Source organism: Ambystoma mexicanum, chromosome 2p (assembly GCF_040938575.1).
Source record: "Ambystoma mexicanum isolate Mex_15411 chromosome 2p, UKY_AmexF1_1, whole genome shotgun sequence".
Classification (NCBI taxonomy): Eukaryota; Metazoa; Chordata; class Amphibia; order Caudata; family Ambystomatidae; genus Ambystoma; species Ambystoma mexicanum.
In genome coordinates, this window is record NC_090923.1 from 447,894,225 (window position 1) to 448,118,613 (window position 224,389).

Below are 224,389 nucleotides of genomic sequence, written 5' to 3' on the forward strand. Positions count from 1 at the left end.
ACGCAAACAAAATGGCGTCGCTTCAGTTCGAGTAGCTGTTCTTCAAGCACACAAGCTGGTGTCCTTCCCCCTGGTTAATCCTAACCAGCTTCGAGAATGGTATCCATGTGGCTTACGAGTTGATTAGTTCCACCAACTCAAAGGAAGAAGTCGTCCTTGAAGGGGCTTTGTGTCGAGATGAACTTGGCAATTGGGACCTGCAGCAGGGCTTCAATGGGCAAACCAAGCGTCCAGGAGTTCCAGCAGCCGTCCTCTTCCAGCTCGACTTCGGTTCTTTCGTTCCAGTGTTCGATTTTGCTTTCCAGTCCAAGAGACTCGCCTTTTAAACAGTTCTCTCCCTTTCATTCCAGCCTAGCTGTCACTCACCCAGCAAGGTGGCTGTCCTTGCCGGACAGTCAGCCAGCCAATCACGCCAGAGTGCATTTGGGTCTCTTAGGAGACTAAGCACAGGGAGTTTCGGGCACCTCCCTCACTTCCTGTCCACCCCAGACACTTAGACGCCAGAGGCGGTCTTCAGTACTGAAGCCTGCCAAAGGCATACGAACAAAGGGACCAAACCTGGTTTGGCGCGCAGAGACGAACACTAGAAGGACCTTTCCAAAAAGAAATGGCGAAAAAAGAAGACAGGGGCCTGTTTAAAAAAAGAGGCGTAAGGTGCCATCTTGAAAAACATGGCTCCTGTGATTTTTAGCTACCGGTGTTCGCGGTCAGGAAAAATCATGGTAGTTTGTTGTAAAACCACTGCCACCAGCCTTTTCAATAAGAAAGGGTAACATTTGACTGCTACATGAGTAGTTGGACACAGTGGATGCCATGTAACCCGTCCAGCACTCCATTGTAAGATGGTGTGTGCTGGATCTATACATTTGGGAAGACAAGTAAAGTCAATTTCACTTTACATTCTCTGGGAAACAGTAGTTTATCCCAGAGAAAGTATTTAAACCTTTGGGAAGTCTAAAAAGACAACCCTGTGTTACTGCACTGAGGGTGCTGTGTAACACACATGAAAAGATGCCCATGGAGTGATCTTAAAACTCCACAACAAAAAGAAGTAAACACAGAAAACAAACAGAATTAAAAAGTACAGAGTCCCAAAGTTCAGCAAAAGAGCTGGGGGTGTCTATGGTAGGGAGGAATTAGCACATTTGGAGAATTCTCCCTAACACAAACATTGATACCCTAATACCTCCCAAACTTCCCCAACTTGAAACGATCGCCCAGCCATCAAGCATGTCCGCCTCTCACTCCCGCCCGAGTACTGCTTGGCGACATGATCTTGCTAGTCACTGTCTTGTCGTTTTCAGCCGTTGAAATTGTCTGTATCTTCAGTTGTCAGAGATTCCCACTTTTTCAGTGTCCATCCGCGTATGTGCCTCCTCGGGAAAATTGACGAACAGAGAGCGGTTTTTATACAGGATCTTCAGGTGAGCTGGATAAATAATTTCAGTCCTGCTTTCTGGAGTCTTTGTTTAGCAGATGAAAACTGGGCTCTGCGCTTCTGGAAATGGATTGTATAATCTGGATATACAGCTAGGTGCGTCGATGCTCTCTGCAGTGTGCCGCCTAATATTGAGAAGGACATGTTTTTCTCCCTGGCCTTATAATTTAGTATCTGGGCAACTGCTGGTCTTGGCGGGGGCCCAGAGCGTGGTTTCTTGGTCAGGGCCCTATGTGCTCTTTCAACCGTGAAGCCTTGTGTGCGATTGCCTGGTCCTACCTCTTGCAGAAACATGTTTTCCACATATGACATGGGGTCTTTTCACTCTTTGCCTTCTGGCAGGCCCAGGATTCGAACGTTATTTCTCCCTTCTGCATCTTCGGCTCTGTTCTGTAGCATTTTGACCTTATGTTGCAACAAGTGTACTTCGGAGTGAGTTTCTTGGATCACCATGGTATTTTTGCTTACCTGTGTTTCGATTTTCGTGGTTCTTTCTGCTAGATTCCTGACATACTGGTGCAAGAGCCTCACGTCGACTATGACAGCTTCTATGTTGAACCCTAAGAAAGATTTTAGTTTGGCTATACCTAAAAGGATTTGACTTTCGGCCTCCACTGTACTTCCATCGCTTACTTGCATCAGCGCATCTTTGCCTCCTGTAGTCGCTTGTAGCGGACTCTTGGTGAAAATGTGCATAGTTTGGTTGTTTTTCACTTCGGATTACTTGGAGGGCATTTGGAAAAAGGGAAGCCTGGGCACCTAGCGTAACGGATGGCAGATATGCACATTTTCAAGCTTGGGTTTTTCTGGCAGGCACTGAATATGGTATGGTTTCCTGACAGGGATAAGTGTCTGGGGTCCTTGGTTCCATTTTAGGCAATAGGTCAGAACGGCCCAGAGCTTTGTGTGCTGTGGGATAGCGTGTGGTGTCTCTTCAGTTGTGTGCGCTTCCCAGGACAAGTGATTGATTTGCAGGTAGATAGCCAGCATCCCAATGGAAGTGTGTTTCTGGCTGGGTGGTCCGCCCTTCAGGTCACGCCAGACCCTGTAGTCTAGTCTGTGGTCCCCAGTGCAACAGCACAAAGAGTCGACAGTGTTGGCACCGCAAGACCACTGAGGAGAACATGTTTGTTCATTTTATCGTGATGCAGGTTCTCAGGAGCAAACCTTGTTCTGGACACCTGAGTGGGTCTAGAGACTCTTCCCTTGTGCAATGTTTGTGCAGCCCAGAGCAGTGTCGCAAGTGCCTCTCTCCCTTATCTGATGGTGCCACCGGGCGGCGTCTCTTCAGGTTCCCCAGGGAGCGAGCCTGCAGTCTTAAGTGTGTCCTCACTCCTATCCGCCATCTGCCTATGCTGGTCGGCGTGACAGCGATTCCCGGGCGCCATCTTGGTTTTGTGCTGTCTTTCGGTCCCTGCCTTTTCGGGTCCTGAGACTGCAGGAGCGCTGGATAATGCGGTCTGCAGAGGGTACGAACTAGGTCACCAGCTACTCATGTGGTTTAGCAGCTGTTCTGGGCCACAAACGAGAAGTGAAAGTGGCTTCTGGGGCGGATCTATAACGGATCAGGCAGGAGCTGCAGTGGATGCCGACTTACTCCATGGCTGTTAGTCACGCCCCCTCCAGTAAGTCAAAAGCTATTAGCCTCTCTGCTGCAAAGCACCAAAACCAATAGGAAGGTTTTAAGGAGTAGGCGGCACCCCGTTGTCTGTCAGAAACACTACTGGATGAATTTACCCCAAACCAGTCAAGGACACTTTGTGCCCAAATCGTTTCTTATTTGGTCCAAATCTGCAAAGTGTTTTTCACGCTATGTGTGATGAATCCGATGGAGTCATCACTTCTCTTCCAGAGGTAGCTTCTTCCATTGTGGCCAGGGGACAACAGCTGCTACCTGATTCTGACCCTGTGGGTGGCTATATGAGAGAGGATCACATGGTGGGAGGCAGCCCTTGGGAGGGTGTCATGACTTCATTGGATGATACATGGTATCCTCCAGTTCCTTTGGAGTATACCCAGCCATTCCCCATGCATTGATGGCTTGTTCTCATATCTCCCTTCACCCTCCTAGGAAAGACATTAAACACCGTCTCTTTGACTCTGTACATTCATCAAATATCGATGGGCTTTTTAACACCATTAGAAACACACTGCCAAACTTTAATTCTAATTTGTCAAGACCAAACTACCTTTATCATAAACCCAAAAATACTGGGACGAAAAAGAAGCATCGAGTAATGAGGATTATTGAGAGCCCACAGCACATGCTGCGCTCTAGTGTTTGGGAAAGCCAATCCGAAGCTGGGAGATTTAAACCGGCGAAAAAGCGGAGATGGAGTCAACCTCGCTGGTTGGAGAACAAGACCTCCCTCGATGCAGAGCGAGAGACCAGAGAACTGCAACAGTGTCCATGAAGTGAAGACATTTTCAAGAAGAAAAAAGGAAGGCAGACTGCAGGCGGTCGAACGCAGCGAGGATGCCAGAAGCAGATAGAAAGCTTCTGGGCATACGCCCATGCGGCTAAGCAGCCTCCACTGAACCAAAGCCCAGAGAACTGTGAAACCGAAAGGCCAGAGCCGCGAGAAGCTGTGAAACATTGCAGAGGCGACGACAGAAGGCAGCGAGCATCACAATCTCCACAGGCTGATAGCAGGAAAACTGATAAATGCCATTCAAAGCCGGTGAGACCACCCAAGGTACACAGGGACCCCGGGCGTGTTTGAAAGCATGGCAAAGTATAATCAACATGATTAAAGTAGATGATGAAGAACGAACAAGGGAAATGCTCTTAAGAAAACATAACTAAGTATGCAAAAGAAGACAACAAATTTGTGAATGTATGTATTACACCTGACTGAGAAACCATAACAGAATAGTGCACAGGCAAGTTAAGGAGAAGTGAAACAAGTGTAGAAGACTTACAAGTTTTCAGGTGTGCGCAGAGCACACCTGAGAGAAAGCCCTGGCAGGTGAGTAAACCAGGCAAATTTAGAGACACAGACGTATACATGAGGAAAATCTCTAGCAGGAGAGTATACCAGGGCAATGCAAATTGCAAGTATTTGCTAATCAGAAAGCCCTGGCAGAAAATTGTACCAGGTAGTGTTAAATGAAACAGTGAATAAAAACAGAAAAGCAGGTACTGAGAAGAATATATCAGGATTAAAAAAAGACGCTGTAAGCATATTAAGAGAGAGAGAGAACCTGGCAGGAGAGTACACCAGGTATCGTGACAAGACAAAGAAGAGCGGACAAAGGGTTATTTGTACTCATTGCGTTGTTGGGCAAGAGATCTTAAGGAATGGATATCCTAGAACCCAAAGCAGATTTCAGATAAATCCTGGGGAAGGGAGCCATCCTCTGGAACAAGGAACTCTGTCTTTGTGCAACTTTTGTTTTAAAACTACGTATTTTCTTTTGAACACTTATATACAACTCATGCCCAAAGACATTACCGCTTTTCACGTTAGAATTAATTTATTTGAATGTGAGGATCAGAATAGACCTTTGGATATGGGACAGTTTTGCTTTGGACATTCTGACATCGACAGACCTTTAGTTTTGGTTTTAGTCAGGGAAACACCTCTAGAGCAGGGACAGAGAGGCCTTTCCCCACCCCCCTTATTTTAAAAAAAAGTAAGTCTTTGACCAAAACCATGACTCACTTGTGTCCGAGTTTCCTTTCTGACTCCTCACATATAGCTGTTCAGAAACTGCACTTTTTCTCTATGGGAAACTGAATGAGAGTAGGCTGAAAACTGCGTTTTAATTTTTTCTTAATACCTTTTTCATTTTTTCAATGAATTGTTCCGAACACTTCCAGTTTGGGCGGGCGTGGGGGTGCCTTGACAAACGTTTTTTTATGAAATGTCATCCAAATCCATCCAGATTATCCTCTCTCAGCTTCTCTGCTGCAAAGCACCAAAGCTGATATAAAGGTTTTAAAGAGCAGGGGGCAGCCCATTCTCTGTCAAATATTTTAAAAACTACTGGATGGATTTATCCCAAACCAGTCAAAGAAATTAAGTCAACGCTTTGTGAGCAAATCTGCAAAGTGTTTTTCATGCTATGGCTGTTCAGAAACTGCACTTTTTCTCTATGGGGAAATGGATGGGAGTAGGCTGAAAACTGTGTTTTTATGTTTTTTTGTTTTCATTTTTTAACTAATTGTTCCCAGAATTTTCAGTTTGGCGTGGGAGCTTGACAACCTTCTTGTAAATGCTACCCAAATCCATCCAGCAAGTCAAATGTTATTACCCTGTCTCAGCCTCTCTGCTGCAAAGCGCCAAGACCGACATCAAGGTTTTAAGAAGCTGGGGGAACCCCATTCTCTGTCGAATATTTAAGAAAATACTGGATGGGTTTACAGCCAACCTATCAAGGAAATTACATCAATGCATTGTGCCCAAGTTGTTTATTATTTGGTTCAAATCTGCCCAGTGGTTTCCGTGCTATGGGTGTTTTTTTCTCTATGAGAAAAGGAATGGGATGAAAACTGTGGTGTTTTGTTGTCTTTATAACTGGTTCATTTTGTAACGTATTGTTCCCAAAGTTTGTAGTTTGGGTGGGGGAGTGCCCTTGACAAACATTTTGTTTTGGAAATGTCATCCAAATCCATTGTGACGAATCCTTGGATGTCGTCCGTTCTCCTGAGGTAAGGGAGGCGAGGCTGCTACCCGATAATCCCCCTGGGGGTGGTACTCAGCGGGTGGATCTTATGGGGAAGGATCCCCCCTATGGGACTAAGGAAGACTGTCCAGAAAAAATTCTGTATGCCCAGGACATGTCCACCGCCCGTATCATCCTACCCCACACAGAGACCCTGTTACGCTCACCTGGTATCTACGGGGACGTCACCCAGCCCTGGTTGGATGATTTGCACTCTCAAACCCTCTCCCGGTCCCTTGGTAATGCCTCTGGTTAAAGAGAGGTCTGCAATATAGGAGAGCTGGATTCAATACCAGATTGTCTTTATGTTTTCCCACCTCCCTTGGCCTCAACTCCTTCCTCCCCCTTGGGCCTTCTCCTTACCTTAATATTGTAAAAGGTGGATTCTCCGTCCTGCTCCTCGTGGCAGGGGTGCGTAGATGTGGGGGCAAGCAGCGACCAAGTTACTTCACTGGTGCAAGCCCCCCTGTGGGAATCCATGCCTGCTGAGACTCCGTAGGTTTGCTGCTTTACAGTCTTTATATGCAGTTCTTATGTTCCGTTTAGTTCGAATAATAATGTCTTGCTTCTTTCCTTTTAGGTATGGAAAGGTATTTTGGTGTTGTCATGCAGTTCGAAGATGAGCATGGGCCAGTAGGCTAAAGCGCGGTGTGCGCGATGCTGTCCGGTGAGTAATGCACGATGCGCTGCGCTGTTTCGCCTTTTATATTGCTAACCTGTGTCTTTTCTCTCCTTGCAGGTTGCGATGTTCCTCGCCGAGCACCGTAATGTTCCAGCAATGATACTGACCAGGAGATGACTACCCAGGTAAGAATTGTGTGGCTTTCTTCATTCGGGAGGAAACGTGAGTAAACGCTTACTAATGCTGTCCCTCTTTCTCCTCTTTCCAGGTTATGGTATTCCAGGATGCATGCGGTGCCGGATGATGGAGTTCGTACCTTCAGGTGAGTGGAACTGAAGTCAGCGATGGATTGAAGACAGGATACTGTTCCAGGTAAGTTTTGTGGTGTTCTTTCTCTGTCTGCAGGTCCTTGGTTTCAGGTAAACTGTCTTCAAAGAACTGGACACGGTGAGCGTTGCGCTGCCCACAGCAGAATAAGGCAGAACATATTAAGGCAAAGCATGTTCTGCTGTTTGGGTGTGGTTTAAATAGTCTCAGGTAAAGTAGTCCAGGTAAAACAGTCCCATGCCTGCCACACCCAAAGTAGTCCAGGTAAAGTAGTCCCAGGCCTGCCACACCCAAAAGACTAGACCGCATAGCTCAGTTCCTTGTAACTGAGCTATGTGGGTGCCTCCATGTTGGCTGAACCCCCGCCCCCCAAGTTAAATAGTCCCATGTAAATAGTCCCATTCTAATGTTGGTCTTCATGATGGTTATGAGGCTGGTGCCAAAGGCGCCAGGACTGACTCCAAGAGAGTCTTGGATGAGGTTCTAAGGCCTTTGACCTGGCCCTAACTGGAAGGCTGACTTGCCAGTGAGGGCCAGGGTCAAGGGTCATGACAGACCCACAATCTCACACACTTCCATGCACCTCCCTAAAAAGTACCAGGACGAGGGAGAGTAGGGACTACTTGTGTGAGTTATGTTAAGAAGCTGGTACGAAGAAGAGCACAAGTAACCCAATGGAGAGTGAAAATAATGATACAGAGATGAGGAAGAGTTACGGAGCACTGCAGAGTGCCCCACGGAACCAACATGAGCAGACTTAACAATGTGGGACAAGCAATTTCTAGCCGACTTCATGATTGGTCAGATCCTTCCTGGAGGAGCTGGGAAATTCGAGCGCGGCTGAAGCAACAGAGACGTCAGGAGTGCAGGAGCCAAGACACTTGTCAATCCCCAGTACTCCTGCTGTGGACCGACCAGAGACATTTACTAATTCTTAATTCTTCACACGAATATTTGGACACGGGTACACCATTTACCATCCCTATTTTGCAGGACTATATCATTTCCCTGATTCGGTCTGCTGTATCATTGCCACTACTTATTGAAACTTCATGATTCAAGAGGTGAGTCTGGGGTACTACTATTACACTCAGAATTGTTTACTATTCACAGTGAGCATACCTTTAATAGTGATTTGGTATTCTTGCAGTTGACAACATTTGTCAAAACAGCTAATTTATTAGTGCTAACCCCGCAAGAGGAATTTGATAAGGCACTCTGGCAAGTGCCTCTATTACTATTTGGCTCCTTCAGTGTTATGGACATAATGGAACGACAATATTTGAAAATATTATTTTCTACGACCCTAATTCGTAACAGGATTAATCAGAAACATTTGTTGGGGTAAGTGAATAATTCTTTCACCAATTCTTTCACCAATGATTGGCATAATACAGTGAGTCACCACCTGTGACTCACTTACATGATTAATCAGACTCACATGGAGATCATTAGTTGCCTGCTTTAGTCCAACTTACAACATTGGCAGTTATGGATTGTTGATCCTTAGATAGCTTCATTAATGGGAACTCCCCATCATCACATCACATGGCAGTGATTTGGGTGCTTTGTTTGATCCACAGTATTGATGCACAATGTTATAATTCTGGTATTCACCACATGACAGTCTTAAATTTAGTGAACCAAAGAATACATTCCTTTGTGTAACAATAAGTCGCAATAACTGGAAGAGTTAATAGTACTGTTCTATTCATCTGCCTACTTTTGATTTTGTTTGGATTACTTCTTAACCGTTATCCAATTCCTTTAACCCATGACATTGGTACGTACCTTTAATACTTTCTTTTTATGGTTACCTTTTGTGTGATTATTGTAATTTATATGTTACTACAGCCTTGAGAAAGGCCTAGTGTCAAAACACGTGTTGGCTGTTTCTTCCTAAAAAGAGTGGACTCTAATAAATCAGGAACACAGTATATGACATAACGGGAGAATATACAAAAAGTGTTTTGTTGGCAAGCGTGTATAACTAGTATAACCTGTTAATTTTATTTAATTTAAATACCCTTAGTATTGAGTTGAGGCAGGAAACCCCTATTAGTAAAAGGGTCCGGCAGGGGTTTTCCTTTATTTTGACAAAATAAAAGTCTTTACCAACAATCATACCACCTGTGTGTCAGTCTCCTCTTTCCACACCCTTCAGCAAGTCAAAGGTTATTAGCAATATAATTTGGGGTAAAAATGGCTGCTTTTTCATTTTTTAAAAGCCTCTCAGTCTCTCTGCTGCAAGGCACCATGTGAGATATAGCTATTTTTTGGGATGCAGAGGGCACGCCCTTCCCCATCGAATATTTTTTAAACTCTTATATGGATTTACCCCATACCTGTCCCGGATATCAAGACACGGCTTCGTGCCCTAGTTTTTTCTCATTTGGTCTAATCCCATTCAGCAGTTTTTGGGCTTTGGCTTGACTTTCTCTCTATGGGAAAATGAATAGGAGTAGACCAAAAACAGCATTTTTTTGCTTTCTTAATAACTTTTTCATTTCTTAATGACTTAATGAATCTTTCCCGTCTTGGGCATCCGTGGCAAACGTTTTGTTTGGAAAATATCAGCCAAATCCGTCTTGCAAATTAAAAGTTATTAGCAGTAGAATGTTTTCATTTCCTATGGATCAAGTCACTCACTTTAACTGTAGGGCGGTGACTGCCACCCTATAATATATATAATATGTTTTTGTGGTTTTTGATTTTTCTCAACCTCGTGGCTCCATCGCCTCCAGCGTCCCTTCTCCTGCACACGTGAGCCCCACGGCACCTTGCCGGGACAATGGCAGCATTGTGGCTAATCTGGGCTCCTCGTGCCCCTCGCACCTTCTGCTTCAGTGCGCCATTGCACACCGGCGCCTGGGTAGCGGAGCATGGTCACCTTTCCGACAGTTGTTATAGGGTGCCAGGCGGGGCCTCGTAAATGAGAAAGGAGGCCTCTCTGGTTCGCGTGCTGTTGGGTGTCCTGTCCAACGTTTGAGCTATCATGCTGCAACATTTGGTGCTATGGGCTTAGAAAATTCAAGATGGCCAAAAAGCCCACATGTGCGCCAGAATCCAGGAGAACCACGCAGTTTGTGCGCACACCAAGATGGTCACCCAAGGTGCCACCCATTTTTGCCTATGTTGTGAGCACAGAAGGGCACAGAGCCTAAAACCATTGTAAAAGGGGCAATGCTGATTGCCAAAAGCAACCCATAACTGTTGGGAATTCGTTTTCTTCAGGTCAAACATGGTTAATTTATGGGCACAAAATTATTTTACTGCAGAACTACACCAATGCCATTTGTTGAACCTGGACAATATACTTCCATGTAATATCTCTTGTTTGAAATGCTTGAATTCAAGACTGATCCAAAAAATGCCTGCAGTACCCGCTTTTGACTGAGGGTGGCGCTAGCGGTCTAAACTCTGACAAGGAAACTGCATGTCAGGAGTTGCAGGAGAGGCCTTTACATCAAAGGCTGGGAGTTAATTGAAATCTTAACCACATGCTGTTCCCAGAAGACAATCTGATTTACTTAACAGGCCAAAGGCTGGGAAACCTCTCACCTCCGGAGATTCACACCAGGAGTCAGAATCTTACATGACCTCTTGATTGATAGAAGGCAGACTGGCTGGCAGCCTCCTGGAGACCATACAATAGGCTCTTGCACTTGAATAGAATATGCTGATGTTGACTGTTGACTGTACACAAAGAGCTCCCAGCAGAAGACCCATGTGATCACTGACCCACCCAAGTCTTGGAGGCGGACTCCAACACTCTGAAACTGAATTGAAAGCAAAATATATATTTTACAGAAACAGTGATAACTCTTTGTAATCAAATGACAGGAATGTATAACTTTGAGAGCCTTAATTTAAAAAATGTACCTTCGATTCAAGCCCAAACTCCAATTTGTGTAATGTTCTGGGGCAAAACCCCGCTATTTATGGATACTACAGACTCTGTGTTTAAGCTAGAGACATGGGAATTTACTGGAGTATGTATGGACAGGCCGTGTATATGTGTATAATTTTTAATGAAAAACCAATATTGCAAAACCAGTTAAAAAACGCAAAATGTTGCCGTTTCTGAATGCAAGCTCTTAGAAACATCTGAGTTTGAACAGAGTATACCTCATGTGATACGTGATGGGTGCATGTAATTTCAAACCACTGTGTATCTATGAAATATGTCTTTAGGTCAAATATAGATTTGTGGGCAAACTGACCAGGGGAGGATCCTCTGACCCATAAAACCTACAGCATCACTCTGACTCACATTTCCTTCCCCCAATCATGGGAGAGGGGAGAATTGGGCCAATGACAAGTAGAAAGGGGCAGGCTTAGCTAGGCCCAGGCACACACCCACTTTCAAAACACATAAAAAGAGACTGCTGGGACAGGTAGAGACATTCAATTCCATTTGCTGCGGAGCATGCTGACCGACGACTTCACATCCAGAGATCCTACACTTAGACTTCCAAGCTAAACAGAGACTACAGAACTTTGAACCAAGAAGGCCCACTGCAAGCAAAAGTATTTGTCAGCAGGCCCAAAAATCATTTGCAGACTATTCACAGCCGGACCCAGCTGTTGATTCTGGCCTAAAACCCTGTGCCAGAAAAATCCAGAAGCAGTGCTGTACCCAGAGAAAGCAGAACAGTATCCAGAACCAGAGGTCAGAGATCCAGAGTGACCCAGACCGCTGTTAGCAGAACCAGAGAGCTGATCCAGATCACTGTGAAGTGCCGAGACCAGAACCGGAGTTCAGTCCAAAACCTGACCAGATCCGTGGCGAGGCCTATTTCAAAAATATATTGTGAGTACATAGCAGAACTGTGCAGAACCATTCTCTTAGTTAAAATAATCTAATCCAAACTATTTTAATCTAACCAGAACTGCCTCCTAGAAGTTGTCACTTGTTATTTTGCAAAGCTGTCACCTGTCATTTTCTAGCTGCAAGCTGTAACCCATCGCTTTGAACTTTTAAAATTTCAAATCCGAAAAACAACCTTCACAAAATCGTTCATAACTCCGTAACCGTTTGGGCTAGGAACTTGGTTCAACTTTCCTCTGAAAGCTTAGAATCCTACCTTTGCAACAAGCCTAGAACCGACTTCCTACTCCTTTCTTTACTGCAAAAATCAGCAGCTTTTGCCTGAACTGCTCAAATTTCGTTTGCCTCTTAAGAACCATCCCTGAATCATTGCTAGAGTGAGCCTGAACTCATATTAACTAGATACCACTCACCCTGAACCTCCTGAAGGGAATTAAAAGCATTTTCAGCATATTTCTCACTGCATTGTCACCATATTCAAAGCATTTTGCTTGTGTTTCAAAACTCCTATTGTTGTATAAGCTGCTGAGGGGGAATTGCACTGAATTCTATTTGATTGCATTTCTAAGAACTGAGTGCTCTGCTCTTCATTTCCTTACATTACATAAGGGGGGGTGGATTGCCAGAGAAAAGTGATTACATTGTTTTGTTGAAATCATATTGAGTATTTTCTGTATGGCATTTTCATTCAACATTGCATCCATCTGAAACTAGATAAAGCATTCTCTACCACCTTATTCTTCTGTTCCTATTCCCAAGCGTGCTACCTCATCTTTTATACTACTCCTGGGTAATCAAATCAGTTTATTAGTAGAACATTACCCATTGTTGTTACCTGCTCATGTTCTGAAGTGTGATATTAATTATTAATTTATTATACAGTGTGATATATATATATATTGTTTACATTCTCAAATAAACCGTTTAAACTTGCAAAACAGAACTACTTCTTGGCTCAGTGGGGTCAGGGGGGTTCCAAGAGAGGGGTGTTATATAGGGGTAGTCATCCAGAACTCATGAACTGGACATAAAGATATATCAATAAGGGTTTCCATTCAGTATCCCAGACTAGGCATTGACTTAGCTGTAGTGCTGGATTGAATCCTCTTACAGTGCGCAGCCGTGTCTGGACGTATGTCACCACACATACCAACCTCAAGGTTTGAAATTAAGATTTGAGAAGCAGGAGCTAAAACCAGCTCCTGGGAGTTAGTCATCACCCAACAGGTAGCAGCTATGGCTGGGGAAACAATAGCGAATACATCACCCACTTTAAATGTAACCTCCACATGACATGCACACTTTACATTTATTTTTGCCCATTATGTATGACCTATTATGTTTAAAAGTGTACTAAATGTGTCCTAATTCTTTTTTATTAACTTTCTAAAAAACTCAAACTTAATGTTACATATGCATGTTTGTGTAGGCACCAGTTGGCCTGGGAGCCAAATGTAGCTCCTGGTAGCCCTTGGATTCAAGGCAACCAGGCTCGCCTGGTCTAGAAGGAGCTTAATAGCTTGCAGTAATTTTGAACCCTGAAACATGCCCATTCCATTTGAATGTATACTACTCCAGTCCTGCTATTTGGCTTTGGGGAATTGTTGTGGCGGCACAAAACTGTTGAAACCTTTGTTACAGAAGAAAGAGAGAGGGAATGGGGTTTCTGAACTGACAATATCTGGTTGGCATAGCAACCGGCAATGACATGACATGAAATTTCCAAATCACTCAAATCTCTTTTTCCAAACTCCTCCACCGTACTACCCAATGAGGAGTTCGCTAACAATACTTGCTCCAATCATCAGCTTTGTAAGAATCTAGTCGGGTGCTGGGCTTTTCATTTCCCAGTGGCGCAGCAATTTCATATTGGGCTATTTTCTGTACAATAGGGCTATTTTCGAGCTACTGTTCACTGAGGATCTTATTTGTTGTCCCACTGAGGCTGCCTCTCTAACACTGGATAGCCCCACTCACTCTGCCCCACTCCCTCTACCACTACCCACTCACCCCTCCCCCTTGCGTGTGCTAGTTTGTTTTGTTTGAGCTACTTTTGACAAGTCCTTGTGATGCTGCTTTGTTCTTCATATTTTTTCCCCACAACCGTCTACCAGTGCCCACCCTCCTCCATCCTCTACCCCCACCCACTCATTTTACCCCCACTCTCTATGCCCATCCTTCCCCCTCTCTCTACAATGAACCCACCCCCACTCTCCCTACATTTCCTCCACGCTCTCTACCGCGACCCACCCAACTCCCACCCTCTCTGTCCAACCTACTCCACCACACGCTTTCTACCCCCACCCATCTTCCACCACTCTCTACCCACACCCAGTGACCCCACCTCCGCGCTCTCTACTCGGACACCCCCTACCCCCACTCTCTCTACCTACACCCACCCTCTATCCCTACTCTCTCTACACTCACCCACCTTACCACCACTCTCTCTACCCCCACCCACTCTATCCCACCTGTTTACCCCCACCCTTCCACCACTCAAGCTCCACCCACCCTACCCTCATTATCTCTAGCAAAAACCTGCCCACTCTCTCTACCCTCACCCACCCAACCACTACTCTTTCTACCCAAACCAACCCACCTTATATTCACTGTCTACACCACCCTCCCTACCCCCACTCTTTCTACCCCACCCACTCTGTCTACCCCCAGCCTTCCACTGTATCCACTCTCTCACTGCCACAGCCTCCCACCGTACCCTCATTCTCTCTATCCCCATCCACCAAACCTGCCCACACTCTCTATACACGGGAAAGAGAGGTTTGCAGCAGCAGAATTAATCGAATTCGATGTAACTTTTTTCAGCACATTTTGTCCCAATTATATGTTAGGGGTCTGTTTAGGGAATGACTAATGTGGGGGTGGGGGTCGAGGGGAGTGGCTGTGAGGGGGTCTCCCTCACGTATATATTTGCAGCAAAATCTTCCAATAAAAAGAAATTCAATGACATCGAAATTCGATGGATTCCTTTCAAGCAAATCACATAGAACCCTCTACACTAATACCCCCACTCTCTCTGCAATCAGACACCCTACCCTCAGACTATCTATCCTCACTCACCTACCCCCACTCTCTCTACCCCACTCACCCTCGCTCCCTCTACCCAACCACCCACCCTTTCCCCATTCTCTCTACCCACACCCACCCAGCCTTCCCCACCCTCTAACCACAGTCTTTCACCTTACCCCCACTCTCTACCTCCACCCTTCCCCCCCTCTCTCTCTACCCCAACCACCCGCACTACCCCTGCAATCTCGACACCCAGTCACCCACCCGACCCCAACTCTCCTTACCACCACCCACCCTACCCCCATGGTCTCTTCCCCCACAGTTGCACCCCTTATCACCCCCTCCTTTGAAACTCTGCACTCTCCTCCGTGCACCCTGGTGCTATAAATGCAAAATGCAAAGGACAGCAGTAAGCGCCCAGACTATTGGATTTACCAATGCTTGTTTTCTGTTCTTTCGGGAACTTAAAGCTCACTTCATAATGGGGAAATGACAGACTACAAGTCCCAGAAAGCAAAGAAACCCAATCAGAACTGGTCTAGTATTATCGGAATAGAATCGGACATGTTTGAATGTGTGAAACTCCAACATAAATAAATTGAATTGTGTCCACAAAGAAATGTTATAGGTCTGTGGCCTATTTAAGTAGGGCTAGTAACACTATAGTTTATAACTATGTGTTGTGCTGCTTGCCCACTTTTCTCAAGAGCAGGAAATGCGTTGAATGTGTTCCTTTCTTCCTGGGCTGCATGAGCTGGTGGCTAAGCGATGAGGAATGCATATTCTGGGCGTTGGTGTTAACAGCAGGCTATTTCTCCCCCACCCACGTAAATACAGCTCATGAAGTTTCACTGACCTGCCTTCTCTCCCATGATACCAATAGTGCCGTGGGCTCAGAGATCTTTTCAGTTTTGTTTGAAAATTGGATTGAGTGTATATCCGTTTTAAAAACGAAGACGGAGTCGTTTAATAACCACAGAGACATCTATATTTAGTTTTGTGCCGAACATCCAGATGTGAAAGAGATAAACTGCTCTAAATGAAAAGGAGCCCCCCCGCTCCTGTTTTGGGCAGCAGCTCATCCGTGAAACGCCAACGTGTTCTTAGTAGGCAGCACCAGCTGCCGTCCCTTCTGCCTCGTCAGTACTGCCACGGAGAACCATGGACGTGCAGGTGGCTCCGCTGCGGCCCTGGGAGGATTTCTTTCCGGCTTCCGACCGCTTTAGTCGTCCGGATTTTAAAGATATCTCAAAATGGAACAATCGAGTGGTCAGCAACCTGCTCTACTACCAAACCAACTACCTGGTGGTCGCCGCCGCAGTGATCACGGTGGTGGGGTGAGTGTGTTTGCCAGGCCCGCGCGCGTTGTTCTCTTAGACTCCGAAACATGGCGGTGGCCGGGGGCTGAGCGCCACTCGCCGCCCGCAAGTTTAGTATCCCTCCCCGAGGAAGGGGGGTTCAGTGGAGGCAGCATCGCGCATTTCCTTGACTCGCAGTTGGACAAATGAAATGAGAATACATTGGATAAAAACGCAGTATAAGCAAAACACTAGGGTAGAGACTGTGTAGCGCAGACTCCGGGGAGACGTACTAACACATCACATTTTCCACAGTTAGTCTTCTTCGCAGCGTTTATAACATTATGGGTTGGTTGAGGTCGTAGCAGCCAACAAAGCCATGAAAACGTCCTGTCATTTTTCACTTGTTATCAGGGGTATGTTGCTAGGTCTGGAAAAGAACTGGTGCTACACTAGTGTCGGGACTGGGCTAGCTCTTTTGGTTGTAGCCCCCGAGTTTCGATCCAGGGCTAAAACCAAAATACCAGGGGCCATAGCCACCCGCCCCACCACCAGCACCTTCCTAGTCACGGCTCTGCTTGTTACTCAAACATGCTGAATCTTTCTATGTTCACAAACGGTGCAAGGGTAGTGCTGTCTAACCCAAGTTTAAAAAACAAGCATTGGCCATGCCAACAGTTTAGTTTTTGTGTAGCCACGGGAAAGGCACTTTGCTAGGCACTGCCTTAGTGATGTTAACTGGCTATTGATGAAAGCAGGTGCAACATGTTGGGAGAACCTGGGCATCTAATAGCAGTAGTAACCCAAAGAGCAATGAGGGTGCAGTGCACAGGGTGACGCCCTAACAAGCTGGTATTGTAACACAGAAAAGGAGGGCAACACACAATTGTATGTAGTTAAAAATAGGCAGTGGGAGAATCCAATTTACGCAAGACGATAGCACTATAGAACAGTGACCAAGGAGATACAGGGTCAGTATTGAAGACAGAAGGATAGATGTGAAATGGCTACCTGTCCCTGTCCTGTCCCTGAGATTAGGGAGAACTTTCTTTGGGGAGCGCTGATGTGCCGCTTACAAAAAAGGGGACAGTAAAAGAAACCAAAGAGAATCCATTTTTGAAAAACAATAACAAATAAACTCCTGTATGTCCTAGGTCACACTTAAACCTCACAGAGGAATATAGGCAAAAAGGTATAAAAGTAAAGTTTACACCTTGGACTGAGAAAACAAATAACACGGGTCCAGACTGTCTATTGTGGGTACATCATGCTTTACTTTCCCATAGACAGATCGAGACTTCCCAGGGCGACTCTACCGTTAAAATCTAAGAAAGAGGCTCAGACCAATGTTGTTGTACTGCTGTGACCTAGGACATACAGGAGTCTAACAACCTTGATGTTGTTATTGTTTTTCAAAAATGAATTCTCTTTGATTTCTTTTACTGTCCCCTTTTTTGTAAGCAGCACATCAGCGCTCCCCAAGGAATGTTTTCCCTAATCTCGGGGACAGGTAGCCATTTCACATCTATCCTTCTGTCTTCAATACTGACCCTGTATCTCCTTGGTCACTGTTCTATAGTGCTACCATCTAATAGCAGTGCCTGGCAAATTCCCAATACTTATACAAGTCAAAACTGTTGGCTTTGCCAATGCTTGTTTTTAACAGAACTTCAGAGATGGACACGTATAGTGCTTATAATTCACGTGGCATTTTAATTGCACAGGAGTGCGTTTACAACTCCAATTAAATCCTTAACTCTCGGGAGACTGCTTTGAAAAAACAACGGCAGGCACTTCAACTGCCAAGCTTGATGGTAAGGCTCAGCATCTTTGAATGTGTATGAATAATCATTACAAAAACGTTTCCGTTTTCTAGTTAGGACATTTTTACTTGCTCTTAAAATATTCTCATTGTGAATTGGACTTAACATTTTTACTCCCTACAAAATCATTTAACTCCCAAAATTAAAAAATAGGGAGTAAAATACTCCAACTTCAAAATCTTATCTGGAGCACTGGTAATGCTTGATTTTAAGCAAGCTTAAAGAGTTCCCATAAGGGGGTGTTTTAGGCGGGGAGAGGCATTCACCGTGGGTCGAATGACCATAAGCAGTCTATTTATTTTATTGTTTTTTTAATACCAAGCCTAATAGCATATCTCAGTTCGGTTTCTACGCGCGGATCCGGGATTTGAACCTCTCTTGCTTGGGTGGGCAAATGGCCAAACCACACCTGCAAGCTTTATGCCCCTCCTTATATGCCATGTCTCCCCATCTGTACTCCAATGCAATATTTTCGGTTTCTAGGTGGTGTAAAAGCACCACCTAATAGCCTAAACTAAAAATGACCAACCTTAGCAAAGCTAACAGCACTGGTCTTCTAAATGTAGAGGGTAACCATTTTCATTTTAAGCCCTCACAGGACAAAAAGTACCTTCGACAACCATGTAGCTCAATGATCTTCCTTGGACTTCTAAATGAGTCCTTAAAATCGGGGATGGTTCGTAATTGCTTGAAAGCAGCTAACTATGGCAGATTGATTAGAGCTGGCCCGCCAGATATACAACTTGCTACATTCAGCAAAACTGATCGAGAAGAATGTGGTTGACATAGTTCTCAACCTTTTGTGGTCCCTGGACAGGTGAAAACACATGTTTTTTGTTTTTGGTGGGTGACCGTTCCTTGCCTTAAATGGGCATGTAAGGGGCTTGGTGGGTGAGATAGCTGCTTACATTCCGGGTGACGCCCACCAAAAGCTTGTGAGTTGACCGGTTATTGGTTGATCAACTACAATTCTTCGTAGAAAACATCATCCTTGACCAGCACCAAGCCAATTTCACACATCTGCACTGAACAGGGGCAGTGGTTACCTTCATTTTGAATGACCTGAGCATGTGGGTTGATTGAAGCAGCACAAATTCCTTGGTTCTGTGAGGTCAATCACACTTTCGTCACCATTTACCACACAACCTTTAATCTATTGTCTCAAGTCAATAGAGTTTGGAGGCTTGGTGTTGAAATGGTTCGAATAGTTTCTAAGTATTTGCCTGCAGAGGGTGTATCTCACTCCCTTCTACACCAAAGCCTAGTCTTCTAACTGTGGTATCACTCAAGGGTGGGCTCTCTCCCATCTTATTTAATATTTACAATATCCTGCTAGTGAACCTTACGTTTTTTGTTGGAACTAGGTTTAATTACAAAGAACACGGGCAACTTATCTTTGATCTGAGTGTAGACAAGCAGGCTGGCCCCAATCATTTTTAGGACAATCAGCTATTCATACGTGGATCCAGTATAACAGTCTGAAAATTAACAAGGACAAAACTGAGATTGTAATTCTAGAGATGCCTGCTGTCCTGTCCTAATGCACTGGGAGATACCACATGCCCTGTGAAGCTAGCCAAAAACTTTGATGTCCTTCTGGATGGTGTTTTTCATTTTAATCCCACAAGTGACCTTGGTAGTTAAGCGCAGCTTCTTTACACTCTGTCTTTGGTAAAGGATTTTCCAGCTTTAGAAATGTACTTGTCGTTGACAGTGATTGCCCATGTGCAGTCCAACTTCAATTATTCCACCAGTTTATATTTGCGCCATTCCAAGTACCAAATGAGCAGATTACCTTGTATTATAAAATCTGCTGTCCTCCTGCTGATGGTGCTTCATAGACGTGATGATCTGTCAGCCACTCTGCAGCGATTCCACTGGTTAACAGTGCAGTGTTAAATTCACGTCTCTATGTATGATACATTGGGTGATTCAGGGGTAAGACACTCAATTTATCAAAGACAAGATCTGTTTGTTTTCCCCTTACTTTACATTGAGATTGTCATCCAATCTTTCGATTGTATTTCCTAAATTCAGACTGCTCTCAGTCTGCGTAGCTGCTCATTGAAACTACTTCCCTTCTTCATAAAAGGACCATCTACTCTATAACGGCATTTAAAACATTTCTGTTCTCTTGATAGACTCCATTTGCGCTGCTGTACTTTGCAGTGTTCTTTGACTCCCTACCTTGAGGCTGCGTTGTGCGCTCTTACCCTTTAACATAACATAACATAAGTTGTGGTCATATGCTGTGAGAGAAGTGCATAAATAGAAGGGGCAGTACGGATGTGCAGGTGCTCAGAAGAGCCCAGGAGGGAAGTGCCAAGGGATGCCAAGGTGGGAGACCACTGGCTAACTGCTGGGGATGATGGAGTCCCAAGGGTGGGGTGCATCTTAACCGTAACGTCCCTTTAGCAAATATTTTTCTGTCAGTTAAATAGGTTTTTATAAGTGAAAATGTTTCATGATGTTAAATCACTGTATATGTTATTAATAATTCCTCTTTTAACAAATATGAAAGAACTATAAACCTCCTTAACATTTTTTTTTTTTTTTTTGCAATACACACTTGTGTGTCGTTATCCTTGCATGCTGGGGATTCAGTCATCATTGAATTGCCTATGGCATGAGACTTGACCATAACCCCAGTCCCACCAAACCACCACCGTTATCTACTGCACCTACCCTGCATCCAAGTTCACTGTCCACTATACCCTCCTAATGCAACCAATGGCCAGTGCTCATGGCTTTCAGCCATGGCTAGTTTTCACAACACATAGGGCATGGGCTTTGAGTATGCCGCGTTCCCCAATAGGCAAATCAGAGTAGACATTTGTCCTTGCAGAGGGCCAGGCCCACTGCCCAGGCAGCACAGTTATATCACTATTTTGTGCACTTACTTTTTCACGCTTTCAAAAAAGTAAAACGCAGGACAAATTTGCAAAAGTATGCTTTCAGGTCCTTGCTGAAACTCCACGCGCAAGTTTGCTGCAATCTCGCCCATCACTTCGAGCTGCTCCCACAAGTAGAATTTCTCTTTCCCATTTGAACCTAGGGCTTTGGCTATGTTCCATGCCCCAATAAGTAAATCGGAGTAGGCATTCGTCCTTGCCGAGGGCCAGGCCCACTGTCTATGCACCAAAGTTATATCATTATTTTCTTGTACTTATATTTCAACACTTTGTAAAAATAAAACACAAGACAGATTTGCAAAAGTATGCTTTCAAGTCCTTGCTGATGCTCCTCTTGCAGGTTTGTTGTAATCCAGAACACCCTTCAGGCGGTAGCCGCAAGCAGAATATTTGTTTCCATTGAAATCTAGGGCTTCGGCAATGCCGTACGCCCCAATAAGCAAATTGCAGTACACATTTCTCCTTACTCGGGGCCAGGCCTGTTGCCCAGGCACCAAAGTTTTATCACAATTTTTTGCACTTACATTTTGACACTTAAGAAAAAAATGAAGCCCAGGACAGATTTGCAAAACCATGGTTTGAGGTGTTTGCTGATGCTCCTTGGGAATGTTTGCTGCAATCCTGTCCAGCGCTTAGGGCTGTTGCCACGAGCAGAATGTTTTCCCATTCAAACCTTACGTATTTACGTATGTGCCAAGACCTGCACTCAGGTCGGAGCCTAAAGGCCTAATTAAGATAACCAGGGTTAAGAAAGCAAATGTTTGGGCAAAGCATTCCACACTTAGTGCGCCATTATGTGGAAGAATCTTCCCCTCCCTATCGGGTTAGAAAAGATTTGCACAAGCTTTCGGAAAAACCTCAAGACCCACCTCTTCAAATAAACCACTACGTACCAAACAAAAACCCCAACCACATACTTGGGCAAATTGTCCCGTGATTACGTGTTTTGTACCAACTGTCTATATGTTAGCACCCTGATGCTTGCGCTCCCTCGTGGTCCCAGTAGCCAAAGATCATGACCTGGACAATCTGGCCACTGCCCATAGCCACAGAGCTCTGTCACCAAAGGTATATCACTATTTCTTGTACCTACATTATGACACTTTTCAAAAAATAAAACATGGACACGTTTAAAAAACCATGCTTTCATGTCCTTACCAATGCTGCAAATGCATCCATGTTTTATTATTTGAATAGTGTCAAAATGTATAGTCCCCACTTGACAAAATCCATTCAGATTTTGCACAAACATTCAAGGTGTGGTCTATAATCTTACTCAAAACCTTTGCAGATTTGTCAAATAGCAACAAAGATAAAAGCCATCTAAAAATGCTGAGACTGTCCTCTAATTTTGGCCCTCTAGTCAAAATCCCACCAAACTTTGACCTACTTTTTGGCTTTTTTATTTAAAAAAAACGGATGGATTTACACCAACTTTACAAAAGCACGCTTTTGGGACCAACCTGCTGCTCCTCATGCAACTTTGGTGAACATCCGTCCAGCGGTTTGGGCTGTAGGTGTGAGCAAAAAATGTTTGCATCTGAGATTTCCACACATTTTGGGACCCCTCCTATAACTTTGCCCCCCCCTTGACAAAATGGCACCCAGCTTCACAGAATCATTCCGAGGGGGCCCTATACCTTTTTGCAAAGTTTTGTGAGCATTCATCCACAGGGGAACTCTCGCTCTCGCTCTCTCTCCCCTCCCCCCCCCCCGAAATATGAGTGTATGGGCCAATTCAACCAACAAGCCAAAGTTGCCACAATGCCACCCAGTAGCTATCCCTGGAAGCTCACCTCCAGTTTAGAACCACTGAGCAATGCGTTATGGCTACGCAAATTATCTGAAAAGCATGCATTTTTGTCAATATTGTCTTTTTATTTTTCTTATACAACAATTATTTAATACATGGCTTTATCAACCCAAGACAGGTGGCTTTGCAGACAACCACATATGCACCATTTATAGATGTAATCTGCGTGGTCTCTAGCCCTTGTGTTGGATCAGTGGGAATATTTAGCACTTCTCTATGACAGACAATTTTATGTTTCATCATTTCTGGTGAAAGTGGCGCAGATGACGCTGTGTTTGCATTCTAGTGTCTGTTAAGATATTCTCATCCAGTTTTTGCAAACATGTTAAATCTGGGCGACTGGACATTACTGGGGGCAATTCCGCTATAGATTTCTATATTTGTAAATAAAACCACTTCTTTTGGCCGAAACGAGTAAAATGTTTAAACTTAACAGCATATCTTTTTTTTTCTACGCGCTGCTTTGCACCTAGAGTATGCTAATTAAAATGTGCATTTTAACCTCCGAGATCCACTTCAAATCGGGCAGTAAAACTACTGCTTCCTGTGTGAAGGCTCATTTGGCGCCACTACTGTATTGCACTGTTATCAGCGCTACCGGCTGCAAGACGAGCCTTATCTGCTGTTTACATTGTTGCCAAGCCAACTAGCATCCCTCACCAAGTCTGGTTTCCTGTTTACCTAATATGCAGTTGCGATGACACTTGAGACCACAAGCTGTGTGTGGAGTAGATGGGCACGTCCTGCTAATATACCTCTATAGCTTTTTTCTTTTCTTTTCTTTTTTCTTTCTAAAACACATTTTTACATTATTGTAAAATATTCTGCACTAGCAGATTCTTCATTATTCTCGAGGCAATAATAATCTCACCTTCACTGGGTCACCTGGAATTCAAGTCAACAGTAACTCACGGAGACATATACAAGCAAATGAGGGCCATCTAGCGGGACTTTGGGTCCCCAACCGAACCAAAATAAATGAAGGGACTCAATCTCTGGCCCTTTACCTCAACAATCATAGCTTGGCATATTGCCCTGACAGCAATTGGGACACTCATGTAGTCCCTATAGCCCTTTCATCTGTGCCATGACTATCAACAAGTGGCATTCCAAGGGCAACATTGTCTAGGTACGCGACACATTTTAAAAATAGCAATGCAGAAGGTATACAGCCCATAGTATTGGCAGGAGAGGAGGGCTTTTCCTCTCCTTGTTAGGTTCAGTACTGGACCTGGTGGGCCATGCCTCACTACTCGCTCACACGAAGTACAATAGATGCCTGGACACCAAGAGTAGGGAAGAACAAAGTTTAGTGAAAGCGTGTGCTGCAAGACGGGCAGACTGGTGTCTTCCCATTTCACAGCAAGCCCTTATATGGTGCCTGAATGGCTACCCCGTGCGAGGTATTCATGCAGGCACAGTTGTGTCTAAGCATGTCTCTAGCAACTGTCGGGCAAGGGCAGCTGTGTTTACAAATGGCCTGACAATTGTCTGGGTCGTGCTTCTGCTTCCATGCACGACGGTTTGCTTGTACAGTGTGTAAGGAACTCATGGTGACAACAGTAAAGACAGACGCAAGTGATCACAGTTCAAGGGTGTTTATTAAACTGTATGCAGGGTGGAAAAACGCCTAATCTAAACCTAAATCTAAGATGGGAGCAAACTTTGGCAATCAAATGAAAAATAAGGCAGTCCTTGTGGCATATTGTCAAAGTAAAAGGGCCTATACTAAAAGAAAACTATTGCCAGTCCTTACAACTAAATATGGAAAGAGTGTGGGATAGGGTTTACAAGCGTTTTGAGCAAGGGACATGGTGGACTCCTGAGCACAGCACACGCTCGAGCCGACAGTTCCTTTTCAGCTATCAGGTTCTTCGATGGTTGGGTGTCTTTTCACTAAAAGTCTCTTGCACTGGAGGACCTGAAGCATAGACTCGGAACTCAATTAGAAGCCTCAAAGAATGTGCAAGGGATCAAGCAGGGATACAGGAGACTGACTGGAAACCATAAGGAGAGTACACATACTATAGCGTGGACTGAGGATATAGATTAGAAGTTACTAGGAAGTTGCATGCATCAGTTCATAGACTGAGATTTGTATAGGGCCATGATTTTGAAGTGGTGTTGGCATGAGTATGGCAATAGTCAATTGACGTGTGATATACCATATACCAATGGTCATTGGTATTATAGATGAAGCAATACTATTGCCAGTTGCACCATTAGTAAGGGTTTTTTTAAAGGTTTTTTTAAGCTTGTTCCCCAAGAACTGGATCACTTTTAGTAACTGACAACTTTGAAATTCTACTATGGCTCGCAATTTTGACACATTTGGCACTATGAGATTAAATGTGCAGCCCAGGATGGCACACTTGAGGACCCTTTGCATTGTCCCCTAGGCTTTCTGGGGCCGTGGCCAGCACTACATCCAACACTCTCTTCCAAAACACCTTCCATCTCGGGCCCTTCGCTCAGCTATCTCCAACTCTCTAAGGGTTAGATGTTTCTCCAGGCAGAGAGTGGGGGGTAGTTGCTCCTCATTGGTGGTGGCATACCAGTTTTTACAACATGTTTTTGGGAAATGAGACCTGCAAATACTGGTAAAAATGCACAAACATGATCTTTTCTCCAGCAAAGACCTACACCATGCTGGTGCTTTCTTGATTTGTTTTTATTTTTTTTTTAATGTAGCATTGTTTTGTAGAATGGTTACTGTCATCAAAGTTTATGTACTCGTGTGTTTTAGCTTCTGAGAGAAGAAAGTTGAACTCTGCTATGGTGGGATTTTTTAACTGTGATCTGGCATTGTGGGATGTTTTTACCCATGCATCCAAGCCCTACCATAAAACTGTGCAGTACTGGCATGGAAAACATCATGATGGCCAGAACTCCCCAGAGAGTGCACAGGGAAAACATGAAGAATAGGCTGCCACCCATTTTTGCCTATGTTGTGAGCACAGGAGGGCACTGCCTAAAACCACCATTGGGCTACACACACAGTAGCCTGGAACCATTGGGAATGGCAATGCTGATTGCCAAAAGCAACCCAGAACTGTGGGGAATTCATTTTCTTAATGTCAAAAATGGATGCAGTACCGGTGCTCACCACTATCGGAAAGCCGGCGTTTTAAAACCACCAGACTTTTGTGTAAAACTGAACAAATGAACCGAAACCAGGCCAAGGAAAGACTTGCTAAGAGGTGGATACAATGTAAAACTATATTCTGAAATGACTTGAAGGAAGTAATTATTTAATGTATATATACAAAATAGCTGCATGTAAGTTGGATTTGAATGTAGAAAACCGGGATCTAAAGTGACATTTAGCTGAATTCTACCTGACAACTACCCCCGACAGGAGAAACCTGCTCAGCCCCTCTTCCCAGGCCTGGCTGCATCCTGTTGCCCCCATCAAAAGGAGATCACACCTCTCTGATTGAATTAAGGGAGGTTGAACAAAGCCTTGTCCTGGACTCAGGCCAATGTTATATTGGGGGGTCCGTAAAGTGGCTTCATCCTGGGAGAAACTGGGAGGGGCAGTGCCTCTGCTAGCAAACTGAGCTTGGGGGAAGTGGATAAACGAGTTATTCCACCATGTGATGTGGGAAGCCACACCCCTTTTTGACCAGGGCATAATTTTAAAAAGATAGATAACTCATAGTGCGGACTGGTCAAAATTATATAAATGATATCATTATTCTTGGGATTTTTCTGTGCACGTTTTAAGAGGTGTTAGGACCCTGTGGTGTATTCTGGGGGGTTGCTAGCGGAAAATAGGGTCTTACTCCAAATGTCTGCATGTTAAAAATCTGACACTTCATCAATTAATGTCCATGCTCCTTGCGCACATTTGTGTAATTTTTGGTAAATGTCCGATATTGGTAAACCGACCAAAAAGCGCAAAATGTTGTCATTTTTGAATGCAAGCCCCCAGGAAGATCAAAGGCGGACAAGCATGGACCATAAGGAATATATAATGTGTACATGTAATTTCAACAAATTGTGTATCTGGGAAATATGTATTTGAATCAAATATAGATTTGTGGGCAAATTGACCAGGGGAGGATCCTCTGACCCATAAACAGACCTCATCATGATGACAATCCATTTCCTTCCCCCAATCATGGGAGAGGGGAGAATTGGGCAAATGATAAGTGAGAGGGGCAGGTTTAGTTATGACCAACGCACACACCCACTTTCCAAAACACACAAAAAGAGACTGCTGGGACAGGTAGACTCATTCACTTTCCACTTTGTTGCGGGACGCTTTGCCGGGAGACTCCAGACTTCAAATCCATCAACCTCCAGAGATCCAGAGAGACCAGAGATCCAGAGAGACCAGAACCGGTGCTTGACATACCCAGAGAGCAGAGCTGACCCAGATAGCCGGGACTTCAGAACCACCCGCCGGAAGCCCCGTCCAACCTGACCAGACCTTGACGGCTTATTTCAAAAATATAGTGAGAGTACTCACTGTGCAAAACCAATCTCTTAGGTTAAAATAGTTTGGATTAGATTATTTTAACTAAGTAGAACTACCTCCTAGAAATCCTGTCATGTGTCATTCTAAAGCTGCGAGCTGTCATTCTGTCATCTTTTAAACTGAAAACTGTCATCTGTCATTCTGAGCTTTAAAATTTCAAATCCGAAAAACTACTTTCACAAAATCGTCCGTATCTCCGGAACCGTTTGTGCTAGGAACGTGATTTACGCAAGTAAATTTGCCGCGATTTGACATTTTGCACAATTTCAGCCACGTGTAAAAATCAGCAGCTTCTTGCTTTCCTTTGCTAAAATTCGTTTTAACCTGCTGGTTACACATAGAGCATTGCTAAAGTGAGCCTGAACTAATATAAAGTAGCCATCACCTACCCTGAACCTCTAGAGGGAATTAAAAGCGATTTTAGCACCTTTTCACTTCCTTGCAAACCACATTAAAGTAATTCGCCTGTGGTTTAAAAGCATACCTGTTTTTCTCTAAGCTTGCTAGGGGGGAACTGCATTTCGTATTGCATTTTGTTGGGATTCTTGAAGACTGTGTGCTCTCCTTCCATTTCTTACATTGCAAAGGGGGGGGTGAATTGCCAGAGAAAAAGTGATTATACTATCTTTTGCTAAATCGTATCAAGTTATTTCTGTACTGCATTTTATTCATCATTGCATTGTCCTTGAAGCCATAAAAGCATTCTCAGCTACTTCATCCTCTCTATATCAATTCTAAGCCATCAAAAACAGTGTACCACTGTAACATTATCCATCCTCACAAGTGTGCTATCAAATATTAATTTACTATAGAAGTGTGATATATAATTTTTCAAATAAAACCTTTTAATTTGCGAAACAAACCTACTTCTTGGCTCAGTGGGGTCGGGGATTCTAAGAGAGGGGTGTGATATAAGGGTTGTCATCCAGAGTACATGAACTGGACATAAAAATATATCAATAAGGGTTTCCATCAGCATCCCAGACTAGGCATTGACTTAGCTGTAGTGTTGAAGTGAAGTCGCTTAACAGCATATGTACCTATCTCAGCAACAAGTGATTAACACACTGAGCTATATTGTTGACCATTCTGCCACTCAAACCTATCATTATGCATGCATTTCAACTTTGGTTATTGTACCGGATCAATATATTCTATGTATGTCCACTTAAGTATTGTCCCCAGTGACTGTCCATTTACTCCCCTCAACAACCTGGTCAGAATGTCCCTCAAACTCGCCCCATTGTAAGAAGCTCACTGCTTCCCGTGAAATCTGATTTCTTATCTAGTGTACATTGTTCCTCCAGTATATAAATAAACGCTACACACACTTGCTATAGTGAAACGAAACTATATCTGCTGCTGTGAGTACAGAACACATTACAGGATTAATTAATCAAATAAGACCTGTAACGGATGACTTGAATAATTTCACCAAACTCAGGGGAAAATAGTTCAAGGATTTTAATTTTGTAGCTTTTTGACAGCAGGATGAACCGCCCGGGGAGATGCTCCCACCACTATCTCAGGCCCCCTATTACACAAGGGTGTAATGCAAGGGAGGATCAGTAACCCCTACTGTCTAAGCTAGACTTATCTTATTGGTGAGAACCAAAGACCACAGCCTCATCTACCTTTTTCCCCCTGTGACGTTCTAAGGATTCCCTAATTCCCTGATGCCCCACAATGTGTTCAGTGATCTTCAAGAGGGTGCCGGTCTCATCTTCATTTGCTTGTTTTTTATAGGCATGAGATGCATGCATGCATGCATGCATGCATGTATGTATGCAATAGGTACGTGCTGAGAAGGATTTCATGAGAGGAGTTGTTTGCTGACAGGCACATTATAAGATGCTCAGTGACGTAAAAGTAACATGCTGTTGCACATGCTACCAGTGCAAGGAATGGCTGGCTTGGGAAATATCTGTCCAGCTAAGTTACAGTAAAACAAATAAGAAAAATTAATGAGCAGCAGTGTTTGAAGGGGCTGCAGGCCATATAGCAGGTATTCAGGTAAACTAAGATGAATACTATTTGTGTATACGGGATGTAACACGTGCGGAGGACAATTGGAGTGATGTGGAAATCCTTTTAAGCCTTCCTACATAATCTCATTCTTCAGGCCAGCAGTGCATTTGCTGAATTGGTTCGATCTACAATGAGCTGAGAACTCCTTCAGAATACACATCTCTGTCAATTACTTCAAAAACCTGCAGAAAACCAGCCCATCTTTTTCGAAGACCAGATCAAAACAATCCAATTGAACAATGATGGCCATGTTTTTTTTTTCTTTTTCTAAATAGCAACAATTTTCATTTTATAGAAATTTACTGATGGCTTAATTGAAAAATAAAAGTACATTTTCAGCATGATTAAGCCTTGAGCCGGCGAATTCTATATATATATTTTTTTAAACAGTTTTTATTGCATTTTTATACACATCAAACACCCACAATCAGCATATATCATCACATATTTATCTTGTATATCTAGTTCTACCGCCCCCCCCTCCAACTAGGCCTTCATAGCATATTTGATTATGTATGTTCAAACATGTCGCCAGCTCAACTCTTTCTTCTCTTCCCTCAATTGCAAGCAAGGTCACAGTTAACGCTATCCACCGCTGGATATCTTTGCTTGCTTCAGTTTTGTGCTCTCTCAGTGCTGTCTCCCATGCTCCTGTTTCCGCTTTGATCCATTTATCCAACACCCTCCACCATCCTGCTATGCTAGGTTCTTTAGCATCTTTCCACCTCATGGCTATACTATGTTTAGCCAGTATGTACATCAAATCTTTGAGCTTCTTCAGCGACTTGTCTTTCCCATTGGTCTTATAGCAACCCAACAGGCAAGCCTCCCGTGTCTGTATATCTAGCTCAGTGCCACCCTCGGCTGCCTTATGCTCGATCTTCCTCCCAAACCCCTGCACTATCAGGCATCCCCAAAACATATGTATAAGCCCAACATTTTCTGCCCTGCATCTTGGACACACTTGCCTGGTCGCACTTTTAAATGTTGCGATGACAGCGGGTGTTGGGTATGCTCTGTGTGTGATATACAATTGTATTAACTACAGCCTGGCGTTCCTGGAGACCTTCTTGTGGTTCCATGTTACCCTTGTCCATTCACTATCTTCTAAGGTCTTCTCCAATTTTCTCTCCCAGTTCTCTTTACATTTTAGTTCTGATTGCGAGGTGTGATCTAACTATCTCATAAATTCTAGAAATCGGATGACCACCCTCCGCCACAGTAGGCAACATCTCAATATCCTCATTACCTTTATTCTCCCCCGTCATTGTTTGGCTATCGTCCCCGCACTGACTTAATTACCTTTTTATACAACAGGAAGTGACCCGCGTGCAACCCAGTGGCTTCTTGCAATTCCCCAAATGTCTTCCACCCTCTCTCCTTCCACAGGTCTCCCAACGTAGCTACTCCACACATTTCCCATCGCGCCCTTATTACTGTCCTGCTACCTGATTTCCCTTCCAGGATAGCCACTACCGGTATCTGTGACGAGATCGGGTCAACTAGTCCCATGACTCCTATTCCAGATTTGTGTGCCCAACTCCACCAAATTAGGATTACCGGCTTGTTCCCTGGCAGGGATCCAGAGGATATCCCTCATGTATATACTTTTGATGACCGGCTGCAGCAGCACAGTTTCCGTCATGGGATCATCTGCCATCCATTGTACCACATGTTGCAGCTGGCACGCCAGGTAGTACAACACAAAGTTGGGTATCTTTAACCCACCCTGTGCGTACGGCCTCTGCAGTGTGCTCAAAGCCACCCTGTTCCTCCGGTCTTGCCACAGGAACCCCCTACACATTCTTTCCAAATCCCTGAAGTATTGCCTCGGTATATCATATGGGACATTCCAAAAGCAATGCAGGAGTCTCGGCAATGCAACCATTTTCAATAGCGCTGCTCTTCCCATCACCGACAAGGGTAACTTACTCCTGAACTCTATAGATTTAACCAACCCAAGTTTAGGTCTCACTGTATTCAATTTGTGTTCTCATTTAGGGTCATGGTAAAAGTTTATTCACAAATATCTGAAGGAGGACCCACTCCAGGGCAAGGGAAGGACCGGCAGCTCTTCAACAGACCTCTTTGCCATAGCAGCCAGCGGAAACATGCACAACTTATTCCTGTTTATTTTGATCCCTGTCAACCTGCTCGAGTTATCCAGTACCTCCAGAACGTATGGCAGACTTGTCACCGGGTGCTTTAAGTACAATAGCATGTCATCGGCATACATGGATACCACAGGTCTCACCCCGCCTATTTCTATGTCCAGATCTCCGTATTCCTGTCGTAAGTATGCCGCCATTGGTTCAGCCGCTATGATGTACAGCATCGGGGACAGTAGGCATCCCTGCCTGGTGCCTTTATGCAACTGCCATACTTCCTAGTACGTGCTCCCTGTCCTGACTCTGGCCATTGGCTCGGTATACACCAGCCGTAACCATCTCATGTATTGTGGCCCAATCCCCATCTTCGTCATTGTGGCATATTAACAGTCCCAATGTACTGAGTCAAATCTCTTGGTTGCATCTAAAGAGGCCACCGCACATTTCGCGTCTTCAGTTTCCATGCTATAAATTACTTGATGCAGTCTCCTGAGGTTTTCCGAAATACTCCTGCCCGGTACATACCCTGCTTGGTCTGGGTGGATCAGTACATGTATAATCTTGCAATGTCTATTTGCCAGAATGGCTGTGAGTATAATGCTATCCTGGTTCAACAGCGACAATGGCCTATAGGATCCGCAGTCTGTACCTATTTTACCTGGTTTTAGTAATGGCACTATCAGGGCTTCCCTCATGCTTCCGGGTAGGATACTGTCTTCGTATGCCTCATTATACACTTTTGCCAGTAATGACGCTAACAAATCGCAATAAGCTTAAGAAAATTTGCTCGGGAGCCCATCCGTTCCCAGCGCTTTCACGGTGGGGAGTGTTCTAACGGTGATCATTATCTCATCCAGGGTTATAGCTGCATCCAGTGGCTTTGCCTGAAGAGCGTCTAGCCGGGGTAACGCTATTAGGTCAAGAACATCCTGTATGTCTTTTTCCTCTCTGCCTTGGGGGTCTGCATATACCGCCTTGTAATATACAGAGAATACCTCATTTATGCCCGCCTGTGTACTCGCCTCCTCTAGATCTGTATTCCGAATGGAGCATATTGGGGATCTTGTGTACTTCCATCTACAAAGCCAAGCCAGCAATCGCCCAGGTTTATCCCCATGTGCGGGGCTCCTTTCCAGATACTTTGCATAGTTAAACTTCCCTAGGTTGTCCCATTGCGCAATGCATGCCTGGGTTAATTCAATTATTTCCTCTAGGTGCTCCTTATCCTGTCTGGCCTCCCCTTCACGCGCTCTCAATATGTCTTCAGCTTTCTTGAGTTCATTGATAATAACTTTCTGTATCCCACCCGACTCCGCTAACATTTCTCCTCTAATCACAACTTGGTACACCTCGCAAACTGTGCTCATCTTCTGCACGCTTCCTTCATTTACTGTAATATATTCCACTTTGCTCTTCCTAATATGCTCAGTGATTGCTATGTCTTGCAGTGATTCGCACCTCAGCTTCCATGTGGGGATGGGCGGTCTCGGTGCAGACACTCTCCACTTCGCCACTAGCAGGGAGTTATCCGATAGTACCCTGTCTAAAGTATTCATGCTCCGAGAATTCTAGTTTGTGCTCCACCCCAGAAAACATGTAATCTACGCGCGTATATACTTTGTGAGGGGCGGAGTAGTAAGAGTATGTTCTCTCTGCTTTATGTTCCCCCTTCCCCTCCAGAAGTCCCTCAGCTGGAAGTGTGCTGACAGTAAGTTCAGCACCTTGGCTGTGGGGGATGGCCGTTTGTGCTTCTTGTCTGATCTGTCTCTGATAGGATCTACAGTACAATGAAATCCCCTCCCCAGAGCAACCTCCCACCTCTGTAATGACCTAAAGAACACAGTAGCATCGTGATTCGGGGCATCCGTGTTCACAATGCAAATCTCCTAGTTTTCCATCATCCCATGCAACATAGCCATGCTCCCCTTGCTGTCTGTCTTTGTGGTCAGCACTTTAAATGGTACAGCAGGGTTCACCCAAATAAGGACCCCCCTTGCATACATCGAATATGTGGAGCCCACCATCACACCTCCCCAGGCCCTCTCCAGCTTCTTCTGTTTTTGTGCAAATGCATTTCTTGCAACAGAGCTCTCCTGATCTTTTACGTGTCATTTTGCATTCAGTCTTTAATTACCAGTTGACACCATTGCTTAGCCACTGGCTTTCTTCTTTATCGCAGTTTGTTTCAAATGTTTTCCTCTTTATTGAGACGTTTGCCATTTTCCTTTCTTTTATGTGTTTTTCTCCATTTTGGTGATGGCATTATTAGCCTGCCTTTTAACACACAATTCCATTTAAGATTGGCCCCCTCAAAGGTGTTATTAATTTTCCAAGCCCCTCCGATGTTCTTTTGTTTTCACCTTGATTTTATTATTTATTTACCTCTTGCGAGGCGCTGCCTTCTTTTGACCAATTTGTTTCATTTTTATAGTGCCTCTTTGCCAGGCGTTAGCGTGTGGAGGCCTTTTTCTATTTCAGCCTCAGTTGTTAAAGCCTTATTTAACTCCCAATTGCATCTTTCATTTTAATCAACATCTTTCCGATTTGTTTATTTATTTTAATTAATTTTTTGGTTATCCTCTTGCGGGGGGGTTAATATTTTTCAACATTCATCCATTTGTTTCCTTTATATTTCCATCATATTTCACCTTTTTTGTATTGCCTCTTGCGAGGCGTTAGTATATTCCCATCTTTATTATTCCGAGATTTAGACTTCTCTAGTGGTGCTTGTTTTACTTTCTACCCTTATCCCAGCGCTGACTGTCGTATTGTGTTGTTTATTATTGATGCTACCTAGGCCTGGCACTGCTTATGTAAGGGAGGGAGTGAGGGATGGAGGTTTTTATTTTGTTTTTTTTCAATGCCAGCAGTGTTGTGCGCACAGAGCGAGCGCTGGTGCAACTGGAAAGGGAAGCAATGGAGGGGCTGCCTTGCCCTCCTCTGTTATAGCCCCAAGAGAGGACGTGAGGGCAGGAATCCCCTCCACCCCCTTGTTAGATCAAAGGCCCTGCATCCTTCCTTACGTCCAGATGGGAGGAGGGCCTTTGATGTGGCTGTCTGGGGCAGGGACCTCCTGTATGACCCGAGTATGTTACTTCTCCCTGCCACCTCAGCCTACTCGGGGTCCCTTTTGTTCCTAGGGCCTGGTGGCCCACCCTGCGCACATGGGTGCGAATAGGCAAGCACCTGGTCGGTGCTGCCCAAGGCCGCTTCCCCTGCAATCCCACCTCCCATCTTATGCCCCTGGGTCTTCTACCCCTGGCGGTCCATGTAAATATGCCTGGAAGTGTTTTAGTGCAGGGAAGGGGTGCAGGTGATTGACAAGGTGTGTGGATTAAAAGCAAATAAGTACCACATACACATATCCCCCATACCATAATCATGAGACCAGACAACCAGGTAAGGTGAAAAAACCTTTGGCCACAAGCATTATTCTCTAACAGGCTATGTGTAAAGAAAACCAACCAAATAAAGCCTAATGGATAAAACAAAACAATTTTGGGGATTAAGGGATGAGGTGAGCGTGGACCCTACTCTACCGTAGGGCCAACTCGAGGCTGATCCCTGCCGCCACCCTGAGTGGGTTTACAGCCGTTCAGGTCCCCCAAAAATGTATCCTATGTACCTCCTATTACTGCCCGAGACCTACAAAACATGTGTTCCATACCTACTATATATGTGTACCCCGTCATTGAGTAAATTCCTTGTTATTTAGAGGTATGGCCCCCATATTAGGTGAATAAGGGGGGGCTTGTTAGGTGTAATAGATTTCTCTCTGCATTTTTGATTTGGTTGACGGTTTCTGGGCCATCTCTTTTTGAATCTCCATCAGTTTCCCTTCTAGTTCCGCCTCCCATTGGCGGTTCTGTTATCCCTTTTTGCCTTGAGTGCGATAAAGTGTCCCCTAGTCGCTGCCTTAAAAGCCTCCCAGAGGGTTTCCCTCGATGTCTCAGGCAGGTTATTGCTGACAAAATATTCTATTGTTCCCTAACCGATTTGCCCATTACTTAGAGGACTGTTTCTGAAGGGAGGTTGCATCTCCAGAGCCCTGTCTGACTGTGAGGAAGCGCGAGATCCATCCACAGTGGAGCGTGCTCGGAGAGTGATATCGCGCCGATCTCTGTGTTTAGGACTCTCCCCTGGAGCCTGGACGAAACCCGTATGTAGTCTATTCTAGACATCGTGTTGTGGATGTGTGAGTAGTGTGTAAATCCCTGTTGTTGCCCTTTGATGCCCCGCCATACTTTTTCCAGCGCTAGGTTTCCCATTCTCGCTTGCAGGGCTTTTGATGGAGTTCCCTGAGTTTGCAGTCTGGTGCCTGACTACTTAGCAAGCTGAGGACGCATCCGCATGAGGTGGGATTGAGTCCATGACTAACCACCAACCTGCATTATGCTTCTATTCACGCAAGTGAGCAAGGCCTGGATTTGAGAAAGGCAAGTCAATTTCTGCTGAAACACGTTTCATCCACTAAAGGCTACAGTAATTTGCAATTCCAAATATTCCTCAAGACTTCTCTCTTCTGTTGAGAATCTTAGGTTCTGTGCATGACTGATATGATACTATTTATGGGGCGCACTAAATGTCTGCTCACCCTACCATTGAAATTTTCAACAACGGAGTTGAGGGCCTCTATGTCTCCGTAGACGCTTACATTGGTGCGACTAAAAGTTAATACGTGGCTCCTATAATCAAGTTCTTAGCAACACACACACACACACACACACACACATACACACACACACACACACACATAACAAGGTCGCGCAGTATTACCGGAGAAGGTGTCAACCAAAAAGTTCCTCACCATTAGTCAGACCTGCTCTATCTATGTTGGGGTTCCATGAAGTGTTGAAGTCCCTGCCTCCCCCTGCCTCCCTGCCTCCCCCTGCCCCCCCAAGCACCACCTCCCCTGTGGTGAATCTTTCCAGTTCGTCCAAGATCTCACTGATGAAGCCATCCTGTCCCGTGTTCGGGGCATATATTGCAGCGACTGTTAGGGCATATCCCTCCATATGGGTATTTACAAATGGGTATCTACTGTGTTTGTCTGCGAGTGTGTCGCGTATTTGTATGTTTAGGGAGTTTTGAAATGCAATCAGGACCCCTACCCTTTTCTCTTGTTCATTTGCATGGATGATTTGGTTGTATCCTTTCAGACGCAACTTCCCTCTATCTGTTCCCTTAATGTGGGTTTCTTGAAGTATTATTACTTCATATTTCCCTTTCTGGAGGCAGTCTTCCACTTTTTTCTTTTTTACTGGGGAGTTTAAGCCTCGGATATTGTAAGTCAAGATTTGTATCCCCATTCTTTTGTTGTTTGGGTATTCTCTACTGAAGTGCCTCGGCCTCTTAGTACAAATGATGATTTCCTTCCGGATCCCTTCCCGCTGCCCCCCCCCCGCAACCCTCCCATAATTGCCGTGAGGGGGGCACTGGAGCCTATGGTTGCTCAGGCGTGGAGCCCTATGCGCCATGCCCCCTACACACTCGGGAATAACTTTGCAGAGAGTCCTTAACCCCACTTAGATTCCACCTACTGCGCCCGGGGCTGTGCCCCCTCTACTTCCCCCACCCCTGTCACCTGGTTGTTGGATTCCTGCTCCAGCGTGACCTGATGTGGTCGGGGTGGTGGGCTCTGGTAGATGTTGATTTCCAGTCTACTACTTCATATTTTGTATTGTTTGTGCTTGTCCTAATTGTTTTTACTGGGGTGGCGGGTCTTCCTGTTAATTGTCTTCCATTCCCATGGTGTTTTCCGCGTGGCAGACCTTTCTATCCGGTTTCCCTGATGGCCGTCTTCTTGGTCTTGTATGCCCATTAGCTGTAGGCCCTCCTCGCAAGTCGTTATTCTTTGGTGTTTCCCTTCCCATAAGAAGAGCAGGCCGAATGGGAAGGTCCATTTATACCTGATCTGTTTAGCAATGAGTTCTCTCGTTACTGGACCCATTTCCCGCCTCTTCTGTAGTGTCGATTGCGCTAGGTCCTGACATAGGTGTATGTCAACTCGGTTCATCCACATGTGGTCCATTGTCCTTGCTTTGCGTAGGACCTGCTCCTCTTGGGAGTATGACGTGAGTGCTGAGAGAACGTCTCGTGGGCGGGCTCCTGGCTCACCTGTTCTCCGTGGTCCCACCCGATGTATCCTGTCTATCGGTAGCTCCATGTCCTCTTCAGTTGCCAGGATGTCCTTGAAGACCTGCTGTACTGCGTCCTTGAGATCTTTGTCCTCCACAGATTCCACCATGTTTTTTATCCTGATGTTCGATCTCCTGGAGCGATTTTCTTTTTTTTCCAGGTCCTCGCACTGGATTTTGAGGTTATGGGTAAGGCGGACTAGGTGTTCCTGTGTCTCGGCACTTTGTTGCGTCTCCTCTATATTTTGCACAATCTTCTCTAGGGTGTCCGTTCTTTCCCCCAGATTTACTACTTCTGTTTTTAGTTCCTGTACAGCTCGTTTTATTTTTCATCATTTCAAATTGCGTGTGCATCAAGGCCATAAACTGTGCCTGCAGCTCCCCAAACCAAGACTTCTTGTCCTCTTTTGTGGCCATCTCTGCTGTTGCAGGGTCTGTTTGTGGGTTTTGGTTGGTGTGCGTTTTCCCTTTTGGTTGTGTAGAGGGGTTGACTCCCCACAACTGAGTCAGGTTTGGCTCTTATCTTGTTTGTGGGCCCTGCTGTGTGTCCCCTCCTCCCCCCTAGATTCTGACATATGTTTGGCTCTTCTTTGATCCTTTGCGTGTTTGGGGCTGTCAACCTGGTCCCCGGGATTGTATCGGTCTTCTGCTGCTTCAGGTTCTCTCCCCTGGGTTTGTAGTTTATTCTCGCCTCCTATCTTGTAATGCTGTTGAGGGGATCCCTGTCCTTGGTGGATGGGCATCCACGGGGGCTGCGCTGGTCCTCTTTGCTAGCCCTTGTGGCTCCTGATTGATATGCTGGGGCCTGTACTCTGTGGTGGGTGGTTGGGTGCATAGTTCTTGCCCCTCCTTCCTTGTTGTGACCTCCGACTGCGTGGGGCCCGTTCCTTGTTTGGGGAGTCCCTCTTTGCTTGGGGCCCCCTGGGGGAATGTCTCTGTACTGTTGCAGAATTCTTATTTTGGCTATGCATGTAGCATCCAACCCGTTTGTGTCGGGTTAATGGGGGAGTCTGCGCTGTGTCTTCTAGGCCTCTTTCTGTGGCCTTGCGTGTGACTCTGTCTCTGTTTGGAGTCGAGGTGTCTAGTTGGGTGCTTTGCTTCCCCATGCCCCCTGGGAGTGCCTTACTGCTGGCTGTCTGAATGGGGACTCCCTCATCCATGGCTGTGATCATGGAGTGCAGAGGGAGGGCCGTTGCACGGATGGGTAGTCCTTACCGTGTTGCCTTTTGGCTTTTTTTTCCCCCCTACGTGCTCTGCTGCCGTGCCATGGAGTTTCCTTTTTCTATACTTGTGTGGGTGCATAGCTGGGATGTGTTAAGGGGGGGCGTGTCTGTCGGAGTGTCTGCTTTGAGGTGCTGCATTCCCCACTGTCCTGGGGAGGTCACGCTGCAGCGCCGTGTTGTGACGCTGTGTAGTCTGCTCGATTTGCCTAGTTACTGGCTACAGGAGAGGGATACGCACTAACCCCCGCCCCCTTGTCCTGATTCATCCCTGCCTCTGGTGATTGTGGGATTTTGTGAGTGTTCTTCCCCGCTCCCCGCGAGGTCTAGGATCCGCCTTGCGCTCACCCCTCTGCTTCCGCTCCGGTTCCACTGCTCTGTGTGTGGTCCGGGTGTTCCAGAGGGGTGTGTCTCACCATGAGATTCGTTTTGGGGTCTCTTGGGTGTATGTGCCCCATCTCTCCTGGCTCTCTCGCGTTGCGGGCACCGGTGAGGCGTCCTGGTCTCCTCGTGCTTTAAGGTCACCTCAGTGAGGTTGCCTCCCCTGCCTCAGCCCGTGGGATCCTCCCGTGCGACTTTCCTGCTGTCACCTTTTGTTCCCGGCTCTGCTCCTACGTCATATGCCGCTCCGGTTCATCTGGTCGTTTATTCTACATGTCCACCGCACATCCCGTCTTGATTGGGGGCTATGCTGGGCAGGAGAGACGGAGAGGCCCTCTGGCAAGTCGTCCCCTCGCGGCTGCCATCTCGGAGTGGCGTTTGCTTTTTTACACCACCACAGCCACATGATGCTCAAATTGTCATCACCAGAATCATCTTCTCGAAGTTCCCAGGCCCTGGGTCACAGCATTGCAACAGAAAATTGACCATAAAACTTTGGTGCATTCTCACGTTGACCCACACATCTGTGGAAACATTTTCCCTTTCACTGAAGAACCACTGGAATCTTGTCCCTACTGCCTGACGTTAACTTGTTTTGCCCACTCACCTGAAAGGGCTTACCTGACAGTTATTGTCCTTTGACTGGGCCTGGATGAGTGATGAAAGCTGACCCTGGTATCTGGACGACTCCGAACACACTTTGTTTGCCCTTGTCTGTCAGATCACCTGGACCAAGGCTTCCTCCTTAACCTGTGCGCCTTATCTTGCAGGCATGGTCCAGACAATAGGCTACCTTCAAAGCGAATTCTCAGGGGGGCAGGGGGGGTCTGTCTTCTGATGGGCATTAGAACAGCTGTTTATTAAGATGTAGCTGATTTTTCCCAGCTACCGCTGCTCCCATCGTCAGAGTTGACACTTTCACCACATCGTAGTCTAGAGCTGATCAAAATGGCACTTGCATATTCTCTGGTATGAGTGTGCAGTCCAGACCCTGCTCTGTTGCCCTAGCCTGCTGCATGGAGCCCCCAATGCTGCTTTTGTAGCACCAGATATGTAGACACAAGATCATTGGTGAGCCCCTATGTAGGCTTTCTTTATGGCGACATCAGCCTTCCTAAACTGTTTGAGGGTGACGCTTTCCTACTTCTGCTATTAACTTCTCGTCCAGCTGTAAGCCTATGCAGGTGGCATTGTAGGTGACCGCTCTTTCTGTGGCATCGTTATCCAGGTGTTTGCCCCTGTCCTCTCCCTCTTGTACGGATGATGAGGAAGAAGAGGAAGTAAGAGAGGATTCTGAACTGCTTGATGAGTAGGAGGAGGGATGGGAGGATCTCCTTGTTTATGCCTTTCATTCAGAGCCTTTTTAGGATCGGCATCAGCTCCTTTTCTGTCTTGTGCGCCCTGAACTGGGGAACATTATTTCCAAAACACTTGCCAAGAATCAAGCACCAATATGGCCGCCAACCATATATTCGGTCTGGTCCCCCACTCCGAGCCTCGCTCTGTCCTCAATGGCATTCAATGATACTGATTCCCCCCACCCCCTTCCTCGTTACCATACACCGTGTAGTCAACACTATATCTCAGCAACATCGTCAGGATCCGTCTTTGGTCTACCTGTGCAGCGGCATACCTTCCCTCCTGGCAAGCCTGACTCATACAGTCTGATCTGTGGCATTTCCCTTAAACTGACACCGCTGCTTCACTGGCGGGACCAGGAGCTTTAACTGGGGCCTGTCTGCCACTCCGCTGCCCACTAGGGCCTAGCCTGCTATGCCAGCTTTACTTAAAAAAAAAAAAAAACCACTAATACACTTACCTCTTGTTGCATTTACTTCTTCGTCAGGCATCTTCATTGCCATTGTCGATATGGTTACAGTTAGCTTTAAAATTACTGTTTGGGCCAATGTGGGGTGGGGTGGGGTGTGGTTAAGAATACAGGTTAGACAAGAAGGGGGAGATACAGCGGGTCCGACCCAGTAATGACCAAGTGAACGTTAGAAGATGTGAAAGAGATGACAGTGAATGTATGGTCTAGTGAATGTAGAAGGGGTAAAGCAGTACATCAGCTTAGCCTTGCATATTGCCCTCCAGAGCCCAGCAGTGAAGGGTCATTGCTGCCGCTTTAAGCCTTGCAGCACACCAGGGTCCATGCCTTCCGTCGAAAGAAATGATTGCCACATCGTGGGCATAGTAGGGCTTTATGCCCTTTCTTTGCAATAAGTTGGTGGAGCCTAGGAAGAGTGGAGGAAAAAGTTGAAAGAATTTTTCTGTTGCAGAGGCCAGAACAGCATAGAGTAAGTACTGGGAAGACGAAGAGGGATGTGGAGGTAATGTAAAGATGAACACTAGTATCATTATGTCTACAGTATAACTATTGTATGAAAGGAGATCTAAATATGGTCACCAACATTTACTGACAAATGCATCTTTCTATCAGCTGACATCAGTACTTGGTAATGACCTCTACCACGCCGCACTCCTACAGGCCTCCTGACTCTGCCACGTGATGGCATGAACCTATGTGCCTCTTCCAGGCAGTGGTGGTGCCTGCCAGTTGCTTGGTGGTGGCTGGAGCTCTGGAGTGAGGTAGTTGAATGCTCAAAACCACATTCTGCCATGATGCTCAGCGAGAAGCACCAATGGGAAATGGGCACGACAGACTGTCAAATCTCTCCCCTCTGAGAGCAGAGCGTTTACACGCAAAAAAGAAATACTTGGTGGACAGCAGCCATAGATTACCATTGGCAAAGGACGGCTGTATGCCCTGCCCATATCGGTGCAGTCCCACATCCCACTTTTTTAATTTTTTTTAAACTTTGTTTATCATTGCACACAGGTAATGCACATACATATAATCCTCATAACAATCTTTCATCCTAAACAATTAGCTTTCTTCCAAGTCCGAGTTTTTATGATCTGCCATATCTGCCAAGTATTGTTTGTACCTTGCCCATATGTTTCTGGGCCTAGAGGAGGGTAGCACTGAGTCTATATAGAGCTCTTCTGTGTCATTAGTCCATACCATGTCTCTGTCCACCTTAGTTGGCGGGTGTGCATTTTTCCACTTCATTAATATTGCTCTTTTGGCTATTACTCGGCTCAGGTTCAAAAGTTTTCACCATGTCGGGTTCATTTTCCCCCAACAAACACATCCGTGGTGACCGTTCCACCGGTTGATCTGCCATCCGATCTAGAGCTTCGCAAACCTCTGTCCAGTAGCCCCTCAGCTTTATACATGCCCAGAGCATATGATATATGTTAGCGTCTTCAGCGTTGCATCTCGGGCAGGTTCCCGGTGTGGCAGGGTATATTTGTTTGAGCTTTAATGGAGTATAATGTGTCCTATGCACTATTTTATAGGGTATTAGTTTGAACCTGGAATTGCATGATCTTTGTTTGGTCAGCGCGCAGATCTGGGACAATTCTCGATCCTCTTATTTGTTGCCCCAAATCTAGCTCCCACTTGCTTCTGGCCGTATGATTCTCAACTGGGCGTGTCTGCATTATAACTTTATAGAGAGCAGAGGCTGTCATTTTTTGTGTTCCCCCCCCCCCCCTCCCCCCTGTGAACATATATCCAAGCCCCATGTTCGTCTCAGGTTCATTTGGGTAGGTAGGGCATTCATTTTGTATGGCGGTCTTTACCTGAATGTATTGTTTATGTTTATTTGTATTTCCCACTATATCCTTGATATCTTCCCATTGCACAAAGCGCTTTTCCAGGAATAACTGTCCCCATTGAGCGATACCCCTGGAGCCCCAGTGCATTGCCACTTCACTATTTATAGTAAAAGGTGTGTGGGGATCACCCCCGAGTGGCATGCTTGGGTGGTATAGCCTGTCGGTGCCAAATATGTCAGCTATTTTAGCCCATGCCGTGGTCGTTACCTTCGCAAGATCTGTGGTATTGTAGTGCTTGTGTGTGGGTCTAGTTATCTTGTGAAGTGCTGTGATCGCTTCCCGTTCTTCTGGGGCAGGAGGTGAGGTTCTCGGTTGAGAAAGTGTGTGGCCCATTGTGCCGCATAGTGTGCCTGTGCTACCAGGTAATATAGTTCCAGGTCTGGTGCCATCCGCCCGCCCCTCGGATACGTATCTGTTAATATCTTCCAGCTTAGTCTAGGATGTCCTCCCCAAACGAACGCCACGCAGGCACTGTTCATTTTAGCAAACAGGGCGCGACCCGGCCAAACCGGTACTGTGCTGAACAGATACAACAGTTTTGGTAATATCATTTTGATTAGGGCTATTCTTCCCATCATTGATATGGATAGGGCACTCCAGCGCTTCATTTTAGTGCATAAGGTGTCAGCTAGTGTGCTATAGTTTAGGGCATGGGATAGTTGGGCCGTCCTAGCAATGCCTGCTCCCAGATACAAAATATGCTTTGGGCTCCAGATGAGACCATGTAAGTTTTGGGGTTGAATTGTATTTTCTGTGAGCGGGAATATCTCTGATTTGTTTGGGTTGAGGCGTAGGCCAGAGTAATCACCAAATCTTGACTTCTGCCAGGACCTTGCCCAGTGAATGATCCGGGTTCCTTAGATATAGTAAAATATCGTCTGCATATAGTGTTATGATTTGTAGTTTGCCCTCAAGCCATAATCCATATGGGCTGTAGCGTGACCTAAGAATATCAGCCAGAGGTTCGATTACCAGGGCGAACAACAAAGGTGACAATGGGCAGCCCTGTCTGGTTCCACCGCGCAACTCTAGTATGTCTGTTAAGGTGCCGTTAATTCTAATCTTGGCGTGGGGACATGTGTATAGTATTTGAATCCATTTAATGAATTTCGGGCCAAACCCGTAATTTCGTAGTACCCCAAATTGAAAGAGCCAGGAGACAGTGTCGAATGCTTTTCGCATATCGAGGGATACCGCTATCGCTTGAGTTTCGGGGGGTACTGTGGCTAGGACTTTGTGGCATCGTCTTATATTTGTTGCTGTGGACCTGCCCATAATAAACCCTGCCTGGTCTTCGTGGACCATATAGGGCATCAGCAGTGTTAGTCTGGTTGCTAGTATTTTAGCTAAAATCTTCGCGTCTGTATTTATTAATGACAGTGGCCTATACAATCCACATTCCTCAGGGGGCGGGGGGAGGAGGTTCCCTGGTTTAAGCAGTAATGTAATTACTGCCTCTCTAGTGGCTTCAGGGAGTTTTCCCTTATTTAAGGCTTCCATCCATACAGCATAAAGTCTGGGAGCTAACAGGTGACTGAATTCCTTATAGAATTCTGCCCCTAGGCCGTCTGTACCGGGGGGCTTTCCCGTTGGGAAGTGCTTTAATCGCCTCCACTATCTCTGCTTCCGTGATCGGAATCTCTAATGAGTCCCTAGTGGCATCGGCTAGAGTGTCGTTGGTATTTGAGAAAGATAGTGGTCTATCTCTTCATCAGTGACGTTGCACTCAGGGGAGTACAGTTTTTTATAGAATGCGTAGAATGTTTCTTTCACCTTGGTATGGTCTGTGGTCACCGTGCCATTCAGTGTTTGTATGCATGGTATGGTTGTTGGACCTCTTTCTCCTCTTACTGTTCTGGTCAGAAGTCTCCTTGGGCATTCGCCTTCCCCATATCGGCACGCCACAGTTGGTTTATCAAAGTATCGGATCTACTGATCCGCTGCTTCTGTGTATTCATCTAGTTTAGTCTTAATTTCTGCGCAAAGCTGCGATGATGGGGTGTGTGCATACTGGCATTGAAGAGAGGTTATTTGTGTCTCCAATCGTGCCAGTCTACCCCTGATATCTTTGAGGATTTCGCATTCTGTGGATATCGAATTACCTCTAATGTATACCTTTAAATGCTTGCCACAATATTTCCTGACTGGACACAGAGCTTTCATTAATGTCAAAGAATTCTTGTATTTGTTGCACCATTGTATTTTCGTATACCAGGTCACGCAGTGCAGCGGGTTTGAATCTCCATGGTGGTCTGTTAACCGTACTACCGGGCATTTGCAGTGTTAGCTGTATTGGCGAATGATCTGAGTATGTTCTGCTGTAGATATGGGCGCTAGTAACCCAAGACAAGACTTCGTTATCTATTAGCCATAGATCTATTCTAGAATGCATGACATGCACTGTGGAGTAATATGTGTATTCTCTCTTGGAAGGGTTATATATTCTCCATGCATCCTTAAGATTTAAATCTGACATATGTGTAAGTATTTTCTGTGCTGTCTTGGTTAATGCTCTTATTTGTGTTGATGTGCGATCTAAGTGTATGTCGAGGATGTTATTAAAATCTCTGTCGCATATCACATAGGCTGTGGGGTAGTTTGCCAGTTTTTCAAATGTTGTGGAGTAAAATTCCGGGACATCGATATTTGGGCCATAAACATTAAGGAGGACTATCTCCTTGTCACAGAGAGTGCCATGGAGTAACACATACCTCCCCTCGGGATCACATTCAACATACATACAATTAAACAGCAAGGTCTTATGTATTAAAATCGCCGCCCCTCTCGCCCGTTTGGAATATGTTGTGAAATATTGGTGCGTTCCCCAGTTTGGTACCAGTTGCCCCCCTTTTTGGGGTCCTGTGTGGGTTTCCTGCAGGAAGATTATCATGGGTTTCTGTCTATTGATATATGCCAGAACCTTCCTTTTCTTGATCCTGGATCCCAGGCCTCATACGTTCCAGCTCAGTATTTTAATATTGTCCGAGCCTACTTCAGCCGTTGTCCGAGGTAATTGTAAATATATGCATGCCTATATGTTTCCGTTATATGCTTAATAACCTTTGTGCTCGTACCTGTGTGCTTTTTGTTTTAATGCCATTTTTACCGTAACTAAACCCCAACAGTCCCAACTTGTCCCCTCCCTCACAGTTCCCCTAACTTCAACTGTGTCTTTTGAGTCCCAACCCTCCCCACCCATCAACTTCACGTGCACCTGCTACAGGGGGGGCTGTGGCGGTTTCCAGTGCCCGTGCCAACATAGGCCTTGTATAACGTATCCGGTTCTGCGTTTTTGCTCTCACTCATATGTACACCCGTGGGGCAATGTTCATCGAAACAATTTGTAGAGTAAATCATGTACCCCCAAGTGTGGGCCTCCCAAGGGGGGGGCATTGCTGTTGTTCATCCATTGTATGACAGTAACGTGCTTGCTAATGTATATCTACTGGGACTCAAGAATTCCCCTCTGTTCCAAGTTGTCTAGTTGTGGCGGGGATGTGTGTTTCAATAAAGTTTGCTGCCTCCTCCGGGAATGGGCCGTCCGCGGTACGGGTCTCAGCGGGACTCATGGTCTCCTCTCATCTTGCCGATGCTGATTCCTAGCGTCCCCGGGTCACTCCTCTTCCAGCGCGGCAACAGCAATATGTCTGTGGGTGTCTGCAGGCGCTCGATGGGATCCGGAGCGCCCACGACTCGCCCCCAGGCGCTGATGGGCCGTGAGTTCTTTCGCCGTCTTGCGTGCTGATCTGGCGCCGGGCTCCTCCCCTCTGCTCTCAGCGTGTCTCTGGCCCTCTTCCTTTGCTGCACATGGGATCAGAATGATGTATCTCGGGATGTCCTTTTACCTCTTGCCTCCAAACTTTGTGCGCCGGATCAGTGGCTGTTGCGGCACATTCTTAGCAAAATTCGTGAAGAACCGGTCCCTAGTTGTGATTATTCCGGCATTTCGGGTCTGGATTCCTCCAGAGCTCAAGTGGGAGCGGCCATTCCCTTTTGTGCGCAACAGCGCCCCGACGCCCCACATCCCACTTGACTGCTCAGGTTGTAGATGGATCACACCTCCTGATGTTTAGCATGCAGTTGTGTAACTCACAGGGGTGGTCTGGGAATGAAAAGTGGCAGTAGAAATGTTTTTCAGAGTGCTCACATATTGCTCTCGTTGAGCAACCAAAACTCCCCATAGGGTTTGGGGGAGTGCTCTCACGAAAACGTTTGGATAAATGAGTTCCAATAGAGATTTGAAAGCAAGTGTCCCTATATAGGATTACACGATAGTTAAAAACCAAAAAAAGGACCTATAATTTACATTTATTAAGAGTGACGGTTATTAAAAGTTAGGAACAACATACTGGAAGTTTTAGAGCAAATTCTTCACCTCAATGGGACGTGGTGTGGGAGTAGGAGATATAGAAGGAAGGGGTTGGGGTGAATGGGGAAGAGATTGGGCGGAGTAGAAAACCAGAGTACCCACACAAAAATTCCCATTGTGCATAGGCCCACAATGACATCTCCAGAGCTTCCTGTAGGCCAGTCCAACACTGGTAACAAAGTATCCCCTGATTTGAGGTGAAATATGGTTCGAATGGGCCAGAGGAAGGCTTAATAGATATTTAGTCTACTGGTCTGGGGGGAGGTGGGGGGGAAAGGGGAGACTGTGCAATGGGTTAACACTTCTAGAAGCTTTCTAAAGTTCCTTGTCAGATGCTGATACACGTTTGCTTGAAATACTGGGACCTGTAGTCCCCTCATCACCTGGAGAAAGTGCCTGGTTTGATTTCCTCACTTTTTCAGGACAGTTGAGAGCAAACACAGCTTGTGTATGAGGGTTACCAAGGCCAGAGTGCACAAAGCAAAGGCACAGCAGATAGGAGTATGTAGGTACTTGAAAGGGCACTGGGTGTCAGTGATCACTCATGAACCACGTGCAGCTCTGTTTTAAAAGCGGTCTTCCATCACCCCTCCCCCAACATGTTGAGGCTGGCTCCTCCCCTGTTCCCAGGATCTGGCTGTCGTCACTCGACCGCCTACAGGGAGAATGCTCTAAAATTATGCTGGATACTTGCAGAAAATGTCAAATGAGAGGCAGTAAGATGAAATGCAGGTGATTGGGTTCTTATTGGTGACGTAGGCAAACACGGCAGAAGGCGTCTGATACTGAGTGCTGCCGACTTTCAGTCAACATGATTAATCAGTCTCTATATATATCTCGTCGCGTATATAAACAATGGTGGACCACGCGGGTTGGGGTTTGTTTGCTGCTATAAAATACTGTAGTCCTTACAAGTGATCAGTCATGGAGCTTCAGGGATTTGCAGACATCTTGGCTGGTCACAAGCCCTACTGCACCTTTTTTAGCTCCCATTTGATGAGAGGTGCCTTTTTCTTGGATGGTACTGCAATGCACCAGATCTGAGTTTTATAACTCGGGGATTTATGTTTTTATCTGCTGCAATACTTCACACCGTTGTAATACTTCCCTCTTAATTACATGCTATATTGAGTTTTAGCAAAACAAACTCTAGCTCTCGAGCAGAGTATATCTTTTCATGGGGATACATGAAGTTGTTTTTAAGGCTCTGTTGTATCTATGACAATAATTTAAGCATGTCATAATGTTGCCATTGTTTACTCCCTTCATCTCCCCTAATGACTCTTCACTATGAGTGCCCAAGTTTTCTGAATGCGACCTACTTTGTTGGTTATCTTTGTAAAAAAAATATTTTTTTTTAAGAAGGAACTTACCAACAAGGTCTACCATCATGTATTCTTAAAACTGTACTTGGCACGTTGGATCTAGAACTGCAAAGGAAAAGAATTGCTGCAATTGTATTCATGTTGAGAACGCTTTGTAATTTTTTTTTATCACTGCGTCGGTTCATATGCAAGTATTAAATATCTCGCTGGCAAGCAGGATACTTGGCTGTATTCATCACACTACGAATTTAAGATGTTTGCTGCAGCATTAAAACGTCTAGTAAATGAGTTTTTTAAAAATCGTTACTAAGTAAACACACTATAGGGCAGCACACCGTGGAACGCGCTCCACCCGGAGCTTTGTTCACTCTTTCCAGACTGGAAACTTGGTAAGAAGGCCTAAAAATAGTCTCGGCTGACTGGATTAACCACCAGCATATGCTGCAGGCTGCGCAATCCAAGTTTCCAAAGTGTTGGGCTGACTGACGAGTTCAACATGAGCCGCATGAGCAGGTGTTATGTGGCCATTTGGAATCCTAAAATAAATGAAGATTGCTGTTCGCGCAGGATGTGAAATGTGTCATGCGGACAAGAAACTGGATATCGTCTGATTTTATGCATCGATGATTGTTGCATTATTTATTGTTTCTATCCGTTTGGAGCACAGTTGCTAGCTTGCACCATGCCATTAGGATAATCTTTATTCAGCTCTGGCATTTTAGCAAGCTGCGCCTTCAGTGCTGGCAATTATTTTTATTTTTTTATTTTATATGTAACGCGCCTAATGCCATAGCTGAGTTCGGTATCTAAGCGCAGATCTGTTGCTCTGTGGAGTCTTCCAATACCAGCGCGTTGCCACTGTGCTATCCTCAGTTTCAATGTTGGAATTTCATGCCAAGGCCTAGGGGCGAGCATTATACTTGGCTTTATTTACAGCAGCAGAAACAAATTCAACATAAACTACACTTCCCAGGATCCTTCTTCTCTGCTGTAGTTTGGAAAAATGTTTGATCTTAATTGTACGTGGCATGGGCCTTTATTCCCAAAACAGCTTGCCCTATTATCGCATATCCTGCCATGTAAGCAAGATCTTACTTTGCTGCTCTTCACAAGAGATGAAGGCTCTTGGAGTTCTCTTTCATGCTTTCTTGTGACTTTTTACCATGTATCATAATTATAGTAGTGTTGTCAGTGACTCCTCCGCATTTCCCCACTTCTATGCATAGATTTTTCACCTGCTCGTTTTGCCTGTTTATTATGAAATGACCGAAGCACTTGTTTTCTGTAGAAATTCCAGGGGCGTTAAAGGTTCTTATAACTGTTACCACCTGCATGGTCTCTTGGCGCTCTGGTGGATCTGTAATGTAAGAAGGGTGGTGGGTATGTTAGGATTGAGCGGTAAAAAGAGCAAGAGAGATGTGAAGTGCTGTTGGCAGCTTCAGTTCTGGTATACATCGGTCACTGAGCATCGGTGTGTATTTCGTTGGTGCCCCCCATGTGGTGTTGGGTGAGATTATGTGTGGTTTGTTTAGTTGTTGTGGTGTTGCAGTACTTGGTTTGTGGTGCTGTAGAAGTATGGTTGTGTTTAGTTCAGAGTTTAAGAGGGGTATGCAGAAGGGTGAGTTTTTAGTACGGTTAGTTAGTGGCAGTGCATGTCCTACCCCCGCTGTTCTGACTAAATGCATTCCATAAAAACAATTGAACTTTTGTTGCAGCAAGTAAATGGGGACGTTATGTTTCATATGGAGACTGAACGGATACAGTAGACATCCCAGCACCCCGTGTTTGTACAATCTGAACCCTTAAAGCCACAAACTTACAAATAGTGCCTTTCCGTTCCGTCCAACCTGCAAGTCTCCTGAATCATGTATTACTTTAATATCCAGTAACATCTCAGTTCTCAGCATTCTCAAGGTTGTCCATGCATTGTGAACATAGTGTCCGAGGGCGCAAACATTGCCTGTGACTAAACGCAATCCATATCCCTTACCCTGTTGTTCCTTCAAGAGTGTAGCAATTACCACCCCCCCACGAGTTCCTCCAGGGGTAATGTGTTCCCTGTGGCCTGTGGCCTGTGGCCAGTCCGTGGGCTGCCTGGTTTCAGCGTCCAGCCCTATTCCTTTGTAACGAGTTTCACGCCCTTGGTGGTACGATTAAGTGCCTCACATCTCCCTCCACTGTTTCAACCTTTGACCCTCTATTAGGATGGGTACACTTCAGGGCTCCAAACCACCCTTTTAAGTCAGACACCTCATCTCGCCTGCACTCCCCTACGGACCGGCTGACTCCCTACTCCTTTTCTGTTGTGTGTTCGTTCATGGTATGTGGATGTTGTTCAGTCGTTTGCATCCTGCTTGGACCTGAAGAGCCAGGTTTTTAGAGGTTTTCTGAATTTTAGATGGTCCTTCATAGTTCGTATTTTTCTGGGGAGAGAGTTCCAATGTTTTACAGCTATGCAGGAGAATGCTGATCCACCAAGTTTTTTCCTTGTGTATGGTTTAGTTTCTAAGCGAATGCCATTCCTGGATCCAAGTGTTCTAGTTGGCTTGTAGCTGGTGACTTTCTTTTGTATGAATTCCTTTCCTTATCCGTGGATTGTTACATACATTGTTTTGAATGTGATTCGTGTTTTATATTTTATTTTTACTGTGAGCCAATGTAGCTTCCTTAGCACTGTTGTGATGATGTCCCTTCGGGAGAGTTTGAGAAGTCTAGCAGCTGCATTCTGTATTTGTTCAATTCTCCTCAGTAAGTAGTTCGGCATTACGGGGTATATGCTGTTGGTGCAGTCTGTCCTAGACTTGATGAAGGAGATGATGGCCAGTGTTTTATGCATGAAGGAGAGGAATGGTAGAATCTTTTTGACCGTGTGAAGATGGAGGAAGCATTTCTTAATTGTTGCATTTTTGAGGTTCTAGAGAGAACTCGTTGTCTATTAGGATTCCAAGATTTTTGACTACTTTCAACGGTGTGAATGGTGTTTTCTGTTCTGTGGGCCTAGGGATGTACTGGTAGTTTCCTTGGTTGTCGGGTGTAATCATCATTTCCATCTTGTCTGGGTTGATTTTGAGGTTAATAGTGTTAATCCATTGGTAGAATTCTTTGAGACAGTCTATTAGCATTGGGTTCTCCTTTTTTTTGTTTTTGTAGATGATTTGGGTATCCTCTGCATAGTTGTAGCATGTGAATCTGTGTCTTTTGATGATGTTAATAAGTGGCGTCATATGTTTAGAGTAGCGGGGATAACCAGGAGCCTTCTGGTACTTCACTGGTGGTGTCCCGCGGTGTGGATTTGAATGTGTTTATCCATACTGTTTGTTCTTTCAGACAAGTAAGATTTAATCCAAAGCAGCGCCGTGTTAGCGATCCCTATTTGTTCCAGCCTCTTGATGAGGATGTTCTGGTGCTGCAGCAAGGTCGAGTAGTATCAGTGCTGAGTTTGTGTTGGAGTCTGCGTTGGCCTATAGGCCGTCCCATAGAGAGAGTAGGGTTGTCTCCGTTCCTCTCATGGACGTGAAGCCTACTTGTGTCTGGTCCAATAGTTGGTTATTTTCTACATGTTCCAGTATTTGTTCATAGACATAGGTCTCGAATAGTTTTGCCGAAAAATTGGAATGTTTGAGATCAGTCCTGTAGTTTTAGAGGTTTTCCACATCACCCGTTGTATACTTGAGGAGTGGTTTGATGTAGGCAGATTTGAATGCCCGCGGTACTGTTCCTGTTGAAAGTGATAGATTGAAGTGGTTTAGGTAGCATTCCGGCGGTGTATCCTGTGTGTTGTCTGGTGGACAGGGGTCCATTGGGGAGCCTGACTTGTTGCTTTTTTTCACCAAGCTAAAGATTTTTTCTCCTGACTCTTGCATGAAACTGTTCAGTCTGTTCTGTGGTTCTGCGGTTTATTGGAAATGGTGCACAGTCTGATTGATCGGTCATACTTTGTATGATCCGATGTATGTTGGTGAACGTATCTTAAAATGATCTGCAAAATCTTTGCATAATTTTTGCGATGGTACTGGTGTTTTATTGCACCCGCGGTGGAGGCGGGGGGATTTCTCATCTAGTTTACGACGTTGAATAGTTCTTTCCTGAGTGTTGTTGACTTTTGTGTGCATCGATCGTCGTATTTCTTTTTTTTTCTTTGAGAATTTCCATTTTGTCTGATCGGATTTGTTTTTTGATAATTTATTTTCTTGGCTTGGTTGTAGGTTTTTCTCCATTCTTGTTCTAGTTTCCGTTTTTAGTTTTTTTCATTGCTTTGAGGTGGGACGTGAACCATCTTGCCACTGCTTTCTTTCGTAATGGGATGAGGGGTTTTTCTTGGGAGATGCTATTAATTGTTTCTGCAATCCATTTCAGGATTAGGTTATTCTTTCATCTACGTCAGTTGAGCATCCAAGGTTGCAAGAATTCTAGGTCACTGCCTTTGACGGTTCTTCAGTTTCTTTTCCAGATTGGGGGGTTCTTTTGCACCCAGTGTGTGTCCTGGTGTGTGCGACGCTTCTTTCACCATCTGTCTTAGTTTCATTGTCTCAAACTGCTCAGTCAGTGATTTCTGCGTGTTCGCGTTCTTTTCTTCTAACCATATGCTGAAGTCCATGAGAATGATCAAGGAATCATGTTTAATGGCCAGGTTCGTGACTGCTTCTACAAAGGTGTCTTTGAAGATTGCGTCATAGGTCAGTGGTCTATAGAGAAGTATACATGTGAGGTTCGTTAGTGGGTCTGAGGTCTAGTGAAGGACGAGGGATTTGCAGTTCGGAATGTTCAGTGGGTCGGCTGTTTTTAATTTTAGATGTTCTTTTCTTTTTTGACAGTCACACCGGTGTGTAGTATGACTGTAGTTTTCAGTTAGCCAGGTTTCTCTGATGAATAGGATGTAGATTCCCCTGTCACAAAGTAAATCTTTTGTGTGTCTGGACATCGATCTGCCGTTTATTACATTAGTGTGTGGCTGGTTTTGTTCTTGCTTGCGTCTTTAGGTGGCCTTGTTGGTGACGTTCCTTATTATCCTCCGAATGTGGGTTCTCTTCCGTTAGGTCTGTTTTGTCATTAAGTAGGGCACCTAGGTTTCGTATTGAGTTCATGTCTTCTTCTGCCTCCTCTTCTGCTCGCTGTTGATGTTGCTGAAGGTCCCCTTGGGTTTTATGGATGTATGGAGTGAACGTGCTGTTTAGCGTCTTTCCGTCTGGTTGTTTAAGCCTTTTTCCTTTGGAGTCCCGATATCCTGCTGATGTGTCTAAAGTTTCTGGTAGTTGGTTGCCGCTCTGGTGAGCCATCTGTTGCGAGGTATGGCGTTGGGGACAGTGATTTTTGTCTTGTTTTCATGTGGTACTTTTTACCGTCAGGCTCGTGGGTGTGTGTTCCATTGATGTGTGGGTGTTTGTTGGCCTGGTACGGTTCAATTTCACTTCTCTTTTCACCTTAGTTTCTCTCGCGTTGTCCTGTAATCTGGCGTGGCATATTCTGTTCTCCTAGTGGTTTTCCTTCAGGATACTTGCAGGCTCAGTGTATCTCACGGTTACAAATGACTTCCTGTGATTCTAAGGTTTAATATTTTATAATTGTGTGTTTTAGTTTTGTGCCTAAGGCGGTCCTGGCTGATTTTGGTTTTTCTTCTGTGGCTCATTGAAATTTCTGTGTGGGTCCTTGTGGTAGTTGTGGTTATGTCTGTGATGCTCCTACCACAGTTTGTTGTGTTGTCCTGTGTTTTTTTTTTTTCTTTTCTTTCTTTCGGACCTTTGGTAGGATTTTTGGAGTTTTTTATTGTATTGGGTCAGAAAGGCACTAGCCCCCCTGTGACATTGGTCAGAGATTTTGTTGGCCTTCTTGTTTCTTTCTTTTTTCATCTTTTTTTTTTTTTTTTTTAATAATTCTGTTTATTACGTTTTAGGAACATAAACAACAAGACAAACATGAATCAATGGTATACACCAGATCGTGGTAGCAAGGCAGTTTTCAAAAGGCAAAAGGAACCCAGTCGGGTCAGGAACCAGCAGGCATGTGTGGGATAGGTCAGGTAACCAATGTTAACATCTGTACATGTCTGTTTTCAGTGATAGATTTCAGTTAGCGTCCAACCACTTATCCCATATTTTCCCGAATTTGCGGGGGCAGCCTCGTGCATTATAAATCCGGCGCTCCACGGCCGCGCATCTGTCTAGCTCATTGCTCCAGCGGTTCACGGATAGCGGGTCGGCAGAGCCCCAGCTAGCCGCGATCAGTCTTTTGCTTGCCCCCAATGCCAGTGTCAGAAATATTTTCTCATATTTCGACAGGTCCACCTCACCTCGGATTCCCAGCAGTATCATTTTGGGGTCCCTGGGGATTGTTGTCGCCAGGGTGTCTGCGATCTTGTTGATACAGCTCTCCCAGAAGACCTGTAATACTCGGCAGTCCCATAACATATGGTAAAATGTGGCAGGTTCTGTTTTGCACCTGAGGCATGTCCCGTCTTCCAGTCCCCCCCATTTGGCCATGTCAGTGCGTGAATAGTATGTGCGGTGGAGGATCCTCAGTTGTATAAGCCTGAGCTTGGAGTCTATGCCTATTTCTCTAGGGGACATCAATGCCTCTACCCAGTCTTCTGGTTCCATTAGACCTATGTCCTTTTCCCATTTTTCTTTGAGCCCATCCAGCTGCGTCGCCCCAAAGGAGTTGAGAGCTTGATAGAGCGTGGAAGTGACCTTGGTGACAATGTGTTGCGAAAGGATGTTGGTCTCAATGGGAGTATAGGGGGGTATAGTTGTCGTATCAGGGAATTGTGTGCGGATAGCGTGGGCCAGTTGCGCATGTCGAAACCGGTCCATGGGAGCAAGGTCGAATCGCTCCTGCATGGTCTCAAAGTCAAGGAGGTGGCCGTCCTGTATCACATGCGCTAGTGTATGTATCCCTTTCGCGCACCAGTGGCCGAAGGGGCCCATCTTAACAATTTCCGGGAGGAGTGCGTTGTGCCATAGGGGTTGGGATAGTGTCGGTTTACCTTTCCAGCCTATTAGTTTGTGCGCGTCCCGCCAGACCCGGCTAATGTGGCGTGTCATTTTGGGCAACAACGGAGGTTGGTCGTGGGTGGCGTACAGAATCTGTAATGGGGTTAGTGGGGTCATGCTTTCTATTTCAAGACGGATGTGGGGGAGTGTGGGCTCTGCGTGTATCCAGTCGTTTACCACCCCAATCTGGGCTGCAAGGTAATACGTGCGTATGCATGGCAGACCGATGCCTCCCTCCCACACTGATCGCTGAAGCGTTTCAAGGGCGATCCTGGGTTGTTTCCCTCCCCACAGCAGGGTGCGAAGGCGTCTGTCTATGAGTGCGAATGTGTCTCGGGGGATGGGAAGGGGGGCGTTTTGGAGTACATACAGCAGTCTGGGGAGGGTCAACATTTTGAATAGCGCCGCTCTGCCCATTAGTGATAGTGGGAGTGATTGCCAGTGGGAGGTGTCCCTATTGAACCGGTCAATTATTGGTTGTAAGTTGAGTTGCAGGAACCCACCCAGTGTCGGGTCGAGTCTTATGCCCAGGTATTTGAGTTCTCTAATGGAGACGTGATATGGGCAGGATTCAGGGAGCGCAGACTCGTTTCCCTTGACCGGGAAGTAAATGGTTTTGGTTTCGTTAACCTTAAGACCTGCAAAGCGCTGATATTCACTAAGGATGCGGGAGACAATCGGGCAGGATGTGCGTGGGTTGCTGAGGTATATGAGGAGGTCGTCCGCGTACAGGGAAAGTCGGTCTTCCCCCCCCCCCCTCCCGGCCAGGCAAACCCTGACCAATTAGTGTTATTCCTAAGCTCAATTGCGAGGGGTTCTATGGCCAAGAGAAAAAGCAGCGGGGAGAGGGGGCATCCCTGTCTCGTACCACGGCCTAGGGGAAATGATCGGGAATATCTGCCGTTCACCCTTACCGTGGTCTCCGGTTGTGCATACAGGAGTTTAACCCACGATATAAACGTCTGCCCCAAGTTCATCCGAGCCATGATTGCCCACAAGGCCTCCCAATCTACAGAGTCAAATGCTTTTTCGAAGTCCACTGCCAGGAGGGCCAATGGGGCTGGTATTTCCTTAGCTCTGCTCAGCGCCAACTGGACTCTGCGCAGGTTCATGCGGGTGGATTTGTTGGGCATGAATCCGCATTGGTCGGGGTGGACCAGGGCCTCTATAACTTGCAGCATTCTGTTGGCTAGTATTTTGGCGAGGACCTTGGCTTCGCCGTTGATCAAGGATATTGGGCGATAGGAGGCACATTCCTCCGGGGGTTTCCCGGGCTTATGTATGACTATTATGCATGCCTTCCTAAGGTCCGGGGGGAGTGCCCCCAGCTCTCTGCTGCGTAGAAACATGCGGTGCATGTGGGAGGGCAATGACCCGCCAAGGCATTTCCAGGTTTCTGTAGGGAACCCATTAGGACCCGGGGTCTTCCCAGGTTGGCGCTGTGCGAGCGCCTCTTGTACCTCGGTGACAGTGATTTCGGCATTCAGGAGGTCTGTTTGGCGCTGGGAGAGCTTCGGGATCTCGATCTGGTCAAGGTAACATGCGGGTTCGGAAGACTGTCTCTCGGCCGATGGAGTGTAGAGTTTCTCATAGTAGGCGGCGAATGCCGCAACAATGTCCGCGTCGTCTGTGAGGAGCGTTCCGTCTGGAGATGTTATTGCCCGCACATGTCCCCTGGCCTGTTCGCGCCTTTCCAACCAGGCCAGTGTCTTATTCGCCTTGTCACCTCGATCGTAGATTTGGCTCCGGACTAACTGATGGGCTATTCGTGCATTGTCTAGAGCCAGGTTGCGAAGGGCCTCTTGTGTTGTGATCAGCTCCTCCTTCGCTTCTTGGGTGCCGTGTTTTAGGGTTTGCCGTTCGCACTCCAGGACACGTGCTTCTGCCTCTTTGATCTTTTGGGTTTGTCGTCTTCGGTAGGCCGAAACTTCTGAGATAGCCTCCCCGCGGAGGACAGTCTTGTATGCCTCCCAGAGTGAGATCGGGCAGTCCACTGATCCTTTGTTGTTTTCAAAATATTCTGTTGTCCTCTTTTCCAGTCCCTCCGCAATTTCGGGGAGACGTAGGTGATACGTGTTCAGGCGCCAATTACGATCCGGACCACGGCCGGAGTTCTTCATGGACAATAGGAGCGGAGAGTGGTCAGAGATACCTCTTGCGAGGAATTCCGCATCGAGGAGCCTGTGCTGTATATTGCGGGGGATGAAGGCATAATCGATTCTGGAGAATGACTTATGGACGCCTGAGAAGAAGGAGAACCCAGCCTCGTTGTTGTGGAGCGAGCGCCATGCGTCCGTCATACCCAGGGTTTCGGCGAACGTGGCGAGTGGTGTGGGGGTAGGGCAGGTGCCTGACCTCCTGTGAGACCTATCGATTGCAATGTTCATTACTTCATTAAAGTCTCCGCCAATCACCCATACATCGGCCTCATCTTCTAGTAATCGGCTCTGTAGCTCGGAGAGTAGTTCTTTCGTTTGTGAGGGAGGTGCGTAGATTGCAGCGAGGCCCCATTTCTCGCCCCAAATATCGGCCAGTATCATGACATAGCGGCCCCGGGGGTCGGTCTTGACCTTCTTGACCTGCAGGGGGACTCGCTTGTGAACCAGGATCATCGTGCCCCTGGCTCCCGTTGTGAATCCAGCCTGGTAGGCGTGGGAGTAGTTGGATCTTTTGAAGAAGTGTGTGCTCGTACCGAGCAGATGTGTTTCGTTTAAGAGGGCTATATCGGGCGAGTGGCGACTAAGATACTGGAGCACTAGTCTTCGCTTTATGCTGGAGCCAAGGCCGTTAACGTTCCAGGAGAGCACAGTTATCTTGTTGGAGTCCATTCTATCTGCGTGGGGCGCATATCTGGGCATCGAGGATCAGTGGTAGTCTTGTGCGCTCGAGAGATGTATGGCGTTGTGTTTCCGGGGGAGACGGCCGGGGGTCGTCTCAGGTTGGTATATCTGCTGCCCGGATGATGATTATGTCTGTGATCCTGTCCACAGATTGAGTTCGATTCCCTTGCCAGTGCTACGATATGACTCGCCTTCATATTTCTTGATTCGGTTTCTTTACAGTCCTTGAATTCCCCCCCACCCTGTACTTCCCCCCCAACTGGGAGCACCTGTCGCCCAAACATTGAACTTATAACTTTATAAACTTCTTCGGGATAACCCGGCTGTGATAATGCGCGCTCAGCCTTAGGGGGCGGCGGCCGCTAGGTGCTCATTTCCATTCTACCAATCTGCAGTTTGGTCCCTTCAGTACCGGGTACTCAGCCTTTTCCCGTAGGAGTTCTTGACGCGTCGTCTTCCGCATCGGACGGGGGGTGAGGAGGCGAAGGTCTCCCAGGTCGGGGTCGCTGCGCGGATGGGCCCGGTAGCACGCGTCTCCCACTGGGGTCCGTGAGGACATGAGTTTCAAGCCAGTCCCATGCATCTTTGGGGTTGTAAAATAAGTGAGTGGCGCCCTCATACTGGACTTTTAGCAATGCCGGGAAGAAGAGGGCATATTTGATGGATAGTGACTGGAGCTTCCTCTTGATGGAGTCAAAGGACTGGCGGGCTTTTTGGACTTCTTTCGTGTAGTCAGGATAGAAGCCGACCTTGTAGCCGTTGTACGTGATCGGGCCCATGGCCCTTGCCATTTATAGGATCGCATCGCGGTCGCGATAATTCAGTAGGCGTGCAATCATTGTTCTGGGCGAGGCACCCGGTGTTGGTCTGCCGGTGGGGACTCTGTGTGCCCTTTCCACCGAAAAGAATTTAGATAGCTTCTTCGGGGCAAAGATATGAGTGAGCCAATCTTCTAGGAAGAGTTCTGCGCTGGGGCCTTCCTCTTTCTCTGGTATACCAAGGATCCTGAGGTTATTGCGTCGCGCTCTCCCCTCACTGTCTTCGGCGCGGTTTTCCAGTTGGGTCACTTTTTGGGTAATCGCGTTGAGCTGTTGTTCCATGCGGTGGACTGCATCTTCAGTGTTAGACACCCTCTGTTCCGCTTCCCCCACCCTGGTCGACAAGTTGCGGAGGTCCTGGCGTATAAGGGACACCTCAGAGGATAGGCCACCTATTTTTTGTTCCAAGGACGTCCTCGAGTCCCCAATCGCTTTCATAAGATCTGACAAAGAGATAGAAGGGTCTCTGAGTACTCCAGGGTTGCTCTCTTCTTCTGGGGGTTGAGGTTCGCGCGGGGGCGGGGCCCCTACGGTGAAGAGGTCCATCTTGCTCTGTAGTGTTTGCCTCTTGGTTTTCTCCTTTCCCATGCTTCGGACGGGCTCTATGTCGTTGGGATCTGGCTGCCCTCCTTCGGTGCGCACTACGAGCCGCCGCCAAAGCTATTTTTTGGTATGGCCGCAGTGTCGTCGCTCAGCCTCGCTTAGTTGCTCGGTGTATAGTAGGGATGACGTGGGGAGGACTGTACCCCTTTTCTATCGTCGTTATGGGCCTGTTTCCACTGTGTAGGGTGGCCCTCCGTGAGCGCTGCGTTTCGGGCGTTGGTTTAAGCCACTCGGGGCGGTCCCAAGAGGGGGGTAGGGCAGGTCTTGGGGTCCACCATGGACCGGGGGAGAGGTCCCCCACCCTCTCGGTGTGGCTGCGTTTGTGGCTCGTGGGACTATGGTGCAGCTGTGCTCTGTGTCCTCCTGTAGCAGGCTGGTTGCCAAAAGGGGGTCGTGGGGGGGGGGGGAGCAAAACAAACATCCACCCCCCACACCCGTGTACCTTGCCGCGGGTGCCTCTGGTTGCTGTCTGTCCTCCTTCAACGGGGGAGCGCAGCTTTGGGCTCGTGCTGCCGCTCGACCCCGGGTATTGTAGTCCTGTCGATGAGGGGGCCCCACTGGGAAGGTTGGTGATGCGGCGTCACAAGTGGATCGGGGGGTGTGTGGGCAGTCGGCGGGGCCTTAATCCGAGCGTCGGCCCCACCTGGGAGCCGCAGCAAACTCGGCGTCTCCGGGGGGGAGGGGCGATCCTCTACTCCCGCCCGCGCCGCGATGGCCGCGATTCAACCGCCGGCGGTCCGCGGGCTGGTTCCGGCGTCTCCCACTCCGATTTCCCTTCGGAGTGCGCCGACAGCAGCTCCAGCTGGTCCGCCGCCGTTGGTGGGCGGCTGAGGCGCGATCGGTGCTCGTGGAGTGGAGAAAAAACAGGATAATGGTAGCGGCCGCCGGGAGCCGTTAAGTTTAGTCCCGCATGCGTCGCGCGCGCATGCGCAGTCCTCTTGTTTCTTTCTTGCATGGTTTGAGGATCCCTTTTTTCATTGCGGTTTTCATTGTGCCTTCTGTTGTCTTTAGTTATTGTTGGTGACTCGGTCGGGGCATGGCTTGCAGTGGGAGTGTTTCTGGATATATAGGGCGTGAAGCATGGTGCTACTACACGTGCGGTGAAGGGGGGAGAAGTCGTAGTGGGGTTGAAAGGTCATGAATGCATGCTTAAGGTCACCTTACCCACTGGGCTAGATACAAACTCCAGCCCCCCTCAGACTACTATGCCGTTGGAAGATTTGAGCTACCTTTCCACCTCTCGGCTAATTTGCAAACTTTGCCTACCTTAGGCCAGTGGCCATCTGCAAGCTGTGGGTACCTTAGACAGTTTGCCAGGTGCAAGTTTCGACTGCCTTGCACACTTGGATCAAATGCAAAAAACCTTTGCTATCTTGGACCATTGGCCAAATATACGTTTTAGGTTACCTTGTTCTCTTAGGCTAGTCGCAAGCTTTGGTTGCCTTACTCTCTAAGCGAGATGCCAGTTTTGGCTAGCCTGGAAGATTTGCCAGGTTCAGTTGTTGACTATCCTACACACCCAGGTATAAAGGCAGAATTAGTTGGAAGGCAAGATATAACTATCGCATACCATGGGTCTGAGTTCGAAGAGATTAGCTCCCACAATTATGTGCGATGCTGAATGTGTTTAACTCCCACAATCGGGGGGAAAAACAAGATCTGGCTGTGTCACACACTTATGCTGGATGTGAAAATTTGGTTGCATCACCCAACCAGGGGGAAATGCAAAATAAGACCATCCCACAGAATTGGGGGGAGAAGACCAGTATAGCTAAGTGAAAAAAGTCTCCCCCACAATAAGAGGGAATGCTAAATTTGATTAGTTCACAGAAGTGGGTGAAAATAGAAATATAATTTATCTCTTATGCAGGATGTGAAGGATGACTATCTCGCACAACTAGGGGAGAAGCAAAATATCACAATCGCATACATTTGGGCTAGTTGTTAACTGACACGATGAGGGCAAATGCAGAATTTGACTACCTCATAGAGTTTGGAAAAATGGGTTGAAAGCAAGATATAGCTGATTAACGCAGGTGGGCTAAATGCGAGATATGACTGACCAACACAATTAGATTAAGTGTGAGATATGGCTGACTAATGCATGATCCAATTTTATTCTTGCTCCACGGGCTCTGCCCTTCAACTCCCTTTAACTTGCACTTCCATTGCAGGTGCAAAGGGATGCTTGCCTGAGTCTTCCTGCAGCACACCTAGTGGAGCGGGAGGTTGGCAGGGCACTGCATATGTACCGTTTGTCTGACACGATGTAGTGAGGCCTCTGTGACCATGGAGGGGTGAGTGCCTCACAATATGTGTCATGCCAGCTCCTCTTTTGGGACTACATACTCGATGCTCAGGGCCCCTAATCACTGCACAGCAGATTTAAACCACCATTTACTGACCATGTCCAGCACCGGCTGGTCACAACAGGAGCAGTAACAGGAACTAAGTTAGGAATTTTAGGATTAAAAGATGGAGGGATCCAAGAGAAGGCCAAGCCGTGAAAGCATACTGCTATGAACAAAGAGGTGCTCTGGCAGTGAGTTTCAAGAGTCGTTGGAAACACTCTTGAAACGCACATCACTAAAAACAATACATCATGCTGTGAGCTGTTGCCTAAAGCCAGCCCATGTAAGATTGGATGTCATAAAGCGCAAATGTGCCTTCAGCATCCCCTTGCGACTTTTGCTCCTGCAGTCCTCCACCCACACTCCCAACACAGCCCTGAGTGTTGAGCTTTCATGGTTGGATGACCATCTAGGAGACCAGCCTCTTCCCTTCTCTGTTGGGAATCATCTACTGCTTCCCTTTGGCCTTATAGGCCTTAGTCTGGAGTGAATGCCTCCAGCAGCAACGTACAACAAATCTCTCTCCAATATGCCCGATAAGGGTTGGATTGGTCAAAGACCTTTACTCCCCACAACAAAAACCACAACTCCTATGATTTCATCTACCAGATTCCTGCTAAGTTTACGTCCGGACCTCATTCTCAGGAACAGTCCCTGTTTTTCGAGGAACTCTCATCCTCCTTCTTGGCAGGGTTGAGAGCACCTTCCCGAATCAGATAACAAAATGAAGCGCCTGATGCAATGTATTCCCGGGACGCAGCCACAGGTGTAAATCTGCAAGTGCAACATCCTCCACGTGCAGTCAAGTACAAGTACTCTTCTAGCGAAGCATTAGGCACCTGGTAGTGACGCGGTGATCGCATGCCATTTGTGGTGTGACAGTGTATTTAACGTAGATGCAATTTTATCACACATTTCGCGAGCTTTCATGCTGTTGGTAGCATAGCAAAACACACGTGTAGCAAAGTATTTTTCATTCTTTCATCACACCTATATTATTAGATAAGGATACGTTGCTTGGATTTATTTAGGACTAGCTGGGGTACCCGGCGTTGCCGGTGTCCTGATCGAGTGGTGTCTCATGTGCCCTGGAGGATGTTGCTCTTGTCAGCAAGTCTTGCTTGAGTTTGCTCTGGTGTCTCATTTGCCCTGGAGGATATTGCACTTGATCTCATGTCGGCAAGTCTTGCTTCTGTTTGCTCTGGCATCTCATTTGCCCTGGAGAAAGTTGCTCTTGTCGGCAAGTCGTGCTGCTGTTTGTTGTGTTTCAGAAGCTCTTGATATTGATTTTCACTTTGCATCAGATGGAGATTTTCCAAGTGTTGTTCCTTTTTTGTGCAGCATGTTGAGAAAATGTCCAAGAAAGATTGATTGATTGTGTTCTCTTCTCAGGAATGAACTTAAGTAAACTGTAACCTTGCCATTTCCCATATTTGGAGTGGCGTGATAAAAAAAACATTTTTTTTTTATTCCCTTTTAAAAATGCTTTAATAAACACTTTCAAACTGTATACAGTAGTAATACATTTCAAAGGAATAACCAACACTTCAAACGTTTTTCTTCAGACACTTTTCGAAATGTTGTATCCTTCTAGTACCTACTGTAGTGAATCCGGGTGAGCATCAGTAAATGAGGGTGTCTACGGAGAGGATTTTTTGCATCCAAACATAGACTACAATCTTGCCACAGACACAAGAGGAATCGATGCAAAATCTGGTAGACGTGGGTTGAACGCTGTGGATTTGTATAGCCGGACAAACATACCCACACACATACATTCAGCTTTATGTATATAAAGATATGTAGATTGAGGTTTATTAAGTATATTTGTTGTAAAGAGCAAGAGTTCTGCCATCTTAGAATATGCCCTTGTTAAAGGCTGCAGATTCTGCCATTTGAGTGTGCTAGGCTGCATTTTTGAGTTATGGTCATTTAGTTGAATTTAATTTCTGCTTTTGGACAGAAGGCTCCAAGCAGCCATGGTCAGGGTGGAAAGGTATGCTGAACAGTTTTCAGCTAATTGTTGCGAGGGAGAACGCTCTTGGTGGCTTGAAATCAGACAACGGGTGCCTTCCCAGGCGAATGAATACATTATGGTTGTGAAGGATACAGTGAAATACACGAGAAGGCCTAGACAGCAGCATTCAGAAAACAGGGGGGGCGGGTCCTGGGAGTCCCTCTGCCAGACATTGGTTCCGGTTAAGAGAGCCTTAGCCAGATTCTTTAGCTCACGATCTTTCACAGAGGAGAAATATCCAAAACATATCAGTCGATGCCCTGCCCTGGGACAGTCCAGCACCGAAATGCTAGGCAATTCTACTCTGAACATTAAAGAGTAAGGCAGTATTGCCAAAATGAAGAACTATGATGCGAGTACAGCGCCGCCACTGAAGGTTAAGGCACTCGGTCCAGTGGTAGAGTACCTTGGTAAAACGAATAAATAGGAGAAATTAATTTCCAGGAGAAGGGCCTCAGTCATGTTTTTTCATGCAGCTATTCATTGTGAAAAGATAGCTAGGAGATTGTTTCTAGGGTTGGCAAAATGTATTGAGATGGAAGTTGCAGAGTGAGCAGGCGCAAGGGGTGGGAAGCTAAGCGGGCCAGTTATGAGGAAAGGATTGTTGTGTTCCACTCCCTATATGATTGGTCCGTCTCGGTGGGATGAAACAGCCCGACCTGTCTCGGGTGTTGTTGTCCGATTAGGGTACAGCTTTTTTTTAAAATCAAATGCACCATGAAGAGCGCCAGCCAATTAAAATGCTGCATTTTGTGCTGACTATGAAATTATGATGTTCGAGGGGGAGGTATTTTGATGGTCACGAGAAAGGAAACTTCCAGTAATATTGCTTAATGTATAATGTTCTTTAGGGGTTCAATAACTAATAGCCAATGGAAATGCTAGAATTGGAATTAATGTTGCATGTTGTTTTGCAGTTTCTTGCTTTTTATATATATTTTTTTAATTTAAAGTGCTTCATATTGGTTATACATTTTGACAACCTTTAACCACCATAATCCACAAGATTAAAAAACATACAAATCATATAACTTCATATACCATGTACAGTCCACATGCGCGGAAGAGGATAATTTACTGATTCTTCCTTTACTCCTCGTTTTTTTTTTATCACCGTAAAAAATTTGACCAGGGTCAAAATGATCGACGTCTTCTCTCCTGAGAGCAGACTTTTCCACCAGACTTCTCTGGCCGTATTTAATGTTCACCTCCGACATCAATTTTCTTGTTGGTCCAAAGCTCGACAGTCCATCACCAGGTGTTCTGTTGATTCTTGTGAATCTTCAGCTTGGCACAATCTACAGATCAACATGTTATCATCTGCTTTGCCCCAATTTCTTGTCGGCTTATTTTGAAATACGTTCAAATGAAACCAAAAGAACTGATCCCTAAAGAACCAGTTTTGGGAAAGCTTGCAGGTACTTTGGTAGGGTGTTTAATTTCCTGCTTTCCTCCAATGGTTTCCCATAGATTCTGTATTTCTATCTTTCGGCTTGTGTCTGAATCCAATCCTGGGTAAACAGTTTCTTCTTAGTTTTATATGGGTTTTCAATGAGAGATTGTGGTGATTCCTTCTTGCTTTTAAATATAGTCTTTCTTGCTTTAAATATTGTAGCCCTGAGTGGGCATGTCAAGGTGGTCCTCAGTTCAATCCAAAGAGCTGTCCGATTCTCCTGGCCGTATTTTGGTAATGAACAGCTGTTTTTTCTTGCAATTTGTTTACTCCATTTTTTTTACTACTTATGTGTTACTTTTGTATTACTTCGGGGTACTTTACCTGCCTTTACACAGGAAATCTCATAGCATTTTGCTCAGGATCTTAGGCCTCCACTTCATGCTCATCCCTTAGCTCCAATAAAAAATAACCAGGGAAGATGAAGCGCCATCATTCAAATGGAGGTCCTCCATTGTGATGGTACCAGGGACAGTAGCACTAACTCTGTGTTTTGAATCCCCATTGCTAACACAGTCCTCCCATACAGTTCCCACAAGGATGCCCTGTTACCGCAGGAAATCCAGTTAACAGTTTAACTGTTGCCAGCACAGCCTTTGTAGCCTTTGTTGATGAATCAGATTGTGTCATCACTCCTTTCCTAGCGGTGACCTCCCCCCCATGTGGCCAGAGGACAGCAGCCGCTACCTGATTCTGACTGTGGGGGTTATTTGAGGAAGGATCACATGGGAGGGAGGCAAACCCCAAGTGAGTGACATGAAACCTGTTATCACCCTTTTTTTTCTTTTGAGGATACCCCGCCCATTTCCTGTGCCTTAATGGCATATGCTCATACCTCCCCTTACCCACCTATGAAGGTTATGGAAAACACTTTCCCATACCTTTTTGTACACAAGTCGCCAAAACCTGATTTACCTTTCAAAACTACTTTTTCAGACAAGTCCTCAAGAACTGACTTCCCTTTTAACATGACTGAAAATACTTTTCCAAACTTTCCATACAAATCACCCAGAACAGACTTCCTTTTTCGTAAAAGGTCGAAAGTACTAGGGCAAGGAAGATGTGCTGAGTAATGAAGGTCAATGGAGGCCAAGCGCACAAGCCGTGCTCTAGATGTTGCAGAGAAAGGAATTTGCTGGGAGATTTAAATTAGCAGACCAGCTGACAGGGAAACTCTGGCTGGAGAACTCTAGTCCTCTTGGTGTTGCCCGAGGTACTGCAAGGCTGGTATGAGGTCTGTGGAGACAACCGGCTCACCAAAGGAACCGAGAGGAGCGGACTGCAAGGAGCAGCATGCTGTGAGGACATCATAAGCAGACAAGACGTTTTAGAGCGTTCACAGGTGGTGAAAGGCAGCATCCTCGCCGACCGAGCCACTGAACGGAAGAGCGGGAGGAGCAAGGGGCACAGGAGCTGCCAGGCAGGAGCAGCTAGCAGGAACAGAACACAACACCAAAGACCTGCAGGTTTGCCGTGGGAAAGCCTATACAGGCCATCAAGAGCCAATGAGTCCATCCAAGGGGAGTTGGGACACCAGAGCACATTGGTAATCCTCCCGAAAGCAAATAATATTTAACAAAGAGAATGAGCAACTAAACATTACTTTAAAAAACAGAACATAGGAAATGTAAGAAACTGACAAGTTTGTGAGTGTATGTCGTATACCTATAAGGAAAGCCCTGGGATGATAGTATACCAGGCAGAGTCAAGAAAGAACAACCTCGAACTAAAAGACTCTTAAGTCTGTAAGTGTGCACAGTGCACATATGAGGAAAGTCCTGGCAGGAGAGTGTACCAGGTAGATTCAAGTCACAAGAGAATAACCCTGGCAGAAGAGTATACCATGCAAATACAAGCTGCAAAAGTATTCATATAGAAGTCCTGGTAAGGAAGCATACCAGGCAAAGTCAAGTTAAACAGTGTGTAAAATACATCAGCTAAGGAATTCCTGGTAAGGATTGTCCTGGTTTATTGGACGGTCCCTCTCAACTCAGAGTCCCTCCCCCCCCCCCCCCCCCCCTTGATCAAGGTGTCCCACAACAAAGCGCTTAGCAGATTCAAATTTGGTTAAGCCTCCAACCTGTACAACACCATTCAGCAGAGACCCTCTGTATCACCAATAAGCTAGGAACCAGGCCAGTGTCTATAGTGTATATTTATTTAAATTTTTACAATGAATAATAAATGAATCGCAATAGCACCAGCCACCACTTATTTTTGGATTAAGGACACCCCTCTTCTGTAAGAAAATCAGGGTTGCAGGAAAATAAGGTCACCCAATGACTTTTGACTATAATGGCTGTAACAAACTGGGCATCGCATGATGTTTGTTAGATTCGAATGCTAACAAAAATCATCCTGCAATGTTTTCTATATGGGAATTAATTGAATTAACTTTAATTATATGTGCAAAGGATCTACACAGTTTCACTCCCTCACCAACAATTAAGGAAAGGATTAATGCAGGTAGTTCCCAACACAAAGGAGAGCTTTGGGGATATATCTACTTACATAGGAGGTCTCTATTCCCAGGACAGGCGGTCAGCCAGATTTTGTCCTCTTTTGGGAATGGGTATGCAGCGCACACCTCTGGTCTCTATTCACAGCAAGGTCCGTCCAGCCAAAAGTCTCTCTCAGATAGGGCTCCCAGCAGGTGTCCCACGGTCTCCTGTCTATCTGCTCTCCTAGCCATCTCTCCTCCTTTTTTTCCCCTTATTCTTGTCAGTCTTAGCTTCTATGCCTGCTCTCTCCTGTTTGTCCTTAAGTCCCCCTTTAGATTGAAAACTGTTATTATATAGTGCTGATGACACTTATATATTATGAATATTCACAGGCAATGGATTGGACATCTCTCTTTTTCCTCCTCCCACCAATCTGCTAACTGATGGGGCAAGGAGTTTAGAGGTCTGTATTATGAATAAAATGTTTTTTTTTTTGGTTTCCTCAGAATCGCACTAAATAGCAACTACCTCCACTTTTCAGATAACTGCATAAGCATATATGTTTTTGAATTCTACAATTTATGACGAATCGGGGAGCAATGATTTTCATTTTAGCACAACCTTCCTAGGAGGAGCTCTGATTATAATTTTTTTTTTCTTCCCTTGGTTATTCATGAGCTGAAATTGTTATAAATGTCAAACTTTACAAAACGCGCATTAATTTATTTTCTATCAGCTCACTGAGTTTCAGATATTTCTGATTATTTTGAGTGTCACAAACCCATTTTCATCTCTAACTTAAATTACACACACGGCATATGGTTAGTATTTACATAGAACTGATAGGCCTTTTGCAATCTTTAATATGAGTCCTGTGAGGAACTCATGGTGACAAAAAGTACGACGGACACAAGTGAGCACAGATCAAGAGTGTTTATTGAACAATGAATGCTTTGTGCAGGTTGCAAAAATGCCGATTCTAAACCAAAATCTAAGATGGGAGCAAGCGTCGACCATCAAATGAAACATAAGGCAGTCCTAGTGGCGTTGTGTCAAAAAAGGCCTATACTAAGAAACCTATTGCCAAACCACACAACTAATAAAAACAAGGGTGTGTGTGATGGTTTTCAAGAAAAGAAAGAAGTGTTCTCAAATAATGTCAGAATGCGGTAGCCTTGGTCTCCCTTCCCCACGATTTGTGTATGGGGTAAGATGGGAACATGGAGCATTGGACAATCCCGGGCTGCTCCAGTATGAGACAACAGTTCCAAAGGCAGTTCTCGGGACCGCCGATGGCCAATTCTCGTTTCCTTTGAAAGTCTCTAGCCTTCGGGCTCTGACAGGTTCAAATAACAAAAACAAAAGTTTCTTTAATCAAATGAACGTTTGTTTCCCTTATTTTGCTTAGGGTGATAATTGTTCACCCGGAGGTCCCCCTCTTCTGGGCACTGACCCTTCTCAAATGTTATTCACTCAATGTATATGTCAGTTCTTGGGTGAGATCTCACCCCTGGATCTCCCTTGGTTGGACTCTGACCCCTCTCGACTTTAGCAGGATTCAGTTCCCTTGGTTTCTCAATGTTTACTGTCACTGTGGGATTTGCTTCCCCTTCTCTGACACTGCTTGTAGATGAAAGTCTTTTGATTGTATGGGGATTTTGCTTGACCTTCTGTATGACCACTTTGACCTATTTTGCTGGCCCTCCTACAGCCTTCTGGTATCTGTAGTTTCTCTCGTATCGGGCTTGACCAGAGTCTCTGGTTTCACTCTGCACCTGGTCTCCCCTTTACACTTTTTACAGTTCATTCAAAATTCCTTGAACATGGTTCACGTTTGCCACTCCTGCGATTCTCATTTAACACAGCCCGGTTGTAATCGGTTCCCCTCTCGAATCACTGGCTGTGATGAACCGCTTGGCTTTAAAGGTTCCTTCCCTGGAGTCCAGGCCAGTAACATGAGCGCAGGAGCGTCCCTCGCTCTTGCTTATCGGCATAGGCTGGCCCAATGTACCGTTGACATTTGCTGCAGGACACTTGTGCTATAGTTCGCAGTTTTAGGCTCTCTTCCACAATGGAGAACAGAACTGTGTGTTGCCACACGGTGGCCCTACGATGCACTACTAAGGGGACAACAGTCCCCGTGATTGTCAATATAGTTTATTATGTGGGTCACCCACAGTCGGGGAACGCAGAGCCCATACTTAAACTTCAATACTGTAGTTTAATCTTGATCAAGAAGCATGTAAACTCGATAACGTCACAAGTTCAGTCTTTCAGATATCCGCATTGTAGTTATGGAATCACATACAGTGTTACAAATGCAACAGTTCAAATATAGAAATTCAGAAATCAGATTTAGTTGAGGATTGACCTCATTTATCGCATCAAAATCAGAAAGACAACAACATGGATAACCATCATCCTGTTATATGGCACAGGCACAATAGTCACTTGCACTGCAGTATGGCAAGTATTATGAATAACACAATAGATACAATATGTATAAAGTCCTGTGTATACCACATTCACACACGGACACAAGATCACATTACATGAAATTCAAAACAGATTCATGATAGCTCACCGTGGGTTTATATAAAGCCAACGCGTTTCGGATTCATAATCCTTCAGGGCATGAGCTATCTGTTCCTATTTGGTAAGTGTGCTTCTTCTGAAGTCGTATAGGGTTATAAAGGATAACCATTCAGTATTGATAATTCTCAGGGTAGTGTGTACAACACCATCAATATAAGAGAAAGGTACTAACCTCCACATTCATATAGTGGTGACATATGGAGCATCATGCCTGTTGGGTAAGAAGTTAGTTGTACAAAAGTTATTTCTAGTGATGAATAGAATTCTAGATTCAGAAGGAACTGTGAGTGAAAGGAAATTTGAACTCACCCAGCCGTGTGGATGGTAGTAGCACCAGCCGGGCAGTGGTATAAGAGCGATCAGATTGAAAGTCTAATCACTGGTTAGAGGGGGAAAGTGACCTCCGGATTATTGAGGGCATGTGAGGCCACGGGCAGAGTACATGCTATTTGCTATAGTGCGATCCCCGAACGTTCTTGATACCCAAATAGGATCTAATAGATTAAGTGTTTGTTCCACTATGGTTATGTGGGTCTGGGACGAAAAGGGCAAGGCCACTTCTCTCCTAGCCACCCTCTCGATTCCTGCCGCCTTTCTCCTTATCTTGAACTGCCATATGGCAGCCGTCTCATTGTGCTGTCTGCTGTGCTCGTACTGTGCTCTTTAGCTCCACCCTTTATCCCTGTGGGGAAGGTAAAGGGCCGTCGGGGGTGTGTGATTCTGATCAATTGCCTGACTTCGCCTGACCTTTGTATTGGGACATGTCAGGTAAACGGCTCTGGTGTTAGTCCGTTGTCCTTTGTTTTGTGCAAAGTGTTAGTTAGAAAGGGGGGGGGGGCAGTGGTTTGGAATGCCGTACATGAGAGGATGGGGAAAAGGTGTTAAAGGAAGGGGGATACTGCGTCTCACCCGTCGGTGTCCCACTCGCACTCCCTGAGGTCTCCCCATCCAGGTGATCCTCCCACACTGGTCCACCCACGGGAGGTGGATCCAATGGCGATGGCCGTGTCATGGCCACCTGGATGACAGATACCTGGGGATTAGCTAGGGAAACACCTTCAGGTTTTTCACTGTCCTGAATGAGCTCATTGCAACGCACGGTTCTCCTGTTATTCAGGAAAAAGGAGTCCAATGTTAATCAAATGGCAAGACATAATATGGAGAGTCGTAGTTTAATATTCCAAGCAAATCCACCCAGTTCCGTTTTCCTCAGATCCCTTAGCATTCTCTGAGAGGCATTTTATTGGACCATGAAGTCTAAGAGGTCACTTCTGTTGGCTGGCTTATCTGACCCTTTACACTTTTGATCTTAAACTGTTGCATTTCATTGGATTTACTGAAATGGACCTGCTTTTCCTGATGGGCCCTGAGCCAAAGGTCTTTTGAGGTCAGCGTTCCATCTTTCTTTGATATACTACTTGTCCCTTTCTGCATTGTTCACACATAGGCCAAAGTTTACCATTGGAAACCAGTGTTCACTTTTAAACAAGTAGGCCTCTCCTTTTGAATGCTGTCATTTTTAATTTTTAAAAGTAAGTTTTTATTTATTTATTTATGACAAATGCAAAGTGCGTGGCTTCACTTTAGACTTCTGGATCACAGTCATGTGCTGCATTGAAGTCAATGTAACCTGCTGCTATCTGTCTGAGTAAAATTGTAGCTCTTTCATATTTTATGAAAACAGCATTTTCAGCCACAACTGTCTTTTGTAATGTATTGGACACATCCAGTCGTTTTCAGTTCTCCGGTACACTTTCCTCCACTTGAGTGCTTGTCCATTTTGATGAAGTTGAGAGGCCCATTTTTGTTCATTAACTAGGCCCTATGTTGGAAAACCATGTTTTGAACTGCCAATTCCAATGGGTCTCAACATCAGCCAGCTTCATTCTCACAATAGAGGCCTTCCATGGCGCCTCAGTTTGTCACGCTGGGCCTGTATTTGCACCTCACAATACAGCAGGACTGGCAAAAGGCTGAGTTAAAATGTACCCAAAAGGAGAGAAAACCTGGCAGGAGAGTACACCAGGTATCCTACAAAGATGTAGACTAACAGCAAGTTTTCTATACATCAGTTGTGTTATTGATCAAGCGAAACCAAACCTAAGGAACAAATATTCTTGAAAGTATAAAACAGAATGAAGAGAAATCCGTAGGAAGGGAACCACCCTCTGGAACGAAGAACTCTGTCCTTCTGGAACTTTTTGTGTTGGAGTTAAGCATTTCCTTTTTGAGCATTTATACACCACTTAAGGTCAAAGACATTAACCGTTTCACCTTCGAGTTAGTTTTGTTAGTCTGTGAGCGCCAAAATAGTATTTTGGACATAGGATGGTTTGATTTGGACATCTTGATATGATATGGCATTTATAACGCGCCTATACACAAGTGTTTCAAGGCGCGACGAGGCAAGGGAGGGGAACAAAGGGGGACGGACAACGATCCTACTAGGCCAGGTGACATTCAGATCGCGCAAGTGCGAGGGAAGGGAGGGAAGGGAGGAAAGGAAAGTGCAGTACATGGGAATAGAAATAGCAAAAAGTAAAATAATGGCCAGCATGTGGCAAGTGCATGGGTAAGTGCGGACATCCGCTATCGAGGTCTGGTAGGGGGACTGTAGGGATACAGAACAGTCCCCAAGTGTGGGGGTTGCCCAGTGCAGGTGTGTGACGCTGGCGGGAGAGGGACCTGGGCCCGGAATCAGAGGGTGTCCAGGTAGCCAGTGCAGTACCGGTTTCTGCCAGGAGGTCAGCAGAGGAGAGAAGGGAAGAAGCAAAGAGAGGTTTTGAGGTGTTTCCGGAACCGGAGATGGTTCTCCTCAAGTTTAAGGGAGGCAGGGAAGCTGTTCCAGAGGGAGCCACCAGCCGAGGAGAGAGCCCTACCACCAACTTGTTGCTTGGAGAAGCGACTGACCTTATGGGAGTTGGAGGCAGATGAGCGAAGAGCTTGAAAAGGAAGATATTTAGGAAGCGAGTTGAAGTTATTGAGGACCCAGACACCAGAAGGCCTTGTGGACGATGCAGAAGGTTTTGAACTTAATCCTCGCAGCCACTGGGAGCCAGTGCAGAGATTTCAGTCCCTGGGCTTGAGGCTAAGGACAAGTCTCGCAGTCCTGTTCTGGATGAGTTGCAGTGGGCGGAGAGTAGAAGCAGGCAGATTTAGAAAGAGGCTGTTGCAATAGTCCAGCCTAGAGAGAACCAGAGCTCTGGAGACAGTGAGCTTCTGGGAGGAGAGGAAAGGCAGAATACCTCTGAGGAGGTGCAGCTGGTAGTGTGACTTCTTGGAGACGTCACAAATGAGTGTGGAGTCGAAGATGACCCAAGGTTTTTGGCTTTGCAGGTGGGAGCGGGAAGAGGACCAAGAGAGGCCGGCCAGAGGTCAGCAGGAAAGGAGGGAGCAGGTGTGCCGATGAGGAGAATCTCAGTCTTACTGGCATTAAGGCAGAGGTCATTGGCGGCACACCACTCCTGGATAGCATACAGTCAGAGATGAGGGAAGGAGAGGAGGAGGCCGAGGGTAGCCTGAAAATGAGCTGGGTGTCATCCGCATAGCACTGAAATTTGGTTCAGAGAGCAGCGATGCGGTGGGCAAGGAGTGCCAGGTATTGGTTGAACAGCCAGGGAGAGAGGTTAGACCCCTGGGGGACACCACAGGTAGAGAAAAAGGTAGCGGAGAGGGAGGACCCAAGTTGGACCTGGGAGGGTCGGTCAGAGGGGAAATAAGTCAGCCACGCCAAAGCCTGACCAGTGATACCCAGGTTATCATGGAGACGGTTGAGCAGGATGGCATGGTTGACAGTGTCAAAGGCAGATGAGAAATCAAGCAGGATGAGGACACAAGGGGTGTTAGAGTCAAGGTTGGAGAGCAGATCTTCACGGATGTTCAGGAGAGCAGTTTACGTGCTTCTGGCAGGTCTGAAGCCAGACTGATGGTCATGAAGACAACCAACAGATTCAGTATGGAGATTAAGCTGGGAGATGGCCAGTTTCTCCAGGAGCTTGCCCAAAAAGGGAGTGCTGGAGATTGGGCGATAATTAGCTGGGCATGAGGGGTCGGCAGAGGCTTTCTTAAGAAGGGGGTGCACAAGGGAGCGCTTCAGGGGGGATGGGAAGACTCAGGTGGTGAAGGAGTGATTGCAGAAATCAGCCAGGGCAGGAGCCAGGGCAGGAGCCAGGGAGTCGATGTGGTCCTTGATAGTTTTGGAGGAACAGGGGTGAACCTGTTTCGATGAGACTTTAATAGATCGGACATCTTGACATTAGAAATTCCCTTAGTTTGTTAGGTAGGGAAATACCTCTTAAACTAGGGACAGAGGCATATTCCCGCCCCTTTTTTCATTGGTAATAAAGGTTTATGGCCAAAATCATGAACCCTCTATGTCTACGTCTCAACAAGTATTCCAGCAGAGTAGCTCCATTGAAGACATCTACAGTTAACAAATAGGGCAAACCTAACTGGTTTAAATAGGACTTAAGGAAACTTAAGGTAGAACACAGAGCAGCTGAAAATAAATGAAGGATTAACAAACTATACTACTAAAATATGTTACTTGCATAATATGTTGCTACCAGAAGAGCAAATTCTGAACACCAGACCATGCATTGGACGTCAACAAAGAAGAATTTAAAATTATTGGTGAATTCTGCTATCTCTATTCTTTATCAAATACCATTTTTCCTTTTGCTTGTTAGGCACTTAGAAAATACATTCTATTTCAAAGCGCCCACAGGGCAGCAGGGAGGGATCATGGGGTAGCAGTACAATTAAATTCAAGAAATACAGAGTGGGAAAGGACAGCCAAATCTACTATGCCTTGTGATTTTCAGAACGTGCAAGTGCAGGAAGGAAGAGGGCAGTGGGGTAGGTGCTGAGGTGTCCATGCTCTAAGGTGAGCCACAGATGAAGTGCAAGGTATGGTAAGTGCTGTGTGGCCAGGAGCCGCGTTGGGTGGAAAGTGTGATTCTCAGTTGCGGAGGGTGTGCCGAGGCAAGTGCTGAAGGAGGACAGATGCTGGGGAGATTGGGTGCGAATGGTCAGAGGCCCAGAGGATGCATAATGGTCCAAAACACCAATCGCAGCAACTGTGGGTTTAGCAGGGGAAGGAAGGGAGTGTGGAGGGAAAGAGGAGGGTCTTGAGGTGTTTTTGGAAACTTCAGAAGGTCCTGCTGAAGACGCAGCGGGAGGGAGAGGCTGTTCCAGAGTAGGATCCAGATGAGTAAAGCGAGCAGCCTTCTACTGTGTTTAGCAAATGCTTTACGCACAGAGAGTTGGTGCCAGAGGAGCATAGAGGTCTAGAAGGAGAGTATTTGGCAAGCAAGAGTTACAGATTGCGGTGTCCCGGCCCCAGACAGCCTTGTGGATGATGCAGAGGGTTTTTAATTTGATCCTTGCTGCAACCGGGTGCCAGTGGAGACTTTTTAGGGCAGGAGAGATGTGGTCCCTGTGCTTAAGGCCAAGGATAAGTCTTGCTGCTCTATTCTGGATTAGCTGAAGAGGTCGCAGAGTGGGAGAAGGTAGATTGAGGAGGAGGCTGTTGCAATAGTCAAGCTTAGAGAGAACCAGGGCTTGGAAAATATTGAGCTTCTGGGGTAAAGTGAGAAATGGGAGAATTCCTTTGAGAAGGAAGAGTTGGAAGGGGGACTTCTTGACAATGTCCTGCGTGTGAGGGGTAAGGATAAAGAGGAGTCAAAGATGACTCCAAGGTTTCTGGCTTCAGAAGGAGCAGGGGGAGAGCCCAAGGTGGGATGTCAGGGAGAAGGGAAGAAGGACGGAGCAGGGGTCCCAATCGGATGGATCTCAGTTTTGCTGGCACTGAGGCAGAGATCATTGGAAGAGCACCAAGCCTGGATGGCAGACAGGCAGTCGGGGATGAAGGAAGCTGCGAGTCTGAAAAAGAGTTGTCATCTGCATAACACTGGAAGTTGAGGGAGGAGATGAGGCGTGCCAGCTGTGCAAGGTAGATGTTAAAGAGCCGGGCAGGGAGTATAGATCTCTGTGGGACACCACAGGTGGAGAAAAAAGTAGGAGAGGAAATAAGTCAGCCATTCCAGTGCCCGTTCCGAGATGCCAAGGGTATGGTGGAGCCTTTGTATGAGGATGGAATGGTTGACTGTGTCAAATGCAGAAAAGAGATCGAGTAGGATGAGGACAGCTGGGAGTGGAGTCCAGAGATGTGAGCAGTTCTTCACGGGCGTTCAGAAGAGTAGTTTTCATGCATCCTGATGCTCCAAATCGGGATTGATAATCGTGGGACTCGTGGACAAGTCATTGTGCAAGTTGAGGTGGGGCAAGGCCAGCTTCTCCAGCAGTTTCCCAGTGTGGGGGCAAGAGAGCGAATGTTGTCCTTGAACATTCTGGACGAGCTGGGGGCAAACTGTTTGGAAGAAGCCTTCACAGAGTGGACAACTCTGATAACTTATTCAGGTGTGACGGAGGAGAAGGTGGAAGGATGAGGGGGGGAGTGGCTAAGGGAGGCAATGGGGTGTGGGATGGGTTAGGTGGGTGAGTAACACGGGTGTTCAGGATGTCCTGAGTTTTGGTGGCAAAGTGTGTGGCCAGTGCATTGCAGAGGTCCTGTGAAGGAAGAGGGGAGGACAGACTGCAGATTTTGAAAAGTTCAGCCGTGTTATTGGATGCACCAGATACCCGTGCCTGATTGAGGGCCCTTTTGTTGCCACAAATGGCGAGTCTGTATTGCCTTTGAGCAGGCGACAGGCCAGTTTGTCAGAGGGTGAACCTGAGGTTTGCCACTTCCGTTCCGCTGCTCTGCACTTTCGTTTCAAGGCTGCAAGTTCAGAGTCCTACCAGGTGTTACGCTTGGAGACAGTTCAGGCGGATCCTCATGACTGGGGCAAGGTTGTCAAGGGTATTGGTGATTGCTGAGTGAAGATCGCTGATAGAGTCAGAGGTGGAGTCTGAGGTAAGGGGGATGGGAGAATGAAGGTAGAGGCAAAGGCAGCGGCTGACACTCGTTTTCTCGGCCGATTGTTTGAGGACGAAGTTGGCAGGGCTTTTGTGGGTGCAGTAGGAGGGCCAAAGGGACGTAGGTGGGAGGAGAGCCTGGGCTGACCAGGAGAGCGGGTGACCAGAGGGGGAGTGGGCGGGAGGTCTGAGTGGATGATGGTGTCCAGGGTGTGTTCAGCCGAGTAGGTAGGACCGGAGGGTAGGATGGAGAGGGAGAGAGGGAGAGAGAAGCACAGAGGTCAAAGAAAAGAGTGGATGCTGTGGCAGGTGTCAAATTGGATGTTGAAGTCACCCAAGAGGAGGAGGTTAGAAGTGGATGAAAGTAAGAAGGAGCAGGAACAGGATGGTAGCAATGGTCAGAGTGGAGAAGGGAGAGAAGACCAACTTTCAGACCAGACTCTCGAAGGAAGTATAGAGTTGGGTGGATCCGATGGAAGAAGGAACCCACTCAGGTTAGATTAAGGTGACCCCACCTCCAGCACGGTGAGGTCGAGGCTTGGAGATGATCTTGAAGCCGACACTGAAGAGGGAGTCAAAGGCAGTGACAGAGCTGGCATTGAACCAAGTCTCGTGAGAGCGAGAAAGTCGTTGTCCGTGTCTTCAAGGAGTCAGATGTCAGCAGAGTGTTTGTTGGCAGAGTGGGCATTACGAGTTACCAGATGGAGGCCGTCTCTGCCTTTTGAAGGTTTTCTGAGGAGGAGTACAGGGGCGTGGTACTCTTGTCAGAGTAGCAGGGACAGTGAGAGTGGTAAGTGGAGAGGTAGTAGAAGGACATTGATGAGGGAAGGCAGGATCCGGTCAAGGGGGTAGAAGGTTGGGTTGTGGACCAGGATAGGGCCAGTGTGGTGGACCTTAACGATGCAGCGTGAGGATGAGAAGCCAGCCAAGAGGACTTCCCACTTTGTCCCCTTGTTAATGGGAGAGGAAGTGAGAGGGGAGAGATGAGGAGTCTAAAGAGCCGGAGAGGGGACAGAGAAGAGGATATCCGTGAAGACCTTTTAGAGGTTGCGCTGACGTAGTTGTCTGCGATGGGAAGGCCAGGGTTTGCACTCAAGATGTGTTTTGTTTTGGGTTTTTTGGGTGCTTTTTCATTCTGGACTTAGTGAGAGAGGGGGGATAGGAGATAGAGTAGCAATTGGAGACGATAGGAGAGATGGTGAGTGTCATTAGGGTAACGGAGGGAAGTTGAAAGGAGAGGGTTGACTGCACTGCACAGTTCTGACCTAATCTCACAGGTGGCAAAGACACAATGCAATGAAGTTAGAGTGCAGGATGTAAATACACATAGCTAATGTGAGTTTATGCAGAGGACACACCAGAGAGAAGCGAAAGGTGAAGAGGTTGAGCAAAGTGAGATATACAAAGATGTAGATCGGGATGCTAGTGTGGGAGGCAAAAGAATTGTTCACCCATCACTCACTGAAAGCTCAATAGTTCATAGAGGTGCTGAGGCCTGAGTTCAAGGGGGAGCAGGATGTATCCAGCAGGCTGTAGCATAGATTGTGGTAGGGGAGAGCACGTGAGGTCCTTTGGTCGTGGGCCGGCTTTGCCTGCCGGCGTGCTGTTGGCTGTATAGGGAGAACAAACAGCCAATCAGGCGGCCTGGTGCTGCCTCCAGGTACACAAATGGCTGCACTCTACCATGGCCGCCATCTTTAGGCATCGAGGAAGCAATTTGGGGAAATATGCTTTTAAATGGAATTGCGCTCCAAAACACAGTGCATACAAGCAAATTAACATTGAAATAAAAGCGCTTTGAAAAGATGGGAATGCGCTAATATCGGATGTGGAAAAGCGCACCTCACAAGCCTCGCTGCTAGAGTAGGGCATGTTGCTGCAAATGCACAGTGTGCAAGCCGCAGCTCACCGTAGCATTGAGGTGGTGAGGGGGTTTCTTGAGCCTTAATATAAGAGGCCTCCTTCTTCCTGGGTCCTGGGAGATGTGAGACCATCACTCCATTACAATGTTTGTGCGACACCCTTTCAGACCACTTCTACTCCAAACTAGATCAACGCATAAAAAACAAGTTGCACCCATCACAACCCAATCTATACTCGCTACACATCATTGCCATTGCAAAATAAATCCATCACATACTTTCTTCCATTATTAGTAGAAGACTTCATTTAGTAAGTAGACTCGAACAGGTTCTCTTTCAGATCCAGGCCCACACCTCATTTTTTCAAGAGACTATTCGGAAATCCATTGTTCTTTCTTTGCCCGTGGTATTGTACCAATGAACTTGCAAGCCTCTCTTGAAAACTGTCTCCCCGTGGGCCATTTCTAACTGTAGGTTTATGGAAAAACTGACAGAGCGGCCTACAATCCACTCAGGAAATACACTGAGGAAAAATCACTTCTAGATCTTTGCAGGCAGGTTTCCGGGCCAAACGGAACACGGAAACAGTCCTTTTGTACATTTGGGATAAATTGAAGTGAAACCGTGATGAGGAGAAAGCCTTGGTCTTAATTCTACTTGACCTCTCAGTGGCCTTTGACTAAGTCATACATACATTTTTCAAACGACGCCTCTTTGACTTGGGCATCAAAGAATTAGCACTGAACATTGTTGTTCCTATTCAAAGGCATTTAAAGGGTATTTCTTGATCCCTCCTTCAGATCTTAGAGTGGCTTTATGGGCTACCTAAAGATTCTTCTTTCCCCAGTATCATTTAATCTGTGCCCATCACCATTCCCTGCCTTCCTGAAATCACTCCTGCATCATTAGTTGAAGAATGAAAAAACTCCAAAGCTTCTGCGCCATGTAATCAGAAATCCATTTGCCTTTATTCAAAAAGGTGCCCTTTGTTGATTACACGTGTTTCGGCTTATAAAGCCTTTCTCAAATCAGGGTTATTAGTTCAAACTTCTTTACGTATGTCATTATGTAGATATTAGACAGGAAATTAAACCATTAATACAGATGATCATGACACATAATTGGACATAACATATATGAAAAACAAATTCCAATAACAATATGTCACATTGACCGCAATGGCAATAACACAAGGTACAAAGTATTTATTAGTTCCATAAAAAAATAATAATAAAGACTGACAAAGGGTTGGTAAAGGGGAGGATCAATTAGGATATTTGAGAACAGATTCATCACGTGGGGAGAGAGAGAAGGAAACAAAAAACACACAAGAACGAGAAGGAAAAACCAATCTGTTATTATCAGACAGTGTTTTGCTTTATTTGCATATGTGCAATAAATCATCATATAGGTATATCCTGAATTTGAACTTGGGTAACTCACCCAATCTTGTGCACGTCTTCTCACATAATAGTGTAGCATTGATGATTACAATTGGGACTGATCCCAGAAATGTGTACCTGTGAATAATACATTCATGAAGTTGCACCGATCAAATCCTTAAGGTCATATTGCATTTAGTTGTACCAAACGTTTGCATTCCTATTTACTGTATTAAATATTAAACTAGAATCCATTACAAAAAGACGGACTCTTTACTGCCGCCTTGATTCCGTGTAACGATACATCCATAAGACCTTATATGTCCTACACACACCTTGCCACCGTTTTTTAAGAGTAACCATGTTTGAGTATACTTCTCCAAATCCATATCAACACTCTAATTGCATGCAATTCTATTTAGCTGTCCTAAGTTATACATTCTCTGAATCATTGTGCTTGCACATATCTGAATACATGCGTATAAAATACTTGCCGTCAAATCCAATGATACATTATTCTCTAAAGCCCACGTCTACGCTCTAGTTTCATCAATTTACAAATAATTTCAAGTTATCCTGTTTGTATTATTCGATCGTTTCTAACAGCACTTACCCACTCCATACTAGTCACTCGCGTTGGTTGAACTGACTTGCCTGCACAAACTCACGCCATTTTGGAAACCTTTGTTACACCGTTCCCATTGAAACGCAGCGTTGTTCGTTCCTGAACGGCGCCCGCTCCATGTTTATTCATTCTTAGATTGCTGGTCTTCCTTACATAATGAAAAATGTACTGAGGTGCTTTTCTTTTAGACATATTGAATATATTTAGGTAAGCGGGATACCAATTGTTGTGCATATTTGCTAGTTTCAATGATGTTGTCATGACGACATCCGCCATTTAGAAATTCACGCGTGATACTCCTGGCGCAATAAGTGAAATGGTGAATAGTACAAATTTTAGCAAATTCTCAGTATTATGAAATGTGCCATCCTTGGTGTGCATGAATATTATTCTCTGTAATATTCTTGTCGTACTGGCGAAAGCCGCAATTTCGAAGTTTCATTGACAGAACCATTGCTATAGCAACGCAATATAATCCCTTTTTTGAGCAAACTAACACTGTATACTACAATTCTAGAGCCCTCGGTAACCATTATATAACCAATAAGTATAAAATCTATAAATATCAATTGATTAGATTCACACGAGATTGAATTTTAATACTAACACATTGGACCGACTGCTTATCTTTCCGAATACAGAGCCTATAAAGACAGTAAATATTAAGCAAATGATGGTGCAATTCATTATGCACGTTCGTGTTGAGTTATTAATGGAAATTCTAACGAGGATGAATGAAAATCTGAAATGTTGCAGAAATATGGAGATTCTTTCATTGCAATTAGTAAACAGCACAGTTAATCACATATACCGATCCCATTACTCTGAATATCATTAGAATTGGTGTACCAGACCTACAAAAACAAAGCCATCTCATTGTCAGAGTTCAGTCCTGTTATAGTTGAGTTTAGATAACAAATTATTTGTGCCTCTGCCTGGCGTAAGGCCTTAGTCCTGTCCCCGCCCCTTTTGGACAAGTTAACATGTGTAGTCCAATAAACCTGATCATTGACTTGGGTATTCTGCCAGTGAAGGGCCACAAGCAAAGCTGGATCTTGACTCCCTATTTTTGTTATGTGTTAGCAAATCCTTGTTCTAAGTTCTCTTTTCGTACTTCTGATGTTAACCTTTTGACACACAGAGATAATATCATATACAACATATTTTGTTTTACAATTAATTGCTTGTTTTATTTTGATTTTCTTATTGTTAATATCCTTAAATTCTTTTGTTCCATCAGTTGCAAATTTTCACATGGAACTGATTCCACATTTCCTGAAGCCAGTGTCTTTCTTTTATGTCGGGTAATAACGATGGACTAATTAGTGTTGGCTCTTGTGTAAATCATTCTTGGTTTGTCCCCAACAAATTTGTTGATATGTTCGTCCAATTTGAGTAAGTACCAATGCTTCTGAAGTATTTGTTTAATTTTATTATAATCTCTGTTGTACTGAGTAATGAACAATACTTCATTTGGTCTTTCATCTGATATGACACTCTTCTTTTGTAACATTTCAGATTGTTTCAAGCCTTTCGTTTTTTGGAATGCCATTTTAACACAACTTATTGGGTAGCCCCTATTTTTGAAACGGTTTTCCAAAAGTTTACATTCTTGTTCAAATTTATTTTATTTCTGGCAGTTTCGTCTAGCTCGGATATACTCTCCCAAAGGTATAGTTTAATTGTTGTGCAATGATAACTTTTGGCATGCAGAATTGAGTTGAACTCTGCTTCCTTTCTGAAGGTTCAAGTTTCCAAATGATTGTCTTCGGCTTTGATAGTCAAGTCAAGGAAATTTGGTTGGCATGATATTCCCCTGTGAATTCAATATTGAAATAGTTCTGGTTGAGTCTCTTCGTAAATTCAATGAACAAATCCTCTGCTCCTTTGCAGAAAAGCAGAATATCATCTATGTTTCTCTCCCACAATTTTATTTGTGTGCCAAATGCTTGGTCTGGATAGACTGTTTGATCTTCTAGCATGCCCATAAAAAGATTTGCTAGGGCTGGGGCATATTTGGTCCCCATTGCTACCCCCTTCATTTGTTGGTATGTGCAGTTGTCAAACGTGAATTTGTTTGAATCCAAGGTCAGCTGTAACATTTCTTTCTGTATCTGGTGAAAGTAAGAACCAGAATTGTTCCTGAACGTGTAGTCTATTGTGGCTATTGCCCATTTGTGTTGGATCGAGGTATTTAAAGCTTTCACATCCAGGGTGGCCAGGGCGAAAGAGTCTTGCCATTTACATGATTGTAGAGTACGTATAACACTAGTGGCTTCCTGTAGATAAGATTTTAGTTGGCTCGCTCTAGGTTTTAGTATCCCGTCTAAATATTCGGATAGGTTCTCAGTCACCCACCCGACGCCGCTCAAGTTAGGGCGGCCCTCTAGTATGGGATTGAAAGTTTTGTGGATTTTAGGTAAAAAATAAATTGTCGGTGCAATTGGGTCTTTTACCAATAAGTATGTTCTTTCCTCATCACTAATCATGCCTCTTTTGTGCCAATTCATAATAGATTCCTCAATTTGTCCAATAATGTCCTGTTTTAAAGTTGAGGTAACATGCCTATAGCAACCTGGAGTATTAAGGTGTGTCGCAGCCATATGCAATTAATCTTCCCTATTCATTATGCCAATGTTTCCCCCTTTATCAGCCTCTTTGATGACAATAGATGTATCCATTGTTAACTCTTTTAAGGCTATTTATTCTTCAATTGTTAAATTATCCTTCTCATGATCAAAGCCCCTCTTGGTTTTTCGTCCATGTCAAGTTAATCTGTAGAAGTCCCGTGAGACTCCGTTGTCAAAAGTATCCATAACATTATCCATTGGTAATTGGGGAACAAATTTGGACTTTCCTTTGATGTAATCGGGTTCAGACAAATTTGCAATTCATGAATTAAGTTTCTCATCTCAAAATCGTCATCCTCCGTTAATGATCGTAATGTATACGTATTCTCTATGTCCTGTATTGATAAGTCACTGATTGGCGGTGCCATATCTTTTCTGACAGTGTCCTGGTGCTTTAGTCGCAAAATAATTATTCAATTTAAGCTTGCGTATAAATTTGAACAAATCAATGTGTAAGTCTACTACTTTTAGTGCACTTGATGATGCAAACAAAAGGCCTTTATTCAATAGTTTACATTCATCTTCTGTTATATTTCTTCTTGATAGATTCAATACTAAGGGCCTCATTACACGGAACGTGGTACCGGTAAACCCTTACCGCCCTACTACGAGGTCCCTTTGCCGGACCCGACCTCAACGGCTGGTTTTAGCAGCCGTTGAGGAAATGGCCCGCAAAGGGACCTTCGTGCTAATTACGCTACCGCAATTTGCGGTACCGTAATTAGCTCCTTCCCCATTCCCATTGAGCCATATGGGGGCAAAAATGGGAATGGGGAAGTGCCTTGGTAAATGGGGAATTACCGCCCATGCTCACCTTGGAGTAGGGCGGAAATTCCACCATCCACCAAGGCGGACACGGTAAAATACCGGCGGCAACCATGGCGCTAATAGCGCCATGGTTACCGCATACCGTGTAATGAGGCCCTAAGTCTTCTATTTGGTCTTGCTGGCCTCTTTCGAGTTGGGCCTTGTATATCTTTTGTTTTCTCTTACTTCTGTGTTCTCGCCGTTTGCTCCCCCCCTCCTTCCTCTCCTCCGTGGATTGGGTTGATTGTAGTTGTTACAGTGGGTAGTTGAAAATGGACCGTTTTCTGTATGATGTTTGTTACCTTTTTTGTAGCGTTTGATTTGATTCATGTATCCTTTATCTTCAATGATTTTTATTGATTCCTGATCAGGATTCTCTGAATCAGACTCAACGTCTGAGCTTGCTGATGATGTATTAGGTGTTGAGCTCCTTGATGATGCTTTCGTACAGATATCATATTTTGCCTGGAAAGTATAAACCGGTCCTCCTTGTAATCCCTTTGATCACGATAACTTTTTCTTAATTTCCTTAGCTTGACCTCATCTTGGTGTATTTGTAAGATATCATACATTTTCTCATAATTCTCCTGCATCATGTTTTGATTATGCTGACGAAACACAGCTCATTCTGGAAATCCCTAATAACAATATCTCGGATACTATACTACACATTGAATAGTGGATGACCTCAAATACTTTTTCTTGAACACAAAGAAAACAGAACTTCTTATTACAGGGAACTCCACACTCAGCCTCTTCCTATCTGACCTTTCAAGCTCAACATTTCCTATCATGCCTGTTGCTGATCCGAGGAACTTAGGAGTGATGATGTACTGCAGATTCACTAGAACCCCAGATTAATTCCATATGTAGAAGAAGTTTCATCTTACTAGAAACACTCAAATCCTCCCTTAACTAATGTTTCCTCAAAAGCACACCACAATCTTTACTATAATTCTCACCAGGCTCGACTACGCTAACCGCCTATATGTAGGTACCCCAGCACATCTACCATCTCTCCTGTTGAGCATAAAAATAGTGCATCTAGACACTTAATACAATTATAATGCAGAGATCACATAACCCCTGTTTTGACCTTGTTGCAGTGGCCTTTGGTAGACCGCAGAATCGTCTTTAAAACATTGTGGTACAAGATGTGGGATGATCCTTTATCAAATAAAGGATCAAGATTCGCTCCCCTAATAGAAACCTGGGATCATTGGCACATAGCTCATATGTCATCTCCTCATCCAGTAAAATGAGAATTGTATGGGGGCTCCATATTCTCAACTCTTTTTCCCGGGTTCTGGAACTCCTTGCCCTGTCACATTGGAGATGCACAAATTTAGCATATTCAAAAAAGCTGTTCCATTCTGGCTGTTTCCTTCAAACACAAGGAACATTGATCTCACACAAGCAAGGGCGGTATTGAGTAGTGAATGTATATCTTTAGACACCATATACTGGTACTTTATACTGAACCATGTTCCATGCTACCAGTTTAATTTAAAGACAGTGGAGGGCTCCCCTTCCCTCGAGCATTACTCCACCCACGGGCATTGTTCCCCCTTCTCTGGGTGATCTAAAAGTAAGTGACTTTTCTCTAGATCGCTGGACCTTGGCCTCACTCAACAATCAATACTCCCAATTAAACCTTTGTCAGACCTGCCAAGGAGCTCACCTACTAATGATACACCCATAACGCCTGTATAGCTTTTCGATCCTTCCAACAGGATTTTCATTAAAACTGGTGTAATAACTTTCTATCTTATAGTGACAATATGCTGTGTAGTTTAAACTCATGCACGTTTTTTGCTTAGTTTGGCCCCTTGCCTCAATGCTGGAAAACTGTGCACTTGTAGAGAAACAATGAAATATTTTGTAATCATCCATGCCATTTTACACATGTATAACTTAAGCTGTCTACTGTTTATCCTTGTAAGTAAAGGTGGTTAATCCTCAGAGTAAGAACCATAATCGGCATGTTTTGCACAGTACATTCTGTTCAGTACCTTCTAACAGACTACCGTCCTGGGATCCCTGATGTTGGACAGAATGCTCCCTAACAAGGACAAGGTTTACACACTTTGACACCAGTGATCTGGCACAGTATAAATCGCCCAATAGTAATGTATTGGAGGGCTCCCTCCCATGGCCCAGTTCCAACTTTAAAAGGCTCATAGCGACCTTCATTGTGAAGGGGTAGGTGAAGGCCCTTTACCTTAGCCCTGACCGCAGTTGACAAGGAACTCTCATCCAATTGAAGGGCGAGCACATACACCACTCATATACTCCGACGGGACCAGTGATGAAGAAGAGGAATTGGATGATGCTTACTGTCATGATTACAAACACATCAAGCCCCTTGGAAGGATGAGCATTTATGGTCTTTTCCTTTTTAAAATGGCATGGCAGGATGAAAAACGATGGTCTGAGTAGTTGCCCAGATCCATGTCAGAAATTCGGATTCATTCGTAGCCTTCCAGCCATCACTCTATTTTACTAATCCGCTCCCTGGACCACACTATTGATATATTCAACCCAGATGACATCCACCTCCCACGCTCCTCCGAATTGATCCTCTTGCCTGGAGCGGCATGCACTACTTGATCCTGGGATTGAGGTTATGGTTGGCAAGGAGGATGGCGCTCTTTTCATGTGAAAGCGGATATTGACCCATACATTTTACCCTTTTTTTTTTAAAGGTAATGGGGATAACAAAAAGGGTATCGACTGGTTTGGTACATTTGCTGAGACTGGCTCTTGGAGTCCTCACCAAAATTCTGTTTATTTCTGAAAGGGCCATGGACTGGGAGAACCGGTCAACCTGCAGGTACTAGATGGATGTGTGAAGAGTGGTTTGCTTCCTGGGCAATAAACTACACCATCTGTTTAGAGTGGCACTGCAGAGTCTTGGCCAATGTAGCCTAAACTCTGTGAGCTTTCCAGTTAGGAAATGCGACGCCTGTTATTTAGAGATCCCAGCACTTCGGGACTCTGTAGGGCTGTCAACACTTGCACTGCGCTGGACAAAGCTCGGGCATCCATTCGAAAAGATGACTGCTAGGGTTTTTGTTAGGGCCAGATGGGCCAGGAGCTTTGTGATGGGTAATTTTCAAACCAACTATGGCAGTCACCAATGAAGAGAATCGGATAGATACAGGGAATCTCTTCCTCAGGACTGTTTCTTCCCCAACAGATGTCGAGGGATACAGTTATCGAAAGTCCAGGCAACCTGCCATTACTGTAGTGGAGCTACTGTTCGCCTTACTCTCACTTGGTGCGGTAAATGCATAGCAGATTTTGCTCACAATTGTACTTTGATATAAGTAGATGAGGCCATCTTAGACAAAAGTATGGGACCTTGCATCCAAAGGGCGATTGTCCATTTGTCTGTCCACACCAGGGGTTTCTTGAGCAACCAGTTCCTGTTGCAACGGAAAGTGCGGCCTGTCCTAAACCTGAGGGATTTAACAATTGGGTGCTATATAGTCGTGTCAAAATGGTTGCTATACACCTTCTTGGAGACCTCCTACAAAAGAACTGGCTTGTGCCTCTCATTCGGGAAAATATCTAGCTGACAGTGCATATTTACTGTCCTCACAGGTGCATCCTGCATTTCAAGTGCAAGGCCTGGTATGGAGATTTACATGTCTTCCCCATAGGCGTATACTCTACCTCTTGCTGCTTCATGAAACTGAATCTAGAGGTGGCAGCCTTATGTATTATGTATCCGTGGGGTGCACTTGATTATCTACTTGGAAAGATGGTATTCATGCCCCAGGACGCAACTCACTTGAGGTTACATGAAAACATGGCAGTGAACCCCCTCGGAAGTTAAGGATTTCTCATAAACTGGCAGTAACTTAAATGGTCTCATGGCGTTCCCTGGTATTCAAGTGGAGGCTGCATCCACCTCACTGGCTCATCGCCAAATGTCTAATAATGTACTAGCCAGGGGTGTAGGCCTACTAGCTACATCGATACAGGTGATCTACAAACTAGTCCCTTTTGGATCCGGAAACCAAGGTAGAAATCCATTGGTGGTTGGAAACATACTGGAGTGTTAAATGGCCATGCCATTTCTTTCTTTGGTACCGGATCTGATCATTGAATCAGTTGACAGCAAGATGGGCTGAGGCGCATGTTGTGGCTCAATATCCACACTTGAGAAGTGCCAATTGCTTCTAACTCCTAGGGGATTCTTTCACAATATCAAGTGGAAGCGTGCCTTCTTCTCCATATGTGTAATATATCAGAAGTTCTCCATCTTGGTGACCAGAGTAGAGAGTGACTGAATTGGAGAAAGACATTTGGCAGTACGTCCTCCAGAGAAAACTTTACATTACTGCGTAAGACCGCTCGGATCTTACAAATGTAGTGGCAGACTGGAACTCTAACTGTAGGATTTGCGTGACTGGATGCTGGGCTGCTTCTTATCCACCACGCTCAAAGATGTTTTCAGCCTGTTTCAGACTGACTTTTTTGCCACCTGGCTCAATTCACAACTGCCATGATTGTTCAGCTATAGGTCGGACTCCTATGCAATAACTGTGGATGTATTTCTTCATCCATGTGTCCTGGAGTTAGACAACACCTTTATACTGTTAATCATGATGGTGAGAGCACAGGCGAAAGTGAGGCGACAAGGTTGGTCTTGATGGCTCTTCTCTGGATTACCCATGTTTGGTTTCTGATCCTTTGGGGATTTTCCAATCCTACTTCCCTGCATTCAGACACTCCTCGCAGATCTCACGGTGGCACATCATCCGATGGAGGGCACCCTGAAGCTGGCTATATGCAAGGTCTGAAGCTTGCAAGTCTCACCCAGGCCTTTCAGAAGCAGTTACAGATCTTAAGAAGCATTTATCAGCCCCCCCCTCCACTGACGTGACATGCGCTATCTAGCACAGCTGGTCCACGGGATGGAATATAGAATCGGTTTCAGGACCTTCTGGTAGCTCTGCCAAATTTGTACCCAGCTTATCAGAAGAGGGCAAGACCGTTATGACTAGTCTGATTCTATTATAGACACTGAGGTATTCCCCCCCCCCCCCGCTCCACCCTTGTTGAACAATGATTCCATGGGTTTTTCTTCTATCGTTTAGTCAGTATTGCTATTGATTGCTGGTGATCTTTGTTCCCGACCTTGGACTGTTTTATAAACATGGCAACATGGCTGTAGGTGAGGAGTTCCGGGTGTTGGAGACTGCCTTCGCCTTGTCTGTGAAGTGGCAGTGGAGTTGATCCATATCAGCATTCCATGGAATCTATTTTGGACTGGGTGCCGCATTTCTGGTTGTTGGACTTCATTTCTATTTCTGGTTCTCCTTCGGTCAGCTCGATATGGTGACAAAGAAACGGGGTGTAAATATGGCAGGGTATGAGATCATAGGGCATTCATTAGGTCATGGGATTGGAAGCCCATGGGACTTAGACTGAACACCTTAGCCAAACTAGAGTAGATCTCCAGTGTAGTTCATGTTGAAAAGATTTTTGTTTGCTGCTGTAATGGAAAAGTAAAAGCAAAGCATAAAGCTCTCCATGTCTTTTTAATGAGACCTCCCTTATACTAATCAAGTAATTGGAATTCCTACTATGTCTCAAGTATCCACATAGATGCAAAGCACTGTTGGCATTGAAATAAACTTCATTAAATGGTGCCAGTTGGAAAATAGGCTAGTGTCTTCTTTTTGCGATTCTCTTGCATGAAGTGCAACATTGTGAATGGGCTCCTCTGCGTCTTCATTCCAGCCTGTGCTGGAATGAATTGAAGTTTCCCGGCAGAGAGGTCCTCTCTGCTACCTTTTCCAGAAACTAGAAGAGAGACCATCAGGTAGGCCTGACTCATCATTCTTTTCCATTTCCAAAAAGCATTCTTCCTTGCCAAGGGTCATCACCCCAAACCTCTTTACCAACTCCTGTTATGATTTGGTTGGGATGGAGGCAGCTTAGAAGACAGCCAAGTATGATTTGTTTATCTGTTCACTGTATTTTATGAGCATGGTAAATTTGTAATAAACCTAATTGCGAGTCAACAGATTTCTGATTCATAGCTGTTAAGCTTGTTACATTTCAGACCATACGGCTGTGGCTACAGTCAGGGGACTTTCTGGACATGGCAGGCCACTGGGACGTTTCTCATCAGATTCCCATTCTTCCTACTCTTTGGGGGTTTCTGAAGTTGTTATACAACAACTAACATTTCCAGTGCTCCTGATCAGCTTGGTGTTGGCACCTTCGGTATTTGAGGACTCCTGGGAGGTTGGCCTTTGGTAGGGAATGCAGGTTTCCCCATAGCAAGATGACTGGCTAATTGCTGCTCCATTTCTTAACTGCAGTAACTTAAATGGTCTCATGGCGTTCCCTGGTATTCAAGTGGAGGCTGCATCCACCTCACTGGCTCATCGCCAAATGTCTAATAATGTACTAGCCAGGGGTGTAGGCCTACTAGCTACATCGATACAGGTGATCTACAAACTAGTCCCTTTTGGATCCGGAAACCAAGGTAGAAATCCATTGGTGGTTGGAAACATACTGGAGTGTTAAATGGCCATGCCATGGAATTGTCTTCGCAATTCGTATGGCTTCTTCCTGAAAAGAAGTGTTATCACCTCCCATGTCCCAAAGCTTCACATTCATTGTAGCCCTCTTCTTCACTGTGGAGGGTACAATGTTTCCTCCATGCTGCCAAATCGGCAGGCTCGACCCAGGACTATTGAGAAAGGATGTTGCAGCAGACCGGGATTGGTTAAGTGGGAGATGGTATTGTCTAGACAGGAAATGTCCATCCTCATCGAAAAAGCCCTGATTTTTGTGACCCAAGTTCTCAAGAATGCAAAATTGTAGTCCCTGTTTTGACAGCGCTGAAGAGTTTGCAATGGAGGAAAGTGCCTGCACAGAATTCAGAATGGAGGGTGTGGCTCCATCCTCTCATAGGGTGGTAATCACAGATCACATTTTCTTCTGTTTGATAGTGACCCTAAATGAACAACACATCAAGTGGGCAACTCCTCGAATTGGCAACATTTATCATCCACTTGGAGCGGCCTCCAGGCTATTGTTCTAGTCTTCAAATCGGACAGCATTGGTCCGGACTGACAACCATGTAGCCAAGAGCTTTGTAAACAATCGGAAAGGTAAGTGTTAAATCCCTGGTAAATCTAGGGCTTAGTATAGATCTCCTAGCCACAGTTATTCTTCTCTTATTGTTGACTGCTATCTTGGGTGGGAGTAGGGATAATGCAGAGGTTTTGTCTAGTTTATTCCCCTCCCCAGTCTGGCCTTTTCTTCATCCCACCCCTTGTGTCAAGTGTGTCACTTGTTTGGGACCCCAGTGGTTGACCCTCAGAATGTTAGGCGCTTTTTCCGGTTTTTGTATCCAACTGTAGGTTTCCTAGTGCATTGATGATGGATGTCCTTTTCTTAGGGGTCCAAGGGCTTGCCTCATGCATTCCCTATAATTCCCTGATCCCTAGGGGTTACCAAGGAACATTTAGAGGGATGAGGAATGTGTGTGTTTCTCATCCCATTTTGAAGGAACCACTCCTGGTTTGTTCTTTCTTTTCGTCTTCTTGCTGTTGGTGCAGCTCATCTTCTAGTCCTGTGCAGATTCTTTTAGGCGGCTGCCCTTGAAAATGTAAGGCTTCAGGAATGGTGCTATTCTCGGTTTTCAGGCCAGCTACACCAAAGGTGTACCATAGTCATTGGCAGCCTTTTTCTGCATGGTAAGTGAATGGTACTGAGTGCAAGCAGGGTAGCTGAGTAGTGGTTTGGAGGGGGAGGAGTAGTGGTGAGCAGTGATTTGGAGGTGTGGTGTATGGGTGGGGTTAGTGGTTTGATGGGGTAGTAGTGGTTTGGAGGGTGATGGAGTAGTGGTTTGGAAATGTGGTGGTAGTGGTTCGGGGGGTGAGTAGTTTGGAGGGGTAGTGGTTTGGAGGAGGAAGTAGAGGTTTGGAGGGAGGGGTGTGAAAGGAGGTGGGTAGTGGTTTGGACAAGGGAGAGCTAACAGAGCTAACATTAAACAGTGGAGACATCAAAGGGACAGAAGATTGGATGGAGGAGCAAGGTATAAGAGTAGGGAAGGAAGAGATTGAGAGTATTGGGCACACTGAATCAAGCAGGCTATTTTGTACGACACAATACCTATCCCTGTGGAAAACTAACAGCTGTATAGAGTATGGGTTATGGTGGAGGTTCGATTTCAGACAAGTGCTAGAGGTAAGCACCATTTGAGACTTGGATTCATGTACGTTCCATCTGTGACATTGGCACACTAATATGGCAGTCTTTTACACTAAATGTGATGAGGTTTCTTTGCTAGACATGTGTAACATTGGTGACCCCCAGGTTGTTTATCCACAATTATAAGCTGGTGGACTGTTCTGGAAACCCTTGATGCGCCTGTGCTTCTTTATTCCGTTTCATGCTGAGATTTTGTGCTGTGTCCACCGTTGTGCAGTATTATGTTGTACTTCCAGTTCTTTTAGAGATACTGCTTGGTAGATCCTCCTGTAAGGACTGTGCGGAGGCCGGATGAGGATGTAATAGGAAGAATGTTTACCTGTAGTCTTCCCTGTGTTTGGGCTTCCCATTTGTTCCTTTGTTTCCCACTTCCAACCCCTATTCTGACATTTCAGGTTTCTGCTTTTCAAAGGAACAGGAGTTGGGAAAGGACAGATTTTTTTTTTTTATTCGAACAGAAAATGTCTGTAATGTGTAATAGCAATGTCCTATCATGGGTTTGGCGTTAAACAAGGGTGGACTCCCAATATACATGAGAAAGTTCCCAATTATGGAAATGTACATAACCGAGGTGTAGAAGTTGGGTGACCTCAGCCTTTGTGTGAAAAACTAAGAACCTGTATTTTAATTAGGACCTAGAGAGGACTCCTGCAGAAAAACAGATTGTCTGTGTAGTGTAGTAGCTGAAATAAATTCATTCTACATTTTTGCAATCTTGACTCAAAACGTATTGTTCGTATTTAATCAAAACATCAAACATCTTTTCACAGCAATCAGGTATGCAGCATCAAACCCAATACGTACAAAAAATTATGATGCTAAAAGCAAAACCTAAAGCTTATACATTGTACAAAACTTGAGCAAATCAAACATAGATAAGGTGTTATGCTCCATATGTCTAAAACTATGGATACATAACATATGATTTTATTTAAATAGTTGAGATTATGCAAAAAGTGGAGCTGTGGACCACTTTTTGTCTAACTTAACGTTGCAATGACTCTAACAGCGGGTCTACGTCGGTGAAGGGTGTACATCAGCAATATGAGTTATTGTGATTCCTTGTACAGTGTTATGGTATTCAGGCCATGTGCTAGGCGCCATGCGTGAATAAATGGCTGCCTATCCGTATGGTTGACTGGACGTTTCGGCTGATGTCTCTTATTCTAGGACTGTTGCCTTCTTCAGGACCCAGATCAATTGCTTTGGGGGGGGCCCTCTGCGCGCATCTGGGCTGGTCTGGCTGGGAGGATATGCTAGTAACGGTGAAGTATCATGATTCACACCACAGTTTCTGCAGCTGTGCCAGAATGGAAGCTGTGCGGCAGTAGAGCAAAGCTGGGAAATATAAATCGATGGTATCTGGTCCGGACCAAGGGAGAGTGTGTTCGCTGTTGATACCTCTCCTGGGTCTTGTCTGGACCTGTCCCGTCCTATACACAGGACCTATGTAGTTCTTCTACCTGTACCCATAGTCCTACAGATGGCCTGCAGTAGAACTGCGCCATCCGAGTGGGCTCTGTAACAGTTGTGACTCTGGATGGCGGAGGTGACAAAAAGGCTGCCACCGTGGCGTCACATTGCAATATCCAGTTTCTTCTATGAGACCATTCTGTGCATTACCGGCATTCAGCAGGGAGTACAATGGAGTTCTAGATCATTCTTTTTCCACTATACGTTAGCTGACATTGTCACATTTTAAAATGTTTTTCTATTATGGGCACCATAAATAAGAGAAGGATATTAAAGAATTAGCAAAAGTATAATAATTGGCTACCTCAAAGACTTGCCGTATCGGGTAAGGTCTCAAACAATTGATGTCTTCCATAGAGGAAAGTTGACTGTGATTGCTTTTCATATATAGGTGCATGAATAGGCCATGTTACTGGTTCATATGGAAATTAATTTAGTTGCCATACGTTTGAGAATACATGAACCATTTTTAAAGCAGACAGATATGCATGTGTTATAGCCATTCACGTGGCATGCTTGTATGTTGTCAATTAGACTTTCTGCAGATGTAATCTTCGCAGCCTCAGGTAGAAAATCTTACAGATTCTGGCTATTGGAAAAAGATGCATTTATTTGCATTATATTTTTAAATTGTATAATGTGACAATCTGCTATCTCCTTAATGAATCTGCTTCATTCAACATTAGGTGGCTTGAGGGCAGCAAGAAAGTGGTTCTTTGGATTCCCTTACTTTCTTCAACTCTACCAAAGACTTGTACAACTCTGCCTGGGTAAACACCTCTTTTGTGACCGCCGCAGCACCTCCTATAGTATATGCAAGCCCATATACATTCTTCACCTGTTCTGACATTCCGTGCCATATGCACACTGATCTGTCTTGTTAAATCTTGGTTTTCTCTCCAAACCAGAGTTCGTGGCCCAACGGTCGTAACAGCCAGTTCATTGAAATCTGAGTGGCTTTATCTCGGGTTAGCTAAACTAAATATTATCCAATTAACCATCAAGCAGAATTCTGTCGCTGGCATTCTCTTCTACTAGCCTGTAGCCAGATCACAATCATGATGGGCTTTTTCAATGTTGCCCTTTTGTGAGGGAAGTAGATCAAATGATGGATGTGAATCTGGCATACGTTAATTAAAACTTGGAAGGGGATTTACGAAGATAGAGTGAATTAAGACTAAGCCTTTGGGGGAGAGTAATTGCAATAAGGATGACGTCTACTCCTCGAATTAATTGCATACTTATCATGATCCCTCAGATGGTTAAAAAGAAAGCAATAAGGAAGAAAGCATGATACAATCGTTTCTGTGGGATGGTGAGCAACCTCGCTGAAAACTCTATCATCAGAAAATGGTGGTCTGGGAGTGCCAAATTTTGAGAATTATCATTTGGCGTTTGGTGCACGACATCTGTTACCTTTCTAAGAAAAACTCATCGGATGTATGGAATCAAGCTGGGACTAGTAAATGCACTCCTCTAGCACCAAGGGCTGTATTGACATCGGAGGATGCAGCCGGATGCAGATCCCTATGCACCAACAAAGTTTTTAAGCGAATGCTGTAAAGGGCTAATGGAACAATCCAAGAAAGACTCCTCAATATCTAGTAGCTCGTCGCTTTGGCCGAATCCAGACATGAAACTAGGAGGGAAAATGTTACTATGGCCAAATTGGCTCCCGAGTGGAATCCAATGGTTGGGAGACCTCTTTGAAGGTGAACAATTTATCAGTTTCAAAACATTTGCCAGAGAAAAGGTTCTTAAAGAATGCACTTTAGGAGAATACAGGAAACTGAAGAGAGCTGCGAAGGATAGAATTCTAGAGAAAGGCAAAGGCTGGCTGGATTGGTTGTGAGATTGTAAATTGGATGGTCAAATTGCCTCAAAAGTATACAAAAATTTAGCACAATTCAAAGAAACTAATAAAGAGCTGCTGGATAAATGGTCATAAGTGATTGGTTCTGAGATGATTGAAAGCAGATGGAATAGTTTATGCAAAAATGTGGCATTGACATCATTTTTTTTATTTTTTATAACTTTTATTTTCAAAGAGAGTTGCATCAGAGCAGAGCCACAACCGAGACATCGCATCAGTTCATCTGATACAATTTGTGATATACGTTTGCATATTTCACGGTTGACATAACGGGTTAGGGTGAGTCGTGTCACCGTCCGATAGCATATTACATAGGTAGAGTCGGAATGGGGTCCAAATGTCTTTAGGTCGACAGGTTGACGAAACGGTCAATACGAATTATTATTCACTTTCATTCACCATCGAAGGGGCCTTAAGGAAGTCTTCCCTACTGCGTACACCAGCGGACCTCCAGCACTTCAAAATACAATGTTTTGCAATAGCACATGCAATATTAAACAATCGCCTGGTGGTCTCTGCCACCTTACCATTGTCCCCAAACAGGTATTTCAACGGAGAGGGGGATGCAGGGATTGTTGTGATTTCCTCAAGGATTTCTGCAACCTCTCTCCAAAATCTTGCCACTAGGGGGCATGCCCAGTACATATGGTATGCATTTGCATTTGTTGAATCACATTTTAGGCATTTTCCCATGCAGCCGCGCACAAATTTAGCCAATTTAGCCGGGGTATAATGGAGTTGATTCAGTATTTTAAATTGAATCAGTCGCAGTCCCGAGATCCTGAATACAGTTCTAGTGAGCTGACAACATCGAAGCCATAGTTTCATTTAATTCAATGCCCAAGTCTTGTTCAGAGACCTCCTTAATGGTGTTACATGAACCAGAATGCGACTGAACCAGGGTATACAACATTGAGACCCTCTTCTTTTGTCCTCCAACTGTTGTCTTGGCTCTTATACATTCATGAGTGGGGGATCCAGGGGGAATATTGGCCATTTAGAAGCAAATGCAGCCTTCATTCGGTGGAATTGAAATCGTTTGAGCTGCCCATCTCCCACCGTTTCGACAAAGTCCCCCAGTTCACAGTATGTACCCCCCGGGAACATAGCACACATTTTGAATTGTTTACTTGGGTCCCACAACATCTGCAAGGCCTTGTCAAACGAGGGTGCGATGTTGGAGAGGTTCCATACTGGAATATCAGGATCATATGAGGTTGTCAATCTGATCCTCTTATATATTTTGGACCACGCATGTATAGTGGTGCTTACAGAGTCAAATTTGCAAGAGTCTTTATGTTTAGGGCCGAAGATGACCGATCTGGTTTATAGTGATAATATTGAATACAAAAATGTCGAAAAAAAAATCAAATTTCTTTTTCACTACGTTTTTTATTCGAAAAGGGGGGGTTCCCTTCCCTCCCCCACCCCCATTATTTATTTTTTTACATTTTTTTACCATTTTTTTACTCGCGAAACCACAAACAAAATATAAATAAAAAAATTAAGAATTCGTTTTTTTTTTTTACATTATTTTTTCAAAACTGTCTTTCGACATTTTGTTTCGATATTATGACTGAACACCGACCGATCTTACATCGACAGGGGAAGCGGCATATTTCTCTAGAGGGATATGTGTGGCTGTGTCGTCGGTGGCCAAACCAATGTTTAGTGAATTGTGCCTGGGACACCAAGTAATACAACACAAAGTCGGGGGCTGAAATGCCGCCCTTCGAGAATGGTTCCACCAATTTAGCCCATTTCAGTCTGGCCGTCTTTCCCCGCCACACAAAAGAGGTGCGGAGTGTTTGTAGCTTCGCAATAAAGGGTTTTTTCTGGGCCAAACTGGAACGTTACCAAAACAATACAATAGTTTGGGGCGGACTACCATCTTAAGAAGCGCTATTCGGCCATATAGGGAAAAGGAAGCTTAGACCACAGGTGTAGTTTCGTTGTCAGATTCTGCAACAGTTCCCCATGATTCTCCGTGTATAGTGTATGCTTGTCTCTGGATACCACTATTCCCAGGTAGCGGACATGCACAGGGGACCTTTTGAACCCGCTTATATCAGACAGATCTTCGGTACTGGGGGTTAATGGGAACAATTCAGATTTTGAAACATTAATCTTATACCCAGAATATTCAGAGAATACATGCATATCAGCTACAATAGGTTCTAAATGTTCTTTCGGATATCGGATATATAACAGGGTGTCATCGGCGTAGAGATATATTATCTGTGGGGGTCCTGTCATCCTGAGCCCTCTATGCGCATGGTTCTTCCGCACAAATTTCGCCATGGGTGCTATAGTAAGTGCAAACAAGATCGGAGAGAAGGGACATCCCTGTCGGGTACCCCTACCTAGTGTGAAGGGCGATGACATGGTGCTGTTAGTGAGAGCTCTAGCTTCCGGGTTCGTATATAGCAAACCAACACACTTCAGAAAATATTGGCCCAGACCAAACTGCTACAGCACTATGAATAGGTAGGACCAGGAGACGTAATCGAAAGCCTTTTCGCCATCTAGCGCCGCAATGGCCGCATTTGCCTTTGGGTAAATTTGCGCCATCACACCAAACAGCTGTCGTAGATTTAAAGACGTGGACCAGGTACGGATAAAGCCGGCTTGGTTGGGGTGGACCAAGATGGGCATGTACGGTAAAAGTCTGGTCGCAAGGATTTTGGCACCATTTTTTGCCGTATTGATCAGGGAGAGGGGCCTATATGAGGCCATGTCGTGTGTGGGGCGTCGGGGCATAAGGAGAACAGTAATAACCGCTTTGCACATGGATTCGGGGAGTGTACCCCGATCCATTGCTTCCTCCCAAACTCTCAGCAGTACTGGGGCCAGTTTGTCATGGAACTCCTTGTATAGCTCGGCTCCCAGGCCATCTGAGCCAGGGGCTCTGCCTGACGTTAATGCTTTTATCGCACTGGTGATTTCCTATAGCGTGATGGGTATATCTAGTGCGCCACATGCGTCGGGGGTTAGTGTTGGGAGGTTGAGTTAATGCAAGTAGTTGGTTATTTCTTCCTTGCATTTAATATCTTGGTTGGAGTACAGGGACTTATAAAAGTCAGCAAATGTGTTGTTGATATCTTGCTCCCTGTTTAGCATCCTCCCATGTGCCGTCTGGATGCTGGCAATGGGGCCATGGTAACTCTCTGCTCTAAGCATACTAGCCATGAACTTACCAGCTTTATTGCTTTCCACTAGCACATCCTCGGATGTGACCAGCATGTCCAGTATTGTGCTGTAGAATTCTGGATCATCTATTTTCGGTCCGTAGGTATCGACCATCACTTTTTAACTCTCTGCTCTAAGCATACTAGCCATGAACTTACCAGCTTTATTGCTTTCCACTAGCACATCCTCGGATGTGACCAGCATGTCCAGTATTGTGCTGTAGAATTCTGGATCATCTATTTTCGGTCCGTAGGTATCGACCATCACTTTTTGTTGACCCGCCACTTCCCCCCAGACCAGCACATAACTTCCTTGGGTGTCAATTTTACTGTCCAGGTATCAGAAACCCAGTTTTGGATGAATCAGCGTGGGCACCCCTCTAGATTGGGCTGAGTACTCTGTATAGTACCTGGGAGGTCCCCAGCGTGAGTGAAAGCTAGTGCTGACATTCCTGAGCGCATCCGTCTCCTGTAAAAGCAGGATCTGAGGGACTATGCCTAGTCATGTAAGTGCAATTTTCCTGGCTTTGACTGGGTTGTTGAGTCCCCGGACATTCCAGGAGACTAATTTAATCACCAACCCCTTATCAACCTGTGTCATAATCGTCATTTATTTTAGTTCTGTTTCCTGTGCACCGACACGTGCCTGCCCAGTGGACGATATCTGCTGCAACACAACTCTCTGATTTTGAACTTTTAACATCCCCATCAAATCTTGGCATAGTGACAAGGGTACCATAACATTTCACCGTGCCCCACCCCCGCCCCCACCCGCACCATCAACCCCAACATGATGATGAAAGCGTGTCATTAACTTGTGGAACTTTCCGGAGGTGCGTGCATTGCGGACCACGGCCAGCGAAACCGAACGCGGCTCATCCGGCTAGGCTAACAACAAATATAGGTTGGTGCCACCCAGACACTCACATTCCTGATTGAATGCAACACAATATCCTTTTTATGTTTGCAATCAGTCGTCAGGGTCTCTCATGTCTATGACTGGCTGCAGGAGATCATTTTGATCTGGTCCTCTTCATTGTGTTATCTGTCAGTGCCACCCGGGCATCCGTTTCCCACATCACTTATACAACGGAAAAGGCAGGTAGAAGATTCCTCATGGTCACCCATCAAGATCTCTTCTCTTCTCTCCTCTTCAGGATTCCGCTGTTCGTTCCGGTTGTTTCTTGGTCCATGCAGTGGTAATGGAATAGTAGCCTCCACGTAATACATAGCCGCAGTGGGGTGTTCGAAAAAGTGAGCACGGCCTCCATTCTGTATACAAAGTTTAGCAGGGAACAAAAGCGCATACTGGACTTGCCGCAAATTGAGTTGTTTCAATCGTACAACTTCCTTTGGGCTTGTAGCCCAGCAGCAAAGTCTAGGTGTATGTGGATGTTATCGCCTTCATGTCGCAAGAGGCCCATTTCCCTCGCGATTTGGAGTGCCTTTTCTCTATCCCTGTAATTCAACAGTTTGGCAATTATGGTTTGAGGAAGAGCTCCAGGTTTGGGCACCGGTGCCAATGTGCGATGGGCTATTTCTACTAGAAAATGTTCAGAGAAGGCGTTGTTTCCAAACAGGGTTTTCAGTAACGATTCCATGTATGTTTCCATGGATCCTTTGCAAGAGGATTCCGCCACCCCATTATACGGATATTATTGGGACGGGAGCAGGATTCTAGGTCGTCACACTTCCAGTGTAGCTTGCCCATCTCGGATTTCAGTATGGTAATGTCAGTAGTGTTTTGGCCGATGGCGTCTTCATTATTGCTAATTCGTGATTCAGCCTCTGTCACACGTATGCTTTCCTTCTCAACTCGGGCTTTCAGTGATCCGATGGTGGCAACAATATCGTCCAACTTAACATTAACAGACATGAACCCACTCTGCATCATAGTAAGGAGTTGTTTGTATCTGACATTCTCTGGTGAAATGGATGGGGGCTCAATCAGTGGAGGAGGGGGCATGGTTGCCGGGGGCTGAGATCTGGTAAAGGAGTCCATGGGCCCAATCTTCTTCTTGGACCCAGCGCCAGTGTTCAAGCCGTAGGTGCAATGCGTTTCGTCTGCAACAGGCACACAGATAGATTCCCCCAGCAAGAATAGATCTATGAGGGTTAATACAGTTAAGTCGCTGTTTCTCACAGTCTAACTAGCAGTAGGGTATGAAAAAAAAGCAGTATTATGCAATGTCCAGACAGGGCTCGGGCCCCACCGCAGTCTCGGCACCAACGGAAAGAGATCACCTGTTTGCTGTATAGGAAAGTTCAGATGGGAGTAGTGTTGATCTCAAATAGCAGGGTAGTCCTCTTCAGTTAGTGCCTAGTTCAGGATGTGTAATATGTGGCTCATACAGCAAGCGACGATAATAAAGGGTTTCATAGATTTATATCACCAGCCCTTTAATGTGCGTATGATCTCCTGGCCACAACTTGCCCAAATGTTCAATTGGAATATGGTCTCACATGTGTTCACGGCGATGGATTCATGCGGTATATCGTTTTTTCACAAAAGATGCACAGGCTCCTGTCTTCCTGGCTTCATGACATATGTACTCTGAGTCCAGAGTTCTGTTCTAATGCGACGGAGCAGGCCGGAAGGCCAAGCACCACGCTCCAAAACCTAGCATCAGACAAGTTGTTCCATACAGTTCAGGCTCCAAAGGATCAGACTCTATGTAGCAGCCATGGGGCAGGAAAGTAATGAACAGCCCATCTGCTGAAACCCGAGCATTCCAAACGTATCGTACTTTCACACGTACCTACAGCGGAGGGTATGGCTGCCTATCTACGTTGTCTCGTGTTGCTCATCAGTCCCTCAGACCAAAGCACGTGCAGTATTGTTATCAGCGGTTCCAGTATCAGGCTCTGGGTAAAACAACACTAAGGCCCATAAATCTGTGTTGGAAGCAGGTCCTGGAGCGTATGGTCAAGGCGGCAAGTGTTGCACCGCGTCGCTGCCAAAGTAGTCGAGTCCGGCAGGCAGAAGTATCGTCCGTGGGTGTGCCTTTACTCCATGCTACATATTCAGTAGTGTATATTCTCCAATATGATGTTTTCCAGGGGTGATCGTAAACGTGGGTCGCTAAGTGGGCACAGCAACATGGGGCCCAAATCTCCCAAGCGTATCCACGCGTAGAGCGCCACTTCACCAGGGCCCACGACCTGTTTCCCACAAGCTGGGGGGTGGATGCCGATTAATGGCCAGGGGATCCCATTGTCCCGATCACCAGCATCGGCGCCACCACCAGACAGCTATCTGGTCAGACCCCAGGCCATGAGGAGGGAAGGGTCGTGCACGTCCCGGAGCAGTGAGTGTCTGTGTCTGAGGGGCAATGTATGTCACGCCTCCGGAAGGGTCTTGTCGCTGCCGCAGCGATGCTCGGGGTGTTCGTAGTGGGATCCAGCAGGTGAGTAATATTCAGCCGATGAAAGGCTCCCCAAACATTTGCCCAGTCTCAGCGCAGCAGCTGGGTACGGAGTGAGCAAATCTGCGCAGTCCGTCCAGGCAGACATAGAGGTTCCGCCCACCCAGCGGCCCTGGTGCGTTATTTCAGCAGCGCAATAAAGTGCCCCCAGCCCGGTTCTCTTGTCCGGCGTCTCACTTCTGCAGCATCTGCTGGCAATGTCGGGTCAAATTCACTGGGAATTTTTCTCTGTTTTCTCTTGTGCTTGCAAACAAGGATAGTTAATCTAAGTGCGGCAATGTACACGTCGAGTGGTTGTCGCAGGTGGCTCTCGGACAGGATTCTTTTCAAAATAGGATCTTCACCGGAAAGGAGCCCACACTTCAGGCTGCCATCCTGTGCGCGCGCAACAGCGCCCCCCCCCCGGCATTCACATCTTTGAATCTAGGGCAAAGAGCCAAACAAATCAAAATCCTGAACAGAGTGTATTGGACTTCGCAAAACATATATTCAAGAGGGTTGTCACAATCGAGGGCATGTTGGAGATGTAAATATAGTGTGGGTACATTTGAGCACATGATTTGGGAGTGCAACAGCATAAGAAACTTTTTGGAAGAGGTCATGGAAACAATGAACAAGGTTCCAATGCTGGATATAGACTGATTACACAAGTGTTATCCTGGGAGAAGATCTAGTAGAGGATCTGTCTTTTCCGCAACGTTGCTGGTTTTTCAGGGCTTCAAGTTCAGCAAAAAAGATTATTCTAAGAAAATGGAAAAGTGAACAAACGCCTGCAGGATCAGATTGGTTGTAAGATTTGCAACACATGTTCAGAATGGGAAGAGTGATACAATTCAGAGATAAGAAAATGAGATTGTTTGAACAAATTTGGGAAATGTTTTAGAGATTGATTTCTGTAAATTCATTTTTGGTGTATGAAAATCTGTAACTTTGGGGGCGTGGCCAAGCAGCCATGGAGTAGGCTGCACTATCCGTAAGCTCCGTGATCCGATGTGGTGACCCGAAAGAAAATGCACGCTTCAGCAGAACATCTTAATCGCAGAGCACATGGATAGATGTGTGAATGGTTCAGGCACAGTCTGAGCGCATCGGCGGACTGCTGAAGTTACTGTAACGGAAGATGCGCTACTTTGTATCGGGAGCCGGCGCGGCGAAATGGTAAACAATAAAATAGCGGCAGTGAACAGAGGAATGCCCGGCGAGCAAGTGCCACGGCCCGCAATGGTCCCGACGGCGGTTTAAGGCCCCGGAAGGTCTAGGGCCTGCAGTGCGAGGACACAGGCATAATGCAGCCTGGCATCCTGACACCGGGTGCGAAACCACTTTGAAGGGGACGCTGCAAGCATTCGCTAGCCCCGGAAGATAAGCAATTGCAACAGAGAAAAGACACGGGGGCATTGAGCCAAAGCTGGGCATAATAGCTGTGAATGGTGTGCGGTCTCTTGGACGCAGTGGCAAGTCGGATACGTGGGAGGACACAGCCCACTCGGAACTAGCAACCCGGGTACATAACGAAAGCTGCAAGATGTCGGGGCGAGGGGCTGGAGCTAGAACTAAGATTAAGCAATCCACGATGGAAACATTCGCCAAGACGCAGCAATCTCCGGCGGCCATAGCGTCTAAAGAAGCAGAGGTACCAGGGGAGGGCGCTGCAGCCACTGACAAACAACAGATACTAGCGGCTATAACGGAGCTGCGAGACTCATGGGGGACAGCGATGTCGGACCTGCGCACTTCCCTGGAGGCCAAAATGGACGCAGTGGGCATAGAGGTTGCCCTGCTGAGGCAAGACGTGAGGGGGCTGGCGGAGAGAACAAGTAGCCTGGAGAGCGCCGTGAAAATCATCACGGACACTAGCACGGGCAACGTACAAGAAATCCACGTGCTCAAACAACAGGTAGCCAATCTGGAGACTCGGGCGGAGGAGGCTGAAGGGAGAGCGAGGAGGAACAACATTCGTGTGGTGGGCCTGCCGGAAGGAGAGGAAGGACGGGACCCGACGGACTATATCGAGAATTTGCTCCTACAGGAAATAGGGGCTGCAGAACTCTCGCAGGGGTTTGCGGTGGAACGTGCGCACAGAGCCCTCATGAGGAAGCCACAACCGGGGGCTCCCCCCCGGCCTATAATAGCTAAAATACTGAATTATAAGGATCGTGAGAAGATTTTGGAATACTTCCGCAAAGGAGGAACCATTGAGAGGGCGTCGTGTGCCATCACGGCATATCCAGACTACACAATGCTGGTCCAAAGGCAGCGATTCAGCTATGTGACGATCAAAAGAAGGCTGCGTGCGGCCGGGATCAAATATATGTTGCTGTATCCCGCGAAACTGAAAGTAATACATAAGAGCAAGATGTTTTTTTTCCACACGCCCGAAGAAGCGACGACCTGGCTAGACCTGCAGGGTTGTCCGGAGCAGGAAGCGGATCAAGCGCAAGAATAACACGATAAGTGGCGGGGGACACTACATGTAGAGTGACAGGATGTGCAAGGGGTATCCAATAGAACTGTGGGGCATGGCTATGGCTAAGGGGTAGTGCTGGGTACGGGCGGCGCTGGAAGTAGATCCCATGGACGTGGGCGCAAGCGAGGACTTGAATAAAGTGAAGTGCATATATATGGGGTAATTGTACAGTTAGGCGTGCAGAGTTTTATAGCAATCAGGAGCGACAGGATGCGGGCACCCTATCCCCCCGTATTGGTATTAGTAGGCCAGCCAGTAGGGCGGCCTCACCCCGCGGGGCATCGAGTACAGGCGACAGCCAAGAAAGTGCTAGATGCGGGGGAGCCTGAGATCCAGGGATGGAGCTGGGCAACAGTTGGGGAAAGGGATATGGGGGTTAGGTGGGAGGATGGGGGGAGGGAGGTGTGGGGAGTTGGGTGTGGTGGGGTTTGATAACAGGAGGGGAGGGGTGTTTGGGGTGTGTGAAGTTAAGGGAAGTTTGAATTGGGATACGAGCCTAAATAGACGAGACCGGGTACGAGCAGTGGACTGCGCGGGTGGGATGGGGGCGGAAATCATAACAAGCCATGGGGGACCTTAAAATAATTACGTGGAATGTTAGGGGTCTAAACAGTTATTTGAAGAGAAATAAGGTCATGTTATACTTGCGAAGACAAAAAATAGATATTGCGTTGTTGCAAGAGACCCATTTGACGAAAGAGAGACTGGAAATGATTAAGAAGAAATGGAAAGGAGTGGTGGTGGGCTCGACATACTCAGCTTATGCTAGAGGGGTTCTTATCTGGGTGGCCCCGCATGTCCCCTTTCATGTGTTACAGGAAATTGCTGAAGCGGAAGGGAGAATGGTCATACTCAGGGGCATGGTAGAGAACAGAGAGATAAGTGTAATAAATACATACGCTCCCAATCAGAATACGGCAACGTACTTCAGAACCCTGAGTGTTCAACTTGGTATGTGGATGGGAAGTGCGGTACTCTGGGGGGGGGACTTTAACTGTGTATTAGATCCAAGGGTGGATAGATCAGATCAGAAATGGGAAAAACCTGCCCCGGCGGCACGGGTGCTACAAGCGCTGCTCAATGATTTTGACTTGACTGATGTATGGAGAATGAAGCACCCCCAAGAACGACAGTATTCTCATTATTCGGCCCCGCAACAGCTGTCCACTAGACTAGATTATGTCTTCGTTACGTCAGGCCTAATAACGGAGATGGTGCGGGCGGAATATAAAGCGAGGGTCTTGTCGGACCACTCGCCCTTGGTTGTTAGCTGGCAATATCGCCCTCCAAGGGCAAGGATCCCGACGTGGCGGCTCCGAGCGGAGGCGCTCAAAGATCCCGTGTTTAAAGAAGAGGTGAGGGAGGAGATCATAAATTACTTTGAAGAGAACACGGGCAGCGTAGATTCGGCGTGCACGTTATGGGAGGCCTTTAAAGTGGTGCTGAGAGGCGTGGCCATAGCAAAGTCCCAAAGCCTGCAAGGAGGTGTCCTGGCTGATTTACAAGAGGCTGAGAGGGACTTAGAGAAAGCGCAAAAGGAGGGTGGTGATACTGGTTTAAATACGGAGCGGGTACTTCAACTTAAGCAGACGTGTGGAGAGTGTTGGGATAGGTTGTGTAAACTGAATTATAAGAAATACATAGAGCGGCAGCACGCGGGTGGGGACAAAACAGGACGGCTCCTGGCATGGCTATATAAGAGCGAAACCCCCAGACCCACCATCAGGGCGATAACAAGGGAGGACGGAAGTGTAGCGGATACCCAGGAGGGAGTCAATCAGGAATTTGCCATGTATTACGGAGAACTGTATGGGGATGTTGAGGAGGATAACCAAGAGAGAATAAAGGAAACGCTTGAAGACATAGGTCTGCCCAGAATAAGTGCTGAGGAGAGGGAAGAGCTGGATGCACCAATCACTTTGGAGGAGCTAGAAACGGTGGTGAGACAATTGCCAACTAGTAAAACCCCAGGTGCGGATGGGTTCCCGAGCGAGTTTTATAAAGCATACATGGCAGAAGTGCTCCCTCCGATGCTGAATATGCTAAATGAAGCGTTTGAGGTGGGACTGCTGCCAGAGTCGCTGAGGGAAGCAGTCATAATACCGCTCCCTAAACCGAATAAGCCTGGGAACAGCTGTGGCTCCTATAGACCGCTGTCAATGCTGAATCAAGACAGCAAGATACTAACGGCTGTTTTGGCGAGTAGACTGCGAAGAGTCATAGACAAGCTCATACACCCGGATCAGACGGGTTATGTTCCCAACAGGAACATAACTCACAATCATAGGCGATTACATCGAGTCATTGAATGGGCGGGGGATAAGGAGGGTGACATGGCGGTAGTGTCCCTGGATGCTGTAAAGGCCTTTGATTCCGTCAAGTGGCCATGGCTACTGTCGGCTTTGACGGAATATGGGATGGGGCCCGGATATGTAAGATGGGCGAAGATGCTGTATAGTGAGCCGCTCGCCAGAGTTAAGACGGGAACAGTGATTTCAGAGAGATGGAGGTTAGGCAGAGGTACCAGACAGGGATGCCCATGGTCCCCTATGTTATACATATTGGCATTGGAGCCTTTAGCCATATACCTTAGACAGCAGTACGACACTATAGGCATAGAGGTGGGTGGGGAGCGACACTTGATCTCTCTATATGCAGACGATATGCTGTTGTATCTGAAGTACCCAGAGGAGAATCTCCAGTATATCTTGGAGGTTATGGATCGGTATGCGGGGTTGTCTGGGATAGCTGTGAATCCTCAGAAGTCTGTAATCTTCCCGCTAGGTAACTATAGGGGACTCCCCGTAGACCAGCTGCCGGTGTTGCGGGTTCCTTGGACTGTTGCTACCTTTCGGTACCTTGGGATAGATGTGTATCATACGGTTGAACAAGAACACAGACACAACACGGAGATAGCTGTGGGGAAAATCGAGAAAAGCATGCAATTTTGGGGGAGGCTGCCGCTAGCCATGATGGGGCGTAGCGCAATGCTTAAGATGGTGGTTTTACCTAGGCTCCTGCATTTTTTTGGAAACATTCCACACCTCATACCTGGGAAGTTTTTTGCCAAGCTTAATAGTATATGTAGGGACTTTTTGTGGCAAGGAACCAGGTGCAGGATGGCATTGTGGAAACTGCAAAACGTTTATGAAAAAGGGGGGATACGGCTCCCCAACTATGAGGCCTATTATATAGCGAGCCAATTGCAGTACGTAGCGAAATGGCTCTCGGATGAAAGTACCCCCGAATTCAGATTGTTTAGTACAGACTGCGCCCCATTTTACTTAAAGGAAATGATCTGGCTATCTGAAACAGACATGAAGGGGCTCCCCAAAATGATGTTGCTTGGGTGGAGGATCTGGCGCCGCGCGTGCAAGATGATGGAAATCCCGGCCCCGTGCTCCCCGCAGATACCACTGGTGGCGCTAGCGAGAGGAGATGAGCAACTGCGGAGGAGAATTAGAACCCACTGGGAATCAGCGGGGTTGGCAACGATGGGAGATGTTTGGCGGGAGGGAGCCATCATAAGCTGGGAAGCGTTGGGCGAGGAAACAGGTCTACACGTAGGTCAATATATGACATATCATAGATTAGTGTGGGAAATTAAGAGGGCTTGGCCCGAAACTATACTCGAAGCAGAGCCGGATGGTATCGTGGACACTATATATGATATGACAGAGGGAGGGCACGAGATTTCAAGATTGTATGAAATGCTGATGCTTAAGATTGGTAAAGAACCAGTACAACTTCGATTAGATTGGGAAACTGAGGTGGGGGCCCCGATGGAAGATAGGATGTGGGAGCGGGCTTTGCGGTATCATCAGAGGGTGTCGAGAAATGCTAGGCTGAAACAAATACAATTATACATTACGCATAGGGCGTATATGACGCCCCTGAGGATATCAAGGTTTAAAAATGCGGGCAGACAGGCATGTCCCAAGTGCAATGAAGAGCAGGCAGACATGACACACATGTTTTGGTCCTGCCCTGTGGTTGGGCGCTTCTGGGGCGAGGTAGCGGCGAAACTGGCGGACAAAGGAGTTACGCTGGTGGTAGAGTCAGCTTGGGCCTGCCTATTGGGGGGGTTCCCTAGATCGCGAAAACTGAAGCATGTTAACAAACTGAAGGATTTGGCATACGTGCTGGCTAAGAGGAGGATTGCCATGGGGTGGAAGGCTTGTCATAAACCACAGGTGGAGATATGGTGGAGGGAACTGCAAAAGTGGGCGGAAGCAGAGACTGTGGTGTGGCAGGAGTCCAGTGTGGTGGGAGGGGGAGAAGAGGTGGGAACTCTGCTGGCTTGGAAATCATTGATATCGGAACTGTTTGGAACGATGGCAGATTTGGCGGATTCCAATGGAGAATGTACCGCACCGCGCAGCGCAAACATAGAGTAAACAGACTTGATGGGCTCGTAGGGGGGGTGGGTTTGGGGATTGGAGATCAAATTGCATGCGATACACATTCAAAACTGTATTACGGTATACTGTATTGTATATTTGGTCTGTATTGTTTGTTGGTTGAAATAATAAAAAAAGTTTTTAAAAAAAAAAAAATGAAAATCTGTAACTTTGACACTGTATTTCCGACCTGACTGTGAAGCCAAGTGCCTTATACAATCTGTATATATGTTACATTTTAAGTGTTATGTTTGTTATGTATAGGTTTGTGTGTATGTTTAAAATCTAATATAAAAATGTGAATATAAAAAAAAGTTGCCCATTTTATTGTCCATGCACATCTCCTCATTGTTAAAAACTGAATACAGTATCATCATTTGGCTGATTCAAAACGCATGTTTACTTGAAAACAAAAATTGAAATCTCTTGTGCTGAAGTAGAATGAACTAAATCAGCCTGAAAATGATGCTCAAACACAGCAGTTGATTGTAATGTTGCCCGTGCATTTTAAAGCAGCTGCATCACAATTTAGTAAAAATGCATGGCTAATATAATTTGAAATGGTGCTAATGCGTGACACTTTTCCCAGTGATAAGAGCATGTTAATAGTCAGTTGTTACGTAGAAAATGCACACAATTCCATGTATCAAAATGTTAATGTACGCTGACTTACTTTTTTTTTTTTTCTTGTAGGTTTTTGAGTCCTGTTAACATGATGCTTGGCGCCATCGTAGTAATATTGGTGTTTATGGGTTTTGTATGGACATCACAAAACAAGGAATTCATCCGTAAATTTAAGAAGCAGTACCCAACAGTGTTCGTAATGGCAATATTGATATCCAGTTACTTTGTGATATCGCTATTTGGAGGTGTCATGGTGTTCATATTTGGAATCACGTTTCCTTTGCTGTGTAAGTTCTTTTTAATTTACATTTTTTTAATTATTTAATTTGAAATATCCAAGTGTTCAGACCAAGTGGTCCTGTGCTTGTTCTACTCCAATTTGTATATGGTAATAGAAATTTGCAATAAAACAAAAACTGTACTTTCCTATGATGTCTATCGACATTTTATACTTATCGGAACACAATGGAGCTCAACCATCTGCCCTGCTTGTTTAGCAATGTTATTTAGTTCATTGTGTTTTCTTTAGGGGTTTAACGAATTCGAATTACACCCCTTCCTCCCCCTCACCCCTGTCGTCCTCGGCCCTGCCAAACCAACCAGACCACAATCAATTAACTCAAGACTGTAAAAAAAGATCCTTTCCCGTCCTTTCTGCCCCAACCTCCCACCCCCGTCCCACCTAAACAAGGTTCCGTCTCTACAAATTATGTGTATTACAGGTCTGTTCTATTTGAGGTCTCTGGAGCATTTAATATGTGCATTCCAGCACCGGTATTTCGGCTCCCATCTAAAATCGTCCATATCCTATACATTTATTCACATATTGGTTGGAGTTGTAGGGATCTCCGCTTCTACAGTCAAACTGTATAAGAGTGCACTCCATTCCTCTCTAAATTACTCAAGCTTATCTTTAACAACTGCCGTCAGCATTTCCATCACCATCATGGTGTGCACTTTGTTCCCAAACCTCCTTTGATGGGATGTTTTTTCATCCCCCCTCCCCTCCCCTCGGGCGATGGCCAGCTGTCCTGCTTGCAGCATTGTTTCCCACATTCTGGGGAGCCTATGCTAATTTCTCCCCTTTTCTTGGATACTCAAGAGGTCTAAACCCAACAGGTCTAAACCCAACTGAATCTCCTTTATGTCCTTCATCCAACTCCGCCCTTTTTCCCAGAACACCTTAACCTTGGGGCTTCAAAACTGCATATGGGAAAGGGATCCCACCTGGCCACATCTCCTGGGACACAGGGGGGAGGACCCCGCAAACATTCTAGATAGTCTCAATGGATCTTTATGCCATCCCACCAATATTTTATAATTATGCTCCATTGTAGAAGTAAACATGTTGTTGTGGAAGGTAACTTTATGCATTTTCGCCCAGTCCTCCTCTGATATCTCTTCCCCCGCCAGGTCGACCCAGTATCTCTGGAAGGTTTGTCTCCCCACCAGTGCCGACAGATTCATAGCTTTATGCATTCTAGATGGAATGCCCCTTCTTGTGCATGATAGATCCAAGGGCCCTCTCAAAGATGGTAAGCTCACTTGCCGCCAGGTGTCTCCAATTTGGGTCAGTCAGTGTGCCCTTAACACGGATATATTCGAAAACCGAGATTGCCTCCCTCCCCAGTACCCGGTGAATAAACAGATTCCATATCCAGAAAGATCCCTTCCTTAAATAATTGACCCACCCTCTCAAGACCCAGGTCGGACCATCTCTGCGAATGTCGCAGCCCCAGACTCGCCGGATCGAATGGGGTGGCCGCACACCGAGGACAAGGGCCAAGGCCAAGATGACACCGTGTGGTTGCTCCCACTATCTTACCAGGCCGTCCAGAGAACCCCTAATGTGGGGTGATATCGCAGTCGCTCCGGGACGGATCCGAGCGGAGCCCAGAGATAATCCCGGACCTTCAATGGATGGGCCACCAGATCTTCAAGACACGCCCAGTAAGTTTTAGCGTCCTCCCACATATGGTCCCTCATTATGCACAATTGAGCGGCTTTATAGTATAGTCTGAAAATCGGGAAACCCAAACCCGCCTCTCTCTCTCTCGAGGGCGCCAGGGTTTCCATTTTCAGTCTGAGTTTTATTCCCCCAAATAAATCTGCCGACTTCTCCCACTAGGTCAAGAAAAAAAATCTTTCCGGGTCTGTTTTGGGATTGCGGTAAATAAATATAGGATGCGGGCGAGTACATTCATTTTGACAGAGGTCATTCGTCCGTACCACGTTAATATTAACAGGTCCACCTTTTCAAATCTTCTTTGAGCTGTTCCATAAAGAGGTCATAATTTATTTTCACGATCTCACCCAAATCTCTTGTAATGCGGATCCTAGGTACGGAATGCTTTTGTGTTCTATCCTCATTCCCAAGTACCTCTCCTGTGGGTCTAACAGGGCATTCTTCATTTAAATTGGAATGATTTCTACACATTCATTTTTAGACCTGACAGGTGGCCATAGACCACAATGCTAGTATATCGTCTGCAAATGGTGATAATTTACATTCGATCTCCCCTCTAGCTATCCCTTTAATACATTGGTTTCTGTGTATTGCAATCGCCAAGGGTTCCATGGTCAGGGTATATAGGAGAGGGGGCAGCCCTGTCTCGTACCCCTTGTTAATCTAAATACCTCAGAGGGCACCATTTACTTGGACCCTTGGCCCTGGGGTTGCGATACATTGCCAAAACCCATTTCTGAAAATCCGAACTAAACCCCATCTTCCCCAGGTCCTTCATCATAATGGCCCACTGCACCCAGTCAAAGGCGTTCTCCGAGTCTAGCAGGCCATCCATAGTTTTCCGAATGTTGCCTGACCCCTGTCTCCCGCAGATAAAGCCCACTTGATTCCCATGGACCAATGTTTGCAGTCCTGTCTCCAGCCTTGTTCCCAAGATCTTGGCAAGGATTTTCACATCATTGTTCAGCAGGGAAATGGGCCTATAGAAGGAGCACTTCATGGGGTCTTTTCCCTCCTTTTGAATTGCTATTATTTTTGCGATCAGCATTGTCGGGTACGGCCTCACCCTCTAAACATACATTGAAAATTCTTACTAGGTACTGGGCAAGTAATGATCTAAACAGTTTATAAAACTTCATTGAAAACCTGTAATTCCCTGTGGCCATTCCGGTCTTCATGTACATAATTGCCCGTTGAACCTCCTCCACTGTAATGGGGCGATCAAGATCCTCCACCATATTGTGTGTGAGACCGTGGAGGGTGGGGGGGGGTCTTTCTAGGAAGGTGTCTATCTGTTCATCTTCCCCCTCCCATTCTGAGGTATATAAAGCTCTACAATCAGTAAATTCTTCCTCAATGCCCTGTTGATCGTACCTGGCAAACCCTTCTTCTGACTCAATGCCCCAATCGTTATTCGCTGCCTTTCCTCCCTCAATCTCCACGCCAGACTCGTGTCCGCTTTATCCCCTTTTTCATGGTACCTTTGTTTCAAGAACATGAGGTTTTTTTTTTGTTTTTTTTTCAGTGTCCTGGACCAGGATAGTGTTTAATTGCGCCTTATATTGACGCTGTTTGCTCGACACCGCAGGTGACATGTAGTTCCCCTGGCTACCCTCTGGCTGCAAGGGGTCTATTTTTTGGCAGAGCACGGTTTCCTGCTCACCCCTCGCCCTCTTTTTTTTTTTTTCCTGTGAGCCTATCCTTATGAAGACCCCCCGGATGGTTGCCTTAAAACCTTCCCACCGGGTCTGTACGCTCACTTCCCCGTGTCATTAAAGCTAAAGTAATCCTTTAAAGCAGTGATTAGTTCCTGTGTCACTTCCCCGTCTTGTGGTAGGAAGTCATTGCACTTCCAATCCGGCCCTAATACCACTTTTACCATATTATGGTCTGACCAGGCGATCAGGACAACATGGGTGACCAGGACCTTCACTTTCAGATGTGTGTCGACAAGTACTAGATCTATTCGCGAATAGCAATTGTGCACCGTGGAAAAATAAGTAAATGGTCTGTCTCCTAAGGTGGGGAAGCAAGTCCACCAAACCCTGGGCTTCATTCACTTCTCTAAAACGTGATGAATTACCCTCGCTCAAACGTGTTTCTGCCATGTTGCCCAACCTCTTGCGGTCCTTTAGAGTGTCCAACACCATATTAAAATCCCCTCCCACCATCAGTCGGCCCGCCACAAACTCACTCCGTTCGTCCCTCACCTACTCCCAAAATTCGCACTGCCCCGAGTTCGGGGTGTAAATGGAACCCAAAATCATAAAGTTGCCCTTCAGACGTCCCTTAACGAAAATACAACGGCCGTCTGGATCAGTCACTACCTTTTCCGCCCGGAACCAAGTGCAGGCTGAGAACAGGATCGATACACCCCTTCATCATTACATCTAAGGCCACAAATACTTCTCCCACTTCCCTTACCCTTAAGCAGGGGTTCCCTCTACCTCTCCCAGTGCATCTCCTGCAGGCACAGCCAGTCCAATCTTGCCCTCTTAAATTCCCTAAGAACCATCAACCTTTTACTTGGTGAATTAAGGCCTTGTACATTGAGGGAGCTTATTGCCATCTCACCCATTGTCATCGTTCACTCGTTTCCAGAATGATGCACATCTCCGCCTGCTCCTGAGACCGCCCTCTTGTAAAACACATTTTGCACGACCCCGTTGTTCACTCCACCATGTCAGAGATCACTTATCGTGGAACCAACAAAACTCTTTAAACATTAACTTTCCCTACCCCTCCCACCCCCCCACCCCCCAACACCCTCTCCTACAGCATCCAATCCCACTCAGATACACCACCCCGAGGCAAGACCAAATCACCAGCGGTCCTCCCGATCTGAGGACCAACACCGCAAAGTGCAATACCCAGAGTCCCCCTTCAAAAGTCAGTGTTAAAATGTTCATACTTCTGCCCCCCACTCCCTCTCACACTTTATTTTGCTCCCAGAAGCTCTCCTGAACAGAGCGAAGTCCCATCTGCACCTAGGTGCCTATCTAAACTTAAAGTGACGCCTTGTAACTGCTGCAGTATAGTAGAGAACTCGGGGCATCATCTTCCTTAATCTGCTCCATTTCCCACCCGGAGCAGTGTTTAGCTTCTTGAATTTTCTTGGCTTGGGGATCTTCTGCCTGTCCATCCGTAGGTTCAGGCTCACAGCCTTTCTCCTGCGTCTCCTGGATTTTGGAGTCAGGCTGGGGCTCTCCCGTTATTTCCAAGGAAATTCTTTGGATGTCATTGTCTGTGACTAGCTTGTAGCTGTATCCTTCATGTTCAAAAGAGATCGAAAAAAGGGAAGCCCTAGCGGTATCTTATGCCCCTTGTCATTCAGCCATTTTGTAAGCGCACCACATTGCCTCCTCCTGGCCAGCCTGAAGGCAGATAGATACCATTTTTCACTTACTACAAACGAAGTAGGGGAACTCATTGTCTTCGTTCTCTGCACGCACCAATGCAACACTGTACTACTGTTATGTTATGTGAAGTCACGGAGGTCCAAGGGTGATTTTAAAAAAAGTTTCCCCAACTGTACCATTTTCAACTAATCACTCACCTCGCTGACTACGGATCAGAGTTAAATACAATGGCTGAATACCCAGAAAATAGAGAAGAGGAAGCCAATAACCTGTTCACACATAAAGGCAGCAATGTGCACGCTTTTGGAACCAGCATACCCACCGGGAGGATCTGAGATACAAGTTTATCAAGCTAGAAAGAATCTCCCGGAAGGAAACAGACAAATACTGGGAGATCGTTTCACTCAACAACTATCTCAGCAAGAAACAAGTACCCAGAGGGTTACGAATTTTGATTTTTCCCGATTTCAATAAAGATGAAGACCAAGATCTGGCAAAAGACTGGGAGAAAAATCTGGGTGGCTGTTCTACGCGAATGTTGGAGATGCTAGTGGAGCACGCAACTCGAGAACAGAAGAGAGCCAGTGAACAAATTGAAGTAATTAAAAAGGAAATAGCAGATGCCAAGGCATTAGAGGTAACAAAGGAGAACAATTATTTGAAGATGTATGAAGTATTAAAGGAATATCAAGATGATATTAAATTACGAAAAATGTTCAGGGATGAAAGAGACTACAATGAGGACAGAATGTATACATTTCAAGAGAAGTAGAACACATTTCCTAAATCACAATCCAAGGACAGTACCCCTGAGACGTCACCGGCTAGCTCAGCACCTAGCTTAGATGCAGAAGATCCGACGACAGAAAACCCCCACACACGAGAGGACAATAGTAGAACAGGGAAAGGCTTCCTTAATCAGATACGGAGATATAAGAAAGGAAACAGAACCCAAGTACCGAACAAGTCAGTTTTCAAGTAACAAATCTTCCTACCAAGAAACAACCTTTATTCGGAGAAGAGGAAGGAGGGGGACGGGTCGACACCGGCAACCCAGATGCCTTAGTTTATTTTTAAATGTTTTTATTGGCATTTATAAGTGTAACAGAAACAGTTGCGCGAAAGATGCGCGTCATTTCAGCTGTAGCGTATCTTGTTTGCCAAGTGAACTGTAAAGAACAGAAAAAGAACACGCAGCAAAAAAGAAAGGAAACACGAGAGAAAATAGAGAGAGAGAAAAAGCAATAAACAAACAGGAAAACAGTGGTAACTACTTTGACTGCCCTTTTCCTTCTGCCCTACCGTTCTTCATTCTTCGTGCTTCAAGCCCAGAGCCCAGCACCATCGCTCTCCATTGCCTTCACATGGGGGGTGGCTCGAGGGAGTGCCCGGGCCCGCCGTCCTGGTCAGTGCTTCAAGCTTACAGTCTGTGCAAGAAGAGTCAACTCAGGGGGGTTTGTAGCCTGTGGAGAAGATCATATCTCTCATGAGGGCCTTCCAGGACTCTAGTGTGGTGCTCCCTTCTTCTCCGCCCCAATTGGTCCCTTCCTCCCAGGCTCTTGTTTCAGCAGCGGACCATCTCTCCAGTTCCCTGATCCATGGTTCAGGCCTGGGACCAGCGGGCGACTTCCAGGCCATAGCAATCGTTCTCTTCACTAGTATACACGCCATGTCCATGAGTTTCACTAAGTGCCTGACTTTGCTCAGTCTCGGGTGAGTGCCCAACAGGCACTCTTTGGGTGTCCATTCGTACATTTCCATTCCCGCTTTCCTGCAGGTCTGCTCAGCTGTGTGCCAGAGTTTCTGTGATTTGGGGCAGGCCCAAAACATATGGATCATGTCAGCATGTTCGGAGGGGCACCATGGACAAGTCGGGAGGACTTTATCATTAAAGGCGGCTATCCTGTGCGGGGTCATGTAAGTCCTGTAAAGGACATTCAGCTGGAGCAGCCTAAACCTGGCGTTCCGTGACACCTCCTTCGGATACAGCAGGGCTCTTGCCCATTCACCGTCCGTGATTTCAGTCCCCAGATCAGTCTCCCACTTCTCTTTCAGGCGCGCACTTCTCGGGTTAGGCCTGTCGTTTATTCGTGTGTATAGCCTCGATGTCGGTTTCCAGCCGTCGCCAAGGTTGTACATTTCCTGCACAAGGGGGTGTATTTCTGGCTCCTCAGGCCAAGTGTTCCAATTTGTCTTGGCTGCGTGCTTCACCCTTTGGTACCATAGAAATTGTCCTGTGGCAAGCCCATCCTTCAATTGTAATGAGTCGAAGTCTTTGAACAGCCCCTCATCAAACATGTCTCCCCATGTATAGAGGCCACAGTTCTCCCAGCTCCTCATCGATGGTAAGTCTGTGGGGATTTTGCATACGTCTGCAAGCATGGGGATGTCCGGTGCATATGAGTGTTGCAGTCCGAGCAGTGATCTGACCTTGTTCCAGATTTGTCTCCCCAGCTTTACAATCATGGGTGGGTCAGGGGGCCCTATTCGAGTGCTCCATAACACCTCTTTTGGGTGCATAGGTGTGATTAGTTGACGGAGGAGGCCTGTCTCAGCAGTCGGTTCATCCAGTAGCCACTTAGCGACGTGCGTTAGTTGTGCTGCCAAATAGTACCTCTGGAACTCAGGCAGTTGTATGCCACCCTCTGCATATGGGAGCGTAAGGATGTTCAGTGTAAGTTTGTGTCTGGCCCGGCCCCAAAGGAAATCTCTGATTAGTGATTCCAGTTTCCTAAAGAAGGACGGGGGTATGTAGTATGTTATGTTGGTAAAGTAATAGAGGAGTCTCGGTAGTATAATCATTTTGGAGATTGCAGCTCTGCCCATCATTGAGAGCGGTAACTTCGACCAGAATTTGATAGACCTGCGCACTCCGCGCATTGCTGCTTCCGTGTTACACTCATGAGTGGAGGCTGGGGTGTGCATGATGGTGAGACCAAGATAGCGGAAGGCTTCCGGCTGCCATTGGATCCCGATCTCGGGTAGTTCCTCTGCGCCCTTCCCTTCAAGCCCAGCCAGGGGGAAGGAGCAAGATTTTTGTCTGCTGAATTTTATCCCTGAATATTTCGCAAAATTGTCGAGGATGTCTAGCGCGGTTGGTGCATTCAGTTGTGGGTCTCGCAGGTATAAGAGGACGTCGTCAGCGTACAAGGAAATGATGTTATCTACCCCATTGATGTTGATGCCAGCGTCGAAGAGCTGCCTCCTGAAATAGATTGCCACTGGTTCCAGGCCAAGGATATACAGCATTGGTGACAGTGGGCACCCTTGTCTGGTTCCCCTTTGGATAGCCCAAGCCCCCGACACCATGCCTCCTGTCTTCACTCTCGCCACTGGGTTGTTGTAGAGCACCCTAACCCACCGGATGAAATGTTCACCAAGTCCGAACTCCCTCAGGGTCTCGATCAGCCACTCCCAGAATATTGAATCAAAAGCTTTTATGGCATCAAGCGAGAGTACTGCCAGGTCGTCGTTATGCTCAGCTGTTTGAGCCATTATGTGTTGGAGCCTTCTCAGGTTGGCCGTTGTATTGCGTCCTGGGACAAAACCATTCTGGTCCTCATGTATCAGGGATCCTATCACCCTAGAGAGCCTCTTAGCTAATATCGTTGTCAATATTTTACTATCATAGTTTAACATCGCTAGGGGGCGATATGAGTCACACTCGTCGGCTGGTTTGCCTGGTTTGAGTATTGGTACTATGAGGGTCTCTCTCATACTACTTGGTAGCATCCAGGTCTCATATGCCTCCGTGTATACTCCGTGCAGCATGGGAGCAAGGACCCCCTCATAAGCCTTGTAAAATTCTGGAGTTAGGCCATCTGTCCCAGGGGTCTTGCTCGTGGAAAGGGATCTGATCGCCTCTGAAATGTCCTCAATAGTGATGGCCTCTCCTAGCATATTTCGTTGTTCCTGGCTCAGTTTAGGCAATTCAACTTCGGCCAGGGTGTCTCTGATGTCTGATTCAGGGATTCGGTCTCTGTGGGCATATAGTTCGGCATAAAAGTCTGAGAATACATCGTTTATTGCTTGCTGTGACCTGTGAGTTGTACCATCTTTATCCTTGATCTCTTTGGGGGCCTGCCTCGGGTGCTCCCTCCTGCATAGCCAGGCAAGAATCCTGCCTGGTTTGTCCGCTTCCTTGTGTGCCTTAAGGGTTCGCACAGAGAAGTCGAATTTGGACAGCCTCTCCCATGCAATTCTGCACTCTTCTCTGATCTCCTTCAGTCTGGTTTCCTTCTCCTTGGTAGGGTGGAGATTGTTCTCCAGGCGTCTGATCTCCTCCTCCCTTGACTCGAGCTCCTTTCTCAGTTGTCTCCTGATCCCTCCTGCTTCAGCTATTATCTCGCCCCTAGTTACCACCTTCATGGCATCCCATAGTGTGCTCCATTTCTCGACTGATCCCTTGTTGATATTTATGTATTCTTCCAGCTTTTCACCCAGGGCATCCTTGAATGCGGGGTCTGTTAAAGTGTCTGTCGGCATGCGCCACATCGGAATAGGTGGTCTAGGGCCCCTGAGGCAGAGCTGTATTAGCAGCGGGGAGTGATCCGATATTGACCTGCCAAGGTAGCACGCAGATTCGACTTGCGAAGTTAGCCCACTATCGATGAAAAAGAGGTCAATCCTGGTATGCAGGTCGTGGGGGGCCGAGTAAAATGAGTAGGACCTGTCTGTGGGGTGTAAATCTCTCCAGACGTCAACTAAATGCAAGTCCTCGATCGCGCTGCAGAGTGCTCGGGGGGCGGAGGTGTTGAGGATACGTGGCGCAGTGGATCTGTCCATTTCTTCATTCAGCACGCAGTTTAAGTCTCCGCCCCATAAGATGATGTCCTCTCTGTGGTACGTGATTATGGCACATAGCTTCTTGAGATGAGTAGGGATACCGTGTTGGGGGAAGTATGAGTTCACTATGCACAGCCGAGAGTTCTCCAGCATGCCCCATATGATCACATATCTACCTTCTTTATCCGCTTCCACACCCATCAGGTGGAATGGTGTACCCGGGCTCACCCATGTGTATACACCGCGTGCGTACTTCGAGTAGGATGCACCGCCGCCCTGCCCCCCCAGTAATCTACCAGCTTGTCCGTAGTGTCAGTTAAGAGGTGTGTTTCCTGCAGGAGGGCGATTGATACTTTCTTCCTCTTCAGGTACGAATGTATGCGGTTTCTTCGTGGGTAGGATCCCATCCCCCTAACATTCCATGTAATTATCCTGGGTCGTGTGGCCATTTTGTGAGATTACCTTTAGCCGTGATGGTCTCCACGTAGTATCTGTGATTCAGCAGTGCATCACGCTCTGCTTGCTCAAGTTGGTAAGCTCCGAGGTCTGGTCCTGGGTCCTCTTCGGTTTGGCTAATGGTGATCAGGAATAGGGCAGTCTCAACCGTAACATGAAAACAGTAACTATAACTGGTGCACCCAGCCTCTGCCTTAAGGGTGCAGTGCTCGGGCGCTCTTGCGCTGCCTTTCCCCGTCCGGGTTTCTGGCGCAAGTTGGTGCATGTTGGCAACAGGCCTGCACTTGTCTTTGGTGGGTTTGTGGTTCGTGTGCATGTGGAGGAGGCCGCGCAGGCCCAGTAGTCATTTCGCCTTCTCTTGTGGTAGTGTTGCTTCAGTGATGGTGGTGTATCCCCTCGTTCTAGTGCTCCAGACAAGGGTCGAGGGAGCCCATGCCGAGGCGTCCGTTTACCGCTCATTGCTTTCTTCGCCGTGGCTCTCGTGGGAGGGTTCCCCAGGGACCTCAGCTAAGTTGTTGTGCTCCATCCACATGTTGGCCGCAGCCAGCGACTCCAGGAATATCGCTCGTCCCTTATAAATCACCTTTAATCTGGAAGGATACAGGAGCATATACTTTAAGTTCAGTTTTCTCAGTCGGGCCTTGATTGGGACGAAAGAGTTCCTTGCTCTCTGTACCGACTGTGTGTAATCAGGGTAGATGGTAATTTTAGAGTTACCCCGTTCTATTACACCTCCCTCTCTTGAAAATTTCAGGATGACTTCCCTGTCTCGGAAGTTGAGGACCTTCGCTATGATGGGACGTGGGTAGGAACCCGGAGGGGGTCTCTTCTGGAGCGACCTGTGGGCCCTCTCTATGGCGAAGCCCTGTGAGAGCTTCTCCGCTCCTATTTCTTGCTGTATTAAGGATTCTACATAGGTTGTCGGGTCTGTGGTCTCTGTCCCTTCAGGAATGCCTAGTATTCTGATGTTGTTGCGCCTTGCGCGTCCTTCCGCCTCCTCTGACCTCGCCTCCAGGTAGCACACCTTTCTCCTGAGGTCTGCCACCTCAGCCTTGAGGTCCGCTGTATCGTCCGACATATCCTTCTGGGAGGATTCTATGATGGTAACGCGTTCCGTCAGGTTGCGGGCATCCTGTCTAATGAGCTGGATGTCGGCTTTGACCTCGCCGATTTTCGTGTCTATGAAAGTTCTTAGGGCTGCAATCGCCTCCAGCACCTGGTTGTCCTTGGTGTTTTCCTCTTGGCTAGCCTGCGTCGCTGCGCCTCTCAGCGCAGAGGGGGAGACATGGTGAGGCTTCGATGTCACAAAGGGGTCCATTGTGGCGTTTCTAGCTTTACTCCTTGAGGTGGCCATTGCAGGGAGCAGCGCGACCCTCTCCAGATTCTCGCTGCCCCCCTCGCAGGGGTTCAGCGCAGCAACTCTCCTCGGTGACCCGGCCCTGGTGCTGGGTGGGTGGGCTCCCACCACACCGTTGTCGCCGATGGTGTCTGTCCTGGTCGCCGCCACAGTGCAGAGGGCAGGATCTACCTGCTAGGTTGTGGGGTTGATGTGCCGCTGAGAGTGAGCAATGGTGTCGAGTGCAGGTCGTCCAGCCCTGCGCCCGGGGGGGCGGCGTGCCCAGTCGCGCACCGCTAAGCGCGCCCAGCGAGTCGGCCCCACCGGGCTCTGTTCATCTCGTGGGGCTCCAGCACGCTCCCCAGGGCAGGCTCCCTCGCCGCAGTCTGTGGTGTGCGCCTGGTGCGGGGAACATGCGGCCTCCGTATCTCGTGGTCCCCCCAGCTCCTCACCTCACTGATCCTGGGAACGGGGGCACGGCCTTCGATAAATGCCGCGGCGGGCAGACTCCTCCTCAGGGGAGCCGCGGCAGCGGGGCCAAATGCCTCAGCCGTGCACCAATAGTGCACCGTCTCTCTCCCCAGCCTCAGGGGGGTGCCTAGCCGAAGTCGGTCGGCTCGCCCGGAGTGTAGTTCGGGGGATAGGGCAGGCTCCCCCGCCGCAGTCCGCGGTGCGCGCCTGGTGCGGGGAACACGCGGCCTTCGTATCGCGTGGTTCCCCCAGCTCCTCACCTCGCTGATCCTGGGAACGGGGGCACAGCCTTCGAATAATGCCGCGGCAGGCAGACTCCTCCTCAGGGCTGAATGACTCGGCCGTGCACCGATAGTGCTCCGTCTCTCTCCCCAGCCTCAGGGGGGTGCCCAGCCGAAGTCGGTCGGAGTGTAGTTCGGGGGATCGATCGGGGCCGCCCGATGGTCCGATGGCTCCAGTGGTCAGGCCGCACGCCCAGGCGTCGCCAGCCAGGTGCGTGTGCCCAGTCGGCCACGGGCGTCGCTGCCCGGCGGGTCCCCAGCAGGTCTTGTGCGCGGTCGTGGACCGCTAGTGCGCCGCGGCCGCCATTTTGTGTGCGCTGTCCGGAGCAGAGGGGGAGCCGGGCCGGAGCGTCGCACCAGGCTCCCACGCTCCGATTTTTCTCGGAGAGAGCTGCCAGGCAAAGGTCTTCGCCCCAGCTGCGGCTGGAGCAACGCGTGGAGGTGTTGTATGGCTCGGAGAGTCAGTTCAGGATCGGACTACTGCGGCTCTGGCGGAGCTCGTAGATTCGGCGTCCTCACTCCATGGCTGCTTGGCCACGCCCAACCCAGATGCCTTAGAAGGCCATCGCAGATTAACAAGAGCAGCTACAAGGGAAGCAGCCAAGAAGAGCCAATAACCAATTTAGTGATGAACTTATCGGATGTAGAACTTAACCAGGATGAAATTAGCCTTTTAAACAAAGGATTATCATTTGCCCCCACAATGTACATGGAACCTATACAAGTACATATTGATCTTTTTAAATTTGTCCGGAAACTTAAACTTAAGAAATTCTTTGCGACCCAAATTACTGCATTTAAACATCCAACAGAGAAGAGCACAATGAGTGAAGTCACCATAGAGGAATTAGGCAATATTCATCTCTTAAGATCATTACAAGAAACCGAAAATTTTCCAATTCATCAAACCATGCATGGACTAATGATTGCACCAACTAGTCTAACTGAAAAAGAATTTAAACGAGCATCCAAGTTTCTACCTCAATTTTCCCAGGACAATATGATTGATGCCTTCTTTAAATCAGTGACGAAAGACTTACACAGAATAGAGGACAATCAACAACTTAAAAAAATGAGCAGGCTAAAAGAACGAGAAAACCTCACAATACAGGAAAGAACTGCTTTGAAGAAATTGGAGAAAGACCACGCAATAGTCATCAAAAAAGCAGATAAAGGCAGAAACATAGTCATCATGAACCGTCCAGATTATATTAGGATGGCTCTCAACCATTTGAATACACCAAATTGTTATGTCGAACTACCAAGTAACACACAGATTCAAATTGTTAAAGACCTCAAAGAATCCATAGAAGGTTGGTACAGACAAGGTCTCATCACTGATGAGGTAAAAAGGTTCCTGTTTATGCCTAAACCAGTATTGCCGACAATTTATTTTCTGCCAAAGGTTCACAAACCATTTACAACAATTCCGGAAGGCAGACCGATATTGAGTGGAATAGGGTGGGCCACTGAACCCATCTCAGAATATATTGATAACATCCTAAGACCAAAGGCAAAAATGGTACGAGCATACCTCAAAGATTCAACATTCTAGAAAGCATAAAATGGGATCCATCCTATTATTTGGCAACATGGGACGTAAGGGCCCTTTACACGTCCATCAGTCATGCTCTTGCTTTGGAAACTATTGACTACATTTTTAAACAAGAATCGGCATCCTATTTCCCGTTCGTTTGTATGCTCAAAGAAATGCTCAAGGCTACATTGGACAATAGCATTTTTATGTTCAATAATACTTTCTTTAAGCAAAAACGTGGGGTAGCCATGGGCGTAAAATATGCACCAGCCTTAGCAAACCTTGTGATGGGTATGTTTGAAGATCTGAACATTTATACCACCGAAACATACAAGCAACATGTTGTTAATTGGATTAGGTATATAGATGATGTGCTACTTATTTGGAAAGGTACACCGCAAGAATTTGAACTTTTCAGGCAAGAAGTTAACAATAACGATCTGGGGATTGAATTCCTAGGAGAATGTAACAATATGGAGATATACTTTTTAGATTTGACAATTTATGTATCAAGAGATCACCTCGAAACTAAAACGTACTGTAAAAGTACGGAAGTTAATTCCACATTACATGCCACCAGTTGCCATTATGAACCAGTCATTCGGAACATCCCCAAAGGGGAATATATCAGGGCAAGAAGGAATTGTCATGATCAAAGCAGCTTCAAGCAAGAATGTGATATTTTATCTACCCGATTTGAAGAAAGAGGCTATACCAGGAAAAGTATACAATCAGCTTATCATAAAGCACAACAAACCCCTCGGTCAATAACACTGAGCCAACGAGACAAACCAACACTAGAGAATAAAGTTCATTTTATTACAACTTACTGTGCCAACAATTATGTGATCAAGAAGATTCTTAAAAGACATTGGGAGTTGTTGAAACTAGATCCGCATATTGGAACACTGATACAGGACTACCCATCGCTAGTTTATAGAAGAGCGAAAACCTTGAAAATAAGTCTCAGTCCCTCATTACTACCCGACGATATCACTGAAACAAAGTTCATTTTAAGGATATATACATTTCTTCAAAAAAAGCAGACAGGCAACCAGGAGCAGATTATAGGTTGCACTAGGAAGGAATTGTTGTTGCACACTGAATTAAGAGAGTAGGAGAAACCCGTAAACCTGATGCTATGTTTTGTTTTCATTTTTTTCAAGTGCTGGGAGCGCTTGTGAGTCTGATGGGACTCTTTCGGCAAACACGATATCCGTGAATATTTTGCACCCAGACGACAGGTAAGCCCTGTCTGGAGGTGAATTCAATTTACAATTTTTGATTTAACTCTTAGATGAATTTAAATCTAACCACAAGCCCATTTATTTTGTTTTTCCCTTTCCATGTTCCATCATGACCTTTACTTTGCTTTCCTCCATCCTCCACGACACTTCCTTATGTTTGGCCACCACAACTGGGCATTATGATGGTATGTTTTTTGTCTCCATTATGAATGCACAATGATTTGTTCTAATCACAATGTAAAAACATATGTTAAATGGTTTTTTTGACGTATTATTGATCTTTGTTTTCAGCATATTGAAAGTTTGTTAAAGCCCGGATTTGAAAAAGGCACACGTAGGGTGCCGAAACACGTGTCATCCATATGGGCAATCAATAAATATATTAAGAAAAGATACGAAATTGTGTGTCGTCGACAGTCTGTGGCGCAGTAATAGATGGGTGCAGATACCATTTTTCACTTACTACAAACAAAGTAGGGGACCTCATTGTCTTCGTTCTCTGCACGCACCAATGCGACACTCTACTACTGTTATGTTATATGAAGTCGCGGAGGTCCAAGGGTGATTTTAAAAAAAGTTTCCTGAACTGTACCACCCCTCTCACACTTTATTTTGCTCCCAGAAGCTCTCCTGAACAGAGCAAAGTTCCATCTGCACCTAGGTGCCTATCTAAACTTAAAGTGACGCCTTGTAACTGCTGCAGTATAGTAGAGAACTCTGGGCATCATCTTCCTTAATCTGCTCCATTTCCCACCCGTAGCAGTGTTTAGCTTGTTGAATTTGCTTGGCTTGGGGATCTTCTGCCTGTCCATCTGTAGGTTCAGGCTCACAGCCTTTCTCCTGCGTCTCCTGGATTTTGGAGTCAGGCTGGGACTCTCCCATTATTTCCAAGGAAACTCTTTGGATGTCATTGTCTGTGACTAGCTTGTAGGAGTATCCTTCATGTTCAAAAGAGATCGAAAAAGGGAAGCCCTAGCGGTATCTTATGCCCCTTGTCATTCAGCCATTTTGTAAGCGCACCACATTGCCGCCTCCTGGCCAGCCTGAAGGCAGATAGATCCTGATAATTATTTGAGGGGAGTCATAGTCGATGGGTCCCGCCCTCCAGGCTCTGTCCAAGATCTTCATTTTTTCAGAGTAATAATGAAATCTTGCCAAAATTGTCCTTGGGCGCCAGTCCTAGCGCGGTGTGCTCCATCGATTGTAGGCTCATCTAGGACATCTGAGCCAAACGGCACACAGGGGTTGTTGAGGGTTCCAGCAACCTTTGTCTGCAGTTGGTGCCAGAGGGCAGCGGTAGAGGGGCAAAAGCCTAGTGCAGGACCCGAAGGAGGCCTCCCAATCATCTGCACGGTGCTCAAGTTGTTGTTACGGGCAATCACATCTGCTCTTCAATGACCCCCGCTGCCTTGGCGGGGGCAGTGTTTAATTAGCCACGTACGGCTACCTCAAGAACTAGGCCAGCCCTATGCAGACTCCCCCCAGTTACAGCCCCCTGCTGCCATAGGTGTGTGCATGCAGTTCAGCTGGAGCCCCCATCCTTTACTTCGAGACCGGTCCACAGGCTGACTTCCCCCACTGGGTCCTGGTCTGGGGTCGCTAGTTTGGAGATCACCCGCAGGCTTTCATATGGGTAACCTTCTCAAGGCTGCACCTGTGGGCCCCGTAGCGTCCGTGGTCTCAGCACTGAAATTCCAGTGACTGTACGCTGCAGGAACGAAGGTTGTCCCTCCCGCACTCCCAGTGTGCCTCCTCTCAATCCACTCTCTTCATGTTGTAGTCGGGGTTCAGACTTAGGCCGCAGCAGACCCTGGAACTCCCACGTAGGTCCACTGCGCTCCAAACCCAGATCTCTCCCTGCACATGGGGCTCCTCACCACCACCACCACCACAACCCTCCCCTCCTGCTGGCTGCTAACTGCTGGGATCACAGACCGTGACCCTGCACCCAGCAGCTGATGGCCCACTTATCGCTACCACGGCCCTTCAGGCACTTGACGCGCTGGACCATTCACTGCCCGGGCCTCGCATATGATGATCCCGACATCCGCTGTAGGCCAGGACAGTTGTCTTCTCTTCCGAGGCTCACGACGCGGCTAACTCTGCCGTTTCACCACGGATTTGCCCCTAATTTGGAGCAGGGTGCTCTGCAGATTCAGCACCTGGGGCACCCAAATCGCCACCTCGTCATGGAGTTTAAGGGGGGGGGCTTGGTGTCCCCTTACCTTCTACTGATCGGGAGCGCAATGAATGGTTTAAATTTCCTCCATGCGCCCTCTGGTGGCCACCGCTATGTGACAATTCGTTCTTAGCTTCCCACACTCTATTCCACTGCCTTAACTTTGCATCTGGTCCTGTGTTCATGAAGGCCCTAAGCCCTATCCATATTCTGTATTCTTCTTTTCTATGTTTGAATACCACACGGTTGAGTAAATATAAACTATCGTTCGTATAAAATCAGTTTTGGGTGTCTTTTCCTCAAACTCCATAGAGTGCATTGCAGACTGTTCATCCAACATTGGACACTTTTAGAGATCTCACTCCAGAGGATTTTGAAAATGGGGAGTGCAAGTGAAAAGTATCGTAAATGCCCTGTTTCCCAGCCGATCGTTCATCCTTTTTTGTGTCCTTTTTTGCATACTGTTGTATGATTAAAACTGTGGGATTATGGTTCATTGGTCTTTTCATTCTAAAAATCCAAGTGGCTAAGTTTGTGACTACTGCCTTTAAAGATGAGAATCTAATCTCTAGGAAGCAGTGTAGATGCCTTGTACCCCTCTACTGTCACCTGAGAATATTATTAGCATGTTTTCTTTTGAACTTGCAGGAATTCCAAAGGTGACTCCAGATCAAACAGCATTTCAGATTTAGCAGACAAAACAAGAGAGATTACTATTCTTACCTGGCTTTTGGCCTGATATGCAAATATTTTAGGAAGTGCCCAGTCAAATGATCACTCATCCATGGAAAGAGGGTGGAACTATGAAGAAAAAAGATTGTAACCAGTTTTATTGTTTTCCACAATTTGAACAGGAACCTGGTTGGGTGCTATACCCAATATTAGCACGAGCGGCATCACAGAATCCACAGGCTTTGGAACTGGGAACCTGGGATGAAATTGCATGGTTTGTCTACTCCTATACCAGTGCCTCCTCCAGGCAAACTTTCACTGACATCCTCATTGCCGTTCCCTCGCCAGACCTATGGATTCTACATATGGTCTCTGTGCTCTCTCCCTTCTCTTCCTCTCCCATTAATGGTGGCATTAATGGTGGCACCCGGTGGGAGGCCCTCCTGGCCTCCTTCCACTCCTTTAAGGTCATCATTAATGTTTACTTGAATGGTACCGTTTTGGTCCAAGGCCCTGAAGCCAACCTTCTCCTCTTTGATAGACGTTTCCTGAGCCTCATCAATTTCCTTTCTTCTCCTGCTGTCCCCTCTCTCCTCTCCACAGCTTCCTCGCCTCCCCTTGCTGTCTCCTCCTTGGCTACCTTGCCCTCTCCTCTACTCTTCTCCCCCCCTGGGTTGCTTCTACACCTCTGCTGGGCGTACCTCTGATCTGTACCCCTCCCCGGCCGTCTTTCAAGGACGGCAACCTTCTCCATATTGCCATTCTAAACTCCCTCTCAGCTGTCGAACACTCCTCTGACATCTGCCGCCTCCGGGAGGATCTTGACCTCGATGTCCTCTGTCTCACCGAGACATGGTTCACGGCCAGCTCTGTCACAAGCTTTGACATTCTTCTCCCCGATGGCTACAAGATCCTCTCCGCGCCCAGATCTAACCATTCCGGAGGGGGTGTAGCCCTGATCTTCCCTGAGTGGATTCCTGCCTCTGTCATTCCTACACAGGCCTAATCCTCTTTCAAATGCCTTGTCTGCCTTGTCTGTAGGCTCTCCCTATCTCCTAGCAATTCCCTTACTGTGGCTACCCTCTATCGGTCAGATCTCATCCTTCCTCCCTGAGTGGGCGGACCTCTTCTCTTCCCTCCTGGTCTCGACCACTCAACTCCTCCTTCTTAGAGACTTCAACATCCACCTGGATCCTTCCTGTCCTTCCACTGGACTCTTTTGCGATCCTCTGCGTCTCTCCAAAGGCAATACCGGCTCTCTGTCTGCACCATGAAGCGAGCCTACATCCAAGCCTGCATCTCCGCGGCATCTAACAACTCTGCTGAACTCTTTAAAATCTGCAAGGAGCTGGCCAATCCTGCTGCAGTCTCTACCTCTCTGGTCCCCTCCCAGGCTCTCTGCACGGCCCTGGCTTCTCCTTTAATCTCTAAAACTCAGGACATCCTGTCCTCGCTCTCTTCCTCTCCCCCCTCCTCCCTCTACTCCCTGCTCTTCCTCTGGCCCTTCTCTGGCTGCCTCTCCGCCCTCCTTCTCTGCCTTTCCCCTGTTCTCCTCAGATGAGGTTTCTAGACAAGTCTGATCTATGAAGTTTTCATCAAAACAGGTTCACCCCTGTTCCTCTAAAACCATCAAGGACCATATTGACACCCTGGCTCCTGCTCTGGCTGATTTCTGCAACCACTCCTTCGCCACTGGAGTCTTCCCCTCCGGCTTATTTCTGCAATCACTCCTTCGCCACTGGAGTCTTCCCCCTCCCCCCTGAAGCACTCCCTTGTGCATCCTCTTCTCAAGGAACCCTCTGCCAACCCTTCCTGCCCAGCGAACTATCGTCCAATCTCCATCACTCCCTTCCTGGGCAACCTCCTGGAAATGCTGGCCATCTCCCAGCTTAATCTTCACTCTGAATCTGTTGGTTGTCTCCATGACCATCAGTCTGGCTTCAGAGCTGCCAGTAGCACAGAAACTGCTCTCCTGAACAACCATGAAGACCTGCTCTCCAACCTCAATTCCAACACCCCTTGTGTCCTCATCTTACTTGATCTCTCTTCTATCATCGATACGGTCAATCATGCCATCCTGCTCAACCGTCTCTGTGATAACTTGGGTATCACTGATCTGGCCCTGGCCTGGCTGACCTTCCTCTATCGTTTTCTCTACCTGTGGTGTTCGCCAGGGGTCTAACCTCTCTCCCTGGCTGTTCAACCAATACCTGGAACTTCTTGTCCCCCACATTGCTGCTCTCTGCCCCAACTTTCAATGCTATGCGGATGACACCCAACTCATTTTCAGGCTCCCTTCCGTCACCTCTTCTCCTTCTCTCATCTCTGACTGTCTGTCCGCCATCCAGGAGTAGTGTGCCGCCAATGAGCTCTGCCTTGATGCCAGTAAGACCGAGATTTTCCTCATCGGCACACCTGCTCGCTCCTTTCCTGTCGCTCTCTGACCGGCCTCTCTTGGCCCTCTTCCTGCTCGAGCCTGTGAATCATAAAACCTTGGGGTCCTCTTCGTCTCCACACTTTCCTTCTCTCCTCACTTGCTGACGTCTCTAAGAAGTCGCACTACCAGCTGCACCTCCTCAGAGGTATTCTTCCTTTCCTCTCCTTCCCCCCCAGAAGCTCACTGTCTCCAGAGCTCTGGTTCTCTTTAGGCTCGATTACTGCAACAGCCTCTTTCTAAATCTGCCTGCCTCTACTCTCCGCCCCCCTGCAACTCATCCAAACTGGACTGCGAGATTTGTCCTTGACCTCAAGCCCAGGGATCGTGGCGGCGTGCAATGCAAATCCAGATTCAAATCCTACATTCGCCATGTATCCGCAGCAGACTCAAAAACTTCCTGTATTCATAGTGCCTTAGGCCCATACACCATTGCAGCCACTGCTTGTCCTATGACATGCTCTCTGTGAGGTCATTGACCAAGCACCTGCAACGGTTTTAGGTGATCTTCTCTAGGCACCATCCTTACCATGAGCAGGAATTTTCTTTTAGGACCAGAAGCGAAGATAACCAGTAGGTAAGTTTCCTCCCTTAAGGTACCCCAGCTTGGGGAATCCTTCCGGTGATGGTATAGACTTGGGAGGGACCCTTTCAACCTAAACTTGCTGGGGACAAGCCTGTGTTTTCTCACTCGAAAACTAAGTCTGATTTTCTTTCCGGGGCCGAATCTGGGCTGGCTTGGAAGTATCAACTTCTACCATGATTCAGCCGCAGTGTCCCCTATTAAGTGCCAAATCCAGATAAGTGTTTGTAGATTCCCTCTTAGGGGCTGAATCCAGGTCCAAGCCCAACGGTCCTCATAAAGCAGTTGAAACCACACAAAGGTTCAAGGTTCCCTGCAAAGCAGCTAATTTGTGTCATGAGATGTCGAAAAGACTGCACAGGGAAAATAAAGGCCACACATCCAGCCCAGAGGTTCCCGGTGTTACCAGTGTCTTCAGTGAAGTGATGTTCTAGGACAGTTTACGCAGAACGGGTTCACGAAAGGGCCAACAAGTTGAAAGAGCAGGAAAGTGTGGCCACCATTTCCTCTGCGCACTTAGAAATGCAGGAGCTTCCAGGGCCTTCTGGTTATGCAACGATGAGGGACCCTGCCCTTCACACAGAGGAAATTAAAGACCCCTTGGCACACTCTGTGCAGTGGTCTGTACTGACTTGTATTTTCCTACCGCTGACCATGGACCTGCCTCAGACATCTTCACCACTGGATCCCCAGGCAGAAGACTGGTTCTCATCAATATTTCAGTCCCTGATGAATTCACCCTCTATGAAGTGGTACTTCCATGATATTATGAGCAAGATGCTCTACAAGTCGCCTCCAATTATCCTCGTCACTCGGGCTTTTGCCACTTGACTGGTGTCTGCTCTTCCACATCCAGTAATTGTTCTGCTGTCATGCCTCCACCTCCTCCCTTAGTATCAATATACCCTGACCCTGTGGGTGCAGGTTACACCGATTGGCGGTTGATGATGGTATCGAGGAGGAGCTTTCTTCTTCAGCCTGGGTGTTCCGTGAAAGAATTGGGAGACTCTTGAAATGTCCTCAAACTGAACCGTGGGTGCTATCCAACATATTTGCTTCCTACAGCCACAAGTGAATTGGTATCCCCATCCAGAGCGATGTACTTGTGGGGGCTAAGAAGCACTGAAATAAACCCTACTCTTCCAAGGTGGTTAGTAGGAAGGTGGATGTAATTAGGAAGAGACCTTTGCCACCATAGAAAACCTGCCTAGTGCCTCCATCTTCAGCCTTTGCGTTAGGTCATGGTGGCAGCCCCCATTTACTTCAAGGTATCGTTTCGGTGGGGGGAATCCTCTTCAGTCCTCTGTAAGGAGGACAAACTACTGGATGGTATAGGCAAGAAAATGTACCAGAATGTGGCACTCCATCTGCGTTAGGCCAATACAGACCCACTCTGAGCCACAGCAAACCAACAGCTCTGTAAGGCGTTGGCAGAGGTGTTCTCTCAAAGGCATGGCAGGTGAGGCAGTATTTAATGCAATTTGCAGTCACATAAACTTTTTATCGAGGGATTCAAACTGCCATGGATATGCGGTTCCAGGCCTATATGAGAGTAATCAAATTAAACACTGACGCGCAAGAAAGATTACTCGACTTAAATTTCAATGGTATTGATTAGTTCAGTTATGCGGTGGGCGAAGAGCTCTGTAAGAAGGATGGCACCCAGACTGCCAAGTCTGTTGTAGTGCTGACCAAGCCACAGAAAAATCCCTTTCTGTTTTTCTAGGAAAAAGCTAGATCCAGATCATTCAGAGGATTCAAGTGTTTCCAAGAATGCCAGGTAAGACAGCCCAATCGGTCACCTTCCGCTCATGGGGGGGGAAAAACAGTAGTACTCCACCACTTGTGCATTCTTGCAAGGCGATTCTTTGACAGGCCCAGAGGTGGCTCGGCTCCTTTAAGACTAGGTCTTGCAGAAGAATTCCAACTTGCTTCCAGGTTAGTTTTACAAGCGGATGTGTCTGTCACCAGACCGCATGGGCCTATTACCGAAGAGTCCCTGTGGCTCCAGCAAGCCACTCCACACCAGTCCATCGAGTAGCACCAGAGAGCTGGGGACTCCAGACTGCTTGGCCAGGTTCTGGAGATCCCTGAAGGCAGAACAGTCCATCCAGGGAGCCATTGAGATAGAAACATTCCATCTCAGGCTTTTTGAACACCCACCCTCCAGTGGCAGATGGGGAGTGTTCTGACTTTCTCTGCACCGAACATCCAGGTGTGTTACAGGAACACTAGCCCCATTGGGCAGGTCCCAGAGAGGGAAGACATTACTATGACCACTGCAGCTGCCCTTCTTCCACCCCTGCGGTCCGGGCTGTCACCGGCTCGCTCATTCCTTCATCTATCGGCAGGGTTTGGAGCTGAAGAACAATCTGCGTAGAGGCCGCTGGGGGTGCAGAACTGTCAGTAACCACCTCCTGGTAATTATGCCATCTTGACTCTTTGCCCCCACCTTTCCACCGCCTTGGTCGCACACTTTTATCATCTCTAAGCTGAATCAGGTCCTCGAGCTATTAAAGGAGTTCCTAGGTACCAGCTTAGACATCAGCAACCACCCGTTCAGTAACAACATTTTTTTGCAAGAGTGGTTATGGAAACAGTGGTCTCAGGCAAGCAGTCAGTGGGACGGTGTAGTGGTTGTTTCGCTAACCTTAGTTCAAGCAATAAGCTGGTGGACAAAGGAAAACCTGTTAAAAGGAAAACCATTTCATAACCCTACAGTGCAAGCGATGGTTACAACAGACGCATCACTCCAGGTGGGGAGCCCATTACCTTCACAACACAGCGCATGGCCTCTGGACACACATCACAGCCCAGAATCACACAAACCCTTTGGAGCTGCTAGCAGTGCTCAAAGCCCTACAAACCTTTTAAGTGCATCTAACTGGTCAAACAGTACAAGTCCTCACAGACTGCACCAATGCCATGTTTTACATAAACTAGCAGGGAGGCACACACACACACACACACACTGCAAGTCTGACCAGGCTACCCCCAAAAATGTGCAAGTGGGCACTCAAGCAGAACATGTTCCTAGTGTCTCAACTTGTTCCAGGGGAACTCAATTCTCTACCAGACTCGCTAAGCAGAGATCCCCTACCCGAAGAACACGAGTGGCAGCTCAACAGAAATTTTACAAAATATCTTTATCCCCCTCTGGGGCTATCCTCCCTTGGACTTTTTTGCCACAAGCCTAAACACACAATACCCAGACTTCGCATCCAGGTTTCCCCAACATAGATCCAAGTAGGAACTCCCTGTGTATGAGCTGGTCAGGGAAATTTGCTTAGACTTTCCCCCAACACCGCTCCTGAGCAGGATAGTGCACAAGATGCACCAGGAACAAGTAACTCTAATACTGGTTGCTCTTTTGTGGGCGAGACTACCTTGGTTTCCGCATCTGCGCAAACTGGTGATGTGCGATCCAATCAAGTTCCCGTGCCCCTTCAACATGCTCACCCAGCACGGGGGTACAACGTTCTACAAACTTTGCAGTTTGGCTCCTTAAGTTAGAGACTTTGGTCATTTAAAACTACGTCAAAGGTGTATGGAAATCCTAAGAGGCACGCAAAGCAGACGCCAGACACAATGGAAAAGATTTGTAATATGGTGCCAGTCCAAAGATGTAAACCTGATTGAGTGTACCCAATCACACATTCTTCATTACATGCTCCACTTACTAGACTCTGGACTAGTATTGAACTCCATCAAAGTTCACCTAGCGGCACTATCCGCGTACACCACTTCTCAAAACAAGGTGTCATGGTGGAAAGCCCCTGTTGTTCATGCGTTTATGGAGAAGATAAAAGATTCCCCCACCCACCCCATTTCAAACCCTCCTCCAGGGTAGGATCTCAATGTGATACTTGCATAGCTCATAGGTCATCTCTTTGAGCCTGTGCACAAATCCAGTCTTAATCACCTAACATACAAAACCGGTTTTCTGGTGGCCTTCACCTCCATAAGAAGAGTCTGTGAACTACCCCCTTTATTTCAAACTCGGTTGAGAAAAACCTCCATACACTAGATGTAAGGAGGGCGGTTGTTTACTATTTAAACAAGACAAAACCGCCAAGGAAAACAGACCAACTGTATGTCTCCATAGCACCTGGCAGGGAAAGTGATCACGTTTCAAAAAACGCCATCTCCAGATGGATAGTGAAATGCATACAGCTCTGCTACTCCCCATCAAACAAAATTCTGCCTTTCACACCAGGAGCTCACTCTACCAGGGGCACAGGAACAACTTTGGCCTTCACTACATACGTCCCGCTGGACGCCATTTGCAAATTTTTATGTACTGCCATACATACCTTTACTCAGCATTACTACATTGACGCAGATTCAAAGGTGGGACAAGCAATGCTAAAACATCTATTTGCTGCTGTACCGTCTCACAACTCACCACTTTCTCCAGACACTGCTTGCTAATCTATGCACAGCATGTGATCTACGCAGATCCACAAGCCGCAGATGGGATACATTACTCATGGTAATCGTATTTCTGTTGCTTGTATCTGCTTAGATTCACATGCGCTCACCCTTCCTCCCCTGGGAGAAGGTGCATTGATGTTTTATGAGCTTTTTCTGTATATATCTGCTTGGATACAACTGTACTCGCACGACGCTTCATGCAACCTCATGTCAGAACAAAACAATCTGAGGGACCTCGACTCGTGAGGGATCATGGGTACAGTGGATGTAACACTAGGGATAGTATTACTGGCATGCCCTGTCGGCGTCCCTTTTCGACTTTCGAAAACAAACAACTGTAATATTCTGCAGCTTCCACTAGATGTCGGCCTATGCATAGCATGTGAATCTAAGCAGATACAAGCATCAGAAATACGATTACGGTGAGTAATGTATTATATATTTCTGATGTTTGTCAATCTGCTTAGAATCACATGCTGTGCATAGTCTGACATCCAGTGGTAACCGCGGAGTATTGCATCTTGTCTTTCGAGAATCGAAAGGGGACGTCGACATGGGCATGCCTGTAACACTATCCCTACGTGACGTGTAGTGTACCCATGATCCCTCACGCGTCGAGGTCCCTTAGATAGATAGTTTCCACCTAGATAACTGGTTGCCCTTATGCAGAGTTCGCAAAGAACATTGCTATTGTCCAACGACCTTTGGTCAAATTAGTCTATAAATGATCCCTGTCCCTAGCCCCCTTAGGCAAAACACTGGAGCCAGGCCACGATCCCCCACATGGACCTTAAGGGCCTCCCCATCTCATCTGAGACCCACTTGGAGTCAGACCTGGCGCCTGTGGCGCCAGGCTCATACATGATGCAGAAGACAGACTTGGAACTGGACTTGGTAATGTACTTTGGGCAATATGGATGCCCCCAAAAATCAGTTCCATGAACTGAGTTATGCGGTCTAGCTTTTTGGGTGTGGTTCGACCTAGGGATACCTGGGATACCTGAAGGCTATATAAACCCCCCCCCCTGGGCAGAGAAACACGCTTTGCATTACTCTGCGCCTGCAGCGTGACACTCGCCGTGTTCGGATCAGTCTCCTGAAGGCCTTCGCCTTTCCTCCGCATCCCGCGTACCTGAAAGAAGAAGAACAACATTAACATCACACTTACCAAGGAGAATTCTGCTTCCATCCATCGTTCCTCGGGTCCGGTGGACAGCATTTCGGCGGCGTCATCTCCATTCCGGAGCCCTGCATCCTGGGAAGAAAAGGAACGAAGGGAAAAGACATTAGTAAGCATTCTCGTATCCCGATTTCCTAAAACAGCAAGAAGAGTCAAACGCTTACCTGGACTCGAGTCGCTCATGGTAACATCAGCTCTAGAGCACGCCATCGACCTACAAAGCGAAAAGACAACACACATTAGTACATAAAGGACAAGAAGGTGCTGCACATTGTGCTTTACTCACTGCACCCTATTCTCTCAGCCGGCAGCCATACTGGGACATTGCAGCGACCTGCAAGGGACAACGAGAGACATAGATCAGCATAAGAAAAAGCGAACAGCGTGCACACCGCGCTTTCACTCACCGTTCAGCGCTCGGCCTCCCTAAGCCACCAGCTTCTGCACGTCTTCACAGTAGATGGAATACCTTCTCCTGAGTCTCTTGGGCTTCATGAGCTTCCATTCCTAAATGTCCCACGCATAGATGCTTTCGCAAAACAACTAGCATGCGCATTGAGCTTAATGCTCGTGTTGCTCTGCATCATTTCCTTCATCCTCCTCATCTCAGCATTTCAGTGGTTATGGGAATTGAAATCCTCTGAATTTAAGTGATGCACAGCACTCTCATTGATGTTATATGAAGGCTCAGCTTTAGATGAAGGATCAGCTCTACATGAATTGGGATTAGACCTGAAAAAGGTTTCGCTGTTTTTCCCAAAGGGGGTGGGAACAGCCACATGGCAATAGGCCATCAGGCATTGCGTACAAGGGGGTCTTTCTCATAAACAAACTGGGGATGCCATGTCTCATCCAGTGAAGTCATGTCATCCCCTGGTAGTTGTCTCCTCCCATGCGATCCTTCTCTCATATAGCTGCCCCCAGGGTCAGGATCAGGTAGCGGCTGCCGTCCCCTGGCGACATGGGAGGAGATTACTGCTGGGGGATCCTCCTTGGGGGCGATTGTTACCACCTCCTGGAGGTTACCGCTGGGGGAATTATGTGATGACTCCATTGAATTAATCGCATAATCCATCTCAGAAAGGCTGGTCTGCTAAGCAGAACTATCATTCATAAAAGGTTTGTGATTTTATTGTTGAAATAACGGTGACGTAAACAATAACATGCCTTTTACATTGCCCATTCTAAAAATACCTTTTTTCGGAGCGACACCCCCCACTCTCCCCTTACCTCTTTTAAACTCTCCTTGTCTCCCTCCTCTTTACCCCAATGTTAACTGAGATCTTTTTTTTTTGTTTGTTTTTTACACCTAAAACTCACCCCTATCATTACACTTTCTTGCCTTTATTTCGATATTTTTTCTGCTGGTCTGTATTTTTTTACCCACACTATTATAGCAATATTTTTTCATCTTTGTAAATTCAGTCGATATCATTTCCTGCAATATTATCACTGGATACCTCCTAAAACCCTATGCCAAAAGCATAGTGTATACACGTGCACCGCTGCACCAGTCTCCAGACAAAGCTGCAGCACCTTGTAATTTTAGCTGTGATCATGGTGGAGAAATTATAGTTTTTGTATATAGGAGAGATGATTTTATCAAGTTTATCTGTTTGTGCTCATAACCTTTAACCCTATCCACCTGTATACATTATAGATCGGACTGGCAACAACTGAGGCTGATAAATATAAATCAACTGCAGGTCTCTGGGTGCGGAATATCTGAAAGTAATGTGTAAGAATTACAGTACTGCATTAGGATACATTAGAATTGGCACATAATGTACACAGGGAATGGCCTAAATCTCTTGGACAAGCCTCCTAGTCAAATCCACCCTTGTGCCCTTGGTCATACAGAGGACCCAGTCACATAGTATTCATACAGCCAATCCCGTAGAAGCCTCCATGGATGGCATGAAGCAGACTTCAAGGATAAGGGCCCTACAAAGGCCATCTGCAATATTGGAATGGTGGCTCAATGTTCTTGTGCAGTGCATGTTACTGGTCTTCCTGTGCAGGTGATTTAACCCTCGGGCCTTGACGGATGAGTGCAGTGCCCCGACTTGGGTCAAAGGACAGAGATAGAAGGTTATGGCTCTTCGCCTCGGGGTTCAGTGGCGAGTCTGGCTTAATTTACCAAACTGTGCCTGTGCAGTGTGATCCCTTCCCGCCCCCATGAGCCTAGGTTGTAATGGATGCCATGCACAACGGCAGAATGGGAGTTTCTATAAAACCTCCTTATTCAGTTCCCTGAATCTTAGTTTACACAGTGCCCTGTGTGAGGCCTTGCTTGATGGCAATGCCTTTCATTTTCACCTTTGGGTTTCCCACAGCAGCCTTGGCTTCCCATTCCATTAGCATACCCATCAGACGAACACCTTTTTCGAAAGCTTCACAAATTCATGATTTTCTCTTCAATCCGGTCCTATTTTATGCATTAGTTATCCGGCTTCTTCACCTAGATCACCTGCACCTTTGCCTAGCTATCGGCAGATGCCTCCCCATGCCGCCACTAATGTTTGTGTCCATGTCTGCTGCCACATGCTGATTGGTGGTTCTGGGTACCGTGGCCATGCTCTTCAGTTGCCCCCGTTCTGACAATGGCCCAGTTCTGCCATCATTGGAAGCTTGTCTGTTGCCATTGGCACCTGCAGTATAATTTTCCTCTATTCCACTGGCACCTAAAATAGACTCCAAGGAGTCAAAGGTGTAACACAGCCATAGTCATCAGCCCAGGATCATTGTCAGAGATCTAAGGGTGTCATGGAGTTGCTGCGGTTTAACACCCCTGTGACAACCTCAGTGGAGACGTGAGGCCAGGTCTCCAGCATGGCAGCCAAGTCTCTGCAGATAACTGCTTTACCTATCAGGGCTGAGGTTTTGAAAGAAGATTAAAAAATGAGTGTGGTAAATGTTTTAAAAGCCATCCATTTTATCCACTTTGGAACTGAAACATGTGTGATGTCAAATCTGTCTGTACAGTCCTAGCTGTTGGTAGCTGCGGTGGTCTGGGACATAGGTGAGTCTTACTCAGTCTTCTCCTCTCTGCAAGGAGAAGAACTATCTGGAGTCCTTGAATAAGAATTTGCCACAAATTATAACTTGATTTGCGTCAGACCAATTTTTTATTTTTTAAATGTGTTTATTTTAAACCAAGGCAGGACAAATTACAAACAGCATTGCATGAGGATTTCACTCTTTTGACAGTTCACTTTAGTTTAAACTCCTCCCCCCCTCTCTCCCTTCGATTCCCCAGACACCTGCCCCCGGTTCCCTCGCTCAGTGGGCTCGGCCGCTGCCCTCGCCACTCACGTGGGCTCCCTATCCTTCAGGGCCCATCGAGTGTTGAGCGGTTTAAATGTTAAGGCGGGGAATCGCTGGTCATAGTCCAGCACTGGTGCCCAGACATTCTGGAAGCGGTGCAGGACCACCACCCTTGCCGCGGTCACTTTTTCCGCGATCAGAATGTCCCATAATTTTCCCCACCAGTGGGGCCATGCATGGGCCGTCCGGGGACTTCCAGAAGCGGGCTAGCCCAGTTTTACCTTCCAGGAGGCATTGCGTTACCAATTTCGCTCTGTTTCTGGAGCGAGGGGGTATACCCCGGGGGTCGGGACCCCCAGAAGGACAGTTTCAGGTTCCAGGGGAAGTGTCATCCCGGTAATTTGTTCGATCGTCGCCAGGCATCGTTCCCAGAATTGCCGGATCTTTGGGCAGGTCCACCGCATGTAGAAGAAGGAGCCAGGCTGGGGGCATCCTCCACCAGGAGTGGTTCACCCGTGGGATCATGTGGTGTAGTCTAATGGGGGGGAGGGGAGTAGTACCATCGCAAAATGAGCTTGTATGCGCATTCTTTATTGGTAACGCAGGTCGATGAGGAGTTGGTACGTGTGCAGATGTCCACCCAGGTCTGGTCGTCAATCGTGTGGCCCAGGTCTGCCTCCCATTGGGCCATGCATCGCGATCTTGCGGTTAGGAAGGTTCCCAAGGAAGCGTCTATACAGGGTTGAGGTCCTGCCCCGGGCTGGTAAGTCCTTAAGCATCAGTTCATGGGGAATAAGGGGGCGAGTGGCAGCCTGGAGGGTGTGGGGATGTGAGCACCAGTGCCGGAGCTGGCAGTAGGTAAATCTGTCACTTTCCTGGAGTTGGAACAACGCCTTACATTGTTCGAAGGTGCAGGGGGTGTTCCCAGCGTATAGTTGATCCAGGGACTCGAGGCCGCCGTCAATCCAGTTCTGAAAGTTATGGGGGTGAGTCCCCGGCGAGAAGTTTGGGTTGTGAAAGATTGGAGAGAGAGGGCTTTGTCCTCTTGGGCTTCCCTTTTGTTTCAGTGCCCAATCCCAGGAGCTTGGCGTGTGTTTGGTTGTTAGTAAGAGGTTGTTCCAGTGTTCTCTCAGGGAGGGCTGGATGTGTGGGAGGAATCGCAGGGGGAGTGGTAGTTGTACTTGCTCCAGTTCTACCCATCTAGGGCGGTCTGTGATTATTTGCCAGGCGCGGATGTGTGCTAGCTGTGCTGCCACCCTGTAGGCCTGAAGGTCAGGGACCCCCAGTCTCCCCAGTCTAGAGCTGCCAGTCAGAGTTTTGTGGGGGATTCTGGCCTTCTTGCCTCTCCATATGAACTTTAGCATTTTTTTCTGCAGATCCTGGAGAGCTGAATTTGGGATGGCTACTGCGAGGGAGGAGCAAGCGTAGAGGAATCTCGGAAGCAGGTTCATTTTGGCAGCTGTAATCCGTCCCATTAGTGAGATTTCCTGAGTGGCCCAATGCTTCAGATCCCCTTCCAGTTCCCCGAATAATCTGGGGAAGTTTGCCTGGTATGTGTCTCATGGCTGTGCCGTGATGTGAACTCCCAGGTAGGGGATGGATTGTTTCTTCCATGTGATCGGGCACAGCCTGGACAGCGCCTCTTGTTCCTCCTTTTGGAGGCAGATGCCTAAGGCCTCTGATTTAGAGAACTTGACAGCGAAAACCGGTGACCTTCCCGAAGTTAGATATTTCCGCCAGGGTGTGTTTTGCTGAGATGTTGGGTTCTGAGAGCGTCAGTAGGACGTCGTCGGCTTATAACGCGATTTTGTGTTGGGATGGCCCTACTTGGGGACCCTTGATGAGCTTGTTCCGTCTGATTCTTTGGGAAAAGGGTTCCATTGTTAGCGCGAAGAGAAGGGGTGATAGCAAGCAGCCCTGCCTCGTCCCATAGGTCATGGGAATCGGGGTTGATAAGGAACCATTGATCCTCAGGAGGGTTTTGGGGGATTTATAGTTGGCCATTATCATAGATTGGAAAGATGGACCAAAACCAAAGGCCTTAGAGTGAGCTTCATGAATGACCAGTCTACCCTGTCGAATGCTTTGGTAGCATCTATTAGTTGCATCGGTGGGCAATGTCAACCAGGTTCAGGGTTCTCCTGATATTGTTCCCCACCGCTCTGTTCAGGATGAAGCCCGTTTGATCGGGGTGAATTATGGTCGCGAGAATGTGTGACAGCCGATTGGCCAGGATCTTGGAGTAAAGGTTAGTGTCTATGTTCATCAGGGCAATTGGCCTGTATGAGGCTGGGTCTCTCGGGTATTTCCCTGGCTTGGGTAGGAGGATTGTAGTAGATTCCTGCATTGAGGGGGTCACCGAGCCTGTTTCTTTAAATGAGTTGAAGAGTGTCACCATGGGGGGCGGGGGGGAAATCAGTTGGGATTTGAATACTTTGTAGAATCTCGAGGAGAATCCGTCTGTTTTAAGGGATTTGATGGCTTCGTCGACCTCCTCGTCCGTAATCTGAGCCTCTAAGCTCTCTCTTGTTGTGGTGGGCAGGTGTGGCAGGGCTGTCCCCCGTAGGTATTCCTCCTGTTCGGACCGGTCTCGTGGGGGTGCGGTCATTACTTGGATGAGGTGGTCCATTGCCAGCTGTTGTTTCTCCAGCTCAGAGTAATGCATCCTCCCTTGTGGGACGCGGAGCCCCGTGATGGTATTGGTTCGCCTTGTTTTGGCCGGTTTGGCTACGAGTAATTTATTAGCTTTGTTCTTAGCGTAATACAATTGCCTAGTCTTGGCCATTAGTTGCGCAGTATGTTCAGCGTGGTGGGCCTCTAGTTTCTTTCTGGCTGTGCAGATGGCTCGTTGAGTCCTGGGGGACCACCCCTTCTTTTGGGCATCCTCTGCTGATTGCAGTTCCTCCTCGAGGGCTTGCCGGGTATGTCGGCGGTTCCGGTGGAATGCCACACCTTGTGCTATCAGGGCACCCCTGATCACTGCTTTCGTTGCATCCCAATTGTTTGCGGGGGAAGTGTCTGTGACCAGGTTTTCCTCGACGAAGTTTTTGATGGTGGTTGCGATCCTGTCCCTAATTGGCATGTCATTGAGGATCGGGTCGTAGAGCGACCATCTACGTGTGGAATCGGCTCTGGTGTCTTGGGTTCGGAGTTCCATGATTATTGGTGCATGGTCCAATAAGATTCTTGGGCCTATGGAGACTTTGTTGGCATATGCGAGGGTCTGGGGCGAAGTTAGGAGGAGGTCGATCCTCGAAGGTTCGGTGGACATGGGAGAAGGAGAAGTCCCTCTCGGTAGGGTGGAGCACCCGCCACAAGTCCACCTCTTCCATGGTTCTGAATAGGCATAGGAGGCTAAGGGCTTGCGTGAAATCTCCCGAGTTGGGGGGGTGGGATTTATCTTTGGTGGGGTCCGGCACTCAGTTGAAGTACCTCCCCCCCCATTACTGTCTGGCCTTCCGTGAAGCCCGAGAAGGAGGCGCCCAGAGAGTCATAGAAGCTTGCTTGTCCCGAATTGGGAGCATATACTGAGATGAAGGTGTAGAGATCAACCAGTAAGAGGCATTTAACTGTCACGAAGCGGCCCTCTGGGCACGATATTGAGTCCAAGGTCTGGGGATTTAGGTCTTTCTTGAAAAGGATCGCCGTGCCCCCCTTCTTAGATCCTCCCGAGGTGTAGAATTGATGTGGGTATAGGCGGGATCGTAGGCGCCCAAAGTCTGCTGGGAGGAGGTGAGTTTCTTGGAGCATCGCCACCCCGGCCTCTTCGTCTTGTAATTTCTGTAGGATCGACTTGCGTTTAGAGGGGGAGTTCAGCCCATTAACATTTAGCGAGAGGCACTGTAATGTTTGGTGCTCATGAGCTAGAGACCCCGCTGTGAGATGTTCAGGTGGAAGGGGTTGGAAGAGAGACATTTAGTCGCTGTCATAGGTGAGGGTTAAGTGCATGTTGACCTGCTCTTGGGGTTTTAACAGGGGCCCCCAACAGGGGGCCAACTTTTTAACTGGCGGGGTGGTCGGCATTGTGAGTGCGGCCAGACCCTTGGCCAACTGGGCCAATTGAAACATTGGGATAACTTGGCTTTCCAAGGACATAGAGGTGGAGCGAACCTTGGAATGGGCATGGACCGTGGGTGAGGCCCGCCGTGTTGGGTAGAAATAATCATCGGCTAAGTCGGAAATAGCAAATCCCTGCAGAAGAAGGCTGGGCGCCTAGACCGAGGATGCGTCAATGGTTCATGTGATGTGGCCTAGTTAATGTTTATCTCCTCCTGTTGTTTCGGGAAGCTCTGGACCATGAGGACCGTCTAGGTTGCGGAGAGGGGACGGACTCCGGGTTCCCTGCCGCTTCTGAACTCGCTGAGGTGGCCTCTTTGGGGGAAGATGAGTGCATGATCTTGCTGGAATCTTCCAGGTGGCTAATTCTCCGCAGGGTACCGTTATATGAAACTTGCAGGGCTGTTGGAAAAAGCCACCTATACTGGACCTGATGCTCTTGAAGGAAGAGGGCTAAGGGACGAAGTGCTTTTCTCCTCTGAAGAGTTAAAAGCGAGAGATCTTGGTAAATCTGGAGAGGCAAGCCCTGAAATGTGATCTCATCTTTGGAGCGGCTGATGGCAGAGATGGCCTCTTTCGTGGAAAAGAAATGGACCCTGATGATAACATCTGGAGGGAGGTCCGAGTCAACCCCCCCCGACGCGGGCACAGTCTGTGGGTGCAGTCTAGCAATAATGGGGATTTGTTCAGGTCTGTGGGAAGGGTTCGGAAGAAGTCCTCCATATATTCCGACAGTTTTTTGTCCGGGACCGTAGATGGAATACCCCGGATCCGCAGATTGTTGCGGCGGGCCCTGTTTTCCAAATCTTCTTGCTTGAACTCAAGGAGTTCACACTTGTCTTGAAGGGCCCTCACTGCTTGTTGGATCTCACCCAGCGTAGTTGCCTGGTCCTGGGAGCGGTCCTCGAACTCCCCCAGCCTCTGCTCCACCTAAGTTACTCTGTGGTCAGTTTGTTACAGTTTGGTGGAGAGTTCTGTCATGCAGGACCTGAATTCGGCTTTAATATCTGCCATGCTAGTAGGTCCCCTATGGTGGCCGGGGGATCGCCCTCCTCTTGGTGGACCTGTGCGGTGGGCCTGGCAAGGTCGGGTTTTTTTTCCCCCTTGTCCGGGGCTGTAAACATGGTGACTATGACCACGTTTTTGCTCACTTTTGTTTGTTTGGACATAGTGCCAGGTCGTGGGGCAGAAGATCTGTCAGGGGAGCCGCTTTGTGTTACACTTAGGAGGTGCCGTTTTGAGCAAGAGCGAGTTGGTTCTGGAGTCTGCTGGCGTGGGTCTCCTGGGAGTAGGAGGCGGGATCTGAGTGGAGAGGTGGGCCGGGGCGCCCCAGGAAGTAGGAAGCCGGGGGAAAGCTGCTTTTTAGGAAAGGTGTGGGCTTGGCGCCTCCTTCCTGGAGGGGGGGGGCAGGGGCACTCGATGTAGCTGCTGGCCTTGGTGCACGGCCCGCCTGGACTGAGGATTGTGAGCTCCTCTACCGGTCTGGGGGCTAGAGCGGTTATCCGGTGGCCCAGAATGCAATTAGTGTGGGATGGCTGCAGATTCCTGCCGAAATGAAGGTGCTGGTTAGGGGGCCTTGGTCTCAGATGAGGGTGTAGCAGGGGCTTCGCTGCTCATCAGAGGGAGCTCCCCCTGGTTATGGTGAGTAGTGTGTGGGCGTCACGGTCCATTTCCCCACACATCAGGTGCAGTCCGACCTGCCCAGGACTTTGACTTCCATGAGGGCCTTTAAGGCCCCAAAGACTCTCTCAAGGGCCTCCTGGACTTGGTCCTGGCGTCGTTGGCGCCAGGCTCATGCTGCCATTACCAACATGGCAAGTTTCAAACAAGGTAAAGCACGTGTGGGCCAATCTGAGGCAGGCTGAAGGGACTACTTGCCTAGGGAACTATTTACTTGGGTGTGGTTGCTGGAACTACTTTACCTGGGAACTACTTTTCTGAAGCTATATAAACCACGCCCTTAGTACAGAACACGCTTCGCGTTATTCTGCACTCCTGCAGCGTAACGCTCACTGTCTTTTTACCTTCAGGCAAGTCAGCTACAGCGCCAGCCCAGTTCCTTCTCGAGCAACCTGCAAAGGAAGAAAAGGCACCAGGTTAGCCGCGCTGACCAAGGATCCACACCGCTGGCAGTTCTTTTGCACTGCCCACGACGCGTGAGCCGCGATCTCCCCTGGTGGGGGCCCAAGCCAGGTGTGAACAGGCCCCCACCTCACGCCCCCCAGCAGGCCCTACCTGTGCGTGCGCCGACCGCGCCGCCTCCACTGCAGGTGCTGGTTCTCCATGCTGGAAGGGAGCCGAGTCCTGCGTTGGCCGTGAGCCGGCGCGGGGAAAGCTGTGAGGGTTTCTCCTCGCCCTGAAGTGCCGCACTGGCTCCGCTGCGTGCTGCAGTGAAGGTCGCCCTAAGAGGCAGTGTTACGCGGGGGTGATACGGGAGCACCACCCTCTCGGTTCAGGGTCTGGAATATAGCCGCTCGTCGCAGGAGAGCTCCGGTCCGCGTCTGCTGTAGGTGGGCGGTACACTCAGAGGGACTTCAAAGGGTTATGGGGATCCTCTGCACCGCCTCTGCAGCCTCTGTTCTCCAGCTGGCGGCGCGCCCGCCATCTTGGTTTTTGGCACTGTACCGTGCCATGGCTATTTCGATAATATTGCCAGGTCTAGTGAAAGTGTTAAGCTCTCAAACTCGGGCTGTGGGTGCCATAGTCGTTCCGACTGCCCTGGGTGTAAGCAGGGCCCCAGCTGAAGGTCGGGAAGCCGCATGTTTTTGCGTTTACCGCGGACCTCTCACGAGTGACCTCAGGGAAGCAGCCCCATTGATGGCGCTCCAAGCCACGCCCCTATCAGACCAATTTTGATGCCTTACTGGCTGGCTGCGGAAAGACACTGGTGAATTTGCGAAGAACCTACACGCTAACCGGAAGAAAAAAATTATTTTTGAGTCTAGCCGATGGCAGACATGTCTCCCTAAACATGGTAGAAAGAGACTCCAATCACATTGATACCGCAGCTGCAGGAATATTCGCAGGAGAGGACAGCAATGAACGTGCTTGGCTACACGCAAGTTCTTCCAAGCCCAACATATGGTCCTTGACATTCAATTCAGTGTTTTCATTTGACGGCAGATGAACAGATAATGGTGGTACAAGGAATAAAGTGATGACAAAGCCCTTAAGGGCCTTCACCAGGTCACGTACAACTGATTGCAATCCTTTGATTTCACAGCCTCCGGGGAGACAAAGCTGACTGGACGGCTCCAAAATGAACCCTGTAGGTAGCAGAGCAAGCACAGCATTCGGGTCTTTAGGCATTTCTCCATCAACCCAAAAGCTGTTTATGTGCTACTATTGCAGTTCATCTTACATCTGTTGGATGGTGGATCTCCCTAGACCATCAGGCATGGTCACCCACGACTGTCGGATTCTCTTGGTGGTGCTTGTGGATATCATTTTTCTCTGCCCCTCCAAACCCCCACTACCTCCTTTGTCTTTGATCGACAAACTGCTTACCACGCAAGGTATTGCGGTTTCTCACCAGAAATGTCAATGGGGTTCTCTCCAAGATGTGTTTGTGTTGAAAAAAAGACATTGAGGTTTCCAGTGCTTTCTCTTCAGAATAGTTATTCAGAAGGGTTAGCCCCAACACATTTTCCTTGGACCTTTTTCCAAAGTTAGTGAGTGTCGTTGTAGCCATCCTCAGAAAGTAAGGCAGACATATCTATCTGGACAATGGCTAGCTTGGAGCCTCCTGCTTGCAGGAGTCCCTTATGTCTCTTCCTTCCCTGCATGCTCTTTTATATTCGTGTGAATTTCTTCTTGTGAACTGTGAAGCTCAGACTCCCTGTCGCCACTTGAAACTCTTTGTCTATGGGACTCCGAGGGGGCATAGTTGTCCGTCCTCTTAAGAATACCATACTCTCGTTCTTGACGGAGCAGTTCTTTCCTCAGAGTGCTGGTGTTTGAAGGTTGTTACAGGGATTATGACCTGAATTTTAGCTGTGCCCCTTGATGTCCCCAAAATGTCACTGATTCAGCCTCACCTTGCTCATTGTTTGGGTCAGATGTCTCCACCCCAATCTTTCTAGGTTACTTTTTTTTCCCCCAATAGGTTGTAGAGAATCTTTCCTGGTGGAGTCAGATTGGCAATTCTGCTTTGGGTTAGTTTTCTTTTTTTGTTCTGACATGCTTAGTTTTCCATTGCTACTGTTTATTTGCAGCACGGTTGGGGAGCTAACCTAAATTTTCAGATCAGCGAGATCTGGAATAGGATGAAATTGATCCTTGTGCATCAACATGAGGGAACTGAAGCCCTTTCTACCTGGGGCTGCAAACTTTCCTACTGTAGCCGAGTGGGAAACTCATTTTGATCTACACTAGCGATCTTCTGTGTAAGCAGGAAGTCAAAGGCACAAAAAAAGGTGTAAGACATGCCTTATTTTATTAGTCCAAATATTTCAATGCTTAAACGTTTGGTAGTAAGTAACACTCCAAAAGGAGATATACTTGAAGTACTTTATAGGGTAAAGGGTAATTCAGTAATAGCAACTGAGATGCTGTTAGTGTAGCTTGCAGGTGTAAGACTTTGTAGAAAAGATGGGCTTTAGTGGAGGGATGAATATGGTGATATTTTAGGAGGACTACTGGGCTCTTCCATGATTGTTCAGGAGGGACTGTCCCTGCCTTGGGTATTACCAAATGTAGGCGGTGGTTTGCCTGGGCCAGAGCCAGACTGCAAGCTGGGTCTATTCTCTGTGGATTTTCTATGGTGCCCAGGCTGACAGGGCTGCTGCGGGCTACAACAATGCTGAATGAGTCCGGGGACAATGAAACGTGTGACTGCCATTTAAAAAAAAATGCTTTTGTCTTCCGTACTATCTAAAGCTGGCTTGCACAGTGATGGACTCAAACCTCAGTTGTATCTGCTTTAGTAATCTAAAGAACATACTCCAGTGGTCTCCATCAAATACCGGTATCAATTTACTTACACGTTTTGACAACAAAAAAAGTCTCTAAAATGAATACATGTGCGGATTGTGAAATGCAAGCGTCTGTGTAGTGAAATTAAGTGCTTTGGTATAAACTTTAAGTGGGAATATCTCAAATGTAATCTCTTAATATTTTTTTCAGTGGCTTTCATTCACGCATCGCTGAGGCTTCGTAATTTAAAGAACAAACTGGAGAATAAAATGGAAGGCGTTGGCTTAAAGAAGACTCCTATGGGAATAGTTCTCGACGCTCTTGAGCAGCAGGAAGAAAACTTCAACAAACTGTCCGATTACCTCGCCAAAGTGAAGGAATAACTTATTCTCTGCAGCACAATACTTTCTGCAGCGTTACTACATTTTTCTTCTTTACCATTCACATATTTGTACAGAAATTCTAAGAAACCGATGTTAAAAATGGTTCTGGCCAAAAAAAGGGGACGCCAATCTGATGTTTACACTTACACCTCCGTTACAATTGAAAGAACTGTCTTTATGAAACAGTGTGCGCAATAGCCTGACTGCGTTTGCCATCTGTACTAGATTTCCCTTACGCTTCCGAGGGCTATTCATGTTTTCTCTCATACTTCAGCCGATCCTGGAATACCCCTAGTTAACACTGTACTGAGAACCAGCCATTTAGAATCTTTGTGTGATATTTTACCAAAGAGGGCTCCTTCATTTGAGCATATGTGTAGAACCTACCCTTTTGCAATACATACTTTTGGCAACGAGTGGACCATGGTGTTATAATATCTAAGAGTATTGATGCGATTACGTGAACATTATTCTTCTTTGAAATTTCCAGGTAGTCGCCACATTTTATCAATATTTTAAACTGCCGTGTCTTTAAAACAACATATACTGCATCACAATTACATTTAAGGTCCACAGAAGATGTGTGCATTTTTCGAATATGAAACCATCGAGCAATTTTTCTCTTCCCTTTTTAACCCGGAAGTTTATCACATCTACCTAGCTAATATTGTGTGTAAAGTATAGTCAGGCTTTTAAAAATAATAAAGGCTTCTTGGTTTAAACTGGATTTCCAAGGTTCTGCCAAATGCAATAATTTTCCTACTTTTGTTTTTTGGCTGTTACAGAATGACGACTAACAATACCTTGGTGCTAGTCGAATATTTCTTGCACAGTGAATATATGTCCCACCACAGGACCGAAATATAAGTTTTCACTCCGTGAAATATTTTCAAACTGCAACTCCCATTTCTAAAATGTCTTTCCCCTGGTATTTATAACAAGTGTTCATGAATGAAAAATATATAATGGATCCAACAGAAACATTCTCCAAGGCAACAGAACCTTGGTTCCAGAGGGCTGTTCCCTTCCCCTGGATTATTTAAATGGGATGACAATGTCTCTGGTTCTAACGCTTGCCTTCCAATCTGGATTGCCTTAACATGTCTCTGCATTTTCTCCCGCGGCTCCACTCCTGCACGCCTGTTCGCCTTCAGGTTTCAGTAAGGGTAACACTGCTTCCTCCAGCTTCCAACCGCCCAGGAATCGTCTCGTGGTTCCTGGCGTTTCTGTGGCCCTGCTTGCTCTTGCAAAGATTCTCGCCTATAAGGGAGAGCTTCAGGCTTTGGAGAGAAAGACTTGCCTTTTCTTTATTAATTGTGTCGCCGACCCCACCAGGCACCCCGCAAGCATCACCCTTGCACCCAAGGTGAGAGGCTGATGAAAGTTGCAAAAGGGTGCCTGGCAGGGGCTCGACACCTTTGTTAAGAGGCTACACTTACATGAATGCCGCCTTTTAAGCCACGCAGCTTTCGCAAAATTGAGCCGGGGCTCTTCCAGGAGGTGTGGCCAAAAAGGGTCATGGCCCAACAGGCGGCATTCAGGCCCTGTAAATGTTGTTTCTTAATTACTGCGCCGGCCAGGCCACGCCCCTTTTCAGACAAGTCTCCATGAGAACCCCGGCTCGTTTGTGCATGCCACTTATAAATTAAAATGAAACTGAACACACTAGGATAATGCCTCTGAGAAACCTTTGCTAGGTATATAATGCATGTTTCTGGAATAGACATAGCTTCTTTCACGAATGGTGGTCTTGAAGGCAGCGACACACCTGAAATGAGCGGTCCCTTTTCTTTTGCATGGAAAGGCATTTTTTCTAGAAACCCATGCAATCAGTTAACATTTGTACTGTGCCACAGACCATGATTCTGAAAAATTGCTGTGAGCTTGGATAAACCCATATCGGCTCGATTAGCTTATCTTTGTGACAGCACATTACATATCGTGCTCACTGGCAACAGCATATCTTTAATGTGCAAATGCAAAATGACGAATCAATGAGTACGTGCAATACGAAAAAAACAGATGAAACTATTATAGGTTTTTTTTATCCATAAAAAACAATACAAATATTCAAAATATTCAGTACTGGGGGCAAGGGTCAGTATAATCACAAATTGCAGTATGATAAAAAAGACTATACGATTGGAAACATACTGTGTTAGAAGTATTATATTAAAAACCAACAACATTCTTTTTTGTGGCATTTCCTACATGCTGTTCTCTGAGTAATTTCTATGAAGTCACAACCAGCACAGCGGAAAAGTGGACGACTGCACCATCTTGTTCATCAGCTGTGTTTTACTTTGAAAACCTTTTTAGGATAATGTGCTGGGAACTAGAAAGCTATAGCTCGTTTGATTTCGGAGCACGCTAAGAATGTTTTTTTTCAATATTTTACATTTTTCTACATTTACTTTTTTGAGCTTGCGGTTATTTCATTCCAGATGCCGAGTATATTGTGTTTAATGATGGTCTGAAATGAATCTCCATGACAAGCATTTAACAGACAGTGTACATTACAATATACAGTCTATAATGGTAATACATTCGGAACGCGTAAGCTTCTTCTTACCCAATGCCCTAGATTGGATAAGAAACGCTATGAATGTATTGGTTCCTTTGTACATAACGTTCAAACATTGAAAACTCCTGTTATCTGGTGCAGATGCTTGTTCAGCAACACAATTCCTATGATTATTGCTGTGAAAAATCTGTGGGAACCTGCGTTGGCATTGATAACTGCCTCGAGCTAGTTGGTAGACTGTATTTAATAGATATGAATTGTAATTGTGAAAAGTATTTTACTGAAACATGCTAATAAAGAATTTAAAGTCAGTATTCAGGGTAAAGAAGATCTAAGATACCCGCCCTTCAAGTATGTTTCTTATGTATTGAGACAACACTTGGAAACAGGTGATTTATGATTTTTTGTTAGTTAAAGGAAAAAGGAAAATATTCTGGCACATGTTAACTGTTGAGGTGTAAAACTCTTGAGAATCTTTGATGCTTATGATAATTTAAATTAATTGCCCAATCTGTGGGATCGTGGTGGGACCGATTTACAAAGAAGTTGCCAGAAGTAATTCTGAGCTGGACAGATACTGTGTGATTCGCAAATAAATTACAGGTAGTAAATGTTCCCCTAACCTACTCGTCTCTGTTCAGGAGTATGCCTATACGAAGTCAGAGTTAGTCCTGGTAACTTAAGTTTCTCTCAAGGAGTACGTCCAGTGTAATTCAGATGTAGTAACATTGACTGTCAAATTATGTATTTGAGTACATCTCTGTTTTTACAGGACTTCAATAGCTTGCTCATTAGCTGTAGAACCAATGATTTTATATGGCAAACTGAACTTCTCTGGTTTTAGCGATAAAACTGACTGTTATCAAAACGTACAAATAAAGATGCTGACCGCAACACATGTGTTAGTCCAACTTATTTGTCACAAAATATTTTCAATACAATCACCTCAATTCTGAGAAACTTTGATCCTGCAGGAGTGCCTGGAGACAATGTGAATGGCAGTGTAGTGCGTTATAAATTCCAGTAACGTAACATACTCTTATCTATCATCCCAACTTTCTCCATGCTTGTGGGAGTTCCCACTTGCAGGGAGAGAAGAGTATTTTGGTGCATAGCAAAAACATTCCGAGGAGTTGATTGATTATGCATGTAGCCCCGTCCACACAGGCACCGCCCCAGCCAACCCAATCCTTTACCTGACACTGTATAGGACAGAGCTTGCGTGCTGTGATCTTTGTGCTCCTTTTCTGTTTTTCCTTCCCTCTCCTTATTTTTAGTTTGTAGTTCCATATGCCTTCCTCTGCCCCCGGCGGCGCTTCAAGATCTCCACCAAGGGGTCTGATATGGATGCATATGCTCATGAATATTCCCGTCCGGCTGATAATCCTCTGTAAAAGAAAAGACCGTTTCACTTTCGCTTTAAAACTGTATTTCGAATGGATTGTGTGCTCCCATGCAATTCCTCATCTTTGATATCTCTAATATCCAGTTTCAGCCGCTTTGGAATTGTTTTTTTCGGCAGATGGCGCTGTGTGTTGCTACATTCGACTTGATGTCCCTTGAGGGCCTGAGTCTCGAGGACGATGTCATGGAAGGCATATATAGCACGCATAGTGCCCGTTGGCTTCAGTTCAGTTTTTCCGAGTAAGCTTATGCATCGAGAACTACGGCGAGCTTCAGTATTTCCTCGAGAAATATCCAAAAATGTTTTAGTCTTCGACACTGACTATCCCGAACACTGGGTTTAAAAAGTGTCAAGACTGCGATGTCAAGATGTTGCTGACCGATCCGCATTGAGTATGCTTGTGGTGTCTCGATGTGGAGCACAAGACCTCAGCCTGTTCAAAGTGTCAATCGATGACTCTAAAAGCTCTGAAGGAGCATAAGGGGAAATTGGTGGCAGGTAGATTCCCAAAGAAATCCCCATCAACTAGCCCATCGAAGAAACCTTCTGACGAAGCGAGAGGCAATTCTCCTTGAAGAAAGAAGGCAAAAAAGGTCCAGGTGAAGGAGTGGCTTCCACCACTCCTTGTTAAAGAGGCACCATAAATCACCTACTTATTGTCCTCGTCCGACTCCTCTCCTGAGAGCTATATCCTGTCCCACTAAGGCCTCCACTCCTGCTGAATGGGAAGCATTCAGGCAAGAATTGCAAGGAGGAGGAGGAGGAGGAGGAGGAGGAAGAGGAGAGGTTGCACAGGCTCGATCCACGAAGGGTTCTGAGCCCCTACATTTCAAGGTTGTCAAAACTTCATCTGGATGACCAACTATTCATAGGTTAGACGGCTCATAGACTGGGTCAGGCTATAACAAAGCAGACCATATCCAGATGGATTATTCTAGCTATTTCAGAATACTACAGGCTGGCATGCAAGGATCCTCCAGAAGGCTTGAGAGTCCATACTTCCTCTGCTCTACAAAGAAGTGTTCCTATTAAAACATTTCTGAGGTAGCTATGTGGTCTACAATACACACTTTCAGTAAGCATTACTGCCTTGATTCTACCCTCAGTTGGGATGGAAGATTTGGAAAAGCGGTCCTCCATTCTGTTCATGGAAACCATTGATGGCAAAATGTTTACTCCCTCCACCAAAACAAACACTGCTTTGGGAGTCTATCAAAGATGAGGAATACATGGGAGGACACAATCCATGATAAGAACAGGTTTCTTACCCCTGGGAACGTTCTTTCGACTGGATGTTCCTCCCACGTATTCCTCAAAGCCCACCCAGCCTACCCCTCAGTAGAATTTCGCATACTATTACAGCTTTCGCTCCTTCAGAGCCTAGCACGGTCAAACCTGTGTTGATGCAGGTAGTTCTACTTGAGAATGACATGAAAAAACAGAACTGAAGCCAACGGGCGCTGCGGGTGCTATATATGCCTTCGATGACATCCTTGAGACGGAGGCCCTTGAGGGACATCTAGCCGACTGCATCGAGGCACAGCGCCCTCTGCTGACATTTTTCCCCCGAAGCAGCTGAAGCTGGACATTGGAGATATCAAAGATGAGGAATATGTGGCAGGAACATCCAGTCGAAAGAAGGTTACATGGGGTAAGTAATTTGTTGTTCTCCTCCTCTAAACCAATCACTGTCCTCTGGGTCATACTGCCCCATCCAATGACAGTCCTCTCCCTAAGCCCCTCCTCTGGCAGTCATCTTCTGATTTTTACAGCACGCTTCAGTGTAGGCCTCAAGTTGCTCTCTGAACTATTTGTATGTCTTTTCCACAGAAAAAGTTCAATTTTGTTCTTTCAAAAGCCTGTATGCTCTTTTATTCATCTGCCGATAGCGGGGATCCATTGGCAGTGAAGTTCCGTGCCCCTCAACGGCAAAGATCATCAAAGATTCTTGAAGGCCATCTTGGGCCTGTTTTGTGCCCTCCCACCATGACGAAGGAGAAAGAGGGAAGGTCCCTCTTCAAGCCCTGCACCAAATGCGGGCTACTTAATGTGTTTGTGGAGGACAAGACACACGAACTATAGGGAGGTAGAGTGTGAGATATGGCTAGGTATTCCTATGGCCCGTCCCCTTTCCTCCATCCTGTGTAGGGATGTTCCTTGTGAGGGACATGAACGGAACCTCTTTTCCACCAGAAAGACATTTCCCCTTTAAATGTAGTGCCACGTGCGGCTCCCTTAACCCCACCCACCGGCGCCACACCTCAGTCCCCTTTTCTTCATCAACTGGAATGGACCGCTACCACCAGCACTTCTGGGTGAGGCTTCAAGCCTCGTAATTCCACACGCTTTCCCCGGCATCCTTTCTTTTACAGATTTGGGAAGACTGTCCACTGGTGCCCTAGTTTGTCCCCGGTGCATGTCTGCTTCGACAGGCTTTAACAGGTGCCCATCGTGCAACGGTTCCTTCCCCACAGCAGACCTGCACGCACTCTGTCGTCTTGGTGAAGACCGCAGATGGGACTGGTGTTCCGTGTGCAACGCTCTCACGCCCAGGCCGCTTAAACACTGGCCCGCGCTTTGGAGAGAGCTGTTCTACAAGACTCCTCCACAAAACATCAAGGACTACGTCTGGAGGAAGACAAAGAAGGTAGATGCCTTATTTTCCATAGCACCCCACAGAGGTGACTCCTTCCCGGGGAATCTCTCTGGTGGGAGAGGTCAACCGGCCCTCGCACCGGCTCAGGGAGCACCGAGGCTCACACAGCTACCGGCCTCACAGCCGAGGATTCCAAGCGCCCTACCAGTTCCACAGCCGAGGGCCTATGAGCTCTTCCACTGTTGGGACTCTCCCGAGGGGCCTTGCCCTGATACCGGGTCCTTACTTGAGGGGGCACCCATACACATGGCCAGCACTACCAGAAGGCCAAGGGCGCACAGCCTACCGGGTGTACACCTGAGGTGCAGGGTGGAGCAGAGCCGGTGCAGAAATGCTTTCAGGCAGAGCCCGGGAACACACCGGCTACAGGTTTGCATGCTTAAGACACAGACAAAATGGCAGCAACACGAGACAAGATGGCTGTCACTTCCGATCCTCAAAGGCGGGAACCTACACAGGCAGGCATATAGGCCCGTCAGCCAGGCGATTGACAGAGGAGAAGCTTTACTCCAAGGGCAGACTGGGTACCAATGACGGCAGTCACCTGGACCATGTCATACCCCAACATCTCGGGTTCCAGGTCCAGTGACCTCATGTACGGACAAAGGCTGGGGAGGCAGCAGACGTATTAACCACCACCACCACCTCTGATGCAAAATCGCACTCTGCCAGCTTGTGAGAACAGGTTTTTTTGACAAATTCATGTCTCATGTGGTCTCCATCCTCTAGGGCATTATGAAGGACATGTTGCCTCCGGCTTCGCCCGTGCAGCCCACCACAGTACAGCCCATGCTCCTGCCTCCAGCTCCACCTCTGCAGCAGCCCGTTCCAGAGGCTCCAGTAGCCCTGGTGCAGATGCAAACCCCCACACTGGAAGCACCTCTAAAGGATGCTGGTGTCACCCGTCCCGGGGCAGATGACCAGCAGGACACAGACGAGGAGGAGCAGGTCACACCTTCCTCGGCAAAAGCCTTCCATGGCAGGATTGCTGGCCTGTCGGAATACCTGAAGGCAGGAGTACTGGCGGAGGTCCTAAGCATCAGGGCGGAGGCAAGGTCTGGCATCATACTACAGAAGGATGTGCATGCCTTGGCCAAGAAGGGTGGCTCAAGCCACACGGCACGCAACCAGTTAACAAATTAACAAAAATCTGGATGCTAAGTTCAGACGAGCCGAGGGGGACAACATGCTACTCTTGACCCACCCGCAACCTCTTGTCATCTGTTATCGCTGCAGCATCCATGTAGGCCAAGCCCCAGGCCTCCTCATCTAGTACTGCCATGGTAGCCCTCTTGAACAAGGAAGAAAAGACTCTTGAATAATTCGGCAACAAGGTCTACTCTAATGCTGGTCTACACCTCAGGCAGGCCAACGAAGACGCCATCCAGGCTTTGGCTTATCAGCGCCTGTGGAGGGAAATTGCAGACTTACCTACCTGACATCCGTAAGGAGAAGCAAGCCTCATTCAAAGCAGGCCTAGCTGAGGCGAAAATTGTCGCACAGGATATTATGGAGGCCACGGTAGGCCACATCGACACGGCTAACAGAACGATCTGTCTCGCAGCGGACACAAGGCACACGTCCTGGCTAAAGGCTACCAAGTTCCCAGATGTCCAGGATAGAATCCTGGACCTTCCCTTTTGAAGGGGGTGAACCTTTCCACTCCACAACTGATGAAGAGCTGGACAAGAGAAAGAGCAAGCTCTCAGACTGCCAAGTCACTGACGATTTGTACCAAGCCAGCAGCGTGAAGCATTTCTCACAGGCACAGTCTTGCACAGACAAGGGGCAATCTTTTGGCGGTTTCCGCGGGTCCCAGGACAGCAAAGTCAGGCAGCCTGACGCATCTCCCAGTCAGCACTGGCGAAAACACCACAAAGCCTCAAATAAGTGTTTTTTTTTTTAGTTTTTTCTTTCCCCGTCCCCTTCCAACTGATCAGCCTCTGACCAGAAGTTTCAATGACAGTTCTTTTCAGTTCCACGGCACCCCAGTTGGGGGCAGGCTGGCTCTGCACAGCCAGGCTTGGCGGCAAAGTTCATGGACGCATGGGTCATCTGTTGTCCTGGGGCTTCCTGTTACCTCTTCCTTCTTCTCTCCCGAGTTCTTCCCCTAGATCAGACACCATCACTCCTAGCAGAGATTCGCTCCCTTTCAGAGAGTGAGGCGGTAGAGGAGGCCGCCCCAAGCAGGGGCACAGCTTTTACTCCTTCATCTTTACTATTTCAAAGAAGAACCAGGCGGGCCTGTGAGTGGTGTTGGATTTGTCTTCTCTGAATCTTTACCAACCCCTGCAGACGTTTAAGGTGGTGACGCCAGCGCTTATAGCCGAGACACTGTGTGGGGGAGACTGGATGTGCTCACTAGACCTGAAGAACACGTATCTACACATTCCTATTTCTCAGGTTCCAGGTCCTGGGCCTGCATTTCCAGTACAAGGTTCTGCCCTTTGTGTTAAATTCAGAGAATCTTCACGAGGCTCATGAATGCGGGGGCAGCTCTCCTCAGGTCAGAGGGGCAGCATGTCTATCTGTACCTTGATGACTGGTTAGTCAGGGCATAGTCTCCGGAGCAGGTTAGAGCCTCAGCAGACAGGCTCATTGTCACCCTATTTGACCTGGGGTTGTTAATCAACTACCAGAAATCTCATCTCACCCCTACACAGACACTAGTTTTTCTAGGCATGTTGTGGGACACACGGCAGCAGGGTATTCCCCACTGGGGCTATGGTTACAGCGATTCGGACTGCCGTCTCCCATTTCCGCAGCAGGTCAATCACCACGCCTGGTGGTATCAACACCTTCTGGGCATGCTGGCAGCATGCCTCCTGCCAGTCCCGTACACCAGACTGCATGAGGAGGCTTCAGTTGCATTTTGCGGAGTCCTGGTATCAGGAGTCGAGCCATCAGGGGGCCCATGTCCCATCCTGAAACATCTGGACCACGATCTCAAATGGTGGCAGTAGGAGGAGAACATCTTGGTTGGCAGGCCTATTCGTCCACCCCTCCCCCATAAGAGTAAACCATTACCACAGACTCCTCCCTCTTTGGGTGGGGAGCCACTCTGGTAACACACTCGGTGCATGGACCCTGGACCCAGGCCGACAGGCAGAATCACATCAACTGGCAGGAACTTATGGCAATCTGGTGGGCCGGGAGAAAGGACTTGAGGGCCAATCAAGGGCAGCTCTGTGTGCATTAAGACAGACAACACGACCTGCATGTACTATATCATCAAACGGTGGGCACCAGATCCCCGCCGCTGTGCTCGTTCACCCTGGAAATCTGGGAATGGGCTATCGGTCAGGAGGTGCGGATCTCCGTGGTTCACCTTCTGGGAGAATCCAACCTGGAAACAGACACTCAGTCGCCTGGCTGCTGACAATTACGAGTGGCACTTGAATGGAAGAGTAAGTGTTCAGCAGATGGGGCTGCCCCCACCACAGACCTTTTTGCGACGGTAAACAGACATGTCAGCAATTTGCGTCCTGGGGAGGAAGGGGATGCAACTCTCTAGGGGCCTTACACCAGAGGGGACAGGATGTGGACATATGCATTCCCACCCACAACGCTGGTTCACAAGGTGGTGGGCAGGATCAGGAACTTGAAGATAATCCGCTTCCCAGGCCTATGGTAGCAGAGGACCGTGTCCCCCGCAGAGCAGTACGCCGGCACCCAAGCATGCCTGAACCGGCCAAGATGTCGGGCCCCAACTCGTACGCCGCAGTGGGAGGCCGGCTGACGAGGTTCGTCGACGAGTGGAGAAAGATCACCGCTGACAGATGGGTGCTGGTTACTCTCGCCCAGGGGCACAGCTTGGAGTTCCAACGCGGGTGTCCTCGTATTCTGCCTATTCCCTGTCAGGAGCAGCACATCCTGCAGCTTCGGGAAGAGGTATTAGCCATGCTGCACAAAGTGGCGAAAGAGCTAGTTCCCCAAAGGCTCTGGGGCTCCGGAGTCTATTCTAGATACTTTCTAGTCAGAAAGAAGACTGGGGGCTGGAGCCCCATCCTGGACCTACAGCCTCTGAACAAATTCTTAAAGTCCCAAAAATTCAGGATGGTCACGTTGCAACACATGCTTGGCCAACTGGAGAAAGGAGACTTCTTACGTTGTTGGACCTGGACGATACCTGTTTCCACGTCCCCATTCACAAGCAACCTCGGAAATTCCTACGTTTCGCGGTGCAGGGCTAGCACTACCAGTTCAAGGCCCTACCCTTCCGCTTGACGTCTGCCCCAAGAGTGTTCATGAAATACCTGCCATCTACGTCTACAGGGCATACACGTATACTCGTACCTGGATGACTGACTGATACGCGCCCGCTCGTGGGAACTGGCTGACAGAAACACTGAGATGACCGTCCAACTATGGACGGATCTGGGATCCTCTGTCAACTATCCAAAGTCCTGCTTAATGCCATTGCAGAACGTGCTGTTCCTAGGCACCAGATTCAAAAAAAGTGTCTTGCCTGGCATCGCCTTCGCAGGAGAGGCTAGCAGCCATTCAAGGGAAGGTGCAATGACTCGTTGACGAAGACGGTCATGGTTCGGCCCATCAAGTCGTTACTGGGCATGATGTCATCCTGCATCTACCTCGTCTGTCTCAGCAGGTTTTAAATGTGACCCTCTTCCGGAATTCCTGGATGCCTGTTGGATACAGGTGTCTGGAAGCTTAACAGACAATACCTCTCGCAAGGAAGAGTTCTGGCGGGCGATAGAGTAGTGGGGTGTCCACTCGAACATCCCCCAAGGCATAGGATTTCAAAACCTCCCATACCAGGAGATGGTCACCACGGACGCCTCCCTGGAAGATTGGGGAGTGCACACCGGACATCTGCCAGTCACAGGCCTATGGCGTGCAGAGGACAAAGATCTGCATATCAACATCCTGGAGCTACAGTCTGTCTTCTGGCCCCTCAAATCATTCCTACCGTCTCTGAAAGGCAAGGTGGTGAGGATCGTCAAGGACAACACCACCACCACCATGTTATACATCAGGAAGCAAAGGGGCACTCTATCCCCGGCGCTCTCTAAGGATGCGCAAGGCTTGTGTGCCTGGGCCGTCGGACAGAGCATGTTCCGCGTCCCTCTTCACCTGGCAGGAGTCCAGAACACCATTGAAGACTCCCTCAGCAGGGAACTGCGCTCCTGCCACGAGTGGGAGCTTTGTCCGGATCAGGTGAACTGCCTGTTTATCAAATAGGGCAAACCCCTGATCGATCTGTTTGTGACGGTGGTGAACTCCAAATGCCAGAAGATTGCCAGTAGATTCCACCAGCTGAGGAGCCTGGGGGATGCGTTCTCCTTCCTGTCGGAAGGGCTGTTTCTGTACATGTTTCCTTTGTTCCCTTTCCTGCTACAAGTCATCCACACACTCGGAAAGAGTCAAAGCAAGATGATACTTATCACCCCAGCATGGCTGAGACAGATTTTGTATCTTGACCGTCTCAGCCTATCAGCGTCTCCTCCAGTCAAGTTGCTGGTTGTTCCGGATCTTCTCAACAGAGAGGGAGCTGCAATCCTTCCTCACAACCCAGGATTGCTGAACCTGACGGCTTGGCTCCTGCCGCCTTAGAGTTTGGAGGTTGAGTTGCCAGCGGACTGCAGGGAGGTCCTCGCCAAGGCCAGGGCATAGTCTACCTTAAAGGGCTACAGCCATAAGTGAAAGCCTTTTGCTACATGGTGCCAGTCGCAGAAGATTACCTCTCCGATTGTCACAACCCCAGAGATCCTTCCATACTTGCTATCCTTGCCAAAGGCTGGCCTGGCGCACGTCTCCATCAAGTTGCATCCGACTGCTATCTCCCGCTACACCAGATCCCCAACAAGATCCTTGCTTTGGCCCCACAGACTCGTCAAGCAGTTTCTCAAAGGACTTTTCGGATCCTTTCCCACTGGTGAAGGCCCCTGCCCCGCCATGCGAACACAACATGGTTCTGACGAGGCTAACAGGGTCCCCCTTTGAGCCTATCCATCAGGCCTGCTCAAGTTTCTCTTGTGGCCATCACCTCTGCCAGGCAGGTAGGTGAGATCCCGGCCCTGTCCTGCAACCACCCTTATCTGACTTTCTACGAATGAAGAGTGGAACTGCGTACGCGCCCCTCTTTCATGCCAAAGGGTCTGTCGGAATTCCACCTGAACGTGCCTTTGGTGCTACCTGTTTTCTTCCCAAAAACCTTTGTCGCCGGTGGAACGGGCCTTGCACTTGCTGGACGTTGCTTGTGCCCTAAATTTCTACGTGACACGTAGAAAGAGTTTTCGGAAGACTTCACAACTGTTCATGAACTTTGGTTCTGTGAACCATGGGAAAGCCTTGTCCAAGGCTTCAATTTCAATGTGGCTCACCGGTTGCATCACGCACTGTCATCTGTTGGCTTACCGACTGCTGCTTGGCCGTCCGAGAGCCCACTCCACCAGAGCGATCGCTGTGACGACTGCATTCCTGTATGGTGTGCCCCTGCTGGACATCTGCAGGCTGCTACATGGAGGCCCACGCACACCTTCACGAAGTTCTACTGCGTCGACAAGAATTCCAGGGAGGAGTCCAGAGTCAGCCAAGCAGGGCTATGCAACCTGTTCGCTTGAGGTGGGTGTGTTCCGGAGGTAAGAGTTAATTATTTCCATTGAGCCTTGCTACCTCCCGTGGTTGTGTAATGTGGTACTGCTATGTATTCATTATGCATGAGCATGTGAATCCATGCCAGAGCCCATGATGGAGAAGGTTTAGATTACTTACCTGTAACTATTGTTCTCCAGCATGGGTCTGGCATGGATTCCCATGCAAACCCTCCCTCTGGCCCCTCTGCAGCTTTTCTTGGTCATACTGCCACGTAACGTGCTTACCGAATCTGAAGATGGCTGCCAGAGGAGGGGCTTAGAGAGAGGACTGTCATTGGACGGGGTCAGTATGACCCAGAGGACAGTGATTGGTTTAGGGGAGAAATACAGTTACATAGGATTCCCAGCCTGACAGGGAATATTCATGAGCATGTGAATCCTTGCCAGACCCCTGCTGGAGAAGAATAGTTACAGGTAAGTGACGCAAACCTTTCCATGCCGTACTAGATAAATCCAATTTTGTGGACTCACGTGGTGCCAGAAGCAGTGCCTCACCACGGATACTCAATCACTCTGTCTAGAATGCGTGGGCCAGTAACATTGGTGAGAACTGCTGGTGCTGCAACTCCTTGTTGGTCTGCACACTCGCTAACCACCCTCAACGCTGGTAGGAGATCTTCTCCAGCATGGGGTCTGGCATGGACTCACATGCTCATGAATATTCCCCGTAAGGCTGGGAATCATTGGTAAAAGAAAAATGTTTCACTTTCACATTAAAACTGTATTTCTCCTCTAAACCAATCACTGTCCTCAGGGTCATACTGCCCCATCCAATGACAGCTCTCTCCTTAAGCCCACCCCTGGTGGCCATCTTCAGATTTTTACCACATGCTTTAGTGTTGGGAGTACTCAAGTTGCTCTCCGAGCTATTTTCATTCTATTTTGAATTTCTTTCCATTAAAAGTTTTAGTATTTTGACCAATTATTTGTTTTGCTTGATCGTCTTCGTCGAAGGACAGAGGCGAAGATTTTCATCCATTGTCAGATCGTCATCGAAGTTTCAGGAAGGCCCAGCCAAGGGCCTACTTCATACCTTTCAACCATGACTGAGGAGAAGAAGGAAAGCAGAAGCCTCTTCAAACTCTGCGCGAAGTGTAGATTAAGGAACGTTTTATTGGAAGATCGGCATCATAAATGCTTATATTGCCTGCATCCGAACCACGATGAGTAAGATGCAAGGTGTGCCATGGTTTCTCAAAGAAAACCACGAAAGCCTGCTACAGCAGACTGTCAGCGTGGCTCAAGTCGAGCAAGGCCACTGAGTCGGCCTCGGGGCAGAGTAAGGCCTCATATAAGATCGGCCAGTGCAAAGAGCGAACTCCCTTTGGGAGGAGGTTGGGATCCTTTGAGGATGCCCGGCTCGCAGGGTCCAAGAGAAGACCAAGCTCTGTGACCCTGGCTCTGCTGGGTTTGCTGCTGATGCTGATCCTGAGTCGGGCAGAAGGCCATCGCCATCAGCCTCCATGGTGAGCCTGCCAACGAAAGGGGCCTCTTTGAAGAGAAAGTCCCTAACCCTGTCCAAACTGTTTGTCTGCGGGCAGATAAACTGATGAGCGACGCGTACACACAGGACTTGTCAAAGCTAACTAAGACCTTGCGGCGTGCCAGGTCCACTGAGTCAATGACAGCGCTGTCAAAGAGGGCCTCGACGAGCACATCATTGACTAAGTTGACGACAGCACAGAACGAGAGTGGTTCCGTGAAGGAAGTGTCTGCCGCGACCACCCCACGGGTGTCCTTACCCCGGGGGGGGGAAGGGAGGAAGGGAGGAGGGGTGGGGGTGGGGGTGGGTGGGGGGGGAGGGGGAGGGAGAGAGAGAGAGAGAGAGAGAGAGAGAGACTGACTGACTGACTGACTGACTGACTGACTCCTGGTGGAATCTTCCTGGTATGTGGACCCTGCTGGCTGCTCTAGATAGGCTGAAGCATATTTACTCAAGTTCCGACAAGGGGGATGGGGGGGACAATCTGCTTGAATATTACTACACGGATCAAGAAGGGGCGGATTGGGGACGTTGGACCTAAGTTCCCTGCTCGCAAGAAAGACGCATCAGCCCAGACCCTACGCCACTGGCTCCTTTTGCCCCAAGACCGAGGGACGTGTTGCTGGATATTCGAACGACTTCACACAATGGTCACAGAAATCTAGCAAAGGATGCCCCCGGCACCGGGACCTACGTCTCCACGGGACCCTCAAGAGCCTCTGAAGTTGAGCATGCCCCTCCGTAACAGAAAGTCTAAGGGGGGTGCTGGTCCTTGGCTTTATCCGATCCCTCCGCCACCTTGCCGTGACATCACCCCACCCGGGCCCCGACTCTGCACACAGGCATGGACATGGCTACCACGGCTACGGGCCCCGACGTGGATGAAGACTTTATCATGCCTGATGGAGAAATGCCACATACGGACGAGCCCCATAGGGCCTCCCCACCGGACGAAGTTGGATCTTTTCATTCCATGATGTCAAGGGCCTCTGAGCTGTTTCAGTTGGTTCCTGAGGAGACTAAGAAAGAAGGGTGTCTGTACCAGCGGAGCGAGTTGAGAAGAAAGACCATCATGTCCCTTCCCTTTCTGGACGACCTCTGGCATGGTGCTAATGAAGAACCAGAGTATGGCCCCGCCCAAGCGTGATAGAATGGAGAAAAAGTACAGCATACCAGATTCAGCGCCCAGGTGCTTAAGGTCTCAGCCCTCACCCGACTCGGTCTCGGCTGCAGCCAGGAAGCACTCAGCGAATCCATCATTATCAGCAGCCATGGTACCTCTGGACCAGGAGGGGAAGAAGCTGAAGGCAATGTGCAAGAGGATAATTTATGCAACAGCCCCTACCATCAAGGTAGCTGACGCCCTAGCCATTTTGTCCTGATATGATAGGGAACTATGGGACAAGCTGGGTCCTATTCTAGGCTTCCTGCCCGAGGACAAGAAGGTTGAGACACTAGAACTTTTTCAAGAAGGTGAAGTGGCCCCGGACCATGCCATCACCGTGGCAGTGGACATTGCAGACATGGCTTCCGCCAGATGGAGAACGGGGTTTCCCTGCGTCGCAAGGTTGGTTGAAGGCAGCAAACTTCTGCAAGGATGTTCAGGCTAAGGTACTGGATTTGCCATTTGATGGGGAAAACCTCTTTGGCAAGGCAGTCGACGACTCTTTGCAAGCAATAAAAGCCGACAAAGAGACGGAGTGCTCCCTGGTAACCTTACAGAAACAACGGCTGTCATCCTTTTCCTCATCCAGAGGAAAACCCGGCAGATCTTCCAAGGGCTATAATATCCCCTACCGGCAGCCTTCATGCTCCTCAATGCAAGAAGCATACAGGGGTCGCTCTCAAGGCAGCTGAGGACAGCGTCGGCGCAGCACTCAGGACAGAACTCATACCCCCAAGCAGACCTGAACCCGCCGTGACCTCAGGTCGCCATTTATGCACCCCAGTGGGAGGTTGGCTGGTGAAGTTTGTCAGCACATGGAAAAAGTGGAAAAAATTCACTACGGACAGATGGGTGCTGGACGCTCTCTCGGACAGGGGCACACCTTGGAGTTCTAACACAGGTGTCCTCGTATTCTGCCGATACTGCGACAAGAACAGCACGGACCACAGCTTCTGCAGGAGATGCGGGCCAGGTTACAGAAAGGGGAAATACAACCCGTGCCCCAACGTCTCCAGGAATCCGGAGTATACGCCAGATATTTTCTGATTCGAAAGTAAACGGGGAGTTGGAGGACGATCCTGGATCTACATCGTCTCAACAAGTATTGATAGTCTCAAAAGTATTATAAGTCTCTTAAAGTTCCAGATGGTCACGTTGCAGCATGTGCTCAGTCAACTGGGGGATTGGGATTTTCTGAGGTCTTTGGATCTGGAGAACACCTACTTCCAAATCCCCATTCACGAGAAACCCTGCAAGTTTCTATGATTTATGGTTCAGGGTCAGCACTACCAGTTCAAGGCTCCGCCCTGAAGTCAGCCTAGAGGGTCTTTACGAATTGCCTGGCCCAAGTGGTGACAAATCCTCGTCTACAAGGCATCCACATATATCCTTACCTGGACGACTAGCTGGTGCATTCCTGCTCGCACACTCTGGAAAGCGAACACACATCGAGGACCATACGTCCGCTGACAGAGTTGGGGGTTCTCCATAAACTATCCAAAGTCATACTTGATGCCATATCGGGACGTGCTGTTCCTAGGTGCCTGACTTAACACAGTGATGTATTTGGCGTCTCCCTCAGAGGAGAGGATGAGGGCCATACAAGGCAAAGTGCAGCGCTTGTCATTGGCTTAGATGGTGTGGTCCATCAAGTCACTGTTGGGCATGATGTCCTCCTGCATCAGCCTTGTTCGCCGCTGCAGACTTCACATGAGAGCTCTCCAGGAGTTCCTAGATGCGATTTGGATGCAAGTATTGGGGAGCTTTCTTGATAAGATCGCCCTCCACAAGGAGTTTTGTTGGGTGATACAGTGATGTGGTGCCAAAACCCTAGGTTTGTGCTTGTGTGCAAAGTGCTTAAGGATACAGGGCCTGTCTATGGCTTAGCTGGTATCAGACGTTTGATCCTTCCAGGGTATCCTGGTGAGCCAAGGCATCTAAAAACCATGCCCAAGAGAACACAGGGTGCAAAGCCCCTCTATTTACTACCCTAATCCCTGAACAGCCAGGTTCTAGAGAGGAGAAATCTGGAAGGAAATATGGGCACGTTTAACTGAGGGTGGGATTTCAGCCACTGTTCCTTGAGGGCAGAATCCGGAGTCCTACTAAGGCCTTGAAGATAATGATTACATTGGCTTGTGAGTAGGTAGGAATCTTCAAAGGCTGGGTGCTTATTGAAGTTCATTTACATAATCCAGCCTTTGACTAGCTGTCTCAGCCCTGGCTGCAATTACTGTGTCCTGTTAATTGAGGGCATCATGAGAATGTTTGATCAAAAAAAGTGTCTATGGTCTAGGTAAGAGGGTTCCATGTGATATTTTTTAAAAACATTTTTTTTATTTAAAAAAAAAATAATAATTTCTCCAGCCATTTTGGTGCGCCCTTCAATTTTTGCAAATTTTTGAAGGGTTTCGCATTTCACCACCAATCCCTCCTGGAAACTTGTCCCCTGCTTGCCATTGCCCCTTAAATCGGGAGTTTCACCTCCTGAACCCTACCTTCTCTCCCCCCCCCTCCCTGCTGCCTTCCTACCGTAAATGGCTGCTATTTTGTAGGCCAAGGTTCTGGGTTTTCAAAGGCGAGGGACACCACCCATTGCACCCTTTCTTCACTCTGCCCTAGTGCACATTGCGGTTTCCTTTCATTAAGAGTTGTCATTCCTCCATTAATTAAGACACGTTATCTCTGTTGGCCAGAGGCAGGAACATATGGGTCCTTTCTTGGTAGGGGAGTGATGGCTTATCCTTTGAATCAACTGATGGCTTCCATAAATGGAGTATTTTAAATGTTACTTTCTCCAGCATTGGATCCTTCATAGATTCAAATGCTGTGAATATTCCCTGTCGTTATTCTGGGAATCCTCGGTAGCATAGAGCAGTTTAAAAAAACAATATTTCTGGACATCTACTCGATGACCGGCGTTAGCGGCAACCGTGCTACCTTCGTGGACCGTTCCTGCCTACAGTAATCTTCGATGCTTTGTCTGCGCAGTTGGGCCTACCTCATGGCGGAACCCATGAGGAAGAGCCTGTTCAAGGCCTGTGCCCGCTGTGGACTGAAGAATCTCTACGTGGAGTATCACCACAATGAATCTGCTGCCTTCATCCTCCCCATGTCATCCAGGACTGTGAAATCTGCCATTTGTTTTCCAAGAAGTCGCTGAGGGATCGTCCCCATCTCATTGCGTGCCTTGAGGATGCCGGCTGCGCCTTTGACTCTGCTTTAGTATGGAGTCCTGCCTCATTAGGGCAGGGCAGGATGGCCCAGCGAACCACCTCCAGTAAAAAGTCTAGGTCACATAAAATCCAGGCCACCAGCAAGAACGGGCATAAAGACACCTCCAGAGACGAGCACAGATCCTCACTCAAGGATTTGTATTCACCAAAGGTCGGTGCCCAAGGAGTGTCAGCGAGGAGGGGAGCCAAGGCCTTTTCCATCGCTCTAGGGAGGTGGCGTCTTCTAAGTCCACGTCAAAGTCTGGTGGCCCTTAAAGGTCCAAAACAGGCTCATCGTCGAAATTAGCATTGAGACCGTCGTCGTTGATGACCAAGCCTCACTCCAGGTCATCTACCCCAAGCCATCCATGCTGTCCAATGGCACCCAGTCAATTAAGCCATCGTTGGCCACAACTAACTCGTCACAACGTTGTCAAAGCCATCAATGACCACGACTACCGTGCCATCACCAAAATACATCAACAACCATGAGGATTTTGTCAATGGCATCTACACCCACAGATGTGATAACCTTGTTGACACCGTCGCTGACCTCATTGACAGGCAAAAGTGGTCCCTTCCATACCATTGTTACCATTGCCATTGTCACTGGCGCCTCTCACACACCCTCCAGCAGAGTGTCTGCATTAAGGGCTCGTCCTCGGACATCATTCCCTAACCTTGGTGTGACCTTGCTGCTGGATTGTATTGTGGTGTCAGAGCCAAGTCTATCCCAATCAGATGTGGAGGAGGAGGCCATCGTGTCACTGCCGCCGTTGTCGCTGGCACATCAGCCATCACCTCCCAGAAGTTCATCGTGGGGCGAGACAAGCCTGATCAGGCTACCACTTTTACTCATGTGGCATTCAGCTCAAGCCATCAATCTATCAGAACCATTGCTGCTTCCACAAAGAGACATGTCACTGGACATTTTATCTACTCTAACCACTCTGGTGGTGCCCTTGCGACAACGGCTACCTGCCCCAGTTACTGAACCTATCGGGCAACCTCGCACAGACGTCCACGGGCCTTCCAGGGAAATGGATAACATTTCTTCTCCCCCACGGGAGGGGTAAGCACCAGTCAGTACTGCAGAGGCTGTTGGTTACTGGGACAGCCACAGATCCTGACGAACAAAAAAAACACACACCCCCCTCCTACCTTCCCTCCTACTCCTGATGGGATAGCCTGATCACCTTGGTGCATCTCGCAACTGCCTCGGCTAAAAAAGACTGGTTCAACAAAAAGTACAGAGCCCCAGAGAGCACTGCCACCTGCCTCTGCACCCACCCCACGGTTTCAGGTAATATAATCGCACCAAAAATGTTGCATTAAAAAAATATCGCGGCAAAAATGCCGCTGTTTGACCCAGTAAAAGTGTGCCCCATTATACCATTTAAGGGGAGCGGGGGTTGCGGGTGTGTCCCCCGCTCGCCTTAAATGGTATAATGGGTCCAGGGGTTGCGGGGGTGTCCCCCGCATGTTTTACATGGACTGCGGCGCAAAAACGGCGGCATTTTTGCCGCGATATTTTGTTACGACAGCAATTTTTGCTGCGATTATATCACATGGAACCCAACCCACACCAGACTGTTGTCTCAACGGTTACCAGGAAAAGGTTGGCTAACCCATCGCCATCCTGCGCTGTCCCCCGAGACAAAGAAGGCAAACGCCTTGACGCCTTCGGTAATAAGATCATTACCACCGCATCCATGACTATCAAGGCGGCTAATGCAATTGCCATACTCTCACGTTACGATTGTGAGCTGTGGTACAAATTGGGTCTCTTGCTGGAATTCCTGCTGGATGACGAGAAGCAAGAGGCCTTGGACATCTTCCAAGAAGGCGAGTTGGCATCAAGCTATGGACATTGCCACACTGGTTTTTGCCAGCTATCGACTGGAATGGTCCTACATAGGCATGGCTCAAGGCCACAGATTTTCGACCTGATATCCAGTCTAGGGTTGTGGATATGCCCTTTGACGGATCTGTCCTTTTTGGGAAGATGGTGGGGGAGGCCTTACAGTCCATAAAAAATGCTTGTTCCTTGGGCACACCACAGCAAAGGCACCAGTCCTTTTGTACAGGAAAAGGGCGCTATGGCAGGTCTTCATGGGATAACCACACCACATTCCAGTCTTACTCCTCCTACAAGACCATGTACTCATCAGGGGACCGGTACAGGAAAAAGTCCCAGTCCTACAGGGGTTTACAGCAATGCAGTGGCTCCTCCCAATCTAGGGGCCAGTCCTGCAAACAAGCATGACCAGCCCAGGGCCCTGTCCTCCTACTTCAGCATCCCTGTGGGAGGACGACTTTGGGTTTGTCGAAAAATGAACACACATCACGACTGACAAATGGGTACTATCCCTCCTCTAGCAGGGCCACTTGCTGGAGTTCATGGACTATCCACCAGGCATTCTTCCTGCCCACAAGCCAGAGAAGTTGCGACACCTTGTGCTTCAGGAACGGCGAGCTCTGCAGCAAAAAGGCACAGCGGGGAAGGTTCCCAAGGACGTGCTTGGCACATGAGTAGACTCCTGCTACTTCCTGTTAAGGAAAAAGTCACTGCACAAGAAGTCAGGGAGTTGGAGGCACATATTATATCTGAGGTTGCTCAACAAGTTCCAAAACGCGCAAACGGTCCACATAGTCACGCTACAGTCGGTGTTGTCCCAGCTACAACAAGGAGATGTCTTGAAGTCCCTTGACCTCAAGGACGCCTATTTTCACATCCCTATTCTCTCGCACCGGCGCTACCTTCGCTTCGTGGTGGCAGGAATACATTATCAGTTCAAAGCCCTTTCATTCGGGCAGATGTTTGATCTGCAGGTGTTCACCAAATGCCTTGCGCCAGTGGTGGCTCACCTGTGGGCGAGGGGCGTTCATGTCTACCCATATATAGATGGCTGTTTTGTAAGAACCCCTTCTTATCAGCTGGCAGAATCCAATACCGCCACCACCATCCAGTGTCTACAGCAACTGAGTTTCTCCAGCAACTTCCCAAACTCTTGCACTCTATATCGGAGCAAGCCTCGACACCCAAACCTGCATCGCCAGACCCTCACACGAAAGGGTGGCAGCTCGTCTTCACAAGGTGCACTGTCTCAACAGCACTAAGGTAATGACCGTGCACAACTACAAATCCCTGCTGGGGATGTTGTCATCATGCATCCTGTTGATCACCAACTGCCGGTTACACATAAAACTGGTGCAGGAATTCCTGGATGCCTGCTGAATCCAAGCCTCAGGGTCCTGGGATGACCGCATTGGTCTAACACCAGTTTTCAAACAAAGCCTCCAGTGGTGGTCAGTGAGGGAACATCTGGTGCACGGTGCCCCCTTCAGGTTGCCAGAACATCATGCAACTGTTACAATGGATGCTTTACTGGAGGGCTGAGGCACCAACTGTTGTGACCAACACACCCAGGGGCCTTTAGTCAGAGGAGGAAAAGAGCCAGCATATCAACCTGCTGGAGCAATGACCAATTTCCTGGTCCCTGAAGTCTTTTCTTCCCCCTACTGAGGCCAAAAGTGGTACGGATTTACACTGACAACATAACGTCAAGGTTTTATGTCTGCATGCAAGGAGGCACCAGGTCCCCACAACTTTCCTGGGAGGCCCAAACCATGTGGCATTGGGCTCTACAGCAGGGCATGTTTCTCATTCCCCTTCATCTACCGCGGATTCAGAACACTCTGGTGGACTCCCTCAGGAGAGAGTTACACTCTTGCCACAAGTGGGAACTGCACAACGACCAGCTTCACTTGTTTCAAACATGGGGCACCCCGGAGATTGACCTTTTTGCCACCCACGACAACAGTCGATGCAAGACCTTTGCCAGCCACGTCTCCCATCTGGAGAGCTTAGGCGACGCCTTTGCGTTTACATGGGAAGGGAAGTTCCTTTATGCATTTCCCCGATTCCTCTGGTGCCTCGAGTCCTACACACCTTCAGACTGTATCAGTGCAAACTGATATTCATGGCCCTAGCGTGGCAGAGACCCCTTTTGTACTCAGACCTCCTTGCCCTCTCATCTGCAACACTGATCAAGTTTCGCCCAGACCAGTAGCTCCTGTCCAGGAATCGTGGAGTGTTACTACACCACAACCTGACCTCTCTCAATCTGACGGTCTGACTCCTGTGTTGCTAGAGTTCGGGGCTCTGTCCCTTCCGCAAGATTGCAAGGAAATCCTGGCCAGGGCTAGGGCTCTGTCCACCTTGAAATCCTACAAGAGCAAGCAGAAATGTTTTCAAGTATGGTGCAAAAACCGACTGCGACCTCAGACCATCCGACCGGAGGGTCTGTTGCCATATCTGTTGTCCCAGACATTCTTCCATTAAGGGGTACCTAACTGCATTCTCCAGGTGCAACTGCGCTGCAGGGGTGCCATGCTGGAGTTTTTGCGTGGGCTGTGCCGGTCCTTTGAGCCCATGCACCCAGCATCTATTACACATCTTTCCTGGAAAACTGTGTTCTTGGTGGATGTTACTTAGCTAAGCGACTGGGGGAAATCCAGGTGTTTGCCATAAAAACACCCTATTTGATGTTTCACAAGGACAAGGCTGTTCTATGTACCAACCCAACATTTGTGCCGAAGGTGTCATCTGCTTTCCATCTAAATCGGCAGGCAGTTCTGCCTATGCTCTTTGGCACACCAACGTCTCCAGCGGAGTGAACACTGCACATACTGGATGTGGTGCTCGCCCTCAAGTACAATGTGGTGGCTACTAAGTCATTCCATACAACACATCAACTATTTGTTTCAGTTGGACCTTCTGGGCTTGGGAAGGCTTTCTCAAAGTCCTCCATTGCAAGGGGGCGCTTTTGCACGACACGCTGATGAGGATGTGAGCCTCTTTCCCTCCTGAGTGGCCACCGGCATCATGTAAATTATATCCTAGTACCCTGGGGAATTGAGTGTGGGTTTCCACATATTTTGGTGGTGGATGTCATGGGTATGAGCCTAAGTAGTACTACCAAGTCATCTTCATATTTAATTCATGATGGCAAAGGGGGAAAACGGGCTTGAGCAATGTGGGTGAGAGCATGGCGAGCAAGGATGGGGTTAACACCAGCCGTTTCACCAATATGTACTCCCTGTACACATAGAACAACATGAGGCTTCCTGTTTCCACTAAAATTTGATCCTTTAGTGCCAATCTGGAACTAGGATGAACGCTCTAGTCTTTGGGCGTGGCTTTCTATAAAAGCCACGCCCAATGAACAAACCATGCTTTGTGTGCATTCTGTAGCTTCGAGCACACGCTTACCTGATTCCTGACTCCAGAGGCTTCCGCAGCGCACACAGCCGGCAAATCCATCCTGAGCCCTGCGGACTCTCGCGCCTGAAAAGAGAAGGATAGAGATGTTAGTTCACTTGCAAAGGCCCGCTGTTTTCCCTCTTAGCTTTCCAGCGGCCGCTTCAGGAACTCGATCCCCCGGAGTGTTCCGCGGCTCTCTCTTCAACTCGCGGACCGGCAAATCACTCCCGCTTCACCTTCTCAGCAGCCGCTTCTGGGTTTTCGACTCCGAGCAACATTTTGACAACCTGCAAAAGAGAAAAGCAGAGGAAAACAAGTTAGAACTTGAAGAGCCTGTTAGTAGCAATCTCCATAGACATAAATAATACGAACCTGAACTTTTCACATGCCCTAACCCAGTGGAGTAACTGGGAATCCACAGGGACATCGCACTTACCTGATCCGATTCTAGCGATCCAATTGTGAACATCTGCCAATCAGGCAGCTTGAAGGGTCCAGGGAAGTAACTGGCCCTTGGGACACTTCAGGAGAATCACAGAACTCCGCTAACCAGAACAGCAGCGTTTAACACCGCAGTGCAAGCGCATCAGCCAGCAAAACCAGTACCAGGCCAGAGCATCAGTCAACTGGTCCCGCACCATAGCACCCCTCCAGATGCAGGACGGAGAGCCTACCATCCTAAACTAAGAGGTGAGCCCCCAAAACACTGTATTCAAGTACACAGGGAATTGGGGAAGAGGGTTCCCAAGGTTTAGGTAACACCAATCACTAACCCATCACTTTCCTTACAGGCAGAATTCCCAATACCTCGGGTGAGTGGAAAGCAGGGCAGAGGTCGGCGGACTCCATCGCTCCTGTGGAGATTCAGGTGAGCGTGACAGTGGAAGAGTGCGACTACAGTTTGTTCCAATCCTGATGAAAATCGGTTCTGGAAAGCCTGTGAAGGACTGTTTGTTCTGAGCCAGCGCGGCAGAAGGCACCATCTTGACCCGCGCTCCATCGGCTGAGAGGACTGCAGGCTGTGGGCTGAAACAGGCTTTTAGACTGCACAATGGCAGGCTTCTTCCCCCTGAACCCACGGGGGCTGCTACGGTCCAGATTGCGGTGAGGAGGATCACCCACCCGGGTGAAATCACTGAGAGACTGAAACTATGAGCCCAGCCGTTGGGCAGAGATGTGCCCAGCGGGGGAGTAAGAACACTCGCCGACGTTGTGGGAGCTATCCTGCTGCCCAACCCTTCCCCTGACGACATGTAAAGTGGGACCGGGTGGGTGAACTCAGCGCCACAAGATCGGAATGAGGTGAAGAGCAGGCTGCCTTGCCCCAAATCCCCAAGGAGGGCACAACAAAACCACTATACAAAGCTGGAGAAACACGCTCATACCAGGTGCTTGCCACCACAGGAAGGGACAATAACAGCCATATATAATCTAAGCCTGGGCGATTGGCCTCTACTGACACGGGAGAGAAGCAATTGGATTGTCCATACATCAACACCCCCCGCCCCCCCACTAGCTGCAAGGGTTTCATAGAAGACCTGAGGGACCGATCCTATCTCTGACCCCAGGATGAATGCTGACAATGGGCCACAAGACCCCAGTGTTGCAGTGTTGGGGGCAGAAGTTCACAGTGGGGGTGGATTAAGGCCACTGCACAAGGCAGGAGAAGTAAGAGCAAGTTGGGTGCCTGCCCCCACGGGAGGTAACAAAGATGGGCAATCACTATCCATACCCGGGTGACTGGGCCCTAGAGCATTCAAATACTGGGACCAACTGTACAACGCCTGATGCGACCCACATATTAACAGGCACTGGGTTGCAAGGTCCACACGGAAGACCAGTGGGATAGATTCCATCTTTGACCCTGGGGTTGATGTTGGCAGAGCCACTGTGTTGGAGGTGAGGGGCAGACGGCAACAATCAAGGGAGCACTAGCCACATGGATATCGGAGCTGGCAGGGTCCCCACCATCACTGAGTTCACAATCTGCGACCTGGTGTACAGCGTCAGGGTTCAAATAGAACGGGCGGCCATCCCTGGGGCTGAACCGGTGACAAACAATCGTTAAGGACAAGATTAAAAAACTGGCCCTACAGAGCTGGATAGACCAATTTGCTGTGGGAGCCCCAGCTCGCCGCGATTCGTGGCCAGCAGACATGGGTGACTGGTCACAAAACCCTCTGATCTCCCTCAACAATGTTATGAATGCCATTGGAGAATCTAGATTGTCCCTGGAAGAAAAGCTAGGCGGCCTCTCCACCAAAGTATCCTTCCTACGGCAAGATCTTTGTAACCTGGCCTTGAGAGTGGGCGAGACGGAACAAAGGATCTCGGACTCAGAGGATGCCATCAAACAACTGGAAAATCAACTGTCTGTGGTCAGCCAGAAACTATCACACTTAGAAAAACGACCAGAGGACAGTGAGGGGTGGGCACACCGCAATAAAGTATGTGTCCTTGGGCTGCCGGAGAAAGAGGAAGGGCTAAGTGTAGAACTCTTCCCGAAACATTGGTTTGCCAAACTGTTTGCCCGAAGAAGTTGTCCAAATTCTTTTCGGTCGAACAGGCATCCAGAATCCTGAAACACGCACGATAATTGCTAGACTTTTGAACTTTCGTGACAGCGATGCCATACTGCAGATCGCGCGTGCCACTGGCCCCATCACCTAAAATGGCTACTGTATTGGATTCTATCCAGACTATACCAGAGAAGTCCAGAAGGCATGCCAATCATTTGATTCAGCTGAAAAGAAGCTACAGTCGCTGAATATAAAAAATGCTCTGTTTTTCCCAGAAAAGCTTAAGGTGCACCACAAAGGCGTGGGGGGTCGTTCACTCACCTTTTCTATACCCCAAAGGAAACGTGGGTGTGGTTATAGACCCAGATCCTGTCTGGGCCCACACTACGACTACCAGGAGGGCGGCTAAGACAAGACCTGGAAAACAGCCAGTCCCCGGTCCTGTTTGAATCACAAGAGGTGGAAAAATCCACACCTGCAATGATCGGGAATGATAAGGTGGACAATGGATGACTGATGAAGGTCGCTCACGATTCCTGCACAGATGGGATTTGCACTGGGAACTGAATACTGGGGGCCACTACTATGAACAGCGGCTCACATCACCGACAATGGAGGACACCTAGCAGATGCTTTATTATGTTGCTTTGTGCCAGTGTGATGAACAGTTCGGGTTATAAGTGCTTCAGGTTGGGTGGGTTTGAGGGTGGGATGCAGGTGGTACTATTCTGGACAGCAGGTTACAGGGGGGCTATGTTTTGGGGTTAAAGGGGGTGTTTGTTGGCAGCCTTGCTTGGTATACAGTGGTACAGTGGGGGAGGAGGTGTGGAACATGCAGTGGTCGGGAGGTGGGGCAGAAAAAAGAACTAAGTTCACCATGCATATACTACACACTAGTGGGTTTAATGTCAAAAGAGGAAGTGGTCTCCCTACTCACGTGGAAGGTTAATGGGCTGGGCTCCGGCATCAAAAGGTGGCTGGTGCTCCAGTCCTCAATAGGTATGCCCCGAATGTTGTGCTGTTGACTGAACCACACCTTGCTGGACTGATTGTCGCCTCTTTAAAAGAACCAACTACACAACTGCATTCCATGCAGGATTCTCTAGGGGGCCACGTGGGGCTTTGATACTCATACAAAAGAGGACACCTTTTCAATTTAAGGAAGTGAGGGCGGACCCCAGGGGCAGATTTGTTCTGGTAAAAGGAGAGATGTGGGGGGCTATTTGGGGGTATCATGGTGTTTTACACTCCTCCACCCCTCACACTTGATTTATTGAAGGACAACCAAGCCTTGATGCTGCTAACTGAGGTGGACACATGGGTGTTGGGCGGAGACTTCAATAAGGTCATTGATCTGTGGTTAGAGCACACGCATATAGTCATCAGAAATCTGACCCATACCACTAAGCTGCATTCTTTCACCACAACAATGGGACTGGTCGATGCCTGGCGGATGCTGCACAGAGCGACGGCCGGGTACTCCTTCTTTTCTAATGCACACGGTTCTATATCCTGCATCGACTACTTTCCTATTCCCCAGACCACTTCACATAGGCTCCTAGCAGTGAGATTTTTAGCCAGGGGGGATTTCAGATGACTCCCCACTCCTCATGGAGCTAAAGAGTGGGAGGGCAAAGTCCACAGCAATCTGACGCCTCAACACATACTACCTTGGCGTGATGAATGGGTTATCCCAGAAACGACTGAATATTTTGCTATGAATTAAGGGTCGGTGGACAGCCCAGTAACACTTTGGGAGGGCTATAAAGCGTTGCTGCAGGGGGAGGCAATATCACTGGTAGCGGCCGCTAGAGCAAAACATGCTAGGGAAGTGGAGGAGGCGGAAGCACTGGCTGTTGAGACGAAAGAGGGGTTCATAGCTACTGGTTCCTGGGTCGCACAGGAGGCCCTGATCATGGCACAGGAGATGTTGCTAAATGTGGCCCTGGATAATGCTAAATCGGCTCACTGGGTGGTTAGAAGTCAGGTTTATGAGACCAGGGACAAAGCGGGGAGGGCATTCACGTGGCTGGAAAGGCGAGACCGGGAGAGAGAATTTGTACGCACCATGCGGAACACACAAGAGGAAATGGTTACAGAAGCCGCAGACATAGCAGAGGAATTCGCCACATTCTATGAAACACTATATACTCCTCCGCGGGTGCACCTGGCTTTCTTAACTCAGTGACACGACCCTGCCTCACAACACAGCAGGTACTTGGGCTAGAGGCTGACGCTGCGGACGAGGAGGTGGCGGTCGCACTACAGGAACTTCAATTGGGCAAAACCCTCAGGCCCAATGGCTTCCCGGTGGAGACCTGGAAGAGGCTTGGGGAATCAGCTGTTGGACCCATGCACTTACTCTTCCTGTAGAGAAAGGCCGGTGGGTATTCTCCCCCAGACCTGAGCACATAGTGGTTCTACCAAAGGCTGGGAAACCACCGGACGATTGTGCCTCGTGCAGCCCCATTTCACTCATAAATTGCAAGGCCAAGATCCTATGGTGAGTTCTGGCCAATTGTCTGCTTGGGGTTATAGGCTCACTCATTCACCCAGATCTGTGTGGATTTATGCCTTCAAAGTCCTTCAAAGTCCACCCGAATAAATCTGTGACAGGTCCAGTTTGCCATTGAAAGCTCCCCGATACTGGCCACTCCAGCAGCCTTTCTCGCAGTCGACTTTGAGAAAGCATTTGACTCGGTCAATTGTGCAGCCCTTTTTCCGACACAAATATTGTTTCCCAACATAACGCCAGGACCGTGTAACTGACATGTCCCAACCTGAGGGTCAGGCGAAGCAAGGCAATTGAACAGAATCACACATACCTGATGGCCCTTTCCGTTTCCCCACAGGGATAAAAGGCAGAGCCAGAGAGCACAGTACGAGCAAGGCGAGAACAGCAGACAGCATGACAAGACAACTACCCCGCGGCAGTTCAAAAGAAGGAGAAGGGCAGCAAGAGTCGAGAGGGTAGCGAGGAGGGAAGTGATGTCGCCCTTTTTCGTCCCAGGCCTGCGGAACCTTCATCGAAGAGAGCCTAAAACAGCGAAAAATAGCACAAGTGTCCTGCTGTAGATGTCAACGGTACATGGGGCAAGCCTATGCCGATCAGCAGGAGCAAGAGAATCTCCCATGCTCATGGTATAGACCTTGATTCCAGACAGGCCAAAAGCCAAGAGGTTCATTACAGCCGGTGAGTCGAGGGGAGAACAGATAAGAGCCGGGCTATGTGGAGTGAGAATCACAAAGTGGCATATTTTGAACCAAAGCTGATGAACTTTGAATAAACTGTTAAAAGTGTGAAGGAGAGACCAGCTGCAGACGGAAAGCGGCACCACGTAGGTGCTAACTTGAGAGACTCTGGTGAGCCCCGTATGAGAGAAACTACAAGTACTAGAAGGCCATGGGAAGACCTGCAAAATAGGTCAGTGGTCAGACAGATAGTCAAGCAACATCCCAGTACAATCAAAAGACTTAGATCTACAAGTGCTGTGAAAGAACGGGAAGTGAATCCCACATTGAGAGTAAACATTGAGAAACCAGGAGAACTAATCCTGCAATGAGAAAAGAACATTGACAAACCAAGGAAATTGAATCCTGTTAAAGGCAAGAGGGGTCCGAGCCCGACGGAGGGAGATCCAGGGGTGAAGGCATCACCCAAGAAGATGAAGGCAAAAGGGGACCGAGGGAGATCCAAGGGTGAAGCCATCACCCAAGAAGCTAAAAAGAAGGAGTCTGAGCCCGACCAAGGGAGATCCAGGGGTGAAGTTATCACCCAAAGTTGATTGATAAAGGAACTGTGATATATTGTGAAATACGATTCAAACAGGGTCAGCGCCCAGAAGAGGGAGACCTGGGGGGAAACCAGCACCCTATCTGAACTGTAGTAATTAAACAATCGAGAAGGGTCAGTGCCCAGAAGAGGGGGAAAAAGGGGTGAAGTCGTCACCTGAGGTAAAACTTTGGAATATGATTGAGAAGGGTCAGCACCCAGAGAGGGAGACCCAGAGGTGAACCCATCACCCAGCCAATATTGGAAAATAACATTTATTTGTTAAAGGAACTTTTGTTTTGTTGTTTTGAATACATCTGGTACTCGCAGGCAAAAGACTTTCAAGTGAAATGAGACGTGACCATCGGCGGCCCTGATATCTGAAAGCTCGAAGGTTAAAAGTTGAACTATCATCTGTGCTAGAAAAGCCTGAGAGTGTGTCCTAAGAGCTGCCATTGGAACTGTTGTCTCGTGCTGGAGAGTCCAGGATCATACTGTGTTTCACGTCTCGTGCTAGAGAGGCCCGAGACTGTACTGTGCTTCAAACTACTATCTTACCCTGTGTCCAAAATGTGGGGAAGCGAGACCCAAGCTATCGCATCCTGACATTATTTGAGAACACTTCTTTCTTTTCCCACACCCATTTTTGTATTAGTTGTGAGGTTTGGCAATAGGTTTCTTAGTATAGGCCCTTTTATTTTGACACAGCGCCACTAGGACTGCCTTATTATTCATTTGATGGTCAACGCTTGCTGCCATTTTTAGATTTAGGTTTAGATTGGGCGTTTTTCCAACCTGCATACAGCCTTCATTCTTAAAAAACACCCTTGAACTGTGACCACGTGTCTTTCTTACTTGTTGTCACCATGAGTTCCTCACAGTACCTTGTCACGGCCTCCGGATTTAAATACTTAGACATTTACATGAGCCCGGGCTCAACAGACTTCATTCGGCTCAACCTCAACCCGGTTATAGACAGGTTTGCATCACATAGTGTCCACTGGCAAGCTCTCATGTTGACACTAATGGCTAAGGCAGCACTTTTCAAAATGCTCCCTAGGTTTCTATATGTGCTACAGAACGCCCCAGATCACTTGTTTGCCAAGATAGAGGGCACCCTGCATAATCTGTTGTGAATAGAGAGACAGCCACACATTGCCCTTAGAATGCTCCAACATTCGGTATGCGGGTATGGGAGGGATGCCTGGGGCTTCTGAGCCTGCAAAGATACTAATGGCAGCACAACTCTGTTTGGTCAATGACTGTACACATGGGAATCTGCATCTTCCACACATGGCAATTTAAAGGGGATGAATGGATGGGAGAGACAAAGTCAAAACAAGTACTCTATGGGAATGGGCTCAAGGGGAGGGCTGCCCCCCAAATGATACATCACACTCTGCAAGCGTGGGCCACCTAACATCAATATTCAGGCTGGGGAAATAAACCTACGATGGATCAACTTCTTTGGAACAACATCCAAATGCCAGAATTACGCAAGTTAGGTCACTTCAAGAATTGGAAAAGACATGGGATAAACATTTTGGGCGGACTTGGTACAGGAGGGACAACTGGCTCTGTTTAAGTGCCTGCAGGCAATACACGGGTTCCCCAGTTCTGAACATGACTGAGATATACAGTTGGTACACGCCATTTGGTCCCCATTCCCGGTCCTGGCAGAAGTTCCCAAGTGTTCACCCGTAGAAGCCAATATCTTTCCAGACCACATTGCTGCAAAGGTCATGTCCACCTTATATCAGGTATTGATGGCATTTGCGTCCAAAGAGCTGTCCTGGCTTAAGGATAACTGGGTAGCAGACATCGGTCCACTGGAGAAGGAAGAATGGGTGGAGGTGCTTATGTTCCCAAGGGAGGTAGGAATAGAGGCCAGGCTCTGCCTTATTCAATACAAGGTACTACACCTGGTATACCATTCTAGAACAGCCTTAGCTCGGTGCAAGGTGATAAATCGGGACAATTGCTTGTGGTGTGGGATGGAAGGGGGCACCTTTTTCACGCATGGTGGGAATATGTGCGGATATAAGCATTTTGGAATAAGTGTCTTAGCAGGTTGTCTAGGATCCTGGGTTCCCAGGTCTTGAGTGATCCCAAACTGGCACTGAAAGGTTTATGGGGAGAGACAGGGTTGACCAAATATGAAAAAAATGTATATCAACCTCACTGGGGATAGCTAAAAAGCTTATTGCAACACTATGGGGTTCACCAACCTATCCACGTTTAAGCAGGTGGTCTGCTCAAGTAGAAAGATGCATGTCCTTTGAGAGGTGTATATTTAATGCCAGGGGTTGCCCCTAAAAGTTCCTAAAAGTGTGGGGTGGGTGGGAGTGGGCCGGGTGAGGCATGAGGTTGGGTTAATCTTTTTGGGCTGTGATTCTGTGGGGTAGATTTACCAGCCCAGCAGAACTCCCCTGCACCACCAAACTGCATTTTCAGCAGTTAAAAGAAGAATGGCGGCGCTGGCTCTACTGAGCACTATTCCCTTGCATCAAAACTGCATTTTTAGCAGTTAACAAAACTAATAGCTGCGCTGGCTCTGCGGAGCACATATGGGGTGAGATGGAACATAGAACACTCCAAAAATGGCTGCAGTTATTTTCTTCATGTGCACCAAAAAGAAGAGTTCAAAAGCAGCCTGGCTCAGCGCTGCTATGCTGCCAGCTCAAGACTTCAAACTCCCAAAGGAAATGAGCTATCTAAAACAACTTTGCACCGGGGCTATCTGCATTTTTCAACATTACACAGTTAGTTCTAGTAAAACACATCCATGCCCAGCTATCTTCAGGATGAATACCAGCAAACGGGGGCATTCCTCACTGAATGGCATGTTGTGCCAAGCAAAAACTGTGAAAGAGCAGATTAATTTGTTTCAGGCCGTACGGCAAGTGTTTAATCTTGCAACAAAGTAACACAGGCAGAATTCCTCACAAGAAGCTTTCTCTCTCCCTTTGCTTATGTCCGTGTCCAAGAACCATTGTTTTGAGCAGATTTCTGTGTATTAGAAATTGGCAAGAGCTGTGGAAATGTTCAGAATAAAGATGTGAGGAAAATCACATTTGGAAATGACCAGGGAAAGTAAAATGAACCCGTGTTGCACTGCTCTGCAAAGCAATGAGCGGATATTGTACAAGCTCAATGGAAATAATACTGTAAGATGCCCTGGAACAAAACTATATATGTTGGGAAGAAAAGCTGCCAAACATAAGTAAATTGTACTATGTGTAGTGTATTCTTCCCCACCAAAAGAACTTCAACATCATGGCTAGGCCCAGAAATGGCTGTCAAACCAGTCTTTGCAAAGGCAGGCACTTCTAATGTGCCAGCCCCATGGGAAAGGAAGTTCCTTTTCCACATGAAAGGACCAAGGTGTGGGAATTTGCGACCTCATCAGACTTCCTGGCATTTCTCCAGCAAGGCACAATGGATCAGGGGAAGTGGCCTTGTCACAGGCAAGTGTGAATTCCTTTTGACACCTCTCTTCAGCTGCATCTGCCAGAATGAAAGGGTGCTATGGTAACCCTGCTGCCCAGAACTGACACAGTGGGGGTAGGATGACTGGGGAAATCTCAAGGACCGACCTCCAGTGACAGATACCATCCATTTGATTTAAAATACTTTTTATATCAAAGTATTTATGTCAGTAATCTAAAGAAGCAGTAATGTAAAATGTTGACAGCTTGAATGTAATTTGTGCGCCATGAAAATGAGACGATGCGGATCTTCCTAGCATGTGTGGGATGCAAACGCCAGTAAAATGCTGGGGGAAGCGTACATGGTACCGTTATGAAACTTAAATGCAAATATGTCCGATATTGATAAGCTTCAGTGTACCCATTTATACATTTTTAGGGGAAATATTTGCCATAGAAATTGCAAAAGATTGCCAGAAAGACTAAACAGCATCGTACAAACTTGGGGTTTGGAATAGTATGCTCCATGTGAAATATGGTATTTGCCTCTCTAATCTTTACAAGGGTGACGTTTATAAATATGATGATTTTGTGTCATAACTGATTTTGGCAAAAGAAATTGTGGTATAACAAAGCACCTCATAAAAACGCACACACTAAAACTGAGTCGCTTCCTTCAGTCCAATCTGCTGACAGGGAGGTGGTGACCTCCTCAGTCTGACCTATCCATCTTAGAGGCATGTCCAGCTTAGTTCTGCCCACATGGTCAAAATCCTCTGATGTCATCCGGCCTATTTAAAGAGGAGACATTCAAGAGTCGGGACATTCAAAAATCCAAGATTCAAAAATCCAACTCAACATTCAGAGATCCAGACCTTGCACATTCACCCTGCAAGATTCCAGACTCCAGAGCCAGGCCAGAGGTAGCAGAGCCAGGCAGAGCCTCTTATCCAGGATGACCCTCTTATCCAGGACCCTACAAAATCCCCATAATTCAGGGAGGCAGGGGGGAAGGCTGGTGAACCCTTTTGGGATTATCCAGTGACCGAACCTGCTTTGCCCAGCTACCTGCATTGCCCAGTGGATGCACCCCGCTATCCACTGAGACCAGACCCCGGTTGCCTCGCTGAGTCCCTAGAGGAGAGCCCAGCTGTTGCCCAAGTGACCAGATTCCTGTTCCGCTGTCCAAAGACCCGGCTGGCTGTCCAAACCATTCCATTCAAGTGCTTTTTGTACGTATTACCCTTCCCCCAGTAACCAAAAAGCTACATCCATTGCTTTGTTAGCTTGCTATTTGTCCAACCCCATAAGAAACCCTTATAAGAAATCCTATAAGTATCCTAGTAAATTCTTAATTCTGCCATACTCCTCTGTGTATCCTGTCCTTAGAAAAACTGTGTTACTCTCCATGTGTTAGCGCCATTCTTTCCAATCATTTCAGTCCGTTGTATAAGTCCTTAGTACTATTTGGAATAAAAGAATGAATTCCCATATAAAGAGGCACACAGCATGAATGGGTTAAAATTGCAAATTAACCTTTTCGCAGGCAGTGTTCTTCATTGATAATCTAGCCACTAAAAATAGTTTCAGTAGAACCTGTCATTTTCCTTTTAATACCAATTTCACCTGTGTAACTGCTTTCATTATAAAAAAACAATTAACTTTTCCTACAAAGAATCCCATACTGTCACCCTCCAGAGTCACCCTTTCACTTTAGTACCATACCTGTTCAGTGCCTTTGTACTGTAGCATTAAAACCGATTTCTGATTGTCTATTTAGCTCACTTTCCAAGCCGTGTTGCTATTTGAAACCCGTGAAACAAAGCAATTGCAATTTTGCCACGTGTGATTCTTGCTGCACTGTGTTTTTCTTTCCAAAGTCGATTTTCTACACTATATGCCCGTTGTTTAGTACATTGCCTTGTAGCTTGTGAGTTTTCTTGCTTCTTTGATATAGCCATACACATTCTTGCCTTATCTGTTCAACCGCACATGTAAAATCCCCATTCAGTAATTCCGAGTGCCGTTTTGCTCATTTTTCGATTTTGGCATGCCATTCAGGGGTGGTAGGTCGGATATTCATGCCGATTGTTGCCTAGTACACCTGACTCCTTACTACTCCTCTCCACCCACACAAAATATGGTTAACAGGGGTTTGAGGTAGTGTTGCAGGAGGAATGCTTAACTATGGTGCCATTTAAAAGCCTACCCAAAAGTAATCTTGCTTTCTTTCAATTGTGCATTGTGTATCTTAGGTTAGGAGGTTAAACTAAGTGTATTCTATCATTTTCCTGTGTAATTAACACCACAGGGGTTATTGCTGCCCTATATTGAATGTTTGATTTTCATTCATAATTAAAAATAAATATTTCATTATTACACACTGGCCTGGTTCATGGTCCATTGTGACAGAGGGTGTACGTTAAGGGGGGTGACACGGGTTGGCTGTCTTCTCAAAAATTGAATCTGTATGTAATAAAATTAAAAGCGTTTTAATTGTGCGCTGCATCCCTGGCCAGTAGAAAAGAGTCCTGGTCTGGAGTGTGCCGCATCTTTAAAATCCTTAACAATACTGCCATCTGTGCTGCCTCCTCTGGCTGTTGTGCCTGCTTAGTCGAGGCCAGAGCAATTATGCCCTTACATACCGCCATAAGTCTCTGGGCTGAGAGCCACAGGGTGCTACAAGTGTTTATATGGTGAGAGGCCGATGGTCAACCCGTAAGGGCAAGGACGAATGGGGTATTCAGTAGGTCCTGCCTCCACTCAGACTTGATAAGTGGATGAACTATGATGTACTGACCGTTGCCCTAATTGCTGTGCCAGGGATTTTGTGAAATGTATCTTGTTGTAATGAAACCAAGTTTCCGGTTATGTTGTTGTCTTTAGAAAAACAATAAAATTGCTATTTTTTTTTAAAAGTCCTCCATTGCATAGATTTTTCACCAGGTTCTACTGTGTCAACAGACATTCTGCAGAAGAGTCTAGATTTGGCCAATCAGTTCTGGAGAACCTTTTTGTGTGAGGTGGGTAAGTGTCCAGTGGTAAGTTATGCTAGGAGCCTGCCTCCTCCTATGGGTATTGTTGTAATACTGCTTTGTAATATATTCATAGCATGTGAATCTATGTAAGATCCAATGTTGGAGAAGGAATAAGTTACTTACCTTTAACTCCGGTTCTCAGCGTCGGTATCTTTCCTAAATTCACATGTGACCCTCCCACCTGCCCCACATGGCTTCTCTTTTCGGCTCTTACTGCCACTCACGTGCACTGCCACATCTGAAGATGGCCAGCAGGGTAGGAGTTAAGGGAGGTGTTCCTATTGGTTGTGAGCAGTATGACCCAAAATGACTATGATAGAGCACAAAAGTGACTGAAAGTTTTCAGTTTAAGTTTAAACTGCTCTGTGTTACCGAAGATTCCCAGCCTGGCGGGGAATATTCACAGTATGTGAATCTATGAAAGATACCAATGCTGGAGAACTGGAGTTACAGGTAAGTAACGCATTCCTTACCAAACCCTAGGCTTGTGCTTCTGCGAAAAGTGCTTAAGGACACAAAGTATGTCATTAAGGACCCCAATTACATTTGGGAGGGGTTGTATGTCAGAAATATGAATCTGCACATTTTGCAACAGCTCCCTTAACAGCATGTAAAACAACTTCGATTTATTTGGGGGAGATTCTTAATAATGTCATGGTTACCAAAAGGATGTTTTTACCACATCCCTACACTTGTGCTTCTGGGCAGAGTGCTGTACCACACAGAGCATGCCATTGGCTCCTCATTGGTCAGACTATTGGGTCTTCTACAATGTCTTGGTGAGCCAGAGTATTTTGAAGCCCTACCAAGAAAACACAGACGGCAAAGCCTTTCTACTTCTAAATGCCTAAAGAACAAAATATAGTATGCGTATTATTGTTGCTGATATATTGACCTATCCCGTACATCAACTTAACTCTTGTAGGAGTGCATATAGTAAAAAAAAAAATGGACTAACCTTGAACTATATGCATGTGCACATCATCCCCTTTTAGCTGCCATATGTCGAATATGTGTGTGATCTGAAGCCGAATAGTGACACCAACTTTCTTTCAGAGAGACAAATAAACAAAGTTATCTGACCCTTTTATCAAGCAGACCTCGCCTCTGTTGTTAATATATTGAAAGGCGAACTCACATAGCGTGGAACGACTCTGAAAGACGCCCACTCCTAAGCGTCGAGTAAAAATGGCATCTGTGCTCGGATTCAAACCTCACTTGGGTTAGCCCCCACTTTTCATGATCTTTTACAAAAAATGATCTGTTTCATTAGATCTCTGTTGGATCTGGTTTGATCACCCATTTTTGATGTTAGACCCGCTACAGAACCAGAGTTATAAGCAGTTATAAGCAATTATGTATTAGGTGGCCTAAACTGTAATAGGTTAGTCAACACCCCCTCAATCAAAAATAGTCAATCAAAAATAGTACAAAAACGGATGTCATTTGTTAGATCTGGTATGATCAGGCATTTTTGTTTTGTTATATCACACACAGGTGCTGAAATATTTGGCTGCAAAGGAGTTGGGTGGCTGATCCCTCCCGCTGCATGACAACATTTTTTGAAAAATTAATTTCATTACATATTCGTTCAAGCCGGTATGATCAACCATTTTCAACATTAGATCTGCTACAGAACATGAGTTTTAAGCCAATATTTAGAGGGGGGGCAAACCCATAGCCAGTACCCCCTCACTCAAATAATTGATAAAAATGTATTTCATTTGTTAGATATTGTTAAATCTGCTATAATCAACCATTTTCAGTGTTGGATTCATTACAGAACAGGAGTTAAAAGCAATTATTTAGAGGGGGGCTAACCCGTCATGAGCTAGTTAGCCCCCCAACCAAAACATTTACAAACATTTATTGGTTATTCGTTAGATCCGCTATTATCAGGCTTTTATTTTGTCTGATCACACCCAGGTGCTGAAATATTTTGCTGCAAAGGAGGGGGGAAGGCCCCCCCCCACACAACAACATTTGGGAAAAAATGTGTTTCAATACATAATAGTTAGATCCAATATGATCAACCATTTTCAACGTTAGATCTGCTACAGAACACGAGGTTAAGCAATTAGTTAGAGGGGGGCTAACCGGCAACCAGCACCCAGAATAAAAAAATTGACAAGTAGGTATGTAATTTGTTAGATATTCGTTAGATCCTCACCACACCTTTCATCTCCAACTGTAACACATATATCCCCCCACATTGCACTTGTTCACTCCCCTGCCCTCAAGACCTCCCTCCACCTCAGACCGATTAGACCTTGTCAACATCCCATCCCTGGCTGACCTGCTAACTCTCACACACAGACCACTGGCACCCTAGTAGACCTGCAAACATAGAACCCACAACACCCATGGCATTGCATGCCTGCACCCTTCTGCCTATCGACACCTTGCATCTGTAATCGCACCCATTATAGGCCTTGAAAATTCTTAAAAATCCCACTACACCTGCAAGTTTACATACTCAACTTAAAAAGAAATGCACTTGCCCTAAGGTTAATGGTGACAAAATATTTACCAGTGCTTTTTGTAAAATGGTGCATGTCGCCATCCGCACACTTCATATTTGGTGCAATAATGTGAAGCATGTACAGTGAAACTTGTATTTGCCATTTACTGCAAACAAAGTGTGTTTACAGTAATTGAAAAATAGGTTTCTAAGATTCCCATACTCACCAGCAAGGTCGAGTATTATGCAATTGGTATTCGTCCTTCATAAAAACTGCTTGTCAATGCTAGTGGGCTAGTAGATTTTGCAAGCAATGCATTACCTGCACAATCCCTTTGCCCTCCTTCTTCCCCAACCCAGTAAAGTCACTATTTGACAGATGCACTAATAATTATCCCCTGCCTCCAACAACCCCAACATTCCCAGGGAATTGAGCAACCCGACCTTACCCCTCATTCAAACTCCACTCACCAACTATCGCCCTCAACGACACTCCCCATAGGTACAGCTTCCTACTGATATAAATGATCTGGTGCTCAATGCCATTGTGATCTTGTGAAAGGACAGCCCCCAAATCGAAATGTGAAGCGTTTGTCTGTAAAATGAACTCTTTGTTAAACTCTGCCACCTTAAATACTGGTTCACTGCACAGAATTTTCTTGACTTTATCAAAACACAATTGGTCTTCATCTCTGCACTTTATCTTTTGGGGTTCTACATTCTTAAGTTAATCAGTGAGGCAAGAAATGATGGAAGAATAACAGGGGATGAATTGTCTATAATACCCCACTAGACCTAAAACGTCTCTTGGGTCTTTTTTGGTTCTGGGCACTGGAGTCACCTGGACAGCTCTCACCTTCTCTTTTTGGGGTTGAACCAACCCATTACCTACAACATTTCCAAGATACTTGACTGCTGATTGTGCGAAGTGACATTTTTGGGGATTTTCTGTGAGCCCATCTTTTCTTAAGGTATGGTTACTAGGTATAGGTGGTTTAGATATTTTTCCCATGTCTTACTATGTACGATTATATCATCAATATAAGTCTCACAGAAATATGAGTAAGGGCATAGGATTTGGTCCATTAACCTTTGAAAGGTGGCTAGGCTCCCATGTAGTCCAAAAGGTAATACTTTGAACTGGAAGAGTCCAATAGGGCTGGAGAAAGCTGTTTTCTCTCTGTCTTCTGGATTAATGGGTACTTGGCAGTACCCTTTCATCAGATCAATCATGGAGAGTAAAACAGCATATCCCAATTGATCAATTAGATCATCTATCCTAGGCATTGGATAACTGTCGATAGGGATACTGCCCTCACCTTTCTGAAATCAATACAGAACCTCCACGTTTGAGCCGACTTGGCAACCAGTACCATCAGAGAGGATCAAGGACTTTGAGATGGCTCAGTGATATCAGATCTTAACATATTCTCCACCTCCTCTATGTCTATTCCCTTTCAGGTCTCTGGGATCTGGTACCGTTTTAAATGGACCACCTTTCCAGGGGGTGTACGGACGGATGTAATGAAAAACTCCTTTTACACTTCCTGTCTCCAAGTCTCCAATCTAAAGACATTGGGACCTGTTCTAGCAATTCTAACAGATCTTCTCTCTAATTTTGGGATAGGTGGGAGGGAATCACAGCGTTTTTCTCTGTTTCTTCAGTTAACAGACTGGTTAATACTTCTGTAGTGTTCTCAATAGGGTCCTCTCTCCACTTCTTGAGGAGATTTATGTGATAGGTATGGGTCTTTATTTGTTTTAAAACAACTTTATTTATTGCATTTTTTTGCGACAGTGCTGACAGCATGAATAAGCATACACAGACAGTAGCGGATAACCAAACACTAATGAACAAAGCAAAGGCACAGTAAGGGTGGGTTTGTAGGCACAGGATTAATGCACACTGTCCAGAGCATTCCAACAGACAGCTCATGGGTCCAGCCTCTACCCTCAAAGCAGTGTTAAGTATTTGTACAACTTGGGCTTATAGGCCCCATGGGAAGCCCCATGCTTATAGTCAATGAAGGGAAGCCAGGTGGCAATGTAGGATGCGTAACGCCCTTCCGCCAATGTAGTTATTTTTTCAGAGGCAAGCATCTCCCAAAGTTTCCTTCACCACATCCCCATGACCGGTCCTTCTGCTTTCTAGTTGTGAGCTAGGGAGATCTTGGCAGTCTGTGAGAGGGTAGAAGCCCTCCCCACAAAACCCCAACAATATGATCAGTGGGTCAAGGGGCAGATGAACTCCCAGCATGGGTCTAATGTGTGAAAGGACCTCCTTCCAGTAAGTCTGGGCCTTAGGGCATAGCCACCACATGTGGAAGTTGGTACCCCTTTTCCTGGCAGCCTCTCCAGCAGGTCTCGGGATACGAGGGGACCATGCAGTGGAGTCTGTCTGGGGTGTAATACCATCAATAGCAAAGTTTCAGTTGGCCGATAGAGTTTTATCTATGCTGGGATCGCGTGCCACATTAAAATCTCCCCCTATAACCAGGGTACCTTCAGCAAAACAAAAAATTCTGGCAGGACGTACTGCAGGAATAAGTCCTGTCGGTCATTGGGTGAGTACACTGTGAGTTCACTGTGAGCACACTTTGACAAATGTGAACGTGTTGACCAGAAATGTACCCTCCACTCCAGGGTACCTCCCATTAGGGTCGTGCAGGATCCCAGTTTTAAGAAAGGGAGCTGCTCTGTCAAATAAACTAGCTTCCCCTCGTCTCTTAGCCCCACTAGAGGTGAAAAAACTGTCACAAGAAGCTGGCGTTTGTGAATCTTTTCTTGTCATGTTTCAATAGGTGGGTCTACTGTAGGAAGACCACCGAAGGAGAGAAGTCGGACAACTTTGTTCGTATGGTGCTGCGCTTGGCACGGCGTTGAGGCCCTGGATGTTACAAGCGAACATGGACAACATGCAGTCCTGCGCATCCTGAGCTAGATTAGCCTTAAGGTATGTATGACACCCAATTAACCAGTGATCTGCCTTGCCTGTTCTCATGACCACTCTGCTAGTTCTACCCTCTGTCCCAACATTTATCCCACCCCAATTCCCTCCCCCCACTCCCAGACAAGAGTGAAAACCTGAAAATCAACATCAATAACGTTGACGTATTTGGTCGATAGGCGACCGGAAGATAAGTACGGGGAAACTGTAACAGGGAGAAGCCCAATGCTTCAACCATACCCCAGACCCAAGGCTGTGTTGCGAATCAAAGATGCCCAGCCCAGAGCCCAAAAGCCCATAGGGTCCCCAGATTCAGCAAGAATAGCTGAACGAGGGCAACTGGGGGCACCGGTCACCGTGCATTAGCCTGGTGGAGATCATCTGGGAGAGTTTGAGTCTTTCTTTTTCTTCCGGCCATTCTCTATTCTGGTCCAGGAGCCCACTCTGGCACCAGCTCTAGTTGATGGGCCCGGGTCCGGAGCCGCCGCAAACAGTGATTCGGCCGAGTCCGGGGAGAGTAGCTGTTCTGCTTCTTTCATCGTTGAGATAGCCCAGAAGTGCTAGTCATAGGCTTCACTGGGCTGTACTTCAATGCTTGTATTGGTAAGTAAGAACAGATTACATGAAAAGGTAAGTTTTTAGTTGTTTCCTGAAAGTGGATAAAGATTTCATCTTTATATGCACTTTGCACATCCACAAACCTGACAGTCTCTTGTCTTGGCTTCATTCTGTTTCTTTAAATGATTTTCAATAGCACTTCGTTTTTTGTATACTCCATTCATCAGTATATGCTTTCTGCATGCTTGCCAATGCTCCCTGGTGTCCCTGCTTCCATTGGGTCGACTCACCGGTTCTTGACACCATGTGCAGGTTCTCCTGCGGCATGCGTGCAGTGGTTTTTTGCGTTCCACTCCCTTCTGCCGCTTCTGCCTTGCAGCTTCTGTCTCTTGCGGCTCCCGCTCGCCTGCGCAGCGCCCCTCCAGGCCCCGGGCATTCGTAAATCTGCTTTACGCTGCCTGGAGACACTCTGCAGCCCTTCTCATACTTTTAGCATCCGTCAGTGTACCTTAGCCTTCTGACAGATTCCCTTGGTCACCCCGAGGAGCCAGTTGGCTCCATGGACCTCGTACCAGTGCTGTAGTCCCTCGTTCAAAACCGAGAGTTTGTGAGTTCTTCAGCCAGTGTCTGATTGTCAGCTGGTTCTCTGGTTTAAATCTCTTGGCATCCGGCAAGTTCTCGCAACAACTAGAGTGCAGCTTGCGCTCTTGGCCTTCAGTAATCTGCATCACTCGGTTCATCTTCCTCGTCCCAGTACTTTTGCATTGAGGAAAATAGAAGTCCGTTCTTGGTAACTTGTAGGCAACATCTGGGACAGTGTTCTCAGTGATCCTGAAAGACAAGTTAGTTCCTAATGACTTGCATGCAGACTATGGGACCATGTTTTCAGTGATCTTGAAAGGCAAATCAGTTCTTGGGGCAGAGATGTTTTCGGGAATCTCTGCAGGTGGGTTAAGGGGGGTATGACAATAGTCCATAAAGGCATGGGGAATGGAGGGATTTGCAAAAGGAAGCGGGGCATACCATGTCTCCGATGATCTCATGATACGCCCCTGAGGGTTCCTCCCCCCATGTGGTCCTCCCTCATATAGCCGCCCCCAGAGTCAAAATCAGGCAGCGGCTGCTGTCTCTTGGCCACATGGGCAGAGGCCACCGCTGGGAAAGAAGTGACGACCCCATCGGATTCGTCACAAGTATCTGTCAGGGGATCCTTTACATCCTTTCCGTATCAGTATATAGAACCACAAATGTTTTAAGCACTCCTAAAGTAATCGCCCAATTATGCAGCTTCTCACAGATTTTGTTTCGATTAGCAAAATCAAATGCTGAAAAGTCAATAAAGAAAGTAAATACTGGCCAGTTGTAATTCCTCTTAGCTTTCTCAACCACTGCAAGAATATTGGAGATGTTGGAATGTCCTGCCCTGGAGCCCATCTGATTAAAAGGTAAGATGTTTTTCTCTATCCACTTATTTAATTCTTTTAACAACAACCTTGATAATATTTTAGCTGTCACATTGAGCACTGTGAAGAGCCTGTACTTCTGTGGTTGTGCATGTTTTCATTTCTCATAGGTTTGGACTATAATGTTATTTTTCCATGTGGGTGGTAATATGTTCATACATCTTATCTCCATATGAACTCTGTGTAATAGTTGTCCTTACAATAGGGGTATTTCTGTAAATGATCATTGTGACTAATCAAATTCCAGGGTACCAGTGGGCCAGGGGTGAATATCTGTTTCCAAACCATCAATCAGCCCCACACCTCTACTACATTATAATAGATCCAAACAGATTGGAATAAACAAGCATGCAATTAAAATTCTAAACCTCCTTGTCCAATTTTGGTAAAGTGACCCAAAACGGCAGCATTATTTCCTCTAAATGTCATGGATTGTTGGTTAGTTGCAACACAGTGAAAATACAATTATTACCCAATGATAAAAGTCAAGGTTGTATACAAATATCGACTTTATTATTATCACAACAGACAGTCTAACAAACCTACGAACTACAACCCACCCTGTAAAGGAATGCAGAGAACAGACAGGCTTGAAAATGTCCTTTAAGGCAGACTGCAGTAGATGCTTGTCGTTGCACTTCTCCCAGCTTGTTCAATGGGCTTGTGTCGTCCTTTAAGGCAGACGGCCCACAGCTGTGGAGTGTTGCAGGCAGCTGCCTTGTCCTTCATTTCAGGTTCAGAGACCTTCTGACACTTCCTACCCAGGGAGCTAGCGACAGAAACTAGCAGGGCACCTTGTGTGCTGGCTGAGTACTGGTTATGAAGTGGCTGGATGGTCGTCAGAGATCTTTTCTCCCTCTGTTCCCTGGGAGAAGATTATGGGAGGGCCTTCCTTCACTGGTGGAAGATGTAAGGCAGACTGCACTTTCAGCTAGGGTCCAAGGTTGAGTTCTTCTTTCTTACCTCTTGTAAAGTCTTCCAACAATCTGCTTAAAGAGGGGCTCTGTCCCCCTTTTAAAGCCAAGTGGCGCCACAGCTATTGGTGTAGGCTAAGCCTACCTTAGTGAAGCAATCCTTGGGTCCCTGCCAACAATCTTCTGTATGCGTTAGGTCCTAACCAGAGTGCTTTGTAACAGGAAAGGTAAAGGGGTGAAAACAGGGACATGGGGTGTCCCAGAACTAACAAGGCAGAAATCTCCTCTCAACAGAAAGAGCTCTGTGCTCCCTCCCTTGCAATATTACATCCCATCCATCTGCTTGTCTGTTGTGTTCAGAGAGTCTCTCTGGTTAATGGTCGTTCCTGTGGGGATGCTATTAAAGAGGCAAGCGTCCCTTGAAGATGCTGAGAGGCCAGACTCTCTGGCTCCTGCAAACCACATTCTCGTACCTTATGAAATGGGTCCCCTTAGCGGTGGTGGCCTACAGCAACAAAAGACTCAGACATAACAATACACTGCCATTGATACTGAGGGCAGTAATTGGATTCAGGGTGACTCAGTTACATATGAAATGTTGTTGGGTTTCCTATCTCCTTTGTTATCCTCTCCATCCAGGCCCTGTTTGATGGCCTGTTGGAAGTACCCTATGATGGTATGATAATCGCTGCCACTAGCTTCAGGGCCTAAAAAAAGACAGGGCGGTTCCATTGAGACTTTGTCAGTTAATCAGGCTGACCTTGGTCCATGCGGATGGTCTAATTCCTCACATGGCCCTCAGCCTCAACATGTGAGCCACCACCTTACTGAGGGTCTCGAACTCTTGTTCGTCATCTAGGCAAAAGTACCGGTTTAGGCCATCTGCATTTCCATGCTGGGAGTCTGGCATGTGCTGGATGTCCATATGTAACCCCTGTAGCGATATGGCCCAGCGCAAAAGCTTAGAGTTCTCCCCTTGCATAGCCAGTAACCATCTTAGAGGCTGGTGGTCTGTTTGGAATGTGAAGTGAAACCCAAAGAGGTAGGGTTTTAGCTTCTTCACTGCCCACACGACCGCGTAAGCTTCTTTTTCAATGATGAACCAGTTCCTTTCCCTTTTAGTTAATTACCTGCTAATGTAGGGGATAGGTTGCTCTACCTCTTGAGAGTTCAGCTGCGCTAACACTGCTCCAGTCCCAATATCACTGGCGTCTGTATAATGAAATCTTGACCATAGCCTGCCTATTTCAGCAGTGGGGCCCTGCACAATCCATCCTTGACAGGCTGGGCTCCAAGTTACCTTTTTCAGCATCTTTTTTGAAGTTACATATTTAAGGGGCATTGCAATGGTCCCATAACTTTTGATGAACAAACGGTAGTATCCGGTGAGACCTAGGAAGGCTCTCACCTGTGTCTGTGCAGTGGGGATAATATCCCGATCCTTCACAGCCTGTACTTTAGCTCCAAGGGTTGTTTCTTACCTCTACTGACCAGGTGGCATAGGTAAGTCACTGTGCCCTGCGCTATCTGACACTACGTGGCCTCGATAGTCAGACCTGCCTTCTGCATTGCGAGAAGCACTTGATTCAGGTGGGATAAGTGATCCCCCCATGTGAACATCTTGGAAACTTCCTCTTTGATGGTGTCCTTTACCTTCTCGGATATCCAGTGAATTTGGTTTTTCACCGGCTTACTGTCTCCAGTGTTCACATAATGGGTGCACTAAACTGCGTGGCCTGGAGTCTGCGAAAACAGACTGTCAAACTGTCCCAGTAAACGGTGACAGTCTGTCAGTTGCTGTTCTGACAGTGTGCAGGAGGGGGTCATTCTCCTTCTCAGTCTCTCCATCTGTTACTAATGCCATGACCAAGTCATCCCAAGTTTACTATTTCAGTTTTTTCGCTGCAGCGTTTTGTGCCTTCCACTCCCCCTCCCCTTGTCTCCTCTTCCTTGTTGCTGGCCTCCCCCCTCCCTCCAGCCCACCGCACTCCCATTGGCCATCTGGCCTGACATTCAGTGAGGGTTCCTCGCTCCCTCTTTGCCCCCGGCACCATTTCCAATCCTCTGGTTCTGGGGTGGGTTTGTGCCTTCCTAGGCACTGAAATTACTTTATGTTCCCATTGCTGTTTGGTGCTGTAGCACCCTGTGCCTTCCACTCCCCCTCCCCTTGTCGCCTCTTCCTTGATGCTGGAAAGTTGAATTTGGGTGTTTTACATTGTGGTAAGTGTGGTACTGTTCTGATTTCCCATTAGGATCACTCCCACTCCCTATGTCCCACACCCTGCAAAGGGTGCCGTTGTACTGTTGAGAGTCACTTGTGTCCCTCCTCCTCTGTCTTCTCCTCTCAGTGTAACCCCCCTGAACCCTTTGGCGCATCCTGCATTGTGTGGCTCTGGGCTGGGCATCTCTCTCTCTTCTTTCGCGCCCTTCTCCCACCTTCCTCCTTTGCACCCTCTATGATGCTCTCTGTTTCAAACATCTTTTCTAACTGCTAAGCTATCTCCTACCCTATCCCTCTCACTAAGTCTAGAGGGAAGAAGTTCAATAGGGACATCCCGGTCTCCAACCCAGGCCTCCCTATCGCTAATACCTACATCAGTGCTTCCTCCAGACAGACTCTCAATGACATCTTCTTTGTCATCCCTTCATCAGACCTATGGACCCTTCATCTGGTCTCAGCTCTCTCTCCTATCTTTTCCTCTGCCATTAATGGTGGCAATTGCTGGGGGGACCTCTTGGCCTCCTTCCATTCCTCCAAGGTCATCATTAATGTCTATCTGAATAGCATCCTCTTGGTCCAGGGCCCTAAACCCAATCTCCTCCTGTTTGATAGGCGTCTCCTGCATCTCATCAACTTCCTTCCTTCCTTCTCCTGCTACTGTTACTAGCACGCCGCCGGCTCCTCTGCCCACTCTCAGGCCCCTCTCCCATTACAGCTGAACGCACCTCAAGTCTCCCCCCGCACCCTGGAAATCCTTCAAATGTGGCAACCTGCTATTTTTCAGTGAATCAAATGACCCTACTTAGATGTTTGTAGGTTATTCCACCGCAGAGCTACAGTTTTCCCTCATTTACTCGCAAACTATATCAGTGAAAAATATGGTGCTCGGTTGGTGGAATATGAATCATATTTTACAGGTTTTTTTCTCCAATTTTCATATCTCTCCATACCAGGAGTGTCCCATGATGTTTTCCTAAATAACTTGGGTTATGTACGTCCCACCAAATTGTTTTTTTTTGTACAATGGGAGCAAAACCACTCCTTAACCCTGGCCCCTACCCTTAGGATGGGCCTGTTCCTGGCTGTGATGTAAAGACTGGGTCAAGTGTTTAGATTAGCTCAGACATTCAAGAGCTAATTGCCAGCTACAGCCAGTTTTATTGCGGCCTACGTGGTTTGGATCATAAACTGCTGGAGAGCAGAGATGCCCTTATCTCGCCCCCACCAAAATTCTGATCTCTTCTGGAATTTAAGGTTGTATTTCTAAGAGAAGCACTCATGCTTGAAGGGAAACTAGACTTGCATCCCCGTGACAACAGGCTTTAGAATCTAGTTTCACATTTGAAGACCCAGCAAAGAAACAAAACCAAGATTAGGCCTGCCCCTAAAAGCATTTTACTTTTAAAGTAACTCTTGAAAATGAACACAATTTTAACATGTGAAACCCTTGTAAAATCGTTCGCTGCACACAGTGGTTACAGAAGGACAACATCATTATATATTTAGAGACTTTAGTTGTACATCTGGGTTCTCAGAGTGTCATTTTAAAGGCACAGTTGAAATGTCACTTTGTAAAGTTTCCTCTGTGAAAAAGCCTCAATTTCTGCTGCAATTCAACATCCCCTTGTAGAATCTGTGAATTGTTATTTCCTCTGTGATGGGCTAATGATGGACAGAACTCTAGTTCATATATTACAAAACTTGGACACATTCTCATGAGCATGTCTTTAATTTAAAGGGAAAAACGGATTTACACATTTTCTTTAATGTTCCTGCCAGAATGCAATCTACTTCACTGCAACTGTTGCTCACAATGCTGACATTCTATAGATTGTAATTTCTGTGAATATTACTTCAGCTCTCTCATAATTTGGCCTCTCGTGTCTCATGTATTTTCCTTATGCTGGGCAATTTCCATTTTTATGCCTCTCCAGGTTTTGAGGCCCAAATTCACTCCTTTTTTATTTGAAAGTGCATGGTCTTAGTTCCACATTAGTTTAAGGCAGGCCTTTCCTTTTGGGGAGCCCTCATAACTGACACCGGCCTTTTACTTGTGACATGCGGGGCTATTTAACCCCACAAAATCCCCCCTCCTGGCTCTTTAATGGGTTTATGCAGAGAGAAGAGCTAGGAGAGAGTGGGGAGTCCATTTCACGATGGCCTGGGTTCGCTCCAGGGATTTCCTTTAGAGCGCACCTGCTCTTGGATTCATTCCAGGACTCTGCTTCAGAGCGCCTCTACACCTTTCCCATTCTTGAAGGAGTGGGGCACTCGTCTGCCCTACTTTCTTCAGATTTTTATTTTTCCATTAGGGTTTTATCCTGGGCCTCTCCCGTTTCGGTGGCTCCCCTCCGGCCTGTTGAGGCAAGGAGTTTGTTTCTGCCAAGAAGAACATAGTTTTCATACAATACTATTTTCCCAGGTAGGGATGTTAAAGTGGACAACAAAACACAAGAGAAAAGAAACATATCAGATTTACATTACAAACTTTTTTTTTCTTACATTTTAATCCTTCATCATCTTTTCAAAATAAGAATAATGGTTCTACTCCCTGTAAATGTATGTTTTTCTTAATCCGGGTTCCAATTCCTTACCTTTACTCTTCGGAGGATTCCTGGCCTCCACCCTCACTGGGTTCTTCAATTAGTTTCAAGTTCTTCCTGGGATGACAGCTCTTCAACTGATTGATGTGCAGCCGTTTCTCTTCCATTTGTTCTCCTTTAGGGATGCAGATCTTGTAGGCGACTGGTGAGATTTTATCTACAATTTCGAAAGGAGCTGCGCCAGGCGGGAAGGAACTTCCGCTCTTTGGTCTGCTTACTTTGAAAATTGCACATGTAGACCCTGTCTCCAACTTGGTACTCTTTCTTAGTGGTCTTTAAATCTTATTGGGTTTTCATCCCCTCTGCCGACTTTTCCAGATTTTGTTGAGCATACGCAAAAGCATGCTGAAGGTGTTTTTGCAAATTCTCCATGTGTCATGGACGCGTTAAACAGGGTCTGCTCTTGAGTTCTGTAGAGCAGATGTTGAGGTAGCACCATTTTTCGTCCAGCCATCAGCTCGAATGGAGACTTTTTTGTCGCAAAAGATGGCATAGACCTGATAGCCATCAGGACAAGCGGTAGTCGGATGTCCCAAGTAGGCCCAGAGTCCGCCACAAACTTCTTTAGGATCCCCACAATCGTTTTATTGTACCTCTATTTGAATTTGGCGATTCTCCCCTCTTCCTGAATTGATTTGGTGAAATACCTTTTTGGACAAAAGGGTGGTTTGGGATCCTGTATCCACCAGCGCTGAAAATTCACATTGGCCCTGCACCTTGATGGAGGCATAATATCTGCCTTCTCTCTTCTCAAGGGGGCAAAGGAAATGTGAATTTTGGGCTAGCTTGGCAGTTCATTTCTTTATTTTGCTCTCCAACACAGTGTGATCTTGGGCAGTTTTCTGTGCCGGAGTCCGGGAGTCCGGGAATCTGTAAAGATGATTTGGCACCCTGATATTTGTTGGACTTGGAAATCCCCTTCTTCCCCTGATTCTTGGATTCCCCCCTTTTCCTGGAGAAAGTCACTTGAAGTGGTTTGGGAGGAGGATCCCTCATTTTGTTTCATCGGGGTGACATGGTTGGGGTTCAGGAATTGGTGGTTCTGGGTCAGTCCCCATGCTTACCCAGTCTAAGTTAGGGTCTTTTGGGTCCCATTTTTCCTTAGGAGGAATCCCTCCATCCTTGAAAGAGAAGACTTTCTTCCCTGAATCCTCCAGGGATTCTTCCCCTTCAAACTGGAGGATGCAGACTTCCTCTATGAAATGGGTTTTCTTTGTCCCTTAGTTCCTACTTACCCTCTGTTCCCTAGGTTGCAGCTTTACGGAGGTAGGAGATTTGAGTTCAGGTTCAGTGGTTTCTAGGGGTTTTTCACAGGTGAGAAAGGAAGCTTCATCTAGGGCTTTGCTTCTCCCTTTCCCCTGGACCTCCTCTGCTGGAACCTGTCAGTTGTTGGCGTTTTCTTTCCGTCATTGCTCGGTGGCACCAAACCCTGGGTTTGAGCTGTTCTGGGCAGCCATGGTTATTTGAGGGCCCTGCTGTGCCCTCAACATGTGACTCAGATCTTGGATCAGACTTTGGACCTGGCGCTCTAGTTGGGACATCCTCTCTGGTTGGTAGGGGGGTCTAGAGTAATACCTTTGCGGCTCTCTGGGGGAAGTTCTATGGGACGTTTTGTGGGATGTTTGGAGGAAAGGTTTGGGGGAAGTTTCTAGGGGTCGTACTTACCTGATTGTACTCCCACCTTGTGTCAGGGGAGTCCATACATACCCCAAGATGAGTCTATTACCCTTGTACCTCGGGCTAATGTAGGTGGCAGATTCAGGTGACACATTTGTGGGATACCCTGACTGGCTACCAGCCGCTTGGGACTGATCACAGGGTCTCCTCTGCCTCTCATTTGGTTTATTAGATAGAGGAGTATTTTTAGACCCCCTCCTTTCTAAGTCCAAAAAGTGGGTATTCTTCACCTCCGCTACCTTGGCAGCAGCGAGGGTGTTAGATGGTTTAGGATTTTTTTGAGTATTTTTATTTTCCACTGGCTTTTGGACTTCATAGATCCGGATAGCCTGTTCTATTACACAATCCAGGGTCCTTTGATCATGGAAGTCCCTAACCAGTTGTGTCATGATATACTTAGGGAGGACATGAATATATGTATTAATGAACTCCCTACTATGTGTGCGTACCCATCTAGAGGTCTGGGAAAATGCCTGCTTCAATTCTTACTCAAACTCTCTAGGTGCCTGATCCTCTCCACACTACAGGTTGTAGGCTGCCTTGCGAGCCTCCTGAGGCTTCCTGTGCATGGAGAAGTATTTCAAGATGGCCACCTTGTAGGTAGACCGTTTGAAAGATGTATTTTTTTGTTAACCATTTTATTTATTATTTTGGAATGAACATACAAAGAACAGAACTACAACATATTCATTACATCATGACTTTACATCCAGATTGTAAAATACACAAATCCACTAATAATAATGCAGTACCGGTCCTAAATTTACGAAATTGAAAATTCATTAACAATTACAAATCTCCATTTCACAACCAATTTTTAGATCTTTGACTTACAATAGACAACGCAACATTGATAGGCACAACAGACAACTACATATAATATTTACACTATCCCCCTTATTTTATATATACAGAAGATAATACACGTGGTCATTGGCTTTTGACTGTACAATTCATTAAAAGATCCCCAAATTCGAGAATAATGCCCATCTCTCCCTTGTTTTAATAACATAACTTTTTCATAGTTTGATAAGGTTCGAACATCTAACAGCCATTCATCCACATTTGGCTTTTTCCTCGACTTCCAAACTTTTAGTATTTGCTTTGCCGCCATTACCAAAAGCCTATTAATCCAATCTGTTCTTACTCTGGCCTTATCCCCTCTTCCTCTGTTTGATAACAAAATCGTTGAGTAGAAGGTACAAATGATTTTGATCCTCCAACCCAGCAAAGAAGCTGGAGTATTACAGGGAAAATGTCCACTTGACAAACTCCATGCAATTATGGTCATTTTTTATGCCAAATGACATCATCTGGTCATACAGCTCCAGATGCTCCCAGACTGAGTACTTGGCATTTGTGAGATAGGGGGTCATGAAGCCTTTGATGGCTTTTATTTGTCGGATGGAGTCTTTTACAAGAGTTCTCTTTTGTTTGGCAGCCTTTTTTTTTCTGCTGCGCAAGAGTCCATTCACCCCCAGACTCAGATCTGCTACTATTTGTGGTCCACTCCCTGTCCTCTAGGCGCTCCCCGATTCTTTGAGACTAGGATTCTCTTCTAGAATGACAGGGTCTGGTTTCTTCTCCCCGCAAGTATTGTGTGCTCTCTGGGTCACTTCCCTTGGGCTCCCTTTTTCGCACAGGGGAGTACTCATCTTGCTCCTCCCTTCTTCCGGGTGTGGTGGAGAACTCCCCCCACCTCCTTGAATGGGTGGAGGTTTCCAAGATGCTCTTTTGAGGCCTGAACTCTGATTCTTTTTTATCTGCAAAGTGGACCAGATGGTCCCTTCGTAACCTGTGTTTCTGCCAGTCTAACTCCCTGATTTTCTCCTCATAGGAGTCACCTGGTCAGATGTATTTGCCAAGATATTTTTAAACCTAAATAATGATGCACGCCCACCAATTTATGATAGGGACTGGCCTTCCGGCTGTTCTTTTGAACTGGTAGGCATGAAATGTACAGTGCCTTGCGCATATAATGTGGTGTGTTGTCTTGAGGCCCCTTTAAAGAGGACATCCCACCGTGGTCAGGGGTTGCCGTTCCATACCCTAACTGTTCAGGGTTTCTCAAGGCCTGATTGAACCTAGCCATTTCCTTCTCCAATCTCTCGGCTTTATCTTTCTCAGCCCCTGTCTCTTGGTGGTAGATAGAGGCCTGAGCTTTGTGCTCTGCTACCAGAGCTTGAGTAGCTTCTATGACCTTGCGTTGTGCCACTACTTGGCCATGGAGTCCCTTGTTCTCCTCACAAAGGGACTCATGTTCTTTCTATGAATCTTGTTTTATCTGGAAATACTCAGACCTCTTCTTTTGAAGGAGACTAATCCCCTCACTCTGTGCATTTTTGGTTTCTGTTGCCTGCTTTAAATCTAATTCTACTTACCTTACGTGTCCCATTAATTTTTCATTTTCTACCCTCATGTTAGTCAGTTCGTGAAAACATGACTCACTTTTCTCTAGGCCTGTCTTTAACTGGCACACTTCCTGGCACATGGCATCTTTTTCCTGGCACAGTGTGCTATTCTGTTTACTAAGGTGATCTCTCTGCTCTTTCATAGCGCTTAACTTCTGGTGCTCCTGGTCAGGTTCCGCCTGGGAATGGACCTCCTTTATGACCCACTAGTTATTCTCCTTTTTCAATTGCTTAATCTGATTTTGAAATGCACACATGTCCTCTAAGCAGGCTCTATTGTGTGCCACTTGGTTCACTTTTGGTTTACTCTCTCTCAGGTTCTTAATACCTTTTTGACACTCCTCAGTGCAGAAAATTGAGACTCTCGCTCTGAATTCATTTGTTGCTGTGCCGCTAACTCATCCTTTAGCTGCTGAGTTATGTCTCCTAATTTTAACCCAGAATTCTGGCTTTGTAGCACTTTCTCCTCTACCTGCCTTATCTCTCTCTGTGCTTGCTCCAATAACTCAGATTGATTTTTCATATAGACTACAGTCTCCTGGTATCTTTCTTCCATGATCATCATGTGGAAGTACATATGGAAGTACATATATGCAGTGAACGGGACCATTTTAATTTGCTCATCTCTGGTGGTCTGCGTTATATAAAAATTTGACCGGGCTACTATCCTACCACACATCCATATTTATAGAGGTCTCCTGTTGCATCATTCTAGATTGCCAGGCTTCATGCTCTTGTCCTGCCCATTCACCTTTAATGAACAATTTTGATCGAAGGTGCTTCCTAGCCATGTTAATTTCTACGATGCTCATTGTAAAATGTGTTCTGTACCTGACAGATTCTCTATGCCAGGACACAATTTCAACCCTGCTCCTGCCTTGTTTGTATTCACAATCTTTTATTTAGACACACAGCCCTGACCCCCAGGGTACAAGTTTGGCTGGTGCCTTCACAATGCACCCAGCTTTCTATCCACTAAATGTAACAATACCTTTAATGGGCCAGTCTGCTGTACTGCACTGCCACGGGAGAAAATACTTCCTCAATCTCGGACTATGAGCCCCCAAATTTGTCACAATATATTATACAGCACAAGCAACTCGGGGATCTCCTTCCCCTACAATGAATGTGGTGCACACTATAAATGCTTTTTATTTCTACAACATAGATTCTTTCTTAAGGAGGCCTCCAACCCATCTCGCACACAACCTCCACAAGGACCCTGTGTCACAGTAGACTAGGAACCAGGCCGGTGTATTATCAATGAATATTTTATTAATTTAGGATTTAATGTTAAATGAGAACAAACAATAATAACAGCCACAAAGGTGTGGCAACACAAATTGCAGAGCCCTTTTTGGTCAAGCAGCACACTGAGACAACTCAAATATATATAGAGCACAGGGATTTACCTCTTTCACCACTACCATCAATGAACAGTTCCAAACACCAAGGAAATGGATGGAACAAACAGGAAAGTGCATGCGCCCCCCACAATGATCCTCGAGTCCCAGCAACCCTCTGCCCCCCCCCCCAACCTCCACTAGGCTTGTCAGTTTTGGATAGAATGTAGTAGTCAGGAGTGGGAACACAAGGTAAAAATCAGATTTTGAATAGTGCTTACAGAAACAATATGGGAAGCCTGCAAGGAATGCAACAATTTGTTTTTTCTCAAAATGAAAAAAATGGGTTTTCAATTATTTAGCAGAACTGCTATGGGACAGACAAGGGGGGCTTTGTACTGCTTAGACTTTGAAGACAGGCAGGGCTTTACAGGATACTAGCCAGCACACAAGAGGAACATCGATTTTAGGATGTGCAACACATGGACAATGGAAAGGGAATGCAAATGGAAATTCGTTTTCACACCACAATAGGGAAAGAGCAACAGAATAGGATAAACGTATTTTAGGAGGTCAAGCTCACTTTCAATGGAAAAGAAAATGCAAATGGAATTTGTTTTTACTGAGGCTGCAAATGACAGTCAAGCTCAGGACAATGGGGGACTCACAATAGGAAAATGTTTTTTTAGGTCGAATGACAGATGAAAATAACAGGTAGGCTCTGGGAAAAGGAATAGCTCACAAAAAGGAAAGTTGGTTTTGGAATTAGGGTGGCAGAGCAAGGAGAAAATACAGTTGCAGATGGAAATTCATTTAGTAGGGTACAATTTAAACACAGGGACACATTCGTTTTTCAGCTCACAATAGGATTGATTCTTTTAGGCAACACTTTTATGACTAACAATTCACAATGCACTGGGAAGAGATGGTGGATTCTGAATGTCCACGAGACAAATCCTGTGAAATAAATGGGGAAATTAATTGATTTACTTGTAAAAATATACTAAGGATCTACACAGGCACATGGGGATTCTTCAATGGGAAATGACTGAAATGCACTGCACAGGCAAACAAAGGATTCTTCAATAGAAAAATGACTACAAGGCACAGACAACTAAAGGATTTTTCAATAGAAATAAATGGCTTAAAATGCACAGACAAATAAGACAGGGGATTTTCAATGGGAGAATCTCCAGGGCAGTGCTGAAAAGGATAGGGCTTATGCAATCTGTGGCTTGGGATATCCATACTTACAAGAGAGGGCTGGATTGGACATCAAGGACCGTCAGAGCATCACTGCTGGGACAGGCATGGGGCCAGTCAAGGATTCCCTATATCCTCCAAGGTGTCCCAAGGCAGCTATTAGACCTCCTGGTTCCTCTGCAAGATGTAGGCCTTACTGTCTTGGGATGGTTCCAGATTTTGGCAGCTGCACACCTCAGGATTTAGTAACAAGAGTCCTGATTTGAGGCAGAGTGACATATTTATTAGGCAAGTGACATCACTGTGTCATAGTTCTTGCAGAATGGTTTGGGCACTGTTCCAAAGTTCACTCCCATCTATGGGCTGATAGGTCCAGAAAAGGTAGGAGTGTTTTGGGAAATGAGGAGGAGACCCTTTCGTCATCTTCCTCAGACAGGAGGACTCGGTCTGGCTTGGGGACATAGAAATCTCACTGTTTGACAAATGCCCTTACTCTTCATATTTCAACATATATGACAGCATTTTTTAACTCTATATTTTTTGGTGAATCAAATGACCCTACTTAGAATGTATAGGTATTCCATCGCAGAGCAACAGTTTCCCTCATTTACTCCCAAACTATATCCATGAAAAATGTGGCGCTCGGTGGGTGGAATATGAATCATATTGTACAGGTTTTCTCCAATGTTCATATCTCTCCATCACACCAGGAGTTTCCCATGATGTTTTGTTTTCCTAAATAACTTGGGTTATGTATGTCCCACCAAAACCGTTTATGGTTGACGAGAAGCAGTCAACTTTCACTGTTTCAAAAATCCTAACCTGATTATTACCAATATTGCCAGTGTTATACAATAAAAAGCATATCTCCCATTTTGCACAAAGGGAGTGAAACCACTCCTTAACCCTGGCCCCATCCTTGGGATGGGTCGGTTACTGGCTGTGACGTCAAGAGGGGGTCCAGTGTTTAGATTAGCTCAGAGCTTCAAGAGCTAATTGCCAGCTATGGCCAGTTTTATTGCGGCCTAAGTGGTTTGGATCATAAACTGCTGGAGAGCAGAACTGCCCTTATCTCGCCCCACCACAATTCTGATCTCTACTGGAATTTAAGGTTGTATTTCTAAGAGAAGCACTCATGCTTGAAGGGAAACCAGACTTGCATCCCCATGACAACAGGCTTTAGAATCTAGTTTCACATTTGAAGACCCAGCAGAGAAAAACAAACCAAGATTAGGCCTGCCCCCACTGAAAGCATTTTACTTTTAGATAAACTCTTGGAAATGCACACAATGTTAACATGTAAAACCCTTGCATAATAGTTCCCTGTACACAGTGGTTACAGAAGGGCAAAATAATCATATATTGTACATCTGGGTGCTCAGAGTGTCATTTTAAAGGCACAGTTGAAATGTCACTTTGTAACGTTTCCTCTGTGAAAAAGCCTCAATTTCTGCTGCAATTCAACATCCCCTTGTAGATTATGTGAATTGTTATTTCCTCTGTGATGGGCTTATGATGGACAGAACTCGAGTTCATATATTACAAATCTTGTACACATTCTCATGAGCATGTCTTTAATTTAAAGGGAAAAACGGATTTACACATTTTCTTTAATGTTCCTGCCAGAATGCAATCTACTTCACTGCAACTGTTGCTCACAATGCTAACATCCCATTTAGGGTTCTGTAGACTGTAATTTCTGAGAATATTGCTTCAGCTCGCTCATAATTTTGCCACTCGAGTCTGATGTCTTTCCCTTATGCCGGGCAATTTCCATTTGTATGCCTCTCCAGGTTTTGATGCCCAAATTCACTCCTTTTTGCTTTGAAAGTGCAGAGCCTTATTTCTACATTAGTGCAAGGCAGGCCTTTCCTTTTGGGGAGCCTTCATAACTGACTCCGACAATTTTACCTATGACATCTGGGGCTATTTCACCCCACAGGTGCCTGAGAGGAAGTGGAGTGCCTTCAGGCGCCTCATCTGACAAACTGGCCTGCCACCTGCTCCAAATACAATACAGACTCTCTGTCCTGTCCAAGAAGAGAGCCCACATTCAAGCCTGCATCTCTGTGGCTTCTAATAACATGCCAAACTCTTTAATATCTACAAGGAACTGGACAATCCAGCTGCAGTCTCTACCTTTCCTGTTCCCTCCCAGGACCTCTGTGCAACTCTGGCTGCTCACTTCACCACAGAAGCTCAGGACATCCTGTCCACTATCTCCTATTCCGCTCCCTAATCTGCTCTCAGACCCCCTTTGGCCAGCTCTTCCCTTCCTCCTCCTTTCTCCTTTTTTCTCACTGACGACACCAGACCAGTTTTCTAGACAAGTCCAATATATGAAAGTGTTGTCCAAACAGGTGCTTACCCTGCTCCTCCAGGACCATCAAGGACCATATTGACACCTTCGCTTCAGCCTTGGCCGATTTCTCTAATCATTCGTTCGCCACTGGAACATTTCCCTCTCTCCACAAGCACTCCCTTGTGCAACCCCTCCTCAAGAAGCAGTCTGCCGATCCTACCTGTCTGGCAAATTGCCCGATCTCTATCACCCCTTTCATGGGAAAACTCCTGGAAAAGCTGGCCATCTCCCAGCTTACTCTCCACACTGAATCTGTTGGTTGTCTCCATGACCATCAGTCTGACTTCAGAGCTGCCAAAGACATGGAAACTGCTCTCCTTAACACCTGTGAAGATCTGCTCTATGACCTTAATTCCAGCATTCCTTCTGTCCCCATCCTCCTTGATCTTTCCTATGCCTTTGACACGGTCAACCACGCCATCTTGATCAGTTGATTCTGTGAGTACCTGATCATCACGGATCAGGCCCTGGAGTGGTTGGCTTCCTTCCTCTTGGACCGTCCTTCCCAGGACCAACTTGGTCCCTTTCTCGCCACCACCTCACTCTCCACCTGTGGCATTCCCCAGGGCTCTACGCTCTCACTCTGGTTGTTCAACCTTTACTTGGCCTCTTTGGCCTACCTGATCTCTACCTTCTCTAACTTCCAGTTCCATGTGGATGACACTCCGCTTTCCTTCAGGCTCCCTCAGCCTCCTCCCCTCTCTCACTCATTCCTGACAGTCTATCCACGATTCAGGACTGTTGCACCTCCAACGATCTCTGCCTTAATGCCAGTAAGATGGAGATTCTTCTCATTGGGACTCCTGCTCTCACCTTCCCTCTATCACTCCGGCCGCCCTCCTTGGGCCCTCTTCCTTCACCTACCTGTGAGGTAAAAAACCTTGGCGTCATCTTCGACTCTGCTCTTTCTTTCTCTCTGCACATCTTGGATGCTGCCAAAAAATCCCACTACCAGCTGCACCTCCTCAAAGGTACTCTTCCCTTTCCCGCCTTCCGCCAGAAGCTCACTCTCTCCAGAGCCCTGGTTCTCTCTAGGTTGGACTACTGTAACAGCCTCTTTCTCAATATGCCTTCTGTGCTCTCCGCCCTCTCCAATTAATCCAGAACAGGACTGCAACACTTATCCTTATTCTCAAGCACAGGGACCGTATCTCTCCAGCCCTGAAATGCCTCCACTGGCTCCGGGTGTCTGCAAGGATCAAGTTCAAGACCCTTGCATTGTCCACAAGGGTTTCTGGGGCAGGGGCCCGCACTACATCCAATGCTTTCTCCCTAAGTACCTTCCTTCTCAAGCCCTTCGCTCAGCTACCTCCAACTCTCTAAGGGTGAGACACTTCTCCAGGCAGAGAGCGGGGGGTAGATCTCTCTCCTCTGCAGGTGCCTCCCTCTGGAATGGCCTCCTTGCTTCTCTCAAACTGGAGCCGGACCACCTGAAGTTCCAGAAGCAGCTCAAAACTTTCCTCTTATCCTCTGCTTTCTCTCTCTACCTCCCCTGCTTACCTACCTGTCTTCTGCACTGACTGATTGCTTGGACACCCTCAGAGTCTCACTGGGTACCAGGCTTTCTCTTGATCAGTCACCCCTGTACTGCCTCCGGGCTTCCACGCACTTAGGGGTTGTAACTGTAACATCTACAGCCCCTTGCCTCCTTGCCCTTAACCAGAGCTGCGCTGCCCCTGTACTGCACTTACTCCGAGCAATGCTGCCATGTGTCTTGTCTCACTCCCTGGCACTTCTCCCCCCCCTCCTCTTGCACATCTCACACTCCCACCCCCCTTTTCCCCTTGTACTTGTTCTCGCACTTGCATAAACTGAATGACACAAGGCCTAGTAAGGTCGTCTGTCTTGTCCTCCCTCTGTCGTCATCCCGTGTCTTGTCGCGCCTAGAAACACTTGTGCACGGCGCGATAGAAATGACTTATAGCATATCCCGGGTATAATGGGGTTTTAGTTTTTTGACGTGAAAGACCCTGCACATCTGTTTAGGCCCTTTCTCATCAATGAGATAATTTACCTCACAGACTTTTTCAAATACACAGTAAGGCCCAGTCCACTTTTCCTGAAGCGCACTGGGTTTGACAGGTTCCATAATCCACACCCACTGGCCTGGAGAATAAACTGTTACTGTCGTCTTCTGGTCATGCCAGTGCTTCATCTGCTGCTGACTGGCCTTTTTTGTCGACTGTTCCATGTACTTTGTCATTCTAGAATGAAGGCCAAGTACATAGTCTACCACATCTCGTGTGGGGGATGAGGGGTTGCCCTTCCATCCCTCTCACTAGATGGAGGGGACCTCTTACAGGGTGTCCAATCAGAAGCTCAAATGGATTAACCCCTAATCTATTCTGTGGCACCTCCCTGTAGGCGAACAGTAGGCATGGCAGAAGAATATCCCATTTTCTCCTCAGGTGCTCTTCCAAGCCACCTATCATGCCTTTCAGGGTCTTGTTGAACCACTTCACAAGCCAGTTGATTTCTGGATAGAAGGCTCTGGAGATCCAGTAGGTGACTCCACGCTCTTCCCACATAGCCTTTAAATACGCTGACATAAAGTTTGTTCCCCTGTCAGAACTGACTTCCTTGGGGAAACCAACACGGGGGAATATCCCAATCAGAGCCTTTGCAACCACAGGGGATTGGATGCTCCTCAGAGGGACAGCCTCAGTGTACCTAGTGGCATGGTCTACCACCACCAAGATGCATCTGTTGCCCTAGCTAGTTTGGGTGTCCAGAGGAACCACAATGCCCATGCCTATTCTCTCGAAATGCTGCCCATCCAGGGGTAGTGGAATTAAGGGGCCTTCGTGGCACCACCTGACTTGCCAGAAGCTTGACAAGTCGGGCAGGACCAGACAAATTCCTTAACAGTTACGCTAAACTGAGGCCAGTAAAAGAGCGCTGACAACCAGTCCGATGTCTCAGTCACTCCCAAGTGACCCGCTAAAGGATGTCAAATATAAAAGGAACTTTCTGTGGCATTGGGGAATCACCAACCTCCTGGTGCCCTCACCCTCCAAGTCTTTTGGCTCACTGTACAGGAGTCTATCCACCCAGTACACTTTCAACAGTCTAGGGGACTCTCCCTTGCTACCAAAGTTGGGTTCTCTGCGGCTACTGGCCCCTCTTTCCGAATATCTTGGGGTCATGAAGATCATTACCAAACAGACATGGGACAGGGATTGAGTCTTTCACCGATACACACCGCTGGGTCATTACAGCCCACCAACTGAACTCTGCTATCACCAAGGGTACTTACTCTTTCCGTCAAGCCCACTGATGCTACAATCGGGCCGAGCCATGTACTGTCCTTGCTGTACCCACTGGCGTGTGACAGTGAGGCTAGCCGCAGTGTCGCTGATCGCAGGAGTTTTGTGTTCATTGATATACACCTGTTCTAAGAAGAACAGTTGAGTATTGTTGGGAACTGGGACCTCCAATACCCTTCCCACTCAGTGCAACCAGCCCACATTCAGCCCCTCCTTGGCCGAGTAGAAAGCCCTCCTCTAGGAGACCCTCACTAATGAAGGCCTACTCCATGACTTGCAACATTCACTATGGCTTACTTGGGTAAGCCCTTGCAAGCAGAATCCCCTTTCCTATGGCCCAGCTCCTTACACATGAAACAACCTTTGTGTTGTGAGTACGCTGGTGTCCCAGTGTTAGGTGTGCCTGCACTCTGCTTTTCTAAAGCTCTTGAGATACCTTTCTGGGGTCTCACAGAACTTCCTCAGAAGTGCTGACGTCATGCTCCCATAAATGGGCCTTCCTTCAAGGGTTAACTGAACAGTTGCATCAGTCCCCTGTGTTGGTAATCGACTCATCAGGGCTGCACCCCACAGTACCACCTCCACCTCTTGTAGCTGAAAAGCAAGCTTGAGCGCTTCAAACAAATCAAAAATGTCCTTCCCACGTCATAAGCCTATACTAAATATTTGGGCATGTGGTGCCAGAGCTTATCCTACGCACCTTGGTTTGAACCACTACTGCTGCTTTCGCTAGAGGTGGATCTGTTGTTTTATATTAGATGAGTTAAATGAGACATGAATGTCTCGCAAAATGAATAAGTTATGAATTCTACACTTTAATAAAAGAGTCTCGTAGACAGTTCCACAAGCCGCATTTGTAAAATAGAAGGAGGGGGCAGCTCGTAACTTGTGTGTAATTTTGATATGTTAAATACCTGATGTGACCCAAGCACTGTGTAAACAAAAAATGAAGGGATCGACCTGTTGTATAAACAAACTTCTTTATTCGGGTTACACAGGGCCTAGCCCATACCCTGGGGTCTCTTTGCCAGCTGCCCTCGCTTCTACCCAAGCTTGGAGACTGGTCAGCGACTCGGGTTTATTAATCCTGGTTCTGTGGGGAAGTCCCCTCTCTTGACATAGTACGCACAGGACATCTTTGCACATGCCTTTCACAATCTCCATGTCAAGATTGATGATCATTAATAAAAAACTGGCAGTGTTCTAAACGTTGCCTGCAACAGTACTTCTATCGTTGGGGGACTAACCTGTGTGCAAGGCTCCAACTAGATCCACCCTTCTGACACCAATTTGACCAATCAAATTTCAGGGTACCAGTGGTGAATATTTGTTTAAATCAAACCCACACCTCTAATACACCAGAATGAATCTGAGCAGATTTAAATAAAAAAAGCATACAATTAAAATGATAAACCTCCTTGTCCAATATTGGTAACATGGATGGAACAGCAGGCTTATCTCCTCTAAAGGTTGTGGAGTGTTGGTTAGTTGCAACAAAGCAAAAATAAAATTATCACCCAATGATGAAAAGGAGTGTTCAGTCAATGTTGTATAGAAATATCTACTTTATTATTATCACAACAGACAGTCTAACAAAACTATGACATACAACCCATCCTGTATAGGAATGCAGAGGACAGATAGTTTCAAAGAAGGAAAAGGGATGCTCTCTGGATACTGACAGGAGGTTAGTTGGTATGGTTAATCACCACAACAGTTTGTTAAGGTTTCTTGGCTTCAGTGCAAAGGGAGCAAAGGGTCTTGGAATGTCTCTAGGGGCCTTCTGGAAAGGACCAGGGGGAAAGAACCACAATATACCTTTTGCTGTTGGTGCTCGACAGGGTAAAGTCAGCTTCAGGGTGCTTTGCAGGCTTCTGTGACAGAGTTCAAGATGGGAGTCAGCTGCAGGTTTACCAGGTAGCATGATGGTTCGGTGAGCAAAGCTTGACGAATCGCTGCAGGCTGGCCTTAACAGCGACTGGGGTCGGGAATTGTTATCTCAGTGCTGATCGGCAGTTCTGAAGCACTGATTGAGACTTCTTGTATGTCTTTGAGCGACTGCGGCTTCACAACGGTCAGCGTTGTAGTCTGTTGCAGATTGAGGAAGTCGACTGGCTCGAAAATGTCCTTTAAGGTGGACGGTGATAGATGCTTGTTGTTGCACTTCTCCCAGCTTCTTCAATGGGCTTGTGTCATCCTTTAAGGCAGACAGCACACAGCTGTGCAGTGTGCTTCAGGCAGCTGCCTTTGTTCTTCATTTCTGGGGCAGAGACCTTCTGGCACTTCCTCTCCAGGGAGCTTGCTGCAGAACCTAGCAGGGCACACTGTGTGCTGGCTGGGTATTGGTTCTGAAGCGGCTGTAGGGTAATCTGAGTTATTTTCTCCCTCTGTTCCCTGTAAGAAGTTTAGGGGTGGGATCTTGCTTCCCTCATTGGATATCTTTCACTGGAGGAAGATGTAAGGCAGACAGTACCTTCATCCGGAGTCTAAGGGTGAGTTCTTCTTTCTTACTTCTTGTGAAGTCTTCAAATGATCTTCTAAATCCAAGTAGGCCACAGTGATTGGTTTATCCAAGTGGGCCACAGTGATTGCTTTAGGCTAAGCCTACCTTAGTGAACCAATCCTGGGGTTCCTGCCAACAATCTTCTTAATGCGTGAGGTATAACCAGAGTGCTTTGCAACAGGAAAGGTAAAGGGGTGAAAACAGGAACAGTGGGTGTCTCAGAACTAATATGGCGGAAACCTCCTCTCAACAGAAATAGCTCTGTGCTCACTCTCTTGCGATACTAGCTCCCACCCATCTGCCTGTCTGTTGTGTTCAGAGAGTCTCTCTGGTTCATGATCCTCCCTGTTTGGTTCCTGTTAAAGCAGCTGGCCTCCCTTGAAGATGTTGAGAGAGCAGACTCTCTGGCTCCTGCAAACCACATTCTCGTATATTATGAATGGGGTCCCCATGAGCGGGGGTGGCCTACCAAAACAAAAGACCCAGACATGACATTTGACTGCCATCTATACTGAGAGGTGGGAGCTCTGGCTTCAGGTTGACACACTTACATATGAAATGCTGTTGGGTTTCCTGACTCTTCTTGTTATCCTCTGCAGCCAGGCCCTGTTTGGGCCTGTTTGAAGTACACCCTGTTGGTATGAAAATCACTGGCACCAGCCTCAGGGCCTAACAAAAATGCAGGGCAGTACTAGGGAACCTTTGTCGATTAATCAGGCTGACCATGGCAGGGGTAAAGATGGTTCTCGCCCTGTCTTGGGATGACATCACACCTTCTTGGCTGTTCAGCTAAATATGACAGGGGCAGACTGTGTCTGTAGGTGGTGTACCACCCGCAGTACACAGTTCAATGCTTTTGTTGTCATGTGAGCGTAGGAAAATGTGCGTGGATTAGCCTCACACATTTTCCTGAGGTTGGTCTAACATCACCCATTTAATTAGAAATGTCAAAAAAGCGCAGGCGTGCCTAGGTCCCCCATGCAGATGTTTGAATTCCTCACAGTCATGTTACATAGACCAACTGGTCCTGGGGCTTACGAGTTGTTAAGCCTTCTTATAATGCTGACCACATCTTCTACACCTCTCCCTCCTATATTCCTACCTAGTATCCGTGAGTAACCCCATCCATGCCATTCCCTCATCTGTTTTACCATTTAGATTCCCTCCACGTCAATGTAGAAATCCACTTAAACTGAGCATGCAAAAAAGTGTTAAAATTCACACCTAATTTTCAATTAAATTTAGTTTCTATCAATTTGTGTGCATTGTTTGTTAGATACCCTTCTTCCTAGTTTTCTAGAATACACGTCACTAAAGAGTATGTAGAGCTGATTTTGAAAATGCAACGTTCTACTTCAATTAAGAAGTCCTTTAAATTCGAATTTTTTATGATATTGTGCTAGGCATATCGATCCTCAGCTTTTTGTGTATTTTTTGTATTTTTTGTCAAATGCATAATATCTACTGCCACTTTTATAGTATAGTTAATTCACAAATCTTAATAGTTTTTTTTAATTTTCATCTTGAGAATAATCTCATTTTTAAATGTTGCTTCAGGGACATACATTTTTTCAATACCGGTTTTAATTCATTTAATATCTTCCATGATGTTACTATGTGTCTTTTATGATTAGTTTAATATTATTCTCATGACCTCATTTGATGTGGTAACCAAGAGTTGTTCCCAGTCATTCAATGCTATTCTATCCTCTTCTTTATACGGTGGAGAGATGCCTCTCGGTTGTCCATATTTCGAAATATTTTTTTATGAGTTTTGATTTCCCACCATTTTGCTAGTTCCTTTTTGGTCAGGCTTTCTGAAGCTTCACATTTTTGCTTCATTGGCATTTCTAATGATGAGGTGGTGGGTTCATGTTCCGAATGTTTGCTAGCTCCAAAAAATTCTTCTCCATATGGAGAGATAAAAGACTCTGACATTCTGGATATAAGTGCTGCACTGAGAATTGTATCTAATGAGTAGTGGTATTTAAAGTGCAGGATCATAATTCTTCCTGTGCACAACTATCTCAGATATAATATTTTATGTAAATACTTCATTACATCAACTGGAAATTCCTACTATAATTCCCACAATCAGATAAATTACGCAAATGTGTGGGTGCTTATGAGCTTTACATACAATTCTAGATATTGGTTCATTAATTGATACACAATTAAAACCTAACGCCATGTTAAAGTGTATAAAAAAGAAAACGTGTTTTCCTTCTTCCTAGATCTAACAAACAACACATACAAATTGGAAGAAACTAAATTTGAATTGAAAAGTATGTGTGAATTTTAACAATTTTTTTTTGTATTAAAAAACACCTTTCCTTTTTCATACACTCTGACATGGTTTTAATCTTTTCTGTTAGATTTCAATATGTGTTCTTTCAGACCAAGATAACTATTCAATTTTAGCTGTTTAATTCTATCAGCTATTCTCTTTGTACCTGATTGGCCTGGAATCCTGGGTCTCTCACGCTGCCTAGCCCCCGTGGTTCTATGTCTGCACCGCATCCACCTGGTGAGCACTTTTAATGTGGAATAACTATTGTTAATGTATAAACATGGCTAACATTTCCTATACCACCACCAGCTTCACGCAGTACACATTTGAGCTCTTGACTCTATTATAAACTTGTGGTAAATACAATTTTGAAATTAAATACTTCCATTCTTTGCAACCTTACTTTGCAATAATCTACTCCCATCACTGCAGCACTAAGAGCCTCAGTAAATCAGCTGAAATACCACTGAACAGAAATACCTTTACCCCCACTCGGTCCGGCAGAATTACAGCCGGATTACAAGTGGCAGTATGGCAGTGTAGTCCCCATTTATATGGACTCCATGGGGATTTTGGAGGAATTACCACCGGCGTTAATTCCACCAGCATGACTGCATTTTGGTGGTAAGGTGGCGGAATTGCTGCCAGCATTTTGCTGGAGGTTTTTCCTCCACCCTACTGCCAAAACTATAGGTGTGCTGTAATGTGGTGGTAATTCGGCAGTTATTGTGTTACCTTCTTGTTACTGCAGATTTTAGCTGCACCACCCAATTTGTGATGTGGCCCTACATTTTAGAGTAGGAAAGAAAGCCCCATCACATTTTCTGGGCTTGTAATTATGTGCTCTCCTCAACATTCACTTTGCAATATCCCACCACAAAGTAATCGAAGACTTAATTCTGATAAAGAAAAACGTAAACTTATTGTTTCTCATCAAAACCTAGCTAACAGATACTTCTGGTCTGCCATTTGGAGCCCTCACTCCCCCTCAGGTTACCATTTTATTCATTGTGATCGCCAAATAAAAAAGGTTAGGGGATCCACTTTTCTTGTGAAAAAACTGTTTAGAATGTCACTGTTTTACAGAAAAAGAGGATAGCGTAGTAACAAACCAACTTATATTAAAATGTAGAGAGTTAATTTAGAATGAAGAGGTGCATAACCATACTTTCACATGCATCCATAAATTAAGGGAATCCAGTGTCTTTCAGAAATGGGGAGGTAGACTGCTCCAGTGAAACACTGCTGCACCTGAAAAGGAGCGATTGCATGAGAAAGCGCAGCAGAACTTGGAAACTTCGAGTTGCAATAAATTGCAACTATGAAGACCTCTAGAACCACTATAAATCTTCAATTTGTTAGCCAGGTAGGATGGAGTTTTAAAACGAATTGCCTTGTATTTAATACAAAGCAATTTAAATGACATGTGAACGTTTAAAATTGGAGTGATATGATCAAACGTCCTGGCACCCATCTCCAACAGCATGCAATGTAGCTTTTAGAGGTGCTAAGGTAAACAGATAAAAAGTGAATTACCAAAATCAATTCTTGATAAAACCAGTAAATGTACTTAACGTTTATAGTGGACATCAGATAAAAAAGCTTTTGCAGACCTGTTTCGTGATGCTAAACATGTGAACATGCGCTGATTTCACAACCATATTAACCTGTGGAATGAGACAGCCTAGAATCAAGCATAGAACCGAGTGATTTACCAGTGGGAGAAACTCAGTCGAGGCACCAAAAACCTTTGCATCCACCACCAATTTAGAAACAGTGAAAGAGTGCTGAGAATTGAAAACAATAATAATTCAGTTTTATTAGAATTCAACTTTAAAAATGGGAGGTCATCCAAGCTTCCAGTTCTTGTAAACAATCCCATAACCGTCAATCGTCACTTTCAACCGATAATGTGAGATACACTTGGGTATCATCGGCATACTGATGGATAGAAATACAGTATTTGTCAATTAAAAAACTCAGGGGTTCCATATATAGCTTAAAAAGCATAGGTGCTAAAGTGTATTCTTGTGGTAGATTAATTAACAGGCTATCCCCACCATTGCCAAACGCTCTTTAGACATCCAAAATATGTAGGGTAACTGTCTCGGTACTACAACCGGGACGAAACCCAGATTGAAATTGATCATAAAGATTGTGTTCTGTGAACCAATTATTTCGTTTTTCAGAGAAAGCTCTTTCAGGGAATGTCTCTAAAAAGGGAGGGGTTGTCACTGGTCGATAGTAAGCGAGACAATCCATGTCAAGGTTGGGTTTTTCAGAAGTGGGGAAACAAAGCCAGTCTTGAGGCAATCAGGAAAACCACCTTCCTCAAGAGAGAATTGGACAAGTTTAAGAAAGAAAAGGGCAAAATAATAATAAAATGCTCTTTTATCTTAGATGCAAAATAAGTAGGTTTAGTCTCAGACATTAAAAATGATAATTTGCTGTCACTAGGGATGGAAAAATAATCCCAAGTATCTATGGTTTTACAATCTAGAACTGGGTGATGGAAAAAATAGTGGAAGATTGAACTACGAATTCAATCATTTTGTCAGTGTAAAACGACAAAATCTTGGCACTGCAACTTTGATCACTAAGTTTGGATAGGATCAAGAGAAGTTTTGATCACTTTTAAAAGTGCAAAAAGAGGCTTTGATTGATTAGTGACAGTTTCAATTAAAGATTATTATAATCTATGAATTTAGCTTTGAAGACATTTGTCATGTTGCAACGCCAAGCAGGTTTTAGCTTACCTAATTTATCAATAGAAGGAAAGAAAGGGCCTTGCAGTCTGTGAACAGATTGGTGTTGTAGATTCAAATCGTCAGTAAACTGATGGGCTGATTTTTTTTTTTATCTGACTGACTTACCCGAATAGGAGCAATAGTATTCATTGCGACCTAAAGGTCACTGTTAAAATTCATAAAAGCCTCAATAACAGAATAATTGCTCAAAGAAGGTATGGAAAGAGTCTGGGCCACAGTACATGGGGTAGTAAGTAAGTCCTAAGCTTATTGTATCTTTTCTGAATGATTGCTTCTTAATTTGACCATGAAAACAGACAACATTAAATGTAATATCAATAATAGTCAACAGATGATCACACCAGTCAATATTCTGGTGTTGGGTAGCAATATGGAATCGGCGAGGTCAGAGGACCAGTCAAGAATATTTCCTTTGTCATGAGTAGGGATTCAGAACTGAGCCAATATGTCAAAGTGTGGAAAATGTACATCATCCCAATGCATATTAAAGTCTGCAACAAATAAAAGATGACATTAATTGAGCATTTGTCTTCAAATATATTTCGATTTTCATTCTGTCTTTGATTTCGGACACATTTGATTTGGTTTCCAAAATGAACTCCATTATTAGCCCCAGTATTCCATTTCCAAGTAGCATTATTCAGGATTGTGTTCAGAGCTCGTCCCTTCATATGATCAATGAGTCTTTGGAATCAGGAATTGTGCCCACTGGACTTAAACAGACTTGAATCACTCCTTTATTCAAGAAACCTGATCAAGAACATAACCTCCCATACTGGAGACATTTGTACCTACATAATTGAAAATGTTTAGCTCGACTCTCACTTTACTGGGAGAGAGATAGTCTAGTTTTCATCCATGTCATGATATAAAGACTGCTTTTTTTTCGATATTCTAGAACATTGTCTTTCAAATTTAGATACAACCTCCAGCTCACTCTAGGTTTTACTCAATCCTTCTGCTGCTTGTGACACCCTTGACCTTGACCACAGTACCACAATATGATTCTTTAAAGACGTTGCACTGTGTGAAGGGTGTCATATAAAGCCATTCAGTAATTAAAACATTTTTGGGCTGATAGATCAACGTTTGTTTCTCTGGACAATTTTACTACTCGCCTTACACCAGTTCAATTCGGCATCCTTCTGAGGTCAGCTTTATCTTAGCTTTTATTTAGTATTTTTCTAAAGCCTTTGCATGATTTACTGGAATCTACGGAGGTGTGGTTTCATTTTTGTGCCGACGATTCCCAGTTTTATTTAAGATATCAAGGGAACCCTGTTTTTGATCATCCACGTCTCAAATCTATCTTTTCTAGAATTAAAAGATGTATGTATGCTAACTGGTTTAGTTTGAACTGTAATAAAAATTGACCTGTTCTAGATATTGGAGGTCATTCCGAGTTGGGCAGTAAGGGTTTACGGGCACCGGTAAGGATGCCGGTGCCTATAAACCCTTACCGCCCTATTCCGAGGTCCCTTAGCGGGTCCCAGCATGAACGGCTGGTCTGAGCAGCCGTTCTCTGCGGATCCCGTTAAGGGACCTTGGAGCTAATAACAGGCTCGCAATTTGCGGGCCCGTTATTAGCACCTTCCCCAGTACCATTGAGCCCTATGGGGGCTCAAATGGGAATGGGGAATGGTTTACTGAATGGGAACTTACTGGGTCCTCCAAGGTTGGAATGACCCGGTAAGTCCCCATTCAGTCAGACCGGACCCAGGTTTGGAGGCAGCCATGGCGCTGGTAGCGCCATGGCTGCCTCCAAACTCGTAATGACCCCCTTTGTCATAGAAAAGTTAAACCCAATCAAACTCCACCTCCTATTTTTCCTGTTGACTTCTTGCTTCTTGCTGTTGCCTTTAGTCTTTTTTGATAAGTCCCCAAGTCAAAGTCGTAGTTGGATCTTCCAACTATCACATTAGGCTCTTCCAGCATACTCACCATTATCTCTCAGAAGAACATCTCAGCACCATCACCAAAGCCAAAATGGGCTCTAAACCAGGCTACATAAATTCCATCTACCTGAGAGCACCAGAATATCTGCTCCAACATCTCCTAACAGTTCAAAATATTGTAGCCATTGGCAGGTGGCCGTCTTACAATTTAAATACCTCCCCAACACTGCCCCATCATATTTGACATCCCAAATAGATTTCTTCAAGCCGTCTTAAACATAATGTTCGTCTTTAACAATCTCTTCTTCCTAAACGTAATTGCAGCGGGTACAATCTTTGCAGTCAAGAGTCTAATATCTGGAGTTGTCTGCCAGGATCTCTTTGTGCTTCCTCTAGTGTGCTGCAATTTAAAGAAAATCATATGAAGACTCTTCTATTTCAAACCTACTGCTCTATGCCATGTTACGGTTGAAGTCAGGAGTGGAAAAGGTATAAATATGTGACTGGGCAAAAAACATATCGAAGAGAGAAAAGGGAAATGCATACAAAGAGAAACCTCATAAAAGGAAAATATAATAAGAAGCAATGCTTCCATAGGAGCATAGCAGAGGAGTGAGGGCAATCCTACGTGATTGGAGTGGTAGTGAAGACAACGGGGCTCATTACAAGTCCCCCGGTATCCCGCCGGTAATTCTGGCGGGATACCGGGGGAGTGACTACAGAAGAAGGATTATGCCAGCAACTTTATGGTAACATCTGGCCTAAAATCTTCCTCCATAGAGGTGAAGATAAAGGCTTCCAAGAAAAGAACAAGCCCATTCCCCCCAGTATCGTAGGGAACCTTTGGGGTGACCCGGTATCTGGATACGGCTTCCTGAAAGTGAGAAGACAGGTACCTAGGAACATGCTGACTGGAGGTAACAGCCCCTGCAAGTGCTCTCGGATTACGTTTCTGGCTGCGGAGTGCAGAACAAGGATCCACTTTGCCCCTAGAAACCCTGCACGGGCCCACCCAGCAACCAGCCATCAAGAACCAACTCTGGGCACTGGTTTAATGTCTTCGAGCTGGCTCGTCCACTGTAAGGTACTTTTTGAGCAGCAGCATGCTACCAAGATGCTCACTGCTTTTCCATCTGTCTTTGATCTGTCTCCACACCTACTCTATCTAGTTAAAGCAATTCGATCTGCCTGTCTCAAACGCCAACTCGACTCACTGGAAGCATTCGTCTTCTCGATCCGTCTCAACGTCGACATGACCTGCTGGAAGCAATGATCTCGACCCATCTCAGCGCTGATTCAACCTGTTGGAACTCATCGACTCAACCCATTTCGATGCTGACTCTAGTTGTGGAAAAGCAATTAGAAGCTGTTAAGACTCAATAAGAAGACTAAAACGTACTTGAAGTGGTTCTGGCTTCTTCGCAATCCTCCAAAGGTCCCCAGTTACATTTTAAGACTGCACCCCTTTCCGTTTAAAGACCTACTTCATTGAACTTGACTTTGCTGCTGTAAATATTGCCTCTGCAGTCATGTCTTCAGACACTGAGTACCTACTTTCATTATAAAGTATGCATATTCGGTGTCTTCCCATACAGGGGTGGCTTCATTTTTATTAGTGTATTTGTAATTTTAGTTTAATTAATGTCTCCTATATGTATAGAATCTTGGTTAGACATTATTTTATTTTTGTACTGTAGGACTATTGTTTGGACTGCTTCTGAGCTAGATCACATCCCTGCCAAAGAGTATATCCTGCCCTCAGCCCACGCTATCATAAGTGGCGAATGAGCCATACCTTCCTGTTTGTGGTTGTTTCATCTTTGATGGGATCAATGCTGGTTTGAAGTTGTTGCACTCCTCCCTTCGGCACGGGCGACACCACAAAATAAAAGGGTAGCATTTCTGCACTTTTCTCTAATGCACTGGAACTGAGGCAGAACCGGTTGCTGCGTTCTCCTGGCCTTCGCTCTCACTACAGCCTCCTGCTGCCATTGACAGGGCAGAAAGGCAGACAGGGCTGATGAGGTGCAACTGTTAAGCTCAGCCTTCTAGTGCTCGCTTGCTCTTGACGTCCCTCCCCCCACTGCTGCTGTCATTGTTGCGGGTAGACCAGAAGGGGAAGGGAGAAAACGTACACTGCCCACGTCTTGGTATTCGCAGCCAATCAATGAGCGAGGCCTACTGCCATCATGTCTTTTGATGAAATCACAGAGCAGTAAGAGATACTTCAAACCTGTCTCACTGTAATGTGACACTAAGTTTGATTAGCAGTCTAGTGTGTACTGTTGAGAGACACCAATGTGGTATGCTGCGGATGGACTCAACAAAGTATGCAGTATCGGATACATGCCACAGCCCAT

General features: G+C 46.7%; 1 protein-coding gene across 1 annotated transcript; it reads left to right on the forward strand.

The window, feature by feature from the left end:
- The first annotated feature begins 15,986 nt into the window (after positions 1-15,986).
- ARL6IP5 (ARF like GTPase 6 interacting protein 5) lies at positions 15,987-153,474 on the forward strand. Its single transcript, XM_069643809.1, has 3 exons — positions 15,987-16,250; positions 110,586-110,803; positions 149,884-153,474. The coding sequence occupies exons 1-3, from the start codon at positions 16,075-16,077 to the stop codon at positions 150,054-150,056; spliced, it is 567 nt and encodes a 188-aa protein (XP_069499910.1). The 5' UTR covers positions 15,987-16,074; the 3' UTR covers positions 150,057-153,474.
- Positions 153,475-224,389: the final 70,915 nt, after the last annotated feature.

What these genes read in the sequence shown, in the direction of transcription:
- ARL6IP5 (XM_069643809.1), top strand. Translation starts at nt 16,075, where the DNA reads ATGGACGTGCAGGTGGCTCCGCTGCGGCCCTGGGAGGATTTCTTTCCG. An exon ending in GCAGTGATCACGGTGGTGGG is followed by an intron (nt 16,251 to 110,585) that starts GTGAGTGTGTTT and finishes TTTTTCTTGTAG; the next exon opens with GTTTTTGAGTCCTGTTAACA. An exon ending in AATCACGTTTCCTTTGCTGT is followed by an intron (nt 110,804 to 149,883) that starts GTAAGTTCTTTT and finishes TATTTTTTTCAG; the next exon opens with TGGCTTTCATTCACGCATCG.